Here is a 235334-nt window from a genome sequence, read left to right as displayed (position 1 = left end):
TGCTAAAGACCCTATTTTTGACACATAAACCCCCAGTGCTCAGCCAGTCACTCCCAGCCCAGCCTCACAGAGGTCCATTCAGGTCTCACAGGGACCCTCCCACCTACCTCTCTCTGTATCTCCCCCCCCAGATTCATTCATTCATATTCTCTCTCTCTCTCTCTTTCTCTCTCTCTCTCTCTCTCTCTCTCTCTCTCTCTCTCTTTCTCACCACACACACACACACCCTCACCCTCTATACAACCAAATTCTCTTAGCTCTAAAAATTCACTGATCCTTTCCCATGAAGGAGTGGGAGAAAACAGACATTCAATCTTTTTTTTTTAATATTTTTTAGTTGTCAATGAACTTTTATTTTATTTATTTATATGTGGTGCTGAGGATCATGGAATCATAGTCAAGCAGGCGAGATAGGCTATAAACAGTGCCCAGTGCCTCAAACATGCTAGGCAAGCGCTCTACCACTGACATTCAATCTTAAAAAATATTATTTTTTTAGCCGGGCACAGTGGCGCTCGCCTGTAATCCCAGTGGCTCAGGAGGCTAAGGCAGCAGGATCTCGAGTTCAAATCCAGCCTCAGCAACAGTGAGGTGCTGAGCAACTAATTCAGTGAGACCCTGTCTCTAAATAAAATAAAACAAATAGGGCTGGGGATGTGGCTCAGTGGTTGAGTGCCCTTGAGTTCAATCCCTGGTACCAAAAATAAAATGAATTAAAAAAAAAAATTTTAATGGTTCTGGGGATTGAACCCAGGGCCCTGGTGCTTGCTAGGGAAGTGCTCTACCCCTTGCTGTGCTGACGTGCATCCCCAGCCCATCTACTTTCATTCTGCAGACCCCCAAACCACTACACACAGATCCCCTAAGGAGGGTGCATAGCTCAGTGGTAGAACACTGCACAGTATGTGTGAAGCCCTGGGTTCAATCCCCAGCACCCAAATAAATGAATAAATAAATGAATAAATAATTTTTATCCTAAAAATTAAGCAATATTCATTCAAAGTTCTCCCCTTGTGGAATGCTGCCAATTCATTGTTCTGATGACTTGCTGTGTAGACCCTCTGTTTATCCACCACCCAAGCAAGACCCATTTCTACCAATGAACTCCCCATCCTGCTCTGAATCACCCCTGTTCCCCCACTACTACCACCACCCCCTCCATTCCCCCTTGCACATGAGCCCTGAGCAAATATCCCCCACAGAAAACCCCCTCTTCTAGACTCTATACCTGGCTCCTTTCCTGGGAAACTTGGAAACCCAGGGCCTACCTATTGCCTCTCTGGTAGGAGTAAGAGCAGGGTTCCCTCTTCATATAACTTTTATTATTATTATTATTATTATTATTATTATTCAAGTAATAATATATTCACATTCATTTTTTAAAATTGGGGACGTCTACTATGTGCTGTACTGTTCTAAATGCTGGGGACACATCCCTGACAAAAAGACAAAAATCCTTGCCTTTATGGAATCATAGTCTAGCAGGCGAGATAGGCTGTAAACAAGAGAGAGAGGGGTTCTGTAACTTTAATTTTTTCTGAAAGCGAGGCTGTTTTAATGAGGGTGATCAGGAAAGGCCTCTCTGAGGAGATGGACCTGAGAAATGAGCTGGAGTCAGCTATACGAAGAGCAGAGCGGACACTGGGGTGGGGCTCAGTGGTAGAGCACTCACCTGGCAGGTGTGAGGACTGGATTCCATCCTCAGCACCACATAAAAATAATCACACAAGATAAAGGTATTGTGCCTATCTACAACTAAAAAAAAATATTTAAAAAAAGAAAAGAAAGGCAGAGGGGGCAGGTGCAGTGCCTTAGGCCTGCTGTAATCCCAGCTACATGGAGACTGAGCACAGAGGATCAAAAGTTTGAGGTCAGCCTGGGCAACTTAGCAAGCCATTGTCTCAAAATAAAAAATAAACTATGGGGCTGGGGTGGTAGCTCAGTGGTAGAGTGCTCACCTAGCGTGCATGAGGCACTGGGTTTGATCCTCAGCACACACAAATGTAAAATAAAGATATTGTGTCCACCTAAAACTAAAAAATAAATGTTAAAAATAAATAAATAAAAAGTTAAAAATGCTGGGGATTGGGCTGTGGCTGTGGCTGTGGCTCAGTGGTAGAGCACTTGCCTAGCATGCGTGAGACACTGGGTTCGATCCTCGGCACCACATAAAAATAAACAGATAAAATAAAGGCTTTCTGTTCACCTACAACTACAAAAATTTTTTTTAAATACTGGGGATGGAGGCTGGGGTTGTAGCTCAGTGATAGAGCACTTGCATAGCTTGTATGAGGCACTGGGTTCTATCCCTAGCACCATCTAGAAATAAATAAATAAAATAAAGTCATTGTGTCCTTCCACAACCAAAAATTACAAAAGAATAATAATAAGAAGATTCCACTAACACAAAGCAACACAAAGCATGGTGGTTTTCCAACATGCACATAGTATATTTTGATCACAGCATATTTAAATTTTATTTTTATTTATTTATTTTACAGTAGAATGCATTTTGACATATTGTACACAAATGGAGCACAACTTCTCATTCCTCTAGCTATACATGGTGCAGAGTCACTCTAGTAGTGTAATCATACGTGTATATAGGGTAAAATGTCTGTCTCATTCTACTGTCCTTTCCATCCCCACAGCCCCACCCCTCCCCTCACTCCCTTCTACACAAACCAAAGTTCCTTCCTTCTTTCCTCTCTCCCCCTCCCCCGGCCTTTGAGGATCAGCATCCTTTTATCAGAGAAACCATTTGGCTTTTGGTTTTGGGGGGTTTGGCTTATTTCACTTAGCATGATATTCTCTAGTGCCATCCATTTACTTCCAAATGCCATAATTTCATTCTCCTTTAAGGCTGAGTACTATTCCATTGTGTATATATACCATATTTTCTTTATCCATTTATCTGTTGAAGGGCATCTAGGTTGATTCCATAGTTTAGCTATTGTGAATTGAACTGTTATAAACACCCATGTGGCTGTGTCCCTATAGTGTGCTGATTTTAAGTTCTTTGGGTATAGACTAAGGCGTGGGATAGCTGGGTCCAATGGTGGTTCCATTCCCAGTTTTCTGAGGAATCTCCATACTGCTTTCCAGAGTGGTTGCACCAATTTGCAGTCCCACCAGCCATGTCTGAGTGTGCCTTTCCCCCCACATCCTCGCCAACCCTTATTATTGCTGATATTGTTCTGACTGGAGTTGGTTACGGTATACTTTTATCAGCTCTGCAAGGCATTTGCACATGCTGTTCTCTCTTCTTAAAAGGCTGTTTTCCTACCTTCATCAGAACAATGGGAACATGCCTTCTTGCCTCCTCTGACAAGCTCTCCCTGACCTCCAGGATGGCATTAAACCCTCCTTTGCCATTTTAGGTTCTCCAGTGCCTGGTACAAACCCCTATTATGTGATAACTCCGCTATTGGCGGTTCTGTTTTTCTCCACTCCTTCCATGGGGAGCCCTATGTTAAAGGAGTGTGGTGGGGGTAGGCACAGTGGGCCACTTCACCTTTTGAATGTAGCCCTCCTTGCTCTCAGGCTTATTTTTAAAAGGACATGTTTTTTCTCTTCTCCCCCTCCCACTCTCTAACAAGATTAGTGGACTGTGTTATCTTCCCCTAGTTAATTGCACACCTGCCAAGGAAGGAGCTATCTGCCAGAGGATCTAAGAAGTGAATACCTAACACAGTTAGGGTGTCCCCGGACCCCCTACAGGATGCAACCCTTGAAGGAGTTCTTTAAAATCCCCCTGTTTCTCCTGATGGACAGAATTGCAGCCTCTGGGACAGGAATCCCCTGTGTTTCTTCTTTACTTGCAAAGCAATAACACTTTTTTCCTTTTTCTCAAGACTGTGCCCTCATGATTAAGTTCGCATGAACTGGCATCACCAGGGACAAGGACTGAGATTGTGGTAACAGTTGGATCTCAAGGCTTGGCACAGAGGCACTGTGGAAATGCCCTGACTTGATGGGACAGCTCATGAAGGGCCCTGAGATGCAGAGCTCTAGAGCCCCACCCCAGCAGGCAGGCAGCCCCCTACCACAAGCTTTCAACACCAACATTTTATTAGTCCCATGTCCCATTTCCTCAGGGCCAGTTGACACTGAACAGCTTGATTGGTGGCTAATCACAGCTTAGAGACTTCTGGGACAAGGAGTCATGTAGTAATTCCAGGCATAGAGCCAAGTAGGGAAAAGGGAAAGTCTGAGAAATTTCTAGTGTCCCACTCCACAGTGAGTGTCCCGGCTACCCCAGAAAAGTTGACTTCTGTATCGGGAGGGGAGAATCATGAGGCGCTGGAACCAAACTCCCAGTGGAAAAGGAGTAGAGGACACACAGGGAGCAGCGCTGGGTCCCACCATCTTGTTAGACTTGTCAGCATTGAGACGAGGCAGAAAAGCATGCCAGCTGTTATGGACTGAACTTGTGACATTCCCCCGCTGCCACCAGAATTCACATATCTCAGAATGTGGCTGTATTTGGAGATAGGGCTTTTACAGAGGTAATTAAAGCTGATTGAGGTCACATAAGTGGGCCCTAATCCAATATGATGTGCTTATATGGAAAATGCGAGGACCCACCAAGGTGGGCAGAGCGGGCAATCATGTGAGGACACAGAAAGTGGCTATTAACAAGCCAAGGAGAGAGGCCTCAGGAAAAAGTAAACTTACTGACCCCCTGAATTTGAACCTCTAGCTTCCAGAATTGTGAGAATATTTATGTTGCTGTGCCACCCAGTCTATGGTATATTGTGATGGCAACCTTGGAAAACTAATATAGTGGTTAAGATAAAGGACTCTGGAGCTAAGGCAGGAGGCCTGGACTCCAACCTGGCCCCATCCCTTATTAGCAGTATCATCTTGCTTTTCTGTGCCTCATTCTCCGAGAGGATAAGTGGGCATTGTTATAGAAACCACTTCTTAGGTCGTTGTGACAAGGAAATCATTAACAAAGCATTCAGGGGCTGGGGCTGGGGCTCAGTGGTACAGCATTCGCCTACCATGCAGGAAGCCCTGGGTTGGCCTCAGCACTGCCAAGAAACAAAAAAAGGTGGGGGAAGGGGGAAGCCAGGCACAGTGGCGAATGCCTATAATCCCAGACTCTCGCGAAGCTGAGGCAGGAGGATTGTGAGTTCAAAGCCAGCCTCAGCAACGGTGAGGTGCTTAGCAACTTCAGAGAGACCCTGTTTCTAAATAAAAGACAAAATAGGGCTGGGGATGTGGCCCAGTGGTTGAGTGCCCCTGAGTTCAATCCTCAGTACACCCCCCAAAAAAGAAAACAATTTCTGGTATTCAATAAGTATTCCAGGATGCTCATTAAATAAATTTTATTTATCTGGTCAAAGGTCCCTATTATTGAGAGACTCAGAGTTGTGCAAATTAAAAAGTGTCACCAGGTAATAAGTGTTTCTATTGTAGCAACTCTTTACCCTTACCTCCCTGGGAGGCTGGTGAGGGCAGAATTTATTCATCTATGTAAGAAAAGGATTGGCAAAAGATGCCACCTGGAAGAACTTACTAAACCAAAGAGTTTCCAAATATCCTCTGCTGATGCCAGACTATGTCATGGCTTAGTGACAAATTCTCCATGCAAACAGCAGGTGACATTTCTACAAGTTTCCATGCAGTTCTTTTTCAAATTAACTATATTTTTAAAAGTTTTTTTGTTATTTGTTGCTGTTTTCTAACTTTGAATTTTGTGTGCACTATTTTCTTAAAACCTGTCTGTATATTATAATACCTGAAATCTATGTTAATCTGTTGGTTCTTCACATTGTCTTGGGAGTCTGGTATCTCTGTGATGGGCATCATACTTAAGAATTATTTATGGTGGTTCCCTGAAACCAAAGATGGATATGCCCTTCTCCAGAGAGGGTATTTGCTTTTGTCAAGGGTGTGGGTCACACCTCATTATTTATCACCTCAAGCCAGGTTCCCCGTTTGTAGCTTGACATTGCTTGATTCACCAGTCTCTACTTCCTGGGGTGCCGTCAATGGTTACAACTTCCCAAGGAAGGGCTTTCAAACAATTAATTTGTCCTTTCTCTTCAACTGTTCTGCTCAACCCCAGACAGTGTTTTCTGCACTTCCCTGGGCCCAGCCAATCCAGTTGCACAAGTTCTTCATGTCGTCAGTGGGTTCTTATCGCATTAGACCAAAAAATGAAACTCTTGGGGGGCGGTATCTCAGCTTAATGTGATGAGATTCTGCTGTAAGACTCCTCACTTTGGACAGGCCATGGGCTGACACTTCTCTCCCTCTTTTCCTGTGTGGTTGACAAACTGAAACTCACAGGTTCAATATTTACAAATGCCCTCATATCATAAGTGGCTTGAGTGCACCAATATTTGAATTCTATTGTTTATTATCTTATTACCAGCTTACACTCAATAATTGGCCCAGACATTCCTCACACTGTTTAGCATGTCAGTGTTTATAAGAGGATATATATCACACATACATATATGTGTATACAAATACATGCCTTTTTGGTACATCAACTCTTTATTAATAGAAAATGCCCATAGACTCATTTCTTCTTGGACATACTATGGTACAGACATGGTGACCAGTGGTCTTGGTGTTCTGGCCTCAAATGTGAAGTGCCCAGAAGTGGCACAGGCCTCTATGGGTCTTAATCTTCTTCAGTTGCTCCCCATCTTCACAGAGATTGTTGTGCAGATCATTGGCCAGAACTTTGGGTGTCTGGTATCTCTGATTTTTTTGCTGGTCATCATGTGCTGGCTATATTTTCCACTCTTTACATCTTTCTATTTGTTCAAGAACCAATCTGGAAGCCAGCAGCTTGTGAGGCTGAGGCAGGAGGATCTCGAGTTCAGAGGCTCTAAGTAACTCAGTGAGACTCTGTCTCTAAATAAAATACAAAATAGGACTGGGGATGTGGCTCAGTGGCCAAGTGCCCCTGAGTTAAATAACTGGTTATCACCCCACCCCCCAAAAAAGTTTTATATACTATCTAAGAAAGTAATTTTTTTGGAGGAATGGTTAACTAAATAAACGATTTCACCATTACTAAAGGGGGAAAAAAAACCCAGAAAATCCAGTTTTAAAAATAAAATAGATCCAGCAATTCTCTTCTTCACTGGGCTTTGATGTTGTCCTCTGACATTGCTTGATCCACCAGTCTCTACTGGCAATAATATCTTGAGGTGGGCTGTGGATGTGGCTCAAGCGGTAGCGTGCTCGCCTGGCATGCGTGGGCCCGGGTTGGATCCTCAGCACCACATACAGACAAAGATGTTGTGTCCGCCGAAAACTAAATAATAAATATTAAAAATTCTCTCTCTTTAAAAAAAAAATAAATAATATCATGAGATATGGTCCAAGGGGACACTGGTACAAGTCACAGCCATCAACCAGTGGCAGTTGCTCACTCCTGTAATCCCAGTGACTATGTGGAGGCTGTGGCAGGAGGACTGAAAGTACAAACCAGCCTGGGCAACTTAGCGAGACCCTGTTTCAAGATGATAAAAAATAAACACAAATGGCAATGTAGCCTAGTGGTAAAGCTACATTGCCCTGGGTTTGATCCTTGGTCAAAAAAAGAAAAGTCACAGCCATCAGTCAGTGTGTAGCTGTTAACCAGTGTCAACCCCACACAGTAATGTCATATGTAAATGTCACCCATAAACGCTATGAGACATGCTGTATTGCCAAATCGTATTGCTTCAAAAAGCATGTACCATTAGGGTTACATCAAAAACAAAACAAAAACGAAAAAGAAGACTAACAGTGAGCAGTGCTATTTTCCATGGGATATCTAGGAAGGCCTCTCTGATAAACATGGTGTGTGAGCTGAAACCTGAAGGTTGAGAGGAAGTCAGCCATGGGAAGAGCTCTGGGGGACGCATACCCGGTGGGGAAATGGTTACGTGCAAAGGGTTTGAGGCAGAAGGGTTCTTGGCAAGCTCAAGGAACAGAAAGGAAGCCTGTTGGGTGGAGAGGAGCGAGTGAGATGGCAAGTGAGGAAGGTAGCACTAGTGAGGGAGGCGGGGGCCAGGGCATAAAGTTCTTTTCCTGTGGACCCTGGGGAGGAGTTTGGCTTTTAAGAGTTGGTGGAAGTCACTTAGGGTGTCACTTGATTTATGCTCTGAAAAGATGGTCGTGATGTGGGCTACCAAGTCAGAAGCGTCAAGCCAGTTCCTCCTAATGTCACCACCTAAATCGTCTATTCCAACTACAACAGGCCCACCTCTTCCTGGAAGCCTCCATGCTGGCCCATGGCTGCCACACCTCCTTCCAAGCCCCTGGGTGAACCGAACACGCCTCTAAGGAAAAGTGGCTTCTAATTGGACAACTGCAGGTTTGCCAACCTTCCGGAGGCAGAGTCATTGTGATTGGCTAAAGCTCTCCTCTCCCTTCCAATCAGACGGTTATTTTTAAGAGTGAAAACATCCCATTATTGTTGTGGACGAATAAGCTTTGTGATTGGCTCACTCTACATGAGTGACGGCAGATGTAGCCTATGGGTACACAGACGTGGCGGCGCTTTCCGTAGGCGGTGAGCTGTGCTACCGCAACCCGGGGCTGTCAGTGTGAGTCCAGCTGAGTCCCTCAACCCCACTTGCCTCCCGCGCTATGGCCGCCCCGCCGCAGCTACAGGCTCTACTCCAGGCGGTCAATGCACTGCTGCGCAAGCGCCGCTACCACGCTGCGTTGGCCCTGATTAAGGGCTTCCGGAACGGGATCGTGTGAGTGGGGCGATAGGGCTGGGAGGGGCTGAGGGACCCGCCAGGTTGAGTTGGAGACACGGGTTCGAGGCCCGGCGCCGCTGCCTGTTGTGCCCTTGAGCAGCCGTCGCGTGTCTCTAGGACTCGGTGTCCACCATCTGTGCAGTGGGAGCCGGGTTTTGACTTCCAAACGCCTTGCCACCTCTGAGCCAGGGCTCCCACTGCGCTGTTTCTGGATCCTCCAGTGCCAGCACCTGTATCCCCTTATTTGGGCCCAGTTCATTCAGCCTGGCCGTGCACCCTTTGGCCTATCTGGCTTCTGCGGCCCTTCAGCACAAACTGGACTCTGGCCTCTAGCAGGCACCTCCTGTCTATGTGCCCCCATTAGGCTGCCTTTGGGCGCACATCCTTCGGCGCTAAGTCCTCATTTAACACTGGGGACTCCTGGGGGAAGTCAAAGAAAGTAAGAGAAGCAGCAAATATTTGCTGGGCAAATTGATTTCACCTCTTTATAACCTGAGGAGTGAGGTCTTGGGGTCATTTCACCTGGCTGGTGCCCTAAAGGGAGCTTGGCCACCTTTAAACCTCATGCGTGACAGCCACCATTTATTGACAGCCTACTGTGTTGGAACTGGCGACCAAGCAGAGAACCAACCGAAGACCTGTGTTCCCCTAAGATGACATTCTTGGTGGCAAAATGTCATGGTGGCAAGCATTCGCACTGTCAAGATTTGAATCCTGGTGCCACCTATCTGTGTGATCTTGAGCAAGTCATTTAACCTCTCTTAGTCTCAATTTCTGTAAAATGAAACAATAGTTCTTAAGTCATACTGTCAGAGGACTGAGTCAATATGTGTGGAATATTTACCCCCATACACATAATTGTTGGCCGTTATTGTATTACAGTCACGTGATGTCTACCTGGCTCACTCACTCCTTCACCTTTCACAGGCCTCTGCTTAATTGTCACCTCTTCGTTGAGGCCATCTCTCCGCTGGGGCCATCTCTCCGCCTCCTTTTCTATTTGTCTCTGTGGTACTTGTCACTATGGGATGCTAAAGCATTTGCTTTTCTATCTTGTTTTATGGTCCAATTGCCTCACTAGAAAGTGAACTTGATGAAGACAGAAATGTTTACCTACTGTGTCCCTTGACGTACTCACAATACCTGCTACATAACTGTAAATTCTCAAATATTTATTGAACGAATGAATGCCAGCAAAGTAGGTATTGCCATTGTCCCCATTTCCCATATGGGAAGACTGTGGCTCATTGCTCATGGTCCCATCACTTGGTCAGGGCTTGAGCCAGGATTCGAGCCCAGGGATGCTCAACCCCAATGACAGACTCTAGGCTTTCATAAAAACTCAGAGGCAGGTGGAAGCTAGTTCCTGCTGGATCTGACCAGATCATATCAGCCACTCTTTTTGTGACCAGGGTGGGGTGAGTCCTGAGATAACATCAGTATCCCCTTTGCCAACCTGTTCACAGGAAGTGAATAGGAGTCACACAGCCCCAGGGTCAGCAGGCATTGCCCAATAATGTTGTCTTTGTACATCTGCCTCTGCTCTAGCTGTCCCTGTGCCTGCAGTGGACCTTCCCAGCCAAGGCCAACACCTTCTGGGTCAGATCTCTTTCATCTTTGAAGCTGAATGATGCTTCATCTCTTTTGGCCTCCATTTCCTGCTCTATAAAACGGAAACAGTCAACTCACCCATCAGGAGTGTTCAAAGGCAGCAATTGGATTACTGGATGGTGCTACAAAACTGTGCCCATCTGTAAGAACCTCAAGTCCAAAGGGGAAGTCTGAGTTAAACTACCACGGCAGTACCAGGTGACAAATGTCTTTCACAGGAGGTGGTAGTTGTTTTCTGAAGTTGGGATTTTCCAGGGAAAGAAGGGCATCCCCAGCAAGGGAATGACCGGAATGAAATCCAGAGGTGGAAAAGAATATCCTGTTTGTGAAGAGAGGGTATTCATTTAGAGAGGCAACTTAGATGATGGAGGTGTTTGAACCTGGTAAAAATTTAACTCACTCTGATGTTTCACTCCTCAATATTTCAGTGTCAAACTTTACTCCCGAAATATTCCATAGTGCTTCTCTAAAACTAAAAGCATTTTCCTATATGGCTAAAGTGTCATGATTGTATTTAATCAATTAATGATAAGAATTCTATAATATTGACCTTTGCTCAGTCAATAGTCAGATTGTCTCAGTTGTCCCACAAGTGTCCTCTACAGCTAGTTTATCCAAGTCAGGACTCTCCAGGACATGACATCCTCCTATCATTATGTCCTTTAAGTACTCTTTGATCCATTTAAAAGAATAATCCTGTGAACAGGAGAGTAACTGACTAGATCTTGCCGGATCATATCAACCACTCTTGGCTATGACAAATCTCATTATAGTTTGAGGACTTTGGGAAGGGGCTTGGCTGATATAGGAAGTTGGGGGCACTGTTCTGATTGTGTTTGGGGTAAAAGGAAGGGCCATTTAGCTTTGGTCAACTGGAGAAGGCTCAAGGCCTCTCTGTGCAGGAGACATAGATGTGGCTCTGGAGGGCCTAGAGGAAGACAGCTTCCTGAGCTGAGATGGGGGCTCTGGGCCTCCTGCTTACTGTCAGGCAAGGGAGAGGACAGGAGGTTCAGCGGCCTCTGCAACCATAAACCAGTTTTTTTGTTTTGTTTTGTTTGGGCACTGGGGATTGAACCCAGGGGCACTTAACCACTGAGCCACATTCCCAATCCTTTTGTTGTACTTTTATTCGAGACAGGGTCTCATTAAATTGCTTAGGACCTCAGGGCTGGGGATGTGGCTCAAGCGCTAGCGCGCTCACCTGGCATGCGTGCGGCCCGGGTTCGATCCTCAGCACCACATACCAACAAAGATGTTGTGCCGCCGAAAACTAAAAAATAAATATCAAAATTCTCTCTCTCTCTCTCTCTCTCTCTCTCTCTCTCTCTGTCTCTAAAAAATAAAATAAATTGCTTAGGGCCTCACTAATTTGCTAAGACTGGCTTTGAACTGCGTTCCTCCTGCTTCAGCCTCCAGAGCTGCTGGGATTACAGGGGTACGCCACCACACCCAGTTTATAACCAGCTTTAAATTGTTGACATTTTAAAATTTCTTTCTCATTTTTCTTTTTGACACTGATGCTAGAACCCAGGGCCTTGTGCATATTCGGCAAGTACTCTACCACTGAGCTACATTTTCAGCTCATTTTTAAATTTATTTTGAGGCAGTCTCATTAAATTGCCCAAGCTGACCTCAAATTTGCAATCCTCCTACTTCAGCCTCCTGAATAGCTGGGATTACAGGTGCGTAATCCCACTGCACCCAGCTAATTTCATTTTTTAAAAAATTAGTTAATGAAGCTGGGCATGGTAGTGCACACCTATAATCCCAGCTGCTCTGGAGGCTGAGGCAGGAGGATTGTGAATTCAAAGTCAGAATCAGCAAAAATGAGGTGCTAAGCAACTCAGTGAGACCCTGTCTCTAAATAAAATACAAAGTAGGGCTGGGGATGTTGCTCAGTGGTAGAATGCCCTGAGTTTAATCCCTGGTACCAAAAAAAAAAAAAAAATTTGGTTAATGGGCTAGAGATGTAATTCAGTGGTAGGGTGCTTACCTAGCATATGTAAGTTCTGGGTTCAAGCCCAAGTACTGCCCCCACAAAGGCAACACTTTCACAAAACTGTAAAAAAAAAAAGTTCTGTGCTAAGCTGGAGGTGTAGCTCAATGATAAACTGTGCCCCTAGCACATGTGAGGGCCAAGTTCCATCCCCAGCTCTAAAAATTAAATGCTAAAATGTCCTGCCTGCTCCATCCCTCTGCCACCTTGCGTCTCCCCCTGAAGACCGTCCCTGTGTCCAGTCTCATATCTTCCTCCAGGAACGATGTATGCATATACAAATAAATATGTGCTCCCCCACATCTTTAAAATTTTTTTTTCTTCTGAAATTTGTACAATTATAGAAGAATTTCCTCATTTTTTGCAATTTCTGCTGTACTGCACACAGTTATACAACTTGCTGTTATAAATCCCACAGACTCTCCAAGTCCATGTGCATAAAGCCGCTCATGCTTTCCACTGGATGATGGAGCCATGTGTATTTACCCAGCAGCCTCCTGTGGACAGATGTGGGTTTGATTCATATATTCAGACACAACAAGGAGGCCCATAAGGATCTTTAGGTCTGGTAAGATCTGTGTCAGGCAGCTAGGAAACCTGGTTAGGACTGAGGGTGGAGACACCAACAAGGAAAAGTAAAAGATGTGCTAGAATCGTTTACATGTGTTATATCTTATGTGAAATGGAGAATACCTTTTGTTTTTTATTTTTAAAAATTTTGAGGTACTGGAGATTGAACCCAGGGATGCTTTATCACTGAGGTACACCTCCAGCCATTTCTAGTTTTTGTCTTGAGACAGGGTATCACTGAGTTGCTTAGGATCTTGCTAAGTTGCTGAGGCTGGCCTTGAATTTATGATCCTCCTGTCTCTGTCTCCCAGATCACTGGGATTACAGATATGTGCCACCACGCCTGAGGAGAATACCTTTCCTTGATGGGGAAAGGAAAGCTCAGAGGTTAAGTGATTTATCTAAGTTCACACAGCAAAACATGGTAGGGCTTTGATGCCAACTACCATTGTCTTTCTACTACCCATTTTTTTGTTTTGTTTTGTTTTGTTTTGGGTGGTGGGATACCAAGGATTGAATTCAGGGGCACCCAAGCACTGAGCCACATCCTCAGCCCAATTTTGTATTTTATTAGAGACAGAGTCTCACTGAGTTGCTTAGCGCTTCACCGTTGGTGAGACTGGCTTTGAACTCCTGTCTCAGACTCCCAAGCAGCTGGGACTACAGGTGTGCACCGTGCCCAGCCCACTACCCATTTTTAAAACAGTGAAGGTGAACACTGTTTTGTTCATACAATCCCAGATGCTCAAAGGAGAAAGTTGAAAGGACAGTCAGAGGGAAGAGATTTGAATTTTAAAAAGAGGCAAGTATGTACCATCTAAAAGCAGTGCTTAGCTGGGTGCCTACAGTCCCAGCGACTTGGGACATGAAGACAGGAGGATCACTAGTTCAAGGCAAGCCTCAGAAAATGAGTAAGACCTGACTAAGGATGTAGCTTAGTGATAAAGCACCTCTGGGTTAAATCCCCAGTACAGTCAATCAATGCATGATTATTAGAGATCATTTTGGAAGTGCTAAAGGGTTAAAAAAAGCAAATAAAAACAAATTTCCGGGCTGATGATGTAGCTCAGTGGTGGGGTTTGCCCTGGGTAATCTCCATTACCCAAAAGAATAATAAGTAAACTCCCATATTTCTCAAGATCAGGAAAAAACATTGTGACGTATTTCTAATTATTTTAAATGTCTAGTCTTTCTTTAATGCATAATTAAAAACTTGGGGTCCGGTGTATAACAGTTGTCAAAACATATGTATTAAACATGTAGAAGAAAGTAAAATGTTACGTGATGGGCTGGGGCTGGGGCTCAGTGGTAGAGCGTTTGCTTAGCACAGGTGAGGCACTGGGTTTGAGCCTTAGCACCTATGTGGTGCTATTTATTATTTATTTTTATATAAAATAAAGTAAAGGTATTGTATCTACCTACAACTAAAAAAATCCATTAAAAATGTTACATGACAGATGTTTTAGGGAATCTCTTAAGTTGGACTAAGCTGAAGATAGAACCTTCTAGAAATCACCTTCCCTCATGAGTAATTAAGGACTCTACTAGAACCAGCCAATCAGTAATCATTTACTGAGCATGTACTATATGTTAGGTATCCTTCTGGGTGCTTGGGGACTCTGCAGAGGACAAACAAGACCCAGTCCCTGCCCTCATAGAGCCCACAGTCCAGTGGAGGGGGGGAGTTAACTATAAAAGGATAAATTACTCGGGATAAATGCGCCTTTAAATTGGGCATATGAAGAGCTACAGAGAGCCACCAGGTGTAGTGGTGCTCACCTGTCATCCCAGCAGTTTGAGAGGCTGAGGCAGGAGGATCGAGAGTTCAAAGCCAGCCTCAGCAACCTAGTTAAGACTCTGTCTCCAACTAAAACACAAAAGGACTGGGGACGTGGCTCAGTGGTTAAGCGTCCATGGGTTCAATCCCTGGTACCAAAAAAAAGTTTTAAAAAAGAGCTGCAGAGAAGTTTGGGGATCTGTGGGGCAATAAACTATTGTCCAAACCTCGTCTTAAGGGTCAGAAGGTCCGTCCGGCTGAGATTAGAAAGCTGAGGGAGAAAAGGTGGCTGGGAGGGGTAAGGGAAGAGCACGCTGTGGACCAAGGCAGGACGGCAGGGGCCGGGCACGTCAGGAACTGCAGGGAGGTCAGCAGCTTCCATCAGAATTATGCCCAGAACCCGAGGGTTTGCATCTCTTTTTACAGTTGGGGAAACTGAGGCTCAGAGATGTCCGATGACGAGCTGTGTCCCTACCACAGGATAAGAAGAGCTGAGCTTGAACCCAGATCTCCCTGGGGAGCCATCATGGTTTCCCTGAGTGGTATCAGAATGAGGACTGGGGAGAGGGGACAGGGTTCCCAGGGGGGTGTCCAAAAAGAAGCTACGAGCCCGTGATGCCAGAGTAACCGTTTTCTTTTGTTTCTGCAGCTATGGAGTCAAAATCCGGGCCCCTCACGCACTGGTCATGACCTTCCTCTTCAGGAGTGGCAGGTACCACCCATTCTGGGCACCCGTCAAACCAGTTCCACCCTCTGGGCCTGGCTGGGTGGAGCCTGGGCCCTGCCATACCTAACTCCAGCTCCGGTCCCACGTCCTTGCTTGAAAATGCCCAGGCTCCCCACTGTTTCCAAAGAAGCCCAACTTCCAGGCCTGGCCTTCAGTGCCTTCTGTAGCCTGGCCTCAGCTCTGTCCCCACTCTGTCCACCCAGGGATGCCCTGGGCACACAGAGCTCCCCACCTTTCCATGCACTTACCACAAGTGGTTCCACTTCCATTTGCCCAGCTCCACCCACCTCCAAGATGCCCTGTCCTCCTCCTCCACACCTTTACTTCCCTCCTGTCAACCTACACCTGCTCTTTGTGGCTCTGTCCTCTGCGAAGTTGTCTCTGATCCCTCCTCCCTCACTTAAGCATCTCTGCCTTCCTTCTGATCTCCCATAACTCTTCCCTTCCCAGAAGACATCTTGTGTGCAGTGACCTACCTGGAGCTTGTAGGGGTCACAGAAGCTCCTACCAACCACGTCCAACTCATTTGAGAGTTTCTCATTTTGTATTTTTATTTTGCTGGTTTATTTTTGTTTGGGCTTTTAACCCTCTGAACTTTTTTTTTTTTTTTAACTGATTCATTTAACAAATGTTTATCAAGAGGATGGGGATGGTGAGGGAAAAGGTGAGGAAAATATTTATTTACTTAACTATAAAATATTTACTTACTATGTGCCAGACACTATTCTAGGTACCAGGGATACGACAGGGAACAAAACTATGATTGTGGCGCTGTGATCGCAGCAGCTCAAGAGGCTGAGACAGGAGAGACAGCAAGTTCAAAGCTAGCCTCGGCAGCTTAGCGAGGCACTAAGCAAGTCCATGAGACCCTGTTTCTAAATAAAATATAAAATAGGGCTGGGGATGTGGCTCAGTGGTTGAGTGTCCCGAGTTCAATTCTCAGTACCAAAAACAAAACAAAAGAATGATTCTTGCCTTCCTAGAGCTTATCTTCTAGCAGCAGGTGGCAGAAAGCCAGCATAATAAATAAAGAAAGCAGATGGGGTGTCAGAGGGTGAAACAGACTGTGGAAAAGAAAAATTGGAGCAGGAGAGGGAAGAGTGGAGGGTGCTGTAGGCAGGCAGGCTGCCAAATTCAGTAGTGAGAGCTTCCATGAGAAAGTGATATTGGCAGCCAGGCGTGGCGGTGCAGGCCTGTAATCCCAGTGGCTCGGGAGGCTGAGGCAGGAGGATCACAAGTTCAAAGCCAGCCTCAGCAAAAGCAAGGTGCTGAGCAACGCAGTGAGACCCTGTCTCTAAATAAAACACAAACTAGGGGTGGGGATGTGGCTCAGTGGTTGAGAGCCCCTGAGTTCAATCCCTGGTATCCCCTACCCCCCCCAAAAAAAAAAACACCCAAAAACAAAGAAAATGACGGTGGCCTTATGACTAGAGTGGGTGAAAGAGCTGGCCAAGCAGTCACCAGGGGAAGGGGCATTTGAGGGTGCTAGAACTGTCAGCGCAAAGACTCAGGTGGGATCATGCCCAGTGAATCTGAGGAGGTAGGAGCTGGGTGGTTGAAGGGGAGAGGCCAGAGGAGGGTCACAGCAGCAACCTGGGTCAGGCTGTCCAGCTTAAGGCCAGAGAGGAATTCGGCTTTTTCTTTTAGTAAAACAGGAAGCTGTTGTAAGATTTTAAACAGGAGTTGTCATTAACCCCCTCCATGGGGATGGGGGTCTTGCTGTGTTGTCCAGGCTGGCCTCAAACTCCTGGCTTTGATCCTCCTGCCTCAGCCTCACAAGTGGCTGGGACTACCGGCACATGCCACTGTGTCTGGCTTATCTGACTTACTGCAGTGGTGTGAGGGTTACTAATGTGCAGCCGGGTTAAGAAGAGATTGGCGGGGGAGGTGGGAGTGGCACCGGGCCAGAGTAGGTGTGTACATAGGCTGACAGTGGTGCCACAGACTGTCAGGGAGAGGCCAGCTGCTCAGGAGGCTGAGGCAGTAGGATCACGAGTTCAAGGCCATGCAACATAGCGAGAGCCTGTCTCAAACAAACAGAAGTAGGTGTCCATTAGGAGACAGGGGCAGTGACCTAGGTGCGCAAAAACTGGCCCGGACTGAGATTTCACAGGGAAATCCAGCTTTCTTTCCTTAGAACTGACAACGCTGGGACCCATGTTCCCGTGGGGCGAGAACCAGCTGCTACTGGCAAATTTCCAGTGGGCCCAATGGACCCACCTCACTCCTTTAGGGTCCTTGAGGGCTCTCAGATGTGGTATTCCTGATTGAGAGGTGTACACTCGGCTTCCCCCTGCCGTCTCTTTACTGCCACCTAGTGGGTTTTTTTTGTTTTGTAGTCTGGGGGTTTAACCCAAGGTCTCATATATACTGGGCATGCGCTCTACCACTGAGATCCATCCCCAGCCCTTTTTATTTTAATTTGAGATAGGGTTTTGCTAAATTGCCTCCAATTTGCCATCCTCCTGCCTCAGCCTCGCCAGTAGTTGGGATTACAGGCTTGCTGCGGTTCCCAGCGCCCCGTAATGATCCTCAAAAGAATCACCTCCATTAAACCGGTCCCGTTTCAGGATGAAGACAAAGCTCCTCCTGCTGCCCTGCATCCTTCTCCCCACACATTCTCTACTCATAGCCACAGTGGTCTCTCTCTGTTCCTTTACCCCATGCTCTGCCTCTCCTCAGGGACTCTGCACATGCTGAGTCCTGTGCCTGGGATGGTCCTCTCTCTCCACCTGACTTCATTGATTCCTCCCCATCTTTCAGACCCTGGTACCATCTTTTATCAAAGTTGGACCCTCATTTTGTCATTATGTCATAGTCCCCTCATAATTCCCATGAGGGCAGCAAGCATATTGGGTTTTTCTTGGAATCATGTCCCCAGACCCGGCACAAACTGGGGAGACAGCCACTCTTCCATTTCTTCACATGTTCAAAAAGTTTTGTTTTGTTTTGTTTGGTACCAGGGATTGAACTCAGGGGCACCCAACCACTGAGCCCCATCCCCAGCCCTATTTTGTATTTTATTTAGAGACAGGGTCTCACTGAGTTGCTTAGTGCCTCACTTTGGTGAGGCTAGCTTTGAACTCAAGGTCCTCCTGTCTCAGCCTCCGAAGCCACTGGGATTACAGGCATGCACCACTGTGCCCAGCTCAAAAAGTATTTTTTTTAAGACTTACTATGTGCCTGGCCCTGTCCTGGGCCCTGCAGATGAGTAAGCCAGATCTGGACACCACCTTCCAGGTGCGGGGGCAGGGATAATGGAACATGATACAAACCAGGAAAGGTCAGGTGGTGAAAAGAGCCATGAAAAGAAAGTAGGGTATGGGGACAGAGTGTGGTGGCATTCCCTGTGTGGGTGTCAGGGACCAGGTGGCAGTAGTGAAGGCCCAATCTGTCGAGAGAGTTGCAGTCTGGGCTTAACAAGCTTCTGCCCCGAGGTTCTGCCCCTGAGCTCCTCGCCTAGTGGAGTTTCAATGTGTGTGATAGGTAACTGCCCTTGGAACAGCTGGGCCCACTCTCACGGGAGCTCCCTGTGTCTGTGCAGCCTCCGGGACAAACTGCGAGCCATTCTGCAGGCCACCTACACCCACTCCCGGAATCTGGCCTGCTTCGTGTTTGTCTACAAGGGCCTCTGCGCCCTGCAGTCCCACACACAGGGCAAGGCCTACCAGTCGCATTCGTTCCTGGCTGCCTTCATCGGGGGCTTCCTGATATTTGGAGACAACAATAACATCAACAGCCAGGTAAACAATCCCCCTCAGGTGGGGCTGGGGGCGGGACAAAGTTTAGGTATAAAGCTCGGGGTGGGAGTTGAAGATGAACCCTTGACCATCTTCCGTGTCTGAGGTCTGTGACTGCCAGTCCTTGGAAGGTCACTTCTCCCCTCTGTTTCCCCATCTGTAAATCCAGCAACTGCCTGGAACTCATGTCTCCCAAGTCAATGTTACATTGCTCTCTAGGGAAAATAGATTGTTTTTTAAAAATTTGCTCTGTAAACTGGGCACAGGTGGCACACACCTGTAATCCCGGTGGCTCGAGGGGCTGAGGCAAGAGGATCGCAAGTTCAAAGGTACTAATGCTTTGACAGATATATTTTCATAAGTATCTCTCTCCTTCTCTCATCTATAGCTATTCTTCTTCTTTTGGTACTAGGGATTGAGCTCAGGGCCAGTTACATTTTACCACTGAGCTACATCATTTTGTTTGTTTTTTTGTTTGTTTGTTTTTATTTGTTCTAATTAGTTATACATGGGCTGGGGATGTGGCTCAAGCGGTAGTGCGCTCACCTGGCATGCGTGCGACCCGGGTTTCGATCCTCAGCACCACATACAAACAAAGATGTTGTGTCTGCCGAGAACTAAAAAATAAAATATTAAAAAAAAATTAGTTATACATGACAGTTGAATGTATTTTGACACATCATACATAAATGGAGTATAATTTCTCATTCTTCTGGTTGTACGAGATGGAGAGTTTGTGTAATCATATATACACATAGGGTAGTAATGTCCAGCTCATTCTATCATTCCTACCCCCATGCCCCCTCTCTCCCTTCACTCCCCTCTGTCTAATCCAAAATACCTCTATTCTTAACCCCCCCCCCTTTAATTCTCAGACAAGGTCTCCTGGGCGTGGTGGCTCATTGCCTGTAATCCTAGCTGCTCAGGAGGCTGAGACAGGAGGATCAGGAATTCAAAGCCAGCCTCAGCAAAAAGTGAGGCACTAAGCAACTCAATGAGACCCTGTCTCTAAATAAAACACAAATTCGGGCTGGGGAATTTGGCCCAGTGATTGAGTGCCCCTGAGTTCAATACCTAGTACCCGCCCCCTCAAAAAAAAAAAAAGACTGTCACTGATTTGCTTAGGGCCTCACTAAGTTGCAGAGACTGGTCTCAAACTGGTGATCCTCCTGCCTCAGCCTCCTGAGTTTGGGATCTCAGGCATACACACTGTCCTGGCTCCAGCTCTTCTTTTCAATCTCTTCACATGGGCTTTCACCCAGAAAATTTTTAAATTTCAAAGAGATTCACTTTATCAAAATCTCCTGTTATGGATTATATTTTTGATATCAAGTTACCTTTTGGTTTTGAACCAGGTATATTTATTTTAAAAAATATATAGTGAAAAAGAGTAATAAATAGCCGACAACTAGAAATCCCACGATGCCTGCCACCTGCCGCCTCACACCATCTTGCACACCTACTTTGAGAAGCCCTGGGCCCCAGCCCAGGAGAGGTCCCGGTGTGGGGACTGGGGTGGGAGGAGGGTTCCTGGTGGCCATGTCCATGAGTAACCCGGGCACCCCTCTCCGCAGATCAACATGTACCTGACGTCGCGTGTCCTCTTCGCGCTGTGCCGCCTGGGCGTGGAGAAGGGCTACATCCCGGAGCTCCGCTGGGACCCGTTCCCTCTCTACACGGCGGTGGTTTGGGGGCTTGTCCTGTGGCTCTTTGAGTATCACCGGCCCACGCTGCAGCCCTCGCTGCAGTCCTCCATGACCTACCTGTACGAGGACAGCAACGTGTGGCACGACCTCTCGGACTTCCTCATCTACAACAGGAGCCGCGCTTCCAAGTAGGCGGCTCCCAGGGGCTCCCCCCGGCCCGCAGGCACCTGGCGAGCCCCGCTGGGCGCCCCCAGCACACCCTCCAGAGGGTCCTGCCTTCTCCAAGTCAGGCCTCACACTCCGTCTTGGCTCCTCCCGGGGCTCCATTTGTGGAAGTAAAAGCACAGATTTTCACGTCTCAGTAGGTACTTTGAACGGTGCCACAGATGGCTGAGTCAGGTTGAGGAGTCCTGGGCTTGATTCCAGCCACGCTGCCGCCCCCCATGACCAGGGCCAGGTCTCTGGGCTTCAGGGGTCCTCGAGCCCAGAAGAGGATCCTTAGAGAGGGTCTCTTTCTGGTGGGTATTTCATTCTTCCACTGTTCTTCTGTAACAGAGGGCACCTGGATGGTGGGCAGCGGGTTGCAAATACTTTTTAAAGAAATATGAAGTTCCTGTCTCTGGTGTTGTATTGGGGAAGTTCTAGAACCGCACTGTCCAGTAGAAACATAATGTGAGTCAGACATGCAGTTAGATTTTTTTCTAGGGCTGGGGATGTAACTCAGTGGTAGGGAACTTGTCTAGCCTTTGTGAGGCCCTGGGTTTAATCCTCAATGCTACCATGAAAAACTTTTTTTTTTTTCCTAGAAACCAACATTTAAAAAAAAAAAAACCCAGAAAGAAACAGATGGGATTAATTTTAATTATATATTTTGACCTAATGTTAACAAAACATTATAATTTCAACAAATGATTAGCATAGTGAGATATTTTACCATCTTTTTTCTTATACTAAGTCTTCAAAATCAGGTGTGTGGCCAGGCACAATGGCACACACCTGGAATCCCAGTGACTCGGGAGGCTGAGGCAGGAAGATTGCAAGCTTGAGGACAGCCTTGGAAATTTAGCAAGACCCTGTCTCAAAAGAAAAAGGACTAGGGATGTAGCTCAGTGTAGAGTGCCCCTGGGTTCAAACCCCAGTACTCCTCCCCCCAAAAAAATCAGTGCATATTTAATACTTCCGATACACCTCAGTTTGGATGAGCTACATTCCAGTGCCCAGTAGCCACATGGAGTTAGTGGCTTCCATATCAAGCAACACAGATACAGAACACTTCTATTCCCAAAGAAGTTTCTAGTGGACAGTGCAGATCTAGAGCTGGAGGATATGACTTTTGTGCTCCCACTCCACTGTGAACCCTTGGGGAAGGTTCTCGACCTCTCAGAGCCTCAATTTCTCATAAAATGAGAATAATATAATAATACCCAGTGTCCACATTGGACTCTTACAACTACAACTTCTGCCACTACTACTGGTTCCTTCCACTTAGTGAGTTCTAATTTCCTCCTGGGTGCTTTGCATATTTTTATTTTTAATCCAAGCAGTGACAATGCAAGTGTGTCTGTTGATCCCCATTTTATGGATGTAAAAACTGAGGGTCAGAGAGAGAAGGTAACCTGCCCAGGGAATATAGTTCATGTAACAGCCAAATCAGTATTTGAACCCAGATCTGCCTGATTCCAAAACCCATGTCTTTTTTAGTGCCTTGTTTTAAATTTTGATGCCATGCCATGCAAATATTAGCTAGTCATAGGATTGAGCCCCAAAAGGGTACCAACTCAGATGCCTGCAGTCATCCCTAGTGGCATAAATGGAAATGTTTGGGGTGCTCTGCAGTGGAAAGTGACGGGCACAGTGGATCAGAGCCTGGGTGCTGGTGGAATTTTTTCAAACCACTGTGCAGAACAAGTCTCCAGGAAGACATGGTCCATAGGCTATCAGTCTGGGACCCTCAGTCTACTAGGAATACTTCCATTAATACACGTACCACTTCCATATCCTTTTGTATCTTAGAAGTTACTAGAAATGTCCACAAAAGTCACTAGAGAGCTTGTAAAAATGTAGATTCTGATGGATTGGGTCTGGGTTGGGGATCAGACAGGCTCCCCCCTGCGGACTCCCAGATGAGGCTGGTGCGCAGCCCTGAGCCCCACCCCAAGTAGCAGGGTAGTGTGGGGCATGACAGAGCCAACCATCATTATTCCCTGTGACCAGTGCGTCACAGTGTGGGGTGACTGCGGTGGGATCATGTCAGATTGGACAGGCAGTGCTCCTAGCACGGTTGACTGCAAGCTCAGGGGAGGTGATTCTCACAGTGATTCTCACTGTGGAGGCGTGGGGGGCGGGGGGCGGGCCATCTCAAAGCAGGTTGTTCTGATGAGGTGGTGGGGAGTGTGACCTGCTCCACCTCCTCTAACCTGCCACTTCCACACAACCAACCACCTCTCCTGTTGCCACCATCTCCTGCCTGAGGATTCGCCTGTCACTGGGTTCCCCTTCTCCAGCTGCAGCTCCCCCTCTGGGCGGGGAAACCCTAGGCTTGAGCCCTGTGCTGGCCCCCAGAGCTCCCTAGCTGGATGGAACCTCAGGAGGCCACAGTGGGCTGACTCAAAGCCACGCCCTCCCTGCGCCCTTTCTTGAGCCTCTGCCAGTGCTGCCTGGGGTCACTTCCCCCTCAAACCACTCAAGTCCTTGCCTCAGGGTCTGCTGTTGGGGAACCCCAAACTAAAATTGGCCTCTGTACAGCAGGTGGAGAGGGAGCATGACATGGCAGTTAGGGACATGGGCTTTGGAACCAGACCGCCTGGTCTCAAGACCTGGCCTGGCCCCTCTTGGGCAAGTGACTGACCCTCCGTGCCTCTGTCTCCTCATCTGTAAAGTAGCTTTGTAACAGCTCCTGCCTTAGGAGGGTCTGGATGATTAATTGATTCGACATATAAAAGTGAACACTCAATAAACGTCTTCGTTATTTCTAACATGGCGTCTGATGCAGATGGATGCGAGGTCCTGAGAACTGAGTGCACCCCGCTCTTAGCCTGCCCTGCTCCCTGGCTCAAAGTAAAGCCTTGGCCGCCTGCCCTCCTGGGGTCCCCCCACTGCTGTGGGATAGGTCTGCTCCACCACCGACTGTCTCTGCTCTCTAAGAATAGGTTTCCCTCACAGATGGCATCTCCCTGGATCCTGTCGGAGCATCTGCTGCCCCCAACTGCACACGCCAGGGAGGAAGGCGGTGGGGTGGTCCCTGCTGGGGAGCAGGACTCTGCCTTCCAGCAGCCGAGGAAGAGCCCTCAGCTCCTTCTTAGCTGGGCCTCCATTTTCTTTTTACTCTTCTTTTTTGGGAGAATGCCAGGGATTGAACTCAGGGGCACGCAGCCACTGAGCCACTTCCCCAGCCCTATTTTGTATTTTATTTAGAGACAGGTCTCTGAGTTACTTAAGACCTCACTAAGTTGCCGAGGCTGGCTTTGAACTCGCGATCCTCCTGCCTCAGCCTCCCGAGCCACCGGGATTACAGGTGTGTGCTACTGCCCAGCTGAGTCACCGTGTTCTGTGATCTGTGAAACCGGATGGCCAAAGGACGCTCGACACGGTAGCCACTTACTGTTCCCGAATGCTAGCTCCTGAAACAGCATCCTGGTTTAACCTGTATTTATTTAAGTCTTTTGACTTGCAAAACTATAAAAAAAAAAAAAAAAAAAAAAACTTTAAATCAATTATACGGACACATAGTACAAAACTCAAATGGTATAAAAAATGTGTAATGGAAAAACCAGGTTCCCTCCTACACCTAAGCTCCACTCCAAATGCCTCCTCTGCCAGGGGCGCCCACTCTCAGCACTTTCCGAAAATACACAGCCACCTCTCCTCGTCTCATAAGAGACTGTACATTGCAATGTCATCTCACCTCTTTGGTATTTCCTTCCTTGTCCTCTGTGTGTTTGGTTTCTCTTTGGTTAATAATCCAGTATAAAAGTGAGTCTGTGGGCCTGGCCTGTCCCTTTGCCCCCAAGTCTACCTCCAGAATAGCTTGGGAAGTTCTGCTTGTGATCAGTGCAATAGTAAACCACCCTGGACATCCTGAGCTTCCATGTAAATGGCATCCAATGTTCGGGCCCCAGAACGCCAAGTGAAAGAGGAAGGACAAAGTGAAGTTAATTTGAGGCCCTTCTGCTGCTCAGCTCCCAAATTAGAGCTGGCTGAGCGAGCCCACGGGAGAGCGATGATTCATGTGCTGAGCCGCCAAGAAACTGCCTGGTTTGGTGCTGGTCGCTCAGGCCGTCCACACCCGCGCTCCAGAAAGGATCCTGGGGGAGCCATCTCTGTCCACGCCGCCGTCCACTCTTCCTGCACCGTGACTGCACTTTGGCTTTGAAGCTGGCATCCCCCCAAACCAGGGCACCTCATGTGCTCCACCTCCTGGAACCAGCCCACAAACCCACAACTGTGACTTCAAATGGCCGCTTTCTTTGACAAATTAGAGAGTATTTATAAAAAGAAATGCTTTTTTTCCTCTCCTTTTCTTGTTCCAGTTTCCCAGGGGGAGAATGTCTGTCTTTAACCTTAAAGGGCTTTTTTTTTTTTTTTTTTTGGTAAATGGGGATTGAACCCAGGGTCTAGTGCCTGCTACACACATAGTCTACTTCTGAGCTACACCCACAGTCCGACAATATTAAATTTTCTGTTTCTAATTTATTATTATTATTATTATTATTATTTTGGTACTGGGATTGAACCCAGAGGTGCTGTACACTGAGCTGCATGCATCCTCACCTTTTTTTTTAATATATTTTATTTAGTTGTACTTGGACACAGTAAATTTATTTTATTTATTTATTTTTGCGCTGAGCCACAACCCCAATCCCCCTTTTTATTTTTTATCTTGAGACAGGGTCTCACTAAATTGCTCAGGGCCTTGCTCATTTGTGGAGGCTGGCATTGAACGTGATCCTCCTGCCTCACCCTCCCAAGCTGCTGGATTAGTTAGCTGAGTGCACCACCGTGCCCCAGGCTGAAGGGCATTTTTGAGTGAGGAGGTTTGGGTTTTCAGCAGAAAGCCCCTTTTAGAACTCACTGTACTGTAGGTAGCAGGAAGCCAGGCTGGCCCACTTAGAGGACAAAGAAAGACTGTACTCTTTTCTGGTGTTGATTTGAGGAGCTTCCCAAGGGAGGACTCTCTGTTTTCTGTACCAGAACTCTGTGCTCAACGCTGCTGTGGATGTCGTGATTTAATAAATGAGACAAAAACCAGGCAGAATTGAAACGCAGGTCCCAGGGCTGGTGTCAGAAACCCTGATCTCATTGCTCTTCCGGGCTTCTCCCTGGAGCCTCTGCCTGTGAGCGGCATGTCAGCTGAGAGTAGGACCCGGGCCAGGCCACATCAGCTCTGTTAAGACACTTCTTTTAGAGTGTCTTTGTTTACATGTGTCATGAACCCCTTTGGCATTTGGTGGAGCCTATCAACCCTCTTGAGTGCTGCTTCCAAAACCCATTCAGTAAAATACATAGGATTACAAGAGAGACCAATTATAATGAGTATTGAAATGGTTCTCAGAAACAATCTGTGTGTGTGTGTGTGTGTGTGTGTGTGTGTGTGTGTTGGGAATCTAACCCAGGACCTCGAGCTTGTTAGGCAAGCACTCTAATCCTGAGCTATACCTTCAGCACCCCTCCCCCATTTTTTTAAAAATTCATGATAGGAATGTATGCTCTTACAAATACATTAAATGCAAGTTCTAGAGGCAGAATCCAAAACCATGATTTTAAAGTTGTGATAAACAGTATCCCAAGTTAATTGCAGCAAGTCGGTCGTGGTGGTGCACACCTGTCATCCCAGCAACTTGGGAGGCTGAGGCAAGAGGATTGCAAGTTCAAGGCCAGTCTCAGCAACTTAGTGAGAATCTACCTCAAACTGAAAAATAGAAAAGGACTGCAGATGTTGCTCAGTGGTGGAGCACCCTTGGGTTCTATCCCAGTTACTAGGGGCAGGAAAAGGAAGAAGAAAGAGAAAAGAATCAAGGAAGTGCTAGGTTCTGTGAAGGCAGTGTCATGGAGGGACCAGAGAGGGGAGAGCCGGGTGTTGTGTCTCCCAGGGGGTGAAGTTTGCTGTGAGCCCTGAATAAAGAGAACTGTGCAAAGCGGTGGAGGAAGGGTGTTTTTGGCCAGAGATCTTCAAAGTGCACAGTCCCTGAGGAGGGAACAGCTGAAGGCACTGGCATTCCAAGGCCCTGAAGAGGCGACTGCAGCGGGCTCCTGGAGGGGCAGCCCAGGGGCAGGCTGGCCTGGGGCAGGCTTCTCGGGCTGGGGAAAGCCTTGGGTTTTCTTTTAAGCCTGTTGGGCAGCCTTTGTTTTTAGGAGGTAAAGGATGTGGTGCTAGTTACATGTGGGCAAAATGCTTCTAGCAGCTTGTGGAGGACAGAGCATAGGGCCAGGCTGGCAGCAGGAATCCATGTGGCCTAGAGATGAAAGAGCATGGTGACCAGGACAGAGGCCGGGAGGGTGACAGAGACAGAGAGCAACAGGCAGATCTGGGGTGTACTTTGCAGAGGCTCCGTGGCCCAGGGCCTTGGAGGGGCAGTAAGGGGGGTAATGATGGCCTCCATGCTTCCCCTCTTTAGGCCTTGCCCCCTGGCTAAGAAACAGGCCCTGACCTTGCCCCCCACCTTGCCTGCTTGGCCCCCCACTGCCCTCCCTGGCCCCTCTGGGGCCTGCCTGCCTACCCACCGGGCCCCTGGCGTGCCAGGCTTCCCAGCTGGCCCTGATTGTTGTCACTCCCCAGGGAGCCATGGGAACACACTCCGCCTGCCCCTCCACCCGCCTCTTCCCAGACAGGCCCAGGCCCTAACAATGCCCCCACCGCCAGCCAGTGGTCTGCACACAATGCCCCTGTTTCGGTTCAGTGGCAGCCCGGGGAGGCCTGGTGGGTTTCCTGGGCTGTTTGGCATATATATAACCCTGGCTTCCAGCAGGGATTTTTTTGTTGTTTCAAAAAAGGGGGAGGGAACCTCTGGCTCCTCCTCTCTGAATATCTTAATACATTATAAAAAGCCTTTCTCTTCCCTCCCTGAGCCTCCCCGTGGCCCTCCCTGACTGCATTTGCCCTGTGCCTGTCAACCCGGGTACCAAATGCAGGGCAGCAGGTGTCATCAGGAAAACAAGAAAAGGATTAAAAAAAAAAAAAAGGCGCTGATGGTTCCCAGTGGCCAGCCTCAGCCTTGGATGCTGAAGATCCTGGGGTAACCTGAGGGCTGTGACAAGCCAGGTGCTGGGCCAGGGCTGTGTCAGAAACCTGTGCTGGGTTTTTTTTTTTTTTGGTGGGTGGAGGGGGGATGCAGGGGGTGCTGGGGATCGAACCCAGGGTGCTGCACGGGCACCTGCTCTATCGCTGACTTACACCCCAGACCCCTCCGCATTTAAATATATATATATATATTTTTTAGCTGTAGATGGACACAATACCTTTATTCAATTTATTTTTTTAATGTGGTGCTGAGGATCGACCTCAGTGCCTCACACGTGCTAGGCTCTACCACTGAGCCCCAGCCCCAGCACCCCCCTCCGTACTTTTTGAACATCATTTCTAAGATGCCACCAAAGATGAGACTTTCAATTTTTTTTTCGGGGTGGAGGTACCAGGGATTGAACTCAGGGGCACTCACCTACTGAGCCCCATCCCCAGCCCTATTTTGTATATTATTTAGAGACAGGGGCTCACTGAGTTGCTGAGGGCCTCACTAAGTTGCTGAGGCTGGCTTTGAACTCCAGATCCTCCTGCCACTGGGATTACAGGTGTGAGCCACCGTGCCTGGCAGATATTTGAATTCTTCTATAGGATTCCCTAATTTTTAAACCTTAAAACGAATTCACAACTGAAAAAATTACTCAGTGGGCAAATTATATCACACCTGTGGGCCAGTTGGTGAACTCGGCTTGTGTTCTCATGTGACCCTGATACCCGTCCTGGTACTCCTGGTTCTGGGGCTGAGGTCACACTTCCCAGGTCAGAAAACCAAGAAGGGCCAGAGCTGACGTCTGCCTGACTCCGAGGCCTTGCTCCCAGGTTACACCACTGCTTGGCTGGGTAGGAGGCCTGTTCAGACACAGTCGGAGCTGGCACAGTGACAGAACAGCTCCAAGGACAGTAAACTGTCAGTCAGTGCAGCGTCCCTGGGCCATTCAAGAGGAACGGGGAGTTGCAGATGCAAAACTCCCCACTTCCCTCTGCCAGGACTCAACAATGGATGTCTCTGTGCCCCTTAATAAAATTAAGTCACCACAGAACCATTTCTCCCAATTATGCATTCCTTATAATGATGACACATTCATATTTGGAAGGTTTTTTTTTTAAGATAAGAATGTATGTTTGTGGGAGGTGCTGTGTGTGAAATAAATCGTTTTCAATTATTTGTGTCAGTCATCAGACTTCTTAATGAGGTTACTGTGTTAGTCCATAGAAATAATTCTTTACTTTCCCACTGGACTGTGAGCTCCAGGTGCCCAGGAGCGGTCTGTTTTGTTTATGGCTGTGTCCCCAAACCCCCAGCACAACGCCTGATTACACGGTAGGTGCTCAGTAAATATCGGTGGATTGAATGAGTGAGGCATAGAGGAAATGAAGGGAATCACACAGACCAAATTCCTATTTATGTCCATGTGATTTGGAAGTCCCTCCTATTACCTTTATGTCATCCTGCATCTTAGAAAGAACCAAGGGAAAGATGTCTCTAGGCAGAGGGCCCCCAGCCTAGGAGCTTCTGCCTTCATGGATTCCTACAGAGGAGGTAGAGATAATGATGGGTCTAAACACCTACTAACTATGCTATTATCTACCATAATGAATTTTGGAAACCACACATTATAATCTCAACAGCCCTGAGCCTGGCTCTTGGGGTATTAACAGAGGGTGGCAAGATTTTGCAGTAGAACAGGCTAAGTTACCATTTCAGTTCTGCTGTGTGACCTTGAACTGTGAGTATCCCTCTCTGAGCTGCCTCCTTCCTGAGCCATGTAGATAAACAAGCTTCATTTTCAGGATTATTGGGTTGAAAGGGGACCATCAATGAAAGTGGCTGCCCAGTGACTGTGGATTTTTGGAAGCCAATCAGCTGGAGAACTGCTGACATTGAGAACAGCCTTATCAGGATCTTCCAGGCTCAGGGCCAAGAGGCCCCATCTCTCAGGCCTTTCTGCTTCCCAGTAGGTATCGACAGATCCAGAAGCCCTTATCTCTTGCTGGTTTCATGCTGGAGATCCTGGTCTTCACTCCTTTCTGCTGCAGCAGGACACCAGGGATTGTGGGAAGGAGGCAGCTGCTTCCACCTGCGATGTGTACTGAAATAATTTGGGCAGGGCTGAATTTTGAAAAACCCCTGGCTTTGGCCTCCTGAAGCATGAGTAATACCTTTTTCATCGACTAGGCAAGCTCATGCTCTTTGAGCCTCAGTTTCCTCATCATAAAATGGGGCAATAACAACAATCTGTTTCCCCTGTCCAGCAACCACCATGGTGAGGCTTTGTGCCTGTTGAAAGACTATGAGGTAGGAAAGGCCTTTACAAAAGGGAGTTTTATTGGGGCTGGGGTTGTGGCTCAGTGGTAGAGCACTTGCCTAGCATGAGTGAGGCCCTGGGTTCGAGTCTCATCACCACATATAAATAAATAAAATAAAGTTACATTTACAACGAAAATGAACATATCTTTTAAAAGTGAATTTTACTGTCATTGGGGCTCTTTAGGAAGGAGTGGGAAGGGCTGAGGACATGGCTCAGTGGTAGAGTACTTGCCTACCATAGGTGAGGCCCTGGGTTCCATTCCTAGCACCATCAAAAAATTAAAAGACGGGCTGGGGATGTGGCTCAAGCGGTAGCGCGCTCGCCTGGCATGCGTGCGGCCCGGGTTCGATCCTCAGCACCACATGCAAACAAAGATGTTGTGTCCGCCCAAAACTAAAAAATAAATATTTAAAAAAAATTAAAAGACCATATAAAAAAGGAAGGAGTGGGGAAAGGCAATGTCTCCATCTGCAATGGGAAAGTGCTCGCCTCTCGGCCTCTGGCTGACTTTCCCCTTCCCGGAATGGACCTCATTTTCCCATCTGTACAGCAAGAAGCTTATGTGGTCCCTGTGGGCCTTTGTAGTTCTGAAACATTCTAGGATTTTTGCAGAACTAAGGGTTGAATCCAAGAGCACTCTATCCCTGAGCTATATCCTCAGCTCTTTTTATTTATTTTGAGAAAGAGTTTCACTAAGTTACTGAAGCTGGCCTTGAATTTGTAATCCTCCTGCCTCAGCCTCCCAAATTGCAGTGCCACCATGTGGGTTTATATAGTCTAGGATTTATATTGGACTAATTTTATAAACTGCTCATCAGAGGGGGGAAAAAACTCCTGCTGCTTTTTGAAACCACTTCATAGACAATAAAAGATTTTCAAATCCCTTGTGCTTTTCATCCTCATAGCAGTCCTAGAAGGGGCAGGACAAGGTCAATAACATAATAGGCTGAGAAGCATCTTTAGGAACTGTAACTTGAGAGACACATTGGTTGTATATCAATTTGTTCTCAAAGGTAAGTACACATAAAAATCACCTGGTAAGTTGGGTATGGTAGCATACACCTGTAATCCTAGATACTGGGGAGGCTGAGGCAGGAGGATTCAAAAATCAAGATCAGCCTGTTCAGTAGCAGAGGGCTTGCTTAGCATGTGCGAGGCTCTGGGCTCAATCCTCCGTCTCTCTCTCTCTGTTTCTCTCTCTCTCTCTCACACACACACACACACACACACACACACACACACACACAACAATTCAAAGTCAGCCTGGGCAATGTACAGAGACCCTATCTCAAAAATATAAAATAAGGGCTGGGGCAATAGCTCAGTGTTGAAGCGCTTGCCTAGCATGTGTGAGGCACTGGGTTTGATCCTCAGCATTGCATAAAAATAAATAAGATTAAAAAATAAATATGAAAAAAATTATATATATATATAAAATTAAAAGGGCTGAGGATGTAACTCAGGGGTAGAGCGGATGGCCCTAGTTCAAAATACAAGTACTGCCAACAACAAAAACCCCACCCGGTATGGGGATGGGGGTTGCTTATTAAAATGCAGATTTTCAGGCTCCTAGAAATTCGAAATTGTCAGGGCTGGGGTAGATCTGAAGTTAACAAGTGCCCGGGTGATTCTGAAGCCAGGTCCCTAAGGACCATGGCGAAACTTGGCCTCCTTTTTGTGTCCTTCACAACGTTGGGCTCCATTTCTCTCATAATCTTTTTCAGCACCAACTGGAGGCCAGGCCAGTGGGAGGAGGCCTCGCTGGAGCCCCCAGACTGGCGAGGAAGGCAAGCGGAGGAATGCAGGGTGTGCTCATGGAGAAAATGAGGAACCCTGATTCCCGAAGGCCCCCAGGGAAAGTGACGTTGACGCTGGGCCTGAGGATTTGATTCTTATTTGTATCCTAGCTACTTTTTTTACCCTTGTGGGTCACATGGGTCACACACCAGAGGGCAGGCAAGTCTGTAGACTTTACTGGTCGTGTTTCACATCTGTCCTCAGTGCTGGCACATGGCCTAGCCCAGAGAGGACAATATTGGTCGGATCAGTTGACCTGAGCAATGAGAAATGCTGATGGAACTGTCCCAGGGCCTCAGGATTGAATGCATTTTCACGCTCAGCATCCTTACCTTCTCCCTCTGTGAGGTCTAACATGGGGTTTATTTTTTTGGTACTGGGGATTAAACCCAGGGAAGGGTTTACCACTGAACTACATTCCCAACTCTTTTTTTTGTTTTTTAAGACAGGGTCTCGCTAAATTACTCAGGAACTCTCTAAATTGGTGAGGCTGGCCTCGAACTTGTGATGCTCCGGCCTCAGCCTCCAGAGCCGCTGGGATGACAGGCTTGCGCCACCCAGCTTGGAACCTGGATTTACTTCTTAATGGTTGACTCTTCATGATACCGTGAACACGTTTTCTCTTCCCCTTCTTCCCTTTTCACTAGACTGTTAGCTCCGTAAGGCCCTAAGTCAAGGTCTGAACTAAGGATTTCTGAACAGAGTAGGATCTCAAAACGACTCTTGAGCATTCGAGGAGTGAACGAGCTCAAGCTGAGGTGCGCGTGCCCTGGCGCTGGGGGTACGCTGCTATTGAAGGGACTGCAGCTAAAACTGGGCTTGGGCACTGGGCAAAAGGGCTGGGCCAGGAAAAGGATTTGAGTAAGCGGTGTAGGTGGGTCAAGCTGAGGATGGCGCACGTGGCTGGGGCTTTGGAGGTGGGAGGTGGGCCTGAGCATCCAGAAAAGAGGAAGGGTCCGTTTCTGGAGCTCTGAGATGAGGGTGTGGGGGCTTCAGGTGGAGGGTTTGGGGGTCACGTGGGGTCTGCTGATGGGGAGATGTGCAAAACTCTGAGCTCAGCCTTCACTACACCCGTATCATCAGGACCGGGTGTGTAGGGGCGGAGATGGGGTCAGTGTCCCCACGCCTCCAGCAGAAGCCATCCGACCTGGGGGCGGGGAGAAAGAACGCGCCTGGCACCGCCCCGACAAAGCCTGCGCGCGTCCCGCCCCGCGATTGGCCGCCCCGCCCCGCGCCGCCGCCCGGTCCCGCCCTTCACAGCCGGTCTGGCGCGCTGCAGCCAATAGGAGGCACCGCCGCCGCCTCCGTCAGAGTACGGACAACCAATGGTGACGGCGCTCTGCGGCTCGTGGCTCTTTCGCGGCAAAAAGGATTTGGCGCGTAAAAGTGGCCGGGACTTTGCAGGCAGCGGCGGCCGGGGGCGGAGCGGGATCGAGCCCTCGCCGGGGCCAGCCGCCATGGGCCCGCGCCGCCGCCGCCGCCTGACACCCAGGCCGCGCGGGCCGTGAGCACCATGGCCGTGGCTGGGGCCCCCGCAGGCGGCCCATGCGCGCCGGCGCTGGAGGCCCTGCTCGGGGCCGGCGCGCTGCGGCTGCTCGACTCCTCGCAGATCGTCATCATTTCCACGGCGCAGGACGCCAGCGCCCCGCCGGCTCCAGCTGGCCCCACGGCTCCCGCTGCCGGCCCCCGCGACCCCGACCTGCTGCTTTTCGCCACGCCGCAGGCGCCCCGGCCCACACCCAGCGCGCCGCGTCCGGCTCTTGGCCGCCCGCCGGTACGGACCTTAGGGTCGCCAGGCCCTGTGCGCCACCGTACCCCCGCGCAGACCCGGCCTGGCGCGGTGTTTGACCCCTAGGCGGCGGGGGAGGGGGGACCGAGGAGTCTGGCTGGGCGGTGCAGAGCCTGGGTTGGGCCTCTGGGCCCCGCCCCGGCGTGCGGGGTGACCTCGGGCCAGTCCCTCTTTGCTTCTCTGTGCTTTGGGCCTCAGCGTTCTCACTGGAGCCACTCAATCGTCGGTCAGTGACAAATGGCCCACATGTATTCAGCTGGTGCTTACCATATGCCAGGCCTTTGGTAGTCTTGAAGCCAGCTAAACTGTGAGCTTGATGTCACTGTGCCCATCTGACAGATGGAGGGACTGAGGCTCGAGGGGGAAGTGACTTGTCAGACAGCTGCAGATGGTGGGGCTGGGATTTGAACTGATACCTGTTGGCTTCGACCAGAATCTGTGGCTGGGTAGTGGGCACAGTTGCGGGGGGTGGGGGCGCCGCGGAGGCTGGGGAAGGCCCTGGAGCTTGGGGAACCATTGAAGAGCCCCTTTCTGCCTAAATGCAGGACTGCCAGGTGCAGGCCTGTCCCTCCAGGCCTCTGGGGATAGGCCTCCTGACTGGGAGGCCTTCTCTGCAGGGGCGGAGCACTGGGCCAGCTGCTGATCCCCTCCCTCAGCCTGTCCTTCCATCTGCCACCCTCCCAGCCCCTGGTTACCATGGAACCTCATTAATCAGGCAAACCCCTGAGCCTCTGTAGTAGGACTGGGTGGGCTGGGCCTCTGGGAGCTGGAGAGGAGGCCCCTAGTACCAGGAGAGAATGTCCCAGGCAGATCCTGGATAAAGTCCTTCCTGACTTCCCAGCAGCAGGAAGCTCAAGACCAGTTTAGGTTCTAGAAGAGGCAGCTGAATTACAGTGGGAAAAGGGAGCAGAGGCCTGAAGCTTGAACCTGTGCAGGACAGGGTGTGGAGACCAGTTTTACTGGCATGGCCTGTGACTGAAGGTGGGGCAGGGGCAGGCAGTCAGAGGTTGGCTAGGCAGGATGGGGGTCTCAGCAGGGGGCCTGGAGAAAGTGGAAGGGGTGAGGACAAGGAGGGAGCTGCTTCTCAACTGCTGATGGGGGTGTGGGTGGCAGCTGGTTCCTAAGGCATCCTGGGAAGGCCCCCAACCCCCTTGGCCCAGTGCCCAGTGCTGCTTTCCTTCCGGAATCACCAAGATGCTAATAATAATAACAATAGCAGCTACCATTGTTTTGAGGATGTTTTGTGTGCCAGGCTCTGTGCCAAACATTTTACCCAATTAACTCATTTAACCCTGTCAGCAACCTTCCCTTTTTGTAGATGGGGAAGCTGAGACCTAGGGATGGTGGAAACATCTCTAGTAGTTAAGCCAGCAAGTGGTGGGACCAGGCCATATTTCCTGAGTGTTGACCTTCTGGAGATGCTGATAGAAATTGAAGAAACCATAAGAAGTTCTTAGGGGCTGGGGATGTGGCTCAAGCGGTAGCGCGCTCGCCTGGCATGCGTGCAGCCCAGGTTCGGTCCTCAGCACCACATACAAACAAAGATGTTGTGTCTGCAGAAAAAAAACTAAAAAAAATAATAAAAATTCTCTCTCTCAAAAAATAAAAAAAAAAATAAACCTTTCCTTTACAAAAAAAAAGAAGTTCTTAGGACCCCTTCCTCCTAATGAAGGACTAGAAGAGTAGGTTAGCTGGCTTGTCTACTATATACTCTAGGGACTTGTCCCTGCGGGTACTAGCTTGTGGCAGGCCTAGGGCTGCAGAGACCAACAACTTGTGGGTGCTGTCCTCAGGGAGCTGAGCTGCAGACTCAGGAATGGACTGTGATGAAGAGAAATGCCCTCTTCTAAGCATCCCATTCATTCAATTCCTACCACTGCAAAAAAAAGAAAAAAAAAAAGAAAGCCAGCAGTTGTTGAGTTAGTAAGTGCCTCTGATGTGCTAGGCACAGAGGCCAGGAAGGATCCTTTGCCCTCTTAGGGCCAGCAGGCTTTTCTCTATGTGGGCAGTGGAGGGGCTAGCACCATCCTTGAGCTCAAAGCCAGAAACAGGGGCAGCTTTTGATCTCCACCAACTCCTCTGACTGTTTTGTTGGTTTTGGTGTTGCGGCTTGAGCCCAGAGTGCTCTACCTCTGAGTTACATTCACTTTTTATTTTATTTGTTTTTTATTTTTAACTGAGGGTTGAATCCAGGGGTGTTTTACTACTAAGCTAAGTCCTCAATCCATTGATTATTTTCAGACAGGTCACATTATGTTGCTGATGCCAGCCTCAGCCTTGGAATTCTTCAGCCTCAGCCTCCTGAGTTGCTGGGATAACAAGCATACACCACTAGGGACTAAATAAGTTTTTGTGGTTGACCCCCCCCCCCATGGATGGGTATGAGAGTCTTTTTTTTTCCCCAGTGAATGTTTCCACCTCTGGCTTCTAGGTCCCCTGTGCCAAGGTTTATCTAGAGAGCAGTGGCAAAAATGGGCATCTGCTTGGGCCCTCATTTTAGGGTATGGCTGTGACCTGTCTTGGGAGAGGGCAGGGACCAGGTTACCAGGAAGAAAGTAATGGCTGTGGCAGGAACATGCTGGGGGTCAGGCCCAGCTGTTGATCTGAAGAAGGGAGTATATCTCTTTGGTCTTTTTTTTTTTGTGTGTGTGTGCTGCTGGGGGTCGAACCCAGGGCCTTGTGCATGCAAGGCAAGCCCTCTACCAACTGAGCTATATCCCCAGCCCAAGGGAGTATATTTCTGTCTGACTTGTGGGGGCCTCACTTCTAGACTGGGCTTTGTATCAGCCTGTTGGGGTACAAATCTTGGCCCCACTCCTTACTGGTGGGGTGTCCCCAGAATAGAGGCCAGAAGAGAAGTGAGTGAGTACAAGAGGGAGCACCATGTACCACAGCATGTGAAGAGATTCATTTGGCAAATATTTGGTGCCCAGATCCCATGGCAGACACTGGATACTCTGAGAGTGAGATGGACACCATGCAGAAGTTTGTAATGAGAGGCAGCATGGGAAAAGGTTGGGTTTGAGGCAGTTCAGACGGAAAGAGGTAGTACCTCTATTAAGAGATGGAAAAGGTTCCTGCTCAGGTGAGAGTAGCAGGTGCAAGGAGGGAAGGGAAGGGGCCAGTGTGCTCTAGGGCTTGGAAGCACAGATTTGTGAGAAGACACCTCATCAGAAGTTCACATGGAGAAGCAATGCCAGAGGAAAGTCTTAAGTAGGGGCTAAAACATGATGAGACTTGTAGGGAGACTGTTATAGAGGGGACAGATGGAGGCAGACCCAACAGTCCAGTGGGAGGTGATAATGGCTGTGGTGATGAGTTCTTGGCAGCTAGATGTGGTGAGAGTGGCTGATGGAATGGATGGTACGTCTGGTTTTGTTCAGGGTACTTGAGTTGCCTGTGGGACCTCCAGAATAATCTCCAGGCTCTCGAGCATGACTAAGCTAAACAGTGTAGAGGTCAGCATCTTGTTTTCTTCTCAGACAGCCTTGGGTAGGAATCCTGGCTATATGATCTTGGGCTTCAGTGGCCTTCTCTGCAAAATGGGGTCATTATTGTATTGTTGTTCCATGGGATGGAGTAAACTAACGAATGCAGACAGTTGGTGAGCACCAGCTGCTGCCATGTTACAGATTAGTAGATTTCTTGAAAACCACAGAGGAAGTGACTGCTTAAGGGACATGTGTACTCAGTGGTTTAAAACAAGCATTTAATCTGGCATGGCAGTCCCAGTGATGCTGGAGATTGAAGCAGGAGGACCACAAGGTCAACTTAGCAAGACCCTGTCTCAAAAAGGTCTAGGAATGTAGCTCAATGGTAGAGGTGTTCTAGGTTCAAGCCTCAGAACTTAAAAAAAAAAAAAAAAAAAATCTGTAATTTCTGTGGGTTGGGGATTCAGGGGAGACTTAGTTGAACAATTCTGGCTCAGGGCTTTTCTGGGGTTACAGCCAAAATGCTGGCCCCAGTTGCAGTCAGAAGTCTTTTTTTTTTTTAATTTTTAGTTATACATGAACTTAATACCTTTATTTTCTTTATGTGATGCTAAGGCTTGAACCCAGTGCCTCATATGTGCTAGGCAAGTGCTCTACCATTGAGACACAACCTCAGCCCCACAAGTCTTAGCTTGTAGGATTTGCTTTGAAGCTTGCCCACATTACTGTTAGGAAGTCTCAGTTCCACGTGACTGGGGCCCATCATTAGGGCTACTTGAGTGTTCATGTGATGTGGTACCTGGCTTCCCCCAGAGCGGGTGATCTAATATAGAGGACAAGGAGGAAGCTCCAGTGGCTCTGTGACCCAGCCCTAGAAGCATTACACCATCTCTGCTGCCACATTCTGTTCATTCAGAACAAGTGCCAGGTCTGGCCCATATTTAAGGAGAGGAGAATTAGCCTTCATCTTTTGAAAGAAGTAACAAAAATCTGGAGATTTAGGGGCTGTAGTGTGCATGAAGCCCTGGGTTTGATCACCAATACCACATTTAAAAATATTTTTCAGATATATTTATTTATTTATTTTGGTGCCAGGGATTGAACCCAGGGGCATTTAGCCACTGAGCCACATACCCAGCCCTTTTATTTTTTGAGACAGGGTCTCACTATGTTGCCTAGGGCCTCCCTAAGTTGATGAGACTGGCCTTGAACTTGAATTCCTCCTGCCTCAGCCTCCTAAGTTGCTGGGATTATAGGTGGTGGTTAACCTAGGTCTTCTGCCTTCCACATGAGGGTCCTGTGTGGTAGGATTATAACACTCATGTTTTGTCCCCTACAAAATGTCCCCCTCACTCACACACTTAGGCATTCTGGTAGAGAAAAAGAGGCAGGGGACAGGCATCCCAGGACCACCATGCCTTTACCCAAGTCTTTTGTAGCCTCACTCCTGGTTACTGGGCATCCTCCCATTGTTTCTGCCACAGGTGAAGCGGAGGCTGGACCTGGAAACTGACCATCAGTACCTGGCTGAGAGCAGTGGGCCTGTTCGGGGTAGAGGCCGCCACCCAGGAAAAGGTACCGGTGGAACTCAACCTGGGTAGGCCCCTCTGACCAGGCCCAGGCTGGGGTTGTACATGGATAAACATGCTTGCAGACTAAAAAATCTAACTGGTGAGGTCTGAGCTTAAGTCAGGCATCTGGGGGCCTGGCAGGCAGCTAGAGTGGCTGCTGGGCATGACTTCCCTGGGCACCGGGGTGGGGAGTTCCCCAGCCAGAAGAGAAATGCTGTGGTTGGCAGGCAGCAGCCACAGGGCCTCCCTGCTTGGCCCTACCAAGGGGAGGAGCCACCTGCCCCCCAGGACTGCTGCTCCACCTTGCTTGAACAGTCTCTCCGACCAGGTGCAAAATCCCCGGGGGAGAAGTCACGCTATGAGACGTCCCTGAATCTGACTACCAAACGTTTCCTGGAGCTGTTGAGCCGCTCAGCTGATGGCGTTGTTGATCTGAACTGGGCAGCTGAGGTGCTGAAGGTGCAGAAACGGCGCATCTACGACATCACCAATGTCCTGGAGGGCATCCAGCTCATTGCCAAGAAGTCCAAGAACCACATCCAGTGGCTGTAGGTACCAGGCAATCAGGAGGGCAGGCAGAGGCTCTGGGCAGGCACAACAAATACCTGCCCGTGCTGCTGGCAATACCCACTGACTTCTGCATTCCCATCTTATAGTTGGGGCACTGAAACTACAGATGTGGTTTCCCTGGGCTGTTAGATGCTGAGAAGTACACAAATCTTTTTTTGTACTGGGGATTGAACCCAAGACCACTTTACCACTGAGCTGCATTCCCAGTCCTTTTTATTGAGTCAGGGTCTTGCTAAATTGCTGAGGCTGGCCTTGAACTTGCAATCCTTCCCCCGAGTCACTGGGATTATAGGTGAGTGTCATCACACCTGGCAACAGACACAGATTTCAAACTTATCCAGCTCAATGTAGCTGTACATATTTGTTCATCTGAGTAACCACCAAGATCAAGATTTTAAAAAAATTTCTTCAACCCCCAGGAGGTTTCCTTGTGCCCCTTCCTGGTCATTGCTCATCTCATACCACCAGGTAGTCCCCATTCTGGCTTCTGCTGCCATTGATGAGATTTGTTTGACACAGATGTATAGATGTTTTAGATGTATTCCCCCCCACCCGTTTTTTGTTTTTGTTTTTTTAATAACATCTGTTTCTCTAGGCTATCAAACTTGTGATCCTCCTACCTCCTGTCTCCAGGTAGCTAGAACTAGAGGTTTACACCACCATGCCTGGCTGTCCTGTTAATTGTTTATTTTTCCCTTCTCGCCTCTCCCCAGGCAACCCTACTACCCTGTCTTTGACACATTGGTCTTTTCAGTTTGGGGTAGATCATCCTATTCTGCATCACTTTTTTTTTCTTTTCACTTGACAACATGTCTTGGAAATAATTTCATGTGTACATCTAATTCATTCTCGTCCTTTTATACAGCTGGGTCATTTTCCAGGGCATATCTCTGCCATCATTTATTTACTCAGCCTCCTGGTAGGGACATGTAGGTGTTTGTTGGCAGTCAGGCCAGTCTGATTTGGAACCCAGCTGAGGAGCTGGAGCCAGAGAGGAGAAATCCTGTCAGAATCTGAGATCAGGGGCTGGGGCTGTGATTCGGTGGTAGAGCACTTGCCTTGCACATGTGAGACACTGGGTTCTATCCTCAGCACCACATAAAAAAATAAATAAATAAAGATACTGTGTCCATCTACAACTTAAAAAAAAATAAAAGGAAAAAAAGAATCTGAGATCAGTGGCCACAGCAGTGTCCCAAGGGCCAGGGCTGATGGGCAAAGGGGCTGGGAGCTGCTAACCCTCCTGAACGCCTCTCCACAGAGGCAGCCACGCCACAGTGGGGATCGGTGGGCGGCTTGAAGGGCTGACCCAGGACCTCCAGCAACTGCAGGAGAGCGAGCAGCAGCTGGACCACCTGATGCACATCTGCACCACACAGCTGCGGCTGCTCTCCGAGGACTCTGACAGCCAGCGATATCCTTGGATTGGCTGGGGACTTGGAGGACAGGTGTGATAGGTGGGGTTACCCACCCAAGTGGGTGGAGAGGCCCTGGATCTCAGATTCAGGAGAAGGCTCTGGCACTGAGTGCTTGATCAAAGCCTTGGGTTTAATCCCTAGGACCTCAAAAAATATACATATATTTTTGGCCATAGCCATCAATTGACACCAAGATCATAGGCCAATATACTCTCAACACCAGGCCTGGCATCGTGTTAAGCTTTTTATGTGGAATTATCACCGTCAGCCATCATTATTAGCTTTGAATGAGATGGGTAGATAGTCCCACTGTACTGATGTGGCCATTGATGTCCAGGGGAATGAAGTGTTAACACCAATTATGTGCCAAACCTTATGGTGGATCAGGAAGACGAGTGAAAAGGCAAGTATGGACCCTGTCTTGGGGGCTGTCACGGTGAGTGGCCTCCAGAGACCAAAGGTCATATACTCCTTGACTCCACCAACCCTGGCCTATGTGACGTGCCAGGACCTTCGTAGCATTGCAGACCCTGCAGAGCAGATGGTCATGGTGATCAAGGCTCCTCCTGAGACCCAACTCCAAGCCGTGGACTCTTCAGAGGTAAGACCAGGGACTTCAGGCCCAATGAGGACAAGCTGGGCTGGGATAGTGGTCACCTGGGCCTCAGGTAATTCTGCCTGCTGCCTCTACCCAGACCTTTCAGATCTCCCTCAAGAGCAAACAAGGCCCCATTGATGTTTTCCTGTGCCCTGAAGAGAGTGTGGGCGGGATCAGCCCAGCAAAGACTCCATCCCAGGAGGCAGCTTCTGGAGAGGAGGACAGGACAACTGACCCCGTCACCACAGTGCCACCACCATCACCTCCGCCTTCGTCCCCTGCTATGGATCCCAGCCAGTCCCTGCTCAGCCTGGAGCAAGGTGGGTAAGGGTGAGTGGGGGGGCTCCCCTAGATGGGTGAGCAGGCATGGCAGCCCCCTCTGTCCTCTCTGCTGGGCCATCCCTGGCCTGTGATGCTCCCCCGTCTCCCCAGAGCCACTGTTGTCAAGGATGGGTGGCCTGCGGGCCCCCATGGATGAGGACCGCCTGTCCCCGCTGGTGGCTGCTGACTCACTCCTGGAGCATGTGCGGGAAGACTTCTCTGGGCTCCTACCTGAGGAGTTCATCAGCCTCTCCCCACCCCATGAGGCCCTCGACTACCACTTTGGCCTTGAGGAGGGTGAGGGCATCAGAGACCTCTTCGACTGTGACTTTGGGGATCTGACCCCCCTGGATTTCTGACAGGTCCTAGGGGGCCAGGGTCTCCTGAGATGCCCCTCCCTGTCTCTGCAGCCCTGGAGCCCCCTGCCCTAGGCCATCCTTCCAGCCCTTTTGGAAAAGTGTAATTTATACCCTCTCTCCCATCTCAGCAGCTTCTAGCTCTGGGGTCTGGCTGCCACCAGGAGGTTGAGCAGGCCAGGAAGGGAAGGATTCTGTTTGTGGTGTGTATGTGCATGCACCCAGCACCCCACGTGTGTGTAACTGGGGTGAGTGGTGTGTGAATATGTGTGTGTGCATGTACCGGGGAATGAAGGTGAACACATCTGTGCGTGCACTGCAGACACGCCCCAATGTGTCCACGTGTGTGCATGAGTCCATGTGTGTGCATGGGGGGCTCTAACTGCACTTTCGGTCTCCTTGTTCCAGGGGCCCTTGAAGGCCCAGGGTTGGCCGCCTGCCCCCAGAATCCTGTGTGCTGACCTGGCCAGGCAGGGAGGCCTTGGCTGGCTGGGTTTGCAAGAGCACTTCTGTCTTAAGGTTTTCTGATCGAAGCTTTAATGGAGCGTTATTTATTTATCTAGGCCTCTTTGGCAAGCCTGGGAAACAAGACTGGGAGGGATGTGGGGTTGATACCCTAACTCCCTGTACCCCTGCGCAAAGACAGGGGTCCCCAAGTGGTTCTTTTGCCCCATCCCGAGGGAGCTGAGGCCTGAGCGATTTATTTATTGGGGAAAGGCAGAAGGGAGACAGACTGACTGACAGCTATGGGTGGATGGAGGGGTGGTCCCTTTCCAGGGGTCACTTCAGAGCCCCAGATGCCCTCCCCATGGATATGAGATGGGAGAGGTGAGTGGGGACCTTCATTAACAGGGTGGGCAGGAGGGGTGGGTGAAGGGCTCCCCAGCCTAGACTGAGGGGCCCCTCCTGTGGTGTTTGAAGTGCCCCCCTACCACTTATTGCTCTGCTCCACCCTCCAATCTGCACTTTGATTTGTTTCCTAACAGCTGTTTCCTCCTGCTTTGGTTTTAATAAACATTTTGATGATGTTTGGGCTGGGTTTTAGATCTCTACTTGATGTAAATCTGGGAGTGGGAGAGACCAGGGTTTTTAGGGAAAATGCCCATTCTCCTCTCCTCTCTGTCCCTCAGATGGATTTCATTCCATTTGAGTTTCATAACCCTAAGAAAGGAAGGCTTCCTAACTTAAAAACTGATCCAATAAATATTGTTGTAGAAAGTCACACATGCTGCCAAAGTGTGGAAGTAACAGATGAGTTTCTCTCCTTTTAGCCCCAGGGGTCACTGATATTTTTGGTATGTTCCTTCCAGAAGTTTCTAGGCATTAGTAAACGTGCAACAAATACAATGGACTGCATTTGTATCTGTGTCAGGTACTTTCCAGTCTTGGGGTGAGTGGGTTCCCTCCCCTCAAGGGTGTTTTGATGGGAATTTGTGCAAAAGAAAAATTAGGGGAGAGCTTTCTGGAAGAGGCGGTGCTTAGGCTGAAAACTGAGGGTCAATAGGGGTTAACTGGAGGAAGGAAGAGGAACACACCAAGCAGAGAAAAAAGTATGGGCAAAGAGGCCCTAGGGCCCAGTGGGGCAGGTCAGAGGAGCTGACCTAATGAGGATGGAGTCCTGAGGGAGGAGAGACATTCATTCTAGGGTTTTATTCAGGGTACAAAGAGTCACCAGGCAGTCTAAGGAGGGACATGTCCTGTTTCATATTTAAAGCTCCCTCTGGCAGCTGTACAGAGACCGTTGAAGGGAGAGCCCAAATAGCTTGGGGGGAAAGAAGGCTGAGGACTCTGAAAGTGCAGACTGTGGGGTCTGGACACTTGACACCTGGGAAAGGGGAGAGTGACAGCAGCATGGACCTGTGTAATAGACCGTCGGGTGGGTGGTCTCTGAGCTGGCCCAATTTAACCCCTTTACATTCAAATGCATCACCACGACAATCCTATGGGGGGCGTCCACTTTTACCCCCATTAGACAGACAGACCTAGGGAGAAATCGACCCTTGGGTTTCGCTTCTTCAGTTGGCTGCTGACCCTCTGGGCCTTGAGTCCGGTGTTCGCGCAGCCCTCCCGTTCTGCTCCTGCGGTGCACTCCCGCGCTGGCTGGATCTGCTCGGCCCGTCCCGAGTGGAAATTACCCCTTGGGTGGTTCCTCACTCCTCGGTGGCGCACCCGCGGGGAGGGTCCAGGCTGGAGTCGTTCAGTGCGCAGACGGGGAGACCGAGGCCCGGCTTGACCGGCGGAGGCCAGTCCGGGGCGCGCGGCGGGGGCGGGGCGGGGGCGGGGCCGCGCTCGCGCCGGCGCCAATGGGCGGGCGCCCCCAGCCCCCGGCCCGCCGCGGCGTCCGGCCCGAGGGAGCCTCAGCGGAGCGCTGCTGGCGGAGCGCAGCCAGCCGAGCGGGCGGCGCCATGGCGTGCGCAGGGCTGCTCACCGTGTGCCTGCTCCGGCCGCCCGCGGCCCCACGGCCCCCTGCATCCCCAGCTGCCGCCGCCGCCGCCGGGCCCGCCGGACACGCGCTCTTCCAGGACGTGAGTGGGGCGCGGGCGGGGCGTCTCCCGGGCTCGCTGTCACCGTCTCCCGGCCCCGTCTCTGTGCTTCCGCATCTCGGTCTCAGTGCGTGTCTCCCTGACCCTGTCCCTCTCGCGATCTCTGACCCAGCTGCCCCTCTGTCCCTCGTCTTCCTTATTCCGATCTCGCTGCCTCCGCGTCCCCAGTCCTGTCTCTTCATATCACTCCTTGTCTCTGCTCCAGTGTCGCTGTCCCTGCTGTCCCAAACCCCCAAACAATCTCTGTCTGGTGGGGGTGGGGACTGTCAACACAATTAAGATAGCAGTCACTGTCCCTGCTCTGTGGTGGCGCCTGGCCGGGCGGATGGGCCGGAGCGCCTGGACACATTAGGAGCCCTCTGCTGACCCTAGTAGTACCTCCAGAGCCCCTCTGACCCAAGGGCAAGAGGAGTCCCGCAGCTGGTGAAGGCTGCCCACAGCTATCCTCTGTGGTCTGGGTACCACTCCATGGGGCAGCAGGTGGCCCTGCAGCCCCCTTCTGTGAGTGTGGAGCAGCATTTCTGGGTCTCAGTCACTCCCTTTTACTCCTGTGCTCTGTCCCCATTCCAGAGGTCCCTACCAGTGGGAAAGACTGTAATCCTGCCCCCTCCCCACAACCCCCAGTGACTCAGCACCTTGACCACAAACAGTTCTGACTGAAAGCTGATCCTCCTGCTTCTCAGGAACACCAAGGCCTGAGGGGATATGTCCATATTGAAGCAGGGGTATTACTGGGTGTGGCCCCAGGTGTCTTAATTCTCAATTTAACTCCCTGCCCATATCTCCATCCACCCACCCAGGCCCCATTGGGCTGCTGTGTGATCCCAACCCTGTAGCATACCTTCTCTGATTCAGGCTAGGCATTAGCTGATTCTTTAGACCCACTGACCCTGAGGGGATCATCCAAAGGGAGTGAGGACTTGAAGCTATGAGGGCTCTCTGTCCAGGCTTTGGTCTGCATCTCTTTTTTAGGCCTGCTGGGCTGCCCTTTGCTGAGCTTTGGGGGACCTGGAAGTTTCTGATCCCTGAGAGGCTGTTTTACTGCCTCTGGTGCCTTTCATCTCCGCCTCTCTGTAAATAAAATCTGATCTTTGCCTCCCCACCCTCACCTCCCTTGGGCACTAGCAAACCTACCCACAGCCCTCACATAAAGTTGTCTCTGTGGGAAGCCCCTGCCCTGAAGGGTTAACCCTAGGCAGCTCCTTGGGACACTAGTGGGAAAACTGAGGTATGGCAAAGAAGGGAATGCACAGGCATGCAGGGGACCGGCTCAGAGGGCGAAGACTGGGATGGACTGTGGGTGGCCAGAGTTGGGGTTCAGGTCTGGTTTGGATCCTTGGACCGCATCTTGACCCATCTCTGCACCTTCTTCAAGCGGGGACGGTGCCAGGGGCTGATGCATCAGACAGAACTCAGGCTGGCGTCCAGGTGTGGGATGTGGGGTGCAGGAGCTGGCCTGGGGCACCCCATGGAGCCAGGCTCTGCAGGAGCAGGGAGCAAGCAGTGGGACCTGCTGTGTGCCTTTCCTGTGCCTCCCTTGTTGGAAGAGCACCTGCAGGCTGAGCTGAGCAGGGGGCTGGGGCAGGCTGAGCAGGAGGTAAGGCCAGGCAGCGGGGAGGCAGAGCAGCTGGGGCCCTGTTGGGTCGGGTGGCGCCTCTTGCTTCTTACCCCCACCCAGCTCCCACTCCTGTCCCTTTGTCCTCTAGGTTTTCCGAAGAGCAGACAAGAATGGTGAGTGTCGCTTTCTCTGGGACTCGGTGGTGAGTGGGAGTCCATCAGGGAGACTCAGGGGAGAGTTGGGGAACTGGGGGAGAATTTGAGTGGAGACAAATCTTGGGGACCCTGAAACAGGGAAATCAAATCAATGCATCCTTCCCGGAGGAAGTGCTATTCCGAGTCAAATTTGGAAGGGAGAGCAGAGGGAGAGTGGTTTGGGTAGAGGCTGGAAGTGGGGGCTTGTTTTCACGCAGTGCCCTGGCACAGTGATGGGTACTTCCGGTATGTGACCTGTGTTGCCTTGCAGTGTCAGCTGGATTGAGATTCCTCACCCATTTCACAGACAAAGGAGTAGAACCCTAGAGAGGGGAAGCAAGCTGCCTGAGGTCACACAGCCTTTAATTGGTGGTGATATGTGGTTCTAAATTCCCTGTGTGAGGGGCTTGGAAGGGTGGGATAATGGTACTTCACCCAGATTTTTAGAGGTCTCATTTTCCACGTGTGACTTACCATCTAGATCCATCGAGGGCTCAGAGGACACAATTAAACCCAGCCTTTGGGCAAGGATACAGTGGGGTCCAGTAATCTGAGTCAGCTCCTTCTGCCCCTGGTCCAGCCTAGCACGCTGTAGGTTTGCTGCCTCTAGATGGCTGGGAACAGCCCCCTGTAGTGACCAGCCAGTGGAGGGTCTGAGCTGAAGGGGCCATTTTGCCTGGAGCTCCCCTCCCTCTGGGTCTTTACCTCCCCCCACCCCCACCCCCATGTTCCAGCCTCCTTGAGATGGGGTAGTGTCCCCACTCCTTGCTCCTTCTCCTTGGGTATTTTTTAATTGTGGGAACCATTTGTCCCAACCCACTGACTGAGACACATGCCCTGCCTAGGTGTGGTGGCACATGCCTGTAATTCCAGCAGAGAGGATGAGGCAGGAGGATCGTGAGTTCAAAGCCAGCCTCAGCAACAGTGAGGCCCTAAGCAACTCAGTGAGACCCTGTCTCTAAACAAAATATAAAAATGGCTGGGGATGTGGCTCAGTGGTATAGCGCCCCTGATTCAATCCCCATATACCCCCAACCCTTCTCTCCCCCCCAAAAAAGACATGTCCCCCCTTTGATTGGGGCATTCCTTCTGGAGAGCCTCAGGCCTTACCACCCCTCCTCCTGCTCCGCAGCTCCCCCTCCCCATTTATTAGTGACTCTCTACATCATTCAGGCTGACTCTCTGGCATCTTTGAACATCCCACTCAATTGCACAGCTCGGCTTACCCTGTCCCCCAGGGACAGCATTTCCTCCAGAGCCAGCCTGAAGCTTCTTACAGAGTCCACCTATTTAGGAAGATTTCCTAGGCCTCCCACTGGCTTCTCAGTGAAGGTTCTGGGTCCAGAGCACAGAAGTCCTTGTACCCAGGGTGAAGCTGGCCAGCCTCGGGGCCAGACACTCTGCCCTAATTCCTCCCCAGCGAGATCAGGCTGTGCTGCAGTTGTGTCCGGGCTGACTTTTCATTTCCTCATTTGGCTAACATTTGGATCCTCCCCTGTTCTGGGGACTCCAGTCCTTTTCTCCCAGCAGTCAGGGGCTAAGCTCAGAGCCCATGGCACCTGGCTAGGTGGTTGTGAGATACTGGGAGGCCTGGAGGGGCTTGGACCTGGAGGCAGGGCATGATCCGGGCTCAGGGACACTGACGCTGTCCCTGCCCCTCCTAGATGATGGCAAGCTCTCATTTGAAGAGTTCCAGAACTATTTTGCCGATGGGGTTCTCAGCCCCGGGGAGCTACGGGAACTGTTCAGCAGCATTGACGGCTGTCCCACTGAGTGAGTGCAAGGGGGTGACTGAGCGTGGGTGGGTGCCAGGCCAGGTTGTCCCAGCCCCACTTTGTCCCCTACTGCCTCTGTTCTTTTTGGAGGACTGGGGTGGGTAGTGAGAAGAAAGGTGCCAGGGTTTGGTGCCAGCTTTACCCCCGCTTCCAGCCTTGCCCACCACGATGCTTTCGGCTGGAACCCCAAAATAGACCTGAGTCACCACCTGTGGCTCAACCCCTTCATTCCCGCTTCCTGCAGGAACCAGAGGCTGCCTGGGGACAGCTGGGCTCCGCCTGCCTCCACCCGCCTCCACCCAGGGGTGCAGGTGCACACACACACCCCTTCCCACATCTTCCCACGTGTGCTCCCACATCTACACATCTTGGCAGGGCGAGTGAGCTCCTCCCAGCTTCCTCGCTCTGGTGCACACACATCACACATGTATACGCCTTCCCTTCCGTCTCCTCAGGATAAACCCCAGACTCTAGGCTGGCATGCGGGGCTCCCAAGACTGGGCTGGACCCTTTTGTCTGCAGCACTCCCCCCCACTCACTGACCAGATACCCCCAATTCCTTGTCAGGCTGAGTTGGGGGTCAGGGGTGGGTTGGGGACATTCCAGTTTGCCAGACCAGGCCTCAGGGTCTGAAGGGTGTCTTTTTTTTTCTCTGCAGCAATTTAGAAACAGATAAACTATGTGGTGAGTAGGTGCATGTTTCCCAGGTCCCTGGGCAGGTGGATATGGTGAGGGGCTGTTGCTGGGTTTCTGATGGGACAGAAGGGGCTGGGTTCAGGATATGAGAACTGCTTGGTAGCTGGGGAACTCTAGGTGGCCAAATTCCCAACTGGGGAGCAGGGCTCAGAACCCGTGAGCACCTCTTCTCCTTGCAGACTACTTCTCCAAACGCCTGGGTGTCTACCGGCCTGTGCTGGCTGCACTGGAGTCACTGAACCGTGCAGTACTCACTGCCATGGACGCCACCAAGCTGGTGAGTAGAGTGGCTGATGGTGGGTCCCCACATGGGTATATGCTATGCTTTGGACACTCTGTTGTCATGGCTCAAGCCTGCAGAGCTTCTCCCACTTAGTGGCTATGCCTCTTTGCCTCTCTGGACCTCAGTTTCCTCATCTGTCTTTACTTTTGTTGTGATAATGAGAATGTAGGCAGGGATTTTTGCAGTAAGTTTTGTTTTCTTTGTTCCCAGCACCCAGAACAAGGCCTTGCACACAGTGGGTGCTTTAGACCTGGAGCAGCGTTGCTGTTTTTGGTTTTGGCCAGACATAAATGCTGGGAACTATCAAGCCGGAACCCAGTGGGCATGGGCTGGTTCATGGGGGGACTAGCTCATCATGCCCAAAGCCTGTGCTGGTGCATGGAGCCATGGGGTCTTGCCCTAAGGACATATGTGAATAGGCAGGTATGTGTGTGGCCATGTGTTTGTGTGTATGTGTGGACACCTTTGGGCACAAGTGTAAACGGTGCTGACAGCTAGGGCTCCAAGTCCTTGGAGAGTGACTTCAAAAAAATAAGCCACCCCTCCCTTTATGTATTCTTCCCTCTCCCCCTGCAGTGCTGGGAGTCAAACTCAGGGCCTCAGGCATATAGGCAGGCAGCCACCTCTCCAGTCCTGTGCTCCTTTTAAGAAATGTCTCCACTTCCTTTTGCCCCACAGCTCCTCCAGTTGGGGCTGGGTGGGGAGGAGCAGTGAGCAGCTCTGGGAGGCCTGATCCTGCCTTTTAAAATTATTTTTTATTTTTCCTCTATTGGGGATTGAATCCAGGGCTCTGCACACATTAGGCAAGTGCTGTATCTGTCAGCTACATCCTCAGTCCTCTGACCCCACTTTATACCAAAAGGGAAACTGAGATTCCAGAGTTTAAAAGATCACACAACTAGGGACAGGGCTTCTACTGATTGCTTTCATGTGACATAGCCTTGGGCCTGGCCTTGCAAATGGACAGCTGGACTGACATTCTCTGAACTGGCAGTGGGTTGGGGGGATTCAAACTGCAAGTCAACGTGAGGGCCCAGTGGGTCCCATCCGCCCCCTCCTGACCCAGAAAGGGAGCGGAGTTGACCCACCTCCACATGATGAGCCTGCCAGCTCCAAACACTTGACATTCTTTATCTAGTCTCAAGGCTGATAGGACAGTGACTCAACCTAGAGCCAATGTCCCTGCAGTCCCCAGGTTGCACCACCACCTCCTGGCAAACATGGCTCAGTTGAAGACTTCGTGCACCAGCCTGGAGCCACATTCCTGGTACATGGCGCGAGTCATCCAATTACACTGGAAGGAGCCCAAGGAGGCCACCATGGAGCCTCCTGTCCACACAGCTGAGCCACGCCCAGGGTTGGCCACCAGGTGGGGCCGTAGGGCGGGATAGCCGTGCCGCCGGCACTGACCCTCCAGCTCCAGGTCCAGGCGCTGAATGAAGCCAGGGAAAAGCGTGGAACCGCCGGCGAGCACCACAGTGTTGGCTAGCCCTGTTCGCAGTGTTGGGGGCATTTTCTGCAGTGCCTGGAAGGCCAGTGCAGCCAGTCCTGGCTCAGACTGGCCAAGCAGACACGGCTGGAAGATGGGTTCGGGGCAACAGAAACGCTCGCTGGTGATGCGCAGATAGCACCCCTTGCCCAAGCAGAAACTGGCAGGATGGTGGCGGGCAGGGTTACGGAGATCACCCTCGAAATCCAGCGACACATAGCAGCAGCGCTTCTTAAGCTGTGTGATGGTCTTGCGGGGCAAGGCCTGCACCCCGATGTTGGGACACGCTGTCACCAGCAGGTCTCGCAAGTAGCGCGACAAGGTGCTGCCTGCTACATCCTGCCGGAAAGTGGCCTTGTGCCACGAGTGACCTCCGTAGATGGGCGTGGCGTGGCACACGCCGGCGCCCGCCTCTACGGCCAGCCCGCTGAGCGCGCCGGAGGAGCAGAGCGCCAGCAGCGCGGTGCTGGCCATGTGGCACGCGGGCACTGCCAGGGCTTCGAACAGCAGCTCAGCCGCTTTCTCGCGGTCCTCAGGTGGCGCCGATGGCGAGTTGCTCACCAGCACCGGCCACTGCTCCGGCAGCACTCGCAGGCCGCCCACCAGCAGGCGCTGCCAGAGCCCCTCCAGCGCCTCCCAGTCCACCACCACGCCGTGCTTGATGGGGTGCGCCCGCGCCACGCCGCCCGCCAGCTCGCAGCCCAGCGTGCCTGGCTGCACGGACCGGTCCCAGCTGGGCACCAGACTGGAGCTCTTCAGTACTATGCGCGGCTCCTCCTCGCCCGCGAAGCCCGCCTTTGTGAAGCCCGAGCCCAGGTCCACCACCACGGCGACGTGGCCCAGGGAGTGCCGCCGGCGGACCCGGCGGCTGCGGGACGCAGACGCCACCTTCCGGCGAAGGTTCAGCCCTTAGAGACTCGGCCCGGCCCCAGAGCCTGGTCCGCCTGAGCCTCCAAGTCCTAGTTTTTTCTGCGCTGGATAATTGTCCCTCTCAGTCCGTGACTTCGTCCGCCGGCCGTGTGCCCCCCACCCCTTCGAGCAGAGTGGCCGCCTTCTTTTCTGCTCGTGGCTCCGCCCTAGGCCGGAGGCCCCGCCCTCAGCTCCAGGGTCTACCTCTGCTCCCGCCGGGGCCCAGCGGCGGCTCGGTTTGGCTGTCCTAGGTTGCAAGCTCCAGGCTCCTCCAGGCCCAGTACTTCCTCGGGACTCGTCGTGGTCGCACGGACCCGCCTCCTCGGGTCTTGCTGGGGTGGATGACGGGAGGGCCAGGCCAAATCCTTTGGATACTGAGAAAATGCTGGGAAAGCAGAGCTCAGGCAATGAAAGGCCCTTGTGGCAAGGCCATCAGGACATATATCCCCCCGTGGGGATGCTGGAGTCCTGGCTAACCCTTAAGCTCCAGGCAGTCTCCTGGCACCTCTCGCCTGGCTTGGCTAAAGAAGTTTCTCGTTGTGGAGGTGGGAGAGGACCGTCAGAGAAGAGAACTTGTATTGGGGCTCTTTGTGACCTCAGCACTGACTGAGCGTCTCTGGCCCCTCCCCCCCAAGAAAAAGCTGGACCTATCTTCCTCTTCTGTCCAAGCCAAGGGCAGCGGTTTGGGCATTCATGTTCTGGCCTCAGCTGCCCAGCACAGTCTGGTTCCTTCCCAAAATAGCTGGATTATCTGCTCTATTCTTGCCAGATGTACAGCCCTTTCACTTGCTAAAGAGAAAGGGTTTTTTTTGTTGTTGTTTTGGTTTTTTTTTGGGGGGGGGTACACGGAATTGAACCCAGGGGCACTCAACTCCTGAGCCACATCCCCACCCCAATTTTGTATTTTTATTTAGAGGCAGGGTCTCACTGAGTTGCTTAGCGCCTTGATAAATTGCTGAGGCTGGCTTTGAACTTTCGGTCCTCCTGTCTCAGCCTCTTGAGCCACTGGGTGCGCACCACCAGGCAGGCCAACTAAAATAAGGGTTTTATACTGAATCTTGTTTATCTTATGGATACCAAGGATAAGGGTGAAATCAGTTTTCAGGAAGAGTCTGACCTCAGGGTTGAGGGGAGCCAGGATGTGCAGTCTTTGTGAGGTTTTTATTCCTCTGAAGACTGGCTTTAGCCAGTCCACGTTCATGTAGAAATCATTGTCCCTTACAGCTCCCAAATTTCAGTCCCAGAGAAGGGGCTGATAAAAGTCAGCTTGGGCTAGTCTTACACACAGGAGTGCAGTTATCCTGACTGTAACCATCTGGATGGCAGAAGAGTCAGTTCTCACAGTGTAGGGGCTGCTGTATGGGTCATGCAACCTCCTGTGATGTAGGCCTTCTGGAGGGGATGTCCCTTGTGTTGACAGTAACAAAAGTGTATCTGTAGCAGAAGCTAGACCTGTGGCGCTAGTGAGCTGGGCTACCCCCAAAGGGGGCTTTCTGAGATTGGTCACCAGTGTGGGGTAGGAAGGCAGGCTGCAGATATGGCATGCTGGGGTGGCTTTAGGGCCTGGAGCTGGGTTTGAGAACCAAGAGAGTGTGGTGAGGAGAGGCAGCCCAGATTGTGCTGGGCCTCTTGTGATATATGAAGTGAGCCTCACATGGAGACCACAAGTGCTGATTTGGCTAGAGCAGGGATGAGGGGGCACCACTGAGAGGCCCTCAGAAGGGAAGATAGAGGCTGGGGAGAAGGCCTGCATAGTCCCAGAGCGCAGTGGAGAACCAGCAAGACTTAGAAGGGGAGTGAACTGCCCTAGACACTGTTTGGAAGAAGTCTTTGGTGAAATGTGAGGAGGGACAGTACAGAGTAGGGCAAGGGATGAATTTAAGTTCCTTGGGAGTCATGGAGCACAATGGGGGTAGGAGTGATGGGTCAGAGGCCCAGAGACTCCAGCTCCTCCTCCTGGCTGCTCCCATAGGCAGAATCTGCATCTCAGGCCTCACCATCTGCTGTTCTCCCTGGGGTGCTGCCTATCTGCCGGGACCTCTCCCTCTGCCTGAGGAAGATTCCTGAATGCTAGGGACTCTTGGAGATGTCAGCCTTTGCTGGAAACAGGTCCTTCCAGCGTAGCCAAGACCAGATTTGCCAGAGTCCACCTACTTTGAGCTTGCAAGACCTGGCAGGGTCTGATTAGGGTCTGGAGTGTCGCCGGAAAGGGTTTTGACCCTTGTGTCACAAGCAAGTGCCCCAGCTCCAGGCCATCGGAGGTAACTGCATCGGCTAAATTCTCCTTCACCCCTGCCCCTGTAGCTCGGGACAGAACCAGCAGACTCCAGAGTTGTTCTGCGCTCTTTATTGGGCTGGATCCCGGGGCCGGGGCTGGGCGGGGCCCCCGCTCAGGGCCTCGGGCGAGGGGAGCGGCGCCGCTTGCGGGGCTGCTCCTCTCCAGGGTCGCCCTCGCCGTCCGTCTCGCTCTCGGTCAGCAGGCGCGCGTACAGCCGCTGCCAACCCTGCGCGGCCTTGGCCCCGCCTCCGGGTCCGCCCCCCGATCCGGCCCCGCTCCCCGCGCGGCGCCCCTCCTCCTGCAGCCGCGCGTCCAGCAGCAGCAGCAGAACCAGGATTTTCTTCATCTCTCTCGCGCGCGCGCCTTCGCGCGTCTCAGCGCAGTCGCCCGCCCCTCGCAGCATGGGCGCCGCCGCCGGGGCGCCGGATGCGTTCTCACCCGACCGGCCGGGCCGTGCGCCAGGGCTCGCCGCCGCCGCCGCCGCCGCCGCCGCCGTCGCAGCCTCGGACAGCTGCTGCCGCTTGTCCAGCGGGAAAAGCAGCACGATCTTGGTCTGGGGGTGGGTGGGCGGGAGGGAAGGTCGCGCCTGCGGAGGAGCGCACCACCCTCCAGAGCCCGTCTCCTCCCAGGAACTGTTATATTTCTGGGACCTTTGTCATCTTGCCACGCGTGGGAGTGCGGGGATCCCATCGGGACCTGGGAAGGCGCACCCGTGTGTCCCCACTAGAGGTCAGGGACCCTCCCCACCCCACTGGCTTGCCGGGACCCCGCCATCCCCTCTGGAAGCCCTCACTCGCCCCAGACCGACCTACTGCTGGGTTCCCTGCCTCCCCTCCAGCCTTGATGCCTGGGGCTCTCACCCACCTCAGCCTGGTCAAGGGCCTCTCCCCAGGTGAAGAGGGGGAAAGTGGTATGTTTTGAGCCTGCGGCCTGGAGAGAGGGCGCAAGGGAATTCCCTGTGTCACAGCCACAGTGGTATCAACGAGGGCTACTTCCCCATGCCTGACCTCCAGGCCCATTTTTGTCCAGAGTCGGGGGAACCCCACTTCTGTCCATCCTCCTGGGCTCACAGATCTTGTAGACCCTTCTAGGTTTTGGAACCCTTGCCGTCCCTTCTGGGTTTCAGGACCCCCACACCCACCCATGTGGACTTCTGGAACCTCTGTCCTCTGGAGGGATGCTGTAACCCCTCTAGGACTTCTGCCCACAGGCCCACACTTAGAGCATCCCCTCCTGTCCAGGACTTCCTATTCCCACCCACTACTTGTTCCTCCACCTCCCCAAACTCACACTTGGCTTCTTCCGCTGGAGGTGGCTGGAGAACTGTTTCCGCTGGCCCTTGTCCATGTCCGGTGGCCTCTCCTTGTGGGCCTGCTTGGGTGCTTTGGTCCTCTTGTGGGAACTGTTGTTTCCCATGGTAGGGCTGGTTACCACTGGGGGCCACAGCCCATGCTGCCTCTGCCCTGCCCTCTGACCTGGGGCCCTGCAGGGGGGTGGGGTATAGGAGGGAAGCTACATTGTGACCTCATGGGTCCACCTCACCAGCTGGGCTCCAACCTCCTGCCCTCAGAACTTCCAGGTGAATCTGGGCTCCATTCACACTGTCTGTGACCTCTGACCTTGATTTCCCAGCAGTAAAACTGGGCAAATGATCATCTATGAAGCAGTGCTTTTAAGGAGCTTGGTGGTGAGTGGAAAGGCATTTCTGTGGCTTGGCTTTGAAATCTGGCCCTGTCACTAACTAGCTGTGTGACCTTGACTGAAGAAATCAACCTCTCTAGACCTCAATCTTCTCATCTGCAAAATAGGGTCCGTTATGGTTCCTGTAAATTGTTATGAAGGTTAAGTGGAATTATTCCTAGGATAGTGCCTGACACGGAGTGGGTGCTTGAGCCAGCTAAGTTTTTGATTGCAAAAAAAAATGATCATGGAAACTGATCAAATATCTTCAGCACTGAAAGGGAGTTCACTGGAAGGATTTCATGCAGACAGAAACACTAGCCTAAGAAAAATATGACTCCATCCCTCTTTCTCCAGGACTCCTGTCATGGGTGTGTGTGTGTGTGTGTGTGTGTGTGTGTGTGTGTGTGTGAGAGAGAGAGAGAGAGAGAGAGAGAGAGAGAGAGAGAGAGAGAGAGAGAAATAGATATGGGGCTGAGGAATTCTCAGGACATCTGTGACTGCTGGGTCACAAGCGGGCAGATTCCTCATTAGCAGTGTATTTGACAGAAATGTCGACAGTTCTCCTGGTATTGGAGCTCTTGTGCTGGGCACTGGGCCTAGTCCTAGGTAGGAATTAACCGAGGGGGCTCCCAGTGGCTCAGTGGGATGAGACTTCCCATTCTTGTTTTATAGCTGAGGAAACTAGGGCACAGGAAGGTGAAGGTGGTTGAGAAGTCTCTTTTGAGAATCCCAAAGTGGGTGGCACAGGGCCTGGCACATGGTCAGACTGGGAGGAGGTGCTGGCCTGTGTGTGTGCCCGCTCACGCGCAGGTGTGTGTGTGTGTGTGTGTTGTGTACAAGTCAACAGGTTATCTTGTATTGGTAACTCCAGAGAGCATGTGGTGACCTTTGGTGGCAAGGTTGAATGAATGAATACATGTGTGGACACATGTCGATTGCAAGTTTGGGGCCAGCTGGGTCAATATGGGGCCACATCACACCATCATCTTGTACCATGTGCCAAATTAGCCCTTGGATGCCTGTGACCACCACTACCAGCCCCACCCCGTCACCATGTGGGATTATGATGGGGCCTCACTAGCCATGCTGCCCAAGGTGGTGGGCCCCAGAGGAAGAGGATTTGAGATCCAAAAGGGCCCAGCACCCCAGCTGCCAGCTGCTCCCTGTGGGCTGGCCTCACAAGTCCCAGCAGGAGAGGCCAGGGCTGGACAAGGAAGGGTCCAGGCCCTCCCTGCCCTGAGTCTCGGTGCCCCACTGTTTGGGCCAGGTCTGATGCTCCCCCTCTTTACACTCCTCTGTTACCTGGATGGGCATAAGGCAGCCAACCAGGGAGGCGGCTCACCACTCGGAAATACCTGCTCAGGGCTCAGAGATGCTGTCCACTTCCTCTCTGCCCCCAGGAGTATGAGCAGGCCTCCAAGGTCGACCAGTTTGTGACGCGTTTCCTGCTGCGGGAGACGGTGGGCCAGCTGCAAGCTCTGCAGAGCTCACTGGAGGGAGCGTCGGAAACCCTGGAGGTCCAGGCCTGTGGCCTGCGGTATGTGAGGGCCCTGCCAGCCTGGGGGCCAGAGCAGGAATGCCCATTGTCCCTGCATTCCAGACCCCTGGTGTCACCACATTCTATAGCTCCACATCATGGAGCCCCAAGTCTTGGGCAGGGAGGGGTGAGGAGGGGTAGCTGCTCTGAGGAGACCTTTGCCCACTCACGCCTGGTTCTCTCCGGGAACCCCAGTCCTTGGCCCCAGAGTCTGGGGGCCGCAGGCTGACCCTCCACTTCCCCAGGTCAAGTGAACAGAATGTGGAAGTGCAGAGCAGGCCCCGTGGCAGCCGGCGGGCAGGACGCAGGGCCCTGAGGAACGTCAGCCGGTCACCGTCCTGGTCTCCTGGCTCCTCTGACATAGGTGTGCCTGGGGTAGGGGGGGAGGCCTGGCTGCATGGGGTCCAGGGCAGGCGTGGCACCTCTGTGTCCATAGTGCCTGCTCCTCCATTGCTCCAGTGGCCTCCCAGCCTCTGGGACCCACAGCTGACCCTGGCCTGGCCTCCACCCCAGGACGGAGCTCAGAGGCGGAGATGCAGTGGCGGCTCCAGGTGAACCGCCTCCAGGAGCTCATAGACCAGTTGGAGTGTAAAGTGAGTGGCCTTGTGGTCAGCACCCTTGGGAAACATCCCTGGCATTCGCCCAGGCACACTTGCCAGGGGCTCAGCCCCCATTCTGTGTCCCTTACAGGCCCCCCGGCTGGAGCCCCTGCATGAAGAGGACCTTGCTAATGGTCCTGACTCGGTGAGCCTGGGCAGAGGTAGCTGCTGGATGCTAGGGAGTAGGGGTGCTCATGAAGTGAGGGCTTTATGGAGCCCACCCTCTGCTGTCATATGTGCCCCATTCCCCAGGTCTGGCCAGCAGGTGCTGGGTTCTGGTCCTTGCTATATAATCCTGCAGAAATCACTGCCTCTCGAACTGGACACAGTGGCACATGCCTGTAATTCTAAAGACTCAGGAGGCTGAGACAGGAGGATCACAAGTTTGAGGCCAGCCTCAGCAATTTAGCAAAAAGGGGGAGGGGCTGAGGATATACTTCAATGGGAGAGTGCCCCTGGGTTAAATCCTACAGAAAAGAAAAGAAACCACTGCTCTCTCAGTGTTAGCTTTCATTCACTTACACTTCTGAAAGTCACGTCTGGGGCAGTGGATAGAAACTGAGGGGGACAGTGGATAGAAACTGAGGGGGGGCAGAAGAAAGTGGTGGCATTCTGCAGAACAGGGGGACAATGGCTGGGTTAAGGCTATGATCTTGGAGGATAGAGTCAGAGACGCTGAGGGGCTTGTTGGCGGCAGGGACATAATCCCAGTGTGAGCCTGTGGGATGGGCCCAGGCCAGGAAGGGCAGAGTCCTCCCCCTGGGCCTGCCCTACTCAGCTGACCAGATGCCTCTCTCATCAGCACATCCTCGTCGCCCAGAGGCAGGTGCAGGTGGCAGAGGAAGCCCTGCAGGACTTCCACCGGGCCCTGTGCTGCTACGTGGACTTCACCAGAGCCCAGAGCCACTGTCTGCAGTGAGTCTCTGCCTGCTGGTGGGACAGCTGAGGTGGGGCGGGGGTGCATGAGAGGGATATTGGGCTGGGCGTCCTGGGCGGGGTCCTGTGAGGCCTGGCGCGGTGGCCCTGGCCTGGCCTGGCCTGGTCTCTCTGGCCCCACAGTGTATCCGCTCAGAAGCTGCTGGGCAGCGCCTCCTTCAGCCTGTACGAGTTCTGGCGGGATGAAGCCTCCTGGAGAAGGTACGTGCTCTTCTGCTGGCTGACTCTGAGGTGGCCTGAGCCTCCAGGTCCGCCTTCAAGCCCTGCCCTCCCAATCACTGGAGTGTGACCTCAGCTGAGCTACCCAAGCCAGCTGAGCCCATCGCCTCCATTTTAAAATGGGGGCAATGGCAGTCCAGCCTCCAGGGGCAAAATCCGATGTGTAAGGACCTGAATGCAGAGCTGAGGAGGGAGAGCGGGAGGCCCCCTCCCAGAGCCTCTCTCTCACACACACACCCCAGAATGCAGTGCCAGGTACACAGGAGGCGCTCAGTGAGCAACACTGTTGCTGAGTGCCACGTGCACCCTATATGGGGCCTCATACGTTCAGTGAAGCTGACACTCTGACCTCCTCCACGGAGGAGAGTGAGGCCCAGCCATTATGGGAAAGGTCAGGATCTAAATCAGGCAGCAAAATGCGGTGGGGAACCCAAGAGCAGGTGACCCTGATCCTGGAGCAGATGGATTCAGCCTTGGTCCCCTCCACGGCTGTCCCCAGGCACCAGCAGTCACCCTGCAGCAAGGCCTTCCAGCGCATCCTCATCGACCACCTGCGGGCTCCAGACACCCTCACCACCGTGTTCTTCCCAGGTGGGCTGCAGCCCACAGGGTCTCCACAGCCCTGGAACCCCCCCGGGGGGCAAGGGGCCCCTGATGGCTCCTGACCCCTGACCTCTGACCCACAGCCTCCTGGTGGGTTATGAATAACAACTGAGCCTGACCTGCTTAAGCTGAGGACCCTGAGGCCCTGCCTGTCTCCTTCTAGAGCCTTCTGCATTGGTCAACTCAACACTAGACCAAGGATGCTGCCTTCTCCTGGAAGCCCCAGGGCCTGGCCCGCTGGGGGAGGCTCAGCCCAGGGATCGGGGACTGGGCTGCTTGCTATTTACTTATTTATTAGTGTGAATTCTGGTCCCCTCTGCCCCTGCGTTGCTGTGACCAGCCAGGTCCCTTCCCTCTCTGGCTGCCTAGTGGCGTCCTGTCCTGCTTCCTTCCTGCTGTCTTGGGGCCAGGCTTCTGCTCTTCCCCAACCAGCAGCAGAACCAGGGCTGAGCTCAGGGACCCCCAACCCCCCAAACCTCAACCCTTGAGGTTGGGCCAGATCAGTATGGGGTAGGGACTTGGGTGTCCCCATCACCCTCCTGGGCCAGCACCAGACTTCCATCCAGCACCTGAGGCTACACCACAGACCTCCGGAGGAACCTGGGCTGGTCCGAATATCATTTGAATATAATTTGCATATCATTTGCATGCTCACAACCCATCCATTCTCAGGGCACTATGGGAAGCCCCCAAGGTGACCTTGCCAAGTAGCAATAATTTGGGCTTAGAGTCACCTGCTGTCCCCAGAGACTTTTGAACCCCAGCCCACGACCCCAGCACAGAGGCAATAAAGGCAGTGGTCACCTCTCACGTTGCCTCCTCTCTCCTACGTGGTGATGGGACCCTGCGCCTCCCTGACCAGAAACTCAGGGCAGGATACCTGTCTTCAAAATCGGTCCATTCCAGACTGGGAGTGCAGCTCAGTGTAAAGTGCTTGCCTGGCATGCCTGAGGCCCTGGATTGGATTCCCAGCCCCAGGGGAAAAAAAAAATTAGTCCATTCCTGTAGCAGGGATTGGTGGTACACACCTATAATCCCAGCTACTCAGGAGGCTAAGACAGGAGGACTACAAGTTTGAGGCTACCCTGAGCAAAACTCAGGGAGACCCTGTCTCAAAATAAATTTTAAAAAGAACTGGGGATGTGGCTAAGAGGTGGAGTCCCTCTGGGTTCAGTCCCCAGTGCTAAAAAAGCAAATACCCTCAGCTGATTCCTGTCTGGAGTGTCGCACCTTCAGAGTGGATGCTTCACCAGAGCTGGTACAGGTTTTCTTGGTCCAGGCCCCTGTGTCCTCTGGGCCCTGGCTTTGGGGCCCTGCCTGGGAAAAGGAGTGACATGGTCCAAAATCCGATGAGAGTTGTAGCTTTACCCCACAGAGACCTTCCCAGGTCTCAGACTTGGCCGGATTCCTGCGGAAGACCTGGCCTGACAAGACTCCTCTGCCAGGCTTGCCACCACCACTGTCACCTGACAGCAGATCCAGGAGGATAACGGCCAAGTCACAGAAGGACCAGTCACAGAGGGACCCCCTTGGTGGAAGGGACTGGGTAGCAGGGATTGGTGGCACACACTCCCTATAAAGGGGGAGGCGTGTGGCACCCCTAGAGCATAGGATGGCATCTGACCTGGTCTGGGGTCTTGGGGTCAAGAGTTTTCTAGGCAGAACAAGAGGCTCGCCTGGGCTTTGAGGGGGAGGGGCGGGGGCCCCCTGAGCTGAGGGAAGCCCAGCAGCGGGCTGAGGCCAGGGACAGGGGAGTGAGCCGGGTGCAGCCGGGGAGGCAGGGCCCCAAAGGTGCTTCATCCTGAGGAGGCCATAGGAGGTGTTGAGCCAGGGTTGGTAGCTGGGAGACTGGCATTTTACCAGTTCCTGAAAGTTGATGGTGTCAGGTCAGATGGTACTGACTCCGGGGACTGCACCCCACCCCAGCAGCCTTCCCTATAGTTCCTCCCTAATGGCTCCTGAGGGTCAGTCTCTCTACCAGCCTGGCTGCTTAGGCCCAAGACCCGGTGTAGGGTTCCTGGTGTCTCCTTGGCCAGTGCCAGGCTACCCGACCCTGCCCGGCTCCCAGTGGCTCCTAGAACATGTCGCCAGCATCTGTGCCACACACGGCACCGGGTTGGCTCGGGAGGTTTGCTCCTCTCCAATGTCTCCTTGTTAGAGAAGCCAGTCCAGGGGGAAATCATCCTGCCCTTGGTCCTGTGTTGTAATTTCACAAACAGTAGTGAAAACAAACCCTTTAAACTAGAAAATCTGTCATTCCCAACTGTGAACAACCTGTAGCAGTGCCTTCTTGGAGTCCCAAGCACCTTATCAGGTTTCTGAGTTCACAATTTTTTTTTTTTTTTTTTTTTTTTGTGGTGCTGGGGATTGAACCCAGGGCCTTATGCATGGGAAGCAAGCCCTCTACCAACTGAGCTGTATCCCCAGCCCCATTTCTCTTGGCATCCAGGATTGAACCCAGGGGTGCTTAACCACTGGGCAACACCCCCAGCCCTATTTTGTATTTCATTTAGAGGCAGGGTCTTGCTGAGTTGCTTAGCACCTTGCTTTTGCTGAGGCTGGTCTTGAACTTGTGATCCTCCTGCCTTAGCCTCCCGAGCCATTGGGATTACAGGTGTGCACCATAGCACCGGGCACAATTTTCTCTAAGACAATGCAGTCCTCCCTGCCTTACTGAAAGCCTGGAGCTGTTGGAGGACACTGTAGGGCTGATGACAGCGTCTTGGCCCTTGGGGTGGGGCGGGGCAAGAAGCTGTTGTGCAGGAGGACCCTCAGTATAAGGATGTGAGCGAGCCCAGGCCCCGGAAGTTGTGATGCTGTGTGGCAGGTAAGGGGAGCCAGATAGGCGCTACGGGGTGCGGGCAGTCGACACAGGAGGCTGGAGTCACAGCCACAGAAAAACTTCTGAGCTGGGTTCAGGGCAGTGGGGACACAGAGTGGGTCCCTCTGATGCCCACCTTCTCGCTGTCCCCACTGTAACACACACACAACCTGCAGCAGCGGCATCACTGAGTAGGCTTCCGGCTCCACTTTGAGCCATTCCCTGAAAAGAAGCAGGGGAAGGGGGCTCTCAGAATGTCGTCATGGTGACCATGTTCTTCTGGCCCAGACCCTTCCATGGCTTCCACTTTCTTCAGCATGAAGATCAACTGTGGTTTTGTCCTGGCATTCAAGGCCAGTGAGCCCCCCTTCCAATCTGTGTAGCCACCTCTGCCTAAATCACTCAGCCCAACTGGGCCGTCTGCAGCCTTGGTCACTCCCTGCTTAGGGCCCTGTCTCGCTTATGTCCACCACCCACACCTCCCCAGCCTTCCACCTTCCAGACTTCCACCTGTAGGTCAGAGCCAGATTCTTTTCTCAACCCATATGCTTATGCCATTGATCTTAGTGGCTCTTAGTTCCTTTTGACAGTTGCTGGGGACCTGCTTTGTGGCAGGTACTGGGGATAATGAGATGTCCTATACTAGTGTCAACACCCAGGTCGAGGGCTGGTGGAGTCCCACAGACCTGAGCACTCCAGGCACTTCACCTGCTCCCTGCACCTCCTCCCCACTTCCTTCAGGCCTGTACCAGACTCACCTGCACACGTGCAAACCTGCAGCAAGCCAGGGGAGGGGGAGAGCGTTGGTCTAGGTGTGGCTATTACCCTATAGTTCTGAGAGAGGCAGAGGGTGGATACCTGCTCACTGAGTTCCCAGCCTTTGGTGGGGCAAAAGGAAGGGATAAGAAGGAACAAGGAGGTGGGGCTGGGTGTGGTGGCACTTGCCGGTAATCCCAGAGGCTTGGAGGCTGAGGCAGGAGGATAGCGAGTTCAAAGCCAGCCTCAGCAACAGCGAGGCATTAAGCAACCCAGTGAGACCCTGTCTCTAAACAAAATACAAAATAGGATTGGGAGTGTGGCTCAGTGGTCAAGTACCCCTGGGATCAATCCCTGGTGTCCCCCTCCCCCCAAAAGGAGGAGGTGGGCCCCCAAGAAGTCATATTCAAAACAAATATTACTTGATCAAGATAGGTAGGCTCCACACAGGGTGCTGGAGGCAAAGATGAATCTTCAAGGAAACACAGATTGGAAGAGAATCAGGCCATGAGGGCAACCATGTTTACAGTGGCTTCCTGGGCCCAGGGCTCTGTGCCAGCAGCAATACCCATGTCATCACATTTCACCCTCAGGACCCTAGTATCCCCCAGCGGCAGAAGAACAGAAGCTCAGGGAATAAGTGCCTTGCTCTGGTCACATAGCAGGGATCCTCTCCCTGACACCAACAGCTACTTGGCATTGGGTGTGAAAAGAGCTGAGAGGCAGGGACAACTATGACAGGAGAGAGTGTAGTCCTTGGGCCTGTGGAGTTGCTGATGGGGATGGCAAGGAGGAGCCCAGCACAAGGTCGAGGGCAGACTGACCCTCAGGGAGGCTGGATCCTGACAGGTTCTGGAACTCCCTAGGAGTGCCCAGAGAGCTGCAGCGGAACTCAAGGGCAGGAAGGGAGCCTCATACAAAGCTGGTGCAGAGAGAGAGAGAGAGAGCGCGTGCGAGAGAGTGAGGGCGGGGGAGGGAGAGAGAGAGAAGGGGGAAAGAAAAGACTGGTGCGCAGGGAAAGGCCCAAGTAACAGGTTACCCAGTAGCAATCTGGCTAGTGAATGGAGGCGGCGGAGGTAGCAGGCCCAGCTCTGTCCACCAGAGGGCGGCCGGCACCCAGCAATGAAGCCAGCGAGGCATGGAGGGTGAGGACAGATAGAGCTAATTCACCACCTTGTAAGACCAGCAGCAAGAAATAAGCACAGAAAGCCAAGGGGAGTCGAGATCGCTGTGTTTGCTCATCCTGAGATGATTATCAACTATTTCCTTCAATACTGACAAAACCAAGCCACGTGACTTCCTGTCTCCATCCCCTCTCAACTTCCCTTGCAACTCTATTTTCCATCTCTCTGACTTGCTGTGACAAGGAGTCATATGGTAATGTGCCAGTAATCTCCAAATTCACCTAACTTGCTCTTTAATGATACACTATTTCAGTGACTGTCATTTCCACTATCTATCTTCAGATCTGCCTGACTCGGCTCTTATTTTTCACTCATTTTTTCCATCCCCCCTTTAGAGGTTTCCTATCACACTTTACAGCCTCCCTCTGCCAAGTCCAACAGCCCAAGTCCTGGCATCCAAATCAATCACTTATTGTTCCTGTTGGCACTTGTTCATGGTGGCTCACTTAGATGAGTATTTAATTTGCTCAGTAATTTTTCCGGACAGCCTGCGACACGTTGACATGTACTATCTGGGACTCCTGAAGGAAGACCCTTTTCTCCCAAACATTTACATTTTCATGACAGACACCAGGAGATTCCAGCCCAGAATCATCTTAATTTCTCAGCCCTGGAGTTATTAGACCTCTGGAGTAAACCTGAACTGGCTAGGTGACAGCAGACCTAAGATTACAATCTCTGTTGAGGTTCTTTTACTTTCTCTCAAGAGGGGATGGAGATGTCTCGAGGTCAGTTCCCATCGTAACCAGGCAGATTCTCCAAGGCTTTTTCACAGGGTCAAAGCCCGAGTGACCTGGCTTCCAGGAGTGGGATGAGTCCCAGGCAGCTCATCTCTCAAGCTCTGAGTTCTTGGAATATTTTCCTCCTAACAGCACACCTTTCCTCTTTTGTATTGAATCACCGCCGGGATAAGCTCACTCTGAATTTTCTTCTGACCCTTGAGATTTCCTGTATAAAGGAAGTATCTTCATTAGTATTACTCTGCATTTAGGTGTTTTATTACTCTGCATTTAGGGTTCAACCCCCAGTACCAAAATAAATAAGTTATTAGGAAAGAAAAATGCCTCTAGTGCTTTACCTTATTTTTCAAATTTCCTGTGGCTGAATTTCCCTTACCAGAAGATCATATAATGGTGAAGAGAAGCAAGAACAAGGACCTGGGAGTGTGTTGTGTGTGCACAACTGCAGGCAATGGCTGCAGGCCTCTGGGTGGGCATGTGCAACCAGCCTGCTCCCCTGGGCCAGACAAGGTGACCGAGCTAGCTTCCCACAGGGCCCAGCTGCAGGCCCTGCAGGGCTCCAGTGCTGGAACCATCTCTGTAGCAGCTCAGCCTCAGCAACTGGGCAGGAGCACCTCTCCCTCCGCCCTCCAATTTGGGAACTAGGGGGAGGGGGCACAGAGCCTGTGTCAGGCCACTCACAGTGTACACCTTGCCTCCCAGGCCCAGTTCAGTTTGAGTCAGAAAAGGAATATAGCCTTTTTATTGACTACTTTAAGTAGAACAAACTAAATACATATTTAACAGTTTTGGTTCATTTATACAGTACATTAAATAAGTTATGCACAGAGTTAAGTAACAAAAGTTCCTATCAGAGTAAAATGACAAAGCACAGAAAAATCAGACTAACGCATTCTGCGGGTGGTTTCACATTCATGTCCCCCTTTGAAAATTGCGCTCTGCGGCTTAGTTTTCTATTTATTTACATTATCAGCTTTCTTTTATGGACGGAGCCTTTGTAGCCTTATCAGGAACTTGGAAAGCCATGTCTGTGGGCTGAAGGCCTCTTAGCCAAACAGCCCTTTCAACCATTCACCGAATGCTTATTGCTGCTTCTCTCTGCTGACTCCAAGGCAGGGATGGGGCTGTCCCTGACAGACACCAGCCACACATGCCCTATTTGGTTTAAGCATCAATGAGAGTATACACTGGCAGCTGGAGGCCTGACCAGATGGGGGGTGCGTGGGAAGCGCCTTTTTCTGTGGCTTGGAGGGGGCCTGCCCTCAGGCTTCCCAACCTCCTGGCTCATGATGGGAAAGGTCACCTGCTCCATCATCTTTGGAAATGAGCATGTCAATGCACCGGAGCAAAGAGGCCGGTAGTCAGCATTTTGGTTTCACAAGAACTATCCTCAAGTGGGAAGGGGCCTGCCGAACAGCCGGCCCTGTGGCCCAGGCAGGGCTCTTCTCTGACAGCTGGCCATCTGGCCTGTGCTGGGACAGTCGAGGTCCTTCTGGCTTTTCTCACATTTGGTTTAAACATGCCGCCACCCAAGTAAAAACCATCCAAAAAACTGGCTTGGAATCCACAGCCTTTGAACCTTGTTTCTAGTTCAGTTATGAAGAAAGTCCCCAAGATGTATCGTACTAGTAATGCTTTATTCCATCCGCGGCCCTCTACAGTTTCCAGAACAAATGGCCATCTGGTGGTCCTTTATGCTCTCTCTGGACAACTCACTACCATACATTCCAATTATACTGTTGAATCTTCAAACATAATTGCTGAGATAGCTTCCAGAATGACCCGGACCAATGTCTACAGCCTTGTGAGCAGTGACAGTTGGGGATCACTTCAACTTTGGGACAGGGTTGTACAAAGAAAGCAACATGTAGATGTTTCTGTCTGGAAGCTAAAGATGCACAGGTTGACACCAAGAAATGATGAATTCTAGGGGAACTGATGGGCAGATAGCAAAGGGTCCACACTGCAGAGGGGAGCAGTCAGTGCCAAGGACAGACCTGAGGTTCCCAGATGTAGATATCCTGGCAGACACGACTCAGGGGCGCCCAAAGAATGATCCATCCACCCAATCTGAGCAGATGTGCTGAAATTTCAGCCCTGGAGCTGGGGATGTCCCCACCTCACAGGGCGGACTGCCTATTCCTGGGCTTGAGTCATCTTCACAGTTGCATGGAGTCAGGACAGTGCAGGTGAAAGGGGACACAGAGAACAACTGAAGATAGAAACCCTGTCCTCAACTATCCCTTGGGACACTTAAAAAGTCGGTTCCAAGCCAGGTATGGTGATGCACATCTGTAATCCCAGTGACATGGGAGACTGAAGCAAGTTCAAGGCCAGACTTAGCAACTTGGTGAGGCCCGAAGCAAGTTAGGGAGACCCTATCTCAAAGTAAAAACTAAAAAGGGTTGGGGATGTGGTCAGTGATAAAGCATCCCTGGGTTCAATCTCAGGATTCCCAACAAAAAAAAGAGTTGGCTCCTACTTCGGCCACATTTGGTGTTCTCTGGTTCCTGCAATCATTCTTTTGGCAAAGAACTCATCAGTGTCCCTCAACAAGTGATGCTGAGCACTGGCCTTATGCTCTTTGCTTCTGGTTTCCATGATAAAATCAAAGAGCCTCTGACTGCCTTGCCCTGCCCACTTTTGTACCATCATCCCAGCCTCTTAGCCTTTTTTATTCCCTTAAATTTTTAGAGTAGAGGCCAGACCTCTGAGCAACCTCATTATACAGATACTACTTCTTTTAAATCCTAATGGAGATGAGAAAGGTGGGGGGGGGCGCTTTATGCTCAACCCCAACCTGGGACCTGGACTCACATCTGTCCCCCCAGCCACCTACCTCACCTTAGGTTCTGCTCTTCCCCTCAATTAGGGAGTTGGATTAGAGAACAGAACCAGAGAAAGGGATTCCTTAAGTTTGAACAGTTAGTCCTATACTGATGCCCTAGTGACTTGTGTGTGACACTGACCAGAATGAACATAGGGAATGGTCTGAGAACTGTGGTGCACAATTCTGCTCAGGTCTGCAGACAGGCTGCCGGTGTCACATGAGCAAAGCAGTCTGGAACAGCATTACAAAGACTTGGAAACAGGAATTGTCATTGAAACCAGAGCCCACAGAAGTAGGCCAGGCCCCCCACCCCAAATCGACCTCAAGCCCTATAAGTATCATATTGGTTTTGGCTCTTTATTCCAGCCAATAAAAAACCTGAGCTACCCTGGCTAGTCTTGTTGCCAGTGAAGATTTTAAAATGCTGTTTAGGTGTTCATCTAACTTATTTAAGGAAAATAACCCGAGGACAGATCCAGTATATAATGTGAGATGCCCTCCTTCCATAACTGAGTTAGAGGCTCAAAGACCTTTTCAGAAGACACTCCTTTCTTATGGAAATGTGGGTGCCCAATCTGAGGATTGACTCCATGCCTAGTAAAGCCAGGCTGCCCCAGCTGCTAGGGCTCCAGGAGGTAAAGGTGGTGGGGACACAGCCATACAGGCTGAAGGAAAACAGGGGTTCTTATGTGGTCAAGGAGCATGATTTTCTGTTCTTTTTCTAAGTCTACCTTGCTTTACACGATGGAAATCTAGGGATTTTAAAGGTGTCTTGTATTGAGTGTCTAAGACTGGAAATCCTTGGTTAAGGTGAATCAGGTGGGTTCTAAAGGAAGATGCCCCTCTATGCAAGAACACCACTGTGTCCATCCCTCTCCTGCACTCTGTCTGTGTGAAGGTGCTGATCTAACCCTGGCTCTCACGCCAGCAGGAGCAGGGCTAACCACGTCACTCCAACTGATTCCATGGGACAGGACACTAGAGGCTCAGAGGTGCCAAGCAGGAGGGGCAGGCAAGGACCTTGGGCTCTCGACAAAACCCAAATGGCAGGAGAGAACCTGTGAGGCAGTGGCCACCACTGTGAAAGGGATACAGGTAATGTCAATTTGGAGTGCCAGGAAGCAGGAAAACTCCTGGAGACAGGAGGAAGAACGGGTCAGGCTTGCTTTCCTAGATGAGTCCCACACTCCACGAACCTTGCCGAGATCAGAGGGAAGATACTGAATAGCTAAGGGAAGGTAAACTGAGACTGTGCCTGCTGATGACTCCATGGAGCAGGTCTGAAGGATTCCTTCAGGTCCAGGAGGGCTGCTCAGAGAAGACCAGGCCTTGGTGGGTGGGGCAAGTCCTACAAACACCACAGCACATCCAGGGGGACAACTGTGGCCTAAAGGTGCCAAACAGAACCCGTGGGCAGAAGATGTCCACAGCAGTCTGGACGTGTGTGGTCTGAGAGAGAAAAGGACATAGAACGAGACAACTGTGCAAACAGCCAGGCGAGGGCAGAAGGCTCTGCATTTCCAAGGATGATCCACTCAGTGATTTGATGACAGGAGGTGGTCAACATGCTGAGAGAGAAAAGACTAACATGATGGAGTTTCATTCTCTCTTGGACAAATCCATGCGCTGGAAAATATTTTCTGCCAAGCAAAATCAAGAAAGAGGGAGAAAAATGGGTTCCAAAGTAAAGTAGCCAGCCAGGTTGGAAAATCTTGTCCAAAATGATCTGTGTTGCTTAGGAAAGATTTATTTATTTTTTTATTATCATGGGTGCTCATATTAAAGTGGTGACTTCTTTCCTGTCATTTCTGAGCATCTTAAGTCTGAAAGCAGGGTTGAGGAGGGAGTCTCAAGTGATGCTTTTGGTATATCCAAGTGCCCATGAAGCCAATCAGTGTCGCCTTCTGAGGATGGAAAAGGGCTCAAGGAGCTACTCAGTGGGAGGAGGGAATCCTTCTCCTCCTCAGACTGCTGCCAGGCTCAAGGCCTCTGCCATCTGGGGACCATGGACAGAATGGGAGATAGTGCATGGCAAGCTGCTGCCAGCCTGGCTGTCACATTCATCAGTCTGCTGACTCAAGGAGCTGGGGAAGTTGTGGCCTCCAAGGAGCCAAGCTAGCTTCAGCAGGGAAGGAACACACCATGAAAGCCCCCAGAAGAGGCAGCTCAGATGGGTTGCCTGTGTGCAGAGAATGGCACTCGTTCTACCAGGACACAGATGCAAGTCCAAGACAGACCACCGAGTGCTGCTTGGATGTTTCCTGCTGCACTTCATTTCTTGCTGATGACCCAAGCTACTTATTCCAACAGCCAGGCCCTTTGGTGCAAAGGTTCTGTCATTCAGAGTGGTCATCAGAGAAGTGGAACTTGGGTTTTAGAGTCCATTGGTATCAATGGCTGTCACAGAGGCAGGAGTTGAGGAACGTGAGGTGGCTGCTGAGGTCTTGTCCAGGGCTGGGCTGGGCACACTGCAGTCAGCAGACCTGACCGAGGAGCCCCTCCCTCCAGGAAGCAGTGGCCGGCCCTGGCTGTGGGGACTCTGGCCATGCAGGCTCTGGCCACAGAGGCGGTGGTGCCGCTCCCAGTCCTTGTGCTGGCAGAAAGAGCCGCAGTACCGTGCGATATTGCAGCCACTGCACGTCTCACTGGCTTTTCGGCCACAGTTCCAGCAGTTCTGCAAGACACAGGTATCATCAGTTAGTGGTTGCTGGGATCTTGGGGGATGGACTTGTCATGTCACTTTCTCCTGCATGACAGAGCAAGGGCTGTGGAGCTACACACTGTGGTTCAGTCCTGCCTCTGCTGCTATCTGCATAACCATGGGACATATGCACCCCCTTTCCGAGCATCCTTCATCTGTAGAGCAAACAAACTTCCTTCTCATGGGGCCATGGGCAGAGTGAGGGCCTATGTGAAGACACTTTGATCAGTACAAGCTCTAGAGGGTGGTTCTCATCTTCTGCTTAAGGCACATATTCTCTCTCTTTTCTAGCCTTCTTCTTTTTGGTGGTACAGGAGATTTAACCTGGAAGTTTTTTTATTTGTTTATTTTTTGTGCTGCTGGGAATCGAACCCAGGGCCTGTGCATGTGAGGCAAGCACTCTACCAACTGAGCTATATCCCTATATCCCCAGCCTGGAAGTTGTTTTTAACCACTAAGCTACATCCCCAGCCTTTTTTATTTTGTGACAGGGTCTTGCTAAGTTGCTGAGGCTAGACCTGAACCTGCAATCCTGCCTCAGCCTCCCAAGCCACCAGGATTACAGGCATATACCATCATGCCCAGCAATACTGTCTTTTTTTTTTTTTTTTTTTTTTAAACCAAAGACTAGTGCATAGGCCAAACCGATCTTAAAAAGTCACCTGGGAGGTGGCTGTGCTACTTCCAATTTTATTCTCTGCCTGTCTTCCTTTCACTGCTGTGTCTCTTTACAGACTGGGCTAGGATCATGGGAAAGTTAAAAGCCCAGTCTCGGGGCCACTCGGCACTCAGGGCTCTGGAAGTCTAACTTAGGGCATCTTCTTATTACTTCCTGTACTTTCTCAGAGGGGGCAGGTGTAACCAGGGTTCAGTAGAACCCCTGGGGAGAGTGTACCAGTATTAATTTTATTACTGAGGATATGAGCCAAGTGAGGCTTGGGGAGGGCTGAAGCAGTGCCATGAAGCAGCAATAGAATCAGTCCCTGCACAGACAACCTAACGTCTCCCCACTCAGCTCGGAGGGAGGAATGCATGGGAATAAACCTGGCCACAATGCAGGCCCCAGTGCTGCGGCCTTTCTTTCCTGTAGGCTCCCTAAGATTCACCAGTGACACGCCAATGTTCTGCAGGACCTACTGAAAAGCTTTACAGCAATGACCAGGTGAAGCTATCAGCCAGCGTTCCTGCCCACGAAACCAAGACTGGGAGAAGCCAATCTCCAGGCTGGCTGTGAAACTACTTAGGCAATAATCATCCCTACCGCCAATGAAATCAGGATGTCTGACCTGAGTACAAAACAGGCAACAGGGCAAAAATGGATGCTGGGGTCTCCTTGACCACCTTGTATGTTGTATAAATGGGAAAACCGAGGGCCAGACTTTCTAAGGTTACAAATGATCAAGGGGCTATGCAAAGTCTGGAACCTGGACCTCCTGATACTCCATGTATGAATCTGGTTTCAAAGCACGTTAGAAAAGACTGCCGATGCCCTGCTAACACAGGCTTCCCAGGAAACACACTGTAGAGAATGTCAAAACTTGCCAACACCAACACCAGAGGACCAAAATAGGGAACAGATGTAATTCTTAGGTTACATTTACAGACCCTCAAGCAAACTGTGTTCCAGACAATTTCCTACTATGGAGTCCAACAGGCTGACTCCCAAAAATCCTTTGGCTGAATGTTGTCACTTGTGGGGAAGAACCCAGCTGCTGCCTCACAAGCTGCCACCATCAGGATGGGCAAGCCTCTTCTTCCTCAGTCCACAAGGACATCTCAGAACTGGATCAAAGTATTAAACCTCTGGTACTTTCATCTTGGCTGCCATTATTTTTGAAACAGCTTTTGAAATACAGAAGGTTTATGAAAGACAGAAAAACAAAGAACACAGCCTCCCCCAGAGGCATGCTCACAGACGTGCAGAACAAGAGTGTCAGAACAGCCATGGGTGACAAGGACAATTTCCCGTTCTCTTTCCCTTGCTGGGCTTGTCCCTGAATTAACTAAGAGGGGTTTATTTTTTCCAAGATATGAGACAAACTCAGGTGTGGTGCTGCATGACGACTCAGCAGACTGAGGCAGGAAGACAGCTTGAGCCCAGGAGTTTGAGCCAGGCTGGGCTCAAGACCCTAATGAAACAACAACACAAAGAGCCGGGCGAGGTAGATATAGGGCAGTGATCCCAACAACCTGGGAGGCTGAGGCAGCAGGATAGAAAGTTTGAAGCCAGCCTCACAACTTAGCAAGACCTTGTCTCAAAATAAAAACATAAAGGGTTGGGGATGTAGTTCAGTGGTAAAACACCCTTGGGTTCAACCTCCAGTGTAAAAACAAAAAACAAAAAACAAAAAACACACACACAAAAACCCCAAAACAACAACAAAAAACCCCCCAAATCTTATTGTAGTCACCCTTCAAATCAGCATTCAGCTATAGCTTTGAGGCAAGAAGCTGATTCTTAAGGATACCCTCCAAGTGTGAAGAAAGCCGGGACTGGAGCTCAGGGCTCCTAACCTCTAGGACTGAGCCAAATTATGCTCTGTGGTTAATGGGGCAAGGTTATAAACCTTCCAAGTTACTGGTCATGGAAATCATAAATATGATTCCAGAATTTCCATTGTCAAATGGGGGCTATTACTTATGTCAGCATTACTCCAAGTGTGGGCCAGGGTCCACAAGAACCACCTGGTGCTTTCCAGAAGCCATGGAACCTCCCTGACCTTACTGCGATCCTCACGGGGGAAAGAATTCCCCATTTTACTGTTGCCTGGTAGCCCATTATGTTTGCCAGGAGACCCAGGCTGGGAAAAGAACATGTCCTATGGTACAGACAAGGGGACCTCTCACTTGTCCCTTCAACCTAGAGCACTATAGGGAAGCTGGGGTCTGGGGCAGTGCTGTGTGAGCTGTCAAAGCTTACATACTAATGACACAACAAAATCCTTTCTACCTGCACAGTGCAACCAGGCCAACAGGAGGGCGCTACTATATCCACTGTACACAGAAGGAAGCTCACTCTTAAGGGTACACTGCTGGTGTGAAGGAAGCTGGGACTGGAGCTCAGGGCTCCTAACCTCTAGTCTGCTTCCTCATACCAACCAGTTTCTCACAAGGTAAAAGAGAAGGTACAGATACTTGATAAACTTTAAGGAGAATTTTCTGGGATGAAGTCCCAAGAGAATTGGCCTTTCTGGTCAGTGAAAACTCACCCAAAGCTTAGGCCCTCTATTCCCCTCCTATTTTGGAAAGCAAGTTTGCTGGGATAGAAGCTGCTCTACCCCTCACCTACAGGTCACTCTGTGAGCTGTTTAAAACTACAGCTTCTTAAAAGCACAACCCTCTAAATGGACAGCTGGGATTATAGCTAGGCAGTCCAGACTCAGACTTAGCCAAAAGCCACATTCCTTCTTTGGAGACAGACAGAGTTAAGGATAAACATAGATATAAAAGTAGATAAATACGGGCAGATGTATATATTGATATAAATAGTATTAAACACACGGAACAGAAATAGATATTATTGCTCAAGAATCATTCTATAGAAGAGTGGGGAAGGAAAAGAGAGAGGTTTACAGGGAACTATATTCTCATACTTGGTATCTTCACTATAAGAGAACCAGAAGGCTTTTTACTCCTTCTGCCACAGTGACAGGACAGTTAGGCATTTTCATTCCCAAAGTGCAATGCTGGGCCTTGCTACACTGAATTGGAACACTTAAATAAACAAAAAAGTACTTTAATTTAAAACCACTTTTGGGACTGTTAAGTTTCTGCCATACCCCCTCACCCCCTTTTTCAAGTTTGTCCTTGTTACACAGAAGCATCACTAAATTGTAGGCTCCAAGTCCTGGGCACTGGGAAAGTCTGCCCAATCTGTCACTTCCATCCATAATAAGTTTTATTTATAAAAAACTAGATTGAAGTAGAACCTGCCCTTTCTTATACCTGTACTTATCCTCAGCACTGTGGGTGTCAGTTATATTCCCTGAGCCGCTGCTGCATCTACAGATTATGGGATTCAATAATACCTACCTTCCATGCTCACTGTGAGGACCAAAAAGAAAACACACTTACATAGCTGGGTTTCTGACACCCAGTCAGTCCACTCAAGTCAGTTATCATTATCAAGCAATGACACAAACTCTACCCTTAGGATAAGTTTTCAAAACTTAAAGTAACTGTAATGAGTTTTTTTTTTTTTTTTTTTTGGTGTGTGTGTATGTGTGTGTGTAAATACAATACAATAATTTAAAGTGAGAAATAAAACTGTTCTGATATTGACTAAAAATTCTAGTCTCGTCCACGAGTGAACTCTGTCTTCCTGCCCAGCACTTGAGGCAGGCAGTGCTGCTCCCCGAAATGCCCAGCCCCAGGCCCGAACAGAGCGCTGACCTCAGTCGACTCTTCCTGCTCGTTGATGACGAGGAAGGCGTCCTCCGCAGCCTGTCGTTTGACGTCCGCTATGGTCTGCTCCATTCGCGCTCTCTCTGTTGCAATCACTTCAAAGGCTTTTTGCTCAGCCTCAGCCACGGCCTTCTGTACTTCTGACATGGCCTGAATTTTCACCTTATTCACAGCTTCTTCTAGAAGAAAGTGACAGTAAAATCAACTGGTCAAGAAATCTTTCCCCCCACCCCACAGCATTTCCAAAGATGGAGCAGAGACAAGATGCACAGGGGTAAAAACATGGCATATGTAGGTATATTCATTCTTACAATCACTTGTCCATTTATGCAATAATTTTTTGGGTGTGCAGATGGAGGTACCTACTGTGGCGGGTTTGGGGATACAAAGGAGACAGAACATTGTCCACACTCTCAGAACTGTTTTTCTTATCAAGTATAATGGTGGCTTAGGTCCATCATGTATGTCAGTATGAAAGGCTAAAGTTTGAAGGAGAAAAGTGGGAGGGAAGGATCAAAAAAACACGCTCTGCCCAGGACAGTGGCACACGCCTGAAATACTAGCAACTTGGAAGGCTGAGGCAGGAAGATCACAACTTAGCAAGACCCTGTCTCAAAAAATAAAAAGGGGCTGGAGATGTAGTTCAGTGGTATACTGAACCCTGGGGGTTCATTCCCCAGTATCAACGCCCCACTCTCAAAGTGCTCTGGTTGAGATGGCAGGAGGAAATGAAATTTTGGAAAGTTTTGCACGCCTTATTTGGCCTTATTTTCTAAAGGAAATGTGAACCCCTTAAAGGATTCTCTGCAACTGGCAGGTTGTGGCAGTCATCCAGTTGATAGAAGAGACTGAATTTAAGCAGGAGCAAGTGGCACCCAGGAAGGGAAGAGCCAAAGATTGGTAGCACTAAAGGGTGTAGAAGTGGAGGTAAAAGAGATGGAAGTGTTATGCAATGAAATGGGTGATATGTAAGAAGCTGGTGTGGAGGCAAATGAGATGGTTTGATGTGTCTCTGGAGAGCCAGGTATATAAATGACCAGGAGGCAGAATTGTTCACATGATATTGAGCACCGCAGAGAAACAAGCTGAAGATACAGATCTAAGTAGACTGCCCTGGGCTTCTAAACCCTGTCCAGTCACCATCACACCACCTGGTGACTTCCTCCCATCTCCACTACCCTGGCTTGGTTTCCATAAGTGGACACTCCAAATAACATGTTCTATGCATCTGAGCCTCAATCTCCAATGTGAATGTGAATGACCTTCCACACGCATGAGTCCATAGACTACACAACTGCTCTCTGAGTGGTACAGGTTGTTCCATCATGGTCCACTTTGAGAAAAAGGAAACTGAACTCCGTAAAGTCGCAAAACCCTTGGCTATCTGCACAACTCCTGCACTACGTATGCCTTGTAGTCACCTGCCATTGCCACCATAAACCTCTGGACTGCTCTGATGCCGAATGCCCTTAACTGTCCACACCCCACTTGACAGAGAACAAGATCTTTGGCCAGGTGCAGTGGTGCAAGCCTGTAGTCCCAGCAGCTCCGGAGGCTGAGGCAGAAGGATCATGAGTTCAAAGCCAGCCTCGGCAACAGCGAGGGACTAAGCAACTCAGTGAGACCTTGTCTCTAAATAAAATACTAAACCGGGCTGGGGATGTGGCTCAGTGGTTGAGTGTCCCTGAGTTCAATCCCCAGTAACCCTCCCCAACCAAAAAAGGGAACAAGAACTTTGGGTTACTTCCCCCAACTTAGCCCTCTTTCAGCAGGAAGCAGCTTGGAGATGTTGGCATCTATTTTTCCATAGAAATGGAATGTAGAAATTGACAGGAAATACAATAGTGATTCACTTTATGCTCTGAATATAGCCCTAACTGCTCTGCCACTGTGACTTATTTTTAAAATGCACCTGTCCTTTCTCTTCCTCTCACCCTGCTCCTCTCTAATCTTTCCCCATCCATAATCTCAAGGGAAATAGGATTACTGTTCTTCCCCTCCTAGACAGATTTATCTGTCCTTGAGTACACACCCACTATAGGAATGAAGTAATCCAGACTTTGGGGATGGCACCAGAAGATCTCAGAAACTGGAAATTTTCCAAATTAACCAGTGATTTATAAGTCCAACAGAGAACACATGGAATGCAGCCTTTGAGTCACCTCTTTAGTTCTTTGGATGAGCAGAATCACAACATCTGGGACAGGAGTCCCTGTTTCTCCTTTGCTAGCAAAGCAATAAACCTCTTTCCTTAACAAACAAACAAAGACTACATAACTTAGATGCCTAAGGAAATCCTTCCATGGTCATCTTTCTCTTATGATTATCTTCATTTTCCACAACTATATCCCACTTATTATGACGGTGATATACATTTTCCCATTTCCAATTGCATGAAATTTTCTAAATCATTTAAAATTTTTATTTTGTTGTGGTATCAAACTATAAGTTAACTATAAGTTAATAGATATTTTGGCATTTTCTATATTCAGGTTGCCTTAAGAATCTACTAAAAACACTCTTTTTGGTAGGGGATGGAGGGTGTACCCCTGAACAACACCCCATAAAAACAGTTTCTTTATCACTTACAATTTGTGTTTAGTCTGGATAATTAGCTTTTGGAAGGAAGCATTCAAAAGCATGGGGGTGAAGAATCAGCATGTAATAACTGTTGGTAACATTTGACCATTTGACTTTTTATATAAAACTGAGGAATTATCTCAAAAATTTTGTCTATAACTGGGCGTTAAGGATTTTGGGTGCTAATTTATTAGGATTCATTTATCATGCACATTCTTGCTTACTGAGGAAAAAATTTTACAGTAAGTTGATCTGTATTTGCCATAGCATAATCTGTCTACTCATATCCTTTTGTCCATTTGTTTTTTTTGGTACCAGGGATTGAACCCAAGGTCACTTAACAGCTAAGCCACATCCCCAGCCCTTTTTTTGTATTTTTTATTTAGAGATAGGGTCTTACTGAGTTCCTAAGGACCTAAATTGCTGCAGCTGGCTTTGAACTCAAGATCCTCCTGCCTCAGCCTCCCAAACTGCTGGGATTACAGGCAAGTGCCACCATCCCTGGCCTTTGTCCATTTGTTTATTATTTGAAGAGCAGAGAGATTAAAGGGCTGCTCGAAGAGCAACATTGAGTGAATGTGGCAGCAGTGTGAACACAGTGTGTGATGCTAGTGAGGAGAGCAGGCAGAAATGAATTCAATTTATATCAAAAGCGTGGGAAGAGCTCATTACTTCATGCCTCAGAGTGATCCAACAGAAAGGTGAGAAAGAACCTGGAGGGAGCTATCCCAAACCCCTAACCTACAAAGAAACGTGACAGGCAGCCCAGGACAAGGTGGAGGGGGGGAGAAGCAAGAGCCATGAGCTCCACCAGGGGAAGTTTCTAGACAACCAGACAGCCAGTCACCACCCTTTTCCCCAGTGTGTGTCCCCTGCTTAAACAAACTAGTGAGTTCATGCAGGCTCTAAGCAGATAGACACATACCTGTTTTCTTCCAAAACTCCACAGGTACGTATCCTGTTCCTGGTCTACTGCTGAATTCCCGCTGAGAATCTACAAAAGAAAGATAAAGAATATAGGGCCAGAAGCTCTTTTAATCAGCAGTTTCATTTTATGAAACATACACAATTTTTTTTTTTTTTTTGGTGGTGATGGAGATCAAACGTAGGGCATCATGTGAGCTATCACTACCACTAAGCTATCACTTGGAGCCCTGACATAGTTTTTTATTAGACTTTTCATTCATTACACTCAAAATGTATTGCCTTAGTAAAAAAAAATTCTGATAAAGGAAAATCAGATTATGAAATAATATCAAATATTAAGAGTATTTCAAAACAGTGAGATGATAAGCCCACAGATATATGTACATTTGTCTCTGTGTCTCCATTTTCTATTTACCTCTCTCCCCTTGGGCACACACAGGTCTCTAGCTCTGCTTTGTAGATGTCAGGGAGGATAGCTTTAGTTTCTTGGCAACTCAGAATCTCTAAATGTAATTTAAGGTGGTTTCCTTTAAAGTTTCTTAAAATGCTTGTGTACTAAACTAAGGAAAAAATAAACAAGTAGTAAAGAAAATACACAGAGGGGGCTGGGCTGGGGTTCAGTGGCAGAACGCTTGCCTAGCATGTTGTGAGGCACTGGGTTCCATCCTTAGCATCATATAAAAATAAACAAATAAAGGCATTCTGTCCATTTACAACTACAAAAGAATTTTTTTTCAAAATAAAATATAGAGAGTTGGGGATGAAGGGACACACCCGTGATCCTAGCTACTCAGTTTACTGAGGCAGGAGGATCAAGTTTGAGGAGAGCCCTCGCAACTCAGTGAGACCCTGTCTCAAAATTTAAAATAAAGAGAAGAAAAAAAGAAAAGGTGCAGGTCTAAAATAGTGTTAAGCCCAAAAGACAGCCCTGTGATTCATTAGGAAGGACATGGGTAGAGTGTGACTCATCATAGAGTGTTTGCCTAGCACACGTGAGGCACTAGGTTCAATTCTTAACACTGCATAAAAATAAATAAAAGCATTCTGTCCACATATATTTTTGGTGGTATGGGTGATTGAAACTGGAGGATTGGGGGGGGGGGGGCAATTACTACTGAGCTACATCCTTAGTTCCCAGTCCAGGTACTTCATCACTGAGCCACATCCCCAGCCCTTTTTATTTTGAGACAGGGTCTCACCAAATTGCTTAGGACCTCACTTAAAAAAAAAAAAAAAAAAAAAAAAAAAGAAGTGTTCTAATTAATTTAATGCTGTCAACAACCAACTATTATTATTTTCTTTGAGCTTTAAAAAAAAATGTATAGTGTGGTAATAGACACCTGTTATCTGAGCTACACAGGATGCTGAGGCAGAACGACTCCAAGTTCAAGGCCAGCCTGGGAAACTTATTGAGACCCAGTCTCAATATAAAAAATAGAGCCAGAGATGGTGGCACATACCTGTAACCCCAGTGGCTCAGGACACTGGGGCAGGACAATCCCAAATTCAAAATCAGCCTCAGCAATTTAGTGAGGTCCTAAGCAACTCAGACCCCGTTTCAAAATAAAAATATAAAAAGGGCTAGGGATGTGGCTCAGTGGTTAAGTTCCCTTGGGTTCAATCCCTGGTACCAAAATAAATGAATGAATGAATAAATAAAATAAAATAAAGACTGAGGATATAGTAGCTCAGCAGCAGAGCACCCCTGGCTAACCCCCTAAATGTATAGGACAGAGGATCTCTAGATCAGTGTTAAGAGAACTTATCGGAGCCCTAGGTTTAGTGTCCTGTGCAAAGAGGATGGGATAAAATAAACCTAAAATTTGCCATTTTAAAAACTGAGGTGAGTTGGGTGTGGTGACACACACCTGTAATCCCAGCCGCTTGGGAGGCTGAGGCAGGAGGATTGAAACTAGTCTCAGTAACTTAGCAAGACCTTGTCTTTAAATAAAAAATAAAAAGGGTTTGGGATGTGGCTCAGTGGTTAAGCGCCCCTGGATTCAATCCCTGTTACTAAAAACTACCACCAACAAAAAAAAAAAAGTTGATTGGGTTACTGGGGATTGACTCCAGGGCACTCTACTACTGAGCTTCATCCCTAGTTCTTTCATTTTACTTTGAGACAGTCTTGCCAAGTGACCTGAATGGCCTGAAACTTGCAATCCTCTTGCTTTTCAGTCTCCTGAGTAGCTGGAATTATAGGTGTGTACCACCATACCAGATAAGTATAGAACTATGTTAAAATTACTTTCTTCAGAAGTGATTACAAATGAATAGTCTGTGCCCCCACCCCAATACTGGTTCAACCTTGATCTCTCAGATCTTGGCTAATTTTTGGAATTACTTCCAAAATCTTCTTGGCCTTTTTTATTATTTTTTAAAAAGATTTATTTATTTTTATGTGCTGCAGAGAATTGAACCAGTGCCTCAACATGTGCTAAGCAAGCGGTCTACCACTGAGCCACAACACTAGCCCTCTGCCTCTTTTGTACACTCCTTCTGGAACTTGTGACTTGGCTCCCCTGGGTTTAATCCCCAGTACCAAAAAAGTTAACAAAAAGTGGCTGAGACTATCTACTATGGTCTTAACTATAGGCAATTATCCAATCTTGCTTGATTATTGGACTCATTGAACAGATATATTCAGATTCTTGAGTCCCTGAACCCTTTAAGGAAGGACCTGTAGAAAATACACAGGCTGACACTCATTTTGAGGAAAAACTGATAGCAAGATTCATTTCTGTCCTTTAACCCCCCCCCCCAAGTCAAGGGAGAATGTGAGCTATCTCAAGAGTGAGCTTTGGGGGTAAAGCAAGCAATACATTGAAGGGAGACCATGAGTCGCCTCCAGAGGGAGAAAGAGCCTAAAATTTTTTAAAACTGAAAATTATTAGATGGTTCACAAGTTCATAAAAACATTAGTGTGAAATTTAATGAAAAATTATAAATTGTTCCTGAAAATACTGTGAATCTCAAAGTTTTCAGATGAGAGATATGTTTTATTTCATTTATTTATTTTGGCTCTATCACTAAAAATATTCCCAGCCCTTTTTATGTTTTTCCTCTTGAGATAGGACCTCTCAGTGAGTTGCCAAGGATGGACTTGAACTTGTGATCCTCCGGTCTCAGCCTCCCAACTTGCTGGGATTACACTTGGTTAAATTGGTTCCAAATTATTTTTTGAGAGGAAAATATTGGTAATAATGATGACAGGATACAGATTTAAATTAGGACCACCCCAGGTAAAACTGAAAATATAGTCAATCTAGTTAGGAGGAGGAGTAGAGGAGTATTGGTAACGCACAGCAAGCAATGTTTAAACACCACCAAGACACGGAATTCTGGCTTGAGAACACCACCTCTCAGGACTGTGGCCACTCTGCTCTCATGTGCACACACACACACTCACTTACTGATAAAAGGCATGTGGTTTGGAAGGTGAATTTCAGCAGTTTCTGCAAGTTATTATCATGAATATTTTTAAGGGTGTAGATGGTAAGGGAGACCCAAGGGTTAGATTTGTCTGTTTTTGATGTTTTTATCAAAGGAATCACACAAGTACAAATATTCTGGTATCTTTCTGTGCTACACATACACGCAATGGTGCTATAATCCATGGCAGGATCAAGAGATAGGGATGCTGGTGGGGTGGGAGAGTGGGCTCTTTTAGCCACTGAGCATTTGGACACACGATATTAATTCTGGCTCTGTCTCAGCAAGTTGCAGTCTTTTTGAGACTAACAGCTGTCTTCTCTGGAATGTGCTAGGTCTGTCATAAGAAATTTGTTCTCCCCGATGAACATTTGGGAACTTAAAAGTGGGTGGGTGGAGAAAGAGCGTGATCACAGATGGCCTGTCATTCAGCTGTGCCTGTGGATAGGGTACCTTTTCAGTTACTGGGTGAAAATAAAGGAACATTTTGGGGGATAACTCTGGCTTCTTAAATATATTTTTGAGATAAGGACTATCTTGTCTCTGCTGCTTCAGGCTGGGAAAACGTGAGATGGGACAATCCAGTTTGGTATAGCCAAACATTTTGTGGAAGGCTACCAGGAAGTGGTTGATAGTTTTATTTTCCTAAATGAGATACTGGGGAAAAGAGGAGGCAAAATGAGGTGAACACTTTCTAGGTTACTCTGAGAAATAAAAGTGATGGCACGAGAATACAGTTGTTATTATGATATGCACAAGGAAAAAAACTCTATTCTTCCCCCACTTTTGTTAGAGCTGGCCATAAGGAAATTCTCTAAACTACCTTGTCTGATAATTGGTTAGTAGATACTCCTCATTCTACAGAGGTCCTGCCCCGTGCCCTGAAGGAAGAGCTGCTGCAAAGAAGACAAGGATGCTGGAGGAGGTGTTGCTGGGTTTCCCCACCCAGTCCACTGGCATTAGATACACAATGAAGACTTTATAAACCCCCAAGGGTCAGGGCTCAGAGAGCTTCAGAACACATTCAGTTAGCCAGACATGTGGAGATTGCTGAAAGATGGCAGGTCTGGAGAAGGCATGCAAACTCTGTGTCCCTTCCCCCATACCCTTCCTTATACGTCACTTCATCTGTAATATCCTCTGTAATATCCTTTATAATAAATCTGTTCCCCTGAATTCCACAAGCCACCCATCCAAATAAAAGAATCCAAGCAGGGAATTGTGGGAAGCTTGGTTTATATCCAAGGGGTCAGAAGCATGGGTAAAGCAACCCAGGGCCTGTGACTGGCATGTAAAGCTGAGGTGATACATGTTGGGGACTGAGCTCCCAACTTGTGGTACCTGACAGTACCTCCAGGTAGACAGTATCAGAACTGAATTGGACTGGAGGACAGTCAGTGGGTCTCCACTGCTGCAGGACCGCTTTTTTGCTGAAGGGGAGAAATCTTTTGTGGTGATTGTAGTGTGAAGAGCACAAGAAGGAAACAGACACTATTTTTCCTGACAGGATAGTACTTTCAGCAAGTCTGAATTTAACAACCACTCTTTGATCACTATCGTGTTTGTGCGTGTGTGTGTGTGTGTGTGTGTGTATGGGAAGGGGAAAAAGAACAAAATAAAAAATATTCTCATTCTCTGAGGAAGAATGAACATTCTTAGAATATGACAAGTACCAGCACTTCACATATTTTTTCCTTTACTCTTCATAGTCACCCAATTCTCCCTAACTCCACAGTGTAGCACCACTTTTCTTTAAAGTAGAACAGATCTGGCATATTACGTGGAATCCAAAGGCTGATGTTTACTCTGAGTTCCTTCAGACTCTGCCCTTACCACTGCCGAGTGAATCTGCACTCCCAGGGCTGTGCTGCCTGGAGACCAACTCGGTCCCTGTTTTCCTCATCTCTGTGTTTTCATTAAATCGTCTTTTCCAGTAGTTGAGTTCTTCACGATCAGATTCCTGGCAGCGCCTCAGAACTGCCATGGAGCGCCTTGTTTTCTCTACCATTTCCATAATGCAATTCAGGGCCTGACCAAGAGAGAAAGTAAGGCTGAGATGAGGAAATTCAAACAATAAACACTGAAAATTGAGGACAGGCAAACACAATATAAAAATAATAAAAGTTCAAGAATTTTATGGGTTGGGAATAAAGTTTACATCTGGGAGTCTTTCTTACAATTACTTATTAAATATATCCTTACACATTTATGTGGGATTGGTTCCAGGACCCCAGTGGATACCAAACGCCATAGACATTCAAGTCTTTTATATAAAATAGGGTTGTATTTGCATAATCTATGCATATCCTCCCATATATCTTAAATCAACTCTAGACTACTTATAAATACCTACCAATATGAATGTGATGTAAATAGTTGTTATACTATGAATACACAAGGCCTACAGCACAAAACACATAATTTAAGTACTGTCACATGTTGCTTAATGATAGGGACATGTACTGAGAAATATGTCATTGGGCAATTCTGTTGTGTGAACATCATGGAGTATACTTCCATAGACTAAGACAGCCTCCCTAGGTGACATAATCTTGTGGGAAGATGATCATAAATGTTGTAAGTCGTTGACTGAAATATCAATATGCAGCAGATATTGTATTACTTTTTTGGATTTCAAAAAAACTGTTTTTTGGTAAGTCTCTGCCTAAATATATATAGTCATCTGATAAAGCTAGAGATTTCTATAATAATATAATGAGACACAAGGATCAGCAACAATGTTTGCTCAAGGAGAAAAAACTATATATGCCCACTTCAAACAGGCACTGCACATTTTATTCCCTTTTTAAGGCAGGAAAATTCTTCCAAAGGGAAAGAGAACCCAAGCTTACATTCTGTATACTACTAATTATTGTTTGTATTTGGAGGAGTTCCATTTATTTAATTAACACTTTCTATGTGTCCAGCCCTATAGTAACCACGAACCCTACTGTGAATTCAAATAATGCTGCATTCTTTATGTATATATAAAAATTAAGGCTAACAAAGGTAAAACAATTTACTCAGCTGAAGAAGGCAGGAAGAGGAAAAACTGGAACGTAAACTCATAAGCCTATGCTTCAACCATTTTCTATATGATCACCTGGTTCATAAACTAAAGAGATCATCCTACTAAGAGCTGAGTGATTCCGTAGCTCTCCAGCTGAGGGAGTAGTGGAGCAGTTTTTATTAAAAGAAAGGATCTCATGGCTCTCATTATGTTCACTTCAAGCATACATGAACTGTCAGTAGTATTAAGAATTAACGGTAATAAAAAGTTAGAGAACTTAAACATGCTAAGCTTCTTACATGGTCAAGATGTTTCCATTCATCAGCCCATTCCCTTTCTGTCAAACGGTGATCTACCAACTCATCCTGATAGCCTCCATTTAGACCTATTAGAAAATAAAGAATATGAAGAGTGGGAAGAATACAGTAGAACTAAATTCTGCCAAGTAAACATACACACAATCTTAAAAACTTTAATCATATCATAAACATGAAAAGATACTCCACACTTACAAGCAGTTAGGTTTTTATTTTTATTAAAATTAAAAACTTCACTGAGAAAGCAGTTCATATCCAACATAGTGGGAAAAATGAAAATTTCAGATGATACTTTGCTGACAGAAAAGTGATAATATGACTGTTTAACCACTAAAACTAGACTGTGTAATGGAAACAGCAGTGTATCACCAATATTTGATATAGGCAAATGCTTTACTCCTGTGCTATATAGCCGGACCCAAATAAACATTGAAATTTCTAGGAATACCATGATTTTGTGAATCAAGGGTACACCAAATCAAGAAGTAACCCTATTTTGAAAAACTCATATGTTACAGACGGTAACACACTGATTATAGTCTTTGACTCATTAATAAAACACTCTCACCATCAGTCTGAATTTACAGGTATATTCATATTGGTTCTGTATTAGTAAAAGAATATGCTTATTTCATCTTATTTTCCAGTGTAGCCATGTCTGAACACAAACACATTTAATAATGTAATAACTTCTTACATATTACAGTTATGATAGAATATTGATCCTAAAATTGTGGATCTAAAGTAGGCTACAGTATCCATGAAGTTCATTTTAGAAGAGCAAAAGGGGTAATATATTTGCTTAAGAGGGGTGGGTTCCATGATGAATTAAGTAAGGATTAAGAACCATTGGGGGGGTGGGGGGATGGGAGTAGAAGTTCATTGGATTGCACAAAGAGGGGATGAGAATGGGAAAGTCAGTAGAATGAATAAGACACAACTTTCCTGTGTTTGTATATGAATACACAACCAGTGTATTACATCTTGTACAACTATAAGAATGGGAAGTTATACTCTATATATGTATGATGTATCAAAATATATTCTACTGTCATACATAACTAAAAATAATAAAAAAGAAATAGATGTCAAATAATTACAAATAAAGTTGTCATTTATATGACAACAACAACAACAACAACAAACCATTATAATAGAGGACATGTTTTCAAACAGGTCTGGGAAAAATTAAGGAATCTATAATGAGCCTGGCAGACAGAGTATTGACCCTAAAAGAAACAATCAAGGGAAATCATAAATAATCATTCAAGTGGGGCACAGTAGCACACGCCTGTAATCATAGCAGCTCACAAGGCTGAGGCAAGAGGATGGCAAGTGCTAAGCAACTCAGTGATACCCTGTCTCTAAATAAAATACAAAATAGGGCTGGGGATGTGGCTCAGTGGTTGACTACTTCTGAGTTTAATCCCCAGTACACAAACAGAAAAATAAAAATAGATAGGGAAAAAAGTCTAAAATTGTTAGAAATATAAATGAAATCTGTTAAGATACATATGGCTAGTTTTTAGCTTTCTTTTCTCTCAATCAAACTGGCAGAAAATTTGTATGTGGAGCTGGGGTGTGGCTCAGTAGTAGAGTGCTCACCTAGCATTCATGGGGCACTGGGTTTGATCCTCAGCACCACATAAAAATAAGATTTGTCCACCTAAAACTAAAAAATAAGTTTGAAAAAAGATAAGAAAATGTGTATGAGGAGGTGGGGTGAATAGATACTGGTGAGTGAAGGCAAGGGCACTATACCATTCTTTTTTTTTTTTTTTTTTTTTTTTTAACAATGTATCCCTAAATTGCTGAGGCTGGCCTCAAACCTGCAATCCTCCCACCTCAGCCTCTGGAGTCACTGGGATTAGAGGCACCACCATGCCCAGCTAGCAAGTCTAGTTTTTAACAGATAAATAAAGAGGTGTGGGAAAATAGGAAGTAGGTGTTAAAGGTCAGCAGTTAAACTCCAAAAAAATCTTCTGCAATAAACTTGTTTGAATACAATCTAAAAAATTCTAAAAACAGATCACAGATTAGATTTGTTGGGGTCCCCCTCCCCGCAATTTAATGGTTTGAGGCTAGGATATACAAATTTAACAATCCAGCAAAGGAGATAGTTTTCGCTCCATTGCAGAAATTACTATTCTTGAGGCTTAGAGAACCCAAGCAACTTCCATGAGATGACACAGCTAGTTAGAAGTAGAGCCAAGATTTTTTCCCCCTGGGGCAGGGTTGGGGTGGGGTTTCTGATGATATATATAACCCAGGGGTGCTCTAAAAGCAGAGCAATATGCTCAGTGTTTTTTTGTTTTCACTGAGACAGGATCTTGCTGAGTAGCTGAGGCTGGCCTCAAATTTGTGATCTTCCTGCCTCAGCCTCCTGAGTTACTGGGATTACAAGCATGTACCACCAGGTGGGGCAGATGTACAGGCAAGATTAAAGTTTAGTTATACCTCACCTCCTTATAAAACATTTATAAACTTTCACGGCTCACACCACATTATTTTACACTTTTGTCTTTATTATTATTTTAAAAAATTTTTTGGTACCAGGGATTGGATCTAGTGGTGCTTAACCACTAAGTCACATCCCAACCCTCTTTTTATTTTGAGAAAGAGTCTCCATTAATTGCTAATATTGGCTTAGTGATCCTCCTGCCTCAGCATCCTGATCTGTTGGGATTACAGGCATGTGCCATCATGCCCGACTTTTGTGTTTGATTTTAAAGACTTTTAATTCTAATATAAATTTAGACTTACAGAAGTTATGAGTGGTATAAAAAATTGTTATAGGCCAGCATAGTGACACATGCTTGTAATCCCAGAGACTTGGAAATGGAGGCAGAAGGATCACAAGTTTAAAGCCAGACTCAGCAACTCAGCAAGCCTTAAGCAACTTAGGGAGATCCTTTCTCTATTAAGTGCTCCTGAATTCAATCCCCGCAAAAATTGTTACATAGCTATTATACCTTTTGTATAGAATTCCATGTTAACATTTTATCTCATTTGCCTTTTAATTCTCTATTTTATTTTGAACCATTTGAGAATAAGTGAAGCCCTTTTATTCTTTATTCCAGTGTATTTCCTAGAATTTGTTCAGTTCTAGTCTCTATCATTGTATATATTTTGCTATTTTTGTAAAATTGATTTTCCCTTTTCAGATTTTTTGCCTCTTTTTTTTTCTTCTTATGTTTGAAGGCAGGGGTGCTCTACCACTGAGCTACATCCCTAACCTTCCTTTTTTTTTTTTTTTTTCCCCTTCATTTTTTGACAGGGTCTTGCTAACTTGCACAGGCTGTCCTCAAACTTGAGATCCTCCTGCTGCAGACTCCTGAGTAGTTGGGATTGAAGATAGAGCCACTGGGCCAGATTTCAGTTTTCCTTCATATAATGGAATAGCAACAATATTTGAAGCCAGTTCAACTTCTAATAAGATAAACTATAATTGTAATATTCTTTTTTATGTATATTATTGCTTTAATTTATCATTGAAAACAAGCAATAGCACTGGATTTTATTACTGAGTAGGAAAGAAATTCAAGGATTCTGGCTAGATTTAGATCTTCAACATGCTGTTTAGGATACTTACTAAGATTGTGGTGCCTCTCACGAGCTTCTCGATGTTCTAGCATCTTATTGGGTTCCCGATATAGGTGAGAAGTTGCAATATCTTCTAACGTATAGTGCTGGAGAGGTGGAGGAGTAGGATGGAACTGACCCCCAGGATTCATAAGGGGCACAGTGAGGGCAGGACTGTGCCTAGGAGCAGGGCTGATGGTACACACTCTCTTGGCTGGAGGCTCGGGAGGAATAGTATCTCTTTCAAAATTACTCTCTTCCCTTCTGTAGAAGAAACAGAAGTGCATATCTGAGCATGTCAACAAGAGTTCATGCAAACATTTCCTGAGCACTACTCTACATGTACTGTGCCAGCACTTTCTTAAGCAGGAAGATTGTAATGAAAAGGGTCTTGATATGATGCTCACGTTAGCTCAACTCCTGGGCTCAAATGATCCTTCTGCCTCAGCTTAGGAGAAGCTGAGACTATGCCATCATGCCTAGTTTAGGAAAGATTTGAGGCATAAAATGAATGGTCTTTAGGGGCAAAGAATATTATTATATTATAAATTGCTGATTTATTCCAGCAAAATGAAAAGAGGTCAAATCTATCCATAATCAGGCAGAAACATAATCCTCATGAAGAGAACAAGTAAATGACATTATTTTTCTATGAGAGGGGAATATGAAAGGTAATGAGTTCAAGTATGTTTTAAGAATATTTAATGAGTTCAAATATGTTACTATGGAGGTGGATTATTAAGAATAACAATACGGGCTGGGATTGTAGCTCAGTAGTAGAGCACTGAGTGTGTGTGTGTGTGTGTTGGGGGCGGGCACTGGTTTTGATTCTCAGCACTCATAAATTTTTTTAAAAAGCCCATCAACAACTAAAAAAAAGGGGGGGGACACATAACTAATCCTCTTGTTACTTGGTAGGATTTTTCAATCACTCAGCTTCAACTGTCACCAATTTTCCATTGTTGTTAAAATATTGCTTCCTTGATAAACTACTTGGGATATTGTGAAATAAATATTTGGTCTTCATCCAGTTTCCAGGCACACAAACTCCTAAAATCCTTGGAATCTTCAAAGTGTTAAGTGTCTTTTTCTATGTTAATGACTGATGGCAGGAAGCCCCAGGGTAACTTCCTCATGGGGGATGGTCCCTGGAAGGATCAAGGCAGCTGCTTTAGAGGGCTGGGACTTTCTGTCCAACCCCCAACCCCTAACCTCTAGGGAGAGAAGAAAGACTGAAGATCAAATTTATACTAGTGGCCAATGATTTCATCAATTATGCCTATGTAATGAAACCTCCACAAAAATTCAATGGATGGAGAACATTTTTTTTTGGGGGGGGGGGGGATGACAATAGGGACTTAACCCAGGGGTGCTCTACCACTGAGTTACACTCCAGCACCCACCCCCACTTTTTTGAGCAGGGTCTCACTAAGTTGCCAAGGCTGTCCTTGAATTTGTTATTCTCTGGATTGGGCCTTGGAGTAGTTAGGATTATAGGCATAAACCAGCAGGGTCAGAACAAAAGAACAGGGAAGATCCTGGAGGGTGGTGCACTTACCAGGATAAGGTATGGAAACTACACTTTTTTATCTCCCAAATCTTGTCCTATTCATCTTTGTAGCTGGTTTTTATTAATATCCTGTGTAATATCCTTTATAACAAACCAATAAATGCCAATGTTTCCAAGTTCTGTGAGCTACTAGAGCTAATTAATAAAATCTGAGGAGCAGATATATGAAGCCCAATTTATATAGCCAGTTAGTCAGAAGCACAGGTAAAACAATCTGGGGTTTGTTTTAATAGCATCTGAAGGAAGCATGCAATTTAGGGGTCTGAGCCTTCAAACCACAGGATCTGCCATGGTATTTCCAGGTAGACAGCGTCAGAACTGAAGGACAACCTCTACAGAACTGATTGCTTGCCTGATGTATGGGGGGAAATATCCACATTTGGTCAAAGAAGTCTTTTATGTTGATTGCTGAGTGAAGGTATAGGAGTAAACAAGTTTCTTCTGCTTCTGGAGCAGTGGACTACAGTCATCTGAAGAATTGCTGGGACAAAGCAAAACTAACCTTAGAAAGTCTGAGACATTATCCATCTACAACCACAGCAATTAAATTCTTTCATAATCAAAGAGCAAGGTCAATGAGGTTCCAGAGAGCAAGAATAATAGATCTTTTCGTTGCTCACCTCTCTGGACTGGGTCTTTTTCCATTTCCATGAACCTCCATGAGCAGCTCTGAAGAGTCGGCAGGAGACGCGATACTGGTGTTGAGCAGAAGGTGTTCGTGCTGAGCAAGGTACTGGGACGGGGTCTGCTTGGCAGCCCGAGCACAGTGCAGCAGTTCTCTCTGCAGCAGGGGCAAGTTGGCCTTGAAAACAAGAGGCAATTTTCCCAGTGCTGAGCCCTACACAACAGGGATTAGCACCTCAAAGAACTTTCACAAAGCAGGTTAACACAAGACAAAAGCTTTCTGCTTCTTAGTCAGATTCTCATCAGCCTCTTTTGTGAGTGAAGTGTGGTCTATTATGCAGTACTTGAATTACTGCTACTTGTTTCTTGCCCCCAAAGATGTAAATGAATCCCCTTCAAGGAAGGGACTGTGACTCATTTACTTTGGTGGCCTAGTAAAGAGTAAAAGTTCAATAGATTTGTTGATCATAATAATTTTGAAACAATTTTTTAAAGACCTTGGTCAGCTATAGCCTACACAAGAATAGGAGAAATTAACTCTTTACCATTACAAACCTTAGTTTCTCCCTTCTGAGTCTCCATCTATCTCTGATAGCACTATTCAGCCTTCTCTTCATGTTCTCTAGAGTGCTACCTTTGAATTCTGGAAACTGGAATTATTCTAGAACCTAAGGGATTTTTTTTTGGGGGGGGGGAGATAAGGTGAGGATGTTGGTACTGGAGGTCGAACCCAGGGGCATTCTACCACTGAGCAATCAACATCCCCCCACTCCTCCTCTTTTTGTTTGAGACAGGATCTTGCTAAATAGCTCAGGCTGTCCTTGAACTTGCTATACTACCTTAGCCTCTGGAGCCATCTCAACTCACTGGAACCTGAGGTTTTGAAAAAAAAAAAAAAAAAGTATTGGGAGTGATGTAACCTGTGAAAGGAGAATTAATTACATACGGATATTTTTTCTTCTCTTAAGCTTTAAACGGGACAACTAGAATTCAAATTCCTCATACACAGAATGTCAGGTCGGTGGCGGTGATTTAAGTGGACAAAGCAGCCCTCGCAGGAAAGAAACGTTCTTCAGGTGCAGAAGGAAACGCCTGTCAATCAGCAGGGTCTTCTGACCAATCCTGGAGTTCAGCCAGCTCCCCTGACCAACTCCAGCGGGAAGGAACTCCTGTCCTAAGCCCTTCCCTTCCTGCTGTAAGCTCCATAAAATCCCAGTCCCGTCGAGCTCCCACTCGGTTTCTCCTGGACATTTCTCCTGTCCCCTCTGCCGGTCTGGTCTGATCAAGTTCCACCCCGGAGCATTTCAATAAAGCCTCCTTCAGTGGCCTTTTAAAATCTGCCTCCTTTGGTTGCTACCCGCCTCGCTTGATCTCACACAGAATAGCATTTTCCACATTTACTTCATTTAAATAAATTGAAAAGAATTATATTTCTCCCCAAATTTAAACATAATTCAGGCTTAAGCTTGTAATAGACGGCTTTTATTCTAAGGGATAGATGAGCAAGTGAAGGAGAGGGTTAATATCAGTGACTGTTTTAAAACAAATAAATTGACAAAACTCCAAAAACTAGCCAAAAGGCTGCCATAACCACCTACTGAAGCCAGATTTAAAATTAGGTAGACAGTGTAGTTAGGTAAATCGGGTCTAATATCAAGTGATATCTAAAATGGAGGCCATGTTGAGAATGAATTTCCGGAAAGCTGAGCAACTCTCTGAATGTTAATGAAGCCCAAGAACAACCCCAACAGATTTGAAGACAACCCGTCCCAAAGAAATGTTAATGAAGCCCAGGAAACAGCCCAAAAGATCTGGAGATAGCCCATCCCAAATAAATGTTAATGAACAGCAAACTTGACTTGGAAATGCCCAGATTACTTACTTCTTTGGCCCACCTGTGTCCCAACCCTTCCCACCTATATTCCATCACCAAAAACTATAAAAAGGGGAACACAATGGATTCCACCTCTTGAGTCCCCTTCTTCCTCCGGGAGAAGTCTTTTCTGCTGTCCTTTAATAAACTTCTAATTTTCCACTCTGACCTTGCCTCAGCGTGCTTCTCTGGTGTTATTCTTCAACATTGGGGAAGCAAGGTAACACTACCTTGTGCTGTTTTCCAAAAACAGGTTCTAAGTCTGTTCTATAACCCCAATCTTGTTGCAACTATAAAAACTTAACAGAAGGCTGTGGTTGTGGCTCAGTGGTAGCGTGCTCACCTACCATGCGTGTGGCACTGGTTCGGATCCTCAGCACCACATAAAAATAAAGATCTTGTATCCAACTATAACTAAAAAATAAGGGAGTTTGTCTCTTAAAAAAAAAAAAAAACAACCAAAACCAAAAAAAAAACAAAAACAAAAACAAAAAAACCCTGAAAAAAAGCCATGTCAGATCTTTATATTTGTGATGAGTACCTTTTAGTGAGTTTTTTTAAATGCTAATTATTTTTTAACACAAATTTCACAAATCTTTCTTGACTTTACAGTCTTAGGGGAAATAGCTAACTGCCAGCTCTGACATACAGAAAGGAGATCAAGATAGAAGTAGCACCATTGTTTAAAGCACCACAAGCTGCTCTGAGCACAAAAACTTCAATGCCACCAGAACAAAGCAGCAGCCAGGCTTGGGTGGATCTGCACTTTCCTGCAGGTCTGCCCTGCTCTGTTCAGAAGGTTTTTAAAATCAGAGCATGGCAGACCTGCAGGAAAGTGCAGATCTATCTCTCCTATACAACTTTGTATAACAACTCATTTTTTTGAAGCTGTAACATTTTCTTGGGGGCTGGGGATGTAGCTCAGTTGGTAGAGTGCCTGCCTTGCATGCACAGGGCCCTGGGTTCAATTCCCAGTACCACAAAAAACCAAAATGAAACATTTTCTAGGGAAATGAAAGTAAGATAAAAGAGAGTAAAGGTGTTATATTTATATGGCTTTGTATTAGTGTTAGGCTTTGTGAGGTAAGAGGCAAAATTAAAGCTGTTAATATAGGTACTCTTAAAAGAAAACAATTTCCATATATTGTACTAAACAAAACATAATATACAGTTGAACATTTTTTGGGGGGGAGGGGCAATTCCAGACGGATGGAATAACATTTAGCTTAATTGGGGTTCAAGTTACTAATCCCTATAACCAAATGAACTGCAAATATCTAACTATAAAAGCCATTCTTAGTTGTACAAAACAATGTGGTGTTCTAGATTTGGATCATACTCTTTGGTTGCCTCTGAGTTACAACTCTGTAACTTAGAGATAACTGACAGTGGTGGAAGTAACTGTTGCCTATGGACACGCAAATTATGGCTGAGGATGTTTAACTGATTCTCTTGCCCATTGGAAAAGAAGCTAGTTCTTCTTGTGTATGCAAAGTCCTATCATTTTTTTTGGGGGGGGGGTACTAGGGATTGAACCCAGGGGCACTCAACACTGAGCCACATCCCCAGACCTTTTTATATTTTATTTAGATACAGTATCTCACTACATTGCTTAAGAGTCTGGCTAAACTGCTCAGGCTGGACTGAAACTAAATCCATCAGGCTGGATAGGAACTCTCTATCCTCCTACCTCAGCCTCCAGAGCCAAAGGGATTATAGGCATGTGCCATGGCACCTGGCCCTATCAGTAATTCTGATATATAAATGTTTCTATTATTTTAATTGTCCTTTGAATTGTTTGAGACAACTTAATCCTTCCTTAACTATGAACTAAATAAAATCTTTGCTATGCATTCACTGTTACCTATGAATGATAATATTATCTATTTTTGGAAAATTATGATAAAATTGGAGAAAACAGTAACTTTATGGTGGGAAAATATGACAGACATTGACCCAACGAAGGGTCAAATCACTACCTAGCTCTCCTATAGCTTGTCATAATCCACTATGGGCTTTGCTTTCCAAAATCATCACCAGATTCTACTCATAAAGAGTGTTAGAACAAAACAAATTAAGGAGTATTCTATAAAGTAACCTATGTAAACCTTTAAAAAAAATGTAAAGTTCATGAAAAGCCGAGAAACTGTTCCAGTGGACTAGAAAGGCAAATAAATGTAACATGTGACACTGAATTCAATGCAGGATCACGATCCCAGGTCCCACAAAGTTTTCTTTTGCTGTAAAAAACATTAGTGGAACATTGGTGAAACATAAATAAGATCTACAGATCAGGTAACGATATATTATAAATATCTGATCTGATAATTGCATTTTTTTTAAATTTGTATTTTTATTTTTTAGTTCTCGGCGGACACAACATCTTTGTTGGTATGTGGTGCTGAGGATCGAACCCGGGCTGCACGCATGCCAGGCGAGCGGGCTACCACTGAGCCACATCCCCAGCCCTTATTTATTTATTTTTTTGTGGTGCTGAGGATCGAACCCAGGGCCCCGTGTGTGCTAGGCAAGCACTCTACCTCTGAGCCACAATCCTAGCCCCTGATAATTGCATTTAGATGTGTCTAGCATTTCTAAAGAAATACATATTGATAATACAACTGTGGTAAAATGTTAACTTTAGTGTAGAATCTGGGTGAAGGCAATACAGGAATTTTATTGTACTGTTTTGTACTTTATCTGTAAGCACGAAATTATTTCAAAATAAAAAATCTTTATGAAAGGGCCATGATTCCATATAAATATAACACTGCCTCACTTAACAGGAAAGCTCGATGATTTTTAGAAGTGTTGCCAAAAGTTATGATCCAGAAAATAGTTTCAGAGAATACTAATAAAGAGTAGACTAATTGGAGCTTGGGGAGACACAAACATTGCCTTCTCACTTCCTACAGACCTTAGCTAAGATCAAAATCATCGTCCTCTCAGATAATACACTTTTCTACCTCCGCCACACCCTAAAGATTTACTGGCCAGTAATTTCTTAGGTCTTCACTAACCCCACTCACCTCCTCCTCCTGTCTCTACTTGCCCCTTCTCTGTATTACCAACAGTGACTGCACAAAAATCACAACACAAGGCTATTAAAATTCTCATCTCATTAAGCATGAGGCTAATGTATTTGGCAAACTGCATTCACACCTCTCTACCAGCCCCCAATAAAACACTGATATGAAAATGTGGCAACCCACCCTGATTTAGATCACATAACAGGGATCCCTGGATCTTATAGAAATGCTGAAAACAATTACATTCAGTGGTTCTCATAGAATTACCTTGAGGAATGGAATCACAAAAGGACGAAGAGGAAAGTTTGTAGCCTCTTGGAGCTTGCAATGGAATTCTTCAATTGTCACTGTTGAGTTCTGAAAAGAGGAATAATGCTGTTATTCAACTTCCAACACTGACTCAGTGCTGAACCCTTTTAAATCATAGAGAACTTAAGAACTCTTACTTAAAGGTTGACTCAATACTGCCCCCCCCAATTGGTTACTAGATATTTAACCCAGGAATGCTTTATCACTGGGAGCCACATCCCCAGCCCTTTTTGCTTTTTGTTTTGAGACAGCCTCTCACGAAGTTGTTTAGGGTCTTACTAACTTGCTGATGCTGGTCCTGAACTGGCAATCCTCATATGTCAGCCTCCTGAGCTGCTGGGATTACAGATATGCCTCACTGTGTCTGGACAAAATGCTGTTTTCTTTCTTTCGTTCTGTTTTTTGAGCATATTTAAAATTTGTTCTTTTTAATTATATAGGACAGTAAAATGTATTTTCACATATCATACATACATGGGGTATAAATTCCCATTCTTGTGGTTACATATGATATGAAGTTACACTGGTTGTGCTCCAATTCATTCCACTGTCTTTCCCATTCCCACCTGCCCCTAGTCTAATCAGGTGGAAACCCCCCCCCCATTGTGAGTCAGCATCTGCATATCAGAGAGAACATTTGGACTTTGCTTTTTGGGGATTAGCTTATTTCTTGGCATGATAGCCCCCAGTTCCACCCATTTAGGGGCAAATGCCCTAATTTCATTCTTCTTTATGGCCAAGGGACATGCCATTGTGTATATTGATCACAAAATGCTGTTTTATTAATGGCAGAATTTCTATGACCCCCAAATCTAAATTCTTCCTTCTGGGAAAGAATAGGCACTTCATTCCTCACAACCCATGAAAAGAGGCCCTCAGGTCCCCTCATATTGAGGGGGTTCACTGCAAGTCTTCTCAGTTCCACAGAATCAAGTATACAGTTCTTCCTGAATTAACAACCTAGTGTCATACTTTTTGAAAAGTTCCTTTTTTTGGTACTGAGGATTGAACTCAGGGGGACTTAACCATAGAGCAAAATCTCCAGTCCTTTTTATATTTTATTTAGAGACAGGGTCTTGTTGAGTTGCTTAAGGCTTTGCTAAATAGCTAAGGCTGGCTTTGAACTTCTGGTCCTCCTGCCTCAGCCTCCCAAACTACTGGGATTACAGGTGTGCACCACTGCAAGGATTTTAAGGCAAGGATTCACACATGCTGTGCAAGAATTCTACCAGTGAGCTACATTCCTAGCCCTGAAGTTCATTTTTTTTCATAGGCTCGACATACCTCCTGGGCATAACTTTCTCATGTTTTTAAAGGAAAAGAAAAAAGGAAAAATAAGAGGACAACCTGGGATGGGGCTGTAGCTCCGTGGCAGAGCACTTTCCTGGCATGTGTGAGGCACTGGGTTCAATCCTTAGCACCACATAAAAATAAATAAAATTAAATAAAGCATTCTGTCCATCGACAAGTACCAAAAAAAAAAAAAAACAAAAAAAAAAAAACAAAAAACCAACCTCTCCAAAGCACCTAAAGCCAGTAGGGATGTTACTGCTGTTGATCGGTGATGAGTCCTTGCTTCACCAGAGAAGCACGCTGAGGCAGGGTCAGAGTGGAAAATAGAAGTTTATTAAAGGACAGCAGAAAAGATTCTGCTGGAGGAAGAAGGGGTCCCAGAGATGGAAGTGCGGTTGTTTCCCCTTTTTATAGTTCTTTCATTGATGAAATGTAAGTGGGAAGGCCTGAAGGGTGGGGCACAGGTGGGGCAAAGAAATAATCTTCATTAACATTTCTTTGGGATGGGCTCAGGGCTTTTCCCAGACCTCTTTAACATTCCAAGAGTTGTTCAACTTTTCCTGGAATTCATTCTAAACATGGCCTCCATTTTGGATCTTACTCTGGCTTCAGAGAAAATGGCTGGGACTGGTGAAGTCCTGGGTAAGAAACTGGAGGAAAGCGGCATCGACAAGGCATATGTCATTCTTGGTCAGTTTTTGGTGCTAAAGAAAGATGACCTCTTCTGGGAATGGCTGAAGGACACATGTGGCACCAATGTCAAGCAGTCCTAGAACTGCTTTGAGTGCACTGTAGAGTGTTCTGCCGCATTCTTGTGATATTCTCTGGGGACTCCTTAATCCCCAGCTCCATATCAAGCCTCCAGAGCTTGAAGGTGAGTGAGGGCTCCTTGTCATCTACAAAGGAAAGATTGCTGTTGTCCTCCTGCAGGGTCCTCCCCGCACCACTGCAATCTTTCTGGAATTACTGCTCTTGCATTCAGCCCCCTTCCTCTCTCCCCTTCGAGGTCCATGGACACAGTTAACCAGCTTTTCTGACTGGATTCCTGACCCCCACCTTTACCTCTGGTCTGTTTGATGCTACACAGCCTTTTTATAACCAGAAAGAGATTCACTGGTTTTTTTTTCCATTTTTAAAAATATTTATTTTTTAATTTTAGGTGGACACGATATCTTTATTTTTTATGTGGTGCTGAGGATTAAACCCAGTGCCCCATGCATGCTAGGTGAGCACTCTACCAATGAGCTACAACCCCAGCCCTCCATATTTTTAATTATCATCATTGCACCAATACAGTTTTATATACATATATCTTTTTTAAAAAAATGTTTTTATTTTTTATTTGTAGTTGGACACAATACCTTTATTTTATTTTTTTTTTAATGTGGTGCTGAGGATCGAACCCAGGGCCTCGCATGTGCTAGGCGAGCGCTCCACCACTGAGCTACAACCCCAGCCCTATATCCATACATCTTCATTTTCAATTTTTCAGCAATTTAAATACATAATGTTATCATTTTGAGAATACAAAGAACAAAACACAAAGGAAGATTGAGAAAATAGATTCCCAGGAGTTAATCACTAGTGATTTTACAGACTTCCTTTTAGTGTTTTCTACTGGGATTTTAAAGTGTCCTACCATGGCTCTGTAAGAAAAGGGCTTCCTGTATGGAGAGGAATGATAAATATGGACCCAAAGTTAGAAAAATTTAAGAATGAAACCCAGGAGAAAAAAAACTGTCCTCATAGCATGGTGAAAGGAACAGCAGGACAGAGAGAAGGAAAAGTGATGGGAGAGCAACTTGCTATTAAGATACCCTAGCTGGTGGGTATCAAAGTCTAAGACAAAACTTATCCCACTTAAAGTTGTGATTCTCCAACTTCCTTCATAAATGACAATATATGTAATAGCGGCTTTCTACTGAAGAGCTAGATGGATTGGAAAATAAATGTATGTAAAGGAGTCAGATATCCAGGCAGCAAGGAAGTCAGATGAAATGTTTTGAACTGTTGTTTTCCATTTCAACTGAATGAGAGGGAATGTTTTTAAACCTCTCTGTTCTATGGATCAGGTTAAAAGCACAATGCTTCAAATTAGGTCAAATAAAGGGGTGAATATAAATTAATGCTGTGCTTCAAATGTAGCAACTAGATGGAGATGCAAAAAATTAAACACTTAAGAATATAACTTGGAAAGCACAGCCCCATGAACTTCCTTCACTACAGAAATATCCATTGTTAAGGATGTTGCACTGTTCAATAAAAGAACAGTACTGGTGCCACCAATACACCCTCTTATCATAGGAAGAGACACCCACAAGAGATTGATGGAGCTGCACCTAGCACTGAGGTTCATTGAACAGGACAAGCCTAAAGGAGGCCTTGCTAAACTGCTACGGCTGGCCTTGAATTTAAGGTCCTTCTGCCTCAATTTCTGAAGCTGCGCCACCATGTCTATCTTTAAGCACAGACTCTACTTTAATTTGCTGCTGGAATTGCATAACATCTTGATGTCTGCTCTATTTTCAACTTTGGCATTCAAGACAAAGTACATTGGTCTAGATCCAATAAGACTTTTCTATAGTAGTCTAAAATTGACCAATAGTTTTTTTTTTTTTTCCAAAAAACAAAATAAGAAAAAAAAAAAAAAGACTATAAACACACACCAAGACAAATTTAAAAACAAAACAAAAACAATCCCAGATTTTTCCTGATAGGGGTATCCTGATAGGTCCTCACTCACTATACCTAGACTGTTTCTGCTAACAACATATATGATTTATACTAAACACCTACTTTCCTTCTGGAAGGTGCCAGGGATAAAGGGTCTATGTGACCAGGTCCCAATAAAGCCTTGAGTAGACTCTCTAATAGCCTTCCCTTGGCAGGAGCACTGCATACGTGCTGCTGTATACTCCCTGTTGGAAAGAAATGCATTCTGTATGACTATTCAAGAGAGGGAGAGAGCACAAAGGAAGATGAAACATGGATTTAACCAGACTCTGCCATGTCACTCTCCTTTTTGATCTGGCTATGTATTCTTATTATATACCTGTAATAAATCATCACTCTAGATGGGCATGGTGGTGCATGCCTGTAATTCAGGAGGCTAAGGCAGGAGGATCACAAGATCAAGGCCAGCCTCAGCAACTGAGAGAGGCCCTAAGCAGCTTAGCAAGACTTTGTCTCTTTTTTTTTTTTAATTTTTTTTTTCTTAAGAGAGAGTGACAGAGAGAGAATTTTAATATTTATTTTTCAGTTATCGGCGGACACAACATCTTTGTTTGTATGTGGTGCTGAGGATCGAACCCGGGCTGCACGCATGCCAGGCGAGCGCGCTACCGCTTGAGCCACATCCCCAGCCCAAGACCTTGTCTCTATGTCATTAATGATGGAAGTAATTTATTGCATTTGTTTTGCATAAAGTTGTTTCTTGAATATTAGACTTAGAAATCTTCTTAGGAAACTCCACCAGACAATTTCTAGAATTAATTAATGAATTCAGCAAAGTAACAGGATATAAAATCAATACCCATAAATCAAATGCATTTCTATACATCAGTGATGAATCCTCTGAAAAAGAAATTAGGAAAAATTGGGAACGAACATAACAAAAGAGATGAAGGAAGACCTCTACGATGAAAACTACAGGATGTTAAAGAAAGAAATTGAAGAAGACCTTAGAAGATGGAAAGATCTCACATGCTGTTTGATAGGCAAAATTAATATTGTCAAAATGCCCATACTACCATACTACCAAAGCGCCAAACAGATTCAGTGCGATTCCAATTAAAATCCCATCGTCATTCCTTATAGAAATTGCTTTTCATTTGGAAAAATAAGAGACCCAAAATAGCCAAAGCAATCCTTAGCAAGAACAATGAAGCAAGAAGCATCAGAATGCTAGACATTAAACTACACTACAAAGCTTTATAGTAACAAAACAGCATGATATTGGTACCAAAACAGACATGTAGACCAATGATACAGAATAGAAGACACAGAGACAAACCCACAGAAATACAGTTATCTCATACTAGACAAAGGTGCCATAAACATACATTGGAAAAAAGATATCTTCTTCAACAAATTATGCTGGGAGAATTGGAAATCCATACGCAGCAAAATGAAAAAAAACCCTATCTCTCACCATGCAACCCAAACTCAACTCAAAGTTGATTAAGAACCTAGGAATTAGACCAGAGACCCTGTGCCTAACAGAGGAAAATATAAGCCCAAATCTTCATCACATCCGATTAGGCCCCAACTTCCTTAATAAGACTCCTAAAGCATAAGAGTTAAAATAAAACATTAGCCAGACGCAGTGGTGCACACCTATAATCCCAGTGGCTCAAGAGGCTGAGGCAGGAGTATCATTAGCTCAAAGCCAGCCTCAGCAAAAAGCAAGGCACTAAGCAAATCAGTGAGATCCTGTCTCTAAATAAAATTCAAAAAAGGGCTGGGGATGTGGCTGAGTAGTCGAGTGCTCCTGAATTCAATCCCTGGTACAAAAAAAAAAAAAAAAAAAAAAAAGAATTAATAAATGTGATGGACTCAAACTAAAAATCTTCTTCTCAGCAAAACAAACTATCAATGAGGTGAATAGAAAGCCTACATTTTGGGAACAAATTTTTGCCACATGCATATCAGATAGAGCATTAATCTCCAAGATATATAAAGAACTCAAACTTACCACCAAAAAAAAAAAACAAGAAAAAAAAAAAACCAATCCAATCAATAAATGGGCTAACAAGCTGAACAGACACTTCTCAGAAGAAGATAAACATTCAATCAACAAATATATGAAAAAAAATGTTCAACATCTCTAATAATTAGAGAAATGTAAATCAAAGCTACTCTAAGATTTCATATCACTCCAGTCAGAACAGCAGTTATCAAGAATACAGAAAACAATTAGTTGTTAAGGATGTGGGGGAAAAGGTACACTCATACATTGCTGGTGGGACTGCAAATTGGTGCAACCAATATAGAAAGCAGTATAGAGAGTTCTTAGAAAACTTGGAATGAAACCACCATTTGACCCAGCTCTCCCCCCTCCTCAGTCTATACCCAAAGGACCGAAAATCAGCATACTAAAATAATGTAGCCACATCAATGTTCATAGCAGCTCAATTCACAATAGCTGAACTGTGGAGCCAACCTAGATGCCCTTCAATAGATGAATGGATAAAGAAACTGGTACAGATACACAATGGAATATTACTCAGCATTAAAAGAGAATAAGATTATGGTATTTGCAGGTGAATGGATGGAGTTGGAGAATATCATGCTAAGTGAAGTAAGCTAATCCTAAAAAACCAAAGGCTGAAATGTTCTGATAATTGAATGCAGATTCATAAAGGGCGGGAGGTGGGGGAGATGGAGGAACTTTGATTGGAAAAAGGGAAGGAGAGGTAGGGAACATACATGGGGGCAGGAAAAATGGTGGAATGAGATGGACATCATTACCCTAGGTTCATGTATGCATATATTGTGCGATGCTACATCATGTACAACCAGAGACATGAAAAATTGTGCTTCAATTGTAGACAATGAATCAAAATTGTGCTTCAATTGTGGACAATGAATCAAAATGCATTCAACTCTTTAACCACACATTCTTAAAAGAACAACAACAAAAAGGCAAATAAATGACTTAATATGGCTATGAAAATAATTCTGACCTTTTGGACCACCAGAAAGGATTCTGAATTTTACTCTGAGAAATGTGAGAAATGTGACATGAAGGTAATTTAAAATAAATAAATTTTTAAAAAAGAAATCTATTAAGGAGTCAGTTCTTAAACCTTTTAGTCTCAGAATCCCTATAATTTATGTGAATTCAAACCAATTTAGAAATTAAAACTGAGGTTTTAGAGCCAGGCATGGTGGTGCATACCTGTAATCCCAGTAGCTTAGGAGGCTGAGGCATGAGATTTTTGAGTTCAAGCCCTGTCTCAAAATATAAAAACTGGCTGGGGATGTGGCTCAGTGGTTAAGTGCCCCGGGTTCAATCCCTGGTACAAAAAAAAAAAAAAAAAGTTTTAACCTATTTCAAAATAATCCATTACATATTTTATAACATTTTAAAAATAAAAAATTTTCTGAGAGAAATGTGCTGAGTGTTCTGTTTCACAGTTTTATAAATTTCTTAAATATCCAGCATAAGAAAAGACAACTAATTTCTACTATCTGCTTCTATATACTTTATCTTTTGCAATATTTCATGCCATATAGCCCCTAGCAAATTCCACTGCAAACTCATTCCCCATTGCCCACCTTCCACCCCATCTCTGAATCCAGGGCAATTTACCACTGAGCCACATGCTCAATCCTTTTTATTTTTATTTTATTGTTATTTTTTGGACATAGGGTCCACAAAGTTGCTGAGGCTGACCTCAAAATGGAAATCGTCCTGTCTCAAACTCCTGATTCTCTGTGATTACATGTGTGTGACACAATGCCTGGTTTTACTTTCAATCTTAAGACCGGGTCTTACTAAGTTGCCAGGCTAGGTCCAACTTTTGATCCTCCTGCCTTGGCCCTGCCAAGTAGTTGGGATTATAGGCACATGCCACTGAGCCTGGCTCACTGCAAACTTTTGTTTCTTTAGTATCAGGAATTGAATCAGGAGTGTTAGATCACTGAGCCACATCCTCAGCCCTTTTATATTTTATGTTGAAACACGCAGTTGCTTAGGGCCTCACTAAGTTGCTGAGGATGGCTTTGAACTTGCAGTCCTCTTGCCTCAACCTCCTGAGATGCTGGGACTATAGGCATGTGCCACTTCGCCAGGCTCACCACACATTCTTAAAAGAACAACAACAAAAAGGCAAATAAATGACTTAATATGGCTATGAAAATAATTCTGACCTTTTGGACCACCAGAAAGGATTCTGAATTATACTCTGAGAAATGTGAGAAATCTGACATGAAGGTAAACAATGTGACTGTCAACTAAATAATGGTAACAGAATAATGTGTTAAAACAGAAGTGCAGAGCCAGGCTTTAGCGCCAGACCTTCATTTTCTTTTTATCACATATATGCTAATATTCAGGAAGGAGCACAGAACACTTTTCTTGAGATAAATTCTGAAGTATCTATCTGATATATACTGAAAGCTGGTAGCATTTCCCTTATAAACTCAGAGTCAAACCTCATCCAGCTAGTGATTTCAGAAAAGCAATATTTTACAATACAGGCTCACCATGTTCAGTGTAGAAAGAAAAATACCTGTACCTTAAAAATCATAAAGAAACTGTATGCACGAGGAGCTGAACAATGTAATCCTTTGATACTATTTATTTAAATGATGAAACTTACAATTTTACAAACCATTATTCTAAAAATTAAACTTGATACTTCTCTATTCTCTTTGGTTTGGAAACAATACACTAGGGACTGAATATATTAAATCACAAAAAAATCTTGTATTAACCTCAGCAGGTCTGCTGAAACCAGTTTTAAGCCAAATCCTAAACTTATTAGAATTAAATCAACTCTTTAACCAACAAGGTAAGCATTACTGACTTTCTTACTTTTATAAACCTTACCATCATGAAGCTATAATTCAACAGCGTTATATAAATTATAAAAATCTACAACTTCTCTGCTGGTTATGAATGTGACCCACACACCCAGGGAACAGAGATGCTATACTTACCACCAGTGCTAGAACGAGAGTCCGAACCTTCTCCCCAATCTCAGGTGAGATATCATTGCCAAACTGTTGCAGAGTGGTGAGAAAGCGTTTCAACTTGCTGAGTTGCCGAGCTCCACAAGTGGCTGGTAATTGCTGATTTGTTAGCGCAGAGGAAGTGGAAGAGGCAGGACCATTGCTGAATCTCTGTGGTGGTGATGGAGCGCCATTCAGGGTAGGAGGAGAATGGTTGATACCATTGCTTACTAAAAGGAAGCCAAAATTGAAAGACTCAATTTACAGACCACGAAGGCCTTTGTTAATTTCTTCTGGTTTGTGTTCTCTTTCATTTATTCATTCAAATTTTGTAAAGTATATTTTAAAAGAATATGCAAAGCTGTTTCTGTCCTCAATAATACTTTTATGTATAATGAGACACACTGTCAGGTAAATAATGGTAACAGAATAATGTGTTAAAACAGAAGTACAGGGCCAGGCATCAGCGCCAGACTTTTTTTTTTTTTTTTTTTTTTGGAGGAGCTATGTTCTTGGTAGCATAACATAAAAAACTCCTCTGTCACAGAACAGTGAGATAAAAATCACCTAGTCCCCAGTTTCAAATAGATTTTGCTTAATCATAAAATCTAAGGTGAGCTGGGCTTGGTGGCACAAGCCTGTACTCCCAGTGGCTCAGGAAGCTGAGGCATGAAGATTGAAAATTCAAAACCAGCCTCAGCACTTTAGCGAGGCCTTGTCTCTAAATAAAATAGAAAGGGCTAGGAATGTGACTCATGGTTAAGCATCCCTGGTTCAATCTTTGGTACCAAAAAAAAAAAAAAAAGGAAAGAAAGAAAAGAAAAAGATATCTAAGATGAAAGTATCTAAAAACGTAGGAAACAATTTAAGTCAAGATTTGAGAAAAGTTGAAAAGCCTAATCATGCAGTGGCGGTGGCATATGCCTATAATATCAATGACTTAGCAAGATTCTGTCTCAAAATAGAAACAAAAAGGGCTCAGGATGTAGTTCAGTGCTCCTGGGTTAGACCTCCAGTACCTCCCCACAAAAAAAAAAAAAAAAAAAAAAAAACAGAGCCTAAGCATTTAATCTTTACCTAGCTTTGAAAACTGATATTTACCTGTATTATGTCCACAAAAACTCATCAATCACAATCATTTTCCTACTTCACTTTTCTTTCCTCTAAGTTAGTCAAAGTCACCTGATCATCTCTGTTCTCTCTTCCTGGACCAATCCATATTCAAATTTGACCTCTATAGCTTAGGTATCACCTGTATTAAGAAGCTTTCTTTGACAAACACATTGCTGCTCCACTTTAAGTTTAAATGTTGGCAGATTTAATAAATATTCTTTGTTGCCTGTGTACATACTTCCACTATTTTACTTTCTAAACTGTACTTCTTTTCTTCTTTCTTTTTTGGTGGTACTGAGGATTGAACCCAGGCATAGTTTAGCACTGACCTATATTCCCAGTGCCTTTTGATCTTTTGAGACAAGCTTCCACTAAGTTGCTCAGGCTTGTCTTAAACTTATAATCCACCTCCCTCAGCTTCCTGAGCAGCCAGGGATGCAGTCATATGCCACCATGCACATCTACTTATTTTTTTCTATATTTGCATTGCCAATAGATTACACATTTCTTTCTCTCTCTCTCTCTCTCTCTCTCTCTCTCTCTCTCTCTCTCTCTCTCTCTCTCTCTCTCTCTATCAGGGATTGAACCCAGGGGTGCTGAACCTCTGAGTCAACTCCAGCTTTTTTTTTTTTTTTTAAAGACATGGTCTCCCAAAGTTACTGAAGCTGGTTTTTGATCCTTCTCAGATGCCTAAATGCTGTGATTACGTGTGCACCACCACATCTTGATGAGAAATACCTTACACATTAGTGCATTCTCTTAAGCTTTTGTAAACTGTATATACTATATGTGTAGTTTTAATTTTTATTCATTAGTTAACCAAGGTAAGTTTTCAAGAAAATAGTGCTAAATGCTTCACTGCATAAAAGACTAGCTAAAGCAGAGGAAAAAAGGGTGAATTCTCTCCTATTTTCTTATAAGAGATTACTAAAGCCACTGGAAAGGAAAGATAAAACATTCAACCTCAACAACACAAAAAATTAGTTATAATGGTCTGTCATTTCTTAGTTTTCACAGAAAGGTCAATTCTTGGCATAGAGCTGCCCTCTTGAAACAATGTAATAAGATATTACTGTGTTTTTAGCCACCATGACATGCAGATAGGCTTTTTTACAGTCTTCTTAATAAAACCTTATGATTACATTTTCCAAAATAAAATATATCCACCTCCATGCAGCCAAATGTGGAGGTAAAAAAGACTAACATTTTATTTATTTATTACTACGGGATATTTCAGTACATGTATACATCAGGGCTAGATTTACATATACCTATTGTGTGTGTGTTAAAATTTGAACGATAAGCAGGGTTTTTTTGTTGTTGTTGTTGTTTTGTTGGTACCAGGGATTGAATCCAGGGATGCTGAATCACTGAACCACATCCCTAGCCCTTTTCATTTTTAATTTTGAGACAGAGTCTTGTTAAGTTGCAGAGGCTGGCTTTGAATTTGCAGCCTCTTGCCTCAGCCTCCTGGGATGCTGGCACTACAGGTGTGCACACTGGCACTCAGCTAAGCAGGAATTAAATCTGTTTCATTTCAAGTCTACCTATGACTAAGGCTGTTTACTTTTGAGATACAAAACAGAATTTAAGAAAAAGGTTATTAAACTTCTTTTATTTTACTCTGGTTCAACTGAATGCTACAATTATTAGTTATCCGATTTCAAATGTTTTGGGAAAATAATTAAACCTTCTACTAGGGCTGTACATCTTACACTCTCTTGCCCTTTTTTTCTTTTTAAAAAATATTTATTTTTTAGTTGTAGCTGTCAATACCTTTATTTATTTATTTTTATGTGGTGCTGAGGATCGAACCCAGGACCTCACATGCACTAGGTGAGTGCTCTATGGCTGAGCCACAACTGCAACACCACTCTTGCCTTTTTTTCCTCCACAATTGCTATATAAGGAATCATACTAGGGCCTCAAAAATGCTAGGCACGTGGTCTATCACTGCACTACATTCCCAGCCCTCTCTTGTATTTTAAAATGATAAACATAAAAACACAAATTTGAGAAAGTATAATTTAAATAAAACAATATACCCAGCATCTACCACAATGCTCTGACATATTTTCGGCACTCCAAAAAGAGCAAGTGTGTTCTGGTTTATGAGGCAAAATACGTACAAGAGGGTCAACATGAATGCTGGCAGCATTTGCATGAAAAGTAGAATTAAATCAAGACATATATGTATGTATCTAAGCCTAGATTTTAAACTGAGGATTGTTTAAATATATATATGAGTGAAACTGCTGACATATAAAGTGTGTGGAAATTCAGCTTTGGAACATACTGCCAAACAATTTGCACAAGTGACTGTATCCAATTACACTTCAACTATCAATTCACGAGTGTTCAGATTGCTCATAAATTCACAGCAAAATTTGACATTCTTTTATACTTTGAACATAGTAGTTGTGCAAAGGTATTATACTAGTTTATAATATGCATTTCCTTGCTAGTGAGGTTGAATCCTTTGTTATATATTTATAGGCTCATGTAAATGTTATGGATTGAATTGTGTCTGCTTGAAAATTCGCATGCTTAAGTCCAAACCCTTCATACCTCAGAATGTAAATGTATTTGGAGACAAGGACTTGAAGGAATATACAATGGTTAAATTAGATCAAATTAGTGTTCTTATACACAGAAGAAGAGATAGCAGCTATGCCTACGCATAGTGGAAAGGCCATGTAAGGACCAGCAAGAAGGTGAGCATCCATAAGCCCAAGGAGAAAGGCTTCAGGACAGACCACACCTGCCAACACCTTGACCTTTGACTTCTAATCTCCAGAACTTTTAGAAATAAATAAGTCAACCAGTGGTATGATATTTTGTTTTGGCAGCCCTACAAAACTGAGACCATAACATTTTCTTTCATAAAGGGATTTAACAATAATAGTCCTGGAACAGTTTTAGAAGTAGTTCAATAATTTTATAAAATTTATTTTGAATCTTATAAATCAATATAATTTAAATTCATTTTTTGAGTAAAAGAAGTAAAATATTTACTTAACAACTAAAGAGTATGAAAACAATATACTCTACTTAAAAAAAAGAAAAAGCAATCAAACGTTTTTTTTTTTAACTTTTAGATGGACACAATATCTTTATTTTTATGTAGTGCTGACGATCGAACCCAGTGCCTCACGAATGTCAGGCAAGGGCACTATCACTTGAGCCACATCCCGAGCCCTCCATTTTTTTTTTAAACCTAAGCTTATTATAATTCTCAGAGAGAATAAGAAACTTATGAAAGTTGGAAACAACCATATCTATTTGTTAATATTTTAATAGCATTTTGCCTTTTTTTTTTTTATACAAGAAATTAAACCCAGGATCACTTAACCACTGAGCAGTATCCCCAGCCTTTTTTAAAGTTTTATTTTGAGACAGGGTCTTGCTGAGTTGCCTAGGGCCTCACTAGGTTGCTGAGGCTGGCTCTGAACTGGCAATCCTCTTGCCTTAGTCTCCCAAGCTGCTGGGATTATAGGAGTGCACCACTATATCTGGCTTACTAGTACTTTGAAAATGTTGAATAGTATATGTGTAATGAAAGTCAGTCACTTAGGTACAAATGTCACTCTGAACCACAAACCCAAGTAATTAAGAGTTCTCACATGCTGTAGGAGTAAAGGACACTGGCCTTGGTCCTCCAGGATTTATTGGTGGGAGGGGTGGCATGATGGGAGGTGAGGATCTTGACTGTATCTTCACTTCCACAGGCGATCCAGGCATTGCTGGCACCCTTTTCTCAGAACCAACTGGAGAGAATAAAATAAATGGAGGTCAGAGTTCCTATAAGGCATTAAAACAGCAACATTAATTTGAAATTCCAACTTGTTTTCCTAGAAGACTGAAAAGTAGAGGTTTAGTACAATGGGTGAAATGTTTGCTTCCAAAAAAGATTATGTCTGTTCCTAACATCATTTAAAAAAAATATTTTTTAGTTGTTGATGTGCCCTTCATTATTTATCTATCTATCTATCTATTTATTTATTTATTTATGGTGCCGAGGATCAAACCTGGTGCCTCACACGATAGGCAATAGCTCTGCCACTGAGCCACAACCCTAGCCCCCATTTCCTAACATCTTGATGTGTGAATGCTACCTATTGGGAAGAAGTGTCTTTGAAGATGTAATTAGGGTAAGGGACTGCAGAGATCATCTTGAGTAATTAAGGTGGGCTATGAATCCAATATGAAGGTGTCTTTAAAGAAGAAAAGACAGGTCTGTGGGTGCCACTTTGTAGTAGAGCACATGCCTGGCATGGGTAAGTTCCTAGTTTGATCCTCAGCGCCACAACAGATAAATGGATAAATGGACAGACAGGTATGTAGGTAGGTAGATAGAAGACACACACACAGAGGGAAGTATATATGAAAATCATCACATAGAAGATCGTGTGGCAATAAAGGCACAGACTCAAGGATTCATCTACAAACTAAGGACTGCAGAGAATATTGGCAAACACCAGAAATTGGGAGCCAGGCACGGAACTGATATCTCCCTCTGAGGACTCAAGGAAGAATCAGCCCTGCGAGGGCATGAGATCTAGGTCTTTCTCTCTCTCTCTCTCCCTCCCTCCCTACACACACACACACACACACACACACACACACACACACCCCTTGATTTTGATTTTGGACTTCTGGCTCCTAAAGTGTAAGAGAATACATTTCTAACATCTTAAGGCAACCAGTTTGTGGTACTTTGTTAACAGTTTACAGAGTGTCTGAGAAAGGGAGAAACCAGATTCCAAACATGGGTACCTCAATTGTATTCTTTCTAGACTACTCCTTATAAACAAATCAATTAAGTAAAGTAGAAACAGCTAAACTATAAACAGCTAAAAGGCCTCAATTGCATGACATGGAAACAGAATCAATATCAGTTGTATATAAATTTCTGCTGGTGATGAAATACTAAATTTTTATATAGTCAACTATACTAATAAAGGAAAAGAAGGTGGAGTCAATGTCACTTATGATATAAGCTATACAAAAAAAATAAAAAGTACAACTGATTCTTTTTTTTTTAATTTTTGTTTTTTAAAGAGAGAGTGAGAGAGGAGAGTGAGAGAGAATTTTTTTAATATTTATTTTTTTAGTTCTCGGCGGACACAACATCTTTGTTGGTATGTGGTGCTGAGGATCGAACCCGGGCCGTACGCATGCCAGGCGAGCGCGCTACCGCTTGAGCCACATCCCCAGCCCCAACAACTGATTCTAAATTAACGATGGATGAACAATTTCATCCCTGTAGGTAACTGACAACAAGCAGCTGTTTGATAACAATAAACAACAAAGAAACTCCAAAAAGAAAAATTAGATAAACTTACTGACATTGAAAAGAGTTTTCAGGTGCCAGACATAGTGACTCATTCCTACAATTTCAGTTACTCAGAAGGTTGAGGCAGGAGAATGGCAACTTTGAGACCAGCCTTAACAACTAAGCAAGGGGCTGGCAATGTGGCTCAAGTGGTAGCGCGTTCGCCTGGCAAGCGTGCAGCCCGGATTCGAGCCTCAGCACCACATACAAAGATGTTGTGTCCGACGAAAACTAAAAAATAAATATTTAAAAAAAAAACAAACAACTAAGTAAGGCTCTCATTAACTTGTTTATTTATTTTTAGTACCGGAACTGGAGACCACTGAGCCACACCCTATCCCTATTTTATATTTTATTTACAGACAGGGTCTTGCTAAGTTGCTTAGCACCTTGCTTTTGTTGAGGCTGGCTTTGAACTCGTGATCCTTCTGCCTCAGCCTCCTGTGCTGCTAGGGATACAGGCGTGTGCCCATGTGCCCAGCTTCAGTAACTTACATAGGGTTTTGCTAAGTTGTCCCACCTGGCCTCAAACTTGCAATCTCCTGCCTCAGCCTCCTGATTCACAGTGATTATAGGCCCAATTATTACCTTTAATGCTTCAGTTTACAGTGACCGCATTTTGGGAAAGGATATAATGAATAAAGAAAGTCATGGGAGCCGAGCTCCCAAGTTACAAATCCTGTCAAAAATGTGTAGTATTGGGGCTGGGGTTGTGGCTCAGAGGTAAAGCACTGGCCTAGCGTTTGAGGCCCTGGGTTCGATCCTCAGCACCACACAACAATAAATAAAATAAAGATATTGTGTCCAACTACAAAAAAAATTTTTTTTTTAAATGTGTAGTATTCTGAAAGCCCTTGTCATCCCTCTGCTCAGGATATTTTCCCTGTGAAATTGATGGTCATCCTGTCTGACTAGTGGACTAATGAGCTGTTGCGCTTGCCTTTTTCTCCCTGACAGTGTTTTCTCAATGCCCTTCAAAGAACACTTGACACATTTCCAGCTCTTCCATCTGGGGCCCAGCTTTCTGTAGGGGGTGGAGAAGGGAAGGAAGGAACTGACAGTTGTCTCGCACTGTTATGTGTATGTACCCTGTGCAGCAACCTGGAGGGAGTCTTTCTTCAGACCACCTGCCTTTACAGTGAGGGCGCCAAAGGCCCGAGGAGGGCGTAGGGCGTAGATGTGTTTTAACATTCAGCATTTGGCAGGATAAAAAAGGTGGAATAGACCAACTGCGCTGACATGATGCTCTTACCAACTAAAAGTTTAGACAGTGAACAAAGCTCAGCCTCAAAAATACTGTTTACACGTCCTACGCCTCTCTTACTAACTTCATTACCCATAAACCTGCAACCTCAGTGTCATTCCTCATGTTTCAAGCAATACTACAGCAGGAAAATCACAGGTAAGGAAATAGATTTGGTGTGAAAACTTTTCTGTTACATGGATTTTAGCAAATCATTTTACCTTTCTGGATCTCACTTTTCAACATACGTAAAAGTGAGGGATAATAAGAACAAACTAGGATTAGGAATGTAGCTCAGTGGTAGAGCGTTTGCCTAGTATGCATTAAGTCCTGGGTTTGATCTCCAGCACCACAAACAAAACAACTTGGCAGCCAGGCATAGTGCTGCATACCTGTAGTTCCGGCTACTCAGAATTTTTCTGACTAATACTTTATCTATATATAACTTCAGACATACTATATAGAATGATCCAAGAATTTAAAGTCATAAAAGCACCAAATACAATATACGTATTTTTGTTAGAGCCTGGGTTTCATGAATGCACCTCATGTTTTGTATAACCTGATCAAACTGATCAGTTGCTCAGATGATAGGTAAAGGGTATGTTTCAAAGTTTGCATTTTAACTCTGCTTGGAGTCACAGTAGGAGCAGAGGAACTTCCTATAGGAAGACAGATAGCTATGGCATGCCCTTATGTCATCATTGTGAAAGTGACTTCTTCCTGAATTTTTATGAAATCACTGTTTATATATATTTTAGCTGAATCCCTTTAAGAACCAACCACACACATCTTGAGCACTTTTTAATTTTAAAAATTTTAAAGTTCAAGAAACAGAAAATTCTTTCTATTGCCAGGCACAATGGCACATGCTTGTGATCCCAGTTACTTAAGAGGCTAAAAACAGGAGGGTTGCAAATTTGAGGCCAGCCTGAACAATTTAGCAAGACCTGTCTCAAAATACCACCCTCCATATTTTTTATTGGTGCATTATAGTTACACATGATGATGGGATATGTTACTACATATGTGCATGCACAAAATGTATAAAAATAGAATTTGGCCAATATCACTCCCTAGCACTCCCTCCTCCCTTCCTCCCTTTGGTCCTTTTCTTCTATTGATCTCTCTTTGATTTTCATGAGTTCTACCTTCAAAATAAAAATTTTTGAAAAGGGATGTAGTTCAGTGGTAGACGCTCCTGGGTTCAATCTCTAAACCATAAAAACAAATAATCATGAAACTATAAAGAATTATTCTATAGGTCCACAAAAGAAAGTACTATTGAATATATTGGTAAATATCCTAGACAAGTACTATTTGAGAAGAATCCTCCATGAAAAATTGCCCACAAACAGGGATATTTACAAATAATTATAAAATATATTTCCTTGGAAGTTTTTTAAACTTCTTATGAGGCTAGCAAAGAAACAATAAAGAAGAGATGTAAATATGAGATCAAAAATAATGCTATAATGTGAGGGAAAAGACTACAACCCAAACTGGAAACATAAGAAATTCTTAGATCTAAAGGATGGCACCACATTTAGAAAAAAGAAGCTGAGTTTGATGTGTAAAGGATATTTTATAAGGATAGTTGTTTTTTTTTCCCATTTGTCTTTGGGGATTACACAACAAAGGCTGGTTCTGGGGGTATCATAATGAATATAACAGAGGCTGGTATGCAGCACACTCATACATGTTTTACTTTAATTAGATTAAAAATTCGTTAGAATTAATCATTTTACTTGGCTTTTGAGATAGTTATCTAAATTAAATTTTGGAAAGAAGATATGGTCAAGTATTCCTGCGTATCATCACTGAGAAAAAAAAAAAGAGTAAAATGTAGATTTTTCAGAAGTATGCCAGAAATAATGATCATTCCAATCAGTATGGCCAAGGAAGCCATTATATCTGAATCTTTAAAACCAAATCAATCTGCTAAGAAATATTGGGAGAGCTGGGTAAGGTAAAACACACTTAGGAGGCTAAGACAGAAGGATCTCAAGTTCGAGGCTAGCCTTATCAACTTAAAGTTGAGAATGTCTCACAGTAATTTAAGGGAGGGAGGGCACCTGAGGATATAGCTCAATGGTAGACAGCCTGTCTAGCATGCATGAGGCCCTGGGTTCCATCCCTAAGAGACAGAGACAGAGGAAGGCGAGGAGGGGAAGACAGACACCCCCAAAAGAAGATATTGAAATGGCTAATAAACACATAATAAAATGCTCAACATTAGTCAAAGAATAACAAAATTATAACACACAGGAACTAACTCATGACACACATACATGGATAGATAAATATCTAAAGTATTAAGGTAAGTGAAAGATGAAAGATGCCAAAGAGCCACATAACACATTATTTCATTTATATGAAACTTTAGACAAAGCCGGCTTCGAAAGCAGACCAGTGGCTTCCAGGGACTGATAGAAAGAAATTAAACATAAAGGGGCATGAGAGAAGACAACAATGAAGCTGAGAAAAAATAGTAAACCAAATCCAACAGTGCATTCTTTTACAAAAATCATACTCAAGTTTATTCGACAATACAGGGATACTTTAATATTAGAAAAAAACAAAGCCATCCAACTGCTGTGGTGTGCATGCCTGTAATCCCAGTGGCTCAGGAGGCTGAAGGAGGAGGATCAAGAGTTCAAAGCAGCCTCAGCAACTTAGTGAGGCCCTAAGCAACTCAGCAAGATCCTGTCTCTTTTTTGGGGGGTGGGGTGGGGGCAGGGTTGCTGGGGATTGAACCCAGGGCCATGTGCATATGAGGCAAGCACTCTACCAACTGAGCTATATCCCCATCCCTAAATAAAATATTTTTAATAAGGGCTGGGGATGTGGCTCTGTAGTTAATGTCTCTGGGTTCAATCCCTGAGTACTCCCTACACAGGGGGGAAAAAAAAGGAGGGAGGAAGGGAATAAAGGAACAATATAAACAGATAAAACTCCCCATATAAACAGATTAAAATTTTAAGATTATCTCAGTAATTAAAGAAAAGGCATTTGGGAAAACAGTTCCTATTCATAAACATCAACAAAAGCAGAAATATTTCAATTCCTTAATAAAGGTTTTTTTCCAATAACCCACATAAATGTCATACTTATTGGGAAAATACTACAAGCATTTCTTTCAACTCAAAAGAAACAGGTGTCCAATATAAACACTTTTATTCACCATTTATTTAGTAGGAGTCAAGCCATAGTGGCATGACAGCAAAAAGAATACAGGGTGTAAGGACTGGAAAAGAAGAAAGAAAATCTTTTGAATAAACCAGATGACTTTCTACATAGAAGGCAAAGAGAAATTTACAACCCAATTATTAAGATTAAGACATAGGAGCTAGGCATGGTGGCACTGGCCTGTAATCCCAGCTGCTCAGGAGGTCAAGGGAAGAGGATTGCAAGACCAACCTCATCAATTTAGCAAGACCTTGTCTCAAAATAAAAAGTAAAAAGGGCTGAGGATGTGGTTCAGTGGTTGAGTGACCCTGGGTTCAATCCCTGGTACAAAAACAAAAACGATATAGGTTCACCAAGGTTGTTAGAGGAAGATCTAAGCTTTTAAAAATTAATTGCATTCTTGCTGGATATGTGGGCACAAACTTACAATCTCGGAGACTCAGGAGACTGAGACAGGAGGATTGCAAGTTTGAGGCCAGCCTGGGAAACTTAGAAAGATTCTATTCCAAAATAAAAATTGGGGGGTGGGGTGGGATGTGTAACAATAGGTTTCCTATTGCAGAAGATAAAGAATTAAAAAAAAAAAAGGATTACATGAGACAGGTCAAGGTACAATCCTGAGGTTTTATCCTGAGCAACTGGAAGGAGTTGAAATGGGAAAGAAGATAGGCTGAGGAGCAGCTAAAGAATGGGATTAACTGGTGAGATGCCTAATAGATATTCCATCAGAAATGTAGGACACGCAGCCAGGTCTAGAAAGAAGTTTCGAGCTGAGGCATGAGGTAGAAAGAAAGAACTTGTAATGAGATGTTGTCAATTAATGGTATATAGATATATAATTCCTATTTATAAATCCTATTTAATGCACCAGGGAGCAGGCCCAGCATGGTGGTGCAGGCCTGTAATCCCAGATACTCAGGGAGAACAGGAGGAGAGCATGTTTGAGGCCAGCCTCAGTAACTTAAAAAGACCCTGTCTCAAAATAAAAAGGGCTGGGGATGTAGCTAGCATGGCAAGCTACATGGGTTCTGGGTTCTATCCCCAGTACTTAAAAAAAAAAAAAAAAAAAATCAGCTCAAGACCAAATATCTACAAGAAAGTGAGAATAAAATAGAGGTTCAAGAACTGATCGTCTGGGGCTGGGGATGTGGCTCAAGCGGTAGTGCGCTCGCCTGGCATGCGTGCGGCCCGGGTTCGATCCTCAGCACCACATACCAACAAAGATGTTGTGTCCGCCGAGAACTAAAAAATAAATATTAAAAAAATTCTAAAAAAAAAAACAAAAAAACCTGATCGTCATGAAAGTCAAGAATCTAAAAAAGGTGACTGAATAGAGCAGCCAGCCGAGTGTGGTGACACATGCCTGTAATCCTGGCAGCTTGGGAAACTGAAGCTAGAGGATCCTGAGTTCAAAGCCAGCTTCAGCCTAAATAACTCAGTGAGATACTGTCTCTGTCTCTAAATGTAATATTTTAAAAGGGAAAGAGATATAGCTTAGAGGTGTAGTGCCCTTGGGTTCAATCCTTGATACAAGAGAAAAGAAGAAAACTATGGATATTTTATTTGTAACAAAGGGTATATAAATATAAACATGTAAAACACTGTACACAACTCTCTCTAGAACTTAACTGAATGAGGAACAATGGCTATATACTACATTAGGCCAGATAAGAATTAATATAAAACTTCCCCTCCTCAAGTAAGTTCATCTCTTATCTGAAGCAGAATAACAGAAATATGAAAAGCTTGTTTGCAGCAAAGATGAAAAATGCAGTGTGGCAAATGCACAAAATTCTACACCAGCTAGAGATTTATGTTCCTGAAGAGTCATAGGCAGGCTACTGTAGAATGACACTGGGCAATGAAACTGGAAGCTGTGACTCAACCCTCATTCTGTTAATTTATCAGCTACTGTGGAACCCTGGACAAGTCACTCCAGAGCGCTGGCTTCCTCATTTGTAAAATGGAGATAGGGTAGGGATTGAAAAAGGCAACTAAAGTAACAGATAAGAAACTGCTCTATCAGACCCAAATATTAGGTTTTATTAGCTACCCAATGCATCAATAATCACCATGCTACTATATGCTGAGAGTAACTCAAGGGTCTCTTCCAATGCTAATGATTTTAATATTTAAAGATACATTGTAATCAGCCTGCCAACATCAACCCCTCCTTAATAACCTTAATGCAAGTTAAAAGCAGCAGCAACACAGCTGACCTGATAATGTAAATAGGGAAAAGTGAAATGTGGATTGCTGCTTCCCAGCTCCAACAAATGTTTACTTGGAATAATATAGTTATCTACTCCAACTGCACACCATCTGTTTCAAGTCTCCACCAAGTTAATATTTCTCACATGAACAGACATTACTTAAATTACATTTGATGAGCATCTTGCCTTCTTATGGAGGCTATACCTCTTTAACACTGTGCAGCAAAGTCAGAGACTCAAAGAGAATCTGAGACTGTCAGGGAATAAACTCTTTCTAATCTTGGGGAGGCGGATAAAAAGTTGTTTTTTCCTCCTGGAGACTCCTTTTTTTGGGGGGGGGTGTGGAGAGGAGGATAAATCAAAACAATTTTCATATCTTAAGGGGTGATTCGCTTTTTTTTTGGTACTGGGGATGGAACCCAGGGGCGTTGAATCACTGAGCCACATAACCAGCCCATTTTTATTTTTTAGACAGGGTCTCTAGTAATTTCAGGGCCTTGCTAAATTGCTGAGGCTGGACTCAAACTTGCAATCCTCCTGCCTCAGTCTCCTGAGCTGCTGGGATTATAGGGGTGCACCACCATGACTAGCTTAACTTTTTTTTAATTTTCAAAGTGTGTGTGTGGGGGGGGGTGGGTTCCATAAACATAACTTGGGGGCCTTAATAATTTTTACAAGGGTAAAGGGATCCTGAAACCAAGGAGTTTGAAAAATGCTAACTTATTCCAAGTTTTTCAAAATCACCTATTCTACCTGTCCTGCCCCTTACTATAGCAAGAACCATGCTGTCATTTTCTCTATCAAATATACCAAGAGAACTCCACTGTAGTGTCTTAGCTCAGACTATTTCTTATGCTTAGAATTGCTCCCGGGTCCCGCTGTTCATGTCTGACCTCTTGCCATTCTGATGTCACCTCAAATGTCATTTGCTCCAGAGGGATCTTCCCCAACTCAAGTTCTCCTCCACTCCTTCTACCAGATTATCCCACAATATTTTCTTCACTGCACTTTGGGTTTAGTGACTGCCAACCAGCCATTCAGATTATGATTATGTTAAATTACATTATGGTAATTGTCTCCTGCTGTTTACCTGGGCCCGTTTCGGGACTCAGGTTACTCATGTCACTCTTGTAATGGGAGAGTTCCCATTGGTTGGGAAAGGATGGTAGGAGGGTGTTCCGGGGGAAGTGGAGCCCCCCCCCTCAGGTAGAACACACATGGTGGACCCACTTGTTAGGGGACGCACACGACCTCTCACAAAATAAAACTTTGTCTCAGTTTGACTGGCTTGTGTTTTTGTGCCCAACCGGGTTGCAAGATTGCAAGCCGGCGTGCACTGACACCCCAGCAGGGAAGCGCTCAGCAAGGGTGCGGCAGGCAGTGGAGCGGCAGGAGCGGAGCTCAGCCAGCCCGCTCGACCCGGGGCCAAGCAGCCTGCAGCAGCACTTGTTACCTGAAAGTGCCTGTGGTGCATAGCACTGGAATAACAAAAGTTTTGCCCATCTCCCTGATGTACCCTCAGCAACTAAGGCACCCACACCAAATTATAGTGGTCTAAGACTATAGTGCATTAAGACTCGACTGGACTTTCAATTTTTCTTCTTTCATGTCCCTGGGCCTAGCATAACCTTGTCATTTCTACTTCTTCATAAGCATCCCTGATCCCTTCCTAGGGCAGTTGTTTCTTGCCTCTCTCCTAAATGAACCTTCTCAAGGATCCAGCCTAATTTGCATTCTGCTGCCAAGCACCTACTTCATCAGGAATTCCCACTATTTTCTTCTGCTCTCAGACTGGCCTTCATGGTCCTCTGGATGTTGCTAAACTCTGATATTCTTCTATAACCATGAAAAGGGCCAAAGGCCATTGGTAGAGAGTCCCTAGATTCAATACCCAGGATCACACACAAAACAAAACAGATGAAAGACTCTTAGTTTGGGGTGGGAGAGCAGTCCGAAGTAGAAGCTGCCTCGTGTGGGAAATTGAAGTAGAGACCAAGGAGGGGTTTCATCCAACTGTTGGTATCCAACAGGTGTAGAATAAATTTGTTGGTTCCTTGAGATAACAAATGTAAAAGAACTTTGGAGCCTGCAGCAGGAAAATCCCAAGTTCATGGCCAGCTGGGGCAGGTAAGCAAGACCCTGTCTCAAAAGGTATGTGGTAGGGGAGAGCCTAGAGATGTAATTTAGTGACAAAACACCCATTTTCAATGGGCAGTATCGCATGTAATTAATTAATTAAAAGAGGAGAGAGGGGGCTGAGGATATAACTCAGTGGTAGAGTGCTTGCAATGCCTCGATTTGATTCCAGCACTGCATTTTATTCCTTTTTCCTTTTCCATTTCTACTGTCTTTGTTCAGACATTTACTATTTTCTCTGGCTCGGTCTGTTGTGATCCTCTTGTTTGGATCTAAACCCTTCGGATGCATCTTCCTTCCAACTACATCATAGTAATCACAAAGATATTTTATCTTTCAGAACACAAACCCACTTGTTACTTTCATGCTTAAACCCTTCAGTATCTCTCTTGCATGTACTTACTTGTCAGTAAATCTTATGCCTCCTCATGGTAGCTACTGATGATTCCAACATTACAACACAGTAGCTGACTACTACAAAGCAAATGGAAGAAAAAAAAGAAAATGTAATCGGTTGTGCATGTTTGGTTGGAACATAAAGTGGTACAACTTCTGTGGAAAACAGTGTAAAGGTACCTCAAAAAAGAAGAAATCGAATAACCATATGATCCAGTACCTTCTACTTCTCTGTTTACTCAAAAGAATTTTAAAATCAGGATCTTGAAGACATACTGCCATAGTCATGGCATTTTTCACAATGCAATCAAACCAAGTGTACTGAACAGATGAATGAACAAAATGTAGTACATATCTACAGCCTTGGGATATCATTCAGCCTTAAAAGGAAAGCTTGAATTCAAGCCAGGTGTGGGGGCAAACACTTGTAACCTGACTAGGAGGCTGAGGCAGGGGTATTTCAAATTCAAGACCGGCCTCAGCAACTTAATGAGGTCCTGTCTCAAAATAAAAAATAATAAAGGGCTGGAGATTGACTCAGTGTTCAAGCACCCTGGGTTCAATTCCTGCACCCCAAATAAATTTTAAAATAATAATATAACGGGCTGGGGATGTGGCTCAAGCGGTAGCGCACTCGCCTGGCATGCGCGAGGTGCTGGGTTCAATCCTCAGCACCACATACAAATAAAATAAAGATTTGTGTCCACCGAAAACTAAAAAATAAATAAATTTTTTTAAAAAATAATAATAATAATATAAAAACTAAAAGGAATGAAATTAAAAAATGCTACAACACGGAGGAACCTTGAGGTAGCCAGAAAAAGACAAAGACTATATGCTTCCACTTATATTAGGTACACAGGATAGTCAAATTCACAGAGAAAATAGAAGGGTAGCTGTCAGAGGCTGGAAGTAGAAAGAAATGGAGAGTTATTGTTTAATGGACAAAGTTTGTTCTTTGAAAAGCATTATGGAGATGGATGATGATAATGGCTGCAAAACAGTATGAATGTACTCCATATCACTGAACTGTAACATAAAATGATTTAAGATGATAGATGTTATAAATTAGTATTTTACCATATTAAATAAAATTAGGAAAAGTTTTTTTTTTAAAAGGACAATTATGGTATTTAGTTATAATGGCACAGTTATAAGCAGGTTATATTTACCGTAATTCTGGGTCACAGACCATTCAGTTAATCTTAAGAGAGATAAAGAATTATATTAATTCTTCAGTACCACTAAATAAATATACCATTAATACATCACTGTGACGTTAAAGAAAACAACACAACGTTATAGAAATCATGGCTCCATTAATTGTGTTAATTAAGAAGCTCAATATCTATGTTCTTAAATTGCTGTGTAATATTGGAGACTAATGCAGACATCACTATTTTTTGTTCATATAATTCTCTCCGTAGGCTTTTCCATCTCAAAGATGCTTTATTTACTTATTTATTTTGGTTCCAGGGATTGAACTCAGGAGCACTTGGCCACTAAGCCATATCCCCAGCCCTATTTTGTATTTTATTTAGAGATAGGGACTCATTGAGTTGCTTAGCACCTCAGTTTTTGCTAAACCTGGCTCTGAACTCGAGACCCTCCTGCCTCAGCCTCCCAAGCCGCTGGAATTACAGGAGTGTGCCACCATGCCCAGCAAAGATGCTATATTTATTTGAATGTATCCTCCTCCTCCATACACGTGCTGTTATTATTTCAGATTGAAAAATATTAATTTTTAGAGCCAGGCACAGTGGCACAAGAGTGTAGTCCTAGCAGCTTGGGAGGCTGAGGCAGGAGGATCACAAGTTCAAAGCCAGTCCCAGCAACTTAGTAGGCACTTAGCAACTCAGCAAGACCCTGTCTCTAAATACAATTTTACAAAAAAGGGCTAGGGATGTGGCTCAGTGGCTAACAGCTCTTGGGTTCAATCACCAGTATGGGGGTAGGGGTGGGGATACAACTTTTTAAAAGGCTGTTAACTTTAGCTATTTTAATTTTATTCTGTTAAGTAAAAATAAAATCACCCAATACAAAGGAATATTTGCTCATTCCCATCTTTCAATTAGAAAGTAAACTTGATCAAGTTCACTGTGACTTAAAATATATATATATATTTTTTAAAGATTTTATTTATTTACTTATTTTTTTAGTTCTCAGCAGACACAACATCTTTGTTTGTATGTGGTGCTGAGGATCGAACCCGGGCCGCACGCATGCCAGGTGAGCGCGCTACCGCTTGAGCCACATCCCCAGCCCCAAAATATATTTTTTTAATTACATTACCCTATTCAGATAACCTGTATGCTACAAATATTTTTTTTCTTTTTGTACATTTTCATCTGTCAACCTTTAAAAGATCTTGCCATCTGTGAACCGTAGCTCACACCTATAATCCCAGTGACTCAGAATGCTGAAGCAGAAGGATCATAACTTTCAAGCCAGCTTGGGTAACTTAGCAAGACCCTGTATTTAAAAAAAAAAAAAAAAAAAGCCTAGCTAATGCTATGGTTCCAACTGGTTCAGGTTCCAACTGGTTCCTTAAATTTTGTTGTTGTTGTTGTTGTTTTGGTGGTGCTGGGAATTGATCCCAGGGCCTTGTGCATGTGAGGCAAACATTCTAAATGGAGCTGTATCCCCAGCCCTCCTTAATATTAAACAAACTGATTTTCTTAAGTTCCCTCAAGCCGCTGGCCAGTCAGCCCATTTAGCTTTTGCTCTGGGGTGGAGAACCACAAAGAGAACTGAAGACTCAAGAGTAGCAGAGATCAAAGGTCCAGCTCTCTCCCATGATGGGAAGCCCCTGGACAACATCCCTGCTTGCCTGACAGCTTCTGTTAAGGAACTTTTGGCACTCAGGGCTTTGCCTTACTACAAAGATAGTATATGCCATTGCCAATTAACTGGGAAGTGGTTTTGGCAATGGTTACCAATTGGTGAAAACAATCTATCATGCCTAATCAAAAAAGACAGGTGGTTGTAAAAATCCACCAAACCTCATATTCCTGCTACACTGCTACATGCATATAGCTGTCTGGGCAAAATGAAGCTTTATGTGTTTTAATCAATCTGGTTAAGAGTTTACACACCTTCTGAGGTAAGAAATACTTATAAAGGATTTATTTTAACCACTTTTTGTAAGTTCTTTTGGGGCAGGACAATAACATGGCAATTTTTTTTTTTTTTTTTTAATGAGCAGACCTGCCCCTGAGACATGTCAACAAATAAATATGTACTGAATTTTGGATTATTTATAGAAAACTCTGGTAAATTTGCCATGTAAGGCAAAGTTTTATTTATAGGTTTTATTTAACCTATTTATTTATAGGTTTCCATTTGCTGTGACCAAAATACCTGACCAAAACAACCTGGAGAAAAGTTTATTTTAAGCTCATGGTTTCAAGCCAAGCATAGTGGTGCACACCTAGACAGGAGGATCACAAGTTCAAAGCCAGCCTCAGCAAAAGCAAGATGCTAAGGAACTCGGTGAGACCCTGTCTCTAAATAAAATACAAAATAGGGCTAGGGATGTGGCTCATTGGCTGAGTGCCCCTGGGTGCCACCGTATCACCATCTCCACCACCAGAGAAGAGAAGAGAAGAGAAGAGAAGAGAAGAGAAGAGAAGAGAAGAGAAGAGAAGAGAAGACAAGACAAGACAAGACAAGACAAGACAAGACAAGACAAGACAAGACAAGAGCAAAAACACTCATGGTTTTAGAGGTTCAGTCCATGATTGGCCAACTCTATCACTGGGCCTGAAGTAAAGGTGGAGCATCATAACAGAAGGGCATGGCAGAAGAGAGCTGCTCACCTTAAGATAGCCAGGAAGCTGAGAGAGATTGGGAGAAGCCAGAGACAATATATCTCTCGCGAGGAATGTCCCCAGTGACCCACTTCCTCCAGCCAAGCCCCATCTTGCCCGTAATTACCACCTAATAATCTATATAAACTATTAATCCATCAAATTGGATCAATCCATATGTTGCACCACAGCTCTTATAATTTAATCAATTCCACCTCCTGCATTAACACAGGAGCTGTCAGGGGAAACCTCATATCCAAACTATAACAGTAACATTATGTAACTTACCACAGATTTCACATTTTGTAAGTATAGATTTCTGCACAGGTTTTTATACTATGGGTCTAGATTCCCCAATATGATAATCAATAGCTACATGGGATTATGGAGCATTTAAAATGAGACCAGTCTAGACTGAGATGTGCTATATATTTCAAAGATTTAATAATTAGAAAAAATGTAAAACATCAATAATTTTATAATGATTATGCACTTAAATAGATATTACATTAAATAATTGCCCAAAATAATTTCAAACAAAAGAGAAAAGGGGAGCAAAGGGAAAACAGGCTGACGTGGCTAACCAAGAAACTACATTCTACCTGATGAAACAGACATTTAAAATGAGGCGAATTCAGCCTCTGGTGAATCGAGAGAAAGAAGCCAAGTTTGATTAATCATATACCATGTCTTACCAGTGATCCCTGTCTCCCTTCTTGTATAATCCAGAGGAATGAACTATTTTGTAAATTCAAGTTTTTAGTAGCTCCAGAAACATTTTTAAAAGAAGAGAATCCCCTAAATCATTTCCTTTAAATGTAAATGATGGTTCTTTTAGAAGTGAAATTGTTTGCTGGTTTTTGTTTTGGGGGGAGGGGTACAAACAGAAAAAAGTAGGATGTTAAATTGTGGGAGGCTTGGACTGTTTTAACATTCCATAGGTGAGAGGTTAGGTTTATATCCCACAATACAAAGCATATTATACTGCAGTTTGGAGCTGAGAAGAAAAAAAAAAAATCTTACCCATTTTCTTATTTTGTAAATAAGGCTATCAGGATATTTTAAATTACATATGTGGTCTCTTTTTTGTTGCTTGCATTATATTTCAGTTCTGGTGTGCTAAAAGAAAAAAAATACAGGCTCTGTATTCAAATTGAGACTATGCTACTTTCCTAGTTCTTTGATAATGAGAATAGTTCCTCCCCAAAAGTCTGTTTCCTTGGGCTGGGATTGTGGCCCAAGTGTTAGAGCACTTGCCTAGCATGTGTGAGGCACTGGGTTTGAGTCTCAGCACCTCATCTAAATAAATAAAATAAAGGTCCATCAACAAAGGAGTTGATTCTAACACATGTAAAAGTTGAAAAAAAAAAAAAGTCTTTCCCTATTATTACATGCATTCAATACTGTCCAGCTACCAGGGTTGTTGTTGGCAATCAAATGAAAAAAAAAAAAAATACAAGCTAATACAGATTCCATGCCACAAAGAAAGAAATTCATCTTTATTTATTGTTTCCTGAGAAATATGAACTACTAGGATCTTACCCTCTTCAGGCAGAGGAATTAAGGGTTTATTCTTCTTTTCTAGAGCTCAAAATCAAATTGGCTGGGATGCAGTTCAGTGGTAGTGTGCTTGCATAGGTGTAGAGGCTCTGGGTTCAATTCCCAGCAGTGCAACAAACAAACAAATTAAAAGAATTCAAGTAACAGATTTTTTTGGGAGGCCTAAATCTTTAAGGAATGTCAAAAATGAATATGAACATCAGATGTGGGTGGTGCAGTGGCACACACATGTAATCTAAATGACTTGGGAGTTGAAGCAGGAGAATGGTGAGTTTAAAGCCAGCCTCAGAAACTTAGAGAGAAGCCCAAAGCAACTGAGCGAGATCCCGTCTCTAAATAAAAAAAAAAAGGGCTGAGAATATGACTCAGTGGTTGAGCCCCTCTTGGTTCAATCCCTAGAAACCACCCCCACGCTGCCACCCACCAGAAAAGAATAAAAAAAAAAAAAAATGGAAGTGTTTCACTATAATGAATCCAGGGAAACAGTATCATATTAAGTGTCTCTACAACAAATAAACACAACAGGAGCTATCTCCTCAGTAACTGGCTGCTTTTTATTGAAATGGTTGTGGTTTCTTTTTCCCTTCAACTCCTTAATGTTGAATCATCCTTGTATTGTGAGACCAACCTTCCTTGGTTAGACTGTATTACTCCCAAGTATGCTATAATTAATAATAAACCAAGGAATAAAGAAAAAGATAATGTAGTGTCTTTCCAACAAGTGAGAAATGAAGGGGCAAGAAAGAAACTTGAGGAGAAGGATGGGGTGGTGAACACCTGTAATCCCAGAGACTTAGGAAACTAATAGGCAGTGGGATCAGGAATTTGAGGTCAGCCTCAACAACTTTTGGCAGGCCAAAAGCAACTTAGGGAGGAGACTTTGTCTCAAAATAAAAAATAAAAGGGCTGGGGTTGTTACTCAGTGGTTAAACAGTACTCCTAACTTCAATCCCCAGCATATCACCTCCCCCAAAAACGAAAGAGAGAGAGAAAAGACATGAGGTGAATGGTAATGGCACTTTATTTAAAAATATATTTTTTGTTCATGTGCATTTAAGCTTCTATTTAATTATAGGAAACTCTTCAAATCATTTATATTTTCATCTATAAGTTCATCATTTGAACACTTAAGCAAAGCTCAAACAAGACTACCAATGCATACTTTAAAATGTCAACATACCACACACTCAAAATTAATAAAGAGGACAGAAACTGGGCGGTGACAGCCATGTTTTCAGCTTTGATAGTAGTGACAGTGCATACTTTTCAAACATTGAATACATATATACAGCTTCTTATAATGTCACTCATGAAGTTTCTTTTACACAAAACCTAATTGTAGGGGGTTGGGGTTGTGGCTCAGTGGTGGAGCACTTACCTAGCATGTGTGAGACCCTGGGTTCAATCCCCAGGACTACATAAAACTAAATAAACAAAATAGGGGTGTCATGTCTATCTACAACTAAGAATATTAAAAAAAAAAAAAACTAATTGTACTTTCAGTCTGTATTTCCACATTGTTGGAAGTTTTCATCATCCTCTTTCAGTGGGTCAACTGAATGATTCATTGTACATTCTTGACTTCCTTACTATCAAAAATTTCTAAACCAATTTAAATTATCTGAATGAAACCATGTTTAGAACAAGTGGTCCAGATGTGAGCATCTGACTCTGATTTGCCTTAGGATAGAAATCCCGAGTTAAGATTAATGGCTTTAAATACCAAAACAGACCAGACATAACAAATTAAAGTGAAAGGCATGTAAAAAAATTCAACTTTTGTCTTAGAAATACCCAAGATGTTTTTTATACAGGTCCACTAAAGAAATGAAATTAAAGCTGACTTCAATGAACAAGGCAGAGATTATTTACTATATTTAGATAGTGAGGTTTTAATTGAGAAGTTTACTTTTAGGTCAGACTCATTATGTTGCCCAAACTGGTCTCAAACTCTTGGGCTCAGGCAATCCTCCTGTCTCAGCCTCCAGAGTAGCTGGAACTACAGGTGCATGGCTTTCCTATATACTTTTAGAATGCTATCAATCAAGTTTGTAACTTCCAAAGTAGAATTCAGAATTTTATGCCCTAATTCCTATTTTCTCTTAAGGAAATGAGAAACTGTCTGTGGAATCACATCATCAGAGATGTTTTTCTATTGGTATTTCCCCTATTATGAGTCCTCTTGGCTCTTCAAGTTCTAATCACAAAGTCCTTTTTCTTTTCCCATTGCTAGGGATCAAACCCAGGATCTTGTAAACTCTAGGCAAGTGCTCTGTCACCGAATCACACAACCAGCCCACAGAGTACTTCTGATTACTTATATAGTCCTGGTTTTGAAGAGATTGTAAGATTTTATCTATATTGAGTTCATAGCCAATGCAAATTTCTGCTATAGAATATGAATGGCTGCCATAAATCCAGTTTCTGCTTAAAACTTAAGAGAAAGATGGGATAAGAGTATATTCCACTGTTTTAAGAACAGACTCAAAATCATTTAACTTCAGTTTTTTCATCTCTGTAACAGAGTTAACAATAATAATTGATCATTATGTTGACAGAATTACATGAGTCCATACTGGCAGTTCTTTTGACACTACAAATTAAGCATACCCATTAATTAGCTTTTTAGAGATGGATATGTACAAAGAAGAATTAAAGGACTAAACCTACAAATTCAACAGCAAACCATAATGAATAATCATGCTTTAATTCTAGAGTTAACTTTAATTTTATTATAGCTAAGTTTTAATACTAATTTCCCTACATTTCTTCTATTGACCCCCCCCATTCAACCACCTCAAAATGGATGGTGAATTTTGGAAGAAAATAAATATGTATTTCTAGTTCAGGCTAGAAGACTTTCTAGATTATCTATATGCTTATTTGCTTCCATTAGTTCAAGTATCCAATTACTAATGTACCAGGGGGAAAAGGCACAGAAATAAATGTCTGTTGGCTGGGGCTATAGCTCAGCGGCAGACTGCTTGCCTAGCATGCATGAGGCACTGGGTTCAATCCTCAGCACCACATAAAAAGAAATAAATAAAATAAAGGCATGCTGCTTATATCAAAAAAAAAAAAAAAAAAAAAAGAAAGAAAGAAATGTATGTTGAAGTTCCAACACAATTAGTGGCATTAAAAACAAAACCAAGGGGCTGGGGATGTGGCTCAAGCGGTAGCGCGCTCGTCTAGCATGCGTGAGACCCGGGTTCGATCCTCAGCACCACATACCAACAAAGATGTTGTGTCAGCCGAGAACTAAGAAATAAATATTAAAAATTCTCTCTCTCTCTCTCTCTCTCTCTCTCTCTCTCTCCTCTCTCTTAAAAAAAAAAAAAAAAAAAAAAAAAAAAAAAAAAACAAAACCAAAATTTGTTCAAATGGAATGAACAATTTCCCAGTAAACTGTTCATTCCATTTGACTGTATGACTGTATGACCATTCTCCTGGGAATTTCTCCCTAAGAAAACAGCTGAGAAAGAAGCAACTTATTCCACAGAGGAACAATAAATTAAATGGTGGAACCGCATGTTAATATGAACTATGAAGGCATTAAAAGTCATAATTATGAAGATCATCTGACACTTGAGGAAATATATAAACTACAAAGCTAGGTGGGGGAAACAACTACAAAAATTATATATACAGTGCAATTACAATTATTTATAAAAAAATAAATACATAGTCATAGCATGAAAGAGAACATGAAGATGGAACTGATGATATGGTAGGGAAAATGGGTAAATATCAATTTCCTTGAATCTTTGTAACACTGCTTATTTCATGCTTTCCTACAGAAGAATTATTCGACATTCACTGGACTGCTAAACATTACTAACATGTTAAGTCTTTTTCATATAGAGGTAGCATTATCTAGCTGCAATGACTTCTGAGCAAAGCTGAAATTTTTTCAAGTAAACTTGAAGGAACACTAAGATAGAGTACCTAAAAATAGCAAAAATTACAAACAAACAAACAAAAAAGGCTAGAAGTCAGAAGCCCTAGACCTCAGATTTTCTCCACCTTAAAAGACATAAATGGCTAACAAACATCCCCTCCAATGAGACTGACTGCTCTATGCTACAATCAACAATTTACTGATCAAACACATCTCATTTAACCCACTTAACCTCATTGTGAGTTTAAAGGATATAATTTTTTGGCATTTACTAAATGCTTAAACAAACAAATACACCAAAAACTGTGGCTCATCATCTCTGTAAAATAGGCAATTTCTCTCTAATCTGTTTTGCTATTAGGAAATAAAGTTAATAATCCAGTTCTGAAATGCTTGCCATTATATAAAATGTTATAGTTATCATCTCTACTGCCCCTACTAAGACCTGGTGGCTTAAGGTGAAATCTTCTAATCTTAAAAATGTTGTTTAAACGAAATGGCAAAGGTGAGAATACACAATAAAAAAGGAAAAATACAATTCTATACATGCTATGGTTCATGTAGGAGGGAGTACGGAACATGCTTTCAAATTTCAAGACAATTATCCTCCCAGTGGACAATGAAAGTACTGAGAACAAATACATAATACAGCAGAACTCCCTGCAGAAATAATACATTTGCTAGTAGAAATTCCAGTCATCATTTAAATTTAAGCAAGTTAGAACTTAATTTCTACCAATCTTCTCTATAATTACTTAAATTTGACAATTCAGTCTTAACTGTATGTAGTTACCTTTTACAAAATATATGATTTAAAAATATTTACTAAATAAGGCTTAGTAAATATGGTTTAAAAAATATGGTTTGCCTGGGGGCTGGGGCTGTGGCTGAGTGGTAGAGTGCACGGGTGAGGCACTAGGTTCAATCCTCAGCACCACATAAAATAAATATATTGTGTCCAACTATAATTAAAAAAATAAAAAAAATTAAATAAAAATTTTAAAAATATATGGTTTGCTTGAAGGGAAAAAATACTCTAAGCTTCATCATATATTATAATCAATTTAAGGGTACATAGAAATAACTTCACCTCCCCAAACAATTAATTGAAGAACTGTAAACCAGAAAGCCATGTATAGTCATCCCATCTAGACAAAGAAAAACCTAGACAAGGTTATGTACTGGGACTCTTAGGCTGTGGCCCTGGAAAGGGGTCAATTATCATGTGGCTAGAACAACTTTATAGTAATAATATGTAAGCTGAAATGACTGGTTTCTCAAATTAGTACAACAGTGTTCCCCCAAAATGGACAGCTAGATGGTAATATAATCTAATGAAATAATAGTATCTTATGTTGATAAAAAACCAGTACATTCTGGGTGCAGTAGGGCATGGCTATAATCACAACAATTCAGGAGGCTGAGGGAGAAGGATTGGAAGTTCAAGGCTTGAGCAATTTAGTGAGGCCCTGTCTCAAAAATTTTAAAAAGGGCTGTAAAAGATTGGGGATATAGCTCAGTAGTAGAGCACTTGCTGCCATGTGCAAGTTCTGGGGGTTCAATCCTCAGTACCACAAAAATAAATAAATTTGATTAATTAATTTAAAACAGTCGAGGGGGTTGTCACTCAGGCAGGGCACTTCTGGATTAAATTCCCAGTACCACAGTGAGTGGGGGGAAAAAATGCACATTCTGAGCCTAATTCTCCATAGAAACAACAGATACACATAATAGCAGCACAGAAAACACTATGATATAATGAAAGAGCAAGGTATAATTTACATTTGTGAAAACAACATGGAAAAAGACTGTACATGTGTAAGCAAAAGCCAGAAAACAATGTTGAAGAAATAAGAAGTTGGTTTTAATAAAAGTAGTGCTCTCACTTTTTTGGGGGGGTGGGGTACTGGGGATTGAACTCAGGTACTTTATCACTGGGCTACATCCTCAGTCTGGTGTTTTGTTTTTTGTTTTTGTTTTTAGATTGGGTCTTGCTAAATTGGTAAGGGGCTCACTAAATTGCTAAAGCTGACCTTGGACTTGCAATCCTCCTGCATTGGTCTCTTGAGTTGCTGGATTTTACAGGTGTGCACCAACATGCCCAGCTAGTACTCTCACTTGTAATACAAGAAGTTAACCATGAGGGGGGCAGAGGAGCGCTAGGGGTGGGACTGAACCCAGGGTACTTTACCTCTGAGCTACATCCCCAGTCTTTTTTATTTTTTGAAATAGGGTCTTACTAAGTAGCTTGTGATCCTACTGCCTTAGCCTCCTGAGTCTGAGGCATGAGCCACAATGCCCACACCATGATTCGGTTTTTTTATTTTTTATTTTATTTTTTAAATAGTTATAGATGGATAGCATGCCTTTATATGTTTAGTCTTTTATGTGGTGCTAAGGATAGAATCCAATGCCTCACACGTGCTAGGCAAGCGCTCTGCCACTGAGCTACAGCCCCAGTTTCCATGATTCATTTTTATCATGTTACTAAAAGGGTAACCTGACTAAACACTGTTCTAAGTGCTTGGTATACAAACATAAAGCTGAGATACAAAGTTGTGCTTTCAGAGCTCAACAAGTTCATGAAGTAGCTAGGTGGTCAGAGTTAAAGGAGAGCACCTCAAATAGACAAGGAGTGGTACAGAACACACAAAACAGGGAAACTCATGTGTACAATCAAATCATACATGTTTATTTTATGATCTCAAATACTACTTGGGGTTATGGCTACCTTTACAAATCAGATGAAAACTGAGATTCTTTCTATCAAATAAGAATATACTTCTGTAATCAAATCCAGAAGTGCCTACATATAGATGCAAAGTTCTCTCCTCAGACTTCACTCAGCCCACCTCCTTAATTCTAAGTTTCATTCGGGTTTGGAAATAGGGAACAGATGGCCTATGCAGCATAAACTCTCACAAGAACTAATTTTTACCAATCACGTGTGGCTAAAATCCAAGACTTTTACCTACAGATTAGTGAGCAACAGAAACCCTTATAATGATGTGACAATTATTCAGTGTGACAGTTGTTTGTATCACTACCAAATGTGAGTTTTAAAACATAGGCTAACACCTCTGGTTCCCCAGGATTAAAGCAAAACAAAACAACAACCCAAAAAAAAAAAAAAAAAAAAAGCATGAGAAATATAAAACAAGTCATTACAAAGAAACTTTTTTTTTAAGTGAGTAATTCTTAGAAAGTAGGTAACAAAGAAAAATACAGATATAGAGAACTACTCATTCCAGTATTCATTATACCATGGCTTCAGGAAATATTTTCATTAAATAATCATCATCATCATCAAAGGAAATAAAGTTATCTGTATACTACTTATTCAAATTGTGATGCTTTCATCAGTGACTGCTAATGAAGAATACTGAAGACTTCTGTTCACATGACAGGGTCCTAAATGCATCATTTGTTCCTTTTTGTTTCAGAAGAAGTGAGCCTCTGCCCTCAGGTTGCAAGCTCCTTGAGAGTTGGTATCATGTCTGTTTTGATCACCACTGTATTCCCAGTGCCAAGTCCAGTGACCAGAACATAGTCCATGCTTATTTTTTACTTTTATGTAAAGCCAAATTATAGGTATTTCTTAGTGTGTTACACAGGTTATGCTGCCCATGTTTACCTAATGATAGGACTGGCTTTAAAAAAAAAAATCAGGATTCAAAATTAGGACTAAATGTCAACTTTGATTTTTAATTCAATGAAAAACAAGGTAGAAGCAGGTGTGGTGGCACATGCCTATAATCACAACAATGCAGAAGGATCACAAGCTGAGGTCAGCCTAGGCAACTCAGGTGAGAGACTCTGTCCCAAAATAAAAGGGCTAGAAATGTTGTTCAGTGGTAGAGAATCTACATATCATGTGCAAGTTCCTGGATTCAGTTCAATCTCCACTACTGAAAGAAAGAAGGCGAGGGGGGGGGGCACCATTAAGAAAATGAAGAGTTGATTCACAGATTGAGAAAAATTGTTCACAGCTCATATACCTGACAAAAAGCTTACACAGACCTAGAATGTACAAAGAAATTCAACAAAAAACCCACAAGTAATCAAAATTTTAAGTGAAATAAAAATTAAAAGCACAATGAGTTATCATCATTTACTCAATAAAATAGCTAAAATAAAAATGAATGACTAAATGTTAAGAAGAACACAAAGCATCCAGAACTCTAAGGCACTGTGGTAAGAGTTTTAAATGGTACATTTTGGGTAACTATTTCACAGTTTCCTATAAAGTTAAACATACTTCTACCCAATGGCTTTATAATTCAACCTCAACACAAATTAAAACATATGTTCACAAAAACTTCTCCAGATATATATTTACAGCAGTCTTACTCATAATATACAAAGTCTGGAAATAACCCAAAAGTCCACCATGAGATGAATGGAAAAAGTATGGTACATCCATAAAATAGAATACTGCAACATTAAAATAAAACCCTTTTGATTCCTGCAATTACATGTATAAAACTCACAAACAAACAAGCCAAACACTAGAGTATGCACACAGTATGATTTCATTTACATGAAATACACATACAGGGGGAGAATTGAAATAATGTTGCAGGGAGGTGAGCAGGAACTTTCTGGTAAAAGTTAAGAGTCCTAAATTTTTAGTTACTAAAAGTTACAGAAATACAGATTTACTTTTTATTTATTTATTTATTTATTTTTTGAGCGGGGCATTTACCAGGGATTGAACCCAGGGGCACTTAACCACTGAGCCACATCATCAGACCTTTTATTTTTTGAGACAAGGTCTCACTTAGTTATTTAGGGACTTGCTAAGTTGTGATCCTCCTGCCTCAGCCTTCAGAACACTAGGATTACAGATACGTATCGTGTTCTTCTAGATGACTACTTTTTAAAAACTCATTGAATTGAACATGTATCTGTGCATTTAATTTTACTTAAATATTTCTAAAAATCAATGCAAAAGGATTTCAACACTCATTTTACTGTTACTGCCTTTTGTAAGGGAAGTTCCAGTATATAAACATTATGGTATTTCTTAACACAAAGAATTACTTAGGATATCTCTGTGCAGCTCTGTTCAATAGCTATGAAAAAAGGGTCTTCTTTCAGATTCTCTATACAGCTAGTTAAGTCATCTTTCATTTTCCTCCAGCATTTCATCCTGAAGGCTAAGCTTGATAATCAGACTAGCACTATTACATCCTGACTGACCAGCATTCACTTCTAATCAATAGCAAATGTGGGAATGGTGCCAGGGTGGGCCTTAAGCCAAAGTAACAATTTTTATCCTATTCAAGAGCAAATACCCTTCTTAAGATCCAAGTCATCCAAACAGAGAGAATGACATCTGGAAATATACTGCAATGCCATGTGTTTGGCTCTTTTGGAGGATAGCTCTAGGCACTACACGCAGAAAGTTGTTGTGTTAGCCTCATGGAACACCACAGAGTATAACAACTCCACACCATGCAATATAGAGGGTCAATGGCTGCAATCAAAAGTAACTTAAGAAAACTCCTTTGATTATGGTACTTTTGCAAACAGAAATTGTTTATCTTATTTTCACACTAAACTTTAGGCCTAAATACTCTATTTGTTCAGTCTTCTCAATTCTTTGCCATTTTGGAGGTGTCTATCTTTTAAAAATTAATATTCTCCCCCCAAAATCATTAATCAATGCAAAATTATTCAATCATATATAGATTGCCCTTAAAAATTACAAACTTTTTGGGAAGGGCTGTGGCTCAGTGGTAAGCACGCTTGCCTAGCATGCATGAGGCACAGGGTTCAATCCTCAGCATAATAAAAGCAAAATAAAGGTATTGTGTCCAACTACAACTTTAAAAAATACATGTTTTCTTAAAAATTACAAAATTTTAAAGAATTTTTCCAGTGTTGAGGATTAAGCTCAGGACCCTGCACATGCTAAGAAAGACTCTACCACTGAGCAACACCCCCCTAAATTTTCAATTAGGTGATTTTTTAAAATAAGCTACTAAAGCAGTCAGTTGTAAAGGGAAAAAGAGAAGAGAGGCCACTTTACCACTTTACTCAACCAGAAACTAAGGCTCATGAAATTAAACCATCCCACAAAAATTTAGATAAAAAGAGGTGACAGTTCTGCTGGGCTCCAGAGACTGTAACTATAGCAAAAGAAGTCTGAATTGAGTGAGGCTGAAAGAGTGAATTATTATAAAACTCAATGAAGCTTCTTGTACATGGTGGGTGACCAAGAATTTAATAAGAGACAAGAAATAAGCACTGATCACAGACTTTATTACAGTTGCTGTCTTTCTTCACAAATATATGGGGGACTGGGGTTGTAGCTCAGTGGTAGATCACTTGCCTTGCATGTGTGAGGCACTGGGTTTGAGTCTCAGCACCACATAAAAACAAATGAATGAAGATATTGTGTCTATCTACAACGAAAAAAATATTTAAAAAGTAGTGCCTGTGGCTGAAGCAAACCCTAGGAAACTTAGATGGAAAATAATACAACAAGTTTTTATTAAAGAGGAGCCCATTTATATCCTCAACCGACAATCAAAAAAATTTTTGACAAAGCAAGCCCACTGTCACTGAATGGGCTTGAGGACTGTAGTGGGAGTACTTTAAGGTGTAGTAACAAATCAATCAAGATTTTGAAAATGCTGGTTCCACATAGATCACACTTTCCTTCCTAGTATAATTCAACTGGGTGTCATGGTACATGCCTGTAATCCCAGTTCACTCAGGAGGCTAAGGCAAGAAGAGTCCAAGTTCAAGGCAGCCTGGGCAACTTAGTGATACCGTGTCTGAAAATTAAAAAAATAATAAGGGTTACAGGGTAACTTGGTGATAAAGCATCCTTGGGTCCAATCTCCAGAACAACAAACAAACAACAACAACAACAAGAAACCTAACATTCCAGAAAGCTCATTCCTTCACTATTTCCAAAATCCACATACTTTAGAAAACTGGACAGGGGCTGGGGATGTGGCTCAAGCGGTAGCACGCTCGCCTGGCATGCTTGCGGCCAGGGTTCGATCCTCAGCACCACAAACAAAGATGTTGTGTCCGCCGAAAAACTAAAAAAATAAATAAAAATTCTCTATCTTTCTTAAAAAAAAAAAAAAGAAAGAAAACTGGATAAATACTAAGTATAGGCATAAGCATAAAGGATCATGCTTATGCCTATACTTAGTATTTATCCAGTTTTATTTATGCTCACTGAAATTGACTAGTTTATGCCTATACTTAGTATTTATCCAGTTTTATTTATGCTCACTGAAATTGACTATTTTAACAAAAACACCCTAAAACATAATCTGAGATCCTATGTTTTCCAAAACAAACTGAAGGACTGAGACAGAACAAAACTAGTTAGAAAAAAATCTCTTTGGCAAATACTTCACAGATGCAATTAGCACCCACTCAATTCATCTATTATGATAGCTCAAACTTATTTTGGCATTTAACTAAAATTGGTGAAGGGATGATGGGCTAAACATGGCAATAAATGAACTGAGAAAAGTACCAACTGTGGGATCTCATAGACAACCCCACTCAATATAGAATATTCCCAGAGATAAAGCACATCTATAAATTTGGAATGGTTTAACTTGCATTCTTCCAAACTTTGTAACTCTTTACAAAGTGCGAGTAGAAATATAGATATGCTGTAGCAAAAAGACACAGCTGCAGCTTGCAGATGTCAGGCCGTTTGCTCTGTGATCAGCAACTAGGCCTGTGTGCCTTGCCAGGGTTTTCCTGGTGGCTGCCTAAATCAGCTCTCTGGGCTATGCCCAAAGAACTGAGAGAGGTTCTTCCTACTAGACAGCAATCTAGGAACTAAAATGTAATAGGATGATAATGTCTCAGCTTTCTCCTCTATAAAAAATAAAAATACCATTTATCTGGGTTTTCCCCCCTATCTTGGGGGGAGGGTTCATTATGAGGATGAAAAGCTCTGAAAATTAAAAGTGCAATGGAAATATGAAGTCATTAATATAGTTGGGACTGAATGTGAACAACATAAATGGAAGGTAGATGGGCACTTCATCAGGGCAAATAACCACGTATGTCATCAGAACAAACTCATGTGTACCAATACCTACTACTTTTACATTTAAGAGGAGACCTTTAGGGGATGGTGTTGTGGTTCAGTGGTAGAGTGCTTGCCTAGAACGTGCAAGGCATGGCTTAGATCCTCAGCAGCACATAAAAATAAAAGTATTGTGTCTATCTACATGTAAAAAATGTGTGTGTATGGGGGGGAGACCAATAGATAATTAAACAGGCAGTATTCTTTATGTCCTGCCTTTCCTGTCACAGGTAATTTAGAACTACACCTACTTAAACATCACCTCTTCATGAATACTTCCTTATACTCACCTTGAGAGAATTAAATCCTTCCACAACTGCCCTCTTACATTACAGCCCCATAAGTACTTCTATGGTGTCACCTGTCATATTGTACCAAGTGACTTATTTTCTATGCCTATGACTGTTGATTTCCTGGAGCTCTTCACTTCTATGACCACAGCTCCCAGTGTCCTATTTGGACACACTATATATTCTAACTTTTCTTAATTCCAGTTAATCAACTATGATACAGTGGAAGAAAAGTTTCTATATATTTTTTCTGCTAAGGCAGAATTCCTAGATACTAATTAGCTAGATACTAATTCACACTGATAAATGAATGAGTTAATGAGATACTGATTTATTCAGCCTGGGATGGCCAATCAACTTATTTTCTATTGTGCAAAAAAAGGTTAGGAAACACTATGTAAATGTAAAATTTTAAATTTTTTAAATATTAAACTAATAGAAAAGCAGACTTAAGCATTAATAGGGACATCAATTAAAGCATCAAGAAAAAATACAATGACTAGAATAATTATTTCACATAGTGCTGACTAGAAAATAAATATTTCAGAACATTGGCATCAGGTAAAGCATCATATCCTGAAAGAGAAAAATAACACAGCTACCTCACATAAAGTCAGAATGTGCAAACACCATATGGTCTGCTAATTTAATAAAAAAAAAAAACATAATTTACTTTTTCATCTTGCAGATAAAAATGAAAATGAAGCTGCCAGAAATATTTTAGAAATTGTTTTCCCACCCCCAAATGTCTAATAAAATACATACAGTACCCTAAGTTTGTTCATTCCAAGGGAGTTTCAAACTCCCTTGGAAAGCAAAAAATGCTTTATCAGGTTAACCTTTTCATTTTAAATCTGTATTTTAAAACCACATTCTTTGCAGTTTGCACACCATAGTTCAAATCCTCTTCCCTTCCCTCTCTATTACACCTACAAAATTCAGGCCTCTGCCATCTCTTGCTTATACCTACCCTAACCATCTCAAATTATCTCCCTAACTTTAAGATTGCCTCCATAAAATTCATATTTTCCCAGTAAATTACCTCAAAAATACCTAATAAGTCATGCTTCCCTTCTTAAAAACAAAATAAAACTGTAACTGTTTTAATCCTATTACCTATAAGGATAAAATATATGCTCTTACATATAGCATAGAAGGTGTTCTACAACCTAGACATCAGTTACCTATCCAGTCTTATTTACCTCCACCCTCGACTTCATCCTCCATGAGGACTCTTCTCTCCATCTTCTCAAAGCTAACTTGCATACACACAAGAACTGCCCTGGGTATTATCCCTTCAGGAGAAACTTTTCCTGGCTCATTATGCAAGAACTGAAAGCCTCTCTGGAGTGTGTTCTCTAACCAGATAAGAGGATTGAGGTAACAACCTTATTTTTACTAAAAGGAAACCTAGGTTAGAACAAGGCTGAGCAGCAACAGCTTCACTTTACTACTCAAATTCTTTGGCTCTTGATCCTCTGCCCATTTTAAGGGTTGTCTTTTCAATACATTTTTGTTGTTGTTGTTGTATATACCTCAAAACCCTTGAACATAGATTAATGTTAAAGCAGAATAACCTTGCAAGTTGTTTAAAGGGAATATTTTTCTGTCGATACCTTAATTTCCTACTATATAGGAATGTTTTACATTCCTATTTCCATTGTCTTACCTCATCTTTTCTCCCCTACCCCACCCCATCCCACCCCACCCCACCACTGAGATTGAACCCGGGGTCTTGCACATGCTAGGCAAGTGCTATTCCACTCTGCTACACCCAGCCCTTTTAATTTTTTATTGAGACAGGTTGTTGAGGCTGGCCTTGAACTTTTGGTTCTCCTACCTCAGCATCCCAATTAGCTGGGTCTACATGCATGCATCATTATGCCTGGTGACCTGTACTTCTTTAAGCCTTACACTGCTAAAAAGGATGAATGCCAATATCATAGGTAGAGTCAAAATTATACCCCATAAGGAATTATTCTCATCAAGCTTATTAATCATAGTATATACTCAAAAGCTGAGACAAATGTGCCACATACAATGCTGAACCCTAATATTTATCTTCTTGCCATTTCAAAAACACCTTTCAATGAGGGTCCTCCCCATACCCTCACTTAACCTGAATCTTCCTCTTTCCTTAGCCTTTTCATTTTTGTAACATTTTAAATATCAATCACCTTAAACATACAAAACATTTTCAGGCTGCATATATATAACTTTGCTGTTTGTCTCTTCCATTAGAATTGAATTTCAATGAAGGCAAAGGCTTTGTTTTATTCCTTGATTTAACTTCAATACTAGAATGCTGACTGGCGTGAAGTCAGCAGTTAAATATTTAATAAATGGGTGAATAACAAAGAAGATGGACCTGATGCTATTTAAAAGAACGCTTCCACCTTTCTTAATGTTTACTCCATCAACCAGTGCAGAAATTCAACTACTTCTGAAATATATCAAATGATCTATCCTGTTCTATCTTCCACTGCCCATAAACTATCCAAACACCTTTTTCACTTCTGCTTCAAGCCATGCTGCTATGAAATTCTTTCTTCATACCACATGGGTAGTTAAAAAATGTAAATCAGATCACATAACTATCACATTGATAACCCTTCAATGGTTACCCATCACTCAGAATAAAATCAGCGCCCCAATTCAGAACACACAAGTTTCCTTCTTCAGACAACTCTAAGCTGACCACTTAATATTATTCTGTTTGTTGTTGTTAACAGGAATCTATTACTCAGTACTCTATTTCTTTTATCCCAACTTAAAAAGATTATTCATTTTGAAATAATCTCAACTTTTCAATAATAATTCAAAGAACTCTCTTGATATCATTACCCAAATTGATAAATTTTTATCATTTTCCTTTTTTCTATCTACCTTTTAATCTCCCTGTTTGCCTAAACCAGTTGACAGTAAGCTAGAAACATTTTATGACTTTACCTGTAAATATCTTAGTGTATAATTATTAAGAACTAGAAGACTGGCCAGGCACATGATACTTGCCTGTGATCCCAGTGACTTGGGGGGCTGAGGCAAGAGGATCCCAAGTTCTAGGACACCTCAGCAATTTAGCAAGACCCTCAGTAACTTAGCAAGACCTGTTTCAAAATAAAGTTTTGAGGATGTAGTTCAGAGGTAAAGCACCCCTGGGTTAAATCCTCAGTACCAATAAAAAAAGAAAGAGAAAATTTACTTATATACTCATAATTATCAAAATAACTAACATTAATATCATACCACCATCTACTTGCAAACTTAGTCTAAGATTTATATGGAAAGGCAAAGCGAATGTTTTCCTAGGATCAAGACAAACAGAGATAGCTGGTTACTGTACTACATGATGGAATACTACTTGACCAACAAACTACTGACGAACATAAGATGAATCTCAAATGTGTTACACTAAGTTAAAGAAGCCACACAGAGAAGGCTATATACTATAATTCTATTTATATGACATTTTATACACATATCAAGCAAGTGCTCTACCACTGAGCTACATTCCCAGTTTGGCTACATGACATTTTTAAAAGGCAAAACTTAGGGAACAGAAAACAGATGTTTGCCATGGTATATGACAAAGGAGAGGACTTAAGTAGACCCTGTGTCAAAACACAAATTAAAAACTAAGGGCTGGGGTTGTAGTTCAGTAGCAAAGTTCCCCTGGGTTCAATTCCCAGCACCAATAAAGTAAAATAAAACAAAAATGGAAAATAATACTTCTAGAAAATCAATCACACCAAGTTTGCCATCCTTCCTTATTTGAAAAATTTCTGAAGATGAGTGGGATGGGTAAGGATGCCTGGGATCCAAAGTAAGTGCAGGACTGACCTTCACAGTGTCTCAAAATCTGCACTTTAGATACCTCACTCATGCCCCCACTAGTCCCAGGCCTATTGAAGTCTCCAGCAAAAATTTCATTTGGGCAGTCAAAGCACATATAGTTACTTGCTATGCCTCTCTTCTTGGGAAAACAGAAGCAAACTTTGCTTGTGAAAATGCAGTTCTCATTCAAGGGTGAAAAAGATTTATCATAGCTTTATCATGGCATTAGTTCTAAGAATGGTACAGGAAAACATATCTCATAAAATTAAAAGGATAGAAAAGAAAATTAGTCTCACATGCACCTACTGAAATCCCAGTTACTCAGGAAGTTGATGTGAGAGGATAGAGAGTTTAAGACCAGCCTGGGCAAGAAGGAGGGAAGGAACAGGGAAGGAGGGGAAGGAGGAGGAGAGGGGAGGGGGAGGGGAGGGGGAGAGGGGGGAGAGAGAGGAGAAGGGGGGAGAGAGGGGAGAGTGGAGGGGGGGAGCGGGGAGAGGGGGGAGAGGGGAGGGGGAGAGGGGAGAGGGGGGAGAGGGGAGGGGGAGAGGGGAGAGAGGAGGGAGGGGAGGAGGGAAGGAGGAAGGGTAGGGAGGGGGGAGGGAGGCTAGGGAGAGGAGGAAGGAGGGGAGGAAGAGGAGGGAGGGCTCGGAGGAGGAGAGGGAGGGGAGGAGGAGAGGGAGGGGAGGAGGAGAGGGAGGGGAGGAGGAGAGGGAGGGGAGAAGAGGAAGAGGGAGGGGAGGAGGGAGGGGAGGAGGAGGGAGGGAAGAAAGGGAGGAGGAAGGGAGGAAGGGAGGAGGAAGGGAGGAAGGGAGGGAGGGAGGGAGGGAGGGGGGGGAGGAAAAAAATTTCCCTTCCAGATTTGTGATAAAAGCTCAGTGTGGCTAAGTTTAAGAGGAAGAGGAGGGAGGGAGGGGAGGGAGGAGAAGAGGGAGGGAGAGAGGTGGGAGGGGAGGGAAAAGTAACTGAAATTGTTACTTTTTTTATTTGTCAGTACTGGTGATCTAACTCAGAGCCTCCTGCATGCTAGATAAAAGCACTCTACCTCTGAGCTACATCCTAGCCTTGTTTCATTTTAAGATATGTTTTTGTTAAATTGCCCAAGCTGGCCTAGAACTCATGATCTACCTGTCTCAGTCTCCAGAATAGCTAGGATTATAGGTTTGTACCACCACTCGTGGTTGAAATTATTACTTTAAATTTAGAATTATTGAATACTTTAACTTGGAAGTTAACTGGAGACTTTACTTTAAAACTGAGTTGCATATCTAAACACTCAGCAGTCAAAAGTCAATTACTTCTTCCTGGGCCGTTAACTTGTGCAGGCAACCAGGACTCTTGGCACTAACTGATAAGGGTAGTGACTTTACTAAGGTTACACTACAAATCATCAGGAGCCAATAACAACTTCAGACTGTCCTTAAAATTGGATGTAGAATTTTAAGTAAGGTACTTAAAATTACCTGTTTATAATCTTAATTTGCAACCCTAACCTAAATTTTAAACCCTTAAATTTGTGAACTGATTAAGGAAGACGTCTATGACACCAACCTTCTTACTGTGCTTTTCACTCTAAGTAACTAGAACAATATTTGTACAAACAAGATAATGCAATACTAAAGGATTTTTAATATTGTTACATAATTTTTTCAGAAAAGCATACTATCATTTTTTAATTTTATTTTTTTAAACATTGTAGGAAACTAGAGGGGTTTTTTTTTAAGAGAGATAATTTTTTAATATTTATTTTTTAGTTCTCAGTGGACACAACATCTTTATACGTGGTGCTGAGGATCCAACCAGGGCCGCACACTTGCTAGAAGCGGAAGCGTGCTACCGCTTGAGCCACATCCCCAGCCCACATACTATCATTTTAAACTAGGTCCCTTTCCTAACATACTGCTCACCCCAATTAAATTAATAAACCAAAAGGCAAGTGATGAAAATTTTTGTTTCCCCGACTCCCACTCCAGGGACCTATTGGGCCATGGTTTACTTGAATATTATGGGTGTGGTATGAAATATTTAAAGCACTGACTAAAATTTTCCATAAAAGCCCATCCAAAGTCAAACAGTTTTACTACTTAGAAACAGATTCATCTCAAGACACTGAAAAGATTTACTATTCTACTTATGACACTCTGGTTTTTCTACACTTAATATTTAGGTAGGAGGTGGTAAAGGGGGGAGAACGAGGGCGTAATTAGTTTTGCTTGTAAAACGTTCATCACAGTTGTAGTGCCAACTGAGCCATACAGCCTATTGGGGGTCTAATAGATTTCAGAGTATTATAGTTTGAGTAATAGAGGTGGGGGTTGTGGTGGAAATCAATAAATGGCTACTACTTCTTTGCACAGACCCATATGGAAGTAATCAAGCGCAAGGGTGGCAGCTGGGGCCAATAACAGTCACCTGCAGTTGAGGGACATGGGGGTTTCAGATGGGTTTTTAATGCTAATTTCCTACAGAAACAATGAGCTAGAAAGAGCAGAGTAACAGACGAGGCCGGATGAAGAGAGACCAGCCAGAACAATGGCTGCACCTGGTGCTGGGAGCAGAGGGACAGAGCCGGCACGCGCCCGCTGGCAACAGAGGGCACATCTGTCACCCTCAAAGCGGCCCATCCCCCAGCTCATCAGCAGGGTAAGTAATGCAAGGTTCCCAAACATTAACAGCTTGCCACACAGCAACAGGTTTGAGTTTTTAAGGCTGCTGCATTCTCTACACACACCTTTTTCTCATAACTAAGAATCAGTTAAGGAAGCAGCGTTGGTCAGTCTGAAGTGAGATATTCAAAATATGCAAGAAACACATTTTAACTAAAATCTTTCAGTTATTGTGACTTCAATGTTTTGAGGGATAAGGATGTACCTCAGCATGGTTGAGGCCCTGGGCCAATCCCCTGCACCACAGAAAGAAAATACATATCATGTGGAAAGATAAATCTTAGTAACTAGTATGCTTCACAAATACTCTCTAATTTAATACTTTAATACTCATTTTTATTTCCACCTTACAGTTTAGAAAACAGAGGCTCAGAGGAGAAGGTTAAATTAGCTCACAGTTACAGTCTCATGCCAAAGCCTATACACAGTATTTTCATCACCTTTTTTCCATCTGTCCTAACCACCACAACCAAACTAAAATCCATATTCTATTTGTTTTAGCTCCAGCTGTAAGATGTCGATTGCACATATTATGGACATACATGTTCTACACAGAACTGCACTCTACCTTACCAGAGATCTCTAACAAGCTGCTCAAGATTCAAAGATAGTAGGATTTCACTAGCTGTTGCTTAAACAAAACACAAAGAGTTGCTTTTAGCAGGTTTTGACATATTTTAGAAAAGTAAATCCATATGCATTTAAATTTCCTAGCATAAATCTGTGTCATTACCTAGTTCTTAAAAGTTAGATGTTATTTCAGAAGCACATCAGCCAATGAGAATATAACAATCACTTATAATGGGTTGTTTTCCTGCAAGATACAGCCACCACTAATTCCTTTATTTGCTGGCTTGGAGGGGAAATTAAACAACCTCACAGTCCATCATAGTAGAAACCTTTTCAATTAGAGCTTCCTGGTATGTAAATCACAAATTTAAGGGAGAAGAAAAATGTATGTGCATAGATAAGTATCTCAGAAACAAACAACTGTTCTTGGATTTGGAAAGATAACGACAGCTAGGCATACTTCAAAACACAGTAAGTATGCTTTTGACAAAGTCTTATTTAAGGCACTGACACCCAGTGGTACTTGAACTTTTCTGTCTATCCACTACGTTCCTTCCAAACATGAGGAGTACAAATCCTTCCTGTCCTGCAATATTTTCTAATCAAATGCAAACCTCTTTCAAGAAGGCTCTCTGATTTCCTCCGGTTGATACTAATTTCTAGATTTAACTACTATCGTGCATTCATGAAATATTTTATCTTCTCTATGAAATTTCACTTAAGAAAAAGAAAAAACAGGAGCACTTTACCACTGAGCCATATCTCCAGCCCTTTTGAGACAGGGTCTTTCCCTTTTGGAGCCAGGATGCCTTGAACTTGGGTTCTTCCTGTACCACCCTTCCAAGAAGCTGGAATTATAGGTACTTTATTTATCTCTTAACGCATTTTCCCACACAACAGGCCATCAAAAAATGTCTGCAAGTCAGGTACAGTGGCACACGCATGTGCGTTTGTAAAATGAATGTCCTAGAAGATCTGAACACATCCCAGTCCAATCACTAACTATAGCTTTTAAACTCTAGGCCAGGCAGACTTTTTACCACCTCTTAGCCTTTCCTCAAGTTTCCTGACTGATAAAATAAAGCATTTGACTAGATCACCTGTCCTTAAGATGCTTTCCAAAGGGGACACTGTTGATAGGTCACCACTGGAAACTTATGAGCATTTCTTACACTGAGTGGCCTTAAAATAACCATCAATGAACTGACTTAATCAATCTTTCAGATCCACTTGGATTTTTCTACTCATGTATAAAATGTTAACTCACACCACTCAAAAGCACTATTTTTTTTTTTTGATGTTGCAAAGATGCCATTTGTCATGATCCTCCTCTCTAGTTTGTTGACATTAATGCATTATAAGCTTTTAGTCCAACATAGACACTTGAAATGAAGGGGAAAAAAAATCCATCACTCCCAGAAACCAAATAAGAAGATCTTTTCCCCCCACTTTGGTGGTGCTAGAGAATGAACCCAGGGCCTTGTGCACGCAAGGCAAGCACTCTACCAATTGAGCTATATCCTCAGTCCAAGAGAGATTTTTCTTCTCTTCATAGCAGTAAAGCTTCATAGGATGCTTTCAAAGTCTTCAGAAAGTATATGATTTTACTCTAGCAGTACTCAACTCAAAGACATCTTGGTTACAATCTTAGTAAGAAGCAACTATTCTCCTAAACTGTTTTATCCTACCAGGACGTTTAAAGTCAGTGAATCTTCACTTATTATAATGCATATTATTTATCATTTCTTATGTTTCTTAAAACTCTAGCATTGAAAGTATTTCTGTGGATCAGGGGGTGTAGCTCAGTAGTAGAGCACATGATTAAGCATACGCCAGTTCAATTTTCATCACCAAAATAAACAAATAACAACAAAAGTAAAACAAAAAGGTATTCTTTCTAACATGAACATACAGAACTATAACACCCTTTTCAGGCCCTCCATAGTAGACCACAGCCTAGACTATTGCTTCATTCAGCATTAGGACTTTTTCTCCCCACTCTTCCTTAGAATCATGTCTCCTAAGGGAACAATGTAAAGTGTTTGCTCCAAGAGGGAATACCGCATAAATTTACTGTAAACACTATATCCTTTCAAATATTCGGACAAGTCCCAAAGATGCTGAACCTATCAACTGGAAGCCTCCAATTTTTACTAAACCATTTAGTCAATCTGGCATAAAAGAAAACTTTTACAATAGTCCATTTAAAAGGTTCCTTCCACCTCAAGAAATCTGGCCATAAAATTAAAGAAAGAAATTGAATAGTACTGTACTGTTCTCTTAAAATACTGATATAAGATTGAAGAACTTGGGGCTGGGGATGTGGCTCAAGCGGTAGCACGCTCGCCTGGCATGCATGCGGCCCGGGGTTCGATCCTCAGCACCACATACAAAAAAAGATGCTGTGTCCACCGATAACTAAAAAATAAATATTAAAAAAAAAAAGATTGAAGAACTTTAAGCAATGAAAATATTTTTAAAACTTTTTATTTGAAATTAAAAAAAAAAAAAACTTTCTATTTGAGAACTCATAGAATTTTGGAGTTGGGTGGGGGGGTGTGGTACAATTTAAACAGTGCTGTCACAAACCAGTGCAATTTAGGACCTCTCTCTTGAATGTTGATTTTTCTCAAAGTTCTGTTCTGGTGTTCATTTGCATTATAGAATTGGAATGCTCTCCAAACTCTTTATAAACTTGGAGAGGCAAAGATGGTATTATAACAGATACAGCTGATTTGGAAGGTAGGTGCAGCAATAGGAAAGGTACCCTGAAAATAAGTGCCCCAAACAAGACCCGTTTTTAGTTCAAGAGCTGAAAAAATTGCAAAAGGGTTTAGAAACTATTACAACAGAAAAATAATCTAGGAATTCTTATACTAAAATGCATACCACCTTCTATGTACTGTCAAATTTCCCCAATAACATGAATCAGGAACTAAACAAAAATAAAAACTCAAACAGGGGGCTGGGGATGTGGCTCAAGCGGTAGCGCGCTCGCCTGGCATGCGTGAGGCCCGGGTTCGATCCTCAGCACCACATACAAACAAAGATGTTGTGTCCGCCGATAACTAATAAATAAATATTAAAATTCTCAAAAAAAAAAAAAACTCAAACAGAACATAGAGATAAAAGCACTAATGAATAATGGCTATACAGTATGGGCAACTAGTGGGACACAGTGTTGCAGGCCTCATAGCAGAGACTCATGAGGCTGAGGCAGTAGTATTATAAGTTCAAGGCCAGCCTCAGCAACTTAGGCAGACCTTATCTCAAAAATAAAATAAAATGGGCTGAGGACATAGCTCAGAGGTAGAGCACCCCTAGGTTTAATCCACAGTGCCACAGGAAGGAAAAAGTATACCTAATCCACTAACTCATGTTCTTCCATAGGTGTCTGAATTTGGAGGTCTCAAAACATGATAAATACAATGTACAACAGCAACAAAAAGTAACAAAAATCCAAAATAGACATCAAAAACTACCATGATTATAGAACATGGTAGTTATGTATGTGGTACCCCCTACTCACAATTCCAGTTGGATTTGATACTATTTATTTTGCACACAGGAGTAAAAAGGAGAAAACAGCACAGGAAAAAAATGTAACATAAAGAAGCTAAATATGCTACTAGTTAAATATGTTACTAATTTTACTGCAATTTCTTTTAGTTGTAACTTGCCTGAACACATTGAAATAAAACCTGACAAAGTAATTGAAAGTAAAATGTGTTTTATGAGCCATCTCTTTAATATTGCCAATTTGAAGTATGCATACTTAAGAACAAAATTCCCTCAACACATCAGAGAAAAATTCAATGTGGAAGAGTTTACAGAAATATTTGTGGGATGTCTTTTAGCTGTAGAATTCATATATTACATCTGACTATTAACTAAACTTTCCATTCAAAAAGCACAGCATTCAAATATAAAGGTGGCAACTGAAAAATGAGATAGAAACATGAATAAAATGAACCATCAAAATGAAACTGAGTGAAGACTGAACTCAAACACCACCATAATTTAAGATAAGTAAAAAGCTTGGAAAGGCAGAGAATTGTGCACTTTCTCCCCCAAAACTAAATAAAAATGTACTTACCCTGAACGCCCAGGTTATAACAATCCAAGTTTTTAGTACAAAATTTATTTGAATTAGATATTTAAAAGCTCTTCTTTTTCTCCTCCTAATCTTCAAAGCCCAATCGGAGACCAGCCTTCCTCCTCCTTTCATTAGCTGGACATGTGTCAGCTCTCTCACATCTGCGATTTCTCACTGACTGGAGCTGCCTGTCCCATTCCAGGGAAACACAGATGGATCCCAGATGGGAAGGTCCTGCCAAACAGACCAGCTCTTCACCTTGCCAGAATCCCCAGATACAGTCAGTCTCTCTCTGTCTCTTTTCCTCTCTCCCTCCTGCTTCCTCTCTCCACAACCCTTCCAACCCTCCCTGTTACCAGGGCTCTTTGCCAGCTGATGTCACTAAGTACACACCTCCCGGTGGCTCCTGGCCAATCTGACATTAACTTGTTAAATACGTGTAATTTGTTTATGGCTGACAGTAACAGCAAAGATATTGTGCAAAACCTATCTGTGCAAGTCCTAGTGGAATAGCATATAGATACACACTAAGATTTTTGAGAACATGCAAATGTTTAGCAATTACCATTTAAAGTCCTACATATTGTGTGGTTTCTGCTATTGTTTAATACTTCTGCTCTTTGAGCCAATTTTTAAATCAAACATGACAAATTCCTTCATAAAATGAATTATTAAAATGTGTTTTGAACGTATAAGCGGATAAAAAATATAAAGTTGCAAATTAATTTGGAGAATATAAACAGAAATGTATGTAAATAATTCACACAAGCTGCCTCTCAGATCCAGACTTGGTAGCACTGCAAAACTGGCACGTGATTAAAATAAGACAATGCAGGCAACATGGTTCTGGTACTGTAAAGATTATAAAACAAAGATGGGAACACAGTGTAAAAATTGTTTTAAAAGAAAGTAAATATGAAAGTGAGGAATAACAATGTTTAACATTAAAAAGAGTTGCAAATATGTTTCAACAAAGAACACAAGAATAAAAACTATATTTGGAGACAATTATTCTGACAAGCCAAAAACAAAGAAGAACTGCACAAGGTCAGAGTTTAATCTACTCCCAAGAGCTGGCATATAAATAGCTGCTTAGCTGATTTCTGCTGAATGAAAACTGATGATTAAAAGTTGATATTATAGTTACATAAGACATTACCATTGGGGTAAACTAATGAGGAGTCACTTACATAAGATGTTACCATTGGGGTAAACTGGGCAAAGGGTACAGGGGACCATCAGATACATTTTTTCCTTTTTCTATTGCAACTTTCTATGAATCCATGTTTTAAAATAAAAGGTTAAACTGGGCGTGGTGGCTTGTGCCTGTAATCCCAGTAACTAGGGAGGCTGAGGAAGGAGGATTACAAATATGAGACCAGTTTGGGCAACTTAATAAGACACTGTCTAAATCAAAAAGTAAAAAGGGCTGGGGATGTAACTCAGTGATAGCAGGCCTCTGTGCTCAATCCTTAATACTACAAAAATAAAATAAAATAAAATAACAATAATAAAAAAAATAAAAGTTAATGGAGGAGGGCTGGGCTTCTTCCTGGATTATATTATATGAACACATTTCTTACTACTAAAATGTACATTAACAGAATACAAATAGAAGACTGTCCATATAAATAATCGAACAGGATGGTTATAATTTTCTAACCCTTAATCGTCTACCAATTTGAGATATCTAGAATCTATAATAAAAAAAAATCTTCTGCCTTGGCAATTTTTGGCAAATAAGAAGGAAGATTATTTCAATCTAGGGCAACTTTATGACTATGTTTCAGGTCTTTAGTTCATTCCATTGGTGGTAGTGGTAAATATAGTAGCAGGTGGTAGAAATTTACCATGAATATTCTGTAACTGCCAGAGATTACTGGAATTCCCTGAAACATCATGAAGATTGGGGAATGAGGGTATTCTCCAAAACTTACTTAACACCTGGAGCACTACTCTTCATTGTCAACTAGGAATATGAATCAAAAGATGCTACTGAGCTGAGCTTGGTGGCTCATGCCTGTAATACCAGCATTCAGGAGACTGAAGGAGGAGCATGGCAAATTTGAGGCCAGCATCCACAAATTAGCAAGTCCCTGTTTCAAAATAAAACAAAACAAAACAGTATGGGTTGGGAATGTAGCTTGGTGGTGGTAGAGGGCCCCCGGGTTCCAATGCCAGTAACACACACAAAGCTATTGAAACAGAGTATGGTGTCATGTACCTGTAGTCCCAGTTACTCAGGAAGCTCACTTGAGCCCAAGAGTTTGAAGCCAGCCTGGGCTACATAATGAGACCTCATCTCAAAAAAATAAAAAATAATACAGACTATCCCGAACTACTCAGCTACCAGAGGTCCCGAACTACTCAGCCCTAAGAGGTCCTTCTAATGATGAATTGAGATTTCTTGCCAACACTCAGTATCAAACTAGTTCACTATGTTAAGTAAACAATCTTGACAGCAGACCAGGCCATTAGCATCCTGATAGGCCACCTTGGAATTATGACCTAAAGAAACTGACCAATATAATAAATATTTCTTGTTATCCACAAAGGAAAAAAGGCAATGGTTTGGCTTTTTTTTTTTTTTTTTTTTACTTCTACCACAGATTATGGATCCTAAATATCATTTCCCAATAAAAATAAGCTCTTTAGAAAAATAATGGACCCCAATTATGAGACAGGAAATGTATAAAATTTGTCATATCAGAAAGCAATCAGGCTGGGCTGGGGGTGTACCTCAGTTGTAGATTGCTTGCCTAGCATGTGTGAAGCACTGGGTTTGATCCCTAGCTCCGAATAAAAATAAATTAAAAAATGAAAGTATTCTGTCCATTTACAACTTAGAAAAATAAAAAAATTTTAAAAGGCAATAAGGCTATCAAAGACTTCTGGAGTTACATCCAAAGAACTTGGCCAACCTTAAGAAGCTTCCACTAACATAGATGAAATAATTTGAGCATCAATAAGAAATACTTGCAACCGATTTAACCAAAACAAAATGTTTAAAACTGTGAGTTCATAATGTTACTACTTGTAAAAAACCTAACTGATCCGGCTGGGGTTGTGGCTCAGCAGTGGAGCATGTGCGAGGCCCTGGGTTTTTCGATCCTCAGCACCACATGAAATTAAATAAATAAAATAAAAGTACTGTGTCCAACTACAATGAAAAAATGAATATTAAAAAAAAAAAAAACACCTAACTGACCACCTTTTGGGGAGTACCAGAAAACAAATTCATACTTCTGAAAATTGCCGAATCAAGCATTTCACTAGTTCTTCCTATATTACTTGTGTCTCTAAGTAAATAAACTGGACAAAACAATATACCTAATAAACGAGAAATAACATATCTGTATTGTCATCATTATGCAAATATTTAATTAAAAAAATCAATCTATCCTAAGTTATACTCTATGTATGTATGTCAAAATACACTCTACTGTCATGTATATCTAAACAGAACATTTAAAAATGAATCTAAGTAATGATAAATTGTTACTAATATAAGATGAAAGACAGATATTAATGTGCTTTCTAATGACCATACCATAGCTACAAAGCACTCTTGATGAAATAAGCAAATCTAACAATCAGTTTATAGGACATTGAGGAGATGTATGAACTAGTTATTAACAAGATGGTTACACAGTTAGCCAAGTCCAGAATGTGGGTAGTTTCCAAAACAACCCAGATTCTTCACAAAAGAAAGATGGGGAAAGAGTGGAAAAGAAACTATACATTAAAAGACTAAAACAAATGCAAATTGTAGACCTCATTAGGGCCTGGTTCAAACAACCAACTGTTAAAAAAAAAAAAACAATTTTAGCCATATATAGTGGCACATGCCTATAATGCCAGCTACTCAAGAGGTTGATAAAGGAGGATCACTTGAGCCCAGGAGCTCAAGACCAGCCTGGTCAACAAAGCAAAAAGTTAGATAAATGGAAATGTTTAAGACTCACTAATTAAATTGAAATTATTTTTAACTTATTCATGTATAATTATACATTTGTTTTTAAGAAGAATACTTGTATGCACCACCACACCTGGCAAAGTACTTACATTTTAAGAGATATGGATGAAAATATTTATGGACAAGTTTATGTTATTTGGGATTTTCTTCAAGAAGAATCAATTTTGTAATTATCCTAACAAAGTGTTTATCTTGTCCATCTGGGGGGCTATTTAATATTTCCCATGATACAAGGTTTTAAAAATTTTTTAAAAGACAAGCCGGGCATAGTGGCACACATCTATAATGCCAGGTACTCAGAACACTGAGGAAGGAGGATCTCAAGTTTCAAGCCAGCTTTGGTAACTTTGTGATCCTGTCTCAAAATAAAAATTAAAAAGGGGCTGGAGTTGTGGCTCAGTGGTTCAGCACTTGCCTAGCATGCGTGAGGCACTGGGTTCAATCCTCCTGAGTACCACATAAAAATAAATAAAGGTATTGTGGGGCTGGGGATTCGGCTCAAGTGGTAGTACGCTCGCCTGGCATGCGTGCGGCCTGGGTTCGATCCTCAGCACCACATACAAAACAAAGATGTTGTGTCCGCCGAGAACTAAAAAACTAATATTAAAAAAATTCTCGGGCTGAGGATGTGGCTCAAGCGGTAGCGCACTCGCCTGGCATGCGTGCGGCCTGGGTTCGATCCTCAGCACCACATACCAACAAAGATGTGTCCACCGAGAACTAAAAAATAAATATTAAAAATTCTCTCTCCTCTCTCACTCTCCCTTTAAAAAAAATAAAAAATAAAAATAAAAAAAAATAAAAAAATTCTCTCTCTCTCTTTAAAAAAATAAAGGTATTGTGTTTGTCTACAACTAAAAAAATAAAGATTGGAGATGTACTCAGCAGTACAGTGTCCTTGGGTTAAATCCCTAGTGTCACTATAAATAATAAATAAGTGATTAAATAGTATGCCAGGTTATACATGAGAATGAAAGATGGATAAGGAGTTTTTGTTTTGTTTAAGTAACTCAGACAAAAGGAATTCGTGTCTGCCATGAGGTTCAATATGGTACCAACAGAGTTATTTAACTCTGTAATCACATCACCAGTTCATATACTATGAGCTTTTGAAAATAATGAGAAACAAACAGTACAAGATGATCAGGAATATTAAAACAGCTTCTAAATTGGTTACTTTGTAACATCATTTGTAAAGTGGTTGATAAGGATTCCATATTGTTATAGTCGATAATTTTTGTTGTTATTATTTGGGCTTGTCTTTTTTTTGTGTGTGTGGTACTGGGGATTGAACTTAGGGTTCAGACATGATACAGCCAATCGCTCTCTCTCTACCACGAAGGTACTGTATTCCCACTCCTAGTAATATTGTATTTTTTTTTTTAAAAGAGAGAGAGAGAGAGAGAGAGAGAGAATTTTTAATATTTATTTTTTAGTTTTTGGCGAACACAACATCTTTTTTTGTATGTGGTGCTGAGGATCGAACCCGGGCAGCACGCGTGCCAGGTAAGTGCGATACCGCTTGAGCCACATCCCCAGCCCCTAATATTGTATTTTAATTGTAATTAATAATCAATGATTATTTGATGGATGTGGCGGCACATCCAGCAATTTGGGAGGCTAAAGTGGAAGGCCCAAGTTCCAAGCTAGCCTATGCAACTTGTAAGACTTTACCTCAACATAAAAATATAAATAAAAATAAAAACCTGAGGATGTACTTCAGAGGTACAGCAAGCACCTCTGGGTTCAATTCCCAGTACTGAAGGAAAAAGAAGTCCTTATAGAGGATTTGTAAGATTGTGTAATAAGAGTTTCAAGTCCAATAAAATTAAGAGATGATAGTTTACAGCAGAGGTCAAACTATAGTCTGCTTACCTAAGTTCCTCTGGAACAGAATCATGCCTGTTCCATCAATGGCTGCTTCCAACTACACAGGTTTTATTTGTCCCACAGAATCAAGTATGTTTACCATCTTGCCTTTCAAAAAAAAAAAAACAAAAAACCCTAAACTCAGATTTATAGCAATGCAATATCATTTAGAAAAAAAGACTGCTAGACAAATGCAGTAATGCACGCCTATTATCTCAGCGGCTCAGGAGGCTGAGATTGGAGGATCATGAATTCAAAGCCAGACTCACCAGGAGCCAGGTGGCAAGGCGGTGAGCAACTCAGTGAGACCCTGTCTCTAAAAATAAAATACAAAATAGGACTGGGGATGTGGCTCAGTGGTTGAGTGGCCCCGAGTTCAATCTCAGTACCAAAAAAAGAAAAAAGAACACTGCTGGCCAGGCTCCGTGGCATAAGTAATCCCAGCAGCTGGGGAGGCTGAGGCAGGAGGATCAAGGACAGGCTCAGGGGGCTGGGGATGTGGCTCAAGCGGTAGCGCGCTCGCCTGCCATGCGTGCGGCCTGGGTTCAATCCTCAGCACCACATACCAACAATGATGTTGTGTCCGCAGAAAACTGAAAAATAAATATTGAAATTCTCTCTCTCTCTCAAAAAAAAAAAAAGATTTAAAAAAAAAAAGGACAGCCTCAGAAACTTATTGAAGCCCTAAGCAACTCAGTGAGACCCTGTCTCTAAATATAAAAAGGGCTTGGGGATGTGGCTTAGTGGATAAGCTCCCCTGGGTTCAATCTCTGGTGCCAAAAAAAAAAAAAAAAAGAGAGAGAGAGAGAGAGAGAGAGAGAGAAAGAAAAGAACACTACACTCAAACACTGCAGTTACAGAGAGCTGACATTCTGCTGAAGAAAAAATTATCATACAAATAAATGTATAATATACAATAAGTGCTATAAAAGAAAAATAAAGGTAGAAGGGCAAGGGGTATGCTATACAGAGTAAGGGCTATTCTCTGATGAACTTAAATTTAAAACATGAGAAATGTGTTTGTTTTAAGAGATGGAGATTTTTTCAGACAAAGGGAACAAGATATACAAAAAATAAAATCTGAGATGGTAAGAGATATGGCTAAAGCATTAAGAAGGGCAAGTTTATTTTACTGTCATGAATATCTAAAAAGAACAAATAAAAAGAAGGGGAGTGGGGCATAAAGTGACACTGGCCTAGCTACTCCAAAGGCTGAGGCAGGTCCATCCTTTGAGAGCAAAAGTTCATGGCCAGCCTGGGCAACATAGAAACACCTATACACACACACACACACACACACACACACACACACACACACCCCTTACCTAATCTCGGGGCAAAGGGGGGGGGGGAAGTAACTGATCAGCAGGACTAGAAGCATTAAACCTTAGGAGGAAGATGAAACAGGGACAAGCAAAGGGAAGACCACATAGAGCTTTTCTGAGGTGGAGGGCACAGCATAAGCAATTTGATTCAAAAAACTACAAAGACAAAGTCTCTCTTAATACTTTTCAGATCCTCAGAGCCTGACACAGTATACAACAGTAGCATTTAAAGTTTGAAATATACAAAAAAATGGAGCGTTTTCCTTTTTAGGTTATCTACAGCAAACATTTCAACAGTCATTGGTTTCTTTGGAATTCAGTAGAAAAAGCCTACAGAAGTGTTCCAATTCAGTTATGAATTATCTAAACTGGTAACCTATCACCTGTTAAATCAGAGGGCAGGACTGACAAAGTTGTATCTGCTGTCCCCTGCAAATTTTGTCTTTCTATCTAGCATTTTTTTAAACTGCTCTAGATCAGTTAGTCCTCCATATAGTCTCTAGTATCATCATTAAGCCAAATAACCTGGAAATAAAATAGAGGTTTGAGGCTCTCAGAAACAAGATGCAGGCCAGACTCCTGTGGCACACACCTAGAATGCCAACAGCTTGTGAAGCTGAGGCAGGAAGATTCAGAGTTCAAAACCAGCCTCAGCAACTCAGCAAGACCCTGTCTCTAAATAAAATACAAAAAGGGATGTGGCTGAGAGTTTTTTTTTTTTTTTTTTTAAAGAGAGAGAATTTTAATATTTATTTTTTAGTTCTCGGCGGACACAACATCTTTATTTGTACGTGGTACTGAGGATCGAACCCGGGCCGCACACATGCTAGGCCAGAGCGCTACCGCTTGAGCCACATCCCCAGCCCCTGGCTGAGAGATTAAGTTAACTCAGACAAAAGGGATTCTGCCAGGAGATTCAATATGGTACCAGTAGTCATTTAACTCTGTAATTGTATCACCAGTTCATATACCAGGAGCTTTTGAAAATAATGAGAAAGTGCTCCTGTGTTCAATCCCCAGTACCGAAAAAAAGAAACAACAGAATATTGGGTCTTTTCTGATTTACATGACAATAGATTCCCTTTTTACTAATATATTCATAATTTACCAGTTATTTTATGTTTTATGCACATAATTTTACAAAACTTGGAAAAAATTTTTGCCAACTTAAAAAAAGAGAAGCACCAAGCACACAGTACATGTCTATAATCCCAGCTACTCAGGACAGTGAGGCAGGAAGATCAGATGTGCCAGACCAGTCCAGGTAACTAAGTGAGACCCTATCTTAAAATGAAAAATTAAAAGGACTGGAGATATAGCTCAGAGATAAAGCATACTCCATTCAATTTCCAGCACCACAAACAAAACAAGCAAACAAAATTAGAAATGATTTTGAAAACTCAAAACTGAAATAATTCTGATGTTGGAGATAGTCATCAGCTCAGGAATCCTCCTGCCCCAGCCTCCCTAGTAGCTGGCATTATAGGCATGTACTACCAGGCCCAGCACTTATGGATACCAGTCAGGCTACACTTAAAATTTCAACATTAAGTTGTTGTTGTTGTTTTTAAATACTTTTTTAGTTGTAGATGGACACGATATCTTTCTTTATTTTTTTAATTATTTTTATGTTGTGCAGAGGATCGAACCCAGCACTTTACCACTGAGGTACAGCCTCAGCCCCCCCCCCCCGTTTTTAAACATTTTTAAAGTTGAAGAAACAAAATCACAGAAAATAATTGGATATAGAAACTCTTATTTGCTGGAAGAAACCAACACACAACCCTATATTCTAAACTATGAAGGATATGCAGTTATTCTACTCAAATCAGACCACTGACCTAATTTCATTCCTTTACTATGCACAGTTCTTTCACATCAATTATTCTCCATACCCCTCCCTATTCAGGCTATCTGGAACCAAGACTTATACTTAAATTTTTATTCCAAGCATTTTGCCTTTGGGAGAGATGTTTCCTGAAACAGCTAACAATTAACCATCCCACCATGAAACTTGATAATACTTAAGATATTGAGTAAGACAGTATATTAATAGTAAAGATTTCCCATTATTTGTTGATCAAAGTTCTCAATACTACTTCCTGAGGGGTGAAGGAAATGTTTTAATTAACATACTCAATGCTTAATTGTTGCATAAATAAAATTATTTAAATATTCTTTGAAACTGAGCATACAGTTCAGAGGTACCACGCAGGTTTTTGTTTGTTTGGGTTTTAGTACTGACATTTGAATCTAGGAGCGCTTTACCACTGAGCAAAAACCCCAGCCCTTTTACTTTTTTATTTTGAGACAGAGTCTAAATTGCTGACGCCGGCCTCAAACTTAAGATCCTCCTAACTCAGCCTCCCAAATCAACAGGATTACAGGAATTTGTGACCATATCTGGCTAGAACACACATTCTTAGAGGCACAAGGGCCTGGGTTAGATCCCCAGTACTATAAAATATAAACATAAAACATCCAGTTTGTTTAAAAAATAAACTTATGAGGATCAAACCACAGAACATAGGCTATAGAAAAAGTGTTAAAGCTATTCATTTAATTAAAAGGAAAACAGAGGATAAGGTCAAAAGGTTGAATTACTCCTATATTAATTGTGATCTATTCAACACAAATTATGTTCTGTTCAAGAATTTTTTCTGATATATAAGTATTTGTTTTGTTGGTTTGTTTAGTGATCCTAGAGACTGAACTCAAGTGGACTACTTTGGAGCTACATTGCCAACCCTTGTATATTTTATATTTTGAAACAGGGTCTCAATGAGTTGTCCAGGCTAGCCTCAAACCTAGAATCCTCCTGCCCCAGCCTCCCTAGTAGCTGGTACAGGCATGTACTACCAGGCCCAGCAAGGTTTTTTTTTAAGGTTTTGTTTTGATGCTGGAGACGAACCCAAAGCCTTGAGAATTTTAGGCAAGTACTGAGATACATCCCCAGCCCATGACTGTTTTTTCTTTTTTCTTTTTTTTTTTTTTTTGCCCCCAGTTGTAGGTGGACACAATACCTTTATTTTATTTATTTATTTATTTTATATGGTGCTGAGGATGGAACCCTCACACATGCTAGTCGAGCACTCTTACCACTGAGCTAAAAACTCCAGCCTGGTTCTTGTTATTGTTTTGGTACCAGGGATTAAACCTAGGGGTGCTGAACCACTGAACCCATCCCCAGCCCTATTTTGTATTTTATTTAGAGACAGGGCCTGAGTTGCTTAGCGCCTTGCTTTTTGCTGAGGCTAGCTTTGAACTTGCAATCCTCCTGCCTGCCTCAACCTCCTGAGCTGCTGAGATTACAGGAGTGTGACACCATGCCCCGCCCATGATTGGTTTTGTTTTTAATATTTACTTTTTAGTTGTAGTTGGACACAATACCTCTATTTCATTTATTTATTTTTATGTGATACTGAGGATCGAACCCAGGGTCTTAGGCGTGCGATATGAGTGCTCTACCACTGAACCACAACCCCAGTCCCCCATGACTGTTTTTTTAAAGGACTAAAAGTTATTTAATAAATGAGACCACTTTGTAAATAACTATTTTTAAATAATTGCTCCAGAGCTGGTTTTCCCAAATATGGGGCCATTTTTGCTACTCTGCCCTGTCCCAAATAAAATATGATTCATCCTTGGAGTACAAACCTATTTGGAAGGACAACAGAAAGCATAGTAACATTGGTCAGGTTAAGATCTGTAGTTCATACTATCTTCTAAAAGATTATGAGAAAAACAAAATTTGATGTCCAAACTCTTCTCAGGAAAGACAGTTGTTTATTTTTTTAAAAATATTTATTCTTAAGTTTTAGGTGGACACAATATCCTTATTTATTTTTATGTGGTGCTGAGGATTGAACCCAGTGCCTCATGCATGCTAGGCAAGTACTCTACCACTGAGCCACAACTCCAGCCCCAAGACAGGTGTTTATATTTTATAAATTTAAAAACAAGGTTTGGGGCTGGGGATGTGGCTCAGGCGGTAGCGCGCTCGCCTGGCATTCGTGCGGCCCGGGTTCGATCCTCAGCACCACATACCAACAAAGATGTTGTGTCCGCCGAGAACTAAAAAAAAAAAAAAAAAAAAAAAATTAAAAACAAGGTTTATGTCTTTGATACCCTTATACCAGGGGTATGGGTTCATGTAGGCATAATATACCCGCCCATGACTGGTTTTGTTTTTAACATTTATTTTTTAGTTGTAGTTGGACACACCTTTTTTTATCCCTTGGGGGGAAATTAAACCAGTACCACTCTACCATAGAGCTACATCCCCAGTCTTTTTTTTTTTTTTTTTTTTTAGTTGTAGATGAACACAATATCTTTATTTTATTTATTTATTTATACTTGTGTGGTGCTAAGGCTCGAACTCAGTGCCTCACACTTGCTAGGCAAGCACTCTACCACTGATTCACAACCCCAGCTCTCCCTAGTCATTTTTAGAGACAGGGTCTTTTTTAAATTGCCAGGTTGACCAGGAGCTTTTGATCTTCCTGCCTTAACCACCCAAGTACTTAGGATTATAGGCAAGTGATACTGCTCCTGACAAAACGTACACACTATTTTTATTTTTGAGACAGGAACTCACTGTGTTACCCAGGCTGGCCGTGAACTCCTGAACTGAAGCAATCCTCCTGCCTCAGCCTCGCAAGCAGCAGAAGCATGGCAAAATCAACCCACATTAAATATAAAATTCAATGATTTTTAATAAATATATGGAGTTGTATAAGCATTACCACATAGTAACATTTTTACCACCCCCCAAATCCCTCATGTCCCTTTCACCATAAATCCCATTTTCATTTTCATCCACAGTCGCAGACAATCACTAATCTGTTTCTCTGTCCTCATAAATTTGCTTTTCCTGGACACTGCACATGGATAGAATAATGTGTCTCCTTTTGTGTGTTTGGCTTCTTTACTCTAAGTAACTTGGAATACTCTGAGATACATCTGTATGGTAGTAGGAATCCGAACTCATACCTCCTTACTGCTGAGCAGAGTTCTATTGATGAACATATCATCAATGTTACGATGTTTATCAATTTGCATTTTGTTTATTGACTTGTATTTTTTAATTTATTAGTTATTGATAGATCTTTATTCATTTATTTGTTTATATGCGGTGCTGAGAATCAAACCCAGTGCCTCACACATGCTAGGCAAGCACTCTAGCACTAAGCCACAGCCACAGTCCCTGATCTGCATTTTCATAGAATGTAAATTGTTCCAAATGTTTGGCTACTGAGTAAATGGCACTGAGAGGATTAAAATTTTTTTTTTTAGGGGCTGGGGATGTGGCTCAAGCGGTAGTGCGCTTGCCTGGCATGCGTGCAGCCCGGGGTTCGATCCTCAGTACCACATACAAAAACAAAGATGTTGTGTCCGCCAAAAACTAAAAAGTAAATATTAAGAAGTTCTCTCTCTCTTAAAAAAATGTAAAAAAAAATTATTAAATTTTATCAGCATTTGGAGAGAAGATCTGCCAAGCACATTACTCTGCCATGCAGAAAGGCTACCTCAACCAATTTTTTAAAAGTGATACTCTCTTTATATTTTGAAAGATTCCAATGTCATCGGTAGTTGGTTATGATTGTGATATCATATACAGAAAGTTTATCCCTCTCTCACTCTTACAAGCTCTCGAGCAATGGTCATGGCTTCACTTTTTAAATTCAACAACCCCCCTTTTTTTTTCAGTGCTAGGGATAGGCCCAGGGTCTCACACATGCTAGACAAATATTGTATTGCTAAGTTATATCCCCAGCCCTTTCAAAATATCATTTTGAGACAAGGTCTCCTTAATTCACCCAGGCTGAGCCCCAACTTGGGATCCTCCTGCCTAGCCTGCCGAGTAGCTGGAATTATAGGTGTCTGCCATCATCATGCCCGGCTACCATTCATTCTTTACTACAATTTATTTTATTAACAATCTTTTTTCTTTTTGAGAGAGAGAGAGAGAGAGAGAAAGAGAGAGAGAGAGAGAATGAATGAGAATTTTAATATTTATTTTTTAGTTCTCGGCGGACACAACATCTTTGTTGGTATGTGGTGCTGAGGATCGAACCCAGGCTGCATGCATGGCAGGCGAGAGCGCTACCGCTTGAGCCACATCCCCAGCCCTACAATTTATTTTTGATACATGTAAAAATTCAGAGTTGAAGTCTATCCATTACCGAGTTAAAAAAAAAAAATCAATATCCAAAGACTATACAGAACTAAGACCTCAAAACTCCAGTAATTGGGCCAGGTACGGTGGTGCACACCTGTAATCCTAGCGGCTTGGAGGCTGAGGCAGAGGAGGACTGCAAGTTCAAAGCCAGCAACTTAGTGAAGCCGTAAGCAAGTCAGTCAGTCCCTGTCTCTAAAGAAAATATAAAAAAGGGCAGGGGATGTGGCTCAGTGGTAAAGTACCCCTGGTTTAATTCCCGGTACCAAAAAAAGAAAAAATCCTCTAGTAATCAAGATAAAACTAATCTCACAGGTGAAAGCTAAAAATCACAAGAGTCCTACCATTTACAAGAAATCTGAATAATCCAGAGACTCTGCCTTCCTTATAAATTTCTCACTTTATATATTGGGATTGTTTATTTTTTCTACTCTTCAGTAAAATGTTTCTTGTTTTATAATAAAAGCTAATAGGAAAATAATGTTCACAGAGAGATTATTAAAACTAGTTTTATTAAAATGATTTTATTCAAAAACCCTAGTGTCAAACATGGTGGTGCACACCTGAATATCAGCAACACAAGAAGCCGAGGCAAGAGGATAGTAAATTTGAGGACAGCCTGGGCAACTTAGTAAGACCTTGTCTCAAAAAAATTTAAAATAAAACTGAGAATGTTGCTCAGCATTAGACTACACATGGGTTCAATCACCAGTCCCACAAAAAATACCAAACCCTGGAGTGCCTGTATGATTTTTATATTAACCTCTGTTACTTTCTGCCAAGCAAATTTATTATTTCCTGTCTTTGACAGAACCTAAGAAAACTTAAAACCATTCAGTATTTCATGCACACAGTCAACATCTCTGTTGGAAACACAAAATAGTAAGGTTAACAATAGTACTCTACTTTTATAAAATAACTACAGAACTTATAAATATATAGTTCATATATCCAACTGGAAGATCCTACAAATTATTCAATTATTTCTAATTATTACTATGAATCTTAATAGAAAATTATACTTTTCATATTCCTTGATAATTTCCTTAATAAGGCCTACTTATTTCACACATTTAACAAACTCTGGTTCATAAATGAAACTAAACAGAAAAGCAATGTAAAATTATTTTTATGTATTCCAAATTATAAATTTTTCACTGCAAAGAAAACATACCCAGATAGGCTATGATGAGTTAAAGTGACTCAGAACTAAACAAACAAACAAAAAAAAAAACAAAAAGAGGGATTCAAAATTCACAACTGAAAATTTCATTTCCTCTAGCTTTTGGAGTATGACCACTAATGCCCAGCTTTATAACCTTCATTATTTATCCTACATAAAGACCACCATATTTTAACTCTGGATGGGCACAGTAGAACATGCCAGTAATTCCAGCTTCTCTCTCAAGAGGCTGAGGCAAAAGAACTGCATACATTCAAGGCCAGACTGATAAATTTAGCAAGACCCTGTCTTAGAAATGGGGGGGCACACTGGAAATATAGCTCAATTGGTAGCGCACCTGCCTCACAAGCACAAGGCCCTGGGTTCAATCCTCAGCACCACATAAAAATAAAGATATTGTGTCCATCTACAACTAAAAATATATTTTTAAAAGCAGGGGGTGGCCTAGGGATGTAGTTCAGTGGTAAAGCACCTCTGGGTTCAATTCCCAGTTCCACAACCATCTTTTTAATGTTTATTTTATTATGAAACCACTGAAAATCTTTTAGGAAAAAGGAAAGAAAACATGTCAGTTATTAAAAAAATACATTACCAATTTTAGGGTTGGGGGGTAGCTCAGTGGTAGGACACCTGACTTGCAGGCTCTGGGTTCAATCCCCAGTACCAAAAGGGGGAAAAAAAAACATATAACTCATTTATATTATTCACCAACTATTATTAAGTATCTACTACATGGTAGTCTTGTACAAAAATATACAGGTCTTATAGGACATTAAACTAAACACCCTCCATAAGTAGTGCTTTCATTATTTAAAATGGCACATGACAGCTGGGGATGTGGCTCAATTGGTAGCGCGCTCGCCTGGCATGCGTGTGGCCTGGGTTCGATCCTCAGCACCACATACAAAGATGTAGTGTCCGCCGAGAACTAAGAAAATATAAATAAATATTAAAATTCTCTCTCTCTCTCTGTCCCCCTCTCTCTCTCTCTCTTTAAAAATAAATATAAATAAAATAAAATGGCACATGACAGATTATGTTAGCAGATTTATTTATTAACTAAATCTGATCATATTTCCTCAGATGGCATAAATATGATATCTACTATTTGCTCAACTCTAGATGTTTGTTCAAAAGTCTTCCCTATCATACCTGATTTTCTACAGATTGACTGATTATTTACTTCTGGAATTAAATCCAGGGATGCTTTACCACTGAGGTACATCCCTAGTCGTTTTTTAAATTTTATTTTCAGACAGGGTCTTGTTAAGTTGCTGAGGCTGGCCTTGAACTTGCAATCCTCCTGCCTTAGCCTTCCAAGTTGCTGTGCCTAGCTTTATAGAAGAATTTTGAGGTGCCCCCCACCACCATTCCCATGCCTAGATGAATTTGTGAGTTTAAATGAAATTTTTCATGGTAAATTGGGAAAAGAAAAACTCAAATGAAAACAAAGAAAATCATTTCATTTGTGAATTCCATTAATAAGTTAAAGAAAGCCAGGCGCAGTGGTACATATGTGTAATCCCCAGAAGCTAGGGAGGCTGAGGCAGGAGGTAACAAGTTCAAAGCCAGCATCAACAACTTGGAGAGGCCCTTAGCAACTTAGTGAAACTCTGTCTCAAAAATAAAAAATAAAAGAGGCTGAGGATGTGGTTCAGTGGTTAGGTGCCCCTGAGTTCAATCCTCAGTACCAAAAAGAAAAAAAAAAAAAATCAAAGAATTTGCTCTTTATGATGAAGTATTACATAGCAATGAATTAGGATCCAAAATGACCTAACAATATTTTTCAAAAACTGGTCAAGGTACCCAGATGTAGTATTATACATCTATAATCTCAACTATTGGGAGACTGAGGCAGAAGAATTGCAAGCTCAAGGCCAGCCTGAACAACACAGCAAGACCACATCTTAAAAAAAAAAAAAGTCATCCCTATTTAAGGGTAGAAGGTAGGAATAGAACCAGCACTGAACTACACCCCAGCCCTAAATCTTTACATTTGCTTACATTTGTCTTTAACTGCAAATGGTGCCAAACATAATTTGCAAGTGTTTGTGTAAATTCTGATAAATTTTATTTATTTATTATTATTATTGTGTATGTAGTGCTGGGGATTGAACCCAGGGCTTTGTGCATGTGAGGCAAGCACTCTACCAATGGAGCTATGTCACCAGCCTAAATTTTAGTTTTTATGATTGATTTATATATTTTTACAATAGTAAATGTTAAATAGACAATTATCTACATTTTTATATCTTCATGATCTAGCTCTTAATTTTTTCAATATTTCTAAACTATGTGGTTCTTCTTTAAGTTTTGTCAAATTTTTGAAGAATCTGCCCCCCCCCTCCGAAAAAAAAGCCCCATAAGTGGACCATGCAGTTCAAACCCATGTTCTTCAAAGGCCAACTGTAGTCTATTAGCAGATGATAAGATAGTGAAGTGGGTTTGGGGATAAATTTAAATAGGATAACGTGGTTGGCCTGAAAAAATATGAAGAAATGAGCCATAGAACAGGTGAAGAAAGAGCAATCTAGGTAAATGTCCTAAGGCAAGACCAAGGCTTGAGTGTTCAAGAAACAGAGATTTGTGTGGCTGGAACTGAAAAAGCAATAAGGGTATTAGTTCAAACAAGTTAAATGGGGAGCAGAGAAAGAGAGAGAGATAGATATTGATGTAGATATCAAAGAACACTTGACAGCCACAGGAAAAAAGAACTCTGGCTTTAAGGAAAATGGACCTCATTAACAGAGTTTATCAGAGTTCACATTATCTGATTAAATTTGATAACTATCAGGATACTGTAAAGGATATTGTGTGCATGTGTAAATATGTAACAACAAATCACACCATTATTCACAACTATAAAGTATCAATTTTAAAAATGTGGGAGGAAAGGGTTGGGGATATGGCTCAAGTAGTAGTACGCTCGCCTGGCATGCGTGAGGCACTGGGTTCAATCCTCAGCACCATATACAAACAAAGATGTTGTGTCTGCAGAAAAAAACTAAAAATAATAAATATTAAAAAAAAAAAAAGAACTCGCTTAGACCACCAAGTGATTTTTTTTAATTATTTTTTTAGTTGTCGATGGACACAATACCTTTAATTTCTTATTTATTTTTATGTGGTGCTGAGGATTGAACCCAGTGTGCCTCACACACGCAAGGCAAACACTCTCGCCACTGAGCCACAACCCCAGTCCCCATTAAGTGATTTTTAAAAAACAAAACCAAAAAAAACATGATATGGTAAAGTCTAGGACCAAGAAGATGACAACAGGGACCAGAAAAGGACAGAATCTCTGAACTGACAACACAGAACACACTGGTAATAATAAGTAAAATAAGTGAAAATTGGAAAGAAGTAAACTGTTCTTATTTGCAGTTGATGTGCAGAAAAATCCAATGGAGGAAGGCAGGAACATGCCTCTGTTGGATAGAATTCATGCTTCACATGTATAAGCCCCATTATACTAAAAATGAAAAGGAAATCCATTGAAATATATTTTTTAAACTAATAAAATGAGTGAATTTATCCAAGTTGTGGAATATAAGATCAAAATACAAAAAGTCAACTTCATTCCTATTTAGAAGCAATGGTCAAAAATCGGGACTACGGTATGACTCAGTAGAAAAATATTCACCTAGCAACATGAGGCTCTGGGTTTGATTTCCACCACCACACACAAACACACAAAATAAAATTTAAAAAACAAATAAATAAATAAGGTAGCATCAAAAATTATGAAATACTGCTAGGCGCAGTGGTGCAAGCCTGTAATCCCAGAAGCTCTGGTGGCTGAGGCAGGAGGATTGCCAATTTCATGGAAGCCTCAGCAAAAGCAAGGCACTAAGCAACTCAGTGAGACCCTGTCTCTAAATAAAATACAAAATAGGGCTAGGGATGTGGTTCAGGGGTTGTAATTCATCTTGATAATAAGTATTCAAAAACACACATGGTTTACCTGAAAATATCTGAAAGACTTTTATTTCTAAGATGCTTCAAACATGAAGAGAAACTACATCTAAAATATATCATTATAAATGTCATGTTCTAATCAGCCCAATAAAAAAGAGCTAACACATCACTTACACTGCTGTCTCAGAGATCCATCCCCTACCCTCTTGCTCCAACTTTCTATTATAAGATCAAATGCCTTCTTATTATTATTGTTTTTATTTTTTTAAGGGGGTTGGGTACTGCAGATTTAACCCAGGGCACTTTACCACTGAGCTATATACCCAGCCCTTTTTTGTTTGTTTTTATTTTGAGACAGGGTCTCACTAAGTTGCTTAGGATGTCCTTATATTGCTGATGCTGGCCTTGAACTTGCAATCTTCCTATCCTGGCCTCCAGAACCCTTAGGATTATAGGCATGAGCCCCTGTATCCAGCTAAATACCATCTTCTTGATAAAACCTTCCTAAGTCTCCTCTTCACTGTGTTCCCTTGATAGAATTAATATTTTTGCCCCTAAAACTACACTGGCACAACAACTTATTTCCCTTAGCTATGAGAGGTTAAGTGATGTCCTACCCATAACAAAGTCTAAACACAGCGTTCTGCATATACAGGCGCTAAAACAGGGGAAAGAATTGGTTGATGGCAGAAGTTCAAAAAGGTGACAAGATTTAGAGAGGTCTGGAGACGAAACCCAGCGCTCATCAGAGTACTGGTTTCCTTTCATTCTGTCTTGATAACTGTAGCTCATTGGAGATAAGGAGAGAGATCAAGGTGATTTACCACATTATTCTGTCTACTTTCGTGTTTATTCAAAATTCTCAACAATAGCTGGGCGTGGGGGCACATGACTGTAATCCCAGTGGCTTGGGAGGCTGAGACAGGAGGGTGCAGAGTTCAAAGCCAGCCTCAGCAGCAGCGAGGCACTAAGCAATGTGGCTCAGTAGCTGAGTGAGTACTCCTGGGTTTAATCTCTGGTATGAAAACAGAACAAAAAATAAATAAATTCTCAACAATAAATTGTTGGGCAGGAGGGGGAGAGAGATAATAGATGGAGAAGTCAGGTGTGGTGGCACACCTATAATCCCAGCAACTAGGAGGCTGAGGCAGGAGGATCACAAGTTCTAGGCCTCAGCAACTTAGAGAACCTGTCTCAAAAAATAAAAAGGTTGGGGAATCAGCTCAGTGGAAAAGCACCTAGGTTTCATCCCCAGTACAAAAAAGAAAAAAAAGAGAGAGTAGGTGAAGATATGATTAAATCTTTCTTGTTCTTACTTTCCTACCTTTGAACTTTTCTTTTTCCTTTTAACTTGATCTTTGCCAGTCTCCCGTTTTTTGTTGTCAACAGGTCCACTGGGTCATTAGCCATTTAACAAATGGTGGTTAGGAGGATAAAAGACAGATCCTTTGTGCAGGCAGTGGAATTCCAAATCCTAGACTCTTGGCTCCACAATGTCTGATTCAGAAGAACTGCTGGGAGCTATTAGTTTAGCTTGCCCACCCAAGCATTTAAGACTCAGAGTTCTTTTACATCACTCCCATATGCCTCTCATTTATGCCTTCACAGTTTTGTGATTGTATGCTTTCATTTAGCACAGGAACAGATCAGGCCAGTGTGACCACAGCCATTATTAGGAAGGTCCAAGGATAAGGAATGCAGGCTAAAGCAGTTTCAAATGTGAAACTGTAACATATCAGAATGTTTTTACCTAGTGGGGCAACAATCCAAGAAAAATACAGTTCAAAATCCCCAAACATAAGATGAAGAGGACATATAGTAACAGTATATGAGATGCATTCTGGCCTAAATGAGAGCATTGTTATTTGTAAGCATCCCTTATACTTTTCTTCTTTTTTTTTTTTAAAGAGAGAGTGAGAGAGAGAGGGGGACAGAGAGAGAGAGAGAGAGAGAGAGAGAGAGAGAGAGAGAGAATTTTAACATTTATTTATTTTTTCCTTAGTTCTCGGCGGACACAACATCTTTGTTGGTATGTGGTGCTGAGGTTCGAACCCGGGTTGCACGCATGCCAGGCGAGCGCGCTACCGCTTGAACCACATCCCCAGCCCTCCCTTATACTTTTCTATGTCTGAGACTTTGCTAACACTCTCCCCTGTACTTATAACTGTGGAGTATGTAGATCATGTCATCCTTCATCTTGGAGGATCATACTCATCCTTCAGTGAGCACCTATGAATACTATACTCTTGACATTGAAACTACACTGCACCCTGGCATTTAGTCCCTAAACCCTTGTTCTCAAATTCCTCTCTGTTACTCCACCTAAAAGCCATCTCTTATACTCTTGGAAGACCCAAAGCACTTTTTATGGTGCATCCCATAAGCCAAGTCAAAACGGACACAAGACCTAAAAGCTAAATTAGGCTATTTTCCTAGGCTCTTAAGTGGAAAGCTGACAATGTCCCCTCATGTTCCCTTTCAGGATGGGGGAGGTATATGAACATGCAACATTAGCCACTTTGGTAACCAGAAGTGAAGTCAGCTTTCAGGGAATTCAGACCCTGAGCAAGAATACATTAGAGAAACAAAGGAACTACGGTGCTAATTCACATCATGGAGTTGTTGCAGTAATCAGTCCTGAAGTCCCTCTGCCACACTAATACTCCAGTCCACAAATCAATACATCTTTCTCGCTTATATTGTTCCAATTTTCAGATATCAGAAACCAAAAGGAGATAGCAAGTTTGAGGCCAGCCTCAATTTACAAGGTCCTGTCTCAAAACACACACACACACAAAAAAAAATGGATTGGGGATACAGCTCAGTGGGAGGACCCCTTGAGTTCAATACCCAGCACCCACCCATTCCCACACCTCCAAAAAAGCCTATTTTCCTCTTCAATACTGAATTATAAACTCTGATTTATTTTGGTATTCTCATAAGAGAGCATTCTTCAACAGGACATGGTAACATAGGCCTATATTCCCAGCAACTCAGAAACTAAGGAGGCTGAGACAGGAGGATCATAAGTTTAAGGCCAACCTGAGCAATTTATAAAGTCCTTAAGCAACTAGGGGGACCCTGTCTCTAAATAAAATACAAAAAGGGCTAGGGGGGTGGCTCAGTGGCTAGTGGGGAACAATCCAAGAAAAATACAGTTCAAAATCCCCAAACACAAGATGAAGAGGACATATAGTAACAGTATATGAGATGCACTCTGGCCTGAATGAGAGCACTTGTCATTTGTAAGCATGATATGTATGATACCAAAAATAAAATAAATAAATAAATCTTTAAAAAAGGGATGGGGCTAGGATATAGCTCAGTGATAGAGCATCTCTGGGTGTAAGCTCTAATACACAAAAACAAAAAGAAAAAAAGATAACTTTCTCCAATTCTTCCTTCTGGGTAATTAATATATATATATATATATATATATATATATATATATATATATATATATATATAATATTTAAGGTCTACTATACAAGACATGCTCAAACCATTAAATAAAAGAACAAAAAAGCAAAACACCAATTTTCACATAAGAGTTGTCTTCCCACTTGCCTAATCCCTTGTTCTCAATTCCTCTGTTACTCCAGAAGTGATCACACAAAATTCTGTGACAGGAGTGATGGTTCCAAGCAGATTCCTCCATACACAAATCTAGTTTTCCCTAACAAATGCATATCAGACATATAAAAATCACAAGGGACCCAAATCTTACCCTAGAATTAATTAGACCATTAAAATTCAAGCCCAAAATCTAGTTTCATGTTCTAACAACCCAAGCCCTCCCGTCATACAGGAGCACACAAGTAGTAGGCTCCAAAACTGTATGCCAAGCCAGCTCCACTCCCTCATAGTGGAGGTAGGTATTTTCAAGCAGGCCCCAAATGATAAATTGCTCACATTATAAAAACTGTTTTAAGTCAGGTGCAAGTTTGGAAAACACATTTTCCCATAAAAGTATTATTAAAGCCAGCTGAAGTGGTGCATACCCATAATTTCAGGTAACTACTCAGGAAGGTGAGGAAAAAAAAGGATCCCAAGTTCAAACCCAGTCTGGGAAGCTTACTGAGATGAGACTCTATCTCAAAACGACAAATATTAAAAGAGCCAAAGGAACTGGGCTATAATGGCCCACACCTGTAATCCCAGTGGAGAAACGAATGAAGGAAGACCTTTATTCTTTACCACTAATTTCACAGGATATTCTTTGGGAAATACCATAATGGACAATAGTACTATTGTCACCATGATTAAGCAAATTTTGTTGTTTTTTTTTTATGGTGCTGGGGATTGAACCCAGGGCACTGTGCATGTAAGGCAAGCACTCTACCAACTGAGCTATATTCCTAAGCAAATTTTAACAAACTTGAATATGGTTTTTACTGATCTTAAATGTTGGACTCAAAGAATAAAAGTTATTAGAAAAATAACAAAGGAAACAAATTTACAGTGATTATGTAGAAGCTCTGGGAAGGCTTATTTTTAAAAGAATGGCATATCTGAATCTCTTAATTCATTTTTTTTTTAGTTGTAAATGAACACAGTATCTTTATTTTTTTATATGGTGCTGAGGATTGAACCTAGTGCCTCACAAGTTCAAGGCAGGTGCTGTACCACTGAGCTTCAGCCCTAGTCCCTCTTAATTCATTTTTAAAATTATTATTACTTCTTTCTCCTTTTATGATACAAAGATACTAAGGTAATTTCATGTCTGGATTGTTATTCTTTTTTTCTTCACACACACACACACACACACACACACACCAAAAAAAAAAAAAAAGAGGGTTGGGAACAGTGGTACTTGCTTGTAGTCCCAACTACTTAAGAGGCTGGGGCAGGAGGATTACTTGAGCAGAGGCATTTGGGTGCAAGTAGGAACAACACAGAAAAATCTTGTCTCCTAAAAAGAAAAATAACTAAAATTAATAAACAAAGAGAGAAAGATTTCCTGCAGTAATTACACTAGAGTTGGAAGAAAAATTATGGGAGGGGCTGGGGATGTGGCTCAAGCGGTAGCGAGCTCACCTGGCATGTGTGCGGCCCGGGTTCAATCCTCAGCACCACATACAAACAAAGATGTTGTGTCCGCTGAGAACTAAAAAAATAAATATTAAAAAAAATCTCTCTCGAAAAGGGAAATTGCATGGAAATGAAGGGAGACCCTCATTGCTATACAAAATTACATTTAAGAGGTTGTGAGGGGAATGGGAAAATAAACAAGGAGAGAAATGAATTACAGTAGATGGGGTAGAGAGAGAAGATGGGAGGGGAGGGGGGATAGTAGGGGATAGGAAAGGTAGCAAAAAAAAAAAAGTACATGGATGAGGACATGAATTGGTGTGAGTATACTATGTATACAACCAGAGATATGAAAAATTGAGGTATATATATATATTTATATATAAAATAAGAGTTGTAATGACTTCCACTGTTATATGTAAATAAATAAATAAATAAGTTTGAAGAGGATAAAATAAAATTAAAAAAATTAAAAAATCCCTCCCTCCCTCCCTCTCTCTCTCTCTTAAAAAAAAAAACATTAAAAAAAATATGGGAAGTTAACGTTAAAAGTTTAAAGAATGATAGAAGGTTTGAAAAGAACAGATATGTGGGGAAAAAAAATGTCAAAGTTAAAGTCACTGGGTCCATATGTAACTAATTAGAATAAAAGAAAGAAAGTAACTGGGACATCCACAGTGCAAATTCCCAAAAGGGAAAGAGAAAGGTTAAATAAACACTTCCTCCTACCAGCCAACTAGTGGCTCCAAGAGCTTAGGACATGGTACTGGCTGGAACAGATTAGTTCTTAGGCAAACAGCGATCTCAACCAAATGAGTGGAGAGTATAAAGCTTGCTGAACCCAGTTGAGTATACAATTCTGGCAAAAAAAGTGCAGAAGGTATTAAGAGGCCACATAAGTCATACCCATGATTCCACACACAGAGTTGGAACAGTCAGGCAAGTGGCAACACCTTGTAATCTAGTCAATTTTTAGCAGTACTGAGTATTGAAACTACGGGTTCCTGTGTGCTTTACCATTTACCTACATTACCAGCCTCTATCACTTAGCTATATCACCAGCCGTTGTTTGCTATTTTTATTTTGAGACAGTTTTTTTTACTAATTACAGAGGTCCCAAATTTGCTATCCTTCTACCCCAGCCTCTTGAATTGAGGCCACATTGCTGGTTTACAGCAGTGTGGCTCCAAGCCTCAACTTAGAAGATCTGAGAAACTAATCTTATGTAAAATTCCAGCTTTCTGCTAAATACATACACACACACAATTTGTTTTGTTTTTTGAAACAAATGAAATCTGTACAAATCACAATCTCCAGACTGCAGGAAAATGAAATCTGAATAATCAGAAAACACTTCTTATAAAACACACAAATTAAATGATAAAATTATATCTAAGAGGTACAGAAAAATAATTTTTAGAAAGGCTCCTGGGTTTAGCACTTTACCAAATATATGTACAGATGGCTTAGCTCAAAGATAGGCTTGCATGTAGCTGAGAACTTGAACTAAAATTGCTTACTGCCAATTCATCCTATAAAATTAGGAAATTTTAGAATGATTACATACTCAGGTATTGACAAGTGTAGAGATATGTTTAGACCATCATTCAAATGAACACCTGCACTCACTTAAGTGTATGTTTGTGGCCTGACTCAGCCTAAATGCTGAAATAAAAGCCAGGAGTAAGATAAGGAACAAAGAGAATTTTCTAGGCATTCCAACCTTAAAACATAAGACTAAATCCCTCTCAGAGTGGTCTTTAGAACAGTCTTCTTCACATGGAAACATGGCCTAAGATTTATACTTCCTTTATTACAATCAATTTGAAATTTTTATTTGGCCCTATTGAAAAAAGTAGAACACCCACAATAATTTCTCAATATTACTCCAAGAAGATAATTTATAATTCTGAATTTCAGTCTTCAAAAATTCTATGCTTTTATAGTTTTGACATAAAATACATTTATTCATTAAATATGTTTTGAAGCTGAGCATGGAGGCCTATGCCAGCAATCCCTTGGACTCAGGAGGGTGAGGCAGGAGGATCCAAAGTTGGGGGCTAGTCTGGGCAACCTAGTAATCTGTCACAAAATAAAAATTTTAAAAAGGGGGCTGGGAATGTGGCTCAGTGGTAGAGCGCTCACCTAGCATGGGCACGGACCAGGTTTGATCCTCAGCACCACATAAAAATAAAGGTATTGTATTGTGTCCATCTACACCTAAAAAATAAATATTAAAAAAAAAATTTTTTAAAGACTAAGGGTATAATTCAGTGGTACAATGCATGTTGAGCATACTAAAGATCCTGGGTTCAATCCCCAGTACAATAAAATAATTTTTAAAAGTACTGGCCACGGATGTGGAACCATTCACAATAAAAACCCTTATACACTATTAGAATCCTCATCCGCTGCCAATGACAATTTAAAAATGGAAAAATTATATGCCTACATATAATTAATAGCTACATATAATAAATAGCTACATCCCCAGCTATTTTTTTATTTTGAGACAAGACAATATGTCTACACAAAAACTAGCATCCATGTTTATAACATGTTTCTTAATAGCCAAAAGTAGAAACAAATCAAAGATCAACTGAGGAAGAAGTAAGTAAAATGTGGTAAAGTAGATCAAGAAGCTGAGCAGTGATACCAGATTTCCTGCTGACTCCCTGTTTAACCTCACCTGACAGTTTTCTTCCAAAATAATCAAGTGAGGAGCTGGGGATGTGGCTCAAGCGGTAGCTCGCTCGCCTGGCGTGCGTGCGGCCTGGGTTCGATCCTCAGCACCACATACCAACAAATGTTGTGTCCGCTGAGAACTAAAAAATAAATATTAAAAATTCTCTTTCTCTCTCTTTCTCTCTCTCTCTCTCCTCTCTCACTCTCTCTTTAAAAAAAAAAAAAATAATCAAGTGAGGCATGTTTTCTTTAATTACCCTGAGTATGGGCAAGAGGGCCTCAGGGAAGCTACTCTCTCTAGCATGGCCATTATATAATGTATGGCAGCAATTGCAGGAGGGCAAAGGAATCAGTGATTGAGAATAGTCTAAGGAAATAATGATCTTTGTTTTTGAGATTTATAGAACTGAAAAACAGCTCCTGACTAGAAGAGGAGGGTTAGGATCTTATGTGTGCCAAATGGTCGCAAACCTCCCCCTTTGAGATGATGCCCACCAGTCCCCTATCACCCATCTCCTATTTATACCACTCCTAAATCAGCTTCCCCACATGAGTCTGCCATATTCCAATCAGCTATCTCATCTTATCTTAATGAAGTTCTTTCTCTGACCTCTTGACTAACTGGCTTCTGATGTGCAGTGAACAGACCAAGTGCAGTAATAATCCTTGTTACTGCTATTGCCACTAAAATTGAGGTAGCCAATACTGAACCATTGCTCCTGGGAGAAATACAGGAATAGGGTCCTGTGAGCCTCCAAGTCACGTTTTTGTCAACCAATCAGTATCTATTTTTTTTTTTCTGTTTAAAGCATCTGACTTAATATATACATTACTACTGAACTATGGCAACCTAAAGCTTACTAATGTTTTCTCCATAAGATATACTCTAACAGATTCAATGGCTCTTACCTGTAATCCTAGCTATGCAGGGGGCATAGGCAAGAAATAACAAGTTGGAGGCCAGCCTCAACAACTTAATGAGAGCATGTCTCAAATAAAAAATAAAAGGGGCTAGGGATGTAGCTAAGAGATACAGCATCCTGGGTTCAACTCCCAGTATAGAAAAAATAAATTTGCAATAAAATTCTTACATCTGAAAACCAGAACATTTGCAAGTTTGCAATATGCTTATATAGGCAGTTGGGAGGGGGTAGGGACAAAGGGGGAGAAATGTTACAAATCTCTCAAGAACCCACAGACTAAAAAACCCTTAGTTATTTCCAAAACCATACCCATATGGTGTGCAACAGAGTGGAGACCACTTCTCTATTCAGATCCTCAGATTCTGCATTCCAACAGAATACAAAAATCACAGTATGAGAAAGGGAACAAAATAACGTACCTTTAAAAAGTCACTTAAAGTGCACTAGTCCCCACGATTCCACGTCCTTCTGCATGGTCTTAACCATAATTATCAGCCTACAGGACTACTTGCAGGTCACACTGTAAGTTGTGATTTTCTTTCTTTCCATCCATTTATTTATTTATTTATTTTTGTTCCAGGGGCCCTTTCCTACTCAAATTTGAGGCCAGCCACATTCCCAGTCCTTTTTACTTTTATTTTGAGGCAGAATCTAACTAAATTGCTTAGGGCCTCAGGAACTTGCTAAGCCAGGTCTCAAACCTGTGATCCTCCTGCCTCAGCCTCCAAGTTGCTGGGACTGCAGGCGTGCCTGGCCTTGATTTTTTCAATAATAGAACTTGAGACTTATTAGAAGGCATTTTTTTAAAAAATATTTTTTAGTTGTAGTTGGACATAATACCTTTATTTTATTTATTTATTTTTATGTGGTGCTGAGGATTGAACCCAGAGCCTCACACTTGCTAGGCAAGCACTCTACCACTGAGCCATAACCTCAGCCCTAGAAGGCATTTTAATTTTTATTAAATGTTATGTGCCAAGCACTGAATCACAGGCAATTCTTTAAATTAAAACAAAACAAAAACCTACCTGTGCCTATTTGTGTCCTTAAAACTGCTATCTACTCTAAAACCTACCTGACCAAGTGACACTATGAAACTAAAACAAAACAGACATAGGAATACACCAAAAGATTCTCCAATACCTTAAATTGCTTACTTTTTTCCAAAGTATATCCAACTGGGGTTTTAGCATATCATCTGTTTGCTCATTAGCTATCTCTTGTTACAAGCAGTCTAGTCCAGGGATCCTGCCGGGATACTGGATGGCTGGAATCAGCCTCAGGCCCACATAAAATAGGCAAACAGTACAAAAGAAAAAAAATGAATTTTTTTCTTTTCTAATACTGAGAATTGAACCCAGGGGCGCTCTACCAATGAACTACACGCCCAGTCCTTTTAATTTTTCATTTTGAGACAGGGTCTTGATAACTCTGTCTGGAAAAATGGATTTTATGCAATTTGATTAAACTGAGAAGTTTGGTCCTCCAGTCCCACAAAACTGGTTACAATTTATAGGTGATAGATAATGTGGACTTAACCAGCCAGGGAATGGGTCAGTCTTCATTTCCTTGGCATCTACCTTCAAAAGTAGGAATTAAGAAATAATGGGGGACTGGGGCTGTAGCTCAATATGTGAGGCACTAGGTTCAATCCTTAGCACCACATAAAAATAAATAAAGGTATTGTGTCCATCTGCAACTAAAAAAAATTATTAAAAAAATAAGAAATAATGGGAAGAGGCTGGGTTTGTAGCTCAGAGGCTGGATAGAGCACTTGCCTAGCATGTAAGACACTGGGTTTGATCCTCAGCACTGCATAAAAACAAATAAATAAACAAAATGAAGGTATTATGTCTGTCTATAACTAAAAGAAAAATAATGGGAAGCCAGGTGCAGCAGCATACACCTACAATCCCAACGACTTGGGAGGTTGAGGCAGGATTGCAAATTTGACACCAGCCTTAGGAAGTTCAGGAGGTCCTAAGCAATTAAGTGAGACTCAGTCTCAAAAATAAAAGTAAAAAGGGGCTGGGGATGTGGTTCAGTGGTAAAGGATCCCTGGGTTCAACCCCACACACACCAAAAAAAGAGAGAGAGAGAGAGAGAGAGAGAGAGAATGGCTATAGAAAAAGTTATCACAAATTTGCTTTTAATTTCAAAGAGGTCTGCTTCAACTACACTGTAATAAGCCCTCCTGGGTAAGATTCATCTCATCTAAATAATAACGCATATGAAAAATGCTTTTGGATACTGGGCACAGTGGAGCATGCCTATGATGACAGTTGTGGCTGAGGCAGGAGAATCACAAATTTGAGGCCAGCCTGGGCAGTTTAGTAAGACCCCTCTCAAAAAATAGAAAAGGAGCTGGGCACAATTGGCACATATCTGTAATCCCAGCAGCTCAGGAGGCTGAGGCAGGAGGATCAAGAGTTCAAAGCCAGGGCTGGGGCTAGGGCTCAGTGGTAGAGCACTTGCCTGCGACGTGTGAGGCACTGGTTCACTCCTCAGCACCACATAAAAATAAAATAAAGGTATTGTGTCAACAACTAAAAAAAAATTTTTTTTTTTAAAGTTCAAAGTCAGCCTCAGCAACGCAACCATGAGGCGCTAAGCAACTCAGTGAGACCCTGTCTCTAAATAAAATGCAGAAGCCGCCTGAGGATGTAGCTCAGAGGAAGAGCTCCCTTGGTTCCTTCAATCCTCCACATGGCAAAAAAGTAAATAAAAATTTAAGTAAGGGCAGGATGATATAGGTCAGTGGTAGAGTGCTTACCTAGCATGGGCAAGGTTCTGGGTCCAATCCCCAGTATCACCAAAACAAAACAAAAAATGCTTTTGGAAAGTAAGAATTGATTATCTTACTTCATTAGATTATGGTTTGTCGTGCACAGGAGCACATGCCAATAATCCCAGCAACTGGGAAGGTTGAGGAAGGAGGATCGAAAGTTTGAGGCCAGCCTCTTCAATTCAGCAAGGACCTAAGCAAACTTAAAATAAAAAATAAAAAGGAACTGGGGATGGGCTGGGGCTGGGGCTCAGCAGTAGAGCACTAGCCTAGCACATGCAAGGCCCTGAGTTTGACCCTCAGCACATGAAAATAAATAAAATGAAGGTATTGTGTCCAACTACATCTAAAACATAAATATCAAAAAAAAAAAAAAAAAGAAGAACTGGGGATGTAGCTCAGTGTTAAAAACAACCCTGGGTTCAATCCCCAGTACCAAAAGAATCAAAAAAACAAAAACAAAAAATACCATAAACCAAGCAAGGTAATGCACACCTGTAATCCCAGAGATTTGGGAGGCTAAAGCAAGAGATTTGCAAGCTCAAGGCCAGCCTCAGCAATTCAGCGAGACCCTGTCTCAAAAATTTTAAAAGGGTTTGGCATGTATTTCAGTGGCAGAGCACTCCTGAGTTCAATCTCCAGTACCAAAACAAAACACCTTAAATCACTTGCTCAGCACTGATAGAGAATCTATCTTTCTCTCTCTCTCTCTCTCTCTCTCTCTCTCTCTCTCTCTCTCTCACACACACACACACACACACACACACACACACACACACACACATATACATACACACCTTAATTTGCTTACTTACACCAGCCAAATTTCCACCCCTTTTGTTCACTTTTGCTGTCACTATCCTGACCAGAGTCAAAACCTATGTAGGTAAAGGCTGTGCTTAGGTATATGAAACTGGAAAAGCAATCAATTATCTCTTCTCCTAAGTCTCACCAGCTGTGTTTTCCTGATGACACAGAATCTGTCCACCTGCTTGCACAGATGGTACAGCTGCACTTAAAAAGTAAAACACCTGTTTCAGTTTATCCATTCCATGCAATTAGAACAACACTAACTACATATGAGGCAAGCCCTGGTCAACATTTTCATTTTACTGCCCAGATAAAGACCAAGGACATTTATAGGATGCTAAAATACATCTTTCATCCCCAAAACACAAATACAGCGATTTGAAGTTTTTATAATAATGTCAAAAATTGTAATAAGGTGTTATAAGCCTAGATTACAAATATAGCTATAAAGCTAAGTGTGGTGGTCTCAGCTATTCAGGAGACTGAGATGAGATCATGAGTTTGAAATGATCCTGGGCAACATAGCAAGACCATTTCAAAACAAAAAACAAATTTGGTTTTCGTTAACCACTTCTCAAACTACTTAATTTAGAATATTACCCCTAGTAAAATAGGCACATTACTCACTTGCAGTCAGAACTTCAATAGCAGTAAACACGCTGAATGGATGGATAATGTTAAATAAAAAGCAGGTGACACAAAGTTCTTCCTTGTTTCATACCTAAGAAATTTTGTAATTGAGAAATATTTTACTTTCCCTGGGGGAACTTAAATCAACTTCACCTTCACTTAAATTCCCAGAGGAATTTCTTCTAAGGAGACTCATTAATATTGGTGAACTAAAAACAGTGATTATTTCCTATGCAGATAAACAAAAACATTCATGAGATGATAGATGATTTATGTCATATTCCATGAGTTAGTCTGAGTGTTGAAAAGTTTTACACTTTAGGGTAATTTGAGGGCTTATGGAGAAAGTAGTGTAGTGTGTTGGAAATCAAGGATGCCCCAGGAGTACATTAAACCAATATGAAAGCTTGGTTATTAAAAGACATAATATCATTATCAAGAATATCAAATAAAAAGCAATCAAATAAAAGATATGTTCCTCAAGTTTAAAATAAAATCTGGGCTGAGTATGATGGCACTCACCTGTGATCCTAGAGACTCTGGAGGATCACAAGTGAGGCCATATCAGCCTCAGCAATTTAGTGAGACCCTAAGCAATTTAGTAAAACCCTGTCTCAAAACAAAACATAAAAAGGGCTGGGGATGTAGCTCAGTGGTAGAGCACCCCTGGTTTCAATGCCCAGTACCAAAAATAAATTTAAAAATATGCAATAACCTATCTAATGAATCAGTTTACAATGATGAAAATACACACCAAGGTATATTTTATGGTGATGGGTGATGAGCTAATTTGGCAAGGCTTCTATGGACTTAGGCAGAGCTTGGTTCCACCTGAACCTTCCCCGTCTCCTATGTCATCAAACAGTAGTAAAGGACCTATTTTTATTTCCAGCACAAATCTGCCTGGTTCCAGAACTTCACAGGTTAATGCCTTTTCCTACTGTTAGAGAAACATTATCTCCTATAACCACAGGTAACAGGTACATCTTTAAGAAACAATTGCTCTAAAATGGACGACCTTGCACTTTCTGAGGAAAAAGGATTTGAATGGTGCTTGGCAAACTCATGAAGCAGTCTATCACAAACCTGTCTTTTCACAGAGTATTTGCAAAGTTCTCTAAAATGAAAGGTGTGATCACTTTAGAGAAATCTCACTACTAAAACTGAACAAATCAATACTAAGTTCTGTACATATATCAAAACATACCTGGTACATAAAGACAAACACTGCATATTTTCTTTTATATATGCAAGCTAAAAACAGTTTATTTGAATATAGAATAATGATTATTAGAAATTGGAAAGTTGGGGTGGAGGAGATAGATGAAGGCAGGATAGCAAATAAGAAAACGTAGAAAGTAAGTTTTAGTGTTCCACAGCACAATGCAGTGGCTATAGTTCTCAATAACATGCTATATATTTTACTCAGGACTAGAAGAGAGAAGTTCAAAGGCTCCAAAGAAATGATAAGTAGATGAACATGATAATTAGCCTGATTTAAAAAAAATTTTTAGTTATAGATGGACACACACCTTTATTATTTTTATGCGGTGCTGAAGACCATACCCAGGGCCTCACATGTGCCAGGCAAGTGCTCTACCACTAAGTGACATCCCCAGTCCTAATTTGCCTGTTTTGATTAATGCTGTATACATGTTGCAATATCACACTGTACCCATAAATACATACAATTTTTGTCAATTACAAAATGAAATAACAAAATACTATTGAGGACTTAGACTCAAAGGGAAAAAAATGATCTCAGGTAAATAGCATATATTATTTATAAAATGTAAATAACTATTTTCACTTATTATAGATGTAATATATTTTTACTTTTTTTTGGTGGTGGTGCTGGGGATTGAACCCAGGACTTGCATATGAGGCAAGCATTCTACCAACTGAGCTATATCCCCAGCCCTATTTTTTACTTTTAAAAAATAGTCACATTTGGGCTTGGATTGTGGCTCAGAGGGAAAGTGTTAGCCTCACATTCGTGAGGCACTGGGTTCGATCCTCAGCACCACATAAAAAATAAAGTGAAGATATTGTCCAACTATAACTAAAAAAATAAAAAATAGCCATGTTAGGTGGGCATGGTAGCACACGCTTGGGAGGCTGAGGCAGGAGGATCGCAAGTTCAAAGCCAGCCTCAGCAACTAAGCTAGTCCTAAGCAACTTAGGACTAGAGATGCTGTCTCTAAAAAATATAAAATAGGGCTGGGGTTGTAGCTCAGGGGTAGAGCGTTTGCCTAGGACAGGTGAGGCCCTGGGTTCGATCCTTAGCACCACATAATAAATAAATAAATAGACAGATAGATAAATGTAAAATCCTTTTAAAAGTGGGGGGTCTAAGGATGTGGCTCAGTAGTTAAGCACCCCTGTGTTCAATCCCCAATACAAAAAGAAAAAAATAGCTGCAAAATATTACATACAGTATGATGAAAACATTGTATTATACATGTATAAATAGATATACAGAAACATCTGGAAATACAAACTTTCAGTAATGAAGAGAAAGGTTAATTTTTACTTTTTACTCAGTTTAACTAGAAGTTATTTTAGAATATCTTAGGCTGGGGCCTGGGGATATTGCCTAGCATACATGAGACCGTAGGTTGAATCCCCAGAACCACAAAAATAAAATCAAAGAAAATCAGTGGTATAGAGGGTCAGTGGTATAGTGCTTACCTAAGCAAGCTGAAAGCCCTGGTTAGATCACAGGGGGGAAAAAGGATTTTTGGAGGGAAAAAAAAAAAATTAGTGAGTATAATGTCACTCCTCTGCTCAAAAACCTCCAATGGCTTCCCAACTTATTCAGAAAATCCAAAATCTTTACCATGATCCTAAGTCCCTATCTGCCTTCTAACATTGGCTTTTACTGCTGTTCCTGCTAGCCTCATGCTACTTTATGAACCTATTAAGTATGTTCCTACCTCAGGGCCTCAATATTTATTATTCTAGTTGCCTGAATTGCTCCTGTCCCAGATGTGACATGTGCTTCTGTCAGATCTTTTTTCAAATGTGATGCAAACCTCTAATCCTGGCTACTAGGATGGCTAAAACAGGATATCAAATTCAAGGCCAGTTTCAGCAACTTAATGAGATCCTGTCTCAAAATAAAAAGGGCTGGGTATGTGGTTCATTAGTGGAACTCTCGTGGGTTCAATCCCCAGTACTACCAAAAACAAATGTCACTTGTTCAGAAAAGTTTTTCACTTTCAAAGAACATTCTTCATCACCCTCCTCTCTTTATCTCCATGGGGGGGGGGGGCGCATAACACACACTAGGACTTGGAGGTGGAGTTTCACTATGTGCCCAGGCTGGTCTAGAACTTGGGGGCTCAAGTGATCCTCTTACCTTGAGATAAGGATTTAGGATAAGTCTAAGTAGGGTCCATTGAGATGCAAAAAAGGCCCTGGAACAAAGGCAACTCCTAAGCACTTATCCTTGACCCATGCCCTTTAACAAGGGAAATATGCAAACACAGGAAAAACTGGTGCAAAACTATGTAGCTCCACCATGGTTCCACCACTCTATAAATATTAACACCCCATACCAATGAGTTGCCTTCCCTCCTTTCCTCCCTCCCTAGAACTGCCTTCCCTCCTTTTCTCCCTCCCTGAAGAGAGCCCACATCCCCCTTGAATGTCTATTCCTTGCTTTACCTCAAAGGCATTTCTCTTGAGATTGCTCCCATTCTCCCTTGACTATTTATCTACTTACTTTCCTAACAAGCCTCTGTCTATGCCTTTGACTGGCTCCTGCTGAAATTCTTTACCCTCACCAAGAATCCCATTGATCCGGAGTCAATTCCCCCACTTCTCTCTGTGAACTCCGTGGACACTTCCATTTTTGGAGACATGTCTTCTGTTTGACCTCAGCCAGCACATGCCACCATGTTCCAGTACTAGGGATTGAATAGAGGGTGGGGGAGGACTCTACCACTGAACTACATGCCTAGCACTTTTTTTAACTTTTTTTTTTTTAAGAGAGAGTAGAGAGAGAGAGAGAGAGAGAGAGAGAGAGAGAGAATTTTTTTTTTAATATTTATTTTTTAGTTCTCCGCGGACACAACATCTTTGTTGGTATGTGGTGCTGAGGATCGAACCCGGGCCGCACGCATGCCAGGCGAGCGAGCTACCGCTTGAGCCATATCCCCAGCCTTTTTTTAATTTTTTGAGACAGGTTTTCACTAAGATACTGATGCTGGCCTCGAACTTGCGATCCACCTGCCTCAGCCTCCCAAACTGCTGGATTACAGGCAGACACCACCACATCCAGAATAAACAGAACTCTTAAAAAGACTACAATCCAAGTATTAATTTATACAACAACTCTGAAAAATGCTTTGACAGTAGCAGTATCTAATGAAGTCAAACACACACATACACACACACACTTGGAATTGGAAGAATATAGTCTTCCAATTCTACTCCTAGATATGTAGCAAACAAAAATGAATAGATATGTTAATATGTGCAAGGCCCTACATTCATTCCATAGCACCAAGATAGGGCGGTAGAAATGACATCCATTTACCCAAAGACACAGAAGACTGTGTCCTGCATTCTTCCTAATAGGCAAATACTAAAAACAATCAAAATATCCATCAACAGAATGGACAAACTGTGGCACATAGGTAGAATTCTATTCAGCAATGAGAATGAACTATTGTTACACACATGAACATGTATTATTATTGAACAAAAGAAGCCAGATACAGAAAAACATTCTATATATGACTATTTGTATAATGTTCCCCAAAAGAGAAATACTAATGAATGGGATAGAGATCAGAGTAGTAAGCAGAAGAAGGGATAAGTGGCAAGTAAAAGGCGGGGTGTTTTTTTTTTTTGGGGGGGGGAGCAGCGCGACACGGGGTGGGTAAACCCAAAATTGAACAACTATGGGGCACTTGCCCGCGGAGCCACATCCCCAGTCCTATTTTGTATTTTATTTAGAGACAGGGTCTCACTGAGTTGTTTAGCGCCTTGCTTTTGCTGAGGCTGGCTTTGAACTTGCGATCCTCCTGTAACAGCCTCCCGACTGCTGGGGATTACAGGCGTGTGCCGCCACCGCGCCTAGCAAGAGATGGGTTTCTGAAGTAGAAAATGTTTTATATGTTGATTTATGTAGCAGTTACACAAGTATGATCGCTGTCACAGTTTGGATCTGGAAGGTCCTCCAAAGGCTTATGTGTTGAAGTATTGGTCCCCAGTGCACCAATGTTCACAGGTTGGGCTGCTGGGAAGTAATTGTGTGGGAGGCTAACCTTACACGTGACTGAGTTACACTCCCGGGGTGGGTGCTGAGGCTCTCAGTCACAGAAATCTGGTACCCTTCTTGGGCGCCAGGATCTGTGTCTTGTGCATGGGTGTGCCTTCCTACAGCCCCAAGGGTGAAGCGATGCTCACCTGTTCCTTTGTAATATAATCCCTTGCCCTGTTTAGGATAGAATCTTCCATGGAAGTGCCTTGTGTGTGTTTCCTTCTCTTACTGTGCCCTTGGGTGTGGCCTAACCAGATGTCAGTCAACCTACTGACAGTGGACACCATGAAGATACTCAGCCACCGAAACCTGACCCCTTGCCTCATTTGAATAGCTTCTCTTCAATAAAAGGGGTCAATGCATGCTCTTGCTCTCTCTCTTTCTGCAGACTCTTAAGGTCAGAGGAGCCCTCACAGTGACCCCAAAGAAAAAGGTATTTGTGTCTCTTGTGTGGTTATTTCGTGCAGCCCAGTTAGAACAGAAACCCGGCATAATTCGAACATAAGGGTACTAACCTGATCAATGGATACCCTTTGAAGGATATGTTTTATTCCTAGACACTTCCCAGCCCCTTTGGCTTCCTGGCTATCATCATGTGAGCAGTCTCCTCAATCCAACACTCATGCCATCATGATATTTTGCCTCACCTCCAGCCCAAAGCAAGAGCCAACTGAACCTGGACTGAAACCTGAGACAAAAAAATAAAAAACAACAACAAAACTTTTCTTGCTCTCAGGTATTTTGTCATAGAAATGGAGAATTGACACATCACTTTGAAAAAATTCACTTTGTGAAAGCTGTATGCTTGCAATTTGTGCATTTCGTCTGTTTAATAAAGTTCATACAGGGAAAAAAAAGAAAGCTATCTTCCAGCCAGATTTAGTGGCACATGCCTATAATCCAGATATGTAAGAGGCTAAGATAGGAAGACCACAAGTCAAAGCCAGCATCTACAACTCAGTGAGACCCCAAGCAACTCAGCAAGATCCTGTTTCAAAATAAAAAATAAAAAGGGGCTAGGATATATAGTTCAGTGGTAAAGGTCCCTGGGTTCAATCTCTAGTACTAAAAAAAAAAAAAAAAAAAAAGAAGGCTATCTTCCAAAAAAGCTATATTAGCTAATATTTATAACATCCTTCTAATATTGGCCATAAGCAAAAAATGTGTATTTTTTTCATTTAATATATAATTCAAGATTAAATGATGGGCTAAAGCCACAACTTGAGTCATCTATAAAGTGCAGTCTAATTATTGAGTAAACATCCAAAGCTCCTTTCTCACAGGCCCTGTCGTTTATATAGATAGATGGACCTTTCTAAATAGGGAAATTTTTACACATCTATTACACATAGACTTTCCCCAAAGATTTCATTTTTTAATGCCATTATTCAGGGTAAATAATAAAATTTGTTTTATTGTTTTTCCCCTTAATCTGTGTGATCTGAATCAGTCTGTCATTAATGAATTTTTAATTGGCATGGATTCCTCTGCCTGTTTCCCTGTTGAGAACAGGATTCTCATCTAAACATAATTGATGTGACAATTGAAGAAATGCAGATATCCCTTCTTTAAAATAAGTTTGGGGGGGCTGGGGATGTGGCTCAAGCGGTAGCGTGCTCGCCTGGCATGCGTGTGGCCCGGGTTCGATCCTCAGCACCACATGCCAACAAAGATGTTGTGTCCGCCGAGAACTAAAAAATAAATATTAAAAAAATTCTCTCTCTCTCTCTCTCTGTCTCTCCTCTCTCACTCTCTCTTTAAAAAAAATAAATAAATAAGTTTGGGCTCTTCCACATATTGCCAAAATCTCCCAAAAAATTAACCCTTCAGCAGCTCCCAAGCAAATCAAACCAATTAAACCCTATTCAGATCCTGACTTATTTCTGATAGAAGTTTAAATAAACCCCTCTTGGTTTATGAGCACCTTCAGTGAGTACTCAGCTGATCTTCCCAGATAATCCTGTCACACTTAGTTCCAAATCTGGTCTGGGCACCGTAGCCAGATCCTGTCACAAAGTTAATAAAGCGGGGGGGGGGGGGGGGGGGGGGGGGGGGGGCCTGAGTGGGGATGCTGGGCCAGGAATGGAGTTGCACAAGAGGAGTAAAGAAAAGAGACTGCAGCATGACTGTCACATTCTTTTTTTTTTTTTTTTTTTAGTTGTTGATGGAGCTTTATTTTATTTATATGTACCTCACACATGCTAGGTAAGCACTCTACCACTGAACCACAACCCCAGCTCCGACTGTCACATTCTTGACTCCCAGCTTAGGCAGGAGCTCACTAGGTCCAAGGCCCCAGAGCTGGACAGCTGCCCTTAGACTTTTGAGTTGATTGGCCTAATTAGCAGAAACCAAAGTAAAACTTCCGGGGGCTCCCAGGAGAATCAAGTCGCCACATGACCCACCAAGGGCCGAGTGATGTCCTGAAGCAACTGGAGTTCCTGGGGTGCTACTCCCCCAGTCCTGCTTCATCTCTATCAGGACCTATACATATTCTGTGAGACAGTAAAGCCTCAGGATGCTTTTTAAGGAAATGTTCCAAAATCATACAAATTGAGAGACAAATTGAGAGACGCTGCACATTATACCTTCTGGGGAGTCACAATTCCAATTAACATGTTAAGGGCTCTGAAAAGTTTTCATAGCTGTTTTGGAATGAAACATGTTAATATTTAATAAACTTAATATGTGTCTGGTGGGGAAAGGGCTGGGGGATAGCTCAGTAATAAAGCAACCCCTGGGTTAAATCCCCAGAACCACACACACACAAAAAAAAAAAAAAAAAAAAAAAAAAAGAAGAAAAAAAAAAAAAAAAGGAAAAAACCCCTGGAAACCTCAAGTGATTTAAAAATTGAATGATAGACATGTACTCCCAGGGACTTGGGAGACTGAAGCAGTAAAATCACAAGTTCAAGACCAGCTCAGCAACTTAGTGAGACTCAAAATTAAAAGTTTTTTCTTTTAATTGGAGGATGTGGCTCAGTGGTAAAGGGCCACTTTACCCTTTACTGGTTCAATCCCCAGTACCCAAAAAAAAAAGAAGTTCAAAATAATAGGTTTTTTTTTTTTTTTTTTTTTAGAGAGAGAGGGAGAGAGAGAGAGAGAGAATTATTTAATATTTATTTTTCAGTTTTTGGCGGACACAACATGGTTGTTTGTATGTGGTGCTGAGGATCGAACCCGGGCCGCACGCATGCCAGGCAAGCGCGATACCGCTTGAGCCACATCCCCAGCCCCCAAAATAATAGTCTTGATCAGAAAAAGATGACTGATCAACTAAATTTGACCTGTTGTCTCTATAAACTTTTCACATCACAATAATCTACAAAGTCATCTCATTCACTTACAGCTATTAAACCAAGCAAGCAAACAAGTTATGGTTATAAGTTTTCAGCTATAAGGTATTATGTGGGGCTGGGGATGTGGCTCAAGCGGTAGCGCGCTCGCCTGGCATGCGTGCAGCCCGGGTTCAATCCTCAGCAGCACATACAAACAAAGATGTTGTGCCTGCCAAAAACTATAAGGTATTATGTAATTTAGTCAGAGAATTTTATCAGGAATTACTGCCTTTTTAATTCATGGAACCAGCCTCTGGAATGAGAAGGACCTAAGAATTCCTTTAAGGTTCTTTTTTTTTTTTTTTTTCTGGCTTTCCTATATTTGGAGCATCCCTTCACCTCCACAAAAATCTTTATGTCCATTAACTGCATGTTAGCAGGTGCACAGAATGCCTTTAAGAACATAGGGGCAGGGGCTGGGATTGTGGCTCAACAGTAGAGCACTCGCCTATCACGGGCAGGACTCGAGTTCCATCCTCAGCATCCACATAAAAAAAATAAAGGCATTGTGCTGTGTCCAATAAATATTAAAAAAAAAAAAAAACATAGGGGCAGTAAGAGCAAAGTATCCAACCATTATCTTTGGCTTTGTGCTGATAAAAAGCAGTCTTCAGAGCCTGATGCAGTGGCATATGCCTATAATCCCAGTGAATCAGGAGGCTGAGATGGGAGGATCACCAGTTTGAGGCCCGCCTCAATAATAATTAAGTGAGGCCCTCATCAATTTACCAAAACCCTGTCTAAAAATAAAATAAAAAGAGCTGAGGATATGGCTCAACCACGGATACAAAAAAGAAGGAGGGTGGCTCCATGATGGTGGACATAGGTCAGTGGTAGAGCACTCATGGTCTCAATCCCTAGCAAAAAAAAAAAAAAAGGCAGTTTTCACAAAAATAAGAAGAGAGCTTATTTTTCACTAAGGCACAAAGCTAAGACAACAAACTGAGACAAAATAAAATCAACAAGGCTGGGCATAGTGGTACAAACCTGTAATTCCAGTGACTCAGGAGAATAACACAGGAGGATGGCCAAGGTTGAAGTCAGCCTCAACAATTTAGCAAGGGCTGGGGATGTGGCTCAAGCGGTAGCGCTCGCCTGACATGCGTGCGGCCCGGGTTCGATCCTCAGCACCACATACAAACAAAGATGTTGTGTCCGCGGAAAACTAAAAAATAAATAATAAAATTCTCTCTCTCTCTCTAAAAAAAAAAAAAAAAAATTAACAATTTAGCAAGACCCTGTCTCAAAACTAAGAATAAAATAAAAAAGGGCTGGGAATGTAGCTCAGTGGTCAAGTCTCAGATTCAATTCCCTACCAAAAAAAAAAAAAGGCTGACCAGAAACTCTAATACTCCCACCCTCGGCGTGTAGTAAATTTTGTGTGTTCTTTTCAAAACAAAGGTTAATCAAGCTGACAATGTAAGTTAGGATACTCACTGCCAAAAGGTATGCCAGAGATCAGCAGCCTTTGTGGGATAGGAAAATTCCATCTCAACTCTTCCTTCATATTACAAGATGAAGAAAATAATGTAATCTCACCAGCACTGGAGATAAAGTGAGGGCAGGAGTGAAAGGACAGAAATTTGTTCAAATAACAGCTCTTACCCTGAAAGGCACAGCATGAGACTCACATAGCAGGCTTTTTCAAAAAATAAACCAGAAGTTGAATTGAGGATGTGGCTCAGCGGTAGAGCGCTTACCTAGCATGCAAAAGCCCCAGGTTTAATCCCAAATGCTGCCTGCCCCCCCCCAAAAAAAGTATACCAGATGTCCTCCCCCAGAATATTTCAAAACATGCTGTCACACTGTTATCCCAATAGCTCCCTGAAGTAATTTCTGATCACACACATCCATTCCACCCCATAGACAACCCTTACCCCAGAGGAAAAGTAGTTTTCTAGAACCAGAGGCTTAAAAAAAAAAATGGAAAGCTTACTCAACTGTAGAGTTAAGGGAGCTGTTTCATGAAATTAGTATGTTACTGACCTCCAATTCCTGGACTCCAGTGAGCCTCCCACCTCAACCTCCCAAAGGATTGAGACTACAGGTGCATCATCCCATCATGCCTGGCTTATACTTTCTAAAATGATGAATTATGTAAATATATTACAGTCCCAAAATTAAAAATTGTTGGAAAGGGAGGGGCTGGGATTGTGGCTCAGCGGTAGAGTGCTTGCCTAGCATGTGAGGCGCCCTGGGTTCGATCCTCAGCACCACATAAAAGTAAATTTATAAAATAAAGGAATTGAGTCCAACTACAACTAAAAAATAAATTTTAAAAAAATTGTTGGAAAGGGAAAATATATTTGGGTCAAGACAGGCATAATTTTCTTCTAAGAAGCCTTTTTAAAAACACCCACACATGGGCTGGGGATGTGGCTCAAGCGGTGGCGCGCTCGCCTGGCATGTGTGCGGCCCGGGTTCGATCCTCAGCACCACATACAGACAAAGATGTTGTGTCCGCCGAGAACTAAAAAATAAATATTAAAAATTCTCTCTCAAAAAAAATAAAAAATAAAACAAAACACCCACACACGCAAACACACACATTAGGTCAGATGCCAGCCTTTGTGGACCATTATCACCCACTCATATACCACTCCCATTGCTTACCATTTGGAACTGAAACTATCCACCTGTCTTATCTCCCCTACTGGCCTTCCTATGAACTCCTTTAGGGCCTTAGAACTCTCCTTATATCCCCCAGCACCTGGTACTAGGGGCAAAATAAATGTTTCTGAAAGTAACTGAAATCAAGAGTATCTTAGAAAGTCAATGACCCTTGGTCATTATAACTCATCATACTCAAACTTCCAGTATAATTAGTGGTTCCTTTTTCTTTTTCTTTTTTTTTTTTTTTTTAAGAGAGAGAGAGAGAGAGAATTTTTTAATATTTATTTTTTAGTTTTTGGCAGATACAACATCTTCGTTTGTATGTGGTGCTGAGGATCGAACCCTGCCAGCACGCATGCCAGGCGAGCGTGCTACCGCTTGAGCCACATCCCCAGCCCCAGTGGTTCCTTTTTCTAATAGAATACAAACATTGGACACCTCAAATAAAGGATTCATTGAAAACTACCAAAGTAACAAGAACCAAGAGACTGAAATGGCAAGTGGGCAAAAATAATCCACAAAAATGGATATCCACTGATCAGGAAATAATTTTAATATTTCAAACAGCTAAACAGCCATGATTTCTATGAAAACTCAATCATCATTTACCATATCATTCCTCACAGTCCAATGGTCACAAAATTAGCATGGACTATTTAGAGACATATAAAGATCATAGCACCAAATGTTGATGTTCACAGCTGCAGTTAAGTACTCACTGCCTCTGAGGCATGGATGACATCCCATTTTTCTTAAAAAATTCTCTGCTTCAACTGATTAAAACAGAATTCTTGTGTCTCTATTCTCAATACAACCCTGCCTACCAGCATCAATTACAAGAGAAAAAGATGAATAACCACTATAAAAACTTAACTGAAACCCATTTTGGGGTTGGGAACGGATGTGGCTCAGTGGTAGGATACTTGTCTGGCATGTGAGGCCCTGGGTTCAATCCTCAGCATCATGAGAAGAGAAAAGGAAAGGGGAAAAAAAAGAAAGTTTCCTCACAAGAACAATCAACAAAGTGTTAGAAGACAGAAGGAAAGACAAACTGGAAGAACTCTCTGAGGAAAGAGGTGGAATCTTACCAATGTGGCAGCTCCACAGCACTTAGCAAAGTCCCTGCATCCAACAACTTCACAATACAGTTGTTAATGAATGGTTGCCTTCACTTAGACCAGGAAAGGGAATATCACTTTATTGTTTTTTATTTTTTAATTTTTTTTAGTTGTTGGTGGACCTGTATTTGATTCATTTATTTTTATGTGGTGATAAGAATCAAACTCAGTGCTTCACACAAGTGCAAGTGCTCTACCACTGAGCCAGGACCCCAGCCCAGGAGTATTACTTTATCTTCATTGTTTACATACATACATTCATTTATTTATGGTACTGGAAAATGAACCCAAGGTACCATTGAGCTACCGAATCCTTTCTATTTTGAGACAGGGTCTCACTGAGTTGCTGAAACTGGCCTTGAATTTGCAAACCTCCCTGCTTGGCCTCCTGAGTCACTAGGATTACAGGTGTGCTACTTTACCATGCCCCACTTCTCCCCTATTTCTATACATTTTTTCCCCAGCAAACTTGGTCCCATAAAATTAGGGAAATCAAACAAATTAGTAATATTACAAAATTATTCATGTAATAATATAATGTTCAAAACATGGTTAACAATCCAAACATCGATTCTTCCTTTGTGAGGTAGACAGAAGAGGTATGGATGTTTGCCAGGCATGGGGGTATACACATCTGTAATTCCAGCAAATGAAGCTGAGGCAGGAGGATGGCATGTTCAAAAGCCAGCCTCAGCAATCTAATGAGGCCCTAATCAATTTAGTGAGATCCTGTCTCAAAATAAAGAATAAAAAAGGCTGGGGATGTGGTTCAATGCCACTGGGTTCAATCTCTTGTACAAAAAAAAAAAAAAAAAGTGGGGGGTATAGCTCAGTTGGTAGAGTGCTTGCCTTGCATGCACAAGGCCCTGGTTCAATCCCCAGCACTACCAAAAATAAAAGAGTTAAGGCTATCTACATTTCAAATGATGAAATAAACTCAAAGTCCAAATATGAATTGATCAAGGTTGCATTGCTTGTGAAATAAAAGTAAGGAGATTGGGATGATATCCATATCTTCTTTTACAACTCTATCTTTTTTTTTTTTTTAAAGAGAGAGTGAGAGAGAGGGGGACAGAGAGAGAGAGAGAGAATTTTTAACATTTATTTATTTTTTCTTAGTTCTCGGCGGACACAACATCTTCGTTTGTATGTGGTGCTGAGGATCAAACCCGGGCCACACGCAAGCCAGGTGAGCGCGCTACCGCTTGAGCCACATCCCCAGCCCCTCTTTTTTTTTATTTTAAAGAGAGAGAGAGAGAGAGAGAGAGAGAGAGAGAGAGAGAGAGAGAGAGAGAGAGAGAATTTTTTTTAATATTTATTTTTTAGTTATTGGCGGACACAACATCCTTGTTTGTATGTGGTGCTGAGGATCGAACCCGGGCCGCACCTATGCCAGACGAGCGCGCTACCGCTTGAGCCACATCCCCAGCCCTACAACTCTATCTTACAGACCTAAGAACCAGGCACAAGGACACATGCCTATAATACCAGCAACTCAGGATGGTGGAGCAGGAAGACTCCAAGTTGGAGGACAGCCTGGGCAATTTAATGAGACAGTGACTTAAAATAGGGGGCGGGGGAGACACTGGTGATGTAGAGCTCAGTGGTAGAGTACCTCTGGGTTCAACCCTTTGTACCACAAAATCAATAAATTATAGGTACATAAATTAAATAGCACAGACCAGAGCTGGATAGGACAACACCTGTAATTCCCAAGACTTGGAGGCTAAGGCAAGAGGATAACAGGTTTGAAGCCAGCTTGGACAACTTAAGGAGAACACTATTTCAAAATAAAAAGGGCTGGGAATGTATCTCAATGATAAAGCACTATTTCGTTCAGTCCCCAATGGGGGAGGGGGAGTCACCTCAGGTGCTTCTCTTTTCTAAGGAATTAGTATAATGTTGACAGAGCTCATTCCTGTAGCTACCACGACCCGACTTTCAACACCATTTACCAATTTTCCCCATACAAAACCTTCAAAAAGGGCAAACCAGAGTTATCATCTGCAAATATATTTGAAAAATAAGCACGCTAAAATTGCTTTTGTGAAGTTGCAAAGACAAATCAGTAAGTAGACTAAAGCATTAATTATCACCACAAGAAAAAAATTGACTTTTCACTATCACTAAAAACAAGAAATCAGCAGGTGCAAATTACTATGCCCATATAAAATGTAAAAATGGGGCAAGGTAAACACTCCATGGCTGAATTAATTAAAAGCTCTTCCAAAAGGTGAACAGAAATGCTGATATTTATCTGAAATAAAGAATTTCAAGTTATTCTGAAATTCTGCCAAAAGGCAGAACATGAGAGAAATTCTTAAAAAATACAAAATGAATTTTTTTCATATATAAGATCTTACATAATAAATGTGTGTCTAAAATCACAAAATAATGGCTGAAGATGTAGCCTAGTGGTAGAACATTTGCCTAGCACAAGTGAGGCCCTGGATTCAAACTCTAGTACCACAAAAACTGCCGCAGTCTGGCTGGGCACAAATCACCAGCCACTCAAGCAGGAACAAACTTTATTTCCTAACTCCCCCAAACGGCACCCAAAAGGCCTTTCCAGGGACACCACACACCAACAGGAACTCCCTCCACCGGAACTTCACCAACCAACCAACATGAACTCTCTAGGAATCCCCAGGAGAACTCCAAAGTAGTGGGCGCCCGAGGCAGCAGGGGTCTATATACAATTGAATACACAGCCTGTTTCAAACCAGCATCATCCAGTCACAGCAATTATACACAGCTTAACTTATCATTATCATCATCTTAATAGCTCCCCTCTCAACCATTACTTCTGGCAAAATGCCAGAGGTCATTCCTACTCAGCTGTGGCTCTCAACAAAAAACAAAATACTGATCATGGCTCTGCCGTGAACTACACCCCCAGCCTTTTTTTTTTTTTTTTTTTTGGTAGTAGAGATTGAACTCTGGCAATTTACCACTAATCTACATTCCAGCAATTTAGGAGGCTGAGGCAGAAGGATTGTAAATTTGAGACAAGGCTCAGCAATTTAATGAGATCCTGCCTCAAGACAAAAAAGCACCCGTAGGTCTAATCCCTAGTGCCACAAATAAATAAAGTCTGGGGTTGTAGCTAGCTCATAGGCAGAACACTCCTAGTTTCGATCACTAATTAATCAAATTAAACCAAATGACTAAGGAGTGACCCCAAATTATGGCACGGCCCAGGGTCCTGAGCATGTTAGGTAAGTGCTCTAGTGCTCTAACACTGAGTTACAGCCACAGCCTAGTTTTGTTTTAAAACAAGGTTTTACTAAGATATTCAGGCTTGGCTCAAATTTGTTATCCTCCTCCTTCAAACGCCCAAGTACCTAAGATTACAGGCATGAGCCAATGCACCTAGCCCAAGCTAACTTTTCAACTCAATATATTGACTATAAACTCTCAAGATTACAAGAAAGAACAAGCCAGGTGTGGTCATGCACACCTGTAATTCCAGCAGCTCAGAAGGCTGAGGCAGGAGGATCACAAGTTCAACGCCAGCCTCAGCCAATTAACAAGGCTCTAAGCAATTTAGGGAGACCCTTTTTGAAAATAAAAAATCTCAAAAGGGCTAGGGATGTAGTTCAGTGGTTAAGTGCCCCTGGGTTCAATTTCTAGTACCAAAAAAAGAAAAGAAAGATTGACTTGACTAAACACTCAACTCCAACTTGTAGATATTTCATAGAAACATGGTTAGCAATTCTAAAGCTATTTTTGGTATCTTCTATGATTGAACAAATAAACAGGTAGATTGTGGATAAGAGGAGTTGACCTTTTCAATACAAAAAATTTGCAAATATGGAAAGGAGAAAGGCTAAAGGAACTTTGCCGTGTTGGGCTGGAATTGGAGGAATTAACATGAACTCATGTTTTTTATCATATATAGACAAAAACAGAAATAAATCATCTATGTACAGTGGCACAAGCATGTAATTACAGCAACTCAGGAGGCTGTGAAATAGGAGAATCACAAATTCCAGGTCAGTCTCACTAACCCAGCCTGATCCTGTCTCAACATAAAATAAAAATGAAAAGGAGCTGGATTTGCTGTCATATACCTGTAATCCAGCAACTCAGAAGGCTGAGGCAGAAGGAGCACAAACTTGAGGACAGCCTCAGCATCTTAGGGAGACCTTCAGCAACACAGCAAGACCTGGTCTCAAAAAATAAAAACATAATAGTACATATCTGTAAACCAAGCAACTTGGGAGAAGGAGGCAGAAAGACCACAAATTCTAGGCCAACCTGGGCAATTTAGCAAGACCCTAAGGAAGCCGGGCATTGGTGGTGCACACCTACAATCCCAGTGACCCAGGAGGCTGAGGCAGGAGGATCTCAAATTCAGGGGCAGCCTCAACAATTTAGTGGGGCCCTAAGCAACTTAGCAAGACTATCTCAAAGTCAAACATAAAAAAGGGCTCAGGATGTGGCTCAGAGCCCCCTGGGTTCAATCCCCAGGACCAAAAAAAAAAAAAAAAAAAAAAGGACCTTAAGGACTGGGAATGTAGCTCAATGATAGGTTCAATAAGGCTGGGGGTATAGTTCGTGGTAGAGAACTCCCCAGTTCAATCCCCAATACTGCAAAAAATAAAGTGGCTTATACAAAAATATACATAATATATTTTAGAAGAGCTAAGAGTCAAGCATTGTGGGGCTGGGGATGTGGCTCAAGCGGTAGCTCGCTTGCCTGGCATGCATGCGGCCCGGGTTCGATCCTCAGCACCACATACAAAGATGTTGTGTCTGCCGAAAAGTAAAAAAAAAATATTAAAAAAAAATTCTGTCTCTCTCTCTCTTAAAAAAAAAAAAAAAAAAAGAGTCAAGCATTGTATAAACTTCCATCAACAGCAGACCATACATACAGTGGTCTATACATATACAATGGTATATGCTATAAAACCGAGGCATGCAGTAGGCCATGCCACCTCAGTTTAAGCCCAATATAAGATTCCCACAATGACAAAAATCAACTAAGGGGGCTGGGGATGTGGCTCAAGCGGTAGCGAGCTCCCCTGGCATGCATGCGGCCCGGGTTCGATCCTCAGCACCACATACCAACAAAGATGTTGTGTCCGCCGAGAACTAAATAAATAAATAAATATTAAAAAATTCTCTCTCCTCTCTCACTCTCTCTCTAAAAAAAAAAAAAAAATCAACTAAGGATGCATTTCTAAACACATTACTTTCAGGCTGGGACTACAGATCAGTGGCAGAGCACTTGCCTATCTTGCACCAAGCTCTGGGTGCAATCCCCAGTATCCCCAACAACAACAACAAAAACCAAGAACATATTCCTGTCATTAACACATGACTGTTATCTGGCCAGACCAACCAAGGGAAAATTAAGGAGAACCTATAAACACCTGGGGAATCCGAAAGAGGCCAAGACCATGACCTCTACCCTCAAGGCTGGTTTCATTTCCCTATGGGAAAAAAAAAAAAGAGATAATATTAAAGACAAAAAAAAAAAAACCCTGCCACATTTTTAGTGGGGAAAAAAAGGTCAACACATTAGTTTTTATTTGGGGGATAGAGAGTAGGTAATAGGAAATGGTGAGAACAGTGAACTAGATAAAAATTACAAGGGACCCAGGACTGCAAAAGAAATAAAAATTTTAAAAATTATATATTTAAGGGCTGGGGATGTGGCTCAAGCGGTAGCGCGCTCGCCTGGCATGCATGCGGCCCGGGTTCGATCCTCAGCACCACATACCAACAAAGATGTTGTGTCCGCCGAGAACTAAAAAATAAATATTAAAAAAAAAAAAAAATTCTCTCTCTCTCTCTCTCTCTCTCTCTCTCTCTCTCCCCTCTCTCACTCTCTCTTTAAAAAAAATTATATATTTAATATATAAAAACTACAAATGAATTAATTGAAATTCAGTTAGGTATGGCTAGTGTAGTTCTAGGGATATGAACCTAAAGTGAAAATCTGTGCTATTTGAATGTCTTTTCTCATATGGCTTCAAAAATCAAAAGCAGGCAGGACCTCTGTATGGCTGGCTAAGTTAACAACAAAGGAATAAGGGAAACATTTGTAAGAGTGGAAAAGGTCAAAGTAGTATGTCAAGGGAGCCTTGCAATGCCTGATATTAACATTTCACTTGAGCTGCTGCAGAGGTCAGATTACATATTTGTCCCCATCAGCTAATTTAATTAAAAGGTCTAGCCATCTCTAAAACAATAAATTCAGACTGAAGGATACCTACTTCTGGGTTACTCTGAATTTTACTTTGATTTCTGCATTTAATTAAGCAATACAAAACCTAGGGGAAGGATCAAATCTTAAGAAGTCATATTGAAAAGTAGTCCATATACCACAGTTCAGAATCTGTATTTGTCAACTCCTCACAGAGCCATACAAAATTAACATGGACATTTTCTTGAGCTTTTGATGTTCACCGCCATCATCTGCTTCACAGTTAAGATCAGGAAACATATGGGATGGATTGGTAAAGGCTGCTGAGTTTCTATTATGTTTTTTCCCCTCTAATTCATATCTAAGACCAAGTTAGGACACCCCTGAACAAGACCTTTGATATCCATCTTTAAATCATCTCAATTCTAAGAAACAATTGTTTAGTTAGTTTAGTTAGTTTTACAGTACTAGAGATTGAACCCAGGGGCACTTTTCTACTGAGCTACATCCCCAGCAGCAGCATCATTTGAACTTATGATCCTCCTACCTCAGGCTCCCGGGTGGCTGGGATTACAGGCATCTGACTCTAGGACAATTTTATTTTACTTTTTTTTTTAATTGTAGATGAATTTATTTTATTTTTATAAAATTTATTTTTTTTATTTTTATGTGGTGCTGAGGATCGAATCCAGTGCCTTACACCTGTAAGATGAGCGCTACCACTGAGCCACAGATGCTCTAGGCTTTAAAATAAGAGGCGTTAAGGAAAGAAATTTGAAGAAATATGATGGAAAAGTTAAGTATCTTAAGAAACCTCTGGGCTCCTCTAGAACATTCATCTAAAAACCTCTAGTCTAGTAAAAAGAAGCAGCCATGTAATGGAGAATAAAAAAAATGGTCCTGCCAAGTGTAGAGGCACACAACTGTAAGTTCCAGGTTCCAAGTTCCAAGTTAACCTTTAGCAAAATTCTGCCTTAAAAATATATATATATATATATTTTTTTGGGGGGGGACTGTAGCTCCATGGTAGAGTACTAGCATTTGTGAGACGTTGGGTTCAATGCCAGTATCACAAAAAAAAAAGAAAGAAACAGGAAAAAAAAAAAAAAAAAAGAAGGCATATTCACTTGACATATCTGCTACTGACTCATTTGCAAAGTATAACTTATTGTACCCCAGTCCCTGAATTTCAGATAGCCTCAAGGCCTTCAAGATGCCAGAGACAAAAACCAGAGACAGAGGAAAAAAGCCACTTCACCAACTGTAATACAACCCAGAAACAGGGTCTGTCACATGTACATACACTAGTGCATACTGCACACGCACACTGTCAACACAGCTCTATTAAGGTCCAAACAAGAACTAAGATTCTCTCTAATTAATCTTCATGAATTTGAAGCAAATGTTTACAATCCAGTGATCACTTTCTGTAATATGAGGTTCAAAACACTTCTCTGAAGTTAAGAAATGAAGATAAAACTGAAGGCAAGAAATACAGTTCACGGGGCTGGGGATGTGGCTCAAGCGGTAGCGTGCTCGCCTGGCATGCGTGCGGCCTGGGTTTGATCCTCAGCACCACATACCAACAAAGATGTTGTGTCTGCCGAGAACTAAAAAATAAATATTAAAAATTCTCTCTCTCTCTCTCTCTCTCTCTCTCTCTCTCTCTCTCTCTCTGGAAAAAAAAAAAAAAGAAATACAGTTCACCATCTCTCTCCTCCATATTCCTTGTCTTGGAAGAGATATAAACTTAGTGAATTAACTAATCTTGATCCTAGTGCTGCATTATATACTACCATTTAAACCATCTTTCTTCATACTTACAAACATTCATTAAATTCAAATAATTGAAGCGGGGAATAATGGCACACATCTGCAATCCCAGCTACAGGGGAAGCTGAAGCAAAAGGATCTAAAAGCTTGAGAACAACCTGGGCAATTTAGCCAGTCCTAAAATTAAAAGGCTAGGCGCAGTGGGTGGATGCCTGTAATCCCAGCAGTTTGGGAGAGTGAGGCAGAGGGATTATGAGTTCAAAGCCAGCCTCAGCAATGTCGAGGCGCTAAGCAACTCAATGAGACCCTGTCTCTAAATAAAATACAAAACAGGGCTGGAGATGTGGCTCAGTGGCCAAGTTCCCCTGAGTTCAATCCCCAGTAACCCAAAAAATAAAATTTAAACTAAATTAAATTAAAAGAGTTAAGAATGTAGCTCAGTGCCAGAGTGCCCCTGGGTTCAATCCCCAGTACTGTTGAAAGAAAGGAAGGAAAGAAGGAAACAAACACAACTAAAGAACAAGCTTTAAGTATCTCTCTCTGCTTATTTAATTCTGCTATGAGCTGGGGACTCAGACATCTTTCTGTTTGAAGTATATGCAGAATACAAATAAGTTTTGAATGACAGTCTCAGGAAAAATGGAATAGTCCAGTAAGGTAATTTAAGAAGGGTTTAATAAAGTAGTAAACAAGTGTGAATGGGCATAATATATTTACAAAGAATAATAGTAACACTTTGGGATCAATGAGAGCACTTTTATGCTAGAGCAACAAAGGGAAAAAATTTCCCAAACCCAGAAGGAGGGAATCATGTAGAGAGAACCTTATTTATTTATTTTTTGTTTATTTTTTTATTTTATACTGGGGTTTGAACTCAGAGGCGTTTTACCATTGAGCCACACCTCCATCCCTTTTTATTGTTTACTTTAAAAGAGGGGGGTGTTGTGGCTCAGTGGTGGAGAGCTCGCCTAGCTTGCATGAGGCACTGGGCTCGATCCTCAGCACCACATAAATGTAAAATAAAGATATTGTGTCCACCTAAAACTAAAAAGTAAATATATTGGGCTGGGATTGTGGCTCAGTGGTAGAGCGCTCGCCTAGCACGGGCAGGACCCGGGTTAGATCCTCAGCACCACATAAAAATAAAGGCATTGTGTTGTATCCATCTACACCTAGAAAATAAATAATAATAAAAAAGACAGGGTCTCACAAAGTTGCTTAGGGCCTGCCTTGCCATATTGCTTGAGGTTGCTTCAAATTTATGATCCTCCTGCCTCAGCCTCCCCAGTCTTGTCATATATTGTTCTGATGAAGATTGTAAGTTGCTGGGGCTGGTTTAAAGCCTCTTTAAATGTTACCTACCTCTTTACCCAGTCCTTACTTGAACCCTCAAAGAACAACTAGTTATGCTTCCTTTGTATCTCAAAAGCCTTTGATTATAACATTGAAAGCACTTTATAACTGTTTAAGTCCCCATAGACTGAGATCCTAAGTAATCTTTGTATCCTTAACCACAAAAAGCAAACAAAACAGTGTATCAAGCATTGTTTAAGTTGTTTACATAAATTAACACAAACATCACATTAACATATATTACTCTTGCCCAGTGCATGGCATGCATATAATCCCAGCAATTTGTGAAGCTGAGGCAGAAGAATCACTTGAGCTCAGGAGTTGCAGGTCACCCTAAATAACAGCAAGACTCTGTCTCCAAATAAAAAATAAAGGTCCAGGCATGGTGGTGCACCCTAGTAATTCCAGCAACTCAAGAGGCTTTGAGGCCTGAAGACCCCAGGCTCAAAGACAGCCTCAGCAACTTGGTGAGACCCTGTCTCAAAATAAAAAAAATAAAAAGGTCTGAAAATGTGGCTCAGGGGTTAAATTACATATAAAATAATAATAATAATAACAATAATAATAATGAGCTGGGATGTAGCTCAGTAGTAGAATGATCCTGGGTTCAATCCCTAGTACCACAAAAAAAACTGGGGATGTAGCTCAGTTGTAAAGTGCCCATAGGTTCAATCATCAGTACCAAAACAACAAACTATTAATCATGGCAATAAAAGCGTAAATGAGGGGGTAGGGTTGTGGCTCAGTGATAGATTGCCTCCCTAGCATGTATGAGGCACTGGGTTCAATCCTCAGCACTACATAAAAATAGATAAATAAAACAAAGATGTTCTGTCTATCTACAAACAACAAAAAATTTTTTTTTAAATAAAAACTCTAAATGAGGTAGGACTTCTGTGTGTGTGTTACTTGGGATTGAACCCAGGCATGCTCTACCACTTAGCTAAATCCTCTCCTTTTAAGACAGGGTCTTGCTAAATTGTCCAGGCTGGCTTCAAACTTGCAATCCTCCTGCCTCAGCCTCCCGAGCAGCTGGCATTAGGCTTGTGCCACTGCATCAGGCTTAATGTAAGAACTTTCATTGTCTCAATTTCACAGATGAGGAAAATAAAGTGTAGAGAAAGTTCCAAAGTCTCAAAGCTTATAAAGACTGGCCAGGCACAGAGGTGCACACCTGTAATCCCAGCAGCAACTCAGAAGGCTGAGGCAGAAGGATGGAGAGTTCAAAGCCAGCCTCAGCAACTTGAGGCCCTAAACAATTCAGAGATCTTGTCTCTAAATAAAATATTTTAGGGCGGGGGATGTGACTCAATGTTTAAGCATTCTTGGGTTCAATCCTTGATTAAAAAAAAAAAAAAAAAGGCTTATAAGGACTAGCTACCAGGTTTTCAACCTATGCCCAACTCTAGAATTAATTTCGAAAGTTTAGAATTTCAACCTAAACTGTTACATTTTACTACTTCTTTTTTTTTTGGGGGGGGGGGAGCGGGGAGTACCAGGGATTTAACTCAGGGGCACTTGACCATGGAGCCTCATCCCTAGTCCTACTTTGTATTTTTTTATTAGAGACAGGGTCTCACTGAGTTGCTTAGCGCCCAGCTAAATTGCTGAGGCTGGCTTTGAACTTGCAATCCACCTCCCTAGCCACTGGGATTACAGACATGTGCCACATTATACTTCTATTGAATAAGCCAAAGAATTTAATCTTTATTTTGTTGTTGTTGTTTATGTGGTGCTGAGAATTGAATCCAGGGCCTCACCAGTGCTAGCCAAGAGCTCTACTGCTGAGCCACGACCTCAGCCCCCAGATTTTTTTTTTTTTTTGAGATGAGAGAGAGAGAGAGGGTGAGAGAGAGAGAATTTTAATATTTATTTTTTTTTTAGTTCTCGGCGGACACAACATCTTTGTTTTGTATGTGGTGCTGAGGATCGAACCCAGGCCGCACGCATGCCAGGCACACGCATGCCAGGCACACGCATGCCAGGCGAATGTGCTACCTCTTGAGCCACATCCCCAGCCTAGCCCCCAGATTTTTTTTTTTCAAAAATAGCAGACCTAATGGGTTGAAGGAAAGGTCCCACTATAAGATCAATGATCTCCATCACCAGAGGAATAGATACTATTCACACACTGGGATATGAAAAGACAATACTGGAACTTCTACATATATTTATTTTTAGCTCATTCTTTTGTAAAATGTTGCATGTTACAAAATATATATAAACTACAACTATAAATTTTTTGGTATGTGTGTCATACTAGGGATTGAATTCAGGGCCTTCAGGGCCTTCACATGTTAGGCAAGCACTAAGCTACATCCTTAGCCCTTTTCTAAATTTTGAGATAGGGTCTAGACAACTTCCCAGGCTGGCCTTGAACAGGGTCTACACAAACTGCCCAAACTGGCCTAGATCATCCTGCCTCAACCTCCTTAGCAGCTGTGATTACAGGCACATATCACCAAACCTGGCAATACTATCATATTTCAATGCAATTTACTTGATTCTTCTGGATTAAAAGAAAAAGTACAGTAGGTGTGGTGGCACATGCCTATAAAATCCTGAGAAGCTGAAGCAGAAAGATTGGGAGTTAGAAGTTATCTGGCAAAAGACCCTGTCTCAAAAAAAATAAAATAAAATAAGAAAAAAAAAGAGAAAGTATACCAAGTGCACAGTCTAGAAATTTAAGATAAAATTCCCTTATGAAGCAAGCAAAGTGGTACATGCTTACAATCCCAGCTATCCTGGAAGATTTCAAGTTTGAGGCAAGTTTTGAGGATATAATGAGAACCTTTCACAAAAAAGGGTTGGGATTTTAGTTCAGTAGTAGGTAGCCCCAGCATTCAAGCCTCAGTACTACAAAAGAAAAAAAAAATTACATTAACAGAACCAAAAGTACTTATAAAAACAAAATATTTATTTTTTTTTTAATATTTTATTTTTTTAGTTCTCGGCGGACACAACATCTTTGTTGGTATGTGGTGCTGAGGATCGAACCCGGGCCGCACGCATGCCAGGCGAGCGCGCTACCGCTTGAGCCACATCCCCAGCCCTATTTATTTATTTTTAAAAGAGTGAGAGAGAGAGAGAGAGAGAGGGAGAGAGAGAGAATTTTTTTAATATTTATTTTTTAGTTTTTGGCGGACACAACATCTTTGTTTGTATGTGGTGCTGAGGATGGAACCCGGGCTGCACACAAGCCAGGCGAGCGCGCTACCGCTTAAGCCACATCCCCAGCCCCAAAATAAAATATTTAGATATAAAAATTTTAAATTCAATCAGGCATGGTGGCACATGCCTGTAATATCAGTTACTCAGGAGGCTGAGGGAGGAGGATAGCAAGTTTGAAGCCAGTCTGGGCAATTTAGAGAAACTTTGGCACATGCCTGTAATCCCAGCGGCTCAGGAGGCTGAGACAGGAGGATCTTGAGTTCAAACCCAGTCTAACAAAAGCAATGTGCTAAGCAACTCAGTGAGACCCTGTCTCTAAATAAAATACAAAATAGGGTTGGGAATGTGGCTCAGTTGTCAAGTGCCCAGTACAAAAAAGAAAAAAAAGGGGGCTGAGGATTTAGCTCAGTAGTAGAGTGCTCCTGGGTTCAATCTCTAGCACAGCAAAAGGAAAAAAAATTAAGTTCAGATAAAAGATCCAAACTTGTGGGGTCACCTGTCTGTGTCTCTATTGGTAAAAATTTCAAAAGGTATGGCTCAAACCAAAACCAGCAACTGCAGATCTAACTAGGAAATGCATAAACTAAATGAATCTACTTTGTATTTCTTCAATGTAACATTTAAGGGGGGGCTGGGGATGTGGCTCAAGTGGTAGCGGGCTCGCCTGGCATGCATGTGGCTCGGGTTCGATCCTCAGCACCACATACAAACAAAGATGTTGTGTCTGCCGAAAACTAAATAATAAATAGTTAAAAAAAAAAAAAAAATTTAAGGGGTACCAAAGAAGGAATAAAGGCTGCATAAAACTCCCCCCACCTTTTTTTGCATTACAATTCTTATTATACATACAGAGCACAATTTCTCATATCTCTGTATATAAAGTACGTTCACGCCAATTCATGCCTTTATACATGTACCCTTTTTTTTTGCATTACAATTCTTAATACACATATATACCACAATTTTTGTAAGGCTTCCCTTTTATGTGTTGAAGAACACTGCTCTGGGGCTAAAGTTCTAATGTCACTCGGTTTCATCCTCTGCAAAATGGGTGTATTTAAATACCAAACTCTTTAGATTTTCACAATGCTTAAACAACTGAGAAGCCATTTATCTGTTTCTTCATTTACTGGGTCTCTTCCTTCTCTCCACTAAACTCAAAAGCAGTCTGGTCTATCTTTTGTTGTTACTATATTTTCAGGGCCTAGAATGGTACTTTTTACTCAAGAGATGATTTAATAAATATTAAATGAATAGAATAGTAAAATGCCTCGTGCATGAAAAATGTTGGCTATTATTGCTATTCTAATGAGAAAGACTTAAAACAATTAAAATTTTATTGTTCTTATTAAGAGATGCCACCCTTCCCCCAAGGATCTCACAAGTCTAGGAGGTACATTAGATAAATGCTGGAATGGCGAAATGGAGGTAAGAATAACAATTGGACAATTGGATCATAGAGTATGACTAACCAACGACCACATAAAATCTTAAATACCCAACCAAGAGTCCAATTTCAGACTATTCCAAGTGAGGTTCACACAGAATGATTAATAAACTGCGATTACAATAATGACAGTTTTCACGCTGGTGTCTGTGCCAGGGTGTGCCAATCATTCCTCTAGCTTCACTACACCCAACTCTGGAGAATGGAGAAAACGTTCTTCACACCCCCATTTTTCAGATGGGTAACTGAGACCAGGGGAGAGCCAAGGTGACAGACATGAATTGGGGGAGAAGAATGGGAACCTAGGCAGTCCGACCCCTGAGCCTGCACGCAACAGGCCCCTCTGCGGCGCCATTCTCACCTGCTCCAGCACTGACCACACAGCTCTCATAATCAGGCGTGTGTAATATTTCCCCAGAGCCGGACTTTTGGCCCCAGCGCCTACAGAACAAAACAATTCTTGTCCGCCGCAAGTCGGATGGACGCCCGCCCGGCTGAGCTTCGAGGCCGCGGTCCCCAGCTTCACTCACACCTTGAGCCGCTAGACACCCGGAGGCGCAGGAAGCGAAGGGGTGGCCTCGGGGGCCCGCGAAGCCCGGCCCGCCCCGTGACCTTGGACTCGCCGCCCTGCGTAGGGCCTCAGTTTCCCCATACCGGCCTCGCTCCGGGAACTCTTGGGAACCTCGCGTCGGTGGAGCTGCAGGCCCCTCACACGCCCCCCTAAGCCGCCCGCCTTCCCGCCCAGCTTACTCTGGAAGGCGGCCGCTCCAGGGACGCCCACCATCGCCGACGGCCACACGCCGCGCGCCTCCGCCCGCGGCCCGGGTGCCTCACAGGCGCCGCCGCAGGACCTGAGGGCGCGGAGCCCACCAACACCAGCTCCGCTGTCGTCGCCACCGCCGCCGCCGCCGTTAGGCCGCGCGCAACCCCGCCCCCCCGGCTGGCCCCGCCCCGCCTCCGGACACGCCCCCGCCGCGCGCTCTCCCTCGCCAGACCAACGCACGCGGAAGCCCGGCCTTAAGATCTACTCCCTCTAAACCCCGCCCCCTGACCCGATCCGCCCCTTCCGTGCGAACCTATGGACCTATCCCGGCGCATCCTATTTCTCAGACCCACCCCCCCCTGCGTCATGCGCTCGCGTCTCGAGCCGTAGCTTCTAGCCCTGAGCTTCCGGATTTGGCCAAGGCAGCCCCCGAGGCGAGGGAGATGCGGGGGGAACTGGGCGGAGTCGTGGGGGCGGAGCTTAGAGGAAGGTAACAGGTCTCACCTGAGTTCACCAGGTACAGGCCTGATTACCTTTGCCCAAGTCTTTGGGCAAGTTACTTCCCTTTTGGGGTCTACAGCGTTCTAAATGCCTAAAATGTCATAAAATTAGTAACTGTTAGTTACCATTGATATTGAGCCCTTAGTCAGGTTCAGGTGCTCTTTTAGTACAATCCCTGCAGTTAATCCTCTCAGTGGGATAGAGAAATATTATTCCGCCTTTTCTACGTATGAGGAAAGATCTTGCCCATCCGTTTCTGTTGGAGAAATGAAAACAGAGGCCATAAAGCCAAAGTAATTCTGGCTTCAGATCTAGTGCTTTGAGATTTTCTGAACTACTCTGACTCCAAAGTCTCAGAAAGAGAGATTAAACCTACAATAAGGGATGGGGGTGTAACTCAGTGATAGAATCCTTACATAATACGCACCAGGCCCTGGATTCTCCAGGACCCCCAAATAAATAAATAAATAAAGAGTAGTATGAGCAAAGATGAAGGAAGTTCTCTATGTTGTTTTGACTAACACAGTAAAAGGCCCCAATTTACTCAGGGGGTAAGGTAGGGGCTTTTAGCTAAACCTGAAAGGAATTCAAATGACAGAAACAGCAAAGCTGAAATGTTATTTCCTTTGTGAAAATCTCTCCAATGCTACAATCAAAAAATAAATTTCAAATAAAATTAAAAGCAAAAATAAAAGCCAAGTAGCGACTTGGGAGACTGAGGTAGGAGGATCACAAGTTCAAGGCCAACCTCAGCAACTTGGGGAAAACTTGTCTCAAAATAAAAAAATAAGGGCTGGGTTTGTGGCTCAGTGGTAGAGCACTTGCCTAGCATGTGTGAGGCACTGGGTTCTATTCTCAGCACTGTCAGCAAAATAAAGGTCCATTGACAACTAAAATAATATTTTAAAATAAATAAATAAAAAGGATTGGGATCATGGCTCAGTGATTAAGCATGCCTGGGTTCAATCCCTGGTATGAAAAAAAAAATCTACAAAAAAAGTGAGGAAAATGTATGTAATCGGTCTGGGTGCGCGCGCGCACGCGCGCGCGCGCGCGCGCGCGTGTGTGTGTGTGTGTGTGTGTGTGTGTGTGTGTGTGTGTTTGCATGTGCCTGCAGGCAGTACTCTGTATCAAACCCTGGAATGCTCTACCCCTCTACCGGAGCCATCTGTCCCCATCCCATCATTTTTTTTTTTAATATTCTTTTAGTTGTTGATAGAACCTTATTTTTTATTTATTTATATGTAGTGCTGGGAATCGAACCCAGTGCCTCACACATGCTAGGCAAGTGTGCTACCACTGAGCCATAGCTTCAGGCCCCCCACCCCCACCCCCCGCTTTGTTCATTTTTTAAGACAGGATCTCCCCAAGTTGCTCAGGCTGGCCAGGAACTTGTGACTGGATCAAGTTTAAATGACCATGCTGTTCCTTTCACTCCAAAGAATCTAGAACTACTGTCAAGGAAGGCTTACCCTGTCCATCTGCCTGTCTCGGAGCTAGGGAAGAAAAAGAACTTGCATGTTGGTGAAGGAAGAAGTTGTGTGGGATGAAGATGAAATCTACAATAAAATCCAAACTTGTCCAAGATGTGCTGCTGCTTTAAATAGCTTTAAATCAGATGTTATTTTCAATAGAATGCCTTTTTTTGTTGTTCAAAATTATTGGAATGCACTTTTTTTGCGGGGGGCGGTATTGGGGCTTGAACGCAGGAGCACTTAACCACTGAGCCACATGTCCATCCCTTTTTACTTTTTATTTTGAGAAAAGTTCTCACTAAGTTGCTTAGGCCCTCACTAAGCTGCTGAGGCTGACCTTGAACTTTCAATACTCATGCCTCAGCCTCCCAAGTCACTGGGATTACAGGCATAAACCACTGCACCCAGTGAAATGCACAATTTTTAATTAGTAAATAAAAAAATTCTGGTTTTGGTTTTGCAGTACTAGAATTGAATTCAGAATCCCACACATTTTTGGTAAGTGATCTACCATAGAGCTAAATCCTGAGATTCTCATAATGTTTTTATTTTTTATTTTTAGATACTGGAGCTTGATCTCAGGGACTTATGAATGCTAGTCAAGTGCTCTCCACTGAGCCATATGCCAGCCCTTTTTATTTTATTTTTAAACAGGAACTCACTAAATTGCCCAGGCTGACTGGGGACTTGCCATCCTCCTGCATCAGCCCCCCAAACAGCTGAGATTACAGGTGTGGGCCACCATGCCTGGCTATCCCTTTATCCTCTTTTTTTTTATCCCTTTATCCTCTTTTTTTTTTTTTTTTTTTTTTAATAGTTGTGAAGTATGCCATTGTTGAATTTCATTACCTTCTACTGTTTTGGAAAACAAACACTTTCTTGTTGAGGACCTCAACAGGCCTACCTTAGAATGTCTCAAATTCTGTTTCTCAAATATAGAGATTATAAATTAATCTCTGAAAGTCACTCTCTCTTCTTTAATGTTCTTGCTTAATCATAGTGCAGTATGTGTTTTGGGGTGGGGGATAAGACCTCTAGGAACAGGCCACAAAGCATCAGACAGTATTGTTTAGTTACCTAAAGTCTAAGGGTTTAAGTGTCAGGGATGGGGCTGGAAGATGAAGCTCAATGGTAAAGCCCTTGCCTCAGATTCAGGAAGTTCAGGGATTATTCCCTAGCAATAGGATTGGGTGCATTATAAAGTGAATTTGATTTCGGTTTTGCCACAACTGCATTTTCCTGCCAAACACATTAACTCTGAGAAAGGTAAAGAGACACTATAAAGTCTGCTCAAGTCTGAAGCTCAGCAGAATCTCAACTAGAATCAAATTGTGACCTTTTTTTTTTTTCTTGCAGTGCTAGGGATCCAACTAGGGACTCCCATATGGTAAGTAAGTGCTCCACTGCTGAGTGACCCCCAAGTGCCTCTGACATTTTTTCACAATTTACTAAAATTGTGAAATTTGGGGGGGTCTGGCATGTGTGAGGCACTGGGTTCGATTCTCAGAACCACATATAAATAAATAAAATAAATCTGTCAACAACTAAAAAATATATACATTAAAAAAATGTGAGGGCCGGGGATGTGGCTCAAGTGTTAGCCATGTGTGCGGCCCGGGTTCGATCCTCAGCACCACATACCAACAAAGATGTTGTGTCCGCCGAAAACTAAAAAATAAATATTAAAATTCTCTCTCTCTCTCTCTCTCTCTCCCCCCCCCCCACTCTCTCTTTAAAAAAAAAAAAATTCTCTCTCTCTTTAAAAAAAAAAATGTGAGATTTTAGGCTCTGGGAGCTGGGCATACTGCTCAGTGGTAAGAGCACTTGTCCAGCATGCATGAGGTCCTGATGTGGCCTGGACAAGGAAGGAAGGAAGGAAGGAAGGAAGGAAGGAAGGAAGGAAGGAAGGAAGGAAGGAAGGAAGGAAAGTTGTAGGTTTGATTCATGTCCAAACCAAGTGAATGTTTTTCTCCCCCTCCCCACTTTTTTTAAAGTTTTATTTATTTCTATGTAGTACTGAGAATCGAACCCTCTGCCTCACACATGGTAGGCAAGTGCTCTACCAGTGAGCTACCACCCCAGCCCTGAATGTTTTTCTTTAGTGGCAGGAAGGATAAAGATGGGTGGCAGGGAGGGTGCATGCTGCCTACCATCTGCCCTGGCCGTGCCCCTTCTGCTAATGAAGGATAAACACAAGGCTAGGCCAGACAGTTAGTAGGGGAAGCAACTCAAAGGTATATGGTCCTTGGATAAACAGGATTCTGAAATATCTGTAGCTGTTTATAAAACCTATCTGTGTGCCAGAGAAATATTTGCCATGGTTGCAAATTTTCTAACAGGAAAGCCTTTTCCCCAAAGTTAGTTGGAAAGTTCAAGAGCTCCCAAAAAAAGAGATAAACAGGTTGAGTTTTTAGGTACTAATTAAACTATTAAAATGTAGTATTTTCTATGATTATGAAAGGAACATGAGCATGCTCATGGTCAAGAATCTGTACACTGAACAATAAGATTGCGAAATGGAAAAACAACTCAGGTTTTTGTTGGGGGTTTTGTTTTTGTTTTTGTTTTGTGTGTGTGTGCTGGGGATTGAATACAGGGGTGCTTTAACCACTAAGCCACATATCCCCAGCCCTTTTTATTTTTTACTTTGAGACAGGATCTTGCTCATTTGCTTAGGGCCTTGGTAAAATGCTGAGGCTGGCTGGGATTTACAATGTTCCTGCCTCAAGCCCCCAAATTGTTGGTATTACAGGTGTGCACCACCCTGTGGGCCCCTCTCCTCTTCTCTACCTTTTCCTACTGTAGAACCTCCTCCCACCCTGCTCTGGTACTAGGGATTGCTCTACCACTACATCCCCATCCCTTTTTATTCTTTATTTTGAGACAAGGTTCTCCTGTCTCAGCTTCCTGAGTGGCTGGGATTTCAGACATGTGCCACAATGTCCTGCTCCCACCTGCAGGGCTTTTGATTCTGTCACACACTGGTTCTCACTGAGGGGAATGAGAGAGACCTGGGCAAGGTGAGCTGAGCTCCTGAATGCTTACATGGAGAGCTGGGGAAGGATATTGAAGCCTGGAGTAAAGGACCACATATATAAAAGAATAAAAGGGGTTTTTTTGGGGGGAGCAGGGGATTGAACCCAGGGGCGCTTAACCACTGAGTCACATTCCAAGCCTTTTTTAATATTTTATTTAGAGACAAGGTCTCAGTGAGTTGCTTGGGGCCTCACTAAGTTGCTGAGACTGGTTTTGAGCTCTTGATCCTCCTGCCTCAGCCTCCCAAGCTATTGGGATTACAGACATGTGCCACCACACTTAGCTAGCATATAAAAGGTTTCTGTTTCACTCTGAGGCTTCTGATTTGCCATATCCTTCCCTTAAACAAGAGAAGAGAAATCCAGAGATTTCTTTTGTGTGTGTGTGTGTGTGTGTGTGTTGGGGGGGGGGCGCTGGGTATTGAATTTAGGGGAGCTCTAACACTTGGGTCTCTGTCATAGAGAATTATTATATTAACATAGGCCAAAAACATTTGTGTCTTTCCACAATGTCAGAATTTATTGAATTACATTAAATTCACAAGCTATACCACTCTAATCAGTGGCAGTTCAGTAAACACTTGTGGATCGCCTAGTGGTCAAGAGCCAGGCATCACAAATTCTTTTGGGAGGGAGGGTACCAGGGGTTGAACTCCGGGGCACTGAGCCACATCCCCAGCCCTATTTTGTATTTTATTTATTTGTTTGTTTGTTTGTTTATTTATTTATTTTTTAAAGAGAGAGGTGAGAGAGAGAGAGACAGAGAGAATTTTTAATATTTATTTATTTATTTATTTTTTTAGTTTTTGGTGGACACAACATCTTTGTTGGTATGTGGTGCTGAGGATCGAACCCGGGTTGCACGCATGCCAGGCGAGCGCGCTACTGCTTGAGCCACATCCCCAGCCCTTGTATTTTGTTTAGAGACAAGGTCTCACTGAGTTGCTTAGTGCCTCATCGTTGCTGAGGCTGGCTTTAAACTCGTGATCCTCCTGCCTCAGCCTCCTGAACTGGCTCCAATCATAATTTTTTTTAAATATACTTTTAGTTGTAGATGGACACAATTCTCTCTCTCTCTCTCTCTCTCTCTCTCTCTCTCTCTCTCTCTCTCTCTCTGATTTGAACCCAGTGCCTCACACATGCTACACAAACACTGTACCACTAAACTATAGCCTGAGCCACAACCCCAGCCCCAATCACACATTACATTTTACACAATCACCTCTATAGGTTACAGAAAGGCTAAGGAAGGGTTGAGGTTCCGGAGGCTGAAGTGAGAGCATTGGCATAGAGAGGACTACAGAGGGTCACAGGAGGTGGTCATATAGGATGAAGAACCGGCCTAAGAACTTGGTCAGGGCACAGAGCTGTCAAAGCACAGGAATTTATTCCAGCAAGGTTTGAAAAACCCTGCTTTCGCAGTGTCAGCTTGAGAAGTCATTTTGGAGAGGGTCATGCATGTTCGCCAAGTTCAGAAGAAACCATCTTCTGCTAAAGCCCAAGGACAGAGACTCATCACTACGGAGAATTTCCTGGGCAAGTTTCATGAGTGGCCAGGTGACAGGGTCAGAGTGTCCAGTCTCAGGATACTTCTCCTTTTATGGATCATTGCCTCATTTGGTGGTCTTGTGTGTTCAATAAGCTCATGGGCCTGGATTTTTCTTAATATGAGTTTAATACATGTGAGGATGGCCTTAGGCCTGAGCCTAAGCAACTCTATTTTATAAACTCCAGTTTGAAACCACAGTCTCAGTAGGCACACCTAACACAGCCCTCCAATATGGCCCCCAGACAAGTCACTTCCCCTCACCCTGATAAACGGAGTGAAGCTTCTGGCAGACTGTCCTCACCTGATAAGGGGGAAAGCGAGAAGATCAGAGTGGAGACCACCAGACCAGATGTTTCTGACCCTGGGGTAAATGATGTCATGGAGAAATCTGGGGGTAGCTGATAAGGATTGAAAGAGGGGTCAAAAGCCTCAAAATTTAGTATAAATAATAGAGCTAATGATCAGGGATTCAGCCAGCCGAAACAAGGATGCACTGGAGCTGGAAGTCCTGATGAGGACCTAGACTGACATCCCATCACTTGTCATCGTTTTCCTGATCCTCTGTGCTGATCCTCACCGATCTCAAACTCTACCACCTCATCTGGACCCTGGTGAGAGCCGCAACTTCTCCCTAAAACCCTCTCCTCAACTGTCGTCCACTCCACGTCAGGAGAAACCTGCCTTGGTTCCGGACCTGGTCACCACGGTCTGAGTGAGTGTGCATCTGCTGGACGTAAAGCCTAAGGCTTGAAACTTTTGAACTTAGCATGCAGAGGGAATGTCTGTCACTAACCTGTCATGATTGAGTGTGTTTGCAGTGCTTAGAATTAATTTAGAATTATTTGCAGTGAATTAATTAATCTAGAATTGTTTGCTGTGAATTGATGATGTCTATTGCAGTGCCGAGCAATAGGGATTGTCATTTTCTTGATTAAGAACCTATAGAGTGGGCTGGGGTTGTAGCTCAGTGGTAGAGTGCTTGCCTAGCACATGTGAGGCCTGGGTTCGATCCTCTGTACCACATGAAGATAAATAAATAAAATAAAGGTATTTTATCCATCTACAACTACAAAAAAATAAAAAAATTAAAAAGAACCTACAGAGTGGAATTGTATTGAATAATTTGAGTGAATAAAGCAGTGAAAAGGGCAGAAGAGCATGGACATTCTTTATTTCTCCCCCTTGACTGCATACATCGCAACTTTGCCCCCTCGCAACAGTACACCTGAGCATACATATGCTTCTGATTAATTTGATAAGTTTACAGGTGGTCATTCTCCTTAGCACAATTAAATTTATTTATTGGTTTGTGCCTTATGGTTGTGCCAGGCAGATGGTGGCTGTTTATATGTACGAACAAGGTGTAGAGTCATTTCACCTCAGTACTTAAATGCACAATAGAGCAGCTTATGAAAACTACTGCTTTACAACCAACATGGGGTAACACAAGTATAGGCATAGCCTGAAAACTGCTGTTGTCTACACCATGGAGTAACTCAGAACAGGGCACAGCCTGCTGTACTGATCACTAAATTGCCCAGGCTGCCTTCAAACTTGAGATCTTGCTGCCTCAACCTCCCAAATCACTGGCTTATAAGCCTGCAGCACTATGCCATGGCGAGAAATCTCGGGATTTGGAGTTTCCTCTGTTAAAAGTTCATCTATTCAAAGCTGCCCACCCTTAGAGCAGAGAATCTCAACCCTCATTCCTATGCAACTGAATCCACCTGGGAATTCAGAATTTGGTCTCCTAGTCAGGAGTGATGGCGGAAGCCTGTTATCCCAGTGGCTGGGGAGGCTAAGGCAAGAGGATCGCCAATTCAAAGTCAGCCTCAGCCATGTAGTAAGGCCCTAAGCAACTTAGTGAGTCCCTTTCTCTAAATAAAACATAAAAAAAGAGCTGGGGGTGTGGCTCAGTAGTGCAACACTTGGTTTAGCATGCAGGAGGCCCTAGGTTCAATGCTCAGTGTCATTAAAGAAAAAAGAAGTTTTCTCTAAAGAAGTGTTACGCACATTTCTGAAACCCGAAGGTCACTGAGCTGCTTGTGATTTAGTGAGAGAACAAATTGCTTTTGGAGGAAGATAGCATGTCACTGAAAGGACATCAGTACATAACTAGAGAAAGGGACTAGGGCAAGGGCCACAGAATGTGGGGCCTACAGAGCCAAAACAAGGAATTTGGCTTTGTTCTAAATCAATTTCCACTTAGAGATTGGGTGTGGTGGCTCTTGCATGTAATCCCAGCTACTGGGGAGGCTGAGGCAGGAAGATCACAAGTTTCAGGTCAGACTGAGCAATTTAGTGAGACGGTCTTAAAATAAAATAAAATTGATGCAGAGCTTGGTGGTGCACTCTTGTAATCCCAGCAACTCGGAAAACAGACAAGATGATTTTCAAGTTTGAGGTCAGCCTGGGTTACTTAGTGAAACCCTGTCTTAAAATTTCAAAAAATTAGCCCTCAGTATAGTTTCCCACTTGGCTCCCTGTGGTAATTGATATCTCCTGGTTTTCTCTCTCCAGTCCTTATTTCTAAAGCAGGAAACCTGGGCCTCAAACCCATCCCCTCCCTAATTTGACATTATGTATTGTGGGGGGTTTTGCTGGTTTTCTTCTGAAATTGAAATATGCAAAATAAAAAAAATGCAGTTTTTACCAAAAAAGGCCTGGGGTGGGGGGGAGGGCATTAGGGATGTAGATCAGAGAGTGGTGAAGCATCTGGGTTGAATCCCCAGTACCTAAATAAACAAATAAATAAAATAAAAATTTTAAAAGGGCTTAGGAGCCAGGAATGATGGCATATGATCATAATCCTGTCAACTGGAGAGGCCAGGAGGATCTTAAGTTCAAGACCAACCTCAGCAACTTAGACAGACCTTTAGCAATTTAGCGAGACCTTGTCTCAAAGTAAAAAGAAAAAAGGACTGGGGTTGTAGCTCAGTGGCAGTGCACTTGCCTAGCATGCTTGAGGCCCTGGGTACCATCCCTAGGACTCAAGAATAAATACGTAATTTCATTTCAGGGGCAGTAGATAGTTTAAAGCAAAGTAGTGATATGATTTTTATCTACTCAGGGTAAAGAGTCTACTGGAGAAGGTCAAGGTAGAATGTCACTAGAGTGCTCCTAAAGGGAGATCATGATGGCCACCACCAGGGGTGGGGCCATGGAGTGGTGAGAAGGCATTGGATTTAAGATACATTTTGAAGGTGTAGCAATAGGATTTGCCCAAGGCTTGTTTGTGTGGTGTAAGAACAAGAAAGGTCAAAGGTAACTCCAAGGTTTGGATCCTGAACAGCTGAAAGGATGGAACATCCTTCTGCTAAGATGGGGACAGCTGTGGGATGAATCAACACATCCTGGAGGCAAAAGCAAGAGTCCAGGTGTGGAGATGTGAACTTTGAGATGCCGAGACAGTCACAGAGTAGTGAAGATATTGTTGTTGTGTTTGCTCAATTCCTGCTTCTCCGCAGAGAGGAGGTAGGGTCACAGCAGATGTGGGATGTGTAAGGTTTGAAATAGTCTGAATGTGACCCAGTCATCCCTTCCTAAGCCTGTGGCGCAGCTGAGCCTTGGCCACTGGGAAGGCTGCCAGCCCCCCTCCCCCTCCCCTGGCCTCTGAGCCTCCCATCTGGCACACCTTCCCCAGGTGTCAGCTGTGCTGGAAACTGCTCATCCCAGGCCCAGGCTGTGTGACCTTAAACTGCCTAAGGGAGGTAGTGGGGACAAGGCCCACAACTTTCAGTACTTTCCCTCCCTCCCTCACCTCCAGGAGGTGGAGGCTCCTATTGGGGCCTGGAACAAAGTTGGGTGCAGTTGTTTGCTTTACAGCACAGACAATTGAGCCCACCCCCAGGTGCTCTAGGGCACAGCTCCACACCTGTTCTCCACCCTCCGCCCAGGTGCAGGCCCGCAGAAAACAAAAGAACACCCACTCAGCAAGGTCATTACTTTGTTGGGGGCAGGGAGAAAGACTGCCAAAGCAGGAGCCCTGTTGTAGAAAGGGAGAAAAACTCTGGAAGGTTCATGGGTTTGTAACAGGAGCTTCCAATAAAGCTTCTTGTGATGATCTATATCTGTGCTGTTCAGAATGAGGGTCCCCAGTATATGCCCTGTAACAATTTTCTTTCTCTCGTTCTTCTCTCTCTTCTTTTTTCTTCCTTCCTTCCTTCCTTCCTTCCTTCCTTCCTTCCTTCCTTCCTTCCTTCCTTCCTTTCTTTCTTTTTTTCTTGGTGTGTGTGGCAGGGATTCAACCCACCACAGGCACTCAATCCAACCCTGGTTTATATTTTATTTAGAGACAGGGTCTCATTGAATTGCTTAGGGCCTCACCAAGTTGCTGAGACTGGCTTTGAACTCTTGATCCTCCTGCCTCAGCCTCCAGAGCTGCTGGGATTACAGGTGTAGACTACTGCACCCGGACTTTTTTTTTTTCTTTTTTTGAGATAAGGTCTCACTAAATTGCCCAGGCTAGTCTTGAACTTGCTATCTTCCTGCCTCAGCTTCCTAAATTGCCTGGATTACAGGCGTGTGCCACCACACCCGGCTCCTTTTCTTTTTTCCTTTGTTAATGCGGTACTAGATAGAACCTAGAGCCTTGAGCATGATAGGCAAGTGGTCTACCAATGAGCTACATCCCTAACCCCTACATGTGACTCTTGGGCATTTAAAATATGGCTGCTGTGACTCAGAAACTAATTTATTTATTGTTATTAGTGGTACTGAGTGTCAGGTCCGTGGCGGTGACTTAGAATAAAGCAGCCCACGCCAGAAAGAAACATCAATCAGGCGCCAACAGAAACGCCTGTCAATCAGCGGGATCTCCTGACAAACGCCTGTCAATCATCAGAACCCCCTGGCCAATCCTGGAGTTCAGCCAGCTCCCCCGACCAACTCCAGCGGGACAAGGGACTCTAAAAACACGTTTTCTTGGCCCAAGCCCTTCCCTTCCTGCTGTAAGCCCCATAAAAGTCCAATCAGGTCCAGCTTCCACGAAGAAGCTTCCACGCAGTTTCTCCTCAGAACTTTCTTCTGTCCACTCTGTCTGATGAAGTTCCGCCCGCCGGAGTGACATCTCAATAAAGCCTCATTCAGCGGCCTCCTTTGATCCCTGCCCAACTCGCCTGATCTTACACTGAGGACTGAACCCATTGAGGCTCTATGGCTGAGCTACTTTCCCAGCCCTTTTTGAGACATGGTCTCACTAAATTGCCCAGACAGGCCTTGAACTTGTGATTCTCCTGCCTTGATCTTCAGCATTGCTGGGATTATAGTTGGGCACCACCAGCCTGGGCAACTGTAGATTGTTTTTCTTTTTTTCTTTTTTTGTGGTGCTGTGAATGAACCTAGGGCTTTGTGCATGCTAAACAAGTGCTCTACCACTGAGTTACATCTCTAGCTCGGGTCTCAGAACTTTCTAATCCTCCTGCTTCAGCCTTCTGAATAGCTGGAATTACAGGCTTATGCCACCATGCCCCACTTGATTTTATTTGATTTTAATTAATTTGAATTTAAATAGCCACATGTGCCTAGTAGCTCCTGTATTGGATAACACTGGATCTAACTGTTGGCTCTGGAATGTTTGAATGATAATATATTTAAATAATAAGTAATAACAGCCATCATTTGTTGAACACACTCTTTATCCCTGGATCTCATTTCCTGCTCATAAACACTCTGTAGGGAAAATGTTCTCCATTTGACAGATGAAGAAACTGAGGATAGACTGGCAAGTCACATGGCCAAAGTTCCTGGGTAAGGAAGTGCTGAAGATTGAAAGAGAACACCCCAAAAATCACATGTCAAAAACCCTCTCAAAAAAAGAACCAGACAGACTTTGCATCAGTCTAGCTTTCTACAAATGAATGGGGTGTGCAAATCGCTGAATGCAAATCAGTCTTTGATTTGGGGGACAATAGCTCAGGCCCTCTGATCACACCCTGAGTCTCTTTGGGCTGTGGGCAGATATGGGCGGAGGCTGAGTGACAGGGAGGGACCTGAGAGAAGGGGAGATTGGGGCGGCGGTGGACTCCGCCAGCTGGTGTCGGCGACCCAGGACATCAGCTGGCTGGCGGGCCGGCAGGCTCAGACAATGGGCGGGGGGGGGGGGGTCTGGCCGGAACCCTCCTCCCTCGATGCCTAGCCCCCTCCCAGCACCCTGGCCAGCTGCCGTGGGCACCTTCTCAGGTCTCGGGCTGAGGCCTGAGAGGCACAGGACCGCGTGCAGGGGGACAAGAGAGGATGCAGGGAAGGTCTGTCTGGAATCGCCTGAGGTGGAGGTGTGGATGGGGGACAGGGGTGGAGGACTGGGGAGGTTGAGGGCTTTAATGAAGGTCTCCCGGGTGCTAGACATTGTGCTGGAGGATTTGCATATGTCCTTCCGCTTGCTCCTCCCAAAGTCCCCCTGGTAATAGTAATAATAATTATTACCAACAATAGCAATCCAATGGCTCCCGCTGAGCCCGCCTGGCTGGAGCTGAAGGCGTTATCTCAGTTAATCCTCATGACCGCCTTGGGAACCAAGGACTTTTATTATAGCCCTTTTCCAAATGAGAAGCCCCAAGCTCAGAGTGGTAAGGGACTTCCCTGACACCAGAGAGGTGGGGCAAACTCCCCCCAAGGAAAGCTTTTCTCCAGGTTTGGAAAACCTTTCCCTCACTCTAAAAGTTAGGTGAAACTCAAACTTTATGGTAATTAGAAGAATCTTTTGCAACTAAACTGCATATATATATTTTTTTTCTTTTCTTTTTCTTTTTCTTTTTTTTTGGTCTATGGCTCATGTTGGGCATGACTGATTGCTATGACAGCAGACAGAGAGACCCAAATCCGCATGGCTCATCCAGCCTCTGTTTTAATGTGTTCCTCTTTTTGATGGAAAAAAAAAAAAGTTTGCCCACCCCTGCTCAACTTGGCCCCTTCCCCAGAAGCTGGCTCCAGAATGGGGTGGGAGCCCAAACGCTCAGTCCCCTGAAGATCCTTCTTTCCTTGGCATCCCCTGATCCTTGGCAGTTCTTGTCTCTAGCAGGTCCTTTTCTATGCCGCCTGTAAGAGTGTGATAGGTGTTTACAAATATTGTATACCAGGCACTGGTCTGGGCGTGAGGCACAAAGTAGAGTGGTCCTTGTCTCTACATATTAATCAAAAGAATCACCCAGAATCTCTAAATACAAATAGTACACTCTTAGGAACAGATTTCTGGACTGGAGGTGTACTGTTTTTCTAGCTTGTGTGAGGCTCAGAGTTCCTTCCCAGGTGCCTCTAAAAACTTATAATTAAAAAAAAAAAAAAAAAAAAAGCTAGGCGCAGTGGCTTATGCCTGTAATCCCAGCAGCTCAGGAGGCTGAGGCAGGAGGATCTCAAGTTCAAGTCCAGCCTGGACAAAATAGTAAGAGCCCATCTCAACAACAACAACAACAAAGAAATAGAATGGAGGAGCTTGAAGAACATTCAACAAGGGAGCCAAATCAATCTGGTCATAAGGAAGAGCTTCCTGGAGGAGGTGATAGCAGTTTAAAATATAGAAAAATGTGCCAGGCGCCATGGTATACACCTGTAATCCCAGCAGCTCTGGAGGCTGAGACAGGAGAATCGCATTCAAAGCCAGCCTCAGCAATGGCAAGGCGCTAAGCAACTCATTGAGACCCTGTCTCTAAATAAAATACAAAATAGGGCTGGGGATGGGGCTCAGTGGTCAAGTGCTCCTGATTTCAATCCCCAGTACCCCCCCCCCCCAAAAAAAAAAGAGACAGAAAAATGAGACGTTTCCAGGATCTGGGACAGCTCCCTACCAGACTCATTCTACCTCCTCCTTATTTCAATTCCTTTCCCTCTCCTAGGAGCCTCAAGATTTTGTCTCAAGGGAGCTCCATTTTTTTTTGGGGGGGGGACATGGCACAGCAACTCCCCCATGGTGATGAGTTAAAGAATGACTGGGGACAGGTTGTTTCCCCAGAAACAGGTGGGTAGGTTAGCATTACCATTTTAAAAAGTGATCCTATGAGGCTGGACATTGTGGTGCACATCTAAAATTCCAGCTGTTAGGGAGACTGAGGCAGGAGGTTCACAATTTTGAGGCTAGCATTAGCAACTTAGCAAGACCCTGTCTCAAAAGTTAAAAAAAAAAAAAAAAAAAAAGAATAAAAGGGCCTGGGATGTAGCTTAGTGGTAAAGCACCCCAGGTTCAATCCTCAGTATCACACATACACACAAAGGATTGTATGGGGCTCTGCTAGCAGGGAGGCCTGCATGGCGGGAATACTAAGACACCATGAAATTCAAATCAATAGGACTCTTGAGTCATGGAATTCTGAGTAATAGAATTCTGTGGCCACGGAATGCTAATCAATATTTCTCTGGTGCCATAAAATTCTAATCGATAGAATTCTCCTTCTTGAAATTCTAATAGAACTCTGAAGCCTTACAATTCAAATCAATCAGGAAACTTCCCTATAAACAAGAGAGAATATACCCAGAGGGCAGGAGGTAAGGTCCTGAGGCAGGAGGGTGGAAAGGTTAAGAAGCTGGAACGGGCTCCTAACCAGTCATTCCATCAGTAAGACCATTATTGTAAAAGGGTCCATTTTTCTACCTTTGAACAACATTAGAGTTTTGTTAGCAGGGAACTTTAAAAACTCATATACCCAACTGGGCATGGTGGTTCATGCTTGGCCCCAGCTACTGGGGAGGACTGCACATTTGAGGCCAGTCAGGCAATTCTGCAAGATCCTCTCTCAAAATAGAATTTGTCTTTTAAAAAAAAGGGGTAGGGTGCTTATGGATATAGCTGAGTGGTAGAGTGCTTGTCTAGCCTGAGAGAGGCCCTTGGTTCATTTTTAAAAAAAGAAGGCTAGATGCCCCACCTGGGCTGAGCCAGATCTCCAATTCCAAATTTTCCTCCAACCAGGCCTGTGGCCAATGTGTTCCTCTCCACACTGCACTGTCAGGAGACTTTGCAGTGATAGTGTTTGGCCACTCTGCCCCTTATGAGCTTTAGTTTTTAAAATGGTGTTTTTATAGACTCCCTCTTCTCTCCCCTCTCACTCATTCTTCCATCCAGTGTTATCCTTAGTAATGGCAATAGCCACCTCTGCTGTGTGCCTGCAATGAAGCCACGTGCTCTACAATCGTGGTTATTGGCCTGGTGCCATGGTGCAGGCCTGTAATCCCAGGGACTAGGGAGGCTGAGGCAGGAGGATTGCCATTTCAAAACTAGCCTGGGCAATTTAGTGAGACCCTGTTTCAAAATTTTAAAAGGGGGCTGGGCTGGGGATATAGCTCACTGGTAAAGTGCCTTTAGGTCCAATTCTCAGTACAAGAAAAACCAATTTTAAGATCAGGCAAGGCGTTAATCAGGAGATCCTGCTGATTGACAGGCATTTCTGTGGGTGCCTGATTGATGTTTCTTTCCCACGCAGCTGATTTGTCCTAAGTCACCACCACTGACCTGACACCAATTATGACTCAAAGTTTGGACATGAGTAATGATAGTACCCAAACTGTACCATAAAATAAGTAAGAAATAAAGCATGTTCAGAAACTTTTTTTAAACATTTATTTTTTAGTTATAGGTGGACACAATATCTTTACTTTACTTTTATGTGGTGTTGAGGATCGAACTCAGTGCCTCACTCATGCTAGGTGAGCACATTACCACGGAGCCACAGCCACAGACCTAGCTAGTCCTTAGAAACTTTGTTTTTAACCCAGAGGTGCTATGAGCTACATATCCAGCTCTTTTTATTTTTTAATTTTCTGAATCAGGGTTTTGCAGGATACTGAGGCTGGCCTCAAATTTACAACCCTCCTGCCTCAGCTTCCTGAGTTGTTGGGATTACAGGTGTGCACCACATCACTTGGTTTAGAAACTGCTATTTTATAGCAATTTGATATTACTGTGATATCTGAGCATGTGATTATTTTTCTGGTAATTCACTTAATTGTACTTTACAAAAATATTAGTCCCCATTGGATTGGAAACAATAACTTTTCCCTTATCACAGATAGTGAGAATAGCCCTGCTCAACCCACTTTGTGTGTGTATGTGTGAGTGTGTGTTTTTGGGGGGTGGGTTCTGGAAATTGAACCCAAGGCCTCACACATGCTAGACAAGTGCTCTACCACTGAATTACATGCCCAGCCCTCCCTGTGCCTTTTCATTTGTTTGCGGTTGGGTCTGGTGGCACATGCCTGTAATCTCAGCGGCTCTGGAGGCTGAGGCAGGAGAATCAAGAGTTCAAAGCCAGCCTCAGCAAAAAGTGAGGTGCTAAGCAACTCAGTGAGACCCTGTCTCTAAATAAAATACAAAATAGGGTGGGGATGTGGCTCATTAGTCAAGTGCCCCAAGTTCAATCCCCAGTGCACCTCCCCCCAAAAAAAGAGTTAATGTAACAATGCTGAGTGACCCTAGGAGCATTTTAACTCTGAGCTTCATCCCCAACCCTTCTTTTTCTATTTTATTTTGAAACAGTTTCTCAAAATAGGATGGCTTTGAACTTGTGATCCTCTTGCCTCCTTTCCTAAGTAGCTGGGATTCTAGGTGTGGGCCACTACACCCAGTTTTCCAGTCCTTTCTTTGTGTCCTTTCTTTGTGTGTACAAGTCCTTTCTTGTTAGTGGCCCAGGCTCGATCCTAAGATCCATTCAAACCTGGTGATGTACACCTCTAATTCTAGTGGGGGGCAGGCTGGAGCGCTTTACCACTAAGCTACACCCCCCAACATTTTTTGTTTTTTATTTTGAGACAGGGTCTCGCTAAATTGCTGAGGCTGGCCTCAAATTTGCAATCCTCAGGTCTTAGCCTTTCTAGTAGCTGGGATTCTGGGAGTGTGCCACTGTGCCCAACTTATAGGGTCTTGTTACATTGCTCTGGCTGATGTCCCACTCCTGGGTGCATACCACTGTCCTGCCTCAGACTCCCAAGTAGCTGGGAGTAGAAGTGCAGGTCACTGTGCCCAGCTCCTGCATCATCCTTCCTGATCACAGGTCCCCATCAAAGTGTGCTGCTCCAAGCTTCTTTGTTCCTGTTCTCTCCCTTCTGGTCTTTTCTCTCTTCTACATCTGGGGCTCTGAGAGGCTTTTACTTTGTCAGTGTCTCCCAGAGAGCACCAGGTAGGGCAAGATCCAGGTCCCAGGTTTCTAATCTCCAGGCTCTACTACCCACTGGGCAGCCACCACATGACCTTGGGCAAGTTCTCTAATCTCTCTGAGATTGGTTTTTACTGTTTGGAAATGGAAACTATATATATATATATAAAATTAACGGCAGTGGTGCTCTATCCCTGAGCTACACCCCCAAACCTTTTTTATTATTTTTATTTTGAGATAAGATCTTGATTAATTACTTAGGGTCTTGCTAAATTTCGGAGCTTGGCCTGGAACTTGTGATCCTCCTGCCTCAACTTCCCAATCTCCAGGACTACAAGTGTGTGCATCAGCACTTCTCAGAAACAGAATTCTCAGCTACACACCTACAATTCACCAGTCTTAAAGAACTGTTAATGGCCCAAGGCTTGATCCTAAGATCCATTCAAACCTGGTGATGTACACCTCTAATTCTAGAAACTCAGGAGGCTGAGGCAGGAGGATGGTCAGTTTGAAGCCAGCCTTGGAAAATTAGCCAGATCCTGTCTCAAAATAAAAAATAAAAAAAGCAATGGGGACTGAGGTTGTGGTTCAGCGGTAGAGAGCTTGCCTAGCACGGGCGTGGCCCTGGGTTCAATCCTCAGCACCACATAAAAATAAATTAATTAAAGATATTTAAAAAAAAAGCAATGGGGATGTAGCTTAGTGGTGAAGTGCCCCAGGAGCAGGTGCTGGGAGCCTAGGGTTGAGGGACGCTCCTGTGTGTGTGTTGGGGACAGACTTGGCTCTTTCTGGGACCCAGCTAGGTTCTTGGTACCTGAGCAAGAACCCACCTAGGAAAAAGCAACAACAACAACAAAAAACCCACCTGGCTTAGGGCTGGCTGGGTCCTGAAGGAGGATTTGGGAGCCCAGGAAAGCTGGTGAAGGTCACGTGACGTCTGAAACCTAAGTTACCACTGATGGATGGCCTGAAAGTCACGGTCCGAAAGTCATGGCCCCCAGATCACCCCCCAGGTACTTCAGGACCTTCCAACAGAGGCACTTTACCCCTGAGCTATATTCCCCAACTCTTTTCATTTTTTGTTTTGAAACAGGGTCATGCTAAGTTGCTTCAGGCCTCAAGTTGCTGAGGCTGGCTTTGAATTTGCGATGCCCCTGCCTCAGCCTCCTGGGATTACAGTTTGCACCAGGGAGTCCAGCTAAATATTAGTTATCATCATCATTATGTTAAACTTTCTGATCTTCAGGGCCCTTATCACTAAATTCATGGGATCAGGATGAGTTGACATGGACGCAGCGAATTGTAGCAGAGAAGCATTTCATCTCTGCTGGGCACAGTGGCACATGTCTTTAACCCCATCTACTCTGGAGGCTGAAACAGGAGGATCACAAATTCCAGGTAAGCCTGGGCAACATAGTGAGACCCTGTTTCAAAATAAAATGAAAAGGGGTGAGGATGTAGCTTTAAGGGTAGAACACTTGCCTAGCCTGTGTAGGAAGCCCCAGGTTTAGATCCCAGCACTGGAAAAAGGAAAAGGTTCATCTCCAGAGTCAGATTCCCACCTCTGCCAGGTGTGACTGCATTTCTTCTTCTCTACAGTGGGGAGGAGTTTGAGTCTGTTCAGTGCTTGGTCCGCCTGAACAGTTAGTGGACCTCCATTTTCTTCACCCAGCTTTTTCTTCCCAGCCTTTACAGCCTGATCTCCTGAATTCCTGGCCAGATTCCTTTCTATGTACAAACATTTGCATAATTATTACTTCCGGAATTCTGGATTGCTACTCTACGCTTTCCCTGGGTGCCAAATATGGATTCAGAGGGGCAAAGTGACCTGTTCATTGCCACACAGTGCTCATGTTTGGATTGTGGGACATGAACCTGATCTGCCATTGTGTTTCTTTTAACTTAGGGACACTTTTCTTTTCCTTCTTTCCTTCCTCTCCTCTCTTCCTCTCTCTCTCTCTCTCTCTCTCTCTCTCCATCTGTCTCAGTCTCAGTCTCTGATTCTCTGTTTTTAGATGGAACTGGAGATTGAACTCAGGAGCACTTCCCAACAACGACATCCCCAGCTCTTTTTATTTTTATTATTTTTTTAAATTTTGAGAGTCTTGCAAGTTGCTGACTGGCCTTGAACTTGTGGTCTTCTCAGCCTCCTGAGTCACTGGAATTAGAGGTGGGCACCACAGATCCTGGTTCCAAAGGCAGTGTCTTTTTTTTCTTTTTTTCATTTTAGTTGTAACTGGACACAAAATACCTTTATTGAGTTAATTAATTTATTTTCTATTTGGTGCTGAGTCACATTCCCATCTCTGCCAGGTGAGACTCCATTTCTTTTTCTACCACTGAGCCCCAGCCCCAGCCCAAGAGCAGTGTCTGAGGGAGTCTTGGTCATGCCTTGGAAGGGGGTGACCTGGGAACACTATTTACAGGGTAAGGGGGTCTGGGTTCTAGAGGTATCAGGTGGTCTATTTTTTTTTAAGGCAGGAAAGTGGGATCGGGCTGGATTGGTGACCTAATAGTTTAGGGTGACAGAGAACTAACAAGAGGCTCTTAAACATGATATCAAACTGTGGTCTGGTCACGGATATATTTGCTAAGGTGAGCAAACTGTTTGCCCAAACAAATTGGTTTGCAAGTATTTCCTGAGGCAAACAGTGCGGTTATTTATTGGTTTACAGTCTTGTCTTTCTGGGCAAGAGTTTCCTGGAACAGTGAAGTCACGTTGACACGGGGGACCTCAGTTCTCAAACCCGAGTGTAGGGTAAGGTCGAGGAAGATAGGCACAGCTCTTAGACTTATCCAGTCTCCTACTGATGGGCACTTACTTCCCTCCCAGTATTTCTCTGTCACCCGCGGTCAGTGCTGCATGACACCCTGAACATGCATGGCTGAGAGTTTCTGGGGTTCCCATCCATTGCTAGGCAGTGAGATATGAGCAACTGCAATTTTCCTAGAGTTCTGTATTCTTTCTAACCTCCCTGCTTCCCAGAAGAGGAAAACCTCCCTCCAAGGGCCACCAGAGCAGACGGCAGGAACTGCCAGGGCTTTGCCCACACCGGCTGCCTGCCCACCCGCCCGCCCTCCCTTGTTCTGTCAGATTAATGGTGACCTGTGACCTTGACAGGCTGGCCACACTCCCGGCCAATTTCAGCCTGTGGAAAGGAGTCCCAGGGGTGGTCAGGGCCTGGGGATGTGTTGGCCAGATGGGCCTGGGAGGTCTCGGGTTGGCTTATCCCAGGAGGCAGAGCAGGTGGGCAGCCCCTAGTGCCCCCCCCCCATTTTCCCCATCATGCATCACTAGGCTGGAGGAGAAGCCAGATGGCGGGGATGGGGCAGCCTTGCAGCTTCTGGCCTGACAAAGGATCCTCTATGCTGCTCCCCCCCGCCACTGATCCTGACCAGCTTGGCGAGGCTAGTCTCCCGCTACCCAGTCCCCTCAGCCCTGGCCACCTCCTGCCCTGGGCAGCTTTTCTGCTGAGACTGTCTCTCCCCCCATCTCATTCATGGAGGAAATTTCCAGGCAATGCTCCTGGAGGACCTTGGACTTGGAAACCCTCTTCTCAACCTGAGAGCGGGCAACGATGGCCAAGCCTCTGTGACCCCTGTGGTTGCCACTGGTCACAGATTCCAATGCAGGAGCAGGACAAGCGCCACGGGTCAGGTTGGGATTGTGATGGCGGAGGCCTAGAGTGGAGGGTGCTTGGGGAAGAGTCTCATGGTGAGAAGAGGTCTGGGAATCAGGACTAACTCATTAGAGAATCCATATCTGCTCCCCAGAAGGAGCCCTTGAGATGGCCGCAGTTATCAGTCTCCCCATCTGAAATGGGGCTAATTAAATCCTTATCATAGAAAATAGTCCTCAGGGTGACATTAACCTAAGGGTGGGATAAGCCAACCCAAGACCTCCCACATAATACAAGGAAGAATCCGGTTGACAGTAAGCACTCAATACTTGTGAACTAAATCTCATTCTTTTTCTAAATCTAGAAAACATTTGCAAGCCTGAACTACCAAAAGCCCCAGGGCCGGGAGATGAGGATCCCAGGACATCAGCAACCCCGCAGCCAAGTGTTCAGGCTCCGAGTCCTCCCTGAAGACTTCTCCGGTTACAATTTTGTGATCCTCTTGCTGGAACTCGGTTTCCTTATCTGTAAAATGGGTTAACTGTCAGCAGTTGCCCCCCAGGGGTACTGTGAGTAGTAAGTCAGTTCTCATTTGGGATGTTGAGGGAGTATAATCAATAAGTATAGCTGTTATCAGGAGGCAAGTGGGGGGAAACTGAGGAAAGTGTTCAGGTTTGGGGGTCCCCCAGGTTAAACCTGGAAGCATCTCCAAGTCAGATCTGCCTTGGGGATTAAGGAAGGGGAGAAAAGGGAAAAGCCGGTACAGGGTGGCTGGGAGCCTGGGTTTCCTTCTAGGTTCTGCCTCTATTTTGCTGTGTGACTCCAGGCCTCTGCATTGTTTGGCTCCTACCATTTTTCTTTTTCTACCCTTTTTTTCTTTCTTTTTTTAAACTAGAGATTGAACCCAGGGTGCTTAATCTCTGAGCTACAATCCCAGACCTTTTTTTTTTTATTAATTTTAATATTTATTTTTTAGTTCTCGGCGGACACAACATCTTTATTGGTATGTGGTGCTGAGGATGGAATCCGGGCCGCATGCATGCCAGGCGAGCGCGCTACTGCTTGAGCCACATCCCCAGCCCCAATCCCAGACCTTTTTATTTTTTATTTTGAGACAGGGTCTCACTAAATTGCTGAGGCTGACCTCCAATTTGCAATCCTCCTGCCTCAGCCTTTCGAGTGGCTGGGATTACAGGCATGTGCCACTGCTCCCGACCATAGTTTTCTTCTTTTTTTTTTGGTCCTGGGGACTGAATCCAGGGGTGCTTTACCACTGAGCTACAATCCCCAGTTCGTTGTATTTGTGTGTGTGTGTGTGTGTGTGTGTGTGTGTGTACGCGCATGCGTGCATGTGGTGCTGGGGATTAGAACCCAGGGTCTTGTGCATGCAAGGCAGGCACTCTACCAACCGAGCTATATCCTCAGCCCTATATTTTTATTTTGAAACAGGATCTTGATAAGTTTCTGAGAGTCTTGCTAAATTGTTGAGGCTGGCCTCAACCTTGCAATCCTCCTGCCTCAGCCTTCTATATCACTGGGATTACAGCCTGCACCTTCTTCTTTTTTGTCCTCTACCATTTCTCAGGAACCTGTGGTTCAAATACACCCTTTTATTTGAGTCAGAGCATGTGGAAGCAAAGGCCTGGGGAGAGAGAGGCAAGCCAAGGCCAGCTCAGGGTCTGTGGCCAGGCCAGCTCTCCTGCGGGGCTGCCTCCAGGAATCCCTCCTCACACACAGAGCCTCAGAGCCAAGTGAAGTCTATTAATAACAAAGTAATGAGGTAATTACTGTGATTTGGAAAAATTACCAGTGACTGCTTTTTGAGGGAATTCAGAAGACAGAGAAAGGTGAGGGAAACATCTGTGAGGAGAGGGAGGAAATGTTTTCTGGATGAAGCGAGAGTGTGGGTGAGGTCTGGGGCCAAGGCAGGGAGCAAGGGTTCACGCGGGGTGGGAAGCTGCACCCGTGGGAGCATGCGCGTGGGACTTCTGGAAAGAGCGATGGAGGCAGGGGCCTGAGCGTGAACCCGCGGGTGGGATTGCAGGTCCTAGTGACACCCTGACTCTGGCTGTGGCAAAGCAGCAGTTTCCAGGGTGGGGGGGGAAACCTGGAGCCCGAGGCCTGGTCCTTTTCCTACCCCAGCCTGCAGCCTCTGAGCACCCTGGACTGATCCCTGTCCTCCGAGTCAGCAGTCTGCAGAAGGACGGGGTGAAAGACTCCAGGCAGCAGAGGCTGGGAGGAGCTCAGAGCAGAGGCTGTCAAGATGTCATTCTTGGATTGGCAGCGCGGTCCTCACCTGAGAATTTGTTATTCTCGGTCTACCACGGACCCAGTGAACCAGAAAGTGGAGTGTGGACTGGAAATCTGTTTTAACAAGTCCTTCATAGAGGTGTGAACGGAGAGGCGGCGCCAGGCCTGGGAGATGCAGGATGGAGACTGCTTTCAGAGCCGGTTTTTTTTTTTTTTTTTTTGGTACCCGTGGTTGAACCCAGGGGTGCTTAACCCCTGAGTCACATCCCCAGCCCTTTTTATTTTTTTTTATTTTGAGACAGGCTCTTGCTAAATTGCTGAGGCTGCTTTAGCCTCCTGCACAGCTTACTTTTAAGAGGTCAAATCCGCAGGAACTGATGTCACAGTGGCTGTGGAAGATAGTATGGTATAGTACCTGGAGCCACAATAATTACAGTGACCGTGACAGGACTATATTTTGCATTTTATAGATACTACCTTATTTCATCCACAGCAACCCCAGTGAGTAGATATTGTAATGATCCTATTTTTTTTTTTTTTTTTTTGCATCATTGAGGAGCAGAGAGGCTGAGTGGCCAAGGTGGCACAGCTGATAGGGGTCGGAACCAGGATGCAATTTCAGCTTCCGGATGCTGGGATTTTACTTCCCCTCTGAAACCAGGTTGCTTGGATCGTCTGAGGAGAGCGACCTGGTGAAATCAGCACTGCCCAGGGGAGACATAAGTTCAAGGGAGGCTGTGTTGGTCAGCTGTGTGTTCCTATAGTGAAATACCTCCCACAGGGCACTTGTGGAGTAAAGAGAGGTTCTCTTGGGCTCACAGTTCTGGAGGTTCAAATCCAGGATTGGGAAGCCCCACTGGTTTGAGCCTCTGTTGAGGGTGGCACATCATGGCAGAAGTGCACGTTGAAGCCAGTGTACATCTCTAGTCAAGGAGAGGTGGCCGGGAGGGGGAACAGGCAAGATCCTGTAATCCCCTTTATTTATACATCTCCAGCCCTTTTTTATTTTGTGACAGGATCTCACTACATTGAAGAGGCTGGCCTCAAACTTGTGATCCTCCTGCCTGAGCTTCCAGAATTCCTAGGATGACAGGCATGTGCCTAGTTAGACTTACTTCCAACTGTACTATTTTATAGATAGTCATTGAGGCTCAGAGATTGCATAGTGAGTGGCCCGATAAAAATTTAAAGCAAGGCAGCAAGAATTTGGAATTCTGGCTTTTAATGCTGTTATACAGACCCTAGACTTGATGGGGACCCACCCCACTCAAAGTGGTGCTTTCCTGGTTCTTGCTGACTTGAAATGCCACTCTGTCCCCAGTACTTAGGACAGAACCAGACACAGAGTATAACCACAATGAATGTCTGTTAAATGACATTAATAATGTAAGTCTAAATAAAATATCCTTTTTTTAACAGTATTAGAAATAATCCCTAGTGGCCTGGGCAAGTGGTCTGCCACTGAGCTACCACCCAGTCCAATAAAATAGTCTTCAAAGGCCAGGAGCAGGGATTAAATTGATGAAGGCTCTTTCACATGTCAGGCCCTTACCCCAGGCCAAGTTAATTCTTCCAGAGATTTCAGCTTTTCATTTTCTTAACCTCATTTTACAGATGAGGACAGAGACTCAGGGGGTAAGTGACCTGTTTATGGTCACACATTAAATCAGTGGAGAGCCAGGGTTTGGATCCAAGTCTGTCTGGTTCCCAAGCTGTTCCTTTTTTCTATTGTCCCAGTCTGTGACTCAGGCCGGGGGAGTAAGGATGGGATGGGCTAAAACAATGTAATAATAATAATAATAATAATAATAATAATAATAATAGTTATCACTGTGGGTATGTAATCCTCACATGGAGAAGGGAGGAAGGTGCTTCAAAATTGAGGCTGAACCTGCACAGTGGTGCCTGGGAGGCTGAAACAGGAAGGTTGCATGTAGCTCAGTGGTAAAGCACCTCTAGGTTCAATACTCAGCACAAAAACAAAATAACAACAATAACAACAACAAACCCCTAGAAACAACAACAACAACAAAAAGTGAGGTTGAGCCAGCCACAGTGGCACTGTTATCCCAGCGACCCAGGAAGCTGAGGCAGGCAGATCAGAAGTTCAAGGACAGCTCAGTAACTTAGTAAAACCACTTCTATGAAAGGAAGAAGAAAGAAAGAAAGAAAGAAAGAAAGAAAGAAAGAAAGAAAGAAAGAAAGAAAGAAAGAAAGGGAGGGAGGGAGGGAAAGAAAGAGAGAGAGAGAAAGAAAGAAAGAAAGAAAGAAAGAAAGAAAGAAAGAAAGAAAGAAAGAAAGAAAGAAAGAAAGAAAGAAAAGAGAAGAGAAGAGAAAGGCAAAAAATTAAAGAGGACTGGGGGTAGTGCGCCCTGGGTCCTCAGTAGCAAGGAGAAAAAAAGTGAGGCCAATGCAGCAGGATGACGTCCAAGGGCAGCTGGGCAACTTAGAGAAACGCTGTCTCAAAATAAAATAAAACTGGCTGTGGGTGGTGCTCCGGGGTAGAGTACTTGCCTAGCATTTAGAATGCAGAAGGCCCTGGGTTCAAACCCCAGTAGGCAAAAAATAAAACACAAAACAAAACAAAGCCCAGCACAGTGGCACATGCCTGTGATCCCAGGGGCTCAGGAGGCTGAGGCAGGAGGATTGCAAGTTCAAAGCCAGCCTCAGCAACAGTGAGGTGCTAAGCAACTCAGTGAGACCCTGTCTCTAAACAAAACACAAAATAGGGATGGGGATGTGGCTCAGTGGTTCAATGCCCCTGAGTTCAATCCCTGGTACCTAAAACACACAAAAAAAGCCCCAAGAAGCCGTGCTTCCCACCCCTCCTCTCTCTCACATACCCCTCACCTCCACCACCGCTGAGCTATTCCTCTATCCCTTTCCCTGTCTTCTGACAGAGGCGAGTTGGCCTCATTGCTAGTACTCTGGACGGTGCAGTCCTGGCTCTCTGCTGCCCCCTTCTGGTATCTTTAGATGTGGTGCCTGGGTGCAGAATCTGCCTACCCTCCAGCGTTCAGCCTGTATTTAGCCCTTGACACTGTTTTTTTTTTTTTTTTAAGATGTACAAGTATTTATATACATGTATATTTTAGTTGTAGTTTGACACAATACTATGTTTTTTAAAAAATTATTTATCTTTATGTGGTGCTGAGGATGCCCCTTCTTGGGCCTCTGATTCTTCCTTTGTGAAGTGCTGGACTGTCACTAAAAGCTCTCAGACTATAAATCTGAATCTACTGGCTCTTATTTTCTCCGGCGTTCCCTGCCTGAGCTCAGCTTGAACTGTCATCGTCACTCTCGGGTTTATTTTCCTGTCCTGGGGTCCAGGATTAATGTCTGGTTTGGGAGAAAAGCTCTCCTCTACTCACCCTGCCTGCCCCCATCCCACAGCAAGTGTCCTGCTTCCTCAGGTCACTCTCTTGCTGGAGAGAGGCTCCAGGGCTCAGGGCCTGGCCTCTTTGTCTCCATCTAACCTCCCTCTAAGGTTATCTAGATGGAGGAGAGCAGGCTGTGCCCGCTCTGAGTGACTCCATGATGTACTGAACTGAATGGTAGCTTTCCGGCTGTGCTTATCCCTAAGGTACCCCTTTTGTAAAGCCGTAGTTTTGCCGTGAGTGCTTCATCTTGTGTCCAAATGCCAAGGTAGAATGACCGTACACTTTGTGCCAACTTATCAAATGAAATCAAAAGCATCTGGACACACGGACATCCCAAATCATATCAGGAACACCAGACCAGAAGGTTATCAGCCTTGCCAGAGGTAACCCCGCCCCTAAAACCCGTAAGAGGAGGAGCCCCACCAGACTGGACACAGCAGCACCCTAACCCTGTCACTTGGTCACTCATCAGGAGCTTTGCCCAGGAAAATCGCCACAGTGACAAACTTCTGGCTCTGTCCCTAAGGCTTCAGTCCAGCTTGGGTTCTCCTGCCTGTGACTGCCATTTAT

The 235334-nt window shown here is 43.5% G+C and overlaps 6 protein-coding genes and 1 non-coding gene across 8 annotated transcripts; 3 read left to right on the top strand and 4 right to left on the bottom strand.

The window, feature by feature from the left end:
- The first annotated feature begins 8530 nt into the window (after window positions 1-8530).
- Pxmp4 (peroxisomal membrane protein 4) lies at window positions 8531-23728 on the top strand. Its single transcript, XM_026383247.2, has 4 exons — window positions 8531-8717; window positions 15324-15386; window positions 18946-19144; window positions 20716-23728. Exons 1-4 carry the CDS (start codon window positions 8605-8607, stop codon window positions 20977-20979), a joined length of 639 nt encoding a protein of 212 aa, XP_026239032.2. The 5' UTR covers window positions 8531-8604; the 3' UTR covers window positions 20980-23728.
- Window positions 23729-33628: 9900 nt separating this feature from the next.
- Window positions 33629-43172, top strand: E2f1 (E2F transcription factor 1). Its single transcript, XM_026383253.2, has 7 exons — window positions 33629-33904; window positions 38835-38925; window positions 39250-39469; window positions 40753-40905; window positions 41396-41510; window positions 41605-41827; window positions 41940-43172. Exons 1-7 carry the CDS (start codon window positions 33644-33646, stop codon window positions 42185-42187), a joined length of 1311 nt encoding a protein of 436 aa, XP_026239038.2. The 5' UTR covers window positions 33629-33643; the 3' UTR covers window positions 42188-43172.
- Window positions 43173-44533: 1361 nt separating this feature from the next.
- Window positions 44534-60296, top strand: Necab3 (N-terminal EF-hand calcium binding protein 3). Of its 2 annotated transcripts, none has more exons than XM_026383256.2 (13): window positions 44534-44709; window positions 46434-46458; window positions 48144-48252; window positions 48913-48938; window positions 49130-49227; window positions 56993-57129; window positions 57375-57493; window positions 57589-57722; window positions 57820-57873; window positions 58531-58643; window positions 58788-58865; window positions 59383-59474; window positions 59570-60296. In XM_026383256.2, exons 1-13 carry the CDS (start codon window positions 44590-44592, stop codon window positions 59596-59598), a joined length of 1134 nt encoding a protein of 377 aa, XP_026239041.2. In that variant the 5' UTR covers window positions 44534-44589; the 3' UTR covers window positions 59599-60296. The 2 variants fall into 2 exon arrangements, with proteins under 2 accessions (XP_026239041.2, XP_026239042.2); XM_026383257.2 differs by having other exon boundaries at window positions 44535-44709; window positions 57643-57722.
- Actl10 (actin like 10) lies at window positions 49870-51294 on the bottom strand. Its single transcript, XM_026383328.2, has one exon. The coding sequence runs from the start codon at window positions 51194-51196 to the stop codon at window positions 50459-50461; it is 738 nt and encodes a 245-aa protein (XP_026239113.2). The 5' UTR covers window positions 51197-51294; the 3' UTR covers window positions 49870-50458.
- Window positions 54022-55325, bottom strand: C6H20orf144 (chromosome 6 C20orf144 homolog). Its single transcript, XM_077799398.1, has 3 exons — window positions 55200-55325; window positions 54743-54839; window positions 54022-54464 (listed from the first exon to the last, which is right to left on the bottom strand). The coding sequence occupies exons 1-3, from the start codon at window positions 55323-55325 to the stop codon at window positions 54022-54024; spliced, it is 666 nt and encodes a 221-aa protein (XP_077655524.1).
- A 5488-nt stretch (window positions 60297-65784) lies between the features above and the next one.
- On the bottom strand, window positions 65785-208025 carry Cbfa2t2 (CBFA2/RUNX1 partner transcriptional co-repressor 2). The gene is made up of 11 exons (XM_026383294.2): window positions 207867-208025; window positions 109882-110025; window positions 105134-105375; window positions 96134-96223; window positions 90961-91142; window positions 88781-89034; window positions 85171-85256; window positions 83695-83890; window positions 78428-78496; window positions 74911-75101; window positions 65785-70491 (listed from the first exon to the last, which is right to left on the bottom strand). The coding sequence occupies exons 1-11, from the start codon at window positions 207898-207900 to the stop codon at window positions 70192-70194; spliced, it is 1788 nt and encodes a 595-aa protein (XP_026239079.1). The 5' UTR covers window positions 207901-208025; the 3' UTR covers window positions 65785-70191.
- Trnam-cau (transfer RNA methionine (anticodon CAU)) lies at window positions 115567-115645 on the bottom strand. The gene has a single exon. It is a non-coding gene; the product is annotated as a tRNA-Met (tRNA).
- Window positions 208026-235334: the final 27309 nt, after the last annotated feature.

This window comes from Urocitellus parryii, chromosome 6 (genome assembly GCF_045843805.1).
Source record: "Urocitellus parryii isolate mUroPar1 chromosome 6, mUroPar1.hap1, whole genome shotgun sequence".
Lineage (NCBI taxonomy): Eukaryota > Metazoa > Chordata > Mammalia > Rodentia > Sciuridae > Urocitellus > Urocitellus parryii.
Note: the sequence above shows the minus strand (reverse complement) of the source record. Positions and strands in the feature narration are given on the sequence as shown.

Excerpts from the sequence above, each read along its gene's own strand:
- C6H20orf144 (XM_077799398.1), bottom strand. The coding sequence starts at position 55,325 with ATGGGAAACAACAGTTCCCACAAGAGGACCAAAGCACCCAAGCAGGCC. Across the intron at positions 54,840-55,199 it reads TCCAGCGGAAGAAGCCAAGT|GCCGCAGGCTCAAAACATAC; the intron begins GTGAGTTTGGGG and ends CCCTCTCTCCAG. Across the intron at positions 54,465-54,742 it reads CCCCAGGCATCAAGGCTGGA|AGACCAAGATCGTGCTGCTT; the intron begins GGGGAGGCAGGG and ends CCACCCACCCCC.
- Cbfa2t2 (XM_026383294.2), bottom strand. The coding sequence starts at position 207,900 with ATGGTGGGCGTCCCTGGAGCGGCCGCCTTCCAGA. Across the intron at positions 89,035-90,960 it reads AAAAGACCCAGTCCAGAGAG|AAGGGAAGAGAGTAATTTTG; the intron begins GTGAGCAACGAA and ends TTTCTTCTACAG. Across the intron at positions 70,492-74,910 it reads AGCAGGAAGAGTCGACTGAG|AACTGCTGGAACTGTGGCCG; the intron begins GTCAGCGCTCTG and ends TGTGTCTTGCAG.
- Necab3 (XM_026383256.2), top strand. The coding sequence starts at position 44,590 with ATGGCGTGCGCAGGGCTGCTCACCGTGTGCCTGCTCCGGCCGCCCGCG. Across the intron at positions 48,253-48,912 it reads ATTGACGGCTGTCCCACTGA|CAATTTAGAAACAGATAAAC; the intron begins GTGAGTGCAAGG and ends TTTTCTCTGCAG. Across the intron at positions 58,866-59,382 it reads GATGAAGCCTCCTGGAGAAG|GCACCAGCAGTCACCCTGCA; the intron begins GTACGTGCTCTT and ends GGCTGTCCCCAG.
- Pxmp4 (XM_026383247.2), top strand. The coding sequence starts at position 8,605 with ATGGCCGCCCCGCCGCAGCTACAGGCTCTACTCCAGGCGGTCAATGCA. Across the intron at positions 15,387-18,945 it reads TTCCTCTTCAGGAGTGGCAG|CCTCCGGGACAAACTGCGAG; the intron begins GTACCACCCATT and ends GTGTCTGTGCAG. Across the intron at positions 19,145-20,715 it reads ACAATAACATCAACAGCCAG|ATCAACATGTACCTGACGTC; the intron begins GTAAACAATCCC and ends CCCTCTCCGCAG.
- E2f1 (XM_026383253.2), top strand. The coding sequence starts at position 33,644 with ATGGCCGTGGCTGGGGCCCCCGCAGGCGGCCCATGCGCGCCGGCGCTG. Across the intron at positions 38,926-39,249 it reads AGGCCGCCACCCAGGAAAAG|GTGCAAAATCCCCGGGGGAG; the intron begins GTACCGGTGGAA and ends CTCTCCGACCAG. Across the intron at positions 40,906-41,395 it reads GAGGACTCTGACAGCCAGCG|CCTGGCCTATGTGACGTGCC; the intron begins ATATCCTTGGAT and ends GACTCCACCAAC.
- Actl10 (XM_026383328.2), bottom strand. The coding sequence starts at position 51,196 with ATGGCCAGCACCGCGCTGCTGGCGCTCTGCTCCTCCGGCGCGCTCAGC.